The 280,127-nt window shown below is 43.7% G+C and overlaps 7 protein-coding genes across 10 annotated transcripts in view; 6 read left to right on the forward strand and 1 right to left on the reverse strand.

Annotated features, from left to right (window-relative positions):
- Window positions 1-7,050, forward strand: part of IL22RA1 (interleukin 22 receptor subunit alpha 1) — a 25,032-nt gene extending 17,982 nt beyond the window's left edge. For all 3 annotated transcript variants that reach the window (XM_069971282.1, XM_069971283.1, XM_069971284.1), the window contains 2 exons: window positions 1,289-1,410; window positions 6,221-7,050. In XM_069971282.1, coding sequence (XP_069827383.1) covers window positions 1,289-1,410; window positions 6,221-6,967 — 869 coding nt within the window. In that variant the 3' untranslated portion in view covers window positions 6,968-7,050. The remainder of the gene's footprint in view (window positions 1-1,288; window positions 1,411-6,220) is intronic.
- Window positions 7,051-16,098: 9,048 nt separating this feature from the next.
- On the forward strand, window positions 16,099-109,231 carry MYOM3 (myomesin 3). The gene is made up of 37 exons (XM_069971285.1): window positions 16,099-16,253; window positions 20,282-20,413; window positions 34,757-34,837; window positions 37,428-37,587; window positions 38,451-38,608; window positions 49,455-49,550; window positions 53,889-53,977; window positions 57,640-57,684; window positions 58,278-58,418; window positions 58,600-58,761; window positions 61,281-61,422; window positions 62,234-62,433; window positions 66,260-66,313; window positions 66,619-66,746; window positions 72,767-72,950; window positions 75,210-75,384; window positions 76,761-76,882; window positions 77,740-77,927; window positions 78,006-78,132; window positions 79,324-79,502; window positions 82,311-82,425; window positions 83,738-83,894; window positions 84,047-84,153; window positions 85,175-85,219; window positions 87,171-87,307; window positions 88,611-88,755; window positions 89,453-89,512; window positions 89,596-89,663; window positions 92,331-92,441; window positions 92,689-92,776; window positions 97,590-97,628; window positions 97,991-98,096; window positions 100,568-100,731; window positions 101,164-101,200; window positions 105,916-105,938; window positions 106,288-106,343; window positions 108,912-109,231. Exons 2-37 carry the CDS (start codon window positions 20,307-20,309, stop codon window positions 109,194-109,196), a joined length of 4,281 nt encoding a protein of 1,426 aa, XP_069827386.1. The 5' UTR covers window positions 16,099-16,253; window positions 20,282-20,306; the 3' UTR covers window positions 109,197-109,231.
- Window positions 109,232-115,969: 6,738 nt separating this feature from the next.
- Window positions 115,970-121,764, forward strand: LOC138793815 (fatty acid-binding protein, liver). Its single transcript, XM_069972516.1, has 4 exons — window positions 115,970-116,097; window positions 116,387-116,559; window positions 117,924-118,013; window positions 121,627-121,764. The coding sequence occupies exons 1-4, from the start codon at window positions 116,031-116,033 to the stop codon at window positions 121,675-121,677; spliced, it is 381 nt and encodes a 126-aa protein (XP_069828617.1). The 5' UTR covers window positions 115,970-116,030; the 3' UTR covers window positions 121,678-121,764.
- Window positions 121,765-127,338: 5,574 nt separating this feature from the next.
- Window positions 127,339-149,510, forward strand: SRSF10 (serine and arginine rich splicing factor 10). Of its 2 annotated transcripts, none has more exons than XM_069971286.1 (6): window positions 127,339-127,519; window positions 130,173-130,277; window positions 142,061-142,164; window positions 143,046-143,211; window positions 143,299-143,346; window positions 147,604-149,509. In XM_069971286.1, the coding sequence occupies exons 1-6, from the start codon at window positions 127,455-127,457 to the stop codon at window positions 147,863-147,865; spliced, it is 750 nt and encodes a 249-aa protein (XP_069827387.1). In that variant the 5' UTR covers window positions 127,339-127,454; the 3' UTR covers window positions 147,866-149,509. The 2 variants fall into 2 exon arrangements, with proteins under 2 accessions (XP_069827387.1, XP_069827388.1); XM_069971287.1 differs by lacking the exon at window positions 127,339-127,519 and adding an exon at window positions 127,650-127,754 and having other exon boundaries at window positions 147,604-149,510.
- An 8,307-nt stretch (window positions 149,511-157,817) lies between these two features.
- PNRC2 (proline rich nuclear receptor coactivator 2) lies at window positions 157,818-164,248 on the reverse strand. The gene is made up of 3 exons (XM_069971289.1): window positions 164,063-164,248; window positions 162,425-162,614; window positions 157,818-161,139 (listed from the first exon to the last, which is right to left on the reverse strand). Exon 3 carries the CDS (start codon window positions 161,119-161,121, stop codon window positions 160,717-160,719), a length of 405 nt encoding a protein of 134 aa, XP_069827390.1. The 5' UTR covers window positions 161,122-161,139; window positions 162,425-162,614; window positions 164,063-164,248; the 3' UTR covers window positions 157,818-160,716.
- A 52,801-nt stretch (window positions 164,249-217,049) lies between these two features.
- On the forward strand, window positions 217,050-228,650 carry CNR2 (cannabinoid receptor 2). The gene is made up of 3 exons (XM_069972517.1): window positions 217,050-217,080; window positions 224,250-224,373; window positions 227,306-228,650. The coding sequence occupies exon 3, from the start codon at window positions 227,356-227,358 to the stop codon at window positions 228,424-228,426; it is 1,071 nt and encodes a 356-aa protein (XP_069828618.1). The 5' UTR covers window positions 217,050-217,080; window positions 224,250-224,373; window positions 227,306-227,355; the 3' UTR covers window positions 228,427-228,650.
- A 21,094-nt stretch (window positions 228,651-249,744) lies between these two features.
- On the forward strand, window positions 249,745-266,567 carry MTFR1L (mitochondrial fission regulator 1 like). Its single transcript, XM_069972518.1, has 6 exons — window positions 249,745-249,977; window positions 258,577-258,681; window positions 259,428-259,534; window positions 262,314-262,522; window positions 265,598-265,898; window positions 266,231-266,567. The coding sequence occupies exons 1-6, from the start codon at window positions 249,888-249,890 to the stop codon at window positions 266,340-266,342; spliced, it is 924 nt and encodes a 307-aa protein (XP_069828619.1). The 5' UTR covers window positions 249,745-249,887; the 3' UTR covers window positions 266,343-266,567.
- The last annotated feature ends 13,560 nt before the right edge of the window (window positions 266,568-280,127 follow it).

Genomic DNA, 280,127 nt, shown 5'->3' on the forward strand with positions numbered 1-280,127 from the left:
ACAATAGAGCATCCAGCGTGGCATTGTTTTTCACCCACGGCAGATGTTTTAACAGGGAATGTATCCTCCTCAATCTGAGTTACATGAAGCATAGGTTTGTTTGTTTGTTTTTCTTCATTAACTGTTTAGGAACCAGTTTTTTCCTAGATTACTGTAGTTGTATTCTGTACTGCAGTGTATATCACCTACCAGTGTGACCCGCATAGGCAGCCTATGAAGCCCTACCCTTCTTATAGAACCCATTAGCACCCTGTGATTGTGCTACAGGGTGATAAGGTGACAGATGGAGACCCCCTAGCTCTTTCTGACCCCTTAGATGCAACCAGAGCAAATACCAGACATTTTAGGGCTCATACAAGCAAATTCAAAGGGACTTTTGGGCACCAACTTCTGTTTGGTGTTTTCCTTACAATTGTCATTGGACAATTTTTTTTTTCACCGCTAAACAGCAGCCTCTATTCAGTATATGAATAGACAATGTATTTGCAGGCATTGTACAGCATCACTCAAGGCCACAATGACATCAACCTAAGATCTATAATCTCATGCTTATTGTGTCTGACATCCATTATTTATCTAACTAGAGATGAGCGAACCGGGTTCGGGTTCGAGTCGATCCGAACCCGAACGTTCGGCATTTGATTAGCTGGGGCTGCTGAACTTGGATAAAGCTCTAAGGTTGTCTGGGAAACATGGATACAGCTAATGACTATATCCATGTTTTCCACATAGCCTTAGGGCTTTATCCAACTTCAGCAGCCACCGCTAATCAAATGCCGAAAGTTCGGGTTCGGATCAACTCGAGCATGCTCCAGGTTTGCTCATCTCTAGATCTAAACACCCAGACTCTAGGCAGCTATCCCGTCCCCGCAAGACGCAAATCTACTCATGCAGCCCTAGGCCTCAGTACCTTTTATAAACCATAAAGTCAGTTTAAAACCCCCAACAAATAATTTGGGACATGAAAAATCATGTATATAAGGGTCATTAGATCCATCATCACACAGTACAGCTGTCTTTTTTTTTTTTTTTTTTTTAAATCAACTGGAATACACCACTTCCTGCGGGACATACCGCAGCTGATAAGTACTGGAAGTCTTGAGGTTTTTAAATAGAAGTAAATTACAATTCTATATAACTTTCTGACAACAGATAATTAAAGAAATTGCCCTTTAAAGTAACTATTTTAAATTATATAAATAGTAAAAAAATGTATGTAGAGAATTCCTGTATTTGTATAATGTAATATTTTTGTCCATTTGTTTATACGTGTGTCTTGTCTTTGCAGATTATTCTTTGGTGATCCTGATTACCAGTCTGGTCGCTGTTTTTGTCATTGCTTTGAGCGCCGGGTTATTATTGTTGAGCTGTAAATATGTAAAACAAACAGTCCAGACCCCCATCTCTCTAGTGAGTATACATCAGAGATATATAACTATGGTTTTACTGTGAAGTTTTATTATCAAAGTCTGCAATTTTTGTATGGTATGTGCTTAGTACTATAGGGGTAGTGCCACAGTTTAGCAAAAAATTAAACTACCCCTGTACTTTTAGTAAAAAAATGTTTTACATATTCTCCCGCCACCTGCACTATACAATGGCTCTCTCCACCAGATGCCGGGTGTCAGTACTTTGTCAATCAGTTACTGATGAGTTATCCTGTGGACACCTTCCGTCAGCAGAACCCACACCCAGCATAGTGTAAAGTATATGGGCACTTTTATGCCTGTGTGTAGGAGTACACCGTAGTAAATTAGGCCTAGGGAAGGCTCAAAAAGTCTCAAAAGATTGCACAATTTTTGTTTGCACAATATATAGCAGATTTTTACTATTACTGCACTCTTCAAACATTTGATAAATCCCCCCCCCCCCAATAATCCCAAGAACTAGCCCACAAAGGGAGTGAGGTTTACCCTGTCAAACAGTTCAGATTTTGGGGCTGTTTTAAAAATGGGCTTATTCCCGACTCAATTAACAAAGTTATACTTGTAGGGTTTGTCAAGTTAAATACTTCTGCAAATACATTCCTTTAGCAAACTTGCTTCCTTCTTCTGATTAGCGCGGTCTTCTCCCGGCTCCTTCTCACAATCAGTACGGGTCTGAGCAATCAGCCCCAGACTGATCAAAACTTTTGATTTGTCTCTATGAAGGTGCCCTCACACACACTTTTTGTCTGGTGTTTTCCAGGCCAAAATAAAAAATAAAAACACCAGAAAAAACACCAGTGCAGTGCATGCTGTTTTTTTCATACATTTGTACTTTTCTGGTGTTTTTTTTCTAGCGTTTTTGACTTTATGTGTGAATGATCTTTTTTGTGGTTAAGGCGTATTTGTGTGCTGAACTTTTTTTTTCACCACAAAATGTGACAAAAACATAGGGGAAAAAAAAGCCTTACGCACAGTAAGGCTATGTTCACACTACTTAAAAGTACGGCCGTTGTTGCCATCGACAACAATGGCCATACTTTGTACGGGGTGGAACACTGCCTATTCTTGTATGGCATCCTAGCCTGGAGTGTATAAACATCGTATACGCTCCGGCCGGGATCCCATGCGGTGCCGCAGAGAACTGACATGTCAGAATTGCGGCCGCAGAACGACCTATCAGTTCACACAATGAAGCGAGCGGCTCCAACCACTTGCTTCATTGTGCTCTATGGGAAGTTCTGATGCGGGTGCGCACTGATGCGCTCGCATCAAAACACTGCGGCCGGAAAGATCATCCAGCCGGTACTTTGCAGAGAACGGCCGTTCCGTGACCAAGCCAGGTCACGGAACGGCCAGTCTCTTATTTAGTGGGAACATAGCCTAATGGCGTTTTTGAGACAACCAGAACACTCCCATTGAAGTCTATGGGAGAAAAAAACGCTACACCCTCAGCATGCTGCATTTTGACAAAACTGCCACAGAGCCTCAAAAACGCCAAGGAGGAGAGAAAAACACCACCCCCAAAAAACACCATTGGGGAGATTTAACAAGCATGGTGTAAAGTAAAACTGGCTCAGTCGCCCCTAGCAACCAATCAGATTCCACCTTTCATTTTCCAAAGAGTCTGTGAGGAATGAAAGGTGGACTCTGATTGGTTGCTAGGGGCAACTGAGCCTGTGTCACTTTACACCATGTTTGATAAATCTCAAAAGTTTTTTGAAGCGACAGTGACACTTTAATAAAATTACAAGATACATTCTCTCTGTCACAAATAGAAAAAAAACATTCTTTAGATTTTTTTTAAATGCTTGTGCAGGTCAATTAAACAGGCAACTAGTGAAACCGGTCTTTTTGCATTCAGGATTTTTATTTTAGTTGCTTTTTGACAGTACACTGCATCAATGTATTCCAGTGCTCATAAAGAAAAAAATTCATTGGTAGGTTTTCGCATAATGACAAGAGTCTGATTGGTGGGGCTCTGATTATTATTTATATTATTGATTATATTTTTCCCACATAGTTCATTTTTATTTTTGGAGAAAAGAGTCAAAACGAACTGTTACCTTCCGCCTGCCCTGGTGCCTGTGTTTATTAAAGCTCTTTTTACAATTATCGACCAGGAGCGTTGCTAGGAACGCTTCTTCGCCCAATTATCCGCCAGTGTAAAAGTGAGAGTGATCAGCCGAGGACCTGGAAAACATTAATAAACAATTTCTCGCTATTGGCCGCACACCTTCCTGTTTAAACAGGGGATGTGCCACTGACAGTATGTATATGTATATATCTATGCTGTCAGTTCCCAGACCAGATCACTCATGCAGTGCATACGTAACTAGTGTGCTGCTGTGTGATCCAGCATCCCTTTCTCCGGCCCTCTCATCCTGCTCTCTGGCCGCCAGCAGTATTTTCAGACCAGAGAGCAGGACGAGAGAGACGGAGAGTGGGATGCCGGATCACACAGCAGCACACTAGGTATGGATATATGCTAGCCAAAGCTAGCAGGTCATCAGGAAGCGTGGAGAGGTATGTATAACTGTAAGGGCTTCACAGACATTGCTAACGATGTCTGTGCAGCCCTTGCTGCCCAATTATCGGGCAGTGTATGGGCTCAGTAAACAAGCGCCAATCTAGGAGGTCAACGCTCGCTTATAGAAAGTCATAGGTCTGTGTAATAGGGCCCTAAATCATACAGTGTGATGACCATCTTGTTGTCTTTATGGGTTCCCATTTTCTAGAGGTTGCGTTCACGCACGTTGCAGTTTCATTGCGGTACTGGCACAGTACTGCCGTGTTTTCACTTAAATGACACAGTACCGTGACAGTACAGCAACACTTCCACAACACTTGAAACCGCAATGTGTGAACAAAGCCAGAAAAATGTTATTGTTTATTTTTATTTGTCTGTTACTTGTTCAAGCACGTGCATATTATAAGAAAAGCTTAAGGCAGGGGTGAGACTAAAGTTCTAAGGTCCCTAAAGCAAAATTTTTGATCTTCTTCTTAAAACTCTCACAAAACCTGCTCTACGTGATTGCAATTCTTTGAATAGACAGGTGTTTGTTCCTACTATTCATGAAAATCACCTTAATACATCTGGTGTTGTATGCTCTTCACTTGATTTTCATATTTTAAAAGCTTTTTATTAGGTGATTTTATTTTTATTTTTTTTTCTGGAACATAATGTCATTCAGGAGCTCCACAAAGTAATAAATCAGTGTGTTAAGGTCCATGGGACCACATCATTCAAAACCAAGAACTATGCCACTAACCACCAACTATATAGAAAGACTTGAATGACCCTGTATGCAGGCAAAATGTTGTATACTGCCTATTGCTAGTGGTCTGCCAATACAACTGACATGCTAAGCATTTTTTTGGCTATGTTCCCACACAGTATTTATCCCTCAGTATTTTGGTCAGTCAGTATTTTGCAACCAAAACCAGGAGTAGATTAAAAACACAAAAATGCTATGTTCACACACTGTTGAAATTTAGTGGATCACCATCATTTAAAGGCAAATAATTGGCGTTATTTTAAAACATCAGCCGTTGGTATGAAATAACGGATATTATTTGTGTGAACGTAGAATTTCTGTGTTTTCAATCCACTCCTGGTTTTGGTTTCAATATGAGGACCAAAATACTGAGCAAAAATACTGTGTGTAAACCCAGCCTTAGGCTAGGTACACACTATGTAAATACAACGGCCGTATTTCATAACAATGGCCGTAGTTGTGCAAACAACGGCCTTTATTTCGCAAATAACGGCTGTTGTTTGCACAACTATGGCCATCGTTATGAAATACGGCCGTTGTTTTTACATAGTTTGAACCTAGCCTTATGTTATATAAGAGACATAACAAAAACGTTTAAAAAAATTAATTTCCAGTAGTATAGTCTGATCAGCAAGAGATGTGCTTCCATTTTAAAAATGTTGTAGGTTAAATGTTGTTATCATAAAGTGGTATTGGTCAGCTCTTTTTTTTGGGGGGGGGGGGGATCAACTTCTAAAGGGGTATTGCAGCAAAACAAACATTTTAATACATTTTGGGCATGATGTATGTATGGTCCTCGACAGTGCCCGTTCCATGGATTTCCAGTTCCCCACTGCTCATCTCTTCTCCATCCGAGATGAGGAGTTGGAACAGGTCTTGCCCACTTAGCCAATCACTCACAGGCTAAGGACTCTAGTGTGGCCAGTGATTGGCTGAGCGAGCATGCCCTGCTTCACTCCTCCAATCAAGAAGCAAGGACAAGAGATGAGCAGCAAGAGCGACTGGAAGTCCATGAAACAGGTGGTGTTGGGGACCAGGGGTTGTTCCTGTGGTTGGTTGGTGGTTTTACATCATGCCCAGCAATATATAAAACATTTTACATTTTATGTTTACTTTTTTAGGCATTAGGAATGAAAAAAAAGTTACTTTCTTGCAATAACAGCACCACCCCCTGTTCTCAGGTTATGTGTGGTATTACAATTCAGCTCCATTGACTTCAATGGAACTGAACTGTAAACAGTACACACGCGGTGCTATTTCTGGAAAAAAGTGGCCATGTTCTTTGAAGTCACAGCTTTTTTTGTAATACAAGTTTATGCAAATAAAGCAAAAGGATATGTAGTAGAAAACCTTCAAGGATTCACTTAAGCATGAGTAGGATTTTCACAATTATGTAACACAAGTATTTGTGTCACACACATAACTGAGACAAGGTGAAAGGTTGTGCCCATCTACAAATACTGCTGTTTTCTCAAGTTTCTATCATTTATAATGTCATTCATCATATCCATCCTATAGGTTTTCCAGAAATCCCCAACCTTGCCTCTACTGACCCTGCCAAAGGATAAAGTGATCGATTCCTTTACCGTTGGATTTCGTCCAGCTATATTTATGCAGCATTACGAGCAAAAGCATCTCGAGAAATCAAGAAACATTTGGCAAGAGATACCTGGGAACACCCAACTGCAAACATATGCAAGTCAGTCACATGATGCTTCTACACCAGAACAGGAATATTGCCCTCAGAAAAATGCTAGCACGTCACTCTCATCAGTACAATATGGTAAGGTGTTTGATATGACACCCAGCAATGTGACATATGTCCCAACCACTACACCAAATGCCTGCAGCCAAGTATCGTATGACGTCCAAGGAGAGTTCCAGAAAAGTACTTGTCAACCTTTTGTAGACTATGATAAGGACGCGTCCAATGCTTTTCTTGATGACCCCTTCAAATCCAATCTGTTCTCTTTTTTACTTGGCGAAGAGTCAAATATTGTTCTCAACAGCCTCTCTCCAATGGGATTAATATCAAGTGTTACAGTGAGAGATTACGGGTGTTTTCCTGCACAGATGGAACAAACTGAGGAACATTCACCAGAAATACACCTTGGTTTTACGAGTGACCAGATAACGGAACACAACTTGCAACACAGTTATTTGGAAAATGGCGGTATCTCGTATATTTTACAGAGTCCTGTGGAAAACCCTATGACAGATACTTTGGAGAGAACAACTGCATACAAACAGCAATGTATTCTGTAAATGTTCCAGAGACTTCCTGACATCACGTAAAAGAAGTGATTGCCAAAGAGGAAGCAGTCCTTAAATAAATACTGTTAACATAATCTTTATGATGTTGTTGTGCTAGTACAATCATGCCGCAGATATGTAAGAGAAGTCACAAAGTATTTCAGATGTGAAACTGTTGCTATATGCAGTTAAAGGGGTTAAAACCTTAAAGGGGTTGTCCGGGGCCACATTGGTTTCTCAAAAAATCTGGAGTGCTGCTAAAATAATAAATAAACATACTCACCTTCTCCGAACCCCTCCCACTGCCGTTCTGTCGGCTCCTGATTGTTGGTGTTCACTGGTTCTTCCTACTTCTGGAGACCTGAAAATACCCAATCACTGGCTGAGGAGGGTCACTGTGTGAGCAGCCTCTGAAGAGTCAGAAACAGGAAATCGGGAGCCGTCAGAACAGCAGTGTCAGGTCATTGGAGCGGGTGAGTATGCCACAATATTTTTATTTTTTCAGCACCTTGTATCCTTTATTACAAATTTGACAACCCCTTAAAAATGTTAACAAACTCTTATCTGTTTTAACGAATGATGTAGTAGTGATCATAATAAGAATATTACTCCTAGATTTTCAATTTACTTGTGCCCTGTACTGCAAATTGATGAAGCTTTACTCCCTTAAAGGGAATCTGACAGCACCTGTGCTGGTCCCGTGCTAACAGTGTAGTGAAGGTGTATGTCCCTTAATGTATGTGGTAACTTTCTTTTAGCATTCTTTTACCTTTCTTTTTGCGGTAGTTTTTTCTTATTCTTGCCCGAAACTTGTAGTGGTGAGGTGTCTGTGCTGCACTTAGGCTTGCCTCACCACCACTTCCTTCTCCCTGTTTGCTGCCCGGCCTGGCCTCCTGCTTCTTGATGACGTTGCTGGCAAGGGCGGCGCGCCGACTTGCCAGTATTCGCCTTGGATCTGTCAGGTATTGCGTGCTACTGCGTCCCGAATCGAGCATGTACTGTAGGGCGGAGGCACGCCAATGGCCTAAAGCAAGTGACCACAGTTGCGCCGCTCATCTGTACTATGGTGCATGCACGATTCGGGACGCAGGAGCGCACAATCCCCGATAGATCCAGGGCATATCCTCATAACTGGCAAGTTGGCGCGCGGCCCTTGCCAGCAACATCATCAAGAAGCAGGACTACAAGTTACGGGCAAGAATAAGAAAAAACTACTGCACCGAATGCTAAAAGAAAGGTACCACTTTCATTAAGGGACATACACCTTCACTACACTGTCAGTACTTCGGGACCAGCCCAGGTGCTGACAGATTCCCTTTAATCCCTCATTCCTCCTTTCCATCTAGTTGGCACTTATGACCATAATATTGGTTCTTGTGCGCAGTGTGTTGGAGGAGGCTGAGGGACATTATGGTCACAGCTACTGTAGCCATCTTCCTGATAGGAGTGCTGCCAGGGCCGGACTGGCACTGAAAAGCAACCCTGGCACACAAACCCCACCAGCCCACATATAAATCTCCCCGCACCCAATGCACCAACTGTGCAATGGAAAATTAGAAAATTTTTCAGATACCAGGTGTACGCAGGTGCTGAAGAGTAATATCATCCAGCAGACTATAGAGAGTACAGCAGCGATCAGATGCAGAATATAGAACAATAACTGAGGATCTGTCCACTCTCCTGTCATCTGCCATTCATAATCCGAGACCCCTAAATACATTCATACCCATGTAAGCGCAGACCACCATGTTAACATACCCCAAACACTAAAAGAAATTCAGATCCCGGACTCCCGGTCCCCACACAATAACCACAAGGCTTGACTGTATATACTAGTAGTTTGGACCCTTATGATGCAGCTGCACCCCATATAATATTATTATCCCCTTCATCCTCCTGCCCTCCATCATCATACTACTACCCCTTCATCCTTCTGCCCCTCCATCATCATACTACTACCCCTTCATCCTCCTGCCCCTCCATCGTCATACTACTACCCCTTCATCCTCCTGCCCCTCCATCATCATACTACTACCCCTTCATCCTCCTGCCCCTCCATCATCATACTACTACCCCTTCATCCTCCTGCTACTCCATCATCATACTACTACCTCCTTTAGCCTTCTGCCCTTCTATCATCATACTACTACCTCCTTCATCCTCCTGCCCTTCCATCATCATACTACGACCTCCTTCATCCTCCTGCACCTCCATCATCATACTACTACCTCCTTCATCCTCCTGCTCCTCCATCATCATACTACTACCCCTTCATCCTCCTGCCCCTCCATCATCATACTACTACCCCTTCATCCTCCTGCCCCTCCATCATCATACTACTACCCCTTCATCCTCCTGCTACTCCATCATCATACTACTACCTCCTTTAGCCTTCTGCCCTACTATCATCATACTACTACCTCCTTCATCCTCCTGCCCTTCCATCATCATACAACGACCTCCTTCATCCTCCTGCACCTCCATCATCATACTACTACCTCCTTCATCCTCCTGCTCCTCCATCATCATACTACGACCTCCTTCATCCTCCTGCCCCTCCATCATCATACTACTGCCCCTTCATTCTCCTGCCCCTCTATCATCATACTACTACCTCTTCATCCTCCTGCCCCTCCATCATCATACTACTACCCCTTCATCCTCCTGCTCCTCCATCATCATACTACTACCCCTTCATCCTCCTGCTCCTCCATCATCATTCTACTACCCCTTCATCCTCCTGCCCTTCCATCATCATACTATTACCCCTTCATCCTCCTTCTCCTCCATCATCATACTACTACCTCCTTTATCCTCCTGCCCTTCCATCATCATACTACTACCCTTTCATCCTCCTGCCGCTCCATCATCATACTACTACCCCTTCATCCTACTGCCGCTCCATCATCATACTACTACCCCTTCATCCTCCTGCCCTTCCATCATCATACTACTACCCCTTCATCCTCCTGCCCTTCCATCATCATACTACTACCCCTTCATCCTCCTGCTACTCCATCATCATACTACTACCCCTTCATCCTCCTGCCCTTCCATCATCATACTACTACCCCTTCATCCTCCTGCCCTTCCATCATCATACTACAACCTCATTCATCCTCCTGCCCTTCCATCATCATACTACTACCCCTTCATCCTCCTGCCCTTCCATCATCATACTACAACCTCATTCATCCTCCTGCCCTTCCATCATCATACTACTACCCCTTCATCCTCCTGCCCTTCCATCATCATACTACTACCCCTTCATCCTCCGGCCACTCCATCATCATACTACTACCCCTTCATCCTCCTGCCCTTCCATCATCATACTACTACCCCTTCATCCTCCTTCCCTTCCATCATCATACTACTACCCCTTCATCCTCCTGCCCTTCCATCATCATACTACTACCCCTTCATCCTCCTGCCGCTCCATCATCATACTACTACCCCTTCATCCTCCTGCTACTCCATCATCATACTACTACCCCTTCATCCTCCATCATTATACTACTACCTTCTTCATCCTCCTGCACCTCCTTGATCATACTACTACCCCTTCATTATCATATTACTACCCCCTTCATCCTCCTGCCCCTCCATCATCATACTACTACCCCTGTATCCTCCTGCTACTCCATCATACTACTACCTCCTACACCTCCATTATTATAATACTACCTCCATCATCCTCCTGCACCTCCTAGATCATACTACTACCCCTTCAACATCATACTACTACCCATTCATCCTCCTGTCCCTCCATCATCCTCCTACTCCATCATAACCCTTTCATCCTCCTGCCCTTCCATCATAATAGTAGTACCCCTCTCATCCTCTTGCCCCTCATCACCATACTACTACCCCCTTCATCATTGTCCTGCCCCTCTATCTGTATTGAAAACAAAAAAGCTATACTCACCTCACCTGTGTGCTTCCTGTGAGGAGTCCCCCAGCGACTCCTCACTACAGACAACACTCACACCGACAGGGGGCGGGGCTTCCCACAGCGGGGGCGGAGCTTCCCGGGACATGGTTTTGCCGGGACTGTCTCCTCAGAATCGAGACAGCCCGGCAAAACTATGTAATTATATAGCTCTAGCATAGTTGGGCTGGCAGGAGGCAGAGCAGACAGGAGGCAGAGCAGAGCTTACAAGTAAAGAAAAGGCAGAAAGCGGCTCAGACGCATGTCCTCCTTGGTCTCTGCTGTCATCTTCTGGCACAGGCAGAGAGGTACAAAGACTCTGCCTTCCCCGGAGGTCCTGGCAGCCTCTATCATTTATCTGTGTTTGTGCCACACACATGTAGATGAATGATAGAGGCTGCAGAGACCTCCAGCGAAGGCAGCGTCACTGTACCTCTCTGCCTGTGCCGGAAGATGACATCGGAGACCAAGGAGGATACGCGGAGAGAAGGGTGGCAGAGGAGAAGGCTGCCAGGAGAGGAGCTGTTGGCCCTCTCAGTTTGGCAGCGGCCCTCAGTCGCCAATTAGTAGCGTGGCGGTGGCCGGCCCTGGCGCTGCCAGGTAATCTGGGCACAACATTTTTGCAGGCCAGGCGGCTCCCCGGACTAGCAATCTGGCGCACTGGGCAAATGCCTGCTGGGCTGCCCCGATTGCCAGTCCGGGGGGCCGCCCAGCCTGCAAAAATGTTGTGCCAAGATTACCTGAGTGCTGCCAAGATGGCAAGGATGGATGGGGTTGAGCTTTATCACTTTATCAACCTACATAACATGGGACAAGTGAACTGGAAGTATTAGTGTTTGATCATTACTAACAATGTCATTAAAACCGCCAAGAAGTGCCAACTCCTTTGTTACGTATGTTGTTGTGAGATTCAGATTCTTTATGATATCTAAATAAATGAAATGACAAATAGAAATAAACATAACTAGGCAAAAGTTTCTAACTAAGCAGAGTTCCCCATATATCTGGAAAACCAAATTATATCCGCTGCCGAGCTAACAAAGCGATTTGCTTTGTTTTTACTGTAAATTCGCTCAACTCTAATTTTGTGCTGTAAACCCATGCATAAACACATGCTGGTTTCTGCAAATCTGCCACCACTTGTGCGTTGATAAGGTAAGGTTTTAGCTATGTCACGTAAAAAATTCCTAATTCACTAAGAGCAATAAATTTATCGATTTGAGAATCTAAAATCTTGATGTGTAGAGTTTTTGGAAACCTGACAGTCTTAGTAAATCTGGGCCAATGATCCTAAGTAAACAGCCAAGACAACATCAGAGGGGTTCCGTGAGTGTGAGTGGTTGCAGATCTTCTCTCTCTAGTGATTTACAGTACAACATTCAGTTGTCATCGATGATATCGTCACCACTCAATGATGTCATCGATGATGTCATCAGTGATGTCAACTATGATGTTGTCGATAAAGTTATCATTGTTGTCAATGATTGTCATCAGTGATGTCGTCAATGATGTCTACGATTATACTTTTTATAAAGTCATTATAGATGTTATTTGTGTCATCGATGATGTCATCAGTAATGTCTACGATGATGTTGTCGATAAAGTTATCATTGTTGTCAATGATTGTCATCAGTGATGTCCTTGATGATGTCATCGATGATGTTATCAGTGATATCATCACTACTCGATGATGTCATCGATGATGTAATCAATGATGTCATGTCATCAGTGATGTCAATGATGATGTTGTCAATAAAGTATTAATTGTTGTCAATGATGATTATACTATTTATGAAGTCATTATAGATGTTATTAATGTCATTGATGATGTCATCAGTGATGTCATCAGTAAATGTCTACGATGATGTCGATAAAGTTATCATTCTTGTCAATGATTGTCATCAGTGATGTCATTGATGATGTCTTTGATGATGTCATCAAAGATGTTATCGATGATGTCATCAGTGGTGTCATCGATTATGTCATCAGTGATGTCAATTATAGATGTTATTTATGTCATCGATGATGTCATCAGTGATGTCTACGATGATGTTGTCGATAAAGTTATTATTGTTGTCATCGATTGTCATCAGTTATCATTGATGATGTCATCGATGATGTCGTCAGTGATGTCATCACTACTCGATGATGTCATCAGTGATGTAATCACCACTCGATTATGTCATCGATGATGTCATCAGTGATGCCATCAGTGATGTAAACGATGATGTTGTCGATAAAGTTACTGTCAATGATTGTCATCAGTGATGTCGTCAATAATGTCTACAATTATACTATTTATGAAGTCATTATAGATGTTATTTATGTCATCAATGATGTTATCGGTGATATCATCAGTAATGTCTATGATGATGTTATCGATAAAGTTATCATCTTTGTTTACTACTCGATGATGCCATTGATGATGTAATCAATGATGTCATCAGTAATGTCAACAATGATGTTGTCGATAAAGTTATCATAGTTGTCAATGATTGTCATCAGTGATGTCATTGATGATGTCATCTCTGATGTCATTAATTATGTCATTGATGATGTCATCAGTGATGTCATCACTACTCGATGATGTCATTGATGATGTCCTCGGTGATGTCATCACTACTCGATTACGTCATCAATGATGTCATCAGTGATGTCAACGATGATGTTGTCGATAAAGTTATCATTGTTGTCAATGATTGTCATCAGTGATGTCGTCAATAATGTCTACAATTATACTATCATGAAGTCATTATAGATGCTATTTATGTCATCGATGGTGTCATCGGTGATGTCATCAGTAATGTCTACGATGATGTCGATAAAGTTATCATTGTTGTCAATGATTGTCATCAGTGATGTCATTAGTGATGTCATTGATGACTACGATTATATTATTTATGATGTCATTATAGATGTTATTTATGTCATCAATGATGTCATCAGTGATGACTACAATTTTGTTGTCGATAAAGTTATCATTGTTGTCAAAGATTGTCATCAGGTATGTCATTGATGATGCCATCAGTGATGTCATTACTACTCGATGATGTCATCGAAGATGTAATCAATTATGTCATCAGTGATGTCAACAATGATGTTGTCGATAAAGTTATCATTGTTGTCAATGATGGTCATCAGTGATGTCCATCTTGAATTCCCTGGAAGATCCTGCCTGCAGATTCCAGGGAGCGCAACTACGCTCCTGGGATCGCAGGTATCGCACTGGAGTGAGCGGCTTTCGGACTGAAAGCCCGAAAGTTCCGCTCATCTCTAGTCATCACTACTCGATGATGTCATCGATGATGTAATGTCATAACTGATGTCATTCGAAGGGAGTAAAACATTACCATTGTGCTATATGTAGATTAGTTGTACCATTGTGTTACATGGAGATTAGTTGTACCATTGTGTTATATTGGGATTAGTTTGAGTGTTGGGATATAGCGAGATTGCCCCTATTGCCTGATAAGTATAGGTGGTGGCAGCGAATAATTGTAAGAGATATTGGGGTGCGGGAGACCTATGTAAGTGATCCAGCATAATTCTATCATCCAGAGGGGATTGTATAGGAAATTATGTGGTAGATTGGTAAACTCAATAGTGTTAATCACCCCAGCGATCGTCACACTGTATATAACAAATAATGTGCTATGTGTGGCTAATATACAGTATATCACAGGGCAGGAAACATGGGTGTCCTGTAAAATGTCTAGCCTAATAGCAGCATGATTTATCCTAGGAGTTCCGGGTCTCAGTTGGTAGAATAATTTGGCAGGAGTTGCTGAGCTGATACTGAAAAAAGTTCAGAGTGTTGGTATTTGCTGATAATCCCTTGCACCTGCTATACCGCACTGTCACCAGCAATGACATTCTAGCATGTGTCTGCTGTCTACACAGTATCTTAGTGACCGGCTCTATTGCAGTAGGCAGGGCGCCTCATCTACTATGTTATGAGGGTTTATCATTTCAAAGTAAAGCAAAGCCTCTCAAACTATAAGGCTATGTTCCCAACGTCTTTTTTTGACTGTTTAAGGCCAAATGAGAGAACATAGCATAGCCTAAGGGGCCTATTACACGGAGCGATAATTTGCCAAATTGGCCGATTCAGTCGATTATATCGATCCTTGTAATAGAGACAACAATCAGGCATTGACACGATCATCGGCTGATTGTTTCTTTAGGCCCGGACCTGAAATTAGAGATGGGTGAATCGCTTATCTAAACAAAGCGAAGGGCTTTGTTTGATCTGTGATCTGCTCACCAAGCCGCCGGCCTTTTAGCGCTGCTCCACTCCCTGCCACTCCTCCCAGGATGCTGGGAAAAGCTGGATCCAATCCTGGGAAATGGGGGCAGATGATAGGAAGATAGGAAAGGGGGGCAGATGAGTGATTGAAGCATATTACAAAGTTATATAACTTTGTAATGTGTTTCAACTTTTTGCTGGAGTACCCCTTTAAGCAATACAATGTTTTGTACTTAATATATTGTTAGGTTCCTGACACAGGAAATGCAGTTTTCTTCCTATTTTACGTCCTGCTGATATCAAGGCACAAGCACGAGATCCCAGAGCAGGACACAGATGGGTTACATCAGGGATGTTTTACAGAAGCGGGCAGTCAGTCAGGGGGGGTCCCTTGGAGGCCTGGGAATGCCCCCAGTGCACATCACAGGCTAATTTGCATGTATCTCTTTCCTTTTTATAAACCCAAAAGGTGCAACAATTTTGAATAACAAAGGAACCGTGTGTCCTAAGCCCTAGTTTCCCTTTAACCTCCTTACTCTAGGACCGGTCTCCTTTTATTGTTCTTCAATAAAGCAAGCACCGTGAGAGGTCCCCTTTAATTGTCATGTAAGATGCGTGGCTTTTAAATGGAATAGTGCATAGTTGGGGAATTATTTACGAACGTATATGCCTTAGTAAACGGCTATATACAGTTTTTTAAATAGATGGGAATTATTAGCGGGAAACCTTTCGTGGTTTCCTTATAACTTCAATCCTAGGAGATACTTTCTTCTTTGTTCTCTTGAAATGTCAGTGTCCAGGATTTAATCCACTCTTGATCTAACCCCTCCCAATGGCCTTTCTGAAATCCATCCTAATCCCTGGTATATTTATATACCCATAGTGTATTCTCTCATCTTGGTATGAAATAGAAGATACGCTATGTACTGAGACTTTTGTTGAAATTAAAGCAGAGATTGTTTGGGATCACAGTTCACCAGGTTCATCCCTCACACAGCAGCTATTTTTATAAAGCTTATAATCATCCGCTTTTTTTGAATGCCCTTCTGATGTCACCAGCCAAGAGAGGGGACAGTGGTGCTACCTACTGAGCAACGAGTTCTTGAGCAGCCACATCCATAATCGTGAGTACTTTCTTTTTATTATTCTTTTAGATGTGGAGATTGTGGTTTAGTAACATCGGTATACTTTGTCTTTATAATAATGAAACAGTCAAAATGTTCACGAAGCTGTTACGAGCTTGTTGACGGTAGGAATCTACTAGGAGAACATTAGAAATATGAAGCTACAGTCAATTCTATGCTAAACTGGCAAAACAATAGGCTCTACTCAGGAAAGACTAACAGCCCCTCTTTATTGACCTCATAAACAACCAAACATATTCATTCCAACAAAGTTTATTAAACTAAATCCCATTACTAACTGGGACCGTACTAACTGGGACCGTAGACCGTAGCCAATGAATTTGCAGGGCTAGAATTTGTTGCCATATAACTTGCCAACTGTGATGTCATAGACAGTTTTAGTTTTATTTCATTAAAAGGGGACATGAGCTTCAATTATACAGATCTGTAAAAGATTGGCCAATCCCTCTATAATTATAGAAATAATGATGCTAAATAATTCTTAATATGATGTCAATGCAACAATAGTTGCATATTGCTATCTATATACAGTGGTCACTTAAGTTACAATATTGATTGGTTCCAGGATGACCACTGTGTGTTGAAAATAGTGTATCTTTAGCACAGAACTCTATGGAAAACCCCCAAAATGTTATCCCAAAATAAGAAAACAATAAAAATGTAAAGGAATAGAAGCAAATAACTAATGTGGATAAAGCAAGCTCTTAAAAAAAACTGTCAGAAAGAGCTACTTGAGGATGTGCATTATATTTGGTGTAGAGAACAGGAGATTGTCCAGGGTCCTGTACAGAACACACAGGGTCCCCGAAAAATGATGCTGCCCTCACCTGGTGCCCAAAGCAGCAATTTATCCTGGCACAGGTAAGGAGCAGTGCAGGACATGTAGTATCACACTGTACTGTAGAAAGGAGATACTAGACACACACAGCAGTACAGGACATGTAGTATCACACTATACTGTAGTAGTACAGGACATGTAGTATTAACTGTACTGTGGAGAGGAGATACTAGACACACAGCAGTACATGACATGTAGTATCACACTGTACTGTAGAGAGGAGATACTAGACACACTGAGAAGTACAGGACATGTAGTATCACACTGTATTGTAGAAATGAGATACTAGACACACAGCAGTACAGGACATGTAGTATCACGCTATACTGTAGGGAGGAGATACCAGACACACACAGCAGTAAAGGGCATGTAGTATCACACTATACTGTAGTAGTACAGGACATGTAGTATTAAACTGTACTGTGGAGAGGAGATACTAGACACACAGCAGTACAGGACATGTAGTATCACACTGTACTGTAGAGAGGACATACTAGACATACACAGCAGTACAGGACATGTAGCATCACACTGTATTTTAGAGAGGAGATACTAGACACAAACAGCAGTCCAGGACAGTAGTATCACACTGTACTGTAGAGAGGAGATACTAGACACACACAGCAGTACAGGACATGTAGTATCACACTGTACTGTAAAGAGGAGATACTAGACACACACAGCAGTACAGGACATGTAGTATCACACTGTACAGAGGAGATACTAGACACACACAGCAGTACATTACATGTAGTATCACACTATACTGTAGAGAGGAGATACTAGACACACACAGAAGTACAGGACATGTAGTATCACACTGTACTGTAGAGGAGATACTAGACACACACAGCAGTACATGACATGTAGTATCACACTATACTGTAGAGAGGAGATACTAGACACACAGCAGTACAGGACATGTAGTATCACACTATACTGTAGAGAGGAGATACTAGACACACACAGCAGTACAGGACATGTAGTATCACACTATACTGTAGAGAGGAGATACTTTACACACAGCAGTACAGGACATGTAGTATCACACTATACTGTAGAGAGTAGATAATAGACACACACAGCAGTACAGGACATGTAGTATCACACTGTACTGTAGGGAGGAGATACTAGACACACACACCCTTTACACTATTCCATAGAACAGAATATATTTCTTAGTATGCAATCACTGTATAATGGATGCCACTAAGTGATATCTGTCATAGCTACACAGTGGAGGTATGCATCGATAAGTCTCTCAAGTTATTCTCCTGACAGACTCTGATGGACACAGTGTGAAATGTCTCTTGACATTGGAGATCTCCTAGGCTGCCTCCAGGATAGACAAGTCTCATAGAAAGGCTGATGGCATATTGGTTTTATTGGCTTCAGCTGAATATACAGTCTATGTATGCAGTGAGCTCCCACTTCTGAGGTTTCCTATAACATTTTGAGCTTCCCTCATATTGTGACAGCTGTTGTCTGACTTTATAATGTATAGGTTAAACATGTTGTTCCCTTTCTGCTCTAGAGCGTAGCAGTATATCCTGGCAGCAGTACTTTCATTGCTCGTGGACATATTGGTGTGTCTAGGACATTAAGTGAGCTCATAAGCAGAGCACACCCAATGGCTGCAGGAGTCAGATGTCAAAAACAGCCACACTCCCACCACAACGGCACTGGCACCAGTCTCAGCAATGTATTCCCATAGATGCAACAGTGACACCTGAAGGATTGACGGGGGGAGGAGGCTCCTCCCGTAGCCCATTGGCAACCCTATAATGTGACGATCCAAAGGTTGCCAGGCTGCCAAAGGCATAATCATGGCCTCCAGGGTGTCATGTGAGGCCCTGTATATTATAGCAGCATTCAGATGATTACAGCTTCAAGTCCCCTAAGGCAACAAAAAAAAGTAAAAGAAAATAAAAACAAATAGGCTATGTTCACACTCTGTAAGAGACCGGAACGGCTGGTCTCTGTACAGATCATCCCGGGCCAGTACTGCAGTACCGGCCGGTAGTGTTCTGATGCGGGCACATCAGCACACGCCCGCATCAGAACACTCCACAGCACACAATGAAGCAAGCGTCCGGAGCCGCTCGCTTCATTGTGTGAACTGACAGGGCTTTCTGCAGCTGCAATTAACTGAATTGCGGCCGCTGAAAACTGAAAAGTCAGTTATTTGCGGGTCCACATGGGATCCCGGCCGGAGCGTATACGAAGTGTATACGCTCCGGCCGGGATCCCATAGCAGATAGAGCAGTGTTCACAGGTGCATAAAGTACGGCCGTTGTTGCCGATGGCAACAACGGCCGTACTTTTACGTAGTGTGAGCATAGCCATAAACTGTAAGAAAATGTATCACTTTTGACCATAAAGCTTTTATTATCCCAAAAAAGTAAAAAAAAATAAACGTACATAATTGCGATCACCACATTTGTAATGACTCGTACTATTAAATACTATTCATAAAATAAATTTCATTATTTTATATTCTACTGTATATTATATTAATTGTATATCGTCATTATCGTAATGACCTGCGGAATAAACATTATGTTGTTTATATCACACGGTGATGCCATAAAACCAAATTTTAAAAAACTATGACAGAACAATTTTTTATCTTATCTCCCCCCAATTTTTTTTTTTTTTTTATCTGATCAAAAAGTCACCATATGTTCTCCAAAATGATACTAATGAAAACTAAAGCCTATTTTGAGAAGACAAAAAGAAAAGCTTTCAGCTTTTCAGGAGCTTGGGGAGGCCTTTTTGACTCTCCGTACCAAAGAATAAATAAATAAAAAAATTCTGTGTTATGGAAGTAGAGTCAAATATATGAACTGTACTGTGTGTTTTGTGGCTCTAACAGCTAACTAATAGTGTCAGCAGTTAGGAACCTGGATAAAAGCTGACAGATTCTCTTCAAAAAATAAATAAACCATACTTTTCAGTCAAAGTAATTAAACCTATACATGCAAGAAATAGTAACTAGCTGACTGCCTTTGAGTCATTAAAGTATGTGGGGTCTCTGTGCCCGTGCATGAGGGTGTATGTTGGCATTCCCTTTTTAACACTTTGCCAATGTATACGTTCCATGGATGGCACAATCATAATGTGGACCTTATGTGTTGACAGATGTCACGTCATGCTTTCCTTTTTCTAGCTATATTCAGCAGTCCATTTCTGTAATGGAGAAGGGTATTAGATATGTTCACAGAGAAGAAGAGGAGTCTGAGCAAAATAAGCGCAAATTTCAAATGGAAACAGCGATGACTATGAAGAAATTTAAAACAAGGTCAGTTTCTCTTTACATGCACCCAATCCTTAGCACACTGATTTTGTTACAAAAAATACTATTTTAGAGGTCTTGTTACACAATCTAAAAGAAACTATGAAAGTTGTATTGTAGGGATGAATGAATACTAAAATGCTTGAATGCTTGTTACTCAAGTCAAGTGTTTTTGAGTGTACACTCGAAGTGCTCGATTGGAGTAATTAAATCCATTAAAGTCAATGGGAGACTCCAGCATTTTTTCAGGGGCCTCCTATTTAGCAGAGGAAAGGGTGTCTGGGGCACCTGAAAAACTCAGAAAGTGATGGAAACACCACGGAAATGGAACGGAAACAGCAGAGGGAGCATGGATGGATGCATTAAAGGGGTTGTCCGGCGATAAAAAATTATTCACAGAATAACACACATTACAAAGTTATACAACTTTGTAATGTATGTTATGTCTGTGAATGGCCCCCTTCCCCGTGTCCCACCACCCCCCACCCGTGTACCCGGAAGTGTGGTGCGCTATACATTACCTGTCACGTGCCGACCACGGTCTCCGATCGTCAGCAGTGACGTCTTCTTCGGGAGGCCGGCGGATCTTCCCGAGTGCCGCCCGTCCTCTGCAGCGTCATCCGAAGCTCAGCCGCGATTGGCTGAGCATAACTGTGCTCAGCCAATCACGGCTGAGCAGCTGATGACGTGGCCGCGTCATCAGTCGCTCAGCCGTGATTGGCTGAGCACAGTTATGCTCAGCCAATCGCGGCTGAGCTTCGGATGACGCTGCAGAGGGTGGCCGGCACTCGGGAAGATCCGCCGGCCTCCCGAAGAAGACGTCACTGCTGGCGATCGGAGACCGTGGACGACACGAGATGCGGTGAGTATAATGCACCACACTTCCGGGTCTAGCGTGGGTGGGGGGAAACACGGGGAAGGGGGCCATTCACAGACATAACATACATTACAAAGTTGTATAACTTTGTAATGTGTGTTATTCTGTGAATAATTTTTTATCGCCGGACAACCCCTTTAAATATTATTTTGAGTTATTTCTGAATTATGACAAATACAGTCTTTTGAAGAGGCCCTGGAACTTGAATGAGCACACAGCTGAACCATCAAGTTGAGAACGTGGCCCGGGCAAGGCCCGTCTGGGAGGTGAAGGTGGAGGAGGGGTTTATGGTTAAGTTAGAGATGAGCGAACCTGGAGCATGCTTGAGTCCATCCGAACCCGAACTTTCGGCATTTGATTAGCGGTGGCTGCTGAAGTTGGATAAAGCCCTAAGGCTATGTGGAAATCATGGATATAGTCATTGGCTGTATCCATGTTTTCCAGACAACCTTAGAGCTTTATCCAAGTTCAGCAGCCCCAGCTAACGTTCGGGTTCGGATGGACTCGAACCCGAACCCGATTCGCTCATCTCTATTTAAGATGCTTTTATATTAAAAAAATTTAATAAAATGTTTAATTAAATTTAAAATTGAAGATTAAAAAAACACTCTTGATAAGCGTTAGCCTGTCAGTATACTCATATATATTGGTGATGATACTTCCCGCAGCGCTAAATGCCCTCTCTGACAAGACATTAGCAGCAGAGCAGGCTTGCACCTCCAAGACATACAGCGCCAGTTCATGTCATGTGTCCAGCTTTGACATTCAATAGTTAAATGGCACAGAGCGATCTAGTAGGACTGTGCTGTGGTTTGCTACATACTCCCTCACCATCTTCCAGAACTTGTCCATTCGTGATATCCTAGGATTAGGGATGGTCCAAACCTAGTTCGGTTTGGGTTCGTACAAACCTGAACCCTCGGTAATGATTCCCGCTGTCTGCCCGCTCCGCGGACCGGGCGGATCCAGCAGGAGGACCGCCTGGAAAACTGGGATACAGCCATAGCCATAGGCTGTATCCCAGTTTTCCAGGCGTTACTCCCGCTGTCTGCCCGCTCCGTGGAGCGGGCGGATACAGCGGGTGTAACGCCTGGAAAACTGGGATACTGGGAATCTGCTGCCAAGCGTTCGGGTTCATACGAACCCGAACCTCGGCAGGTTCGGACCATTTCTACCTAGGAAGCTTATGGGTGGAAATAAACATGTTCCACATCTTGGATAATGTTCCTCTTCCAGTGTTTGCCAAGCTGCCTGGCCCCCTCATCTCCCCTCCTAGTTGGCCCATGCATCCAAGACCTCTGCCGGTCGCACTGTCAGACGGGAAGGCTTTGAACAATTTGTGTCTCAGGGCCTTGAGTTATAGCAGGACTTGCATACTTCTTTCCTTTCGGAGAAGGAGATAAGTGAGTTTCTTCCTATTTCTGGAGTCAAGAAAGGAGAGCAGCCAGTAATCCTTGTTGGCAAAAATGAAGTTTGCCATGTGCACCAGATTGCCAACAGGCAACAATTCACTGTCCTCACCAGGAAGATGACTCTCAATCTCCTCCTCCTCTTTAAGCCATCTGCAATGAACAGATGCGTTGAAACCAGCATAGATACTACCCTCTGCAGTGTCCACAACACTCTCCTGCTCCTGTTCATGCTCTTTCTCATCTTCGTCCCCCACTCATCTAATCTGTGCTGTGAATTAAAAATAGTATGGTCTGGCTTTCATTCGTTGTACTGTCTTTATCTCCTGGCTCCTGTGCAAAGTGTTATCCTAATGGACTGCAGCGAGCATTTCAATAGAGACATCAGTGGTATGGTTAAGCTCACACTAGCAGCAATGCCACTGATCATCTGGGTTGATTCCTCAAAGTTTTAAAAAATCTCACATATGTCACTACCACTAGACTGTCGCACTAAGAGGCCATGTTCACGTGGCGTAAGACTCTGGCGGTTATGTGACCCGGCCGGATCACAGAACGGCCTGTGTCAGAGAAGATCATCTCTGACACAGTCGGGATGATCTTCACTTTTGACTAATTGGGATGCGGGATCCGTGCGCGCATGCATCCTAATTCGCCGATGCACACAATGGAGCATGCGGCCGGAGCCACACACTCCTGTAGTATACCAGAGCATGGTTCCTGTGGCTGGGCTGAGGATGGCACCTGTCTACAAGCAGTTTATTGTCTATTCTAGGAGTTAACATGTTTTATGTGCAACTATTCTGTGTATTTCTCTGTACCAGTAACTGGCAGGCAGAGAATGGGTTACATGCTTTACACTGCACACCACACAACAGCGCCACCTACTGACCTTAGTGGGAACTGCTCTAGGTAGTGTAGAGATAGTGTATTAATCCCATAGGAAGTTGCTAGAAGGGGGAGGAGCAGTCTCCTCACAAGACCTAGCTGTGACAGGAAGTAGAGTTCAGTCCAGTGTAGTCCAGTCAGTGTGCAGTCACTGGCAAGTCAGTGTGTACAGCCACTATACAGTGCAGCTAGTGGTTGTTCTGCAAGCAGGCCAGTCAAGCCTGCTTGTTACTAAAGAAGGGGAAGGAGATACAGGAGGAGAGACTGATCCAGAGGAGAGTTCTTCAGAAGTATTCACAGAGATACAAGGTATTTCTCTAGTGGGAATCCTAAGGGCAGAAACCCCTAAGCCAAAGGACTTGAGCATACTGGGTAGCAGAGATAACTGAGGCCTCTGTACCCATCTTCCTGAAATTCGGGGGGTAGGATTGACTAGGACCCCTGGATACCTCTGGGACCCGAAAGTTGTGGCCTAAGGCCCGGCCCAGTAACAGAAGCAGGAAGCTCCCTAGCAGACTGAGAGGGATAACAGACTCAAGCACCATTGGGGGAAGAGATCCACAGGGTCACAGCGCCCATCAGCATTCCACACACCACCAGACTCTCCATCAGTACAGTAACCCAGTCAAAGCCGCCAGTATTCACCACTGTATGCTAAAGGACTGTATAACACCTGCAAGTCTTACAGTAAAGGAGTTGTTGTTACACTGCCTCCCTCCTTGTCTCCCTGTTGTCTGGTCCACCTGCACCACACCACCATCAAGGGCCATATCACCGGACAGCAGTATTTTGGGGTTGGCCCCGGGGGAACTACAAGTCCACACCACCGACCACTTTACACACGGGTGCAGCCCCCCTACAGAAACCGCTGCAGCAGCCACAGAAGAGAGAGAGAGATACCCGGGAAGCGCCAGAGAGTCCCCCTGTACCTGCAGAAGCCCTCGTGCCCACCTGTGACCGTGACAAGTTCCAGCCATCCTGCAGGTATAGCACACTCTCCCCCTGCAGCCCTCAGTGCATCCCCTCACAGAGGAGCTCAGCGCCACGCTCAGGAGAGACTACCATCACCATCATCCTCTCCTCACTCCCCTCACTCTCTTCCCATTACCCCGGCTCGCTGCAAGTTCTCTTTTGGCGTCACGAACAGGATAGGCTGTGTGCCTGTCACAAAGTACCGACACCTCAGCTGTGAGAAAACCGCCCTCAAGTGTGTGCTAGCCGCAAAAGAGGGGGAACCCTGCATCTCCATAGACTCTGAGTGTACATTATCTGCCTGAAAGCCTGCCATTAAACTGTTCTTGTATTGTAAGAGACTCTGTTCCAGCCCTGAAGGAGTTAAAGCACCGCAATTGTTTGCTGCGCCACAGTTTGAACCCGGAAGTGACAGTGCCCGCGCAGACGCTCCGTAACGGAGACTACCTCCATCTTAGGCTCCTGCTGCTGCCTAACCATCACAACAAGTGAGTCTACATACTGTTCCTGTCAGCAACCGCTGTGGTGCGTGAGCGACTGTGCATTAGAGACTATCCAGTCGGCGGCAGTGATCCCGCTGTGTGTGCTCTTAAAGAGACAGTATCATATATCTGCAGAAGCACGGAAAAGGTGCTAAAATGTCCAGTTCTTCAAGTGACAGTGACTCTCCTGGGCCTAATGCCACTACCGCTGCAGGCCCAATGCCTCTCACTCTACCCTACTACATGGGGGCTCCCTGGCTGCCCCGTTACCGTGGAGACGCTAATACTCTTAGAGGATTCAGAGAACAAATGATGGCCACCTTCAGGATGTATCCTTTATCCCAAGAGCAGCAAGTAGAAATGTTGATGGGACAATTAGAGGGACCTGCCCTTAAAGAGATAAAGTCATGGTCTCCTACTGAGAGGAAGACAGTAAAAGACATATTTGCTAAACTACAGTCTGAGTTTGAAGCACGCTCATTGTCAGAGTTACAGATGAGGTTCTTTGAGAGACGACAGAAACCTGGAGAATCACTCAGAGACTATGCTTATTCTCTCCAAGAAGCTATGGGAGCCATTATCCAAGCAGAACCCTCCGGGGAGGCTCATGCAGACAGGACTTTGTTAGAGCGCTTTATAGAGGGAGCCTATTCCGAACACATTCAAGGCCAACTGAGAATGCTTGCTGAGCAGCACCCTACTCTCCCTTTCCAGGAATTCAGAAGAATGGCTGTTCGAGTGCTAGAGAGGGGACGACATCAAGAGCCTGTCAACCTGTCGGGCCATCCAGCTGTTGCCATGAGACCTGTCGTTCCTGTCTCTTTGCTTCCTTCCACAGGTGCTCCACCCGTGATCCAGGCTGCGCAAGCCCCTGCATCTGATGCTGTTTCCCGGTTGCAGGAGCAACTGGCTTCCTTGGCCAAGACTGTTGAGACTCTATGTAGACGTCTAGATGACCTCGCTACTCGCCCTCAGCCGTCCAGTGTTCCTGAGACCCCTGTCAGGAGCTTTCCAGATGCATCACCTCCTGTCTACAAGGGTCCACCTGCAAGGACTGCACCAGATAAGGCAAGTCGTCCCAGGCCTATTTGTCGTTATTGCCACAAATATGGACACTCTGCTGACACCTGCTTTCAGTTAAACTACACATCCCCGAGGGCGAGGACCGCCCCTCGGGATCAGCAGATCAAGGTCCACCTCGAGAACCGCTCTGGGGCCCTAGGTACATCTCGTCCTGCCCGAGAGTAACTATCTATCTAAATGGGGTACCCTTTGAGGCTCTTATTGATACTGGGTCTCAAGTGACTACTTTTCAGAAAAGTGCATATGAACAGTACTGGGACGTGTGTGACTTAATTCATCCCCCTGAACCCTGGCTTAATGTTATTGGCAGTTCTGGTCACCATATTCCCCATCAAGGCTACTGGGAGCCTACCATTCAGGTTAATCATCTCATGTTACCCAGGCAAGGTGTTATTGTGACTTCAGTTGAGGATTATGATTTTCCACCTGTTGTGTTGGGGATGAATGTAATGAAAAATTGTTTTGGGGAAATTCTCGAGTTGTTGCATGCATCTCTGTCCACAGCTCCACCACCTACCCAGAAGGGAATTCAGAGCGCCATCAAGAATATCAGCGCACAACAGAAGTTCAGCAGTGGGTCTGGAGACATCTGCAGAGTACGTATCTGTGATTCCAAACCTGTACTTTTACAACCTAATGCAGAAACTGTACTTTGGTGCCGCGCACGCCCTGGTGTTGGAGGAGAGGACTATCAAGCTCTCTTAGAACCCATTGACATCAAGGAGCGAGCGCTAGTGAAGGCCGCCAGAAGCCTAGTTACTGTGTCTCAAGGGCGAGTGCCAGTTCGTCTAGTCAATGTTGGTGACAGTCCAGCTACTCTTCCCAAGTTCTACGCTGTTGCAAAGCTTTCCCAAGTCACATTTGAAGACATTGTCAGTAGTAAAGCAGCAACCTGCTGCCAAACTGCTCGAGTCATGGACAGTGCAGAGCAGAGGCCCCAGGAACCCTGGTGGACCCAACTTGATATTGGTGATCCTGCTACGCCAGCTGCGCAACTAAAAGGCGTACTGAACATTGCATGCCAGTATCAACAAGCTTTTAGTCAACATCCACTGGACTTCGGCAAAACCACTTTGCTGCAACACACCATTCAAACTGGAGACCATCCGCCAATCAAGGAGCGGCATAGGCCTCTACCACCTGCTATGCACCAGTCAGTCAAGAAGCTTTTGCAAGACATGAAGGATTCAAACGTTGTCAAAGATAGCCAGAGTCCTTGGGCAGCACCCCTTGTGTTGGTAAGGAAAAAAGATGGAACCATCCGTTTTTGTGTGGATTACCGCAAACTCAATAGTGTGACCCACAAGGATGCCTACCCACTTCCGCGCATCGAGGAGTCCCTCACAGCTCTAGGGAAAGCTGTTTACTTTTCTACCCTGGACCTCACCAGTGGATACTGGCAGGTACCAGTGGCACCAGAGGATCAGGAGAAGACCGCTTTTACCACCCCAATGGGTCTCTACGAGTTTACCAGCATGCCTTTTGGGCTGTGTAATGCCCCAGCTACGTTCCAGAGGCTGATGGAGCGATGCCTTGGACATAAGAACTTTGAGAGCGTTCTTCTTTATTTGGATGATGTGATAGTCTATTCCAAGACTTATGAGGAACATCTCGAGCATCTTGCAGAAGTTTTTCAAGTCCTAATCCAGCATGGGCTGAAGATTAAGCCATCAAAATGCCACCTCCTCAAACCACAGGTGAAGTACTTGGGCCACATAGTGAGTGCAGAAGGAGTGAAACCTGATCCAGAAAAGATCTCAGCAGTTCAAGACTGGCCTACACCAACCACTGTTAAGGAAGTGAGGAGTTTTCTCGGATTCGCAGGGTACTACAGACGTTTCATACCGCAGTTTGCCCACATATCCGAACCATTGCAAGAACTACTGAGAGGGCATCCGCCTGAAGTTCGTAAAAAGAAGTTGCCCATCATCTGGACTGACCGGCAGGAGACTGCCTTCCAGACTCTTAAGAGACTTCTGACCCAGCCTCCTATCTTAGCTTACCCTGACTACCAGCTTCCATTCCGCTTGTACACCGATGCCAGTTACCTAGGCCTCGGAGCAGTCTTGTCCCAAGTGCAAGATGGGAAAGAAAGAGTCATTGCCTACGCAAGTAGAGGTCTGCGAGGTGCAGAGAAGAACGACCAGAATTACAGTTCTTTCAAACTGGAGTTCTTAGCACTCGTATGGGCAGTGACCGAGAAGTTTAAGGATTACTTAGCAGTGACACCCTTCACTGTCTTCACTGACAATAATCCATTGGCACATCTCAACACGGCAAGACTTGGAGCGTTGGAGCAACGCTGGGCATCAAGGTTGGCAAACTATCAATTTACTGTGAAGTACCGCTCCGGCAAGGTCAACATCAATGCCGATGCCTTATCCCGCCTACCAACAGGTGAGGAACCACCCAGTACACTGGGAGATGAGTGGGAAGAAGTCGAAATGCCCGCATTCTACACCCGTTTTGCTCATCAGAAAACAACTGTGGTTGCACAGAGTCAAAATGCCAGGCCTACCCAATCTAACCAGCACCTTGAAAATGTTTCCTGGAAGACCCTCCAAGAAGAAAGTAGAGTGTTGGGAGAGATCCAGGACTACCTGCAAAGTGGTAGGATACCACGCAGACTGCGTCAAGACTATCCTGACCCTGAGCTGCTACGTCTCTGGAGACAGAGAAAACGGCTGTTTATCTACCAAGGTCTACTACAGAGGAGTACTCTTGACCCAACCTCAGGTGAGCGACTTCATCAGTTGCTGATCCCACGTAGGGATGCTCACATTGTACTTGAGGCGTACCATGACAAATCTGGACACTTTGGTGTACAGAAGACCGAATCAACCATTCGGAGAAGGTTTTACTGGATTGGCATGCGCCAGGACATTGAGAAGTGGTGTAGAGAATGTCCTTCCTGCACAAGGACCAAAGGAGAAAGACATGACCAAAGAGCTCCTTTGCATCCTATCAAGACTCAACGTCCTCTTCAAATTGTTGCTATGGACCATGTAAAACTGGAGTCAAGTAGGTCTGGGTATACCTATGCCTTGACCATAGTCGACCACTTCACAAAGTTCGCTGTAGCAGTACCAGTGAAGGATTTGACTGCTCAGACAACTGCTGAAAAGCTTTGGAAGAATTTCATTCTACCATACGGCTGTCCTGATCACATTCTAACAGACAGAGGAGCTGCCTTTGAGTCGCAGTTAATCCACCAACTCTGCCAGCAGCACAACTGTAAGAAGTTGAGAACCACCGCTTATCATCCTCAAGGTAACGGTCTTTGTGAGAAGATCAATCAGATCCTCATCAGTATGTTGAGAACAGCCTCAACCTCTCAAAGGGCTGATTGGCCAAAATCACTACCTGAGTTGGTGTACACCTACAACAATACAGTCCATTGTTCCACTGGATATACTCCATACTTCCTGATGTTTGGTCGTCAAGGACAGTTACCATCCGACTTGGCCCTTGGAGTACAAGTACCAGATTCAGTGAACCCTTTACCAGAAATCACCTGGGTGAAAGACCACCAAAGACGTCTGGAAGAAGCTAAGGAGATTGTTGCCACTAAGATGGAAGAAGCCAGACGTAAGCAAGAAGCAGATTTTAATCTACATGCTCGATTGGAACCATTACAAATGGGAGATAGAGTTTGGCTAAAAAACCATCATCGAACAAGTAAACTTGATCCAAAGTGGGAAGCCGAACCCTTCACAATTGTGGCTGTACCCTATCCAGACGGAGAGGTCTACAAGATTGAGAAAGAAGGAAGGGAACCTCAAACCGTACACCGTAACCGATTGAAACTTTGCCTAAAGGAAGATCATCCAGCAGAGTTCAAGGATACAGAACCTAGTTCACAGACAGAAGAAAGCTCAGAGCTACCTGTTCATGTACCAAGTGCATTCTTTGACCCACTGTACATGTTCCTGGGACCTATTCTAACTGTGCCTACCTCAAGAGTTCCTACCAGAGAACTAGCTACCTCAAGAGCTGAACCAGAATCCGAACTACTATCAGTAGTAGTGGAGCAGCCACCTCCATTGAGGAGATCTGAGAGAACCACCAGAGGAATGCCTCCACTCAGATACAGAGTCTAAGTTCCGGCCTTGTTGGCCATATTGTTGATTGCATTATAATGTTCTTTATGAGAAAATGTTATAGCAATGTAATGTTCAAGCTTTAGTGCCTGACTTAAAGTCAAGAGTAACGTTTAAGATATGTGCCTGGTTATATAGCCAAGATTCCCAGAACTGTTTATGTTAGTTATAATCTGCCATGGACTGCCTATTCAGTGACCTTACTTACCCAGAGACTCTCATGGACACTATCTTTGTCATGTGCCACAGAGCGTTGTTTGTTCTGCCAAAAAGGGACTTCATGTTCATGGACACTACCAGGACTCTATATATATTGAGCTGTGCCAGAAGCCCTATACTACTACACTGTTATTGCAGCCATGTGTATTGCTTATGCAAAAGGAGCACTCTAATATGGACGCTGTGCTAAGTGCCAATAGAGAGACTTTAAGAGTTCCCTGTTGGGCAGTAGCCCACTATGTTTACAAAATTGTTTGCACTATATTTGCCTATGTGCCTAACCAAACTTTTACACTTTTATACAGGTATGGTGCCTTTTATTTGTGTTTCCAGCTTTCATCCTCGCCCCAGCCCGTCGCCGAGGCCGGCTTATTTTTAGAGGGGGAATATGTAGTATACCAGAGCATGGTTCCTGTGGCTGGGCTGAGGATGGCACCTGTCTACAAGCAGTTTATTGTCTATTCTAGGAGTTAACATGTTTTATGTGCAACTATTCTGTGTATTTCTCTGTACCAGTAACTGGCAGGCAGAGAATGGGTTACATGCTTTACACTGCACACCACACAACAGCGCCACCTACTGACCTTAGTGGGAACTGCTCTAGGTAGTGTAGAGATAGTGTATTAATCCCATAGGAAGTTGCTAGAAGGGGGAGGAGCAGTCTCCTCACAAGACCTAGCTGTGACAGGAAGTAGAGTTCAGTCCAGTGTAGTCCAGTCAGTGTGCAGTCACTGGCAAGTCAGTGTGTACAGCCACTATACAGTGCAGCTAGTGGTTGTTCTGCAAGCAGGCCAGTCAAGCCTGCTTGTTACTAAAGAAGGGGAAGGAGATACAGGAGGAGAGACTGATCCAGAGGAGAGTTCTTCAGAAGTATTCACAGAGATACAAGGTATTTCTCTAGTGGGAATCCTAAGGGCAGAAACCCCTAAGCCAAAGGACTTGAGCATACTGGGTAGCAGAGATAACTGAGGCCTCTGTACCCATCTTCCTGAAATTCGGGGGGTAGGATTGACTAGGACCCCTGGATACCTCTGGGACCCGAAAGTTGTGGCCTAAGGCCCGGCCCAGTAACAGAAGCAGGAAGCTCCCTAGCAGACTGAGAGGGATAACAGACTCAAGCACCATTGGGGGAAGAGATCCACAGGGTCACAGCGCCCATCAGCATTCCACACACCACCAGACTCTCCATCAGTACAGTAACCCAGTCAAAGCCGCCAGTATTCACCACTGTATGCTAAAGGACTGTATAACACCTGCAAGTCTTACAGTAAAGGAGTTGTTGTTACACTGCCTCCCTCCTTGTCTCCCTGTTGTCTGGTCCACCTGCACCACACCACCATCAAGGGCCATATCACCGGACAGCAGTATTTTGGGGTTGGCCCCGGGGGAACTACAAGTCCACACCACCGACCACTTTACACACGGGTGCAGCCCCCCTACAGAAACCGCTGCAGCAGCCACAGAAGAGAGAGAGAGATACCCGGGAAGCGCCAGAGAGTCCCCCTGTACCTGCAGAAGCCCTCGTGCCCACCTGTGACCGTGACAAGTTCCAGCCATCCTGCAGGTATAGCACACTCTCCCCCTGCAGCCCTCAGTGCATCCCCTCACAGAGGAGCTCAGCGCCACGCTCAGGAGAGACTACCATCACCATCATCCTCTCCTCACTCCCCTCACTCTCTTCCCATTACCCCGGCTCGCTGCACTCCATTGTGTGAACTGACAGTTTCTCTGCGGCCGCTATCCATTCAGATTCCGGACAGAGTGTATACTATGTGTATACACCGTGGCCATGATTCCATTAGCCTGCAGCACAATGTAGGTTCATTAGTAATCACGGCCATTGTTGAAATTGCTACTGAACTGATGCTGGTTAAATGGTATAACACTGATATTACAATGTATGGCAAATGATTTTTTTTGTGCTTTATTTTTCAGAAAGGGATGAAACTAGTTTTGGATAGTAGTGAGTATACTACTGTCAGCAAAAAAGTAGCACATTGCACAGTGGCTTATACTGTATGGAAGATGATTTTTTTTTTTCTAGTCCTAAAAAGGACTTTTGGATAGTTGTGGATAACTATTACTAGCTATGTACCAGTATCACTCTTCCTTACTTTATTGGTACATTGTATAGAATTAGCTACTACTACTAGGACCTTTGGGGTTTTTTACTACGCAAATCGTCTACCTAACTAGCCCATATAAGCCCTACACTTGCTCTGTCCCTGCTCCAGCAGCTCTCCCTGTCGGCTAACAGACCGCAAGTGAGTCGAGCATCTGGAGACCTGGGTCTATATACACCCAGGTCACCTGATGCAGCCAGCCAATCACTGCTGTGACAGCAGCTACAGCTGCCGCATAGCAGGACCTGCCAGCCCCCTCTCCACATGTGTATTGCATAATTAAGGCCAACAACGTTGTGTGGAAGAAAGTTATCAATAATATTCAAGCACCACGTGGTATTATTTCAAGTATCGAGTACTGCAATACTGGAGCGAGTAGAACTCTATGTTCACTCATCATATGAGGAATATATGGAGCCCCTATGATTGCTTATAGGATGGCTTATTGTGGCCTGGTGCCACTCACTAGTTCCGTCCCGTCTCAGTCCCTGATTGGCTGAGTGGACTGTCATTCCAGAGATGAGAAATGTAGGTACTTTATTAAAAAGTTTTTTTTTCCCTAAAACAGTCTCTCCCAGCTCCATTTACTTGCATAGGACCTGGCTCGAATACTAAAAAGAGTCAATAGAAAAGAATGGTGCTTGTTCTAACAAAAATAACGAAACTCTTCTTTGTAAGTGGTGTTTTATATGGTTGTTTTGTTGTATTTGCCCAGCTCTACCAAATGTCTTTGTAGCTTCCATATTTCCAAGCTCAAAATGATAATGTCATGTCTTAATCATCATCCATCACCCATTCCACCCGCTATGTACTCCTTAAGAATGTAAATGTGATGCCAGGCACTTAAACCAGTTTACATACCATGATAGAATTACATAGGCAATAATCCTCTTCTGGCATGGAAAGACTGACCTCATTAAAAAAGATTTATTGGTTCTTACAGAAAAATGTCTGACATTATATATATATATATATATATATATATAGAGAGAGAGAGAGAGAGAGAGAGAGAGAGAGAGCCTACCTAGCCCCAGTAGTTTCCATCACTCCCACAGACTTTAAAGGGAGACTCGGCACCAAAGCATTTGTTCCTCTAAAAGTTGTCATCATGGTCAATTGCATTTCTTTTTTCAATTTCACATCAAATATATTTTCTTTTGGGTTCACTATATATTGGGTTCATGCGACACAGAGCCACTCCTTCTTGTGATCGGTTTGGGTCTGAACACTCAATAATGTACCAGGAAAAAGCTGCAAGGTCATTGTAAGCACTTACCCTGCAGGCTCAGTAGTTTTGAGAGTTTATAAAAGAACATGGGATGAGGGATGAGGTGGATGCTTTTTCAGATGAAAAACTATGTTGTTGGAACACAGCCCTAGGCTATGTTCCCACTACAACTTATTTTGGCTAGTTTACGGATGTTTTTTTGGAACGGCCATCATATTGAGGCCAAATAAAGGCCGTTATTATTAAATAATAGCTGTTATTTCACCTCAAAATGCCACTCTTCCTAAAGGATGACAGTAAAATGAAAACATGAAAAAAAACATAACGGGAACATAGCTTGAGGCTATGCTCACACAACGTATGAGACCGGCCATTCAGACCAGCTTTTCGGCCGCAGAGCTCTGATGCCGCTCGCTGCACTGTGTGAACTGACAGGGTTTCCTATGGCTGCAATTCATTGAATTGCGGCCGCAGAAAACTGACATGTCAGTTATTTGCAGCCCCGCATGGGATCCCAGCCGGAGTGTGTACGATGTGTATACGCTCCGGCCGGGATCCCATTGAAAATAAGGCATTGTTCCACCCTGCAAAAAGTACGCCCGTTGTTTGCGATGGCAACAACGGTCGTACTTTTACGTTGTGTGAACATAGCCTTAGGGAGGAATAAGTCTTCATACTGTAAACTCTACCATTTATGTGTCCAAAAACATCTATCACATTATTACTGAACAGTTCTACTTGTCTTCAGACATGATATACCAAAGGGTCAACTCTCACAAAGTACTTGCTATGGAATTACCATTTCTTTTCATGAGTTTTATGATTATTATTTTGTATTCTATCCCTTGTATGAATCATCTGCCTATTAAACATGGAAAACTATACAAGTTATAGTATAATTTATACTGTAATAAATGCCAGATATATTTTCCTGGTTCAAAATATTGTTTCTTTTTTGTATCTGTCAGTGAGGAAGAACTTGCCGACATGCCCATTTCTTCCATAGACCTTTCAATAGCTAGAGCTGAACAGACCTTGAGATCTACACTGTAAGTGTTTCCTACTTTGTGTTTACTTGTCGCATACTAAAATAATTAGGTTCATTTTATTACATGGAGTATTGCGCTAACTGATGATTTAGTTTTCCCTTGAAGAATCTAAGGAAGATGTAAATAAATCAAATGCTTTGCAGGTTTTATAGGTCATTTGATTGACAACCAACAAGTGCATGCATTAATTTATACAATACTGAGGTCCTAAGATGCCTGGCAAATTATAGTATTAATAGTGGAATGACTCTCTGGATTGCTGTGGCTTTCCTTCTGTTAACACCAACCATCTTAGAGCGGCAAGATCCCTGCAGCCAGATTTATGAATGCGTTGGCTCCATATCATGGTCAGAGCTGCAGACTGACAAGGAAAGAAAAAAATATGATGCTTCCAAGACGTAATGTTTACAGGGTGGGCAGTCTCAATCTTCTTAGGCAACTTTAAAAAAATAAAAATAAAACATGGTTTAACTTTCTATGGTGGTGCTGGAAATTTCTTTTCTTAGAAGCTACATTCTGTGTAAAGCCTATACTTAGTCTGGAGTACTTTACCTGTCCCAGTCTGGTGTACCTGTCCCCAAAGTTATAAAATCCTCTTTTTCCTCCACCAGAGGAAGAAGAGAAAGAGCTGGTGCCAACAACCGGCTTACTTGGGCAAGTGCTGGGGCCCACAGCGCCTCCAGGGGTCCACCAGTGGTAGATTATATTGTGAGTGGCTAAGGTGGCCGATTAGGAGCCAAGGGGGCCCGTGTGCATCTGAAGCTCTTATATCTGATCTTACTGCAGCTGCACATCACTCAAGGGCCCACTGGACGATTAATAGGCCCCCGAGTGATGTGCAGCTGCAGTGCCAGTGAGCGCACTAAAATAACAAAACTTACCTCCCACACATGCCCCCCCACCCGTCTCTGCAGGTCCCGGTCGCTTTGTTCCCCTGTTCTCTCATTTGTCAAAGGCAGCTTGTGTTACAGATGCTGACTGTGCAGGAAAACCCGCCCATCTGTCAGAGGCAACAGGACTTGAGAGAACAGGGGAGAAAAGCACCAGGAGACCTGCAAAGACAGGGAAGCGTGTGGGAGGTGAGTTTTGTTTTTATTCTTTTCTATTTATCTACATTGGTGGCCATCTACTAAAGACGGACTATACTGGGGGACATATACTTTCTTGGGGCATCTACTAAAAGCGGACTATACTGGGGGCCATATATTGATGGAAGATTACACTGGGGGCTATATACGGACAGGGGACTACATTGGGGCTATATACTGACTGGGGACATTTACTAAAGAGGGAGTATACTGGGGCCATTTGCTAAATGGGCACTACACTGGAGGCCATATACTGAGAAGGGGACTACACTGGGAGCAATGTACTAAATGGGGACCATCTACTAAAGGGGGAACTACACAGGGGGCCATCTACTAAAGGGAAACTACACAGGGAGCCATCTACTGTAGGGCGACTATACAGAGGGACATCTAATAAAAGGGGACTATACAGTGGAGCATCTAATAAAGGGCGATACACAGGGGGTTATCTACTAAAATCAGACTAAACAGGGGATCATCTACAATAGAGAGAATACACAGGGCCATCTACTATAGGGGGACATCTACCATAGGGGGACTACACAGGGGGCCATCTACTGACTACCTACTGGGACTACTTCCTATTGGGGGATGCAAACTACATGGGGGATACTACCTATTAATGGGCTAGCAGGGGGATTTACTCTTCAGGGTACTCCCTACTAGGGGGTTATAACTACCAGGGGTGATTACCTACAGAGTGATGCCTACATGGGGGATATTATTTGCACAGAGATGCCTAACTGCTATATGGCGGGCACATAGGGGCCTAAACACTATATAGGGGCACAGGTAGGTGCCTAACTACTATATCAATGCACATAGGGGGGCTACCTACTATATGAGGGCATGCAGGGGACCTAACTACCATGTAGGGGCACAAAGGACGCCTATACTGTATGACAGAGAAGCCTAAAATGTTTGGCTGGTAGATTCTGCGAGTTGTGCCCAGGAGATGTCTTCATTATGGCCTAAACCAGATGGAAAATAAAAGGAAAAAATTAGCCACTCTGATCAGAGAAGATGCCCCCTGTGAGTCACTGTAACTGTACTGTAATCTCTTATTTTATTTGCAAAGCCTGTGCATCATTGCTATCTACCGCTAAATGGGTCAGTGTACGGAGGAATACTGATTTTTGTACAGTGGATGTTGGTTTTCATGTCGCCAAATGATTTTCTCCCGCTGAGGCTCTGTCGCCCAAGGGCTCACAAAAACCTGGAGTTGGAGATTTTGTAACTTTGCAAACAGGCATTAGCTGTAACAGATATCAATTGTTTTAGTTTACTATCAGCTATCTGCCCATGTCTGCAGCTCTGAGGATAAGGGCTTGTTCACACTACGGAATCGGCTTCACAATTCAGTGCAGAACCCCTGCAAGCGGACTCTGCGCCGAATCCTGACTGCTATCTGTTTGAATGTGAGGGCTTGCACGCCTCCACTCTCTGTGCCTCTTTGCTCAAAGAATTGACATGTCACTGATTAACACTTTATGCTTTCACAGGGATAGTAGAAAAAAATGGAATTGTTCAGATTTGTGGACAGAAACAAGAGGACAGAAGCGCGTTGGTTTCAGAAACAGTATGGAGAAGCTAGAAATCAAGATGCTTCAAGCTTGCAGATCATTGCGTGTTAGAGCAGATCGTAAAAGCTTGCATAAAATAGTAAGTACTCATTGACTGGACACATATTGTGCTGTTGGAGGGATGTGTCTGCAATAAGTAGTGTGTCTGTTGAACATAATGTAGTCCCTCCTCTTCAAACTCTGGACTCGAATCTGCTCCATACATAGTGACTCCCAGCTGCTGGTGGTTGCTGGTAATAGCCGGCATGGAGGGATTGCCTGTGTCAGCTATTTAACTTTTTAGATGCAGCTGACAAAACTAACAGCTGCATTGAAATGTTCTCAGGGCATGTCATTGGTGATGCAGTGTAACAGTCCAGCTCCCTGAGATATTGTCAGTGGAGCCCAAGGCCTCTGCTTGACTTGCAATTGATTTAGCCTACCTACAGTGCTAACATAATGGATCAATGCAGTACACAGATACTGGATTGATCTGTATGAGCATTCAAGCTATTGCTCATAGAAATTCCCTAGGGGAATACAAAAGTGTATAAAAAATAAATTTAAAAAACCTTTTTTAAGTATAAATACATTTATCCCATTATAGAAGTTCACCACCTTTTTGCATTTTTTAAACAAAAAGTGAAAAAAATAAAGAAACATGGTACCAATAAAAACTGCAGAATATGGCAAAACAAAGGGACCAATACAGCTCATAGACAGAAAGTTAAATCATTGTAATTGTATCAACCTGATGAATGTAGACAACATGTAAATTATACCTCACAATGAATAATGTAAACAGGAAAAAAAACAAAAAACAAGCCCTTACATGGCTTGAAAGAATAAAAATTAGAGCTCTTAAAACATGAAAATGCAAAAATTTTCATTTCCAGGGTCCTTAAGAGGTTAATATTGTACTGCATTGATATCTGACACATTATCACTGTTTATTGCATGTAGGCTGAAGAAAAAGCCAGGCGGAATAAAGAATTCAGAGAGCTATGTGAAAGACGTGCCCCTATGTTCTGGATACCACTCAGGGCCCACTGTGTGTGGGAAAGAATGTCTGTTGTGCTGGTTTGCACTGTCCTGGGGACACCTAAGCCAACTATCCAGTGGTAAGGCAGCATTGTCTGTTCCTATTGCTTATAAAGCGCCACACATATTCCACTATGTTGTACAGAGACTTGGGGGGACATGTATCAATGGGAGTACAGGGTTTTTTCGGCGGAAAGTGCCGATTTGCGCATTATTTTATTCGCAAATGGCCGATTTGCGAATAAAATATTCGCAAATCGGCACTTTCCGCCGGGTACACCGGGGGGCGGGGAGGGGGTGTGAAGGGGGCGGAACGGAGGGCGCGGACTCAGAGTCTGCGTGATTCACCATCTATTCCGCCAAAAGATACGCCGAAAACCTACTCCAGTCCTCAGCTGGCGTAGGTTTTCGGCCGTGCGCACCAGAGCGCACAGGATTTATGTAGAGGCAGTCCACCTCTACATAAATCCCCGTAGCGCCGGAGATGAGGGGACATTTTTAAGTCTGGCGTAAAAAACGCCGGACTTAATAAATGTCCCCCTTGGTGTGTGTGTGGGGGGGGGCGCAATCCATTGCTCTCATTCAAAAATACCAAAGGTGCCCCTTCAAGGGGGGTGCCAGAAGATAAAGTGGCAGTGGCAGATTCTACCTACATTTCACTGTAGCGTAGCTTCTTCCGGGGCTCTGTCTGGTAAATGGGGGCTCCCGATCCACTGTATTTTCTGGCATCCCCATTGGAGGTGCACCTTTGGTATCCTTGGGTGAGGTCCAATTTTGTTTATGTTAACAAGTCTTACCAACAGACAGTGGCGTCGCTAGGCAGTTTTATTCGGGGCTCATGCCCCGAATAAAATGCCTGCTGCCCCGGATCTCTTCTGCCCCGCTCTTGCGAGCCAGATGCGGCTCTTTTGGTGGCCGCATCCGGCTCGCAGATTGCCGCTGCTGCTCTCCTCCTCCTCACCTACTGGCCGCCCGCAGCACCCGGACACGCTCCTCCATCCAATCAGCGGAGACCGGGAGTGTGGGGCCGCTGTGGTGGGCCGTGGTGCACGTATCCAATCAATGCGTGCGCCACGGCCCACCGCAGCGGCCCCACGCTCCCGCCCTGAGTTGATTGAGTTGTAGGAGCACCTCCGGCCGCTACGGTAGGTGAGGCGGACAGCAGCAGCCGCGATCAAGAAGGAGGTGAGCAGGCACGGGGGGAGAGAAACGGGCGAGAAGCACAGGGGGAGAGAAGCAAGGGGGGAGAGAAACGGGAGAAAAGCATGGGGGAGAGAAACAGGGGAGAGAGAAACAGGGGAGAAAGCATGGGGGAGAGAAACAGGGGAGAGAGAAACAGGGGAGAAAGCATGGGGGAGAGAAAAATGGGGGAGAGAAACAGGGGAGATAAGCATGGGGGAGAGAAACAGGGGAGAAAAGCATGGAGGAGAGAAAGGGGAGAAAAGCATGGGGGAGAGAAAGGGGAGAAAAGCATGGGGGAGAGAAACAGGGGAGAAAAGCATGGGGGAGAGAAAGGGGAGAAAAGCATGGGGGAGAGAAAGGGGAGAAAAGCATGGGGGAGAGAAACAGGGGAGAAAAGCATGGGGGAGAGAAAGGGGAGAAAGCATGGGGGAGAGAAACAGGGGAGAAAAGCATGGGGGAGAGAAACAGGGGAGAAAAGCATGGAGGAGAGAAAAAGGAAAAAGCATGAGGGAGAGAAACAGGGGAGAAAAGCATGGGGGAGAGAAACAGGGGAGAGAAACAGGGGAGAAAGCATGGGGGAGAGAAACAGGGGAGAAAAGCATGGGGGAGAGAAACAGGGGAGAAAAGCATGGAGGAGAAAAGCATGGGGGAGAGAAAGAGGGGAGAAAAGCATGGGGGAGAGAAAGAGGGGAGAAAAGCATGGGGGAGAAAAGCATGGGGGAGAGAAACAGGAGAGAAAGTAACAGAGGAGAGAAATGGGGGAGAGAAACAGGAGAGATAACCATGGGGGAGAGAAAGAGGGGAGAAAAGCATGGGGGAGAGAAACAGGAGAGAAAGTAACAGAGGAGAGAAATGGGGGAGAGAAACAGGAGAGATAACCATGGGGGAGAGAAACAGGGGAGAAAAGCATGGGGGAGAGAAACAGGAGAGATAACCATGGGGGAGAGAAACAGGAGAGATAACCATGGGGGAGAGAAACAGGAGAGATAACCATGGGGGAGAGAAACAGGGGAGAAAGCATTGGGGAGAGAAAGAGGGGAGAAAAGCATGGGGGAGAGAAACAGGGGAGAAAAGCATGGGGGAGAGAAAGAGGGGATAAAAGCATGGGGGAGAGAAACAGGGGAGAAAGCATGGGGGAGAGAAACAGGGGAGAAAGCATGGGGGAGAGAAACAGGGGAGAAAGCATGGGGGAGAGAAACAGGGGAGAGAGAAACAGGGGAGAAAGCATGGGGGAGAGAAAGGGGAGAAAAGCATGGGGGAGAGAAAGAGGGGAGAAAAGCATGGAGGAGAGAAAGGAGAGAAACAGGGGAGAAAAGCATGGAGGAGAGAAACTAGGGAGAAAAGCATGGAGGAGAAAAGCATGGGGGAGAGAAACAGGGGAGAAAAGCATGGGGGAGAGAAACAGGGGAGAAAGTAACAGAGGAGAGAAATGGGGGAGAGAAACAGGAGAGATAACCATGGGGGAGAGAAACAGGGGAGAAAAGCATGGGGGAGAGAAACAGGAGAGATAACCATGGGGGAGAGAAACAGGGGAGAAAAGCATGGGGGAGAGAAAGAGGGGATAAAAGCATGGGGGAGAGAAACAGGGGAGAAAGCATGGGGGAGAGAAACAGGGGAGAGAAAAATGGGGGAGAGAAACAGGGGAGATAAGCATGGAGGAGAGAAACAGGGGAGAAAAGCATGGGGGAGAGAAATGGGAGAAAAGCATGGGGGAGAGAAACAGGGGAGAAAAGCATGGGGGAGAGAAATGGGAGAAAAGCATGGGGGAGAGAAAGGGGAGAAAAGCATGGGGGAGAGAAATGGGGGAGAGAAACTCAGAGGGCCCGGGCCCCGGATGTTTTAGGACCCTAGCAACGCCCCTGCCAACAGATATAAGGCAATGACCATTTGTATTTATAATATCCTTCCTTTTGTTCTTTTCCTCCTTGGTATACCTGTGATAATTGTATATAGGCCACGACCACACAGCGTTTCTTTCTGGCTGTTTGACGACTGTTTTTTTACGACAGCCACCATTTTTAGCCCAATCGACGGCCGTTATTTGAGCTCAAAATGACAATTGTCAAAAAAAGTAAAAAAAGGCACTCAAACAGCCAAAAAAAAACATTGTGGGAGATTTATCAAACTGGTGTAAAGTAGAAATGTCTTAGTTGCCCCTAGCAACAATCAGATTCCACCTTTCATATTCCAAGGAATCCGTGAAGAATGAAAAGTGGAATCTGTTTGGTTGCTAGGGGCAACTGAGACAATTCTGCTTTACACCAGTTTGATAAATCTCCCCCATTGTGTGATTGTGTGGTCGTGGCAATAAAGTGTAATTTTCTATATGCTTTTTTTTTTTCTGTATATGTGTATCATTTTGGTTTGGGAGCCTGTCACGGCCACGGCGGCGTCCCGTGCTCCGGACCGCCGCCGCGACCTCTCCATGCAGCTGCCGGGGTCCATGTACAGGGACCCGGCGCTGCCACTAGTTCGGCCCCGGGGGGCGCCTTACCTCGCCCCGCTCCCGTCTCCCGCTGTGCCGGCCGGCGTGCGCGTCCCCGCCTCCTAGGGCGCACGCACGCCGGGTGACTCAGTGTTAAAGGGGCAGTGCGCTCCTAATTGGTCCATGTGTCAATCACTCCCCTATAAGTTCCAGCTCTGCCCCCTTCCAGGTGTTGGAGCCTCTACATGCTTCCCATGGTGTTTGGCCCGGCTCCCTGTTGTTCCTGATTCCTATCCGCTACCTGGTCCCTAGTACTTGTTCCTGGTTCCTGCTCCCCTGTCACACCATTGCTCCTGTGTTCAGCCTGACTCCTGCGGTTACGCCTACAGGCCTCTGCCAGCACCATCTCCTGCCTACTGCTCCTGCCACGCCTCGCCCGCCGTCACTAGCAACCAAGCCAGGGGTAGCGACCTGGGGGTCGCCTGCCGCAGCAAGTCCATCCCGCCTTGCGGCGGGCTCTGGTGAAAACCAGCGGCCCCTTAGACTCCGCTCCCTGGTGAGGTTAGTGCCATCGCTGGTGACGGTCCAGTGGATCCACTACTCCAGGCGTTACAGTAGGCTCCAACCATGGATCCCGGCGAGGTGCCTGATATCCGCGAAGTAGCCCGAGTGGTCGCCCTACAGGCGCAACAAATCCAGAAACAGTCGCTGCAGATCCAGCAACTCACTGCCGCCTTACAGCAGCATACTACAGCCCAGCGCACACCACCTCCTGCTGCTTTTTCTACACTTCGACTGGCTCTCTCAAGCAAATACTCTGGTGACTCCAAGTTGTGCAGAGGATTCCTGACTCAGTGCACCATGCATATTGAACTTTTAAGTAGTCAGTTTCCCACCGAGCGCTCTAAAGTGGCTTTCATCATCTCCGAACCTTCCTAGTCGAGTTTCGCTCCGTCTTTGAGGAACCTGCCCGTGCCTCTTCAGCTGAAACTGCTCTCCTCAACCTCTCTCAAGGGAGTTCTCTGTTGGTGACTACGCCATCCAGTTCCACACCCTGGCGGCAGAATTAGACTGGAATGAGGCCGCTCTAATAGCCACCTTCAAGAAGGGCCTGTCCAGTCGGGTGAGAGACGTGCTTTCCGCCCGAGACCTACCTACCTCCCTGAACGAACTCATCCTACTGGCCACCAGGGTCGATACTCGTTTTTCTGAGAGAGAGGAGGAGGTCTGGCATGAACGGCGACTAAGCCTGTCCCGTCGCCATCACCAGCTGGCGCCGGTCTTCCAGAATCATGACGTTCCGGTGTCCCAGTCGACTCCTGAGATTCCTATGCAGGTGGAACGGGCTCACCTGACGCCTGATGAAAGAATTCGTCGTCTGGAGCTGAATCTCTGCCTCTACTGTGGTGCTTCGGATCACTTTCGGCTGAGATGTCCCCAACGTCCTCAAGCGTCCGGGAAACGCCAGCATCTAGGTCCGGTGAGAGAGGTCTCCCTAAGTGTGAATGCCACCTCTCCAAAGTTGTCTGTGCCAGTCTCCATCCAGACACCCTCAGGACAAACTCACCAGACTTCTGCCTTTCTCGATTCTGGGTCTGCAGGCAGTTTTATTGCGGCAACATTGGTCCAAAGATGGCGTCTACCTGTGACCCTACTAGCCAGGCCCCTGACTATCTCCTCGGTCATGGGCGAGATTCTTACCGACCATGTGTACTACCAGACCGCACCTCTAGTCCTCCAGGTGGATCCTTTACATCAGGAAAAGATATCCTTCTACGTCCTGCCTCATTCTTCTCCCGCCATCCTCCTGGGACTCCCTTGGCTGCAATTACATGCCCCTAAGCTGGACTGGAGAACCGGGGAGATTCTCAGTTGGGGTCAGGACTGTTCCAACCAGTGTCTCAAGTCACCTCAGACAAAGTACTCTATGTCGTCACCTGACCCCGCCAAGCCTCTATCCGGCCTACCGGCGGAGGACCAAGACTTGGCAGATGCCTTCTCTGCCGAGGAGGCGGACTCTCTACCATCTCAGCGGGCGTACGATTGTCCCATAGACCTCCTTCCTGGTACTTCTTCTCCACGAGGTCGGATGTACCCTCTCTCCGTACCCGAGACTGAGGCCATGTCCCCCTATATCCGGGAGAACTTGCAGAAGGGTTTCAACCGCAAATCCACATCCCCTCGCCACATAGGGATGGACTTCATCACTAATTTGCCTCCATCTGCAGGCAAGAAAGAGGGGAGGGCCAAAGGGGGGGGGTACTGTCACGGCCGCGGCGGCGTCGGGGACCCGGCGCTGCCACTATTTCGGCCCCGGGGGGCGCCTTACCTCGCCCCGCTCCCGCCTCCCGCTGTGCAAGCCGGCGCGCGCGCACGCCGGCTGTCTCAGTGTTAAAGGGGCAGTGCGCTCCTAATTGGTCCATGTGTCAATCACTCCCCTATAAGTTCCAGCTCTGCCCCCTTCCAGGTGTTGGAGCCTCTACATGCTTCCCATGGCGTTTGGCCCGGCTCCCTGTTGTTCCTGATTCCTATCCGCTACCTGGTCCCTAGTACTTGTTCCTGGTTCCTGCTCCCCTGTCACACCATTGCTCCTGTGTTCAGCCTGACTCCTGCGGTTACGCCTACAGGCCTCTGCCAGCACCATCTCCTGCCTACTGCTCCTGCCACGCCTCGCCCGCCGTCACTAGCAACCAAGCCAGGGGTAGCGACCTGGGGTAGCGACCTTGCTGCAGCAAGTCCACCCCGCCTTGCGGCGGGCTCTGGTGAAAACCAGTGGCCCCTTAGACTCCGCTCCCTGGTGAGGTTAGTACCATCGCTGGTGACGGTCCAGCGGATCCACTACTCCAGGCGTTACAGAGCCTCCATTGTTTCTTCCCTACCGTGTGCAAGGGTCCTGACTTTTTAATTTATCAGATGTATCATTATAGTGCATTCTTTTCTTTTTTAGCTCTATTATATTACTGTAGTATATTAGGCAAGCTTACTACAACTAGCTACCTCTTTTATGGTGGCTATACTTGCTACAACGTACATTGCTTTGTTCATTGGAGTCAATAAATGTATCTGAATTTCAACTAAGGCTCAGTTCACACTGTGTTTTTGCAATCCGTTTGAGATATATATATATATATATATATATATATATATATACACGTTTATGGAAAAAACGGATGCAATTGTGTGTGATCCGTTTGGATCCATTATTCCATTGACTTCCATTACAAAAAAAAAGCGCGGATGCGTAGTGTTGACAACGTTTTTCTGTCCGTTAAAAGTAACCAATTAAAAACGCATATGTTGAATGGACTGCAAAAACGCAGTGTGAACCCAGCCTAAGACACATAAATTGAGTTATGTAGATGTGATTGGATGTCTTGGAGGCTTGATTCCAGTGTTACTGGAAATAGTAAGCACACTGCTTATAGAAAATAACACCTTATTGAATGTCATAGACTCCTAGATCTTTGCAGTTCTTTTTCCAGTGACTAATGAAGACAACTGTATTAAGACCCATGCACCTCACTAAAGGAACATAGCTTAATACAAATAGACATCAGCACAACTGGCTCCTGTTTTGACAGAGCCAAGCTATCCTTGTGTTACATACACAGGCATACATCCAAATGGCTTCCATTTAATAGCACATTTTCCATACAGCACATGGCCCCAGTAGCCTAATTTTAGAAGCTGCTCTCTCTAATTGCATAAGGTGATAAAATATATCTAAGAAATACCATCACTTTACGATTGGTAAGGGTTGGACATTCCCACAATCTTGAGAATAAACCCAACCAATCAAAAACTATTGGCACATCTTACCAATATAGCATCCATTGAGAAGGGGAAACTCTTATGCTTACTCTTCTTATGCTAGAAGGACATTTTCTCATTATAACATCATAACATTGCTAGATAGGTATACTTATACATCTATAAAACAGCAATAATACAGCAATTAACCAGCTATGAACCCGTACACAATGACCCTCCCATCCTCTGGCATTAGTATCCTAATGTTGATTTAAAGGGGTAGTGCGGCGCTAAACAATTATTCACTAAATAACACACATTACAAAGTTATACAACTTTGTAATGTCTGTTATGTTAGTGAATCACCCCCTTCCCCGTGTTTCCCCCCACCCACACCAGACCCAGAAGTGTAGTGCTCTATACATACTTGCTTCTTGCCGACCCTCGGCCGCCATCTTGTGCCAATGATGTCATCTTCGGACGGACGACCGAACCGCTCCGACCGTCCCTAGTGCCGGCCGCCCTCTGCCGCATCATCAGCTGCTCAGCCGCGATTGGCTGAGCACAGTTATGCTCAGCCTATTGCGGCTGAGTAGCTGATGACGCGGCAGAGGGCGGCCGGCACTAGGGACGGTCGGAGCAGTTTGGCCTGCCGGGGAAAAGGGAGCTGGGCCTAACATAAGACTGGTGTACTTGTATGCCAGTCTTGGTAAATCCCCCCCAATATGCTTACCGGTCCCAGTGCCTGCACTGCACCACATCACGGAACTCCTGGACCCCGCTGGCTGTCAACTTCTCCCCAATTCCAGGTACACCCCGACCCAGATTGCACATCACACACTGGTGGTATGTAGCCCACTTAGCCAATCAGTCACTGTAGTGGTGTCCCACCCCAGTCAATAACTAGCTGAGCCGCCAGCCGGGTTGTGACGTAGCCGACATGGGAGCTCAGAAGACAGTTGGCAGGGTCCAGGAGCGGGGCATGGCTCTGCCCGGGCACTGGGACAGGTGACAATAACTTTTATTTTCCCCCCATCCCCTGCCCGTAATGATTTTTTACTTCCTGGCTGGACTTCTGCGCTGGGGCTAACCCGCTGAGGGTAGTAGTAGGTGGTAGTACTGGGTAGGACCCGGGCAGCCAGTTGCCAGATGTTATGTCACGGTATAGGCACGAGGGGAGCTGACTGACCCACGGGAACCTGACCATGCGGGGCCCGGGCAATTCTTCGTTGTCCCTAGTCAAGGCACCAATAACAAGACCAATGCCAGGGTTCATAAACAACGGTAGTTGTGCGTTTATTGTAACGGTGGTAACCAATAGCAACAGTCTCTCTGGATGCAACCAGGAATAAGGCAGACTTGGATATAACTTGAGTAATGGGTGATGCTGCAATGGGCTGTGATGATAGCGTTACTTGTAGTAAGGAGACTGATGGGAGTAGTAGTGCTGAAGATATGATACTGGGTGGAATGGAGTTGAAATGAATACTTGCTGTTGAGGATAATGAATGATGATGAGAATAGTGACTGAAGAGCGAAACCCAGATCTTTGTTAGAGATGAGAATCTTGAAGAATCTTGAGAATCTTGAGAAGGAGAAACAGGTCTCGACTGGACCGGAGCATTTCTGGTCAGTACAGTAGCAGGTACAGTGGGGTTGCGGCCTTGTGACACAGGAGCAGCAGCAACACACACCCTTCTCCCCTGAAGGTGGAGAGAAGACTGAGGTAGACAGGAAGTGACATAGCATTCCCCAGCCAAAGCTCGACGGCAATTGGGGTTACTATGGCAGCCGGGGAACAGTCACGTGACTTACCAAGCCATTGCATCATCACACCATTAGGCACTGGTAATTGAATATGCATGAGAAATAAATGAAATAGCAGACCTGAATACTGAGAGGGGTGACATAATATACACACTTTGCAATGGGCCCATATTTCCAGAACAGGAATAATTAGGAAACATAAAAATAAGAACAAACCCTGACACCAATATACACTTTTGAGAGAAATTAGAGAAAACCTCTGTTCTGGGCCACTGCACTTCTCCTATAAGTAAAGCTGGGTTCACACTGCGTTTTTGCAGTATCCGTTTTAAATGGTTACTTTTACCGTACACAAAAACGTGATCAACGTGATCAACACAAACGTGGTTTTGATACTTTTTAAGGCCATGTTCACACAACATATGAGACCGGCCGTTCCGTGACTGTGCTGGGTCACGGAACGGCCAGTCTCTGAAAAGATCATCCCAGCTGGTACTGCAGAATCAGCCGGATGATCCTTAGCCCCTCAGAGTTCTGATGCGGGCGCATCCCTGCGCGTCTGCATCAGAACTCTCCACTGCACACTATCCGGCCGCTCGCTCCATAGTGTGAACTGACATGGTTTTGAAACTGACATGTCAGTTGTTTGCAGTGCTGCGAGAGATCCCGGCCAGAGCGTATACTATGTGTATACGCTTCAGCCCGGATTCCTAGGCAGCAATGGACGCATATTTCCGTATAAATCACGGCCGTTGTACAACGGGCGTGATTTTACGAAAATATACAGTGTGTGAACATAGCCTAAAAATGGAAATCAATAGAAAAACAATGCACACAATTGGATCTTTTTTTTTCTCCATAAAATGTATGTATGCAGTGTGAACCCAGTCTTAGACAGGCCACAACCGTCACTCTAATTGAAAACAATTACAAATTTTAATAAACCAGTTAAAGAGAAAATAAATGTATAGGCACTCCGCTTTCACAGGTAATATACACAGGTTACAGTGAAAAGTGCCACAGTGTCTGGGGAGAAATGCAGACCCTTTCTTCAAATCCTGGAGAACCCTTTAAAATCTTATTTTTGGCATATCAAGTGCAATTTAAAAGGACTTCAATCCCTCTATGAGACAATAACCTCCTTTTTTCTGAATATTGATGATGGTCACGGACTTGACCCATGTGCATACAAATGTGTATTTAGGCTTTCCTTTACTAAGGCAAAAGCTACTTTAAAGAGGTTTAGTACCTTAAAGGGGAACTATCAGCAGATTAGACTAATCTAACCTGCTGATAGCCCCCTATTGCACACTTGACGCTGAGGATGAAGGTATGTGTCTTACCTGCTATTCCGGTGCACTTTTAATGTAATCCTGTGTCCAGTAAGGCCGTTTGAAGCCCTGTCCTGTCCCCAAAGTGTAGATCTTCCCTACCAGCTCCACTAATAAATCCTAGAAGGGGCAAACCGGCACAGGGCCGATCTGCAATTTGGGGGCAAGGCAGGACAGTGCTCCAAATGGATTTACCGGACACAGGATTACGGTAAAACTGCACAGGAACGGTGCCGAGGATGAAAGTAAGAGACATACATTCATTCTCAGCACCCCGAGCACAATAGGACATATAAGCAGCTTAGATTTGTTTTGTTTTTGGATGGCCATAATTTTGGATGTCAGTTTAGGATTAGGATATAACACCCTTTCGAAAAAAAAGAGACAAAAAATAGTATTTTAGTATATGTAACAGTCTGTTGCAGTCCCTGCCACACACATCTCAATGTCCTACCTTCACTGTCTTTACAGGTTTAAAAATGGACAACCTATTGAATTAAAAACATCACCTCCTGGAAAATATAGAATTCTTAATGAATTTGGCACACTTACCTTGGAGATTCGCAGGTAACATAAACCTATTTCTTTAAAGAAGTTTAGGAGGCTTTGCATACTGATCATAAGAAAACAGTATGAGAGGTGAAGGTGTTATTAAGAGTACATCCAGTTGTATATTTCCTATACTAGTCCTATACTCTCTCACTACTGAACCTGAGTTTGGCTACATTCACACATTCACTAGTTTTTCAGGACTTTACTATGTCCACAATCGTAGTCTGCGATGCACAAAAAAAATGTCCATGGTGCATTTGTACTGCAGCCGTATTTTTTGTGGATCCACAACAAAGGGAACTTGATTAAATTAGTTGATTAGGTTAAATTAAGGTGATCTGTAATTTTTGTGGATGTTACTTCCGTAACATCTGCAAATTACAACTGCTCCCATAGACTTCTATGGGACAATCCTAGAGTATATCAGTAATTTTTGCAGCAGCAATTTTGAAATCAATTCATTTTGCTACAAAATGTCACACTGTAGCTATGGCCTAAATCTTGACTTATGCTGCCATCTAGAGGACAGCTTTAATTACACAGTATATCCAGTTATTACTGCTGTACTACTAGTATTACATAATAATAATCTGTCCCACTAGACACCAGGGACACCGGGAGCAAAGCATCTAAATGCAGCTGTCAGGTTTGACAGCTGCATTTAGATGCTTTATTAGCCGGCACGGCAACGGGACCCGCACCGGCTAATAGAGGTGCTCCCCGGTTGCAGATAACAGCCAAGAGCAGCGCCGTTCAGAGCGGGTCCCGGCGGGACCCCTCTCTAAACTTCCCTGGCGTCACCATGACGTACCAGATATGTCATGGGACGCTAAGGGGTTAAGGGTGCCTTCACACACACCGGATCTGAAGCGGATTTGCAGCAAAATCCGCTGCGGATCCAGTGTCAGTTCATCCCTATGAGAATACATAATCGAGTTTGTAAGTTAACCGGCCAGAGCACACACCACCTCCTCTCCGTTCCGGCTTGCTTCAGGCGTTACCGGGTTCTGCTAGTCCCGCTCAGCCAATCAGTGCTCTGCCCTGCCACAGCCACTGATTGGCTGAGCGGGATGTCCTGCCGAGAATCCCAAAGCAAGACGGAACAGGAAGGATGTATGCTCCGGCCGCCAGGAGGTCTACTTACATACTTGCAGCGGAATGTCAATCCTGCTGTGAGTATGTATTCTCATAGGAATGAACTGACACTGGATCAGCAGTGGATTTCGGGGGGGGGGGGGGGGGGTGAAGGCACCCTAAATAGCACAAACTTATTCCACAAAACTTTATATAGCTTGCTATCACTCAAATCAGTACCTGTCCCCATAAGGGATCATATTCTAATTTCACCTATCTGTATGTTTTGGAGTGTGGGATAAAATTGGAGTACCCAAAGGAAACCCACACAAATACAGTGAGAACATACAAACTCCTTGAAAATGTTGCCCTTGGTGGGATGTGCAGGACAACAGTGATAACCACTGAGCCACCGTGCTGCCCAAACAGTATTGTTGTTGGTAATGGTAATTATAATTTTCATACATATTTTGTTACGTCAGCTAATATATAAGCATGTACTTTTTCCACACCTTCTGCTATAAGTAGCTCAAATGTTTATTCAAATAGGTTGAAAAGTCAGGTTAAAAATGTTTGTGGGTAGAGCTGTATTCTAACACTGTAGGTTACATTGGTAATCTACTGAAAATAAAAGCAAATTTGACACATTCATAACAGTTTACTTCAAGGGAAAAAATTCCAGAGAGTTCCAGTTACATAAAAAAAAAAAAAAGTTAGTAAACTTGAAGGGGGGCATTTATCAACACTGGCGTACCTGTATGCCGGTCAATAAAGCCTCATCCCCTGGCTGCCTCGTCCCTGCCCGCCCATCAGGCGTACCCACATAGAAGGCATCAATCTGCACCTTCTCCATGGGATATGCCGGGCCGCATCTTTAGTAAATGTGCCCCTTAGTGTTTGCTTACTATACTAGTTCTAGTTCTAAAGATACAGTACAGCACTGGAAGGATTCTTACTGTTTATGAACATTTAGTAGTGGCTGGTGCTGAATGGACTTGCCGAAATGTTGGGGTTTGGCAACGTTCTCCACACCCAAACACTTGGCAATTGACTCCCAGCGTTCTGAATGCCACCAGGGCTGTTGGGCTGCCAGGAAAACATGGATAAAGCCTTTAGAATGTCTTTAGAATTAGAACTAGTACAGTCAGCAAACACTGCAAGTTTACAAACTCGTTTTTTTGTTTGTTTGTTTTTTTGTAACTCAACTCAATTATTTTTCCCTTAAAGAATTTCCATGAATGTGTCATATAAGCTTTAATTTTTTAGTAGATCACCAATGTGACTCCAGATGCCGGGAAACAATTCAAATAAAGTGTATTGCATAAAAAAAAGCATACCCCAAAGTCAGAAAATGCTGATCGGTAAGGACCTGAGCACCATCAGGAGGCAGTGATGGAGAATGATGCAGGTGAGTATCACTTAGCCCCTCTTTTTAAAGGGGTACTCCAGCAAAAAAAATCTTACAAATCAACTGGTACCAGAAAGTGCCAGAGATTTGTAATTTACTTCCGTTAAAAAAAAAAAATCTTGTCTTCTAGTACTTATCACCTGCTGTTTGTCCTGCCGGAAGCGGTGTATTCTCTCTAATCTGGAGAGCAGAACTGGATTTCTATGGGGATTTGCTACTGCTCTGGACAGACACTAACAGAGGTGGCAGCAGAGAACACTGAGTCAGACTGGAAAGAATACACCATTTCCTGCAGGGCATACAGCAGTACTAAAAAACTGGAAACTTTAAAAATAGTAAATTACAAATCTCTGGCACTTTCTGACACCAGTTGATTGAAAGATTTGGCTGGAGTACCCATTTAAGCCAACCTGAGAACTTAGAAGAAAAGTTTAATCGCTAGACAATTCCTTTCAGTTTTATTTTGGATAGGCATCCTTAAAGGGGAACTTCAGGTAGAGGTTAAAAAAATGAAACTTCTGCAGAAGCATAACGCATTACTTACCTGTCTATCCCAGTTTTGTAACTACCAAAAATCCATTTGTTTGGGGGGGGGGGGGGTTGCTCTGTATTGTGTTTCTGTTCTTCCTGGATTGGCATTTCCCAAAATGCAATGCTTTCCCTCAACTGACCATCACAGCCCCCACCCATCCCAATCAGTAAAATTAGTGTTGCACCTGCTTTGGGCCATTCAGGTGAAACACTCAGGGGATTGGGGGATCCAGCCGCGCCTCCTGGGACATCACACCCTGCCCCCTGTCTGCATCCTCAGCCTGTGCTCAGCAAACACACACAATGTGAGACAGAGGCATGGAAGATTTGTCTCCTAGCAGGGGGATAGCAGAAGGAGCAGGAGACAATGTGAATTGGCACAGGGGACATTTTTTTCACTTCCTGAATTTCTATCAGCTACCAGTGCGGCAGAACCGTACAGGTACAATAATACATTGTATAGACACATCTATATAACTTTTAATGTACTTTTAATAGAAAACAAGTTTTTCTTATCCGGAGTTCCCCTTTAATCTGATAGGTGTGGGTTCACCTGCTGATTAGCTGAATGAGGATACTGAGGCCCTCCGGCAAATTCCTATCATTGTATAACAGGCAGAGCACTATACATCTGGTTGCCACAGTTTATGGTGCTGCAAGTCTTATTCACTTGAGTCAAAGTCAGAGATGAGCTAACTTTGCCGAACTTTAAAGTTTGTGTTTGTGGCGAACTGAACTCTAAGGAGCCACTCATCATATTTACATGTCCACACTTCCCCAGCATCCTTTTTGTCTGATCCCATTGTCTTCTCTGGTGAAGGCCTGCTCAGCCAATCACAGGCTGACTGGGACAGGACAGCACCACAGCCTGTGATTGGCTGCGGAGCTGTCCTGTCCCAGTCACCCTGTGATTGGCTGAGCAGGCCCTCACCGGAGAAGCCGATGGGATGGGATCGGAGAGTCACAAGAAGACACCGGAGGAGTGCGAACAGGTGAAAACTTTTTTTTTTTAGATGTGCGCCCGCTCTTCCCGAACCTGTCCGAACTTTTTAAAAAGTTTGGTTCGGTAGCAAAACAAACTTTTTGCAAAGTTCGGAAAGAATCTGGGTTCAGACAGCTCGGCTCGCTCATCTCTAGTCAAAGCCACAACTAAATGTATGATAAACAATGAAGGGTACGCAGCACTCAATGGAGCTGATCAGCAGGGATCTGGAAACTGGACCCCCACCAATCAATGTTCCCAAAGAATCAGTCCTCTAATCCCTACAATTACAATTCTAACAAATAAAATAACTGTGCACGCTACGTCAATGATTGTGTTTTTCTCTTGTCCTAAACAGGTGCTCCATGGAAGACTCTGCTGACTATAGTGTTGTGGCTACTAATAGTTTTGGGCAGGCAACTTCTTTTGCTAATGTGCTTGTTAAACGTAAGTCATAAATACCAGGTGTAAATACCGGGAACTGATTATGCTACCAGCTGGATTGCTAGAAGATACTGGACCTTTTAAAATGAGTGTTTGTTTTTATATATTAAAATAAACTAATAAGGTTGAATACTGAGAAATAATATATATACTGTATATATATATATATATATATATATATATATTTATAAGAATAGGCTTGGAGGAGAAGTTAAGTTACTGCTGAAAAAAGATCCACTTTAAGGCTATGGTCACACAGCGTAAAAGTACGGCCGTTGTTGCCACTGGCAACAACGGCAGTACTTTGTACAGTGCGGAACACTGCCTATTCTTCTATCTATGGGATCGCGGCCTGAGCGTATACACATAGGGGGACATTTATCATTTGCACTTTTTTTGCGAATATTTTTATCACTGTGCACTGGCTTTTATGTTTGCAGCCTAGTAAGGTATTTATGAACATTCACATGTTGGTTCATAAATCTCCTGCCATAGCTTCTCTGGCGTTGCACATTATACTGCAGGTATTCATGAATTGACCTTGGTTAGGAAAGTTCCGCTACCCTGGGACTGGAATATAGATGTGAACGAAAATGGGAACATTTCAGAACACTGCGGCTGGAAAGATCATCCGGCTAGTACTGCAGTACCGGCCAGGATGATCTTTACAGAGACCGGCCGGGTCACGGAACAGCGGGTCTCTTACATAGTGCCTAAGGCTGTGTTCAGAAATGCCAAAACAGCGTCCATTCCATGACACGGCTGTAAAGTACAGCCGGGAGCCGCATGGATTCCCAGACGCAGTGTATACAGTGTGTACACATCGTACAGATCGTCCATTGTGATTGAGGCTATGTTCACACTGTGTACGAATCCGTACGCAGTTCATACATAGTGTGAACAAGGCCTTAGAGGTGAAAGAATCCAAGCAAGAGTCAGCTGACAGGTCAATGTCATCAGGAAATGTTGCTTTCCATTTGGAGGTATATGTCATAGTTTAACATGTTAAAAAACAGAAACAGGTAACCCAGGGACCCCACATTCTGTTCTTCCCTATGACTAAATATCTAGTTTAAATATCTAGTTTTTACCATTGATATGCATCTGGCTTTGGAAATTTCATCTCTCCACTACCGGTTCCACTATAGGCTTTATATATGCCTACAGCGATTAAAGGGATTATCCAGAAAAAGGGACACAGTGCTACCCCTGTCCTCAGGTTGTGTGTGGTATTACAATTCTGCGCCATTCACTTCAATACAACTGAGCAGCAAAAACCTTCTCCCAAACTGAGGACAAGAGATTCTAATTGCTTCCGTATTCATCAGAGTTCAAAGTGCTATCACAGTGCTATCAAAGTGCCATAACTGTCATCTACACATACACTCTGTGCCTTAGCTTATGCCACTACAAGCATTTTGCATTGGTTGGTAACTGTGCAGGTCTGTAACTGTTATTGAGTAAAAAAAATGTAATGTCCACATCCAATGTAGAACAGATAAACTTTCAGAAGTGCACGGTTTAGAAATGCGACCTTTTAGCCCTGTTTATTCAATAGAATTTTTGTCATGTCCTTTGCTGCCCAGAGAGTTTAGTGCCTTTTGGTGAATATGAACATGTGTCAGTTTCCCCCAAAAATTAAGATGATTTAACATAAAGGGGTTGTTTCATGAAATCTTCAGGATGGGGGTAACTAACTGACTGCAGGGAGGTCCAAATACTGCAGCATTGCCACAATCTCAAGACCCCACTGAATGGACCCAGTAGTGCACACACTATCCATTTATTCTCTATGGAAGCTGCAGGAGATATTTGAGCGCTGCACTCAGCTATCCCCAGCGACTCCCATAGAGAATGAATGGAGCTGCAGTCATGTGTGTGCACCGCTGCTCCACTCAGTGAGGAGCTTGGAGTCCCTGTTCTTGAGATTGTGAGGGTTCTACAAATGATCCGCTACTTATCCCTTAACTTACAATTTAACAATTTTTCAATTGGATGTTTGTTTGTTTGTTTTTAATGCCCCTTTGTGTAGAAATTGCTATTAGGCTGGGTTCACACTACGTTTTTGCAAACCGTTTTTTCAGCCATTTTCTTAAATAAATAAAAAAAAAAAACAGTTGAAAAAGAAGGGATGCATTAGTGTGCATCCGTTTGATCCGCTTTTTCCATTGACTTCCATTGCAAAAATAAGAAATGGACCAAAAGGGTTCCGTTTTTTTAACAGACACAGAAATGAGGCAGAGTACATTTTTGTGTCCATTAAAAAACATGGATGCGTTTTCATGCAGTACCAGCCTGATGATCTTCTTTCGTGCTGAATTTACCATTGAACACAATGGAAAGTGCAGCTGGAGCGCACTCTCCATTGTGTGACCTGTCGGGCTTGTGCGGCCGCTATTCAATGAATGGTGGCCGCACAAAACTGACATGTTAGTTTTTTGTGCGGCCGCTAGCGATCCCGCCAGGAGTGTATACTATGGGGGAGGTTAATCATACATGGTATAAAGTGAAATTGGCTAAGATACCCCTAGCAACCAATCAGATTCCTCTTTTCATTCCTCACAGACTCTTTGGAAAATAAAAGGTGGAAGCTGATTGGTTGCTAGGGGCAACTGAGCCAGTTTTACTTTACACCATGTTTGATAAATCTCCCCTTTGTGTATACACTCTGTCCGGGATTCCCACAGACTGCATAGCACGTAACTTGTGTATTAATCATGGCCGTTGTTGCCGATTAATACAGAAATAATGTTTTGTGAACATTGCCTATGGCTGTATCCGTGTTTTCCCAGACTCCCTAGGGCTGCATCCCACTTCTTCAGCCACCAATATTCAAATGTTGAAGGATCGGACTCGAGTATGCTTAACGTGCTCTCATCTCTAGTGACCACAAGCACTAAATGCATTAAGAAGATCTGATTTCTGTTCTGATTGTAAATGGAAAGAACAGCACAGGGCACCATGATAAGAATGTAACATCAATCTAGATTGACATTTTTTTTAAATGATAAGGGTTAAATTATCTAACAAAATAGTTTAAAAATTTTTTGTGGAACAACCCCTTTATAAATATACATAACTTTTGTAAACATATCATATACTATGCTTTATAAATGGATGCACTTTATAACTTACATTTGTACAATGTAGACAAACATGCTGATAGCTCCCTATTGTGCATGGGGCGCTAAGGATGAAGGTATGTCTGTTAAATTCATCCTCAGTGCGCCGTTCCTGTGGAATACTCTGCCCGATAAGCAGTTAGGAGCACTGGGGGCGGGGCTATGCCTACAATGATAATCATTAGGAAGGCCGGCCGGGGTTGGATCGCCATAGGGGTGACAGGGCTACAGCCCCCGCCCGTCTGCCCCTTCTAATGGTTACTATTGGAGGGGGCCTGCCATGGGCAGGCCAGATCAGTGCTCGAGGGGGGCTCCTTATGGTTTACCGGGCAGAGGATTTCACATCTAACAGCACGGAAACAGCACTGAGGATGAAAGTAACGGACATACCTTCATCCTTAGTGTGCCGTGTCCACTAAGGAGCTATCAGCAGGTTATATTCATCTATAGTTCCCCTTTAACTGGTGCCCTATATAAGAACCTCCAGAAAATATATATTTACATTTAACTCTAACAAACCACATATATTCTTTTTTTTTCCAGAATACATAGGGTTAAAATCTGGCTGGGATTCCATTTCATATCCTGGTGAGTTAACTTTTAAACAGCTTGAATAAACATGATAGATATCCCTGTCTGTGTGCTGAAGCAGACATGTGGTTATGACAGCTGGGCATCCTCAGGAGTGTAACACATTTATAGGCCTGGTTTTATATGTAACGCATATGTCAAATTCTCAACAGTGAAATAAAGGTGAAAAGGTTCCCCATAAAATTGTTATGCAGCTACCAAGGAAAGAATAACAATAATCATCTTTAAAAGGGTTTACCAGGGAAACCACGGGAAAGGCCGTCAATGGCTGATATTTAGGATATGGCAATGTCACTAGGAATGCTCCATGCCCTATTACATACATGTGCAATTCTTTTCAGACTCTGTAAAACATAATCTCCTGCCATAAAGCCTCCAAAAAGTTGATCAGAGCCAATGGGAGCTAATGGGGTAAAAGACTTTTTCAAATACCACAATGTACTAGCTTTTGGTGGGGTCAAAAAGGTTGAATCAGTAGAACATTGATGGTATATCACAGTATTATAGGAAAATCTATTTATTGGATTTCATTAGAAAAATTTCTAATCTGTATTGTATTTAAATGATTATCTGTTTATTGTACTTTGTAGCTTTGCTGCCAGCCTATGAGGGTGAATTCACTAGTACTTTGGGACCAGTGTTTACCAGAGAGAAGGAATCGTTTGCCTTGTCTTGCTCTGTTTCCTCCAGTCTTGAACGACACAAGCCAAGTGTACAGTGGTTTAGAGATGGTATGTATATTTTGTACAAAAAAAGTACAAAAAAATAAACAAAAAAAGCACATATATTCATATACAAAATTAAATTACAGTCACATGACCTGTGCAGAGGGTATTCAACACACTCAAGATGGGGATACATTAGACTGAAAATAACATACATTCCAATATACTTTTTGTTTTCAATCAACAGGAAAATTAGTAAAAGAAACAGAAGGCAAGAAGATAAGCTGCGAAGGTTTAGCTGTGTCTTTAACTGGATCTCCTGCATTCAAAGAAGATGAAGGTTTCTACACAGTCTGTGTGCCCGCTGCATCCGGGCATCAGGAACAAACTACTTATATGTTTGTAAAAGGTAAGCTCAAATGGACTTGTTCTTCTTATGTTGCTCTATAGTCTATTTGCTCCCTACAACCATGATCGTCAGTGACTTTTCTTTCCTACATTAAAGACTCTTCTCAGTACAAGACGCTGTAGAAAAATACTGAAAATGAGAAACCCTTTGGGAAAAAAAGGAACATTTTAGGGGCTTCATGGTAGTACATTCAAAATGAGCGAATCTTGAGCATGCTCGGGTTCATTGGCTTTAACACTGTCTGGAAAACATGGATAAAGCCATAGGCAATAGGCATGTATGTGTTTTCCAAGACTGCCTAGGGCTGCATCCAACTTTTTCAGCCACCAGTAGTCAAATGTAGCACACCCGGGTTCAAATTAACCCAAGCATGCTGGAGATTTGCTCAGCTCTATAGTACATACATGTGACTATCTTTGTGTCAAGAGGAGAACCGACCAGCTGTATGATTTTTCACCCTGTATCAATGATTAATGTTGACGAAAATCCCCATATCCTAAAAACTCTAATCCATTACAATTGTGTTCCTGTATCAGGTGTGTCTTGCTCAGACAGCATCTGTCCCACTCTGTCTATACTCTATGTTGATTAAAGTAACTCTGTTCCCACGATCTGCCCCCCCCCCCAAACAACTTGTACCGTCAGATAGCTGCTTTTAATCCAAGATTTGTTCTAGGGTCCGTTTGGCAGGTGATGCCGTAACTGTCCTAAAAAACAACTTTTAAATTTGCAGCCCAGTGTCAAATTAGCGTGGCCTAGAGTGTCTATGCCCTAGGCTTGCAGCGCCTTTCCTCCTCGTCCTCTTCATCATTAGGAATGCCATAGGCAGGATTTCTCCTATTCATCACTTGTTTGAAAACTGCACATGTGTTCGATCATTAAGGCACCTGTGCAGTATTCAGACAAGTGGTGAATAGGAGAGATCCTGCCCAGGGGCATTCCTAATGGTGAAGAGGACAGGGAGGACGGACAGAGAGGCGGTGCAAGCCTAGGGTGTGGCCACTAGAGTTTGACACAGGGCTGCAAGTTTAAAAGTTGTTTTTTAGGTCAATAACTGCATCACCTGCCGAACTGACCCCAGGACAGATCTTGGATTAAAAGCAGCTATCTGACAGTACAAGCGGTTTGGGGGGGGACAGATTGTAGGTACAGAGTCACTTTAAACCAAGATGAAATGGTTCTGTTCTCCTGCATACAATTTTGACAAAAACTATAATCCCACAGCACAAGTCTGGGCCAATCTCCTTCTATCAGACTCTATCCCCAAACAATTATTTATGAATAATCTTCTGCCTCAGCCAATCACTGGTCGACAAGAGACATAGTTGCGTCAGTGACTGGCTGAGGCATCAGAGAGAAGAAAGACAACTAACAAAAAGAGAAGACTGAGGGACTGGACAATGCGGAAACAGAAGTTGTGCAGCACCAGCAGGGTACTAACACAGGACTGGGGTTAGGTATGGACCCCCATTTATTTGCATGAGTGAAGGGGTTGTGCGACAAGGTAGTGCTACGTGGTAACTAGTGTGACTAGGAATTGCTGTGTAGCTCCAGGCTTACTCCTGGCAATCATGATCCATAAAATCTATGTATTAAATTTGCCTTTACCTATAAAATGTTATTACGATAGATAGATAGATAGATAGATAGATAGATAGATAGATAGATAGATAGATAGATAGATAGATCAGTTTTTAAGAATCAGCAATTTGTGAAAGCAAACCACAGTGACCGTACTGCACAGAACTTCTAGACTAGTAATCTCATTTACCCTTTTACCTTTTCACCAAGAGGTTTCTGAACCCAACCTGTAAGCACATTATCTTCTGCAAAAGACATGACACAATACAAATAAAACTACTATGAGAGCACAGAATTTTTCAAAAGAGAACCAGCTTTGTCTTTGAATTACTATTACTTATCAGGTTCCACCAATAAATATCAAAATCTGTCTGTACAAAAATCCTGTCCTAATATGTTATGTACAATTTGCCATTAGTGGACTCTCTGCCTGTCAATCATCCCCACACTTCTCCTGACAAGCAGAGAGAGGTGACTAGTCACAGATGGCTCCCTGCCCAGATGACTAGTTGCCGCCCCTCTCCCTGCCTGCAGAATAAAACATATTTTTCCCTTTTGTAAAGCTCCTGCTACAGCCATGGCTGGTAGATGCTCCGTGAGCTTCACATTAGCTGTATACTGTGCTGCAGGGAACCATATCAGCACAATTGTGCTGCTTGATTCCCTTTAATATGATTCTATTGTCGTCTCAATACATACAATACAGTCCTCATATTTAGGACCATAGGGCAGAAGGAGAACAAATCATATCATATAAGATCCAACAAGCCACAAGCCAACATAACTATAAATACCCCCATATGGAGTGTTGGATCCTGGCAGTATACTGGCTTGTAGCAGCTCCTTTGTCTATTGTGTATATCTAATGCTTCTTGATGTTGTCCTCCTGCATTTTAATACAGAACTGTTAATATAATATATCTATTTTTCCTGCCTAGATGCTGAACCAACTAAAGCTGGCCTACCAGGATCTCCTCTCAGTGTGCAGTGCAGTGACATCCAAAAAGACTGTCTACTCCTATCCTGGACTCCTCCGAGTGATGACAGGGGCAGCCCCATAATTGGTTATTTTATCGAGAGGTAACTGTACCGTACATCTAGGGATCGGGATTCTAAGAACAATTCTGCATTATTTTTATATGAACATTTAACGGCAGAAATAAAAATGTTAAGGACAGAAGACGATCATAGTCTCAGGCCACTAGTTTGCAGACAAGAAAAACAATTAACAATGCCTACACATAAATAACCGTCCTGAGGGTTGTAAGGCATATTAATAGTTTATCAGGGTTGTATTTAAAGGAGAAGTCCGGCCGTTTTAAAAATCTGGAATTTGATAACAAGTATGAACTTACCTCTCCCTGCGCCTGCGGTGAGCGGCGGGACCGGCCTCGGGATCCCCACCAGGCACCAGGATCTCCGGCGCTGACACGTCACAACCCGACTAAAGGACTGGCTACTCAGCCAGTCAGTGACTGGGGGGGGGGGTCCATCAGCCGGGACATGCATTTTCCCCCCGAGTTGTGACGTCATCACAATTTAGGGGTAAATGCCTTCCCGCGGGGGGTCCCGAGGCCAGTCCCGCTGCTTCCCACGAGCACTAGGAGAGGTAAGTTCGAACTTATTATCAAATTCCCCCTTGCCCCTGTTGGTTTTTCAAAATGGCCAGACTTCTCCTTTAAGGAATGATGCAAGATATAACAGTTCCATATGTGCCTTCTCTAAACTTACATGAGTAACTTTATTCCCCCTTTACCTTATTATGGTCCGTTCCGAATTTGCACAGAATTTTTAAGTGGACAGACCTATTGAAGCTCTGCCTGCAAATAGTTATTTGTTCCTTGCATCCACAGTATATTTTCTTAAGTAACAAGTATTTGTATTTTCTAAGACTTGATGTTTCAACAAATGATTGGATACAGTGCAACCAAATTCCGGTAAAGATCTGCAAGTATCCTGTAGGTGGACTTACTGAAGGGAATACATATCAGTTCCGAGTGAAAGCCCTGAACCAGGCTGGAGCTGGACTTCCTTCCAAGCCTAGTGAACCTGTGACTCTGAGAGATCCAGCCCAGGAGAAAAAGTCCATAGGTTTGTATAACTTTTTATATACCAATACATTGTAATTATCATTTAGACTTCTACATAACTGAGTGATCCTTCAACTTACAATAGGCTCAGGTTACAATATTTTCAATAAACTTATATGTTTCAGACAGTCAGGATTTACGGCACATGCGAATAACTAGATGATCAATAAAAGTGGCCATTTTACTGGTAAATCACCAGCATTACTAAAGTAGCTGCACTGATTGGCTGTCTAGTATCTCCTCTCTACAGTATAGTGTGAAACTACATGTCCAGTACTGCTGTGTGTGTCTAGTATCTCCTCTCTACAGTATAGTGTGATACTACATGTCCTGTACTGCTGTGTGTATAGTATCTCCTCCCTACAGTATAGTGTGATACTACATGTCCTGTACTGCTGTGTGTGTCTGGTATCTCCTCTCTACAGTATAGTGTGATACTACATGTCCTGTACTGCTGTGTGTGTCTGGTATCTCCTCCCTACAGTATAGTGTGATACTACATGTCCTGTACTGCTGTGTGTATAGTATCTCCTCCCTACAGTATAGTGTGATACTACATGTCCTCTACTGCTGTGTGTGTCTGGTATCTCCTCTCTACAGTATAGTGTGATACTACATGTCCTGTACTGCTGTGTGTGTCTAGTATCTCCTCCCTACAGTATAGCGTGATACTACATGTCCTGTACTGCTGTGTGTGTCTAGTATCTCCTCTCTACAGTACAATGTGATACTACATATCCTGTACTGCTGTGTGTCTAGTATCTCCTCTCCACAATACAGTGTGATACTACACATCCTGTACTGCTGTGTGTCTAGTATCTCCTCTCTACAGTACAGTGTGATACTACATGTCCTGTACTGCTGTGTGTGTCTAGTATCTCCTCTCTACAGTACAGTGTGATACTACATGTCCTGTACTGCTGTGTGTGTCTGGCATCTCCTCTCTACAGTACAGTGTGATACTACATGTCTTGTACTGCTCTTTACCTATGTAAAGATGGCTTAATTATATTTTTCTGGGACCCTGCAAGGCCGTATTTACCACTAGGCACCCGTGGTCCGGTGCCTAGGGCAGCACCTTGCAGGAAGGCAGCACCAGGGAGCAGGAGGACAAAAAAAACTATTTTTTTTGTTTTTATTTTTTTAGTTTCCCTCCTCCCGTTCAGACTTGCCAGTAAATCTGGTGTCTTTTCCAGGGGGGTGGGGGGTATGGTGGTATTGGTCAGGTCTGGTATCGCCAATAGGTGCGTGAAGATGGGGCGTCTTCAGGCTTAGAGCCTAGGGCAGCAGCAGCTGTTAATACAGCCCTGGGACCCTGTGTGACCTGTACAGGACTCTGAAAATGCTCCAGTCATCTACATAGAAAGTAATGTACAACGACTGGATTGTCACCGGGGGACCTCGAGACCTCCTCCACGTTACACCGGGATGCGACACACATCTAAAAAGGCATCGGCAGCCGCCAGGAAAAAGGCAAGGGCCTCGGTTCCCGCAGCGCCAGCCTTTCAAGATGGCGCCGGCTCCCTCCCGACCTCACTTATCAATGCCATACTAGCCAGTGCGGCGGAGCCGTGGGAGGACTCCCCTGCGCCCGTTCGTGAAGACATATGCCGGGAGGTGAGTCTTGACAGCTTATCACCTACTAAGGCGGAGAAACGGAGACGGAGGAAGATTAGAATTGCTGAGGCGGCTAAACAGCGGTTAGCGGCAGAAGCGGACCACACTTTGAGAGCTCGGTCGTGCTCTGACTTATGCCTCCCTATTATGTTTGATGATGTTTCTAACTTTGATACTGCCGACTGTATTACCCAGCCGACTGGGGACGTGGACGCTACTCCAGCACACCGAGATGCCTTAGCGTCTCCCCCTGCTTCGCTATCTAAGACTCTCTCTCCTCTGGCGGTGCCGTTTACTACTGTGCCTTCTTTACACCTGCCTGGTGAACTGAACGGCGCTGCTCCTCACTGCCTCTCAACGTGCAACTCAGCCTCGGATTCTCCACGACATTTGACAGCACAGGTGCCCAAGGTTTCTACGACTTCCAACACAGCTACCTCGCCTTTAGATGCTGTTAACCATGATCTTGCTAAGCATTTGGATTTTCTTCTTACGTACCCAGCTCCATTGTCTATCACAGCAGTTAAAGAGATGATTATAACGCTAAGAGACTCACTGTTACAGAAACTGGACCATGTCTTTACATCTCTTTCCTCCCTGGTGAGAGCAGCGGAGGATAGAGCATTATTGGCTGAACAAAAGCTCTGCGAGGTCATTGGGGCTCATAACTCCTTGACAACTACATGTGAGAAATTGGAAGCAGAGCTTAAACTTCTGCATGACAAACAGGGAATTTTGGATGATGTTCAAAGACGTAATAATATTAAACTGCGGAGAGTTCCCGAAGCTGTTACTCTCTCTGAACTCCCATTCTACACTCAGAAACTTTTGGGCACTGTGCTCCCGAACTGTTTACCTACAGATTTACAAGTCGACTGGGCAAAACGACTTCCGAGACCGGTTCATCTTCCATCTGATGCCCCGAGGGACGTAGTGGTTCGGATCCACTACATGCACGTTAAATCAAAATTTCTGGCAGCGGTGAGGGAAAGACGGTATCTTCCAACCGAATATGCGGGCGTTACATTTTACACAGATTTGTCCCCGACAACCTTGCAAAAACGACGTGCCTTTTCCGATGTTACAAGAACCTTGCGAGACAAAGGCGTTTCTTATAGGTGAATAAATCATTCACAACTATTGATCTCACACCAGGAGGTGCAACACCACATTATTACCCCGGAGGAGGGCCGACGCTTACTGTCTACCTGGAATTTAGCCTGAACATTTTAGCTTGGACTCTGGGTCTCCCTATAGGACCCCCTGAGGTCTCTGACTAGGCCGGACTCTGTGCCCCAACCACTCATGCCAAGCGGCTTGATTGCCCGCGTGTCTTTCTGGCATGATGTTTCTAAGCTTTTATCACTCCCATTGCTGAGCATAGTATTTTACCTGTATTGGTACTGTGTTTGTTGCTTGTAACTTCTCACTAACTTTACGATTTTATCTTCTATATATAGCTTTGCTAGCATGCTCTAACATTCCTTATCCCCTATGTTTGTCTCTGTTTGCTTCTGTGTTTGTTGCTCCTTGATTTGCTCCGATACCCTCATACGCTTATCTATGTATAGGTCTTTACGCGACTTTGAGCATATTCGAGTTCTCTCATTCATCAACCTTTATCTGATTTGTCTTTGTAGTAGCACTGTCGTTTCTTGTCTGTTAAATCTATAAAACTCTCAATAAAAAACTATTGAAACAGAAAGTAATGTACAACCTCCAGTAGCTTTCTGACTGTTTTATGTAAGAACTTGCTATCCCCATATTAGTTTTCTGCTTATTTTTCTTTAAGTCAATTTTTTTTTCTAATTTTGGGATGACAGTTTGGGGGCTTCAGTGCTTTAAAGGGCTTTTCCAGGTAAATGTAAAAATTATATGAATTAAACAACAGGATAAGCTGGCGCTACTGCACTTTCCTCTTCTGAGGTCTGCCATGCTCACAGAAATCAGCGAGTGAAGTCTTCTCAGGGGTCGCTATGCTAGCAAAGTTCAATAAGCAAATTCCATAGCCAATAGATAATGAAGTACAAGATGCTTTATTTCGGTTATATATAAGACATTCAGACAGGAGATTTCCATGTTTCTTTCAGGCTGCCACCCTTCTTCCAGCTCACAGCCACCTACATATAACAAAGATGTATCAACCTATATGTGTATTTACAAGTACCCAATTTTCATTGTTTTATTAATTTTTCCTTTTGTATATCCAGTAATTCCTTATGATGAAGCAAGGGAAATTACAATCAGTAAAGAAGATCTTGAGGGTAAGTACGTACATCAAGGAGCCATGCCTATATAATGAATATTACATAAAGTGTCTGAAGGACACTGAAAATACAAGACATACAGTGTCCTAGAAAAGGTGGGGAAGGGGGGGTTGTTTCTCCATCTTTTACATTTTGTTTTGTCTTTTTTATCTAGATATTTTTAATAAATGACTTATCTTAAATTAATACTAATCATATATATCCTCCCGCACCAACCTATTGAACAGAATGATTTTATCCACTCAACAACTTTATACTATGATGATTACTTTCTGCACATTATTCTTCTCTATTCAAAATAGAAGATGTCAGAGTCCCTGGATCGCCAAAAAATGTTCACGCCTCAGAGATCAGCCAAGACTATATTGTGCTTTCATGGGATGAACCTGATCCATGTGGCAAGGAGCCTGTTAATTACTATGTAGAAAAGGTATATACTCAACCATCAATACTTTATAACATTATGAAACAGGCAAAAGTTATATAGATGTAGGCATAACTAATATATAGGGTGGGATTTATTGTCAGCGCGGACAAACACAACCAGACAGTGGGCCCTGATCTGATCCCACCCACTGTCCCTGCCTAATTGCCTCAGTCGACCCTAGGCGGTCGCGGACAACCACGAAGACGTTCCCTGTACTGAATACGTGGAACACAAAACACGACAGACGGACAAAACACAATAAAGAGTAGTAAACAAGCCAGGTCAAACCACACGGACAACGCAGTACAGAATCGGCAAGCAAAGAATAGTCACAGGTCAGGCGGAGGGTCAAGAACACGAGAAGGCAAGCAGAAAGGGATATAGGGCAGGGAACGCTGGGAAGGAGCAGGGGAGCTGGGACTAGACGAACTAATAGCCAGCAACTACCAGCTGGCTATCACTTTACTTTATACTGAACCAGGAGCCTGGACCAGACACTGATTGGTCCAGTCTCCTGATCCAGCAATCTCTGCAGCTGCGGTGCTGCAGACCAAGTGGCAGAGCGATCTGCCACTCAGCCTGCACGAGCCGCATCAGCTGCGCTGGCCGGCCAGCTGACTGACTGTCACGTGAGCCCGCGGCGTCCCCGGTTACTAGGGACGCCGTCGGGTCTCCGTGACGTCACTCTGCTCCGGCGGGCGGAGCTCCGGCGCGTACTCGAGCCGGCCGCCGGAGCAGAGGCCGGGGAAGACGCCGCAGGAGCCAGGTCAGGTGAGTTCCTGACATTACCCCCCCTCTTATGAGAGGCCTCAGGATCCTTATCCACTGGACCGGGTTTAGACGGATTCTGGGTATGATATCGTCGGATTAACTGAGGAGCGTGTATATCTCTAACTGCCACCCATGTACGCTCCTCTGGTCCAAAACCCTTCCAGTGGACTAAGTATTGTAACGAACCCTGCACCCACCGAGAGTTTAGAATTCTCTCTACCTCATACTCCAGTTCACCCTGGACGACTAGTGGAGCAGGAGGAGGTGACGGAAACACCGGTGGCACATATTTTTTCAGCAAGGCTTTATGAAAAACAGAATGAATCCTTAGGGACGATGGTAGTTTAAGCCTGAAAGTTACTGGGTTAATAACCTCCATGATCATGTATGGCCCAATGTATTTGGGTGCCAGTTTTCCTGATTGGACTCTCAATTTCAGGTTTTTTGTTGAGAGCCAGACTTTTTCACCTACAACGTATTGATGGCCAGATATGCGTCTTCTGTTAGCGAATTTTTGGTAGGACTCTTGGGCTTTAACCAAGTTCTGATGAGCTTGGGCCCAAACTGTGCACAGTTTAGAAAAGATTGTCTCAGCTGAGGGATTGACAGACTCTGCAGAGTGAACGGACGAATACCTGGGATTGAAACCATAATTACAAAAAAAAGGTGACATATTAGTAGAACGTTGTTCATGATTGTTGATAGCAAATTCAGCCAGAGGAATGAAATCTCGCCATTTATCCTGCGTATCAGCTATGAAACATCTCAGGAATTGTTCCAAAGATTGGTTGGTTCTCTCAGTTTGCCCATTCGTCTGAGGATGGAAAGCCGACGAGAAGGACAAAGAGATTCCCAGCTTCCCACAGAACTCCCTCCAGAATTTGGCCGCAAACTGGACACCTCTGTCGGAAACAACATTCTCCGGGACACCATGCAACCGTAGAATATGACCGATAAACAACGTGGCCAACAAACGAGCACTAGGGAGTTTACGCAGTGGAATAAGGTGACACATTTTGGAGAATCGATCCACCACTACCCAAATGACAGTCTTACCCCTAGATACTGGTAAGTCGGTAATAAAGTCCATCGATATATGTGTCCAAGGTCTCGCAGGAACCGGCAAGGGATGTAACAATCCCTCCGGTGGCCTACGGGGAACCTTGGACCTAGCACAGACCTCACACGCTTCAACAAAAGATTTAACATCTCGGGCCCAAGTTGGCCACCAGAAATGGCGCGAGAGCAAGTATTTAGTGCCTGCTATCCCTGGATGTCCTGCCAAAACGGAACTATGGATTTCCTCCAGGACCCGGAGGCGAAGGTTCGGTGGCACAAATAGGAGGGAGTCAGGAGTGTTATGGGGGGCTAAATCCTGAGACTCAGCAACCAGAGTAACCAAGTCCGGTTGTAGGACGGATACCACAACCCCTGGTTTCAAGATCGTATCGACCTGTTTCTCAGGAATGTTCCCGGAATCAAAACTGCGAGAGAGGGCATCAGCCTTAATATTACGAGAGCCAGGTCGATATGTGATCTCAAAGTCAAACCTAGTAAAGAACAGGGCCCATCGGGCCTGACGTGGAGAGAGTCGTTTGGCGGTATCCAGATAAATGAGATTCTTATGATCCGTCAACACTGTGACTCTATGTTTGGCACCTTCCAAGAAATGCCTCCACTCATCAAATGCCATCTTAATAGCCAATAATTCTCTATTCCCAATATCGTAGTTGCGTTCCGCTTGGGAGAACTTCCTCGAGAAGTACGCAACTGGCCGAAGATGGGTAAGAGTGTCAGTTCCCTGGGATAAAACTGCTCCCACACCCACCTCGGATGCGTCCACCTCAACAATAAAAGGGCGCTCGAAGTCGGGCTGGGCCAGTACTGGAGCTTCTGAAAAACATTGCCGAAGGATGTCAAATGCCTGGATTGCCTCTGTGGACCAGTGTACCAGATTCGCCCCTTTCCTGGTAAGATCTGTGAGGGGTTTAGCTATAACTGAGAACCCCTTGATAAATTTCCGGTAATAATTAGCGAAACCCAAAAACCTTTGTAAGGCCTTCAGGTTACTGGGTCGTTCCCATTTTACAATAGCCGCTACTTTAAGGGGATCCATACCAAAAGAATTGGGGGTGATGTTATAACCCAAAAACGAGACCTCCTGGATACCGAATTGGCACTTTGACACCTTGGCGTAAAGATTATTTTGTCTCAGAAGCTCCATTACCGTGCGGACCTGCTTTACGTGGGAAGACCAATCTGAGGAGAAGATCAAAATGTCATCAAGGTAGACAACAAGAAAACGTCCAAGGTGCTCACGGAAGATATCATTAACAAAGTGTTGGAAGACCGCCGGGGCATTGCATAACCCAAAGGGCATAACGAGATATTCGAAATGGCCCTCTGGGGTATTGAATGCGGTCTTCCACTCGTCACCTTCCCTGATTCTGATTAAATTATAAGCCCCCCGTAAGTCAACCTTGGAAAACCATTTAGCGCCCACAATTTGATTAAACAAGTCTGGAATCAACGGTAGGGGGTGTTGGTTTTTAACAGTGATCTTGTTTAGTTCCCGGTAATCGATACAAGGCCGGAGACCCCCATCCTTTTTGCCTACAAAGAAGAAGCCAGCACCCATGGGAGAAGAAGAAGGACGTATGTGGCCTTTGCGTAAACTGTCCTTTATGTATTCTCGCATGGCTTCTCTTTCAGGGCAGGACAAATTGAATATTCGACCTCGGGGGTATCTGGAACCGGGAACTAAATCAATGGCGCAATCATACCGTCTATGGGGTGGCAACCCGTCCACTGCTTTTTCATCAAATACGTCTGAATAATCCAACAAGAATTCGGGAATCTCTCCCTCCGCCGGGGAACACCCTGCAAGGGAAACCGCAATACAATGTGATGCACACCCAGGCCCCCACCGCACAAGTTCCCTATTGGGCCAATCGAAGACCGGGTTATGAGCCTCCAGCCAGGGTAACCCCAGGATAACATCAGATGACAGGTTATGCATAACAAGAAAATCCAGACTTTCAATATGGACAGACCCTACTTTAACCTCCATGGAGGGGGTCCTATACCGTACATCACCCTGGGAAAAGGGAGCAGAGTCTGCTCCAGTGACACCAACTGGACGCTGGAGCAGCAAGGGACATACCTCTAAACCTGAAAAAAACATGGGGTTAATGAAATTTGCTGAGGATCCAGAATCGATCTGGGCATACCCACTAATACATTTACCTCCCAACACCAAGGAAATGGGCAACAACAGCTTATTTTTGAAGGATACCCTCGATAATCTCTCAGGCGTTGAAGTTTTCCGTCGAAGACCTCGGCTTGTTGGGACACTGCCGAACCTGGTGTCCTGTCTTCCCACAGTAAAAGCACAGCCTATTCTGCAGGCGATGGGCTCGTCGGGCCTTGGCATCGGCGGAGTCTACCTGCATCGGCTCCTCGAAAGGGGGTGAGACAGGAAGGGGAGGTTTGGAGAACGGAATAGGAGAGATAGGGGTTTTGTGATGGTCAGGAGTACCCCTCTCCCTTTGTCGATCCCTTAATCTACGGTCAACTCTGATCGCTAGTGTCATGCTCTCTTCGAGCGAGTCGGGAGTGGGGTATGCTACTAGCATGTCCTTCAGTCGGTCACTAAGGCCCTCCCGAAACTGAAACCGGAGGGCTGGGTCGTTCCACGTGGAGAGACAGCTCCACTGCCGGAACTCAGAACAGTACTCTTCCACTGGACGGCGACCCTGTCTTAACCCAGTTAGCTGACGTTCGGCATTGGCTGCACAGTCCGGGTCATCATACAGCAATCCCAGTGAACAAAAGAACTGGTCGGTGGTCCTTAGGTTAGGAGAGTCAGGGGGTAGAGAAAAAGCCCATTCTTGCGGGGGTCCTTGGAGGAGGGACATGATAATACCCACTCTCTGGGTCTCATCTCCTGAGGAGCGTGGCCGTAACCTAAAAAACAACTTGCACCCCTCCCGAAAAGTACGGAATTTACTACGGTCCCCCGAAAACTTGTCAGGGAGCTGGACGGGTGGTTCGGGAGGTAATGGGGAGGTTACGGTGAGCTGTCGTGATGTCGTCTCCTGATCCTGGACTCTCATAGCAAGTTCCTGGACCATGGTGTTAAGTTGCTGCATTTGGTCCACGATATTTGACATGGCGGTCCTGTCGTCCATGGGGCAATGGGCAGTATAGGGCTGGCTATTCTGTCAGCGCGGACAAACACAACCAGACAGTGGGCCCTGATCTGATCCCACCCACTGTCCCTGCCTAATTGCCTCAGTCGACCCTAGGCGGTCGCGGACAACCACGAAGACGTTCCCTGTACTGAATACGTGGAACACAAAACACGACAGACGGACAAAACACAATAAAGAGTAGTAAACAAGCCAGGTCAAACCACACGGACAACGCAGTACAGAATCGGCAAGCAAAGAATAGTCACAGGTCAGGCGGAGGGTCAAGAACACGAGAAGGCAAGCAGAAAGGGATATAGGGCAGGGAACGCTGGGAAGGAGCAGGGGAGCTGGGACTAGACGAACTAATAGCCAGCAACTACCAGCTGGCTATCACTTTACTTTATACTGAACCAGGAGCCTGGACCAGACACTGATTGGTCCAGTCTCCTGATCCAGCAATCTCTGCAGCTGCGGTGCTGCAGACCAAGTGGCAGAGCGATCTGCCACTCAGCCTGCACGAGCCGCATCAGCTGCGCTGGCCGGCCAGCTGACTGACTGTCACGTGAGCCCGCGGCGTCCCCGGTTACTAGGGACGCCGTCGGGTCTCCGTGACGTCACTCTGCTCCGGCGGGCGGAGCTCCGGCGCGTACTCGAGCCGGCCGCCGGAGCAGAGGCCGGGGAAGACGCCGCAGGAGCCAGGTCAGGTGAGTTCCTGACATTTATAATTTATGTCCCTGGTGTACGCCATGGAAAAGGTGAAGACTTTTGTGCAAATGATCTGGTTTTTGCAAAAATCTGTGTCTTTTCCCTCATGTAAGCCCCATTACCTAATGGGAGGGCAGGGGGTGTGACAGGGCGGGGAGGAGGCGTGGCCTCCTCCTGATTTATCATGATTTACGTCTGCTGAAAAAATCTACACCTTCTGTGGAGCTGGTGTCGGTGTACGGGTACAGCCAGTCTTAATAAATCCCCCCCCCCCCATTAGTGTTTATACTGTCACTTGAAAATGTATATGTTTATTTAATATTTGCATACATGTTTTTATATATTGTTATCAAGTGCATTGAAGGAAGCAACATATGGGAGAGGATTAACCTGGACACAATTCTCCATTCACCACGGTTTTCTGTGATGGATCTCGATAAAGGAAAATCTTACCGTTTCCGGGTTAAAGCTGTAAACAAGTATGGGATCAGTGATCCATCCAAGCCAAGTTCCCCAGTCTGTCTTAAAGATGTATTAGGTGACTGCTTCTTTTTTTCTCTGTATAGATGATGTATTTAAACATTCATATGGACTAGAGTCAAAGTTATGTCAAGGATAACACGTCAGTTTCACAAAAATTGGCAACATATATATATACAACATTACCATGAGGCATAATGTGTGGCCAGGCAGATGTCTGATGTATTGGAAGGATGTAGCAATAAGTAAAGTGTTACTGGCATATACTGTAAAAATAATGTCTTAGAGACATAGAGAGTCAAACGTTTTGGGCACAGGAGAGAGATTCTATAGAAAGTTTATTAAGCCGGTCTCCTGCAGAAAGAAAGGTGAGGAATGAAATGCTGAGCTGAGAACTTTTCCCCACTTTTTTGTTTTCTTCAACTGTAAAGCTATGTTCACACTACAGAAGTTCCATGGAAATCACGGCCGCTGAAACAACGACTGTGATTTCCCTGGAACTTACGTAGTGATGCAGGCTGAAAGGATCCCGGCCGGAGTGTATACACATTTTATACACTCCGGATGGGATCCCTATCGGCGCCGTAGAAAACTGATATGTCAGTTTTCAGTGGCCGCTATTCAGTAAATAGTGTCTGGAGAAAACCCTGTCAGTTCACAAAATAGAGCGAGCGGCTCTGGCCGCACGCTCCATTGTGTGCAGTGGGGAGTTCTGATGCGGGCACGCACGGATGCGCCCGCATCAGAACTCTGCGGCGCTAAAGATCATGCGGCCAGTACTGCAGTACCAGCCGGGATGATCTTTTAAGAGGCAGGCTGTTCCGTGGCCTGGCCGGGTCACGGACCGGCCGGTCTCTTACAGTGTGTGAATATAGCCTAAGGCTAGGTTCACACTACGTAAGTTTCCGGCCGTAGCGCGTTCCGTGAATAAGCGGCCGGAAACTTACGTAGTTTGCGTACAATGGAAAGTATACGATCTATGGGCGCACAGTTCACACTACGTACGAACTTACGCCCGGATCGTATGCGGCGCCGTAAAAAATGAACCAAACCATTATTTCCGGACGGAAATGCCGTAACTTACGCCCGTAGCGTAACATGCGGTCCCGTACGTAGTGGTGATTTCTTCATTTTGCCAGCTTTTTGTTCCAATCCAAAAGGTTCTGTGGGGTGTCCGGGGCTAGGCGAAGATTTCCAAGTAAAAGACCGCTGTTAGATCGCTACGAAGAGCGCTCGGGAAGCGTAAGTACGCTACGGGCGTAAGTTCGCGGTCCGTACGTATCCGGCCGCAACTTGCGTAAAGTCCCGGCCGGAGTTTCATACGTATATGTCCGGCCGGGAAAAATATGCGGCCGGACATATACGTAGTGTGAACCTAGCCTAAAACTGTAAAATTTTTCGACGAATGCAAAAAAAAAAAACAAGAAAAGTCATCCACCTCAATAAGACATAGAATGTACAATAGGAGATCGTATACAACTCACCACCAGGACAAGAACCTAGGCATTAATCTAGAATTATGTAAGGAAATGACCCTAAACAAAATATAAAGGAAACCATTATAGGCAGAAGTATCTACACAGGTAACTAAAATGTATTCAAATTGAGAGGAGAGAGAAAACCAAGGGGATGAAGGACAAGAGGGAGGGAAAGGGAGGAAAACAGGGGATAAGGCTGGGGTACACCAGGAAAAAGGCGCGAATCAGTGCCTTCTCCCTGGCGTACACCAGTGGCGCAGCCTTCGTAAATTAACCCCCCCACCAGTGTGGATTCCCAAAAACTCATAAATTTATGTTTAATTGGAGAATTTAGCATTGTATAATGCTAACATAAGGCTCTTAGTAGATGTCCCACATCTATACAACCATTCAGAGTACATTTCGGGGGTGAAATGAAAATGATAATTTAAATACATTAACACCCTGCGATTGAGGTAAATAGATGGTGAATATGGTGGATCAAAGGAGTCTCATTTATGGATTATGGAACAAGTCTGTGTTGTAAGACCTAGCAATTAAACCTGTAAACATGGTAGTAATGCTCACAACTAGAGATGGGGGAACCACAAGCACATCGGTGGCTGAAGAAGTTGGATGCAGCCCTAGGAAGTCCTGGAAAACATGGAGACAGCCTATATACTGCACACAAGGATGACATAATATTCACACAGTGGTGCCTCCTTCCAGCTATATCTCACTACTGTTTCATGGAAAAAACATCTTAATATAAGAATCTGCAGCCGGCATGATAATTGAAGAGCTTACTATTTCTACATTTCTGAAAATGTGGAAATTATTTATTTCATGTCACCCAACAGTGGTTCCTCCTGCACCCGGCCATATCTTAGCCCTCCGAGACACAAAGACATCTGCAATAGTACAGTGGGAGAAGGTTGAGCATGAGCCTGAGATCCTTGGTTATTACTTGTACAGTCGAGAAGTAGGGCAGGAGGATTGGCAGCCTGTAAACAACAAGCCACTGCAATGTACAAGGTAAGCGTCTGGGAATTGTTTTCTGAGTGGAATGCGACCATCTTACAGATCCATCCTAGAAAAAGATGGCATATTGGTGGGGGTCCAACAGGATCCACCAATCCTAAGAATGGAAGGCTGTAGAGCTAGTTTCATGCTGCAGCCTCCTCCATATTTTCTATATACAATGTACCAATAAAATGGAGCCAGACTATCCAAAGGAACGGGTACAGAGCAGTACACCACATGTAGTACCACTTTCGTCAGGGAGTGTATTTATAAGAAAATATATTGGTGAAACAATATAGCCAACTAATTATTTTCTCTACAGTAGGAGCCTAACATAAAAAAAGAAGAAAAAGAGCTGACATTAACATTTTTGTTGGATACTATGTAGAATGTCAGCATGACATAATACAGAGACAAAGATAATGGGCTCTTATCTGTGGACACAGCTTGGAGGGCAAGAGCAATAAAAACTGACAAGAACAAGCATAATTTTAGTAGACATGGCTATATAGACAGATATGAATATAAGTTAAAAATAAGTAATAATATGTGATCACTCATTTATACGCAGCGTTCCACCTGTAGCATCACTTCAAGAATTTGAGGCCATCTGTGGCTTCACCTTGTGGCTTCACTATGGAATCAGCGGCGAGATTCTGTGCGGAACCGCCGCACACAAACTCGGTGCTGAATCCTGCCTTCTATCAGTTGGAATTAGAGGGTTTGCGCGCCTCCGCTCTCCGCGCTTCAACTGAGCGGAGAGCGGAAGCGCGCAAGCCCTCCCATTCAAACTGATAGAAGGCAGGATTCAGCGCCAAGCTCGTGCGCGCGGGTTCAGCACAGAATCTCGGCGCTGATTGCGTAGTGTGAACGGGCCCTTATTGCTGGGAGTATAGGATGTCTGACTAAAGGCTCTATTACACGAAGCAATTATCAGCCAGCCATTACAGCCGATAATCGCTTTGTGTAACAATGATCAGGTGACATGTACTATGTTGTTGTCGTTCAACATCTTTCAAAATGTTGAAAGAATAACAACTGTGATAGCAACGATCTGCTGCCATCGCTCTGTGTAATAGGACCGCTGCTATCTTGCACCATGCAGCAGACCAGATGATCTGGGGAGCCCTCCCACAGTTTCCCGCGGCCATGTCAATTCTTTGTGCGTAGAGCGGCTTGAGCGGAAGCGTGCGAGCCCTCTCAGACAGGCTATGGCATACTGAGGCAAATGGGGTTACGCTGCAGAATTCTGCCACATTTACTCAGTGTGAACATACCCTAAGAGGTGTAAATCTCCATGGTATTAAATAAAAAATGATGGTGTTGAACTATTTTCAATACATATATTTCTATATGCATAAATTGTTAACAATCCAATACCTATACAGGTTCACTGTGCCTGAGTTACAGACTGGAAAAGACTACGAGTTCTGTGTGGTAGCAGTAAATGAAGCTGGGCTTAGTGAAAGATCACCAGTATCTAACCCACTGACTGTACATGAGGCCATTTGTAAGTATCAAATTATGGTGAATATAATATACAGTACATATAATATATAATATACAGTCCTTGTTCTTCCTTTAAACAAATCTTAAAAAAAAGTATAATTTATTTTTAATGAAAATATAAAATTGGCCAGGATAATAAAAAAAAAAAAAAAATAAAAAAGCTGTAGTCACCTGCCCATTTCTTGCTGCTGCTTATTCAATGATGCCTGGTCCTCTTCCCTGACTCTTTTCCCATTCAGCCAATCACCAGCTGTGGCAAAGAACCAGGGATTAGTTAAAGGCAATCCGTCACTAGGTTTATGCTCCCTTAAATGACATCATTCTGTGCAGCTATTTTGATTTGCAGGAGAATGGGCTTCATGCCGCGCCTCTCCCTCCACCCTCTGGCTGCTGATGATAGCTACCTGCCTATACACAGTATATATACACACTGCAGATAGAAAACGACCAATCAGTGTCCTGTCTATACACAGTATAGATAGACAACTGCCAATCAGCGGCCGTTGCACAGAGGCAGCTGGTGCTCATGAATATCAAGGACTACTGAGCACATGCAAATAATGGAGAGGACTAGTGTGCAGTTATTCAGGAGGATATCTCTGCACAGAACAATGTGATACATCATTCTGTTAAGCTTCTCTGTCACTAGTGTATGCTACCCTTAGATAGAGTAGCATAAACCTACTGACAGAGTCTCTTTAAGCGGTCATTTCCATTTGTCAAGATGGGAACAAAAAATGGAGATCAGTAAGCACCGAGTACCATCAGAACAGCAGAGTTCAATAGTCCCCCTCCCCCAAGAGATATGCTTTAAATTGTGTTGCTCATTCAACAATCAGAAACCTATGTCCTCTGCAGACTGTCCATCCGCTCCCTATGACTTTGCCCTCTTGAGTTGTGGGAAAGATGAAATGACGATATGTTGGAAGGCTCCAAAATCCACAGCAGGAAGAGTAGTACTTGGATATTTTCTTGACCAACATGATCCCGAGGATATTGCTTGGAAAGATGTTAATAATGAACCAGTCCAAAAAACAATGCATAAGGTACAATTTATTATCTTTTTACATTATACATATAAACAGATAACTTTTGTCATTGGAATATATTTATTTTCATACAAGGTAACAGGTTTAACTGAAGGACATTTCTATGAGTTCCGCGCTCGAGCTCTGAATTCGGCAGGTGTGGGAAAGATGTCTGAGCCAAGTGACCTTTTCAAATGTGAGGAATGGACAATGCCTGAGCCAGGTATGGAGAATCTCTGAAGAGAGTCTCTGTGCTTTATTTATAGCCAGAGTGTAACACCCAATCTGATTTGGGGGGGGGGTTATTGGTCTTTTCTATGTTGATCCCAGCATTCATACTTAAAGGAGAAGAGGGGAAGTCCAATGGGGGAGATCATTACGGGCAGGGAATGGGGGGAAATAAAAGACACAATGCTTACGGCTTCAAGTGTCCGCACTGTACCGCATCACTGAGCTCTCGGACCCTGCCAGCTGTCATCTTCTCCAGGGTTTCCGGGTACGTCATGGCCTGGGCTCCACGTCAAACTGGTGAGATTTAGCCCGCTCAGCCAATCAGTGACTGCCACGGTGTCCCACCCCAGTTGCTGACTGGTTGAACAGGGCGTCTCTCAACCGGGTCTTCACATACCTGGTGGGGAGCTCAGAAGACTGCCGGCGGGGTCCAGGAGCAGGACACGGCTCTGCGCGGGCATTGGGACAGATAACTATAACTTGCAGCTTGCAGACAAACTCTCAGCAGGATGCAATATGGTTTATTGGCAGTGTTTTCAGCTACTGTATGTTCACACATTTAGACCTTTAGGGTGCATTCACACATAACGGATCTGCACCGGATCTCGCTGAGAATTCGTGAGAAATCCGCTGCGGATCCATTACGTGTGATCCCTGCCCTATATACTTATGACCAGACAAACTCACAGCGGGAGGCAAATCCCACTGTGAGTATGTCCGCAGCCCGCCCCGTTAACTCCCCGGCCGCCAGATTGTATACATTACCTGCTCCCCGTTTCGGCTTGCTTTAAAGCAAGCTGGAGCGGGGAGATGGTGATGTATACACTCTGGCGTCCGGGGAGTTAACGGGGCGGGCTGCGGACATACTCACAGTGGGATTTGCATCCCGCTGTGAGTTTGTCTGCCCATAAGTATACAGGGCAGGGATTCGCAGCGAGAAATCCGCTGCGAATCCATTCCGTGTGAACGCACCCTTAAGGTCTAAATGTGTGAAAATACAGTAGCTGAAAGCACTGCCAATAAACCATACTTACCCCAAAATCATAATTAAAGGGGTGTCAAGATGATGTGATGAGACCCAAAGGTCCTCAGCCATGTGACAATACACCAGTACTAAATGGCATGTAGTAGCTGGGGGGCCTAGTTACAGATTTTGCAAAGTGACTTGTGTTGTATATTTAAGGTCCGCCATATGATGTCAGATGCAGAGAAGTGAGGAATAACACCTTGATGCTCCACTGGGAAAGCCCTGTGTACACAGGAGGCAGCTCCATCACTGGCTATTTGGTGGAGGCATGTGAAGAAGGTTCTGAGGATTGGAAGAGGATTAATGAGAACCCAATACCTGATACACATTTGAGGGTACAAATTGCATGCATGGAACTCATTTTAGTGGTGTGTAATAGTCAGTAACCTCTGAACATGGTTTCACAGTTTACATATAGGATTAAAGGGTTTTTCAGTTACACAGTCTTGCTCTGTCAAACCACTTCCACTCCTATTTCAGGTTCTGAGACGTGACATAGCAGGCCCTAGCAGCCATTCAGTGGCTGAGGCAGGACAATGCTATAGCCGCTGAATAACTGAGTGGGCCTGCTATGTGACGTCTCAGGACCTGGAAGTAGCTGCACAATGAGGACCGGAGCAGTGGAGTACGGGCATTCCCCTCCCCGGGCATTCTGGGGAAAGGGGTCCTGGACGGACATCTACTTTAATTTATTCAGTAATTCAATTCAAAAAGTAAAACTCCATATACTGTATTATATAGATTCATTAGACACAGAGTATTTTTGAAGCCAAAAAATAAGAATATTGAGAAAAACTTGTAGACGCACAGTTTCACACTCTAATCTGCCAAGGAACACAAAACATCTATTTCCTAAAGCCCCTATTACACGGGGCAACAGAGAGTTGCAAGCAGGCGCTGTGAGCGCTCGTTTGCTCTTCGTTCCCCGTTTGCTGCTGACGTTATTACACGTGGCGGCAGTGAGCGGGTGAGTGCAGAGGGGGCTGCGGGGATCTGCGGGGGGCTGCCCGGGTGATTGCTAGATCGTCCGGGCAGCCCATAAAGGATAGCGGCGGGCTATCCTATTCCACGGCAGCAGATTGCTGCTATCACAGTCATTTGTCTTTCAACATGTTGAAAGACAAACGACTGCAACGATCAGCTGACATCCTTTATGACAGCTGATCGTTGCCTTCTATTACACAAGACGATTATCGCCTAAATACGGACGATAATCGTTTCTATAATAGGGCCTTTAGCTTTTCAATGATTCTTCAGTCTAGTCCAGTAGGCTACACCATCATGGGGAACACTATTCACTGTCCAGAAGACAGTCACTGGCACCATCCATGTGGAGGGAAAGCCACAAAAGCTGGCTGTATCCAAGCATATTAATGGTATTAATGGGACGTTAAGTAGAAGAAAAGAGTAGGAAAAGGGGCACAAGCAATAGGGATAACCTCAGCTTTGAATGTACTGTAAAGAAATGGCCATTCAAAAATGTGGATAAGGTTCACAAGGAGTGGATGGTGGCTGGAGTCAATGCTTCAAAAGCCATCACACATAGAACTTAGTCCCCGCGCACAGTGCTGTCCTATTCCTGTGCACCAACCTGAGTTGAAGCACTGGAGAATTAATGGAGTCGCATCATAGAGGGGCGGGGGTTTCCCCCCACTGGGGGCGAGCGGCCGCCTCCAGTGCTTCAGCTCAGGTTGGTGCCTGGGGATCGAACAGCACTGTGCACGGGAACTGAGCCGTGGTTCAAGGAAAGTGGCACCGACTTTCCCATGACGGCGCTGTTCTATCCATATGCAAAATGGTGGTACATTCACTTTAAGTTCAGTAAGTGCTTCATGCTCCCCTCTGCTGACAAACTTTATAGAGATACTAAAGATGCACCAGTACTTGGTTTAATAACCATAGTATCACCGTACTTGATTGGGCAGCAAACTCAGCTCATCTAAACCCAATAGAGAATCTATGAATATTGTCAAGAGGAAGTTAATAAACACCAGACCCAACAACAAAGATGACCTGAAGGCTGCTATCAAATCAGGGCTCCCATAACACCTGATGAAGGACACCCTGTACTGATATAGTAGGTCATGCAAAAGAAGCCCTTACCAAATATTATGTGCATATACTATATATACTTTTTAGTAGGCTGACATTTCTGTAGTAAAAGGTCATTTTTAATTTGTCTTATATAAAATAATTTTCTGAGATACTAACCTTTAGGTTTTCATTAGCTTTATGTCATATTCATCAACATTAAAAGGAATAAACACTTGAAATTGATCACTCTACATAACATATGAGCTTCATTTTTTTAATTGGATTAATGAAAGAAATTAACTTTTCAATCACATTCTAATTTATGGAAATGTACCTGCATATGTATTATATAAATATTATATGATCATAGGACTTTAAAACAGGGATATAAAAGTTTGTGTTGAAAAATATTTAAAGTGTAGCTCTGGTTCTAAATATAATGATTATAGTGAAGGACTGTGCGGCTTATGTCTTTTGCAATGCAAAGAAATTGCTGTATCCCCATTGCCGCAGTTCTAAAGGATTTAAAGGTGGGCCAATGAAATACCAATGCAATATATGTAACACAATGGGGGATATTTACTAACAAATCTAAAAACACGATTTTGTCAAAGATGTTTTGGCATAATTTCCAATCTAATGTGTTTAGTCAAATTTATGTAAATTGTCTAATAGCATAGTAAATGTGTCTTAAAAATAATGGTCTTTTAATTAGTCTAATAAATTCACCTGGTTCGGAGCAGACGTAGCGATGCGCCAATATATGCGACTTTTTAAAAAATGTAGCAGTTTAGCAATTTAGCTAAAAAAGAATTCTGACGCACTTTCGATCTAATTACCAACAAAAAATCTAATTCAAAAAGTCGCATCTAATTTGGATAGTCTTCATAAATTCATATTAGATTTATTTTGAGCGCAAACTAGATATATTAGACGAAAAACAGGCGCAATTAGTTTAATAAATGTCCCCCAATGTATTTACAAAGATACATACATTTTTTATATATTATGGCTATAGGCTGGAAAATGATACTCAAAGATGGACATAACCTTTAAGGTTTTTTAGATAAAATCAGAGACATATACATGATTTGACATTTCTTTCATAGATTTCCGATTTGGAAACAGATAAGAGTTATCAGTTCCGTGTTATTGCTGTGAACACATCTGGTCCTGGCATTGCATCTTCACCTTGTGACCCCACGTATCCTGTAACCAAACCAGGTTTGTAAAGTTTTAATAGAGTTTTGCAAATCACTTTCACGTCCAAAATTTACACTGTTCTTTTCAAAGTGTCACTGTCGTTTAATTATTTTTTTTTTGCAGAAATCAATAGTCCAGGCGATTTTAGGAAACTTTGTAATTGGGCTTATTAGGCAAATATGCCATTATCTGCATTCAAAAAGACTTTCCCCAGCCCCCCCCCCCCCCTCCTCTCTCTCTCATTCACTGCTCATTATCAGGAAATCTCGACTCTTTTACATCAGTCAAGCCTTGTGTAACCTATTGAGAGGGGAAGTGGGAGGTGGGAGATTAGTTGCCAGCAGAAAGCAGAGAACAAAGGATTACTCAGTGTGGAACTGTGTAAAAAGCAGAGGTCAGAGAGGTCAGTGCTGACTGTCAGAGTTAGCCCTGTGATGTAGCTGTAAATTAACTCTTTGTTGTCCTGTTTTTGTGCCTCATCTCCCTCAACCCCTCCCCTCTCCATAAGAGAACCATAAAGACAGGGGAGAGCTTCAAACTGCTTTTTCATGATAAAAATGCATTTTTTCCGCTAATAAACCCAATTTTCTTAAAATCGCCTGTACTATTTATTTCTGCAAAAAAAAATTCAACGACAGTGACACTTTAAGCATTCAGGAATATACATGTGAAATGTTAGAGAATTAAGGAAAATTAAGTCAGGTTATGGGTTTAAAGGGAATGTGTCAGAAAATGACATTTTGTTTAAATTTATGTTGAACATATACACTTAAGAATGTTTAGTTATGTTTTCTACTTTTCTATATTACTATCTATATCATAAAATAATCTTGAAATCTTGCTGTTTCCATTCTTACCACCAAGCCTAAAACTAAGCTGAGACTTCCTGTTCAGTCTGTGGTGCTGGTGATAAGAAGGAGACTGCTGTAAAGCGATCTCTACAGCATTACAGCCAAAGACAGAGAAGACACAACAGTAAGCTCACAGCTTAACCTCCCTCTCCCAGTCTTTCACTACTTATCAGTTACTTTTATTTTAACATTTCAAGCCTTCCAGAACTTATCAGCTGCTGTATGTCCTACATGAAGTGGTGTTTTATTTCCAGACTGAAACTGTGCTCTCTGCTGCCACCTCTGTCCGTGTCAGGAACTATGACGGAGTTGGCAGCAGAGGGCACTGGAAAGTAAGCTCTACTTCCTGCAGGACATACAGCAGCTGATAAGTACTGGAAGACTTGAAATTTTGAAACATTTGATTTTTTTTTTTTTATCAGAGTACCCCTTTTGATTCTGAACAGTATGTTGCAGTTAAATAATCAATTTTAAACCCACAGGCACAAATGAAATTGAGGTTGGCGTAGATGATGAAGGACTTATATACCTTTCCTTTGAGAATCCAGAGCCAGTTGATTCCCCACAGTTTGAATGGTCTAAAGACTACAAGGGGGCTCCAGATCCAGACAGAACAGATATCTTCACAGAAGGAAACAAGTAAATATCTTTTTAGCATCCGCTCATCTAACAATTATGTCTTACCTGATATACAGGAATATCACTAGCATAGAAAAAATCTATAACATTTTGCATAGATGTGATGCCGTGCTTTGGTAATTAAGAGGTTAATCACATTCTTCTTTGTATAGGTCCAAAGTCATCCTAACAAAGCCATCGGAGGAAGATGTAGGTGTCTATTCTGTGGAAGTTCCAAATACAGATGGGGTATCTGCAAGTCACACACTTACAAAGGAGGGTAGGGGACATGTTTACTTCCTTGTGTCGCATAGGATCAAATTATAACTAGAGATGAGCGAACCAAACCTCCAGAACCCAGATTTGTTTAAACTTTGCAAAAAGTTTGGTTTGATAGCACAGGTTCGGACAGGTTTGGGAAGAGCGGCTGCACATCTCAGAAGTTATTCTCACCTGTCAGCGGTCCTCCTGTGTTTTCAGTCCCGTCGTCTTCCCTGGTGAAGGCCTACTCAGCCAATCTTAAGCTAACTGGGACGAGACAGCTCCGCGGCCTGTGATTGGTTGAGCGGCCTGTCAATCCTGAAAAAAGAGAGACAGCCTGCTCAGCCAATCACAGGCTGACTGGGACAGGACAGCACAGCGACCTTTGATTGGCTAGGCAAGCAGTCACCCTAGAGACAAGAGTGACAGCCTTCTCAGCTTTTCACAGGCTGTGGTGCTGTCTCATCCCAGTCAGCCTGTGATTGGCTGAGCGGGCCTTCACCGGAGAAGATGACGGGACCGGACTGGACCGGAGAGGAAGGACCTGTAACCGGAGAGCGCAGACTTGTAAGTATAATGAGCGGCTCGTTAAAGTTCAGTACTGCACAAACTCGAATTTACATTAAAGTCCGGCGACCTGCTCAACCGAACTCTTAACAAGTTCACTCATCTCTAATTATAACATGTATTCATAACAAGCATAGAGTAATACAGATAACTTTCTTACCCCTCTCTCCCACTCCCAATATGATTGGATTGGTCAAGTATGCCTATTTAATTGTCTCCAGTGAGAACAAAGGATCGGGCCTGTTGATACCCACCAAGCCACTCGATCCTTCTTACTCCTGAGAACAGATATCAAAAGACATACATCAACCAATAACAATGTAATAATTATTATATATGTTGTTTATTTTCACTTGTTACTTGAAGGTGTTTAGGTCTCAAATCTAATGATATAAGGAATGATAAACAGTACTGTATATAACAAATCACTATAGGACATTCATTTGTTCTTTCTTTATGTTTTCTGCTGTTAGAATTATCCGACTTGCTAAAAAAAAGCCATGATGTTCAACACCCACGTAAGTATACAGACCATAATATGCACAATGTAACTCATTCCGAACCCATCAGATTTTACAGCTGCTGTATTTGTATCTCAGAATTCCTGGACAATTGGATGTTCACTTAGTGCTAATAGTGCCATGGACAGTTTTCTCAAACACTTGTAGGAAGATTGGTGTCTCTAAAGAAGCCGTTCATTCACCTCATTCTTTCTATTTCTCTTTTAAAAGGCTATGTTCACACTATGTAAGTTCCGTAGTAATCACGGCCATTGTAACAACAGCCGTGATTTCTACGGTACTTACGTAGTGCTGCCTTCTGAGGAATCCCGGCCGGAGTGTATACACATAGGAGGAGATTTATCAAACATGGTGTAAAGTGAAACTGGCTCAGTTGCCCCTAGCAACCAATCAGATTCCACTTTTTTTTATTGATCACAGACTCTTTGGAAAATAAAAGGTGGAATCTGGTTGGTTGCTAGGGGCAACTGAGCCAGTTACACTTTGCACTATGTTTGATAAATCTCCCCCATAGTATACACTCCAGCCGGGAACCGTAGCGGCGCCGCGAGAAACTGACATGGTCAGTTTTCTGCAGCCACTATTCATTGAATAACAGCCGCAGAAAACCCTGTCAGTGCACAACTGTCTGGCGGCACGCTCCATTGTTTGCAGTGGGGAGTTCTGATGTGGGGGCGCGCTCGGATGCGCTCGCATCAGAACTTAGCGGCGCTCTCCAGCCAACAGGAGATAGCGGAGGTCTGCTGCTGCTGTAGCTCCTGTGACATGGAGCGATGGCCACCAGAGCATCGTTATCATTCCAAAATCTTTCAACATTTTGAAAGACAAGGATCAGACAACATTGTGCATGTGGGCTGATCGTTGCCTTTTAACTGGAGCTTATACACCAAGCGATTATCGGTTGTAACGACTGATAATCACTTGGTATAATGTATGTCCTTAAAGCACACAGGGTGCTGAGGATCACAGTAAGTTCCTTACCTTCATTCTCGGCATCATTTTCATGTACTTTGTAGTTCAATTCATATGCTAATGAAGCGGTTTGGTGCACTGGTGGTGGGACTACTAACCCACATGCACCGATCCACCCCAACCAGCCCACCACTCTCTGACCTCACTCCGGTGCTCATCACTGCAGAGTGTCAGATGAATATTTATTAGAAGGAGCCGGCCAGCCAGGGCGGATCGGTGCACTTAGGGTAGTCCCACCCCCAGTGCACCAAGCCTCTTCATTAGCATAGGAATATTTAAAATGTCACAGTCATTTAAATTTTTATTTTTTTTTGCAGAAATCAACAGTGCAGGCAATTTTAGGAAACTTTGTAACTGTTTTTATTAGCCAAAAATGCATCTTTATCATGAAAAGCAGTTTGAAGCACCCCCCCCCCCCCCCCCGGTCTTCATGGCTTTTTGTATGGAGAGGGGAGGGGTGGAGGGAGATGGGGCACCAAAACAGGACAACAAAGAGTTAATTTACAGCTACATCACTGGGGAGGGGTGGAGGAAGACAAGGCACCAAAACAGGACAACAAAGTGTTAATTTACAGCTATCATCTCCTCTGAAGTCAGCACTGACCTCTATGACCTCTGAATACTGGTTTTCACACAGCTCCCACTGTGTAATCCTTTGTTCTTTGCTGACGACTAATCTCCCTCCTCCCCCCTCCCCTCTCCATAGGTTACACAGGGCTCAACTGATGTAAAAGAGTCCAGATTTCCTGATAATGAGCAGTGAATGAGAGAGGAGGAGGGGGGATCTGGGGAAAGTCTTTCTGAATGCAGATAATGGCATATTTGCCTAATAAACCCAATTACAAAAACCCAATTCAAAAAGAAACCAAGACATTGACACTTTAACTATTTAACTATAATCTATACAGTTTATTATAATGTATGAAATGTCATTGCTTAAACCTGACTGTATATTATATCATTTTTATATTTTTAGTGATACAGAAAATATCAGGATGGAATGTGGAAGTGATGGAGAATGGGGATGTGCGGCTCTGGTTAGAAGTGGAAAAACTGTCCCCTGCTGCAGACCTGGAAATGATTCTTAATGACAAAATCATTGAAAATACACCAGTATGCCGTTCCATCTCTACTTATATCAATGTCTGTGACTGTAGTGCAGATCTGTCATCAGATAGAGCTCAGAGGTTTGGTGGATTTGATGCAGATTTGCTCCTTCTCCCTGGCGTACACCTGTCGGATCCCTGACTCGCCCAATGGGTGGGGAGGAGGCGTGGCCTGACCTGATGGAAGTGGGTGTACACACAGGGCTGGCTGGCTTTACTAAGAGGTGTGCTCCTCTTCGTAAATCTGGCCAGGGAAAAGGGGTCGGGGACTAATTTACAAGTACGCCGGACTTCATAAATGTACCCCATTGTGTGAACATATCCTAAGAGTTCACACTGTGTAAAACAGCAGCCGTTGTTTGACACAGCCTCTGTTTGACATGTTCCTCCAGCTGATATTGCATTATCGGCCAGAGGAACATTATTTAAAACCCATTGAAATGTGTCGGCCGTATGGGTATGCCTGGAAATCAATTAACCATTAATTTCCATGCACACTATGGTATGAGAGCCACACAGTGTGTGAACTGCCAATTATTAAACTGCTGCTGTTTGTAAACAATGATCGTTGTTCAATACGCTGTGTGAACAACGGCTGTTGTTTCAATTGATTTCAACGGGACACTTTTTTATGACAAGAAAGGCCTTTGTGGGAGATTTATCAAACATGGTGTAAAGTGAAACTGGCTCAGTTGCCCCTAGCAACCAATCAGATTCCACCTTTCATTCCTCACAGACTCTTTGGAAAATGAAAGGTGGAATCTAATTGGTTGCTAGGGGCAACTGAGCCAGTTTCACTTTACACCATGTTTGATAAATCTCCCCCTTTGTTTTAATCGGCAACAACAGCCGTTCTTGTCATAAAAAAAACATTCAGTCCACATAGCCTAAGGGTATAAACCCACACACCGTATACGCAGCGTATTTACTGCTGCGATACGCAGCAAATACGCAGCAAACACGCAGCAAATACGCAGCAGATTAGATCTAAATAACTGAACACAGCATCAAATCTGTACCAACAAATTTGCTGCGTATTTGCTGCGTATTTGTTGCGTATCTGCTGTGTATACGGTGTGTGGGTTTGTACCCTAAAGTAGCATTTACATCTGGGTCCAACATCTATCAGACGTTTATAGTATATCCTGTGAATATGCCAAAATAATTTCCAAATTGAAATTTTTTTACATTTGAATGTAAATACATTTATATATCCATTTTGATAAATATATGTGGATACTATGCAATACATTAAATAGATGTATAGATGGTATACACATAGTTAGTCAAGTATATGTTTCTCACTGCAGAAACGGAAAATTAAGTTTAACAAGGAAAATGGTCTTATTGAAATTATCAAAGAAGACTTTGGAGAAGAAGATAAGGGAACATATACTGCCAAAGTAGTAGATGGAAAAGCGTCAAACCAATTCAGTATCATCCTTACTGGGGAAGGTGAGAAAAGTCTGGATTACGCATAACAATCATTATCATTCATTAGATATGCCCTTGCTTGGGAAGGACACTGTTAGTCTTATAGGGTTCAGCTGCCCATAAACTAGAGATTTTGGATGCCAAAAATGCAGATTTAGACCATTTTTTGGACCATTGTCAACTTTTTGGGGGTAATATTTTTGACAATTTCCTTCTTTCTCACTTAGATTTAGGCTGCTTCTATAGGACAATTATCATGGGAAAAATCGTTATATCATTCAAATTTAAACGATGAGCGCCCTGTGTAATTGCAGGAAACGATGGAAAAATTGTGTGTCGTTGATCGTTGATTTAGATCTGACTCTAAAATGATTGTTAATCGTTCTCTGTAATTCCATATTCATTCACTGTAATCACACATTTGTTCACTAATCGTTCAGTGTAATTTCACATCGTTCATTCATTTGCTGGGATGAGATGGAGTAAACTATCGTAGTAATGATTGTAACTAACGACTATCGTTCTGTGTAATATGGTGAACAATTTCAGGTTAACGATAAAAAAAATCTCGTTCACGATCATTAATGGGTAAAAATCTCTTAGTACCCTAACATATTGCCATATTGCCACTGCAGTCTAGAGAAGTTAATTCAATTCATGTCTAGTCAATTCTATTGAATGGAACTGTCTGTTCACTAGAATGTGCTTTTATTTACAGACTTTGATAAGGTTCTTGATGAGTCTAAGCACAAACGAAAACAATGGAAAAAGAAGAAAGGTAAAAAAAAATTAGGGTTGCAACAATATTTGTTTAATTTTTTGTAAACTATAAATTCATATTGGTTTATTTCCTTACAACAGGGCCGCATTTTATAGAGCAGTTGGAATGGACAGTTACAGAAGAGTGCAGTGTCATAATAACATGCAGGGTAAGTCTAGGTTATCATTTATATGCGTATAATGACTTAAAGGAGAAGTCTGTCGAAAAATTTTATTAGAGTATTGTATTGCCCCCCCAATAGTTATACAAATCCCCAATATACACTTATTATGGGAAATGCTTGTAAAGTGCTTTTTTCCCTGCACTTACTACTGCATCAAGGCTTCACTTCCTGGATAACATAGTGATGTCACGACCCGACTCCCAGGGAAAAAAGCACTTTATAAGCATCTCCTGTAATTAGTGTATATTGGTGATTTGTATAACTTTTGGGGGGGCAATATAATACTTTAATTAAAATTTTCGCCAGACTTCTCCTTTAAAGAAAGGAGTTTTGTTAGGGCCTCAAAACACCTGGGGCTTGGACCTACATTATTTTAAAGGGTTTACATTCCTACATATGGGCCCAATTTAAGCAGACCCTGTTGACCCAGTAGCACTAGAGACAGACAGTACTAATGGCCAAATGGCATGATGTTCACCTGTTTTTTTCTCTTCGTTTTTGAAAAGAAAAAATTGCGTCCGTCATTGTGAGTTCACAATAACGTCCATCATTTTGCTGTTTGACCAACCGTCACTGCAATGACAGCTGATGGTACATTATTCTAGTTTAGGAGGACTTATTGGCCTTTGGGTGTGTCTTTAAATGAAAAGTCCATATAATTTATTATTAATAATAACATTAACCCTTTGAGGGCAAGGCCCAAAATGACCCAGTGGACCACGCAAATTTCCATTATTAACCTTTTTATATATATATATATATATATATATATATATATATATATATATATAATGTAACAAAAAATTGGTAATCTGCACATTTTTTTCGCTCTTTTCGTTTACGCTGTTCGCCGTTAGTGATGACGCTTGTTATATTTTGATAGATCGGACAATTACGCACGCTACGGTATATTATATGTTTATTTATTTTTATATGTTTTATTTATATAATGGGAAAGGGGGGTGATTTAAACTTTTATTGGGAGAGGGGCTTTGGGTAGGTGTAATAAGGTTTTTTACTTTTTCTTTTTTTTTTTACACATTTTAAGTCCCTTTGGGGGACTTTTACATACACTTGTGTGATTATTCACACTGATCACTGCTATGCCATAGGCGATCTGCTTATTGAGCCTGCTTGTGCAGGCTCAGCGAGCAGATCGCCGATCAGACCGCGCGGAGGCAGGTGAGAGACCTTCGGGGGTCCCGATCGTTGAGTGACAGGAGACTCCCCCTGTCACTTACACTTAAACGCTGCGGCGTTTAGGGGTTAATGACACACTGTAGCACGATCGCTGCAGCCTGTCATTAACGGTGAGGTGTCATCACTGCATCTCCGGAGCGCGCTTCACAGGTCAGGGCCTACAGGTACGCCCACGGTCATCTGGGCACAGACTTCCAGGGCGTACCTGTACGCCCTAGGTTGTCTAGGGGTTAATAATAATAATAATAATTTAATAAAAAAGTGAAAGCACAGAAAAACTGCGTGTGAACAGCTAAAAAATAACATCCGCTGTTTGCAAAAGATGTCTGAAAATAATTGACATGATCATTATTTTCACGTCTGCTCAGACAACATCCGTCATTTGATACACTGTGTGCATTGGGCGTCTGTCATTCCACTGTGCCCGCATTCCCAAATACCCATAGCTGACAATGTAAAGTGCGGCCAAAGCCATCCTTTACATTGTCTCCTCTGTCAGTCTTGTGCGGCCTCTATTCAGTGAGAAGCAGCCACACAAAACTGACATGTCAGCTATTTTTGCTGCCGCTTGGAATCCCGGCCAGAGTGTATACACTCCAGACGGGATTTCATAGACTTCAATACGATTGGCCAATTCATTAACTAACGGCCATGGTTGTAAAACTGCAACTACGGCTATTGTTTAAAGGAGAAGTCCGGCAAAAATCTTTATTAAAGTATTGTATTGCCTCCCAAAAGTTATATAAATTATCAATATACACTTATTATGGGAAATGCACATAGTGCTTTTGTCCTGGACTTACTACTGCATCAAGGCTTCACTTCCTGGATAAAATGGTGATGTCACAACCCGACTCCCTGAGCTGTGCAGGCTGTGGCTGCTGGAGAGGATTTGTAATTTGTATAACTTTTGGGCGACAATGCAATACTTTAATAAATATTTTCACCGGACTTCTCCTTTAATGAATTTTAACGTTGTGTGAACATAGCCTAATACAGTACACAGTACAACAATACAGTATAATGCCAACAAGTACTGCAGCAGGGGCAAATTCATCCATAATGATACCGTAGTTTAGAGGCCATCTACAGACATACACTCAATATATGACAATTACTGGCTGTTAACATACATCGTCTTGTACAGATCCCATCAATGAAACAGATATCAGCACAGGAGCAGGATAGTAGAGCAGCTCTCATCTGGCAGCCATTTTAATGATGAGCTCCATATTAAAATAACCCAAACACTTTATGCTATATCTCACCGGTGTTTAACCTGATAAAATGTGATTTGTGCTGGAAATTCTTTGCGGAGCATTAATGCTCACCACTGACTACAGTATAATCCATTTACATCCCATTATACTGCATTTATTGCATAATTCTAAAATTAGGATTTGTGTACAATACATTTTATTATACACAATATAAGTTTTTATTTTCGTTTAGGTGACAAATACTGAGAAAGACACAACTCTTAAATGGACTTTTGATAAGACGCCACTTCCAAATGGGCAATATGACAGACAAAATGGATCAGGAACATTGGTTATCAAAAAGGTAAGGTACCTATTTACTTATAGAGCTTTAACATAGCAATCTATCAGTAAATTTCAAAAACAAATCAATAACAATATGAGAGATATGGTATGATATGTATAGTAACTGCATACATTCTAAAGAGCTGAACGCCCACAAAATTCTGAAGGTTTATACATTCGTTACACTAGCTTCATAGGTATTGTTTCATATTTTAAAAAAAATTAAAAATTAAAACATGACCTGCCATTTAATTGTCTCTCAACAGTTTACAAATGAAGAGAAAGGCCATTACAAAGCAGTGGTGAAGGATAGCAGAGGAGAAGATATCAGTGACTTGGACCTGTCTAAGGAAGGTAAGATAAGGACACCGCATCTCATCAGCAGGCATGTTTTATATGGTTGCTTGGTGGAGAGCGCTTTAACTTCATCTGTAATCATTTGGTAAATGTACTCTTACACATCAGCCTTATGGTCCTTTTACACGGGATGATTATCGTGTGGAAAATCATTATATGGTTCGAATTTAAATAGTCCTGGATAATCGTCCAGAGTAATTACAGACAACGATCGAAAAATGATTTACATGTCGTTGATTGTTGATACAGATCTTACCCTAAAATCATTACTAGGCTATGTTCACACAATGTCAAAAAAATTGAAAAGGCGGTCGATGTTCATATTTAACTGACTGCAACGAAGTCAATGGGAAGACAAACGTCCAATGCACACAGTGTAATAAATAACGGAGGTTTTTGCCGCGGGCGTCAAAATAACGAACATGATCATTATTTTCGGACGTCTTTTGCAAACAGCGGACGTTTTTTATTAGTAGTTCACACACAGTTTTCCTTTTGTTACCGTTCTTTCTCTGTTTTTACTATTAAAGTCAATGGAATTTTTAATTAAGCCACACCCAAAGGGCAATTATTAATCCAAAACTAGAATAATGTACAGACACCAGTCATTGCACTAAGGGAAGGCCAGACAGCTAAATGACATCCGTTATTTTAGACTCAAAATAACGGACGTCATTTTAAACGGAGCTGAAAAAACATTGTGTGAACCTAGCCTTAATCGTTTGATAATTGTTCGCTGTAATCTGCATTGCTTCGCTGTAGTTCCGCATTCGCTCACTAATCGTTCAGTGTAGTTGCACATTGTTCATTCTTTTGCTGGGATCAGATGAAGTAAACGATCATAGTAACAATTGTTGTAACGATTGTAACTAACGACTATTGTTCTGTGTAATATGGTGAAGGATTTCAGGTTAACGAAAAACAAATCTCGTTTGCGATCGGTTATCATTAGTCGGTAAAAATCGCTTCATCTAATAGGACCCTATCAAATGTTTTTTAAGATCTTGCAGGTTTGTTGCTGATGACTGCTCTGTTTAATATGCCGTGTGATCAGCCAGTGAATGAGCAGATGCTTGTTTGTCAGCTGATTATAGCATTTCTGCAGCCTAAAATTAAATCTAAATTGTTTTTTTGTGTGCGAAGCCAGAATAGAAATGTAATAGAACATGTAAAGGCATACCTCCCAAGTGTCCCTCTTTTGGAGGGACAGTCCCTACTTTTGAACCAAGTCCCTCTGTCCCTCTTTGTCCCTTACATGTCCCTCTTTTTGACCTAGGAATTAGATCTGCATTAATAAACTTCTTATATTGTACTGGAAAGTGTCTGCTTTCTTACCGTATAATAGTGCCAAACTTGCCTATTATTCTACCATGTGGTGCAAGTGGGACCTAAAAATTGTTATATTTCAGATGAATCACGTCATTTCACACACACAGTTCATATGGCCCTATAGACAGATCCTGTAAGTGTTACAGGTCCGTCCTGAGGGCATAATCCAGGCCGCAAAAAAATGAGTAAGCCATTGTGCATCTGTGACATCTATGGGTGTCATAATTGGGGCAGTTAGGCCCCCTTCACATGTCCGGAAAAACCACCCGGATTTCCTATCAGGAAATCCGGACAGTTTTCCGGACCCATACACTTTAATTAGGCTTGGACACCGTTCCGGATTTCTCCGGAAGGGTGTCCGTTCCGGAAAATGATCCGGAAAAAATAGGACATGTCCTATTTTTGTCCGGAATTCCGGCCCGGACGCCCCCATAGAAGTCTATGGGAGTGCTGGAATCACGGGCACTTTCCTGATGTACATCAGGAAAGTGCCCGGGATTCCGGACTGCCTACGCATCCCCCACCGCCTATACCCCTCTCACCCACATTTTACCCTGCACCCTGCTCCCTGATGGCCTGTGGCCATCTAGGTTGCAGAAGTATAACCCCCATCATGACCTGCTGACAGGTCATGATGGGAGTTGTACTTCTGAAACCTGGATGGCCACAGGCTGCAGAAGTACAACTCCCATCATGATCTGTCAGCCGGACATGATGGGAGTTGTACTTCTGCAAGCTGTGACCATCCAGTTTGCAGAACTACATCTCCAATCATGACCTGTCAGATGGGCATGATGGCAGTTGTACTTCTGCAAGCTGTGGCCATCCAGTTTGAAGAACTACATCTCCCATCATGAAATGACCTGTCAGACGGGCATGATGGGAGTTGTACTTCTGCAAGCTGTGGCCATCCAGTTTGCAGAACTACATCTCCCATCATGTCCTATTTTTACTTCTTCCATCAGGCAATCCTGAAGGTTTTTCCTGATGGTTTCCTGAAGGTAAAAACGAATTACTGTCAGGAAATCCTGATACTTTCCTGATGACATTTGAGGCCTCCTGATCAGGATTTCCTGACAGTAAAAACTGACACAGACATGTGAAGGGGGCCTTACTGAAACACATTCGTAATCCTGTCCGAGTTGTGGGTCCGTAATTACAGACAAGGTTACTGATATGTGACTGGGACCTTAGGATGCATCCACACATACAGGATCTGCTGCAGATTTTCAGATATCAATGTACCTAAATGCATCAATCTGCAGCAGATCCTGTATGTGTGAATGCATCCTTGAATTAAAAAGTATAGACAATTCTGTAAGGTTTTCCCAGAGTAAACTACAAGTGTCCCTCTTTGGCCGTCCAAAGAGTTGGGATGTATGAAAGGATGCCAATACACCATAGACTAAAGCCAGCCAAACCTACCAACTTTGATAGTCTAAGATATATGGCAGCCTCTTGACTCTCCCCCAACAGGTAATCTGGGTGGAAAAACAAGTCAGTTGTGTTGGATTTTTACCACCTGACCCTATTGTTCTAGAAGGAATAAGCTAAAGACAGTGGCGTAGCTACCATGAAGGCAGGGAAGGCAGTTGCTATGGGGCCCCACACTGCAGGGGGCCCAGGGGCCCGCCTGGCCCGTCTCCCCTGTCTTCAAGGTAGCTACGCTACTGATAGTAAAGCACCCTGTCAGAGACGCAGAAGGGAGCGTCTGCAATCCCCTCTTAAAGGGTAGCGCTAAAAAATTATTCACAGAATAACACACATTACAAAGTTACACAACTTTTTAATGTATGTTAAATAGTCATATAGTCATATAGTCATAGTCAATACGGTTGAAAAAAGACACATGTCCATCAAGTTCAACCAAGGAGGGGAAATGTCTGTGAATCGCTCCCTTCCCTGTGTCCCACCACCCCCGCCCGTGTACCCGGAAGTGTGTGGTGCATTATACATTACCTGATCCGTGTCGAGGCCGTCCGCCATCTTGTGCCGTCATCAGCCGCGATTGGCTAAGCATAACTGTGCTCAGCCAATCGCGGCTGAGCACAGTTGTGACGCGGCGGAGGGGGGATGGCAGCAGCGATTCGTCCGTCCGAAGATGACGTTTGGCACAAGATGGCGAACGGCCTCGACACGGATCAGGTAATGTATAATGCACCACACACTTCCGGGTACATGGGCGGGGGTGGTGGGACACAGGGAAGGGGGCGATTCACAGACATAACATACATTACAAAGTTGTATAACTTTGTAATGTGTGTTATTCTGTAAATAATTTTTTAGCGTCGCACTACCCCTTTAAACCACTCCGCACCTCCCCCTGACACAGGCTCAGAGCGTCCTGCACCAGTGTCCCCCTCTCTACAAGTGGAACAGTTCCGGGTCGTTCTGCTAAGCCCCGCCCCCATCGCGGCAAGCCCCCAGCGCCCACCGCGGGTGGGATATTCGCTTATGGCAGAGTGCACAGGGCCCGAGGAGGAGACACACAGCAGGAGGATGGTAACTATCACTGCCAGCTGGAAGTCACCAGCCTCCCTGGCATCCTGTATAATGGGGGTCACCAGCTTCCCTGGCATCCTGTATAATGGGGGTCACTCAGCTTCCCTGGCATCATGTATAAAGGGGGTCACCAGCTTCCCTGGCATCCTGTATAATGGGGTCACTTAGCCTTCCTGCATCCTGTGGGTCACTCAGCTTCCCTGGCATCCTGTATAATGGGGTCACTCAGCTTCCCTGGCATCCTGTATAATGGGGGTCACCCATCTTCCCTGGCATCCTGTATAATGGGGTCAGTCAGCTTCCCTGGCATCCTGTATAATGGGGTCACTCAGCTTCCCTGGCATCCTGTATAATGGGATCTCTTAGCTTCCCTGGCATCCTGTATAATGGGGTCACTCAGCTTCCCTGGCATCCTGTATAATGGGATCTCTCAGCTTCCCTTGCATCCTGTATAATGGGGGTCACTCAGCCTCCCTAGCATCCTGTATAATGGGGTCATCCAGCTTCCCTAGCATCTTGTATAGTAGTCAGTATAATGGAGGTCAACTCCCTAGACTCAGAGCACCCCCCAGACCTGCAGGGACTCAGAGCAGCCCCTAAACCCTCCCCCCCCCCACACACACACTGTCTTAAAGCAGCCCGCACCCGCAGGTGTCTCAGAGCTGCCCCAACCAGCAGGGACTCCGAGCGGCCTGCTACCACCCACCCACCCCAGGGCTCAGCGTCACAGCTGCCGAAGGTGGGGGGACAGCTCCATATCGCCCGTACAGGTAATATGTTGGGGGGCCCCATAGCACCCATAGGTGCTAAAATGATTGAATGTTGAATGTCATGCTGAACACTTACTGAAAGTGCATGGTTACCTTTAGGAGCGCCTATACAATTCAATACAATTCATTGTAGAAAGAGAGGCCTTTGTCAGCTTTGAGATAGAGAGACGTGTATGCATTTTACTTAAATATGCTTGTATTTTTTTTAGGTTTTGAAGATATTATGAAGGAAATTTCTAGAATAAGTGGTAAGTGTTACAAAAAGGGTGTTATTCACTGGATGCTTGATAAAACTGTAGTGCATGCAACTGCATACTGTAAAATGTGTATATAGCAGGCATGGCTGTCATTACAGAAATCAGAAATAGAGCTGTCGTTCATTTCAAGTCTCCACCCACTAATATAATAAAATGATCCTTTTTAAGAGACTGTATTTCATTATTATTTGCATTATACTGTAACTATAACAGCAAAAAAAAAAAAAAAACTTTCCATGAATATTGAGGGGGGAAAAAATCCCCTCACTGGTTGGTGTCCTTTTGTTAAAATGATTATGTGAATGTGAAAGTGTCTTTTGTTATGAACTAATTTATGTCTTCTTTCCCTAAAGCATTCTCTGCCTCCCCGCTGAAATGTCAAGGCACAGCCGAAGGGATTAAGATATACAGTGATGTGAAACAATTCACAGATATCATGAATCCTGTGTGGCACCACAAGTACGTCCTAACTCGCTTTTCTCACGTCAATTGAAACATACATAGCTGGATTATTTAAACAGGTTCTACCACTATTCATTGTCTGTTCTTTACTTCAGGGGTAGGGAACCTTGGCTCTCCAGCTTTTGTAACACTGCAACTCCCATTAGGCATGATGTGAGTTGTAGTTTTGTAACAGCTGGACAGCCAAGGTTCCCTGCCCCTGCTTTACTTTATACCTATACACAAATTACAGATTTTTTTACCCAAAAATATCTGTACATGGCTATGAAATTATGATATTTTATTAATAGCATACATTTTTACAGTTGTAATAATTTACGTAAATGTGGTTACAGACCTTGTTAAGCTCTTAATTGGCTAATTGAAAGAAAACATGGCGCCAGCAAGGAGTTTGCCAATGGAAACAATGAAAAATAACAGTTATAAAACTTATTCAAGATTAAAATAAAACATGGAGTATGACAAAAGATGTTGGTTGTCCCTGGTCACCTGTGTGCAAAATTTGGTGGACATAAAAACAAAATGGAAAGATTAAAAAAGGAGAAACATACAGGTAAACCAAGGAAAGAATCAAAGCATAAGGATTGATAACTTTAAAAAATCTGTCTTGTAAACAAAAACTGTACTACATACCACATGAAAAACTTAGGCAGACACAAGCAAAAGTCAGTGTTTGTAACAGAACTGTAGAAAACTGACTGAAAGACTGGCTCAGACTAGCCCAGAGCTAGAGTGTGCCCCCTGGGAGGTCTCAGCAGCCAAAAACCTAAGCAAGTGCCTTGGCCCCCTGCCTAACTACTGTATGTATGCACAGAGGCGGCCTAACTACTATATGGAGACAAAGAGGGGCTTAAATACAAGGGCCCAGAGGGGACTAAAGAGGGCACAGAGGGGACAATGGATGTACAAAGCAGGCCTAGCTACTATATAAATGCACAGAGGGGACCTAACTACTATATGGGAGTACAGAGGGGCCTAACTACTGTATGGATACGCAAACAGGGCTTAACCTCTAAATGAACACACAGAGGTAATCAAGCTACTATATAAAGGCACAGATGGTGCCTTTCCACTACATGAGGTCACAGAGGATCATAGGCCCCATTTGAGAGCCAAATTAGGTCTATATACTACATGGGGATAATAAAGTAGGTATTGTTACTATGCGAAACAATAGAGGTGGGGATGGTGCCAGAGCGAGGAGCCTAAAATGTTTGACAGATTCTGTCACCAAATTGTCACTAGGAAAATTCTTGTGCCCAATGGAGTTGAAAAGGGCACTGGCCAAAAAGTTGATAAGATGCCCCGTGTGAGTCAATAGATTGTAACTGCACTGTAATTTTACTTATTTGGTGTGCAGAGCCTGTGTGTAATTGTTATTTACTTCTATATGGATCAGTGTGTGTGGGAGACTGGTCTTTGTATCATGGTTTTATTTAGTAATGGTATGGTAGTATTAGTCACTATGTGGCGGTAATACTAGTGGTCAAGGTGTAGTGATAACATTTGTTTCTTATTATATTGCTTATATGGGTCATATATAGCCCTTTAACATATCCATTAGAAGATTTTCTAGGATGTATGCTAAATGGAGAAAAAAAATGAGATGGGAGCTAGGTCCTTGCTATCACTGATGTACAGTCACAGACTGCTTGTAGCTTCTGGTTTAACTTGATGGTCAGGTTTTCTATGTACACATTCTAGTCTATAGTCTAAAGAGGTTGTCCGGGGACTATTTCTTATATGGAAATTGACTCTGACAGGGCTAAAAAAAAAAAACATGTACTCACTTACCTTTGACCCCCAATGCTGTTGCACAGCACTTCCTGGTCTCGGGCTCAACACAAAGAAGTGCCCACTCAGCCAATCAGGGGATGCAGCTGTTTCTCGTAGCCACCAATTAGGAATGGGAACTCTCTCGTGTTGAGAATGAGACTAGGAAGTGCTGAACAGCAGGATCTGGTACCATCAGAAAGGGGGGGGGGGGATTTGGGGAGGTGACTATATAAAAGGTGACTTCCATATGGGCCATTCCATCCAAACTGAACCTTTACCTAGTTAAACCTAGTAAAACTGCAATTTAAACACTAAAGTTATAAATATACATTAAGAGTCTAAGGGTGCCTTCACACCTACCGTATCGCAGCAGAAAATCTGCTGCGGATCCGCAGCAGATTTAACTAAATGAATAAACACAGCATCAAATCCGCACCTACAAATCTGCTGTGGATCCGCAGCGGATTTTCTGCTGCGATACGGTAGGTGTGAAGGCACCCTTAATGTATATTTATAACTTTTGTGGTTAAATTGCTTTTTTTTTAATTAGCTGTTAAAAAAAATTTTAACTAGGTGTTACGGAAAGTTCAGTTTTAATGGAATGGCTCATATATCAAAATAGTCCCTGAACAACCAATTTAATTTCTCTTTAAATACCTGTATAAATAAAACATTGCAATTTGTATACACAGAACTCAGACACTGTCCAGTACAGAAAGGGTTAAATCTGGCAGCACAGAGAACCAAGTATGGCTTCAAATCAAGAATCCTACTGACTCAGACCGAGGTCTGTATACACTTGAACTGTTTGATGGTAAAGACATCCATAAACGGACGCTTGACCTCAGCGGTAAAGGTAATAAAAAAGTAATGTCTTAGACTCCCTCTGTGTTAAACAAAAGTTTCATTTAATAATTGCATTTGATAATTTGGCACCTGAGAAGGCCCAAGGACCTCTCTGCCACATTAAAAGACATCAGTATTATCAATTAAATGGGATTGTTAAGGGTCATGCTGCTGATTTTGAATTGGGACTTACAGAGGCTGTCCCAGGAAATCAAGTTATCCCTATCTATACCTATAGCTATCCCTATCTATATCGTAAAAAAAAAATAATAATAATTTTTAAAAACATTTTTTTTGCATACACAAAAATGTTGTCGGCCATGATTTTAAGTATGTTATACCTTTTTCTTTTCGAAAACTGGAATCTGCTTGTTATGGCAATTATATTTTTGGTGGGACCTAAAGCAGCCATTTTGTAAATAATTTATTTCTTCATTTTCAGCTTTTGATGATGCAATGGCAGAATACCAGAAATGCAAGTAAGTGTTAATAAAAAGATGTACAGTTTGGTTTTCAAAAAGTTATATTACAATGTTAGTCTTTAAAGTGTAACTACCGTTTTTAAAAACTTCTGACATGTCATAGCGTATCGGTTGGGGTCCGGCTGTGAGAACCCCGCTGATGGCTAGATTGATAGGGCAGAGCGCCCACTACAGGTTGATGAATTCTGTAGACTGCTAATAAGAGCAATCTATGGAATTCACCTCCCTGTAGCGGAGATGAAGGGGCAGAGTGCACGCTCCTGTGCAAGCCTGGCCCTTCTTTTTAGCAATCTGCGAGGTTCTCAGTAGCCGGACCTCGACCGATACGCATTTCTGACATGTCACTATGACATGTCATAAGTTTTTTAAAAGGGTAGTTAAACTTTAAGAGGACATTCAGTTCAAGATGTCTGCATTTCTTTGGTGATTTATTTAGGACAGGGGTGGGGAACCTCCGGCCTGCGGGCCGCATCCGGCCCCTGAGACCTCCCGATGCGTCCCGCGGCTCCCCTGTGACACGCGCCGCACTGGAGGGGAAGGAGCCGGCGCACACAGCATCCTTCGGTGTCTGTGAGAGCTGCCAGGAGGATGCTGTCTGTGTCGGCTCCTTCCCCACTAGAGTGACGCACGTCTTCCGTCTCCTGCGGGCCGCGCGCAATGACGTCATTTCATCGCGCGCCGCCTGCAGGAGAAGACGAGCACAGGCTAGAGGGGAAAGAAGAGGACCTGGACCGCGTGGGAGCGGAGGAAAGGTGAGTGGGATGTTTATTTTTTTTATTTGGGGGTTAACTAGGCTACCAGGGACATGACTTATGGGGGCTAACTAGGCAACAGGGACATGACTTATGGGGGTTAACTAGGCAACAGGGACATGACTTATGGGGGTTAACTAGGCTACCAGGGACATGACTGGGGGGGGGGGTTAACTAGGCTACCAGGAACATGACTTGGGGGATTAACTAGGCTACCAGGGACATGACTTATGGGGGTTAACTAGGCAACAGGGACATGACTGATGGGGGTTAACTAGGCAACAGGGACATGACTGATGGGGGTTAACTAGGCAAAAGGGACATGACTGATGGGCGTTAACTAGGCTACCAGGGACATGACTGGGGGGGGTTAACTAGGCAACCAGGGACATGACTGGGGGGGGGTTAACTAGGCAACCAGGGACATGACTGGGGGGATTAACTAGGCTACTAGAGACATGACTGGGGGGGGTTAACTAGGCTACCAGGGACATGACTAGGGGGGTTAACTAGGCTACCAGGGACATGACTGGGGGGGGGGTTAACTAGGCTGCCAGGGACATGACTGGGGGGATTAACTAGGCTACCAGAGACATGACTGAGGGGGGGGGGGGGTTAACTAGGCTACCAGGGACATGACTGGGGGGGGTTAACTAGGCTACCAGGGACATGACTGGGAGGGGGGTTAACTAGGCTACCAGGGACATGACTGGGGGAATTAACTAGGCTACCAGGGACATGACTGGGGGGGGGGGTTAACTAGGCTACCAGGGACATGACTGGGGGGTTAACTAGACTACAAGGGACAGGCACTGGGGGTCAACTACAATAGCAGGGGCACTAGAGGAACAATACTTTGCCTTGCCCCGGGTGCTGCAAACACACTACTAACTGCCGCGCATGGTATGCGGCCCTCAAATGATTTTATTAATGCCCGACCGGCCCTCGACATGGAAATGGTTCCCCACCCCTGGTTTAGGACAAAGACTCTTTCCCGGTCATTTGTGGACGCAGTTTTTTGATTTTATGTTGCTCCTATGACCATGTTAGAGTTCATTAGTCGATTACCCTTAACAAAGCAAGATACGTGAACATGCGCGTTGGGTAAGTGAGGTGGGGGCAGTGGGTACTATTCCTGACATCCGCTCTGAGGTCTGTCTTAGAATATTGCACTCTGTTGGTACAGTTACTCCAGTACCCCTTTAATGTCCAGAAACTGAGCCTAATATCCTTGAACCTCCAGAGAATAATCTAGATAAAATGTCTCACATTTCCCTTTTCACAAGGTTTCATCACATTCTTTAATATAATCTTTATAAAAACAGAGCCCCCAGAGTTCAGCGATCAGAGCAGGGTATATGGATGCTTCCGGATTATAGTAGTGGGAGCTCCAGCACACATGACTTTTCACATTCTCGGCTAGGCTATGACCATTGAAGGGTTATCTGTTACAAGATTAGGAAATTCCTGATTAAAGGGATTCCAGCGCAACAAAAACATTGCCACTTTCTTTCAAAGACAGCACTGATCTTGTATCCAGGTTGGGTGCAGGTTTTGTTACTCTGTTGCATTGAAGTAAATGGAGCTTAATTTCAATTTAATTTCAGACCACACCTGAACTGGAGACAGGAGGTGTGCCGTCTCTGGAAGAAAGTGGCCACGTTTTTGTAGCGCTGGATACCCCCTTTAAATAAATATAGGGACACATTATGTTAGAACCGCTAATGAAATGTGGATGTGATCCTCATTTCATGTTCAAAATTATTTAATACCAGCGCACTACTGGTTCAGTATACGTTTTTGCGTTAGTGATCGAGCTAAGATAGTATAAAATTGAACATGATTCGGAACCATAAAGATGCCAGATAGTGGGCGATTTCCTACAAACTGGTTTCAAATGTTGGCATCCATGAAATCATTAAAAATTGATCCACTGCCTATTTTAATACATAAGACACAGCGTCAAGCCTTGGCATAAATATCACAACAGCTGTGCACCATAGTTGGCAGAAAGCCCCCATTCTGTTTCCTTCCTACATTCAGTATCTTGTTAACTACCAGTATACTTAAAGTGCAGCCGTCATCTCAAACATCTTTGTAGAAATCAATATTACAAGGGAATATAAGAAAGGCTGTAATAGATTTTATTAGGAAAATAACGTCCTATTCTACTCATGAGGCTGTTTTCCCACTTCCCCCCTTTGGAGTGCTATGGATTATCTTCCTTATATTTAGGCCTTATTCACACGTCCTATAAAAAAGGGTTTAATGGGTCCTAAAATTGTCCATGGGAGCGAATCCGCAACCACGGACAAATTTTGGGTCTAATAAATCCTATGTGTGCATTCATGCCATCCATGCCACGCATGCCATCCATGCCATATCGCTCCTGTTACCCCCTGCTCCTGTCAACTTCCCCACCCATAACACCAGTGCCTCCAACCCCCAACCCAACACATCCCCGGAGTCGGCACATATTGACCTTGAACTGGCAGCAGCTGCAGTGATTGACTCCCGATCCCTTAGTGAAGCATCCTACTCCCTGTGAGTTTCTCCGGAGCGAGGATCAGAAGATCAGGAAAGGTTCTGATGCACTGTGGTTGGTGATGTGCTGCCAGAGGTCTGGGAGGGGGGGGGGCATATTTCGCTCTGCTACATCTGGGGGGGACACATTCAGCTCTGCTACATCTGGGGGGTGGGTTAAGGGGGACACAGCAAGCTTTGCTACATGTGACATTGTGAAGTGATCAGTGAAAAAAACTGATACAGCTGAAAAACATGCAATCATAGATTTTTTTTCACAGATCATGGATTAAAGCTAGCTGACAAAATCACGATGCTTAAAAATCACTGGACATGTGAATGAGGCCTTACTCTGGTCCATGGTCACGACTGTATCCCCTGGCACCGAATCTCCTGTATCCCCTGGCACCGAATGCTATGGTATTGCTGGTGCTGTGTAATTAGATAGATAGATAGATAGATAGATACCAGCCAGATCACTGCTTTTAGAGCAGAGAGTTGGTTAGTAAGCTAAACAATAGGCAGTCAACAATGGGAGGTAAAGAGGTATTAGGAGGAAGCAAGTTTGGAAAATTAATTTATTTGCAAATATATTTAAAAAGTACCTGTCACCCCCCGTGCCAGGGTGACAGGCTCCCGACCCTGTTAGATCTCCCTATACTTACCTCATCGCGGCGGGTCCCGCTTCCTGAGCCGGTCGGGTGACTGAGATTTCAGCACCCGAAGCTTGGCGCGCGCTTACAGGAGAGTCAGATGCTTATAGAGAATGAATGGGGAGTCCGATGCTCCGTCACCCGACCGGCTCAGGAAGCGGGACCTGGCGCGATGAGGTAAGTATAAGGGGATCTAACAGGGGGTCGGGTCCTTTAACATAATGAGTCCTACAAGTATAACTATATAAGCTGAGATGGGAATAGCCCTGTAGTTTTAGGCTATGTTCACATTACCTGAACACCCGGCCCGGAACGGCTCAGCGAACACCCGGATCAGCGCGCGCCCGCATCAGAGCTTCCCATAGCCCACAGTGAAGCAAGCGGCCGGAGCTGCTTGCTTCACTATGTGAACTGACAGGTCTTTCTGCGGCCGGAGTTCACTGAATTCCGGCCGCAGAAAACTGACATGTCAGTTTTTTCCGGCGCCGCGTGGGATCCCGGCCAGAGCGCATACGATGTGTGTACGCTCCGGCCAGGATGCCATTGCAAATAAGGCTATGTTCCATCCTCAAAACTACAGCCGTAGTTCTCCGGCGAGAACTACGGCCGTAGTTTTACGTAGTGTGAACATAGCCTTAGGTGGCATTTACAGATAGAACTACAGTACCAATAAATCTGAACCAGTAAACGTTACAGCTTTTCTACCTGCATTTGTATTATATGAAACAATCTATTACAGTGCTCTCTGTTAGGAAATTTAATATTTTTGTCACATTTCTTTCAGGGAAACGGCTGTAATAGAAAAGAGTAAGTATTCAGTATAAAGTGATGGGAATTTTATACCACATTCTGTGATAACATGTAACTTACTATATCTATTTCCTTAATATTTTCTAATACATTACTATAACACAATCATGTGAAAAATGATTGATAAAATCAGAGGAAAACTATAAGAAACAGATGTTATTTTAATAAATTACCATCCATTAGATCCCAGTGTACCCAGCTGCTAACACTGATGGTTACATAGCTGTGTGTCACTGTACAACGAGACCTATAATCTTACAAAAAAAAAAAAAAAAGGTATTTACCCTGTGGTACTGATGTTATTTGCTGTATAATTCATTGTGTAATATTTGGTTTATATTTCCAGATCGTGCTAAAGTGGTCCGAGGTCTTCCTGACCTGGCAACAATAATGATAGGCAAGGTATTGATTATTAAAAACGTAGCAAATGAAAATAGTTTTCCTGGCATTTGCTTGAAGGGGGTTTTTCAGCTAAAATCATTTTCTTTCAAATCAACTGATATCATAAAGTTATACAGATTTGTAATTTACTGCTATTAAAAAATCTCAAGTCTTCCCATACTTATTAGCTGTTGTATGTCATGCAGAAAATGTTTTATTTTCAGACTGACACAGTGCTCTCTGCTGATATCTCTGGCCGAGACAGGAACTTTGTCTCGGTTTACTATGAATCCCCATAGAAAACCTCTCCTGCTCTGGACAGTTCCTGTCTGGGCCAGAGATGTCAGCACAGAGCATTGTGTCAGACTGAAAATAAAACAGTTCCTGCAGGACATACAGCAGTAATAAGTATGGGAAGACTTGAGACTTTTAAATAGAAGTAAATTACAAATATATATAACTTTCTGACACCAGTTGATATGAAAGAAAAAGATTTTCGCTGGATAACCATTTTAATAAAATGTCTCTTTCATCTGGAAAAACTATATTCACAGTCATAGGCATGTGAAAAGTTTTGATTGGTCGGGGTCTGACCATTCATTAGATAGAGTCGGTGGGGGGCACTCAGCATATCGTTTTACTCCATTGTTGTTCGCAGCGGCCGTCAAACTAAGCTTCAGAACATTTATTGGTGGCCGTTATTTAGCGAACAGTGGCTGTTATTTTAAAGGAGAGGTCTGGCTGTTTTTGAAATATGGACCCGGCAGGGGCAGAGGAGAATTTGATCAGGAGTATGAAATTACCTCTCCCTGTGCTGGTGAGCGGCAGGACCAGCCTTGGGAACCTCACCGTAGGGCATTTTCCCCTGAGTTGTGATGATGTCACAACTCGGGGAGGGAAGGCCTGTCCCAGCTTAATTACTGGCGGCTCAGCCAATCAGTGACTGGAGCTGCGTCCCACCCCAGTCACTGACTGGCTGAGCAGCCAGGTCTTGATGTGACAGCGCCGCAGATCCTGGAGCCCAGCACGGATCCCCAGGCCGGTCCCGCCACTCACCGCAGGAGAGGTAAGTTCATACTCTGCCGTGCCGGCTCATACTGCCCCGCCAGCTGTCAGATTTTAAAAACGGCTGGACTTCTCCTTTAGGTTGTTCACTTATAGAGGGACATTTCTTATGGTGCGGCATGGCCATTTTCTGATGTAGAGGGGCCAGGTGTGAATAAATTTATTCACACACGCTTGTTGTGTGAATTAATTTTCGAATCGGGCGCCTATACATACACCCATTGCACCAGAGGGACACGGAGGGGGTTAGAGAGGGGGAAAAACTGGGGGGCACGGGCTCTGTGTCCGCTCAATTTAACATTTTTCACACTGGAAAATGTTAATGAAACCTACGCCAGCTCTACGCTGGCATAGGTTTTACTACTTGCGCTGGTGCGCACAGGATTTATATAGAGACATTGCGCCTCCACATAAATCTGTGGAGCATCGGCGCCGCGGGGACATTTCTAAGCCTGGCGCAATAGATTTTATTTTTGACAGTCCATTTTTTTCATCATAATTTACACAACATTGAACGGAGCTTTAAAAATAGCCACACTAAAAATGGTTTTAAAAGTGGCCATCTTGAACCTAAACTTGAATAATGTGCCAGCGCCTGTCACAGCCTCTAAAGTACGTAAAACAACGGCTGTTATTTGATACTCACAACAATAGCTGTTATTTTGAGTATCAAATAACAGCCTATGAACAAGGCTTTAAAGTGTCCCTGTCATTTTGTTTTTTTTACAGAAATCAATAGTCCAGGTGATTTTAAGTAACTTTGTAATTGGGTTTATTAGGCAAATTAGGCAAATGCATTATCTGCATTTAAAAAGACTTTCCCCAGGCCCCCCCTTTCTCATTTACTGCTCATTATCAGGAAATCTCGACTCTTTTACATCAGTCGAGCCCTGTGTAACTTATGAAGGGGGAGGAGGGAGATTAGTCACCAGCAGAGAACAAAGGATTACATAGTGGGAGCTGTGCTGACTTCAAAGGAGATAACCCAGTGATGTAGCTGTAAATTAACTCTTTGTTGTCCTGTTTTGGTGCCTCATCTCCCCTCAACCCCTCCCCTCTCCATAGAAAACCATGAAGACAGGGGGGAGAGCTTCAAACTGCTTTTTCATGATAAAAATGCATTTTTTGGCTAATAAACCCAATAACAAAGTTTCTTAAAATCGTCTGTACTATTGATTTCTACAAATAAAATTTAAACAACAGTGACACTTTAAGGTGGTTTCACTAAAGTGTAATGCGGATGCAGTTTATCTGTATTGCACCTGTGTGAATCTGCATTACACTCACGGGCAATCTATAAGGCCATATCTATTGTTAGATGCTAGGCTGTCAGCTGGGTTACTCATCAACACATCATTCTATTACCATATGATTTGGGTTTGGGATTTTCTTCATAAGTATTATGACTATTAGTAATAGATGCCACTTTTTGTGAGAACTACCAGAAGTATACGTAAAATAAACCATATATTAATATGTCCTTAACATCCATCAAACCTAAGAAACGTTTCCTCTTCTTGCTAGACCCTGTGTTTGACGTGTCATATCTCTGGAGATCCTGCACCTGAAGTCTCCTGGATAAAAAATGAGAAGAAGGTGGCCCTTAAAGACCGCTATAAATTGGATGTGAAGGGTACAATCGTAACTTTGACCATAGAGAAGATCTGCGCTGAAGACACTGGGCGCTACAGCATTAATGTGAAGAATAAGTATGGGTCCGAGGTCGGGCAAGTGACTGTGAGTGTATTTAAACAAGGCGAAGAACCAGAAGAACTTAAAAAGACGACTGACAAGACTCCGGAACCCTAGAAGCCTATTACATGTTACAAGCTCTCAATAAAGAAATTATGCTCTGTATGTCTATATCTGGTATATCCTTATTTTCGCACATAGAAGCTTCTCAGTTTTTGTCATGAAACTATGAATTGTAAATACATTGGGGGAGATTTATCAAACATGGTGTAAAGTGAAACTGGCTCAGTTGCCCCTAGAAACCAATCAGATTCCATCTTTCATTCCTCACAGACTCTTTGGAAAATGAAAGGTTGAATCTGATTGGTTGCTAGGGGCAACTGAGACAGTTTCACCTTACACCATGTTTGATAAATCTCCCCTATTGTGTCACATAAAAACATTAGAGGGGTTGTCGGCGTTAACTTCCTGTCTACGCTCTTCCTGTCTACACTTCTGAGATGAGCAGAGAGAGGACATGAGTACAGGGGAGCAGAAAAGGCAAGACCCTGGACAATCGCCTTATAAGAAAGAATGCAGAACATGTGTGAAAAGATGGAAAACAACTGTGTTTTGAAAAAACAGATAGTAAATAATTAGCATTCATAAACTGGACAATAGTAAATAGTAGAGATGAGCGAACCGGGTTCAGGTTCGAGTCGATCCGAACCCGAACGTTCGGCATTTGATTAGCGGTGGCTGCTGAAGTTGGATAAAGCTCTAAGGTTGTCTGGAAAACATGGATACAGCCAATGACTATATCCATGTTTTCCACATAGCCTTAGGGCTTTATCCAACTTCAGTAGCCACCGCTAATCAAATGCCGAAAGTTCGGGTTCGGATGGACTCGAGCATGCTCCAGGTTCGCTCATCTCTAGTAATTAATTAAGGCCATTATTTCTATACTGTGTGCACTGTTGTCCAATTTCCCATTGACTTTAATGGAGCACAATATTATATTGAAAATACTGTCGTATTTTTACCTCAAAATGACGACCGTATTTTTGTATTTTACTGTGTCTATCATAAAGACGTGGGGAGACTTACAGGCTATACTTGCTGCTCTGGGAAGTCTGGGAAGAAAGCATATGCAAAATAGCTCTTACACCTTTTAGTAGTAGTGTCCCTTCAAGTCAGTGTTTTACTCTAATTAGCAGTCTTAGAACATTGACTAGGGATATATGCCAAGCCAAACAATATTTGCAAAAGGAAAGACTCCCATCTGTAGACAGCTGTTTCAGAATTGTTGCCCTTCTTCAGTGCAGAGCAGGTTGGCTAGTGAGAGGTCTATCGATATGGGGCAAAGGGATACTAAAGAGAGTCAGTCATAGAGACATGTGGTGACTTACAGGTGTGGAGACTTATAGACTGTGTGCGAACATAGCCTTAGGGTATGTCCACACTGAGTAATATAGGCGGAATCCTGCTTGCCGCAGTGGCTTTATCGGATTGCTCGCTTGCCTCCGCTCTTAAAGAATCGACATGTCAATTTTTGAGCAGAGAGAGACGGAAGCGGAGGCGCCCGAGCCATCCCATAAAGTCACTGTGCGACACTGAGGCAGGAGGGATTCCACAGCGGAGCTCCCCACCTATATGGACATACGGGATCTACAGCAGATTTGATGGCGCAGATTTGAAGTCACAGATTCAAAGCAAAGCAAATCTGGGCCATCAAATCTGCTGCGGATACTGTACATGTGAAAGCACCCTTAGGCTATGTTCACACTACGTAAAGAGAACAGCCGATCTCTGCACGGATCATCCCGGCCAGTACTGCAGTGCTGATTTTTTGGCCGCAGGGTTCTGATGCGGGTGCACCAAAACCGCGCGCCCACATCAGAACCTCCCACAGCTCACAGGAGCCGCTCACTTCATTGTGTGAACTGACAGGTCTTTCTGCGGCCGCAATTCACTGAATTGCGGCCGCAGAAAACTGACATGTCATTTATTTGAGGCCCCGTACGGGATCCCGGCCGGAGCGTATACGATGTGTATACACACCGGCAGGGATCCCATACAAGAAAAGGCAGTTCCACACCGTACAAAGTACAGCCGTTGTTGCTCATGACAGCAACGGCCGTACTTTTACGTAGTGTGAACACAGCCTTAGGGTTTATTCACACAATATTGTCATATTGCATTTCGGCTAAAATGCAGCAAATACTGCTATATGACAACAATATGTAAATACACCCCTATAGTCATCTCTAAAATATTGTACAAATATCATCCAGGAGACAATTTTGCAGTATATTTGGATTTTTTGTTTGTCAATACTGAAATTTTTCTGTTCTATGCATAGAAACAAACACCCATCGGTATCGTGATAATTTTTTGTTTATCGCTGTAATAAATAATCCTTTATTTTGGCTACTATGTGGCTATTCAATTATTACTGCTATGACTATTATTAACCCTGAATCACACAGCACACATAGAAGCCTATAGCTCAATACATTGCTAAGCGTGCCTTCAAGTTCATATGGAGGCAGACAGATTTTTTTCTGTTGGATTCAATACAAATCCAACAAAAAGAAAACCATGCCCAGTTCCATCAGATGTCATATAATGGGAAGCATTGCTTCCAAGTCCCCTTTAGTAAGAGTGCTGTCTACATTGCATCCGATACCAAGTATATATTTGTATGGATATATGTAATTTTCAGCCATTCCACTAGGATCTGTTAACAGCATTGTCTTCATTTTATCATGGTTGAAAGATTCACAGTTGTAAACAAGTAAACAATGAGTTAGGTATTAGGCACCAACATGGACTTTAAGACACAAGGGAAGCAAGACATGAGGATTTAGGCTATGTTCATACACAGTTAATTGGTCTGTTTTTAAAGGGCATATATCACCTATATTTTCTTTTACTGATTAGAATCAGATACTAAAACTTGTTCTTTTATTCTAATCGGTTTCTATTTTCTGACTGTCATTTATTTTTATTTTCCTTTTTGTACATTGTTATGTGGGCTGCCATTTTGCCTGAGCTGTTGTTAACAGCATTTAGTGACATGCTTTACAGAAAACCTAATGGACATAGACGACAATAGACAGACATTAAGGAGTGCGCTCTGTGACCTCCACAGAGAGCTGCTATTTTCTCCTCTATCTACCGGTGTCACATGTCGCTGCAATGCTGTACAGATCACTTTACAACAGCCTCCTCTTATCAACACAGACAAAACAGATAGTCTCAACTTAGTTTTAGCCCCAGCGGTGAGAATGAAAACTTCAAGATCTCACAATTATTTTATAATATAGCTAGGAAAATGGAAAATTAAAAAATCACCAAAAATAATCACCTTAAAAAATATGTTTAACATAAAAACATTATTAAACAAGTGATTTTCTGGTGACACACTCACTTTAAGACAGTTCTGCTCTGCTACATTCGTTTATAAATACGTCTTTGCTGGACATACCATTTGATATTTGGTATAAGTTAGATCTACAAGTACAAACAGTAGCCCTGATTTACTAATATGAAACCCACTGTTTTTTTGTAGTTTTGTGTTGCAGATTTTTTGTTGCACCGGCAATGAGTACAAACTGTGTCGCACACAAAGGCCTACATTTTGGAATCTGTTTTTTATGAAGAAACCGTCAGATTTATTATTTAATCCCGAGGCTATGTATGAATCTTAAGTCCATACTATAGGATTTTGCAGCCATCATTGCCAACTGCCATCAAAAAGATGTCTGATATTAGTCAATGGCGTCCGTCTACAATGATCATAATTGTCATAGATGGCCGTAATTATCAAATATCTGACATCTTTTTGACAGACATCGGAATCTGCCAACAAATTTCTCATTAAGGGGTCTGTACTCTTTTTGTAGAAAGGGATTCCCAGAACAGAGACATCTATTCAACACGATTATCTACAACATCTTAAACATTTGAATTATTAAATGTATTAATTGTTCTATGATTAGTTTAAAAAAAAGAATTATTCCTATTCGGAATCAGGCTACAATTTTTTGTTGCAGAAATGTGGCCTTGTCTTCGCACAGAGAGAGAGGTCATTGAACATTGCATGTCACAAGCTGCTCCTGTAGGGTGAGTAACCTAGACTCCATTCAAAAAAGTCCAATGTATCAGTTACTAGATTTTCTGAATATCATTCTGGTGGCTTTGTCGTAATGCTGTGAGGTCAGTGACCTGTGATTTACTCAAGAGCCTAAAATTTTATCTGAAGAAAAAAAGTTTAATACCATTTTAGCTAGCTGAAAAAAATGTATTCCTTTTAGTAACTAAATAACAGAGATGAGCAAGTTTGAGTCTGATTGTCAAGCATTTTATTACTGGTGGCTGAAGAAGTTGGATGAAGAAGTCCTGGAGAACATGATAACAGCATAGGGGTTGTACAGGAAGATTACTTCCCATGTCTATACAGGACAGGCATATATCTTAAAGCCGGGTTCACACAGCGTGTCCCAGAACGGCTGGTATCAGTGAAGTTCATCCCGGCTAGTACTGCAGTACCGTCCGGAAGAACTTCATTTCTTTTTATTTGGAAAGCGGGCACGTTCGGGTGTGCGGAAATGAGGGAGAATGAGAAATTGCTGTCAAGGGTCAATCCCCATCTGTTTGCTCTACTGGAATCTGTAAAGCAACACTTGCAAAAGATTTGTGAGACTGGGTTGCCAGAAGCTGTGGGCTTACGACAGTTACGCAGAGTGGAGAGGGCACATAGAGAAGGCCCTCCTCCGTCTCATACTTTTAAGCTAGATTCACACATAACGTATCCACATCGGATTTCATGCTACGAGTTCGCAGCTAAATCCGCTGCGGATACCTCTCCTGTGATTTCCAATGTGATTACATACTCACAGAGGGATTGTCATCCCGCTGCAAGTATGTAAGTGCTGGCCCCATTAACCCCTCACTGCTGGGAAAAAACTTTACCTGCTCCATGATCCAGCCACATCTGAGGCTCCCGGCTCTTAGAGGTCCTGCGCAGCCAATGAGTGACTGTGGCGGGGCCGTGCACTGATTGGCTGCGTGGGACCTATGGGGATTATGGTGCAGGTAAAGTATCTTCCCGGCAGTGGGGGGGTTAATGGGGCCAGCACTTACATACTCACAGTGGGATGACAATCCCGTTGCGAGTATGTAATCACATTGGAAATCACAGGAGAGGTATCCGCAGTGGATTTCGCTGTTAAGGCGTACGTGATATTCCCTGCGGATATGTCCAGTGTGAATCTAGCCTTAACCACGATGCTTCAGCGGTAAAACTAACACAAGTCATAACACATAACTTACAAGAGACATTTATGACAATCTTGAAGAAACAATCTTGAAGAAACCTATCACAGGATTAAGGGAAAACTAACAGCAGGTCCCATAACACTGTAATTTTCTTACCTACATACTCAGATATTCATCCTTATCTTCAGCGTAAATAATATTTAAATTAGGTGCACTAGGGGAGGGACTAAAGGAGAGGAATTAAACTGAAGATATAACAAAAAAGGCCATAAGGATAAATGTAAGAAAATCACTTTTATTCTCTGAATCCTAGCCTCTAAGGGAACATAACAGTGGGTTAAATTCTTCTAATCTTCTAACAGATTTCAATGGGCAGCAACTGTGGAATCGCTGTGTTACTCAACCGGTTTGGCTTTGGGCCACACCAGGGAGTGGAGACTAGGTGCCCTCTAGGTCTTCTGCCTTTATCCCGATCCAGGATGCAACAGCTGGCCTTCTGCGGCTAGAGGACACTAGGTCGCTCCACAAGTGTAGTACATATGGCAGTATCAGATGGAGACAAGCTGCCTCTATAAATCCAGAGTAGTTGGCCGCATACACACCCTAGTGGCCAGGAGTGTCGCTGCAGCAGAAGGTTGAAGAACATGCCGGAAGGCATGAGCAGCCCCAGAACGAGCATGGAGCACAGCAGAAGAGCGAACAGGAAGTCATCGCCGCTAGTGAGTCTCGTCCGGCAGTGTATATAAACTATCTGTGGTGATTTAGAAAGTATATGTCAGGAGAGGTGGTTATTGAAACAATAACCTGCACTCACCTTCATGACTCCGCCATCGGCACACCGCACAGAGGGGACAGAGTGACATGATACCATTGTCGCTTGGAGACAGCAGGCCATATATGAACTGACTTTTTAGTTACCAAAGTTGTGATAGTACCTAGCAATCTCTATAATTTCTATTATAATTTTCCAATAATTGCATGTGTAATTAAGCACAGATGTATAAGGCATGCACGGTACAAGCCTTTATTCTGCCAGAATACTGAATTTTGTGCAACAAATTAAAGCACAGGAAGGGATCTGTTTTTAATAATGATATTTTATAATAATATTTATATAAGCAACAACAGATTCCGCAGCGCTTTTTACATGTAATTTCGACATATACTGCGCCCCCTGCGGGATCCTTCAGGTATAGACCGGGTTCGTGACATCACATTTTTTTAGGGAAAATTTAAGCCCTCCTGATCTACAAAATTGAGGGAAATAGCACTATATGTGCATTTCCCATAATTAATTTCTATTAGGAATTTCTTTAACTCTGCTTATGAAATATGAAACATATTAAAAATAGATTTTGGCCAAAGTTCTCCTTTAACTGTGGGCGAACAAAGATGAAAATATTTTATAAGACAGTGCTTGTCATAATTACTTTTCTCGGGTTAGTACAATGGAAGGTTCATGTTACATAATATTCACTAACACAGACAACACAGAACACTGAACTGTAGGTCATTTCTCTGCTCCTCAAACAAGCCATTAATAATTGATGGTTGGATGGTTAATTATTATGACATCCAAAGCATCCATTAGGGTGCTGGTTAGATATAAGCTGCTTTAGCACAAGCAATATCACTTATCACTCCTCTCACTTCCATTTTATTGCCTCCGCCAGAACATCAAGAGTCACCATGGCCTTTAATGGAACCTGGAACGTCTATGCTCAGGAGAACTATGAGAATTTCCTGAGAGCTGTAGGTAAGAACAGCATGCATTACACTCTACACATCTGTTGCTAATCTTGTAAAATGTTGTTCTCGTATTCACTACAGGGTTCTTTCATGTCTAGCACTTCAGGATATGTTGTACCAGTGGGTGTCATTGCCATTTTAGATATAGAAATGAAAAAAAAAATGCAGTATTTAGGTCCCATACAATACCATGATTTTTACTCTGACCAATTCCCAGTGTGCTTAGGCACATGGACTGGAAATATTTTCCACCAGCAATCTGTATCTGAAGTTTGCCCATAATATTTGTATTCCAGGTTTGCCGGAGGATGTAGTCAAAATAGCAAAGGATATCAACCCTGTAATTGAAATCCAGCAAAATGGAAATGACTTTGTTGTTACCTCAAAGACCGCAAAGCAAACTCATAGCAATTCCTTTACTGTTGGAAAGGAGTCAGAAATCACTAGCATTGGTGGAAAGAAGATCAAGGTAAAGAGTTATCAAGTTAATGTAAAACCAAGTCATTGGGGGAGATTTATGAAAGGGTGTAAATATACACCTGGTGTAAACTGCCCACTGCAACCAATCACAGCTCAGCTTTTGTTCTACCAGAGCTGAAAGCTGAGCTGTGATTGGTTGCTGTGGGCAATTTACACCCTTTCATAAATCTCCCCCATTGTGTTTAAATGTGTCTGGATATAATGTCCTGTAAATATTACTGACACTATATACTAAAAAAGGTTTTCTGGGGCCGTAATATTTTCCATGCAGCAAGTTGAAAATTATGAGATGTAGTTTGTGAAAAATATAGAAATACATATTATGAAATTCCAGAATATAGTATTTATGGGCAGTGGCATAGCTACCATAAAGGCAGACCATGCCACTGCTGCAGGGCCCATGCACTTTAACTGTGAGTGTTAAATGCTGAGACGCTGTGACTGACAGAGCAAGAAGACATTGGCCTTCTGCCCTGCAAGTCTCTATTGTGGCAGTATTGCACCTCCAGTCACAAGAGGCCCCCCCCCCCCCCACATACTCACCTGGCCTGGCACAGTCCCCTAGTGTTAGTTCTCTCAGTTTCCTGGCTCATGAGTGACGACTCTCAGGAGCTGGGGAGCTTGAAGATTGAAGGGACGTTGAAGCACTGCACCGGGTTAGGTATGGGGGGGAGGGTTCGTACAAGATTCATGGGGCTCTATACAGTTTTTTGCTACGGGGCCCCATGAATCCTAGCTACACCCTTGCTTGTGGGCTTAATGCAAATGACCATATTACAGCTCTGTACAACCTTTGTTCTTATTGAGCTGTATTACTAATTTATATGAGGCCATAGATTTATATGAGGCCCCACTCTACCTTTGTATGCTCCTGATTAAATATACAACAGAAACAAAAGTCTTACCAGATAAGGAAAGACTTAAAGGGAACCAATAAGCCCAACTGGGCTAATGGGCTAATGTGGTTCCCTGGAACACTGTATAAAGCTCCTGAGCAGCCCGTGTAGAAGCTTTATACGGCAGAAAAAGAAGTTTTATTCCCCGGGTGCGCAGTAGGCAGAGGCGGGGAGGTAGTCATCTGGGCGGCTCCCCGTCTGTGTATAGTCACCCCTCTCTCCCTGTCAGCGCACTCGGCGAAAGATTGACAGGGAGAGAGCCCAGTAACGTGTATGAATCAGATTGTAGCCCCTTGTCCTTGTGTTAACCCCTAGGCAAATGAAGCTAGAAAACTCCTTTAACATCTGGCTGTAACATTTTTGCTTATGGAAAAAAAAGCTAGTAAAACCACTGCTCTGTGTGAATCATTACCTATGAATAAAATAAAGGAATTACTTTTTTGTTTTTGTTTTTCAGGTTACTGTTCATCTAGAGGGTACAAAACTTACCTGCAAGAGTGATGCATTTTCTCACATTCAGGAAGTCAAAGGAGATGAAATGGTGGAGGTATGTTTCTTATAGATTAGAGGATTTAACCAAGCCCTACACTGTGGATAGCTGTCGGACAAACAAGCATTTAACTGACAACTATCTCCGTCAACCCTTCTATACATATCAAACTTGGTTTAGCTAAATGTGTATGTGTTTTTAATAAATGATGGCGCTGTCCCCTAATGTACCTTAATATATGGCACAACTATACCCAAATGATCTATACCACTGTCCCCTAATGACATGCCAACATGACCAAATGAACTGTACCACTGTCCCCTCTAATATTCTGTACCATTGTCCCTTCTAATATTCTGTACCACTGTCTTCTCTAATCCTCTCTAATATTCTGTACCACTGTCCCCTCTAATATTCTGTACCACTGTCCCTTCTAATATTCTTTACCACTGTCCTTTCTAATATTCTGTACCACTATCCCCTCTAATATTCTGTACCACTGTCCCCTTTAATATTCTGTACCACTGCCCCCTCTAATATTCTGTACCACTGTCCCTTCTAATATTCTGTACCACTATCCCCTATAATATTCTGTACCACTGTCCTTTCTAATCTTCTGTACCACTATCCCCTATAATATTCTGTACCACTGTGCCCTATAATATTCTGTACCACTGTGCCCTATAATATTCTGTACCACTATCCCCTATAATGTTCTGTACCACTGTCACCTATAATATTCTGTACCACTGTGCCCCATAATATTCTGTACCACTGTCCCCTCTAATATTCTGTACCACTGTGCCCTATAATATTCTGTACCACTATCCCCTATAATAGTCTGTACCACTATCCCCTATAATATTCTGTACCACTGTCCTTTCTAATATTCTGTAACACTATCCCCTATAATATTCTGTACCACTGTCCTTTCTAATATTCTGTACCACTATCCCCTATAATATTCTGTACCACTGTCCCCTCTAATATTCTGTACTACTGTCCTCTCTAATATTCTGTACCACTGTCACCTCTAATATTCTGTACCACTGTCCTTTCCAATATTCTGTACCACTATCCCCTATAATATTCTGTACCACTGTCCCCTCTAATATTCTGTACCACTGTCCCCTCTAATATTCTGTACCACTGTCCTCTCTAATATTCTGTACCACTGTCACCTCTAATATTCTGTACCACTGTCCTTTCTAATATTCTGTACCACTATCCCCTATAATATTCTGTACCACTGTCCCCTCTAATATTCTGTACCACTGTCCTTTCTAATATTCTGTACCACTGTCCTTTTTTAATATTCTGTATGTAAAACTACAGAGATTGTGATGGTAAAAGTGCTGATTTTTATATTGGAGTTGTAGCTTTGTTCAGACTAGAAGAAAGGCCACATTCACACAGAAGCACTTTGGTCAACAATTTGTATCAGTATTTGTCAGCCAAAACCAGGAAGGTTTGTCGAAACTGTCGAAATTTTGCCTTACACATACTGATACAAAATTCTGATCAACACACTGCTGTGTGAAATTGGTCTGAGGCATCTTTCACACATAATGGGGCTGATTTACTAACGTGTTCCCATTAGAAAATTGTCAGTTTTTTGTCCATTTTCCTTGTCGGTTTGGTGTAACGACACATATACTAAAGGCAATTTTTCCAAAAACCCGACAAACCCAACATTTTTGTCCAAAAGCCCACCAAATGGGCGAGTCGTGGGTATGTCTGGGTGGGTTTAAAACCTGCCACAACCAATTTACTAAGCAGTCATTTTTTGATGGGTTTACCATTCTGGAAAGCAGCCACTTCTAATTTTTCAGAACTGTATATTATGTCCACAATCTTCATCAAAAAAATTTGACAGTAGTGCGACAGTAATCTGTATTTGCAAAAAATGGGAAGGAGTTTAATTAAAGGACAAGTGCCATGAAAAACTTTTTCCCAGTAATTGAAGCACATTACAAAGTTATATAACTTTGTAATGTGCTTCAATCACCTATCTGCCTCCCTTCCCTGTCTTTTCCCCCCTCCACCCCCCACCAGGAAGTGTCCTGACTCACACAGACCTGATTACTCTCGTCCCTGTCACCAAGCTCTTCTCTCAGCTCCTTCTCCTATTACACCAGCCTCCCCCCTCTCCTGCCTTGTCAGGTGACAAAGTGAATAAAATAAAAAGGAATTGAGGTACTCACGGTCAGCGCTGTCCACATAGAGAAGTGGCCGAAAGCTTATATAAATGCATTTAATATAGTGAAAAATATATTTAATATAGCACAAATATGACGCGTTTCGAAGACATACGTCCTCTTCATCAGATAAAACAAAGTGCACTTTGTTTTATCTGATGAAGAGGACGTATGTCTTCGAAACGCGTCATATTTGTGCTATATTAAATATATTTTTCACTATATTAAATGCATTTATTTAAACTTTCGGCCACTTCTCTATGTGGACAGCGCTGACCGTGAGTACCTCAATTCCTTTTTATTTTATTCACTTATTCTCTCCACGGGCCCCATTATTTTGGGAGTATCCTGTGTTTTTGGTACAGTCAGCTTAGCAGTCCCTAGAGGTAGTAGGCCCCTATACAGTGGACTGTCACCTAACAAGACCCTGGATTTGGAGTTGTACTCTGTTGAGGAGTGATATGCACAAAGCCCAAGTGGCATCCAGGTGAGTACCTTCTCACATAATCCTTATCCTTGGTGTATTGAGGTATCACACGAGGCGCCGGTGCCCGCTTTTTTCTTTTTCTCTCCCTTGTCAGGTGACAGGCTTGCTCAGCTCCCATTGGCTGAACAACTGCAAGCCATCACTTGTCACATCTCACTTGCTTATCTTCCCTCCGACTGACTCCGGCACATAGGCAGCCCCCCCCCCCCCCCCCCCCCCCCCCCCCCCCCCACACCTCATACCCTCTCTCCTGCTGCCGTGGACTCAGTGAAGGAGTTATGTCACTAGAGAAGATAAGCTGAGCAAGCAGAGTCACCTGACAAGGAGGGGGAGGCTGGTGTAACAGGACCTAGAGCAGCCCTCCTGCTGATGACTCATCCTCACAAGAAGGAGCTGCCTGGTGACGGTGACGACAGTAATCAGGTCTGTGTGAGTCAGGACACTTCCTGGTGGGGGGTGGAGGGGGGAAAAGACAGGGAAGGGAGGCAGATAGGTGATTGAAGCATATTACAGAGTTATATAACTTTGTAATGTGCTTCAATTACTGGGAAAAAGTTTTTCATGGCACTTGTCCTTTAAGGTTATTCGTATTTTTTGAAGACGTTACGGACATCACATTTTACTTAACGTGAATCACATACACTTCTACTGGCTAATCTGTTCCACAATTATGGCCTATACTAGGACATGTCCTATTTTTTGCAATACAGATTGCAGATCCCTAAAACTAGTGTAAACAGCCCAATAGAAATCAATCAGTCCTTAATTTGTCTATATTTACAGATTGTGTAATAAGGCCTAAGACTGGAACCAACACCAAATAGAAAACCAGAAAGAAAAAATGTGCACATCTTCTGTGTCCTAGATACACTTTTGGTGTTCTGACCAAAAATACTATGCGTGAAAGATCCCTAAAAGGGTAGCACATAAGGCATATTATTTGCGCAAAAACGTAATTTAACACTTTTTTTTTTCTTCCCTACAGACAATCACTGTTGGCTCAGCAACACTAGTCAGAAAAAGTAAGAGGGCATAATGCAAAATCCTGCAAACAGTCTTTATTTTTATACCAAAAAAAAACCCCTAAAATGTGTCTTTTAATAAAGTAACAATTTAGGTTCAATGTGTCTCTCATTCTATTAAAAGGGTCAAACAGGTTAGAAACTGTTATAAATTCTAAAAAGAAAAAAAAACTGGTTATGAAGATGGAATGAAAGTAAACACAAAAACAACATAAGTGTCTACAGAATCCACTGCATATAAACAAGATCCCTCAATGCAAACTGCAGATTACATTATGTAATTGAGTAATGTGGAACAGAGCAACCAAAAGAAATGTGTCAGAATTCAGGTGCAAACTACCAAAAACTGTCAGACATGGTGGATTTGTTACATGTTTTTGACACCTTTTGCACATCATTAGATGCTTTTCCAAAGTGTCTAGAGAAGATGGTATGGCGGAGTGAATTCAAAAAATTTAACAAATGTAATCTCACACATAGGTGAAATCGTTGACTGTTTACACTGAACGATCTGCAAATTTTTTGCGAACGATCAACGATGATTTGAGAACATGTTGAAAGATCAAAATGAACGATTTATTGTTCGTCGTTTGATCGTTCGCTGCGTTTACACGTACGATTATCGTTCGAATTCGATCGTTATCGTGCAAATTCGAACGATAAATCGTTCCGTGTAAAAGGACCATAAGTATAAGCCATCCCACCAGCACACACAAAACAAAAGGGCAAATTAAAGAGAAACAGCAGGTTAGAACACTCTGAGGCCAGGTTAACCTTTTTTTTTTTACCGAAAACTGATGACATCCGATGCCACTAAAATATCATCAGGTGTCCTCTCATTTTTTTGTCTGTGGTTTTGTTGAGCATGGTACTCAGTTCGTACCAGACTGTTGTCTATCTAGTCCAAATTAGGTCTACATACAAAAAAAAAATTATATATATATATATATATATATATATATATATATACAACTACTCTGACACCATGTCAAGGCAGAACTCGTTTATTATAAGCATTACACAAGGTTATATAGCAGCAAGTCAGAACAAAGAGGGGAGTTATAAAGATAAGATGCCAGGCATTCACCATAGACATTATTCAATCATTTGCATAGTAGGTTGTATTACATAGCTCATGGATTGCGTAGTTATCGTCTTTAGGTATAGGGGACACTCTTAACAATGGAGTTTACAGAAATGTCTTCATTTCCACCACTGTCCCCCTATGAAGACTATTCTGTCCCTATAAAAAATTAAAAAAAAATAATAATCTTTATTATACAAGTGGGGGTTGTCTGTAGAACTGTATACAGTGGTGCCTTGGATTACGAGCATAATTCGTTACGGGACCGTGCTTGTAATCCAAATCCACTCTTAAACCAAAGCAAATATTTTCTTTTAAGAAATTATTGAAATACAGACAATTGGTTCCACAAACCCAAAATAATGATTTTATATGCTGAACAACATGTAAAACTAATGAAACAAACATCTACAAACAGCTGAATATGTTACTGTAACTGTAAAGTATAGCAATCAGAATGTGGTGTATAATATATAGTAACTGCATAAACCTGAAAAACAGCAGCAGTTTGTAGATACAGGTAGTACAACAGGCTAGAATAGGAAAGCAGGGCTGCTGTCAGAGGTCTGTGTGGTCACATGACAGCAAAGGGGAAAGGGTTCGTGTTCAGCATGGACCAATCTGGAAGGGAGAATCACAGAGCCATGCAGGAGGACAGTGACAGAAACTTTTCTATACAGCCATGTAAATAGCTGAGTGTGAGTGCAGGCACATAGCAGCATTGTGTATAGATGAGTGTGACTGCAGGCATATTATAGCAGGAATGGAGAGGATGGGAAACACAAGGGCTGACAGAGACTGCAGGGAGCATGAAGGAATGAGCAGGGCAGATACAGGCAAAGTATAGCAGCGCTCTTTGTCCAGGGAGAGAGGGGTTACAGCTATGGAGACATTACCCCCACAGTCTGGTCCCCTGATGCAAGTCCCAGCCTAAAGTGGATCTGCCATGATTTGGAAGGGAGAGAGACGTCCTGGGTCAGAGTACAGTGCTATAGACCACGCTATGCAGACCATGCCCCTCCCCCCCTCACACCCAGTACAGGGAGCTCTTACACCAAAGCAATGCTCTTACACCAAGTTACAATTTTGAAAAATGGTGAACGGTGAGCAAAACGCTCTCAATCCAAGTTACTCCTAAACCAAGGTACCTTTTTTTCACAAAACTTTGTTTAACCTTCCTAGCCACCAGGTAAAAACATCCATTAATAAATGTGCAGGACAGTCGTCAATCTTTGTGCCAGCCCCCTCAATGACATTAGTTAAGGCCGCTGGGGGTAAGAAACTTTAGGAGCTAAAGTGGCCAACGGACTAGAAGTAATAACTGGATATAAGGGTGTTGGCTTAAAGGGGTTTTCCCCCCAAAATTATTTTTGCATTAATACGCTGCCCACCCGTAGCTTTCCATCTTTCCAATATAAAGTTATTATGGATTCTGCACAGTTTTGCTGTTATCCAGCTGCATTCACCCCCACGGATTGCAGAGAATCATCAGACCTCAGTCCACACCGACACGCTCCCTGCTCCTGGCCCCCACCCTCTGTGTCGGCATCACGTGTCCTCAGTCCCAGCACAGTGAAGTGACTGAGAACACTGATTGGGTGGCTGCTGTTAGAGAGGGAGACAGTGATCAGCGCAGCTGTGACAGCTGCCTCTCTAACAGCAGCCACCCGGTCACCCCCAGCCCAGAGCTCACCCCCCGTGTCCAGAGCCTCCCGTCGCACCGTCCAGCACTCACCCGCAGCACACAGCCCCCCACCCCACAACCAACCGACCCATCACCCGTGGCAACCCTCACTCACCCGCAGCATAGCCTCCGCACTCACCCGCGGCACCCCCCCCCCCCGCCCCCGCGATCGCTTGCGGCAAGCTCCGCCCCCGCAAGTGCCAGCTGCAAGCTCCGCCCCCGCAATCGCCCGCGGCAAGCTCCGCCCCCCGCAATCGCCCGCGGCAAGCTCCGCCTGCTACGCCGTCCCCCCAACTCAGCTCTGCTACACCGTCAACTCAGCTCTGCTACATTGTCATCCCCAACTCAGCTCTGCTACACCATCACCGCCAACTCAGCTCTGCTACGCCGTCCCCCCAACTCAGCTCTGCTACATTGTCATCCCCAACTCAGCACTGCTACACCATCACCGCCAACTCAGCTCTGCTACGCCGTCCCCCCAACTCAGCTCTGCTACGCCGTCTCCCAAATCAGCTTTGCTACGCCGTCACCGCCAACTCAGCTCTGCTACGCCGTCACCGCCAACGCAGCTCTGCTACACCGTCATCCACAACTCAGCTCTGCTACACTGTCACTTCCACCTCAGCTTTGCTACACCGACACCGCCATCTCAGCTCTGCTACACTGTCATCATCTCCTTCATTGTCTCAGCTCTGCTACATCGCCATCATCAGGCAGAAGCATTGCATGATGGGAAATGTAGTTTCCTATGTTGGATATAGTTTGGCTTTTAGAAAAACTTGTAACTCAGGAACGGCAGCAGCTAGAAAGATGGGAGACAGCTCAAAATACCCAGGGGGACTTGGTGAGTAAGGCCAGCTAGGTTTGGGAGCATTTCATTTTTTTAGCTCTTGGGGGGAATACCCCTTTAAGGCATGGTGGTAGGTGGTGTCATGTTAGGGGCTGTTTCTGAAGGCACCTTTTTTCTTGGGGGGGGGGGGCAGAGGTGATGGAATGTGATCCACAACTGTGACAAATAGGATGGGAGTTAGGATTTTTTTCACCGAGTCCAGTAGTCACTGCCATTTTAGAGAGGTGGCTGTCCTCCTCCAGCTCCCATCTGTCTGATTCACATACGTTATACTTATCATCAAAACTTTCCGTTCCACCACTCTGATGCTTGTCTCTTGCGAATTCTGCATAAGTTAGCTTTCCTTTCTTATCTTTTCAAGGCTTGCACCTGCGTGAAGGCATGTTACTTTCACGGTTTCTTTCTAATTCACTACATGCTTTTTTTCTTCTCACCCAGAACTCCCACAGTCTGAGTCATATGCTACTTCACTTGTTAGACACACAAAACAATCAGAGAGAGAGAATTCTGAGCTACCTTCGTCCATCCGGTCTACACAAAGGGCTCACAGCTCACTATATGCCTTACGGGGGGAGGCAGGCTTTTACCGGTATCGCCAGCCTCCCAAAATGTGTCACCTCCTCTGTCCCCTGTGACACATATACAGATGTTATCAGTAAGAGGTTCTGACCTCCGACTTCCATAAGCACCCTACTCAAAACAATTCTCTTCTGCCCTGACCTCTTTCTTAGACATGTACACATCAACCACAGATAGGCAAGCGTTTTACCATGTTCTTGACCTCAGGCTTTTGTAGCTACCAACTGCAAGCTGACAGACCTCATGCAAACAGACAGCAGGCTAGGAATAGTTCAGGTAAGATAACAGAAATTTCTTATCTTAAACAATGGAGGTGCGCTCTCCCATTCCCAAGCCAATGTCTACAAAGGTTCAGTGGCTATTTTTAGTTGACCAAGGTCAGTTTCACCCTTGGTCGCCAAATTGTTGGGGATGGTACTTAATCCGTACCAGACCATTGTCTATCTGCTCTAAATTATATATATATATATATATATATATATATATACATGCATATGGAGAACTACTTTGACGCCATGTCAAGGCAGAACCCATTTATTATAAGCATTATGCTGCGTTTACACTGAGCGATTATCGTCTAAATTTTTGCTATGACGATCGCATTTGAGTGATAATCGTTCTGTGTAAACACAGTGAACGATCAAGCGACGAGCGAGAAATCGCTCATTGTGAACCTTCAACATGTTCTCAAATTGTCGCTGGTCGTTTGCTAAAAATTCGTAGCACATAGCATAACACAAGGTTATATAGCAGCAAGAAGTCAGATCAGAGAGGGGTGTTATATAGATAGGATGCCAGGCTATTATTCACCATGGACAGGTTATGCATTTGCATAGTAGGTTGTATTACAAAGCTCATGGATTACATTGTTATACACAGACTCTCTTCTTTAGGCGTTGTCCTGGATATGGGGGCCAGCTTTAACAATGGAAAATACGGAATTGTCTTTATTCTCTTAGGGTACGTTCACACTTACCGAATCCGCAGCAGATTTCATTTAAATAACTGAACACAGCATCAAATCTGCTGCAGATTTGCTGCGGATCCTGTAAGTGTGAACGTACCCTTAAGTTTCATCCATGATTTTTTTTTTTGCGCAAAAGCCACTCCAGCCCCGACCACACATAGGAACACTCAGAATAATGCAGATCCCGAAGCTTTGCAGGAAGACCTCAGCTAGGAAGCCACATGAGACTTCATGGTAACTAAAGCACTAGGTCCTGACAGGAAAGTACAGAGTAAATATAAGATGTCACAGATGATAAATCCCCCCTCCATGTTTGATCACTGACGTGTAACACTTATTTTACAAATAGCCTCGTGAACTTTTCAGTCACTATCTGCTATTGCGGTTTCATTCATCATGGCGGCCACACAAAGGCAGCCGGAGCGCGAGTAATATCACAACTTCCGGTCCGCTTTCGCGCGCCAATATTGCCGCCAACACCTTCAGGCAGCGCCCCGCCCCTCCGGGAACCATCGCGAGATCTCATTTGGCTTAGGATCGAGCAGGCGCCGGAGCCGCCATTGTATTCGTGAGCTGGTTGTAGCGTGTTCCCTGCGCGGTTTGTTTCCCTCCCCTCACAAGTCAGTCATGTCTAGGTATCTCCGTCCTCCCAACACGTCGCTTTTCGTCCGGAATGTGGCGGACGACATCCGGTAAGTGGAGCCGTTGTTGCGCGGCTTGTGGAGTCCTGTGTGAGGGGCGGAGGGGTATGGCCGGGGATAACCGTTGGCTAACGGCGCCGGCGAGGTGGTGGGGCTGTAGTGCGGCGCTGTATCCTGCGTGTGGTGTTGTATCTGTATACTCGCACCTCAGCGCTGCGCTTTGTTTTTCTATAATCTGGTTTCCATGTGAGACGCGGCGTGGCTGGGCCCCGGCTATGGCGAGCAGGTGATCGGAGGCAGCCAATCAGATCGCTGCTTTCCCTCCTATAGGATTGCGTTCACAATGCTGGGCTAGTTATTCCCGCTCATGTATAACTGTACTGCATGGCTGTTACTTCATGATGGCCGCCCCTGCAGCCTGGTGTCATGTAACCTGGTAAAACACACCGCTCCAGGGACAGATGCTGGAGTAGATGTACACCTGACCCGTTGTAGTGTGCTGTGTATACATGGCCCCAGCTTGGGCTTTGTTTGCATTCACTGGTGGGAGTGTACAGGGGGCATGCACATCCCTGGACAAGTGGCTTGTGTGTGAATGAGGGCCAAGCTCACTGCAAGGAGAGGGATTATATATTTCTTACACAGTGGGACTGTATATAGGAGTGCAGCTGTGTAAGAGAACCTGTGGTTAAAGGGGTTATCCAGCACTACAAAAACATGGCCCCTTTATTTCAGAGACAACGCGACTCTTGTCTCCAGTTCAGGTGTGGTTTGCAATTAAGCTCCATTCACTTCAATGGAGCTGAGCAGCAAAAACTGCACCCGAGAGAGCGGTGCTGTCTCTGGAAGAAAGTGCCCATGTTTCTGTAGCGCTGGATAACCCCTTTAAGTTATATACATATAGCAATGTCAATATTTGGACATTCATATATATTAGTTGCTTATAACCAGGTACTAGCTTTTATTTAAAGTGACTGTACCACCTGGCCCAGGCTGAAGCACTGGAGGTGGGCCGACCCACCCCCACTGGGAGGAAACCCCCGCCCCTCTATGCTAGGGTTCTATTGATTCTAATGTAGTCACGTTATTGAGGCGCTGGGGTTTCTTTCCACTGGGGGTGGGTCGGCCTGCCTCTAGTGCTTTGGCCTGGTGGTAGTCACTTTAAAAAAGACCTACTAGTGGTGAGAATGAAATCTTGATAGATGGTACACTAGTAAAATAACCAAAGATTCTTTGGGGGGGGGACTTTTTGGAAAGTAGCGGGGAGGATAAAAAACTAAAATGCGCTTTCTGGACTTCATTGCTGGGAGCTGCGTACTGCACCTTTGGTCCCCTGCTGCATCCTGGATTGAGAGGGGTCCTGGGATGTGAGGTTCCAGGCCCGCTCAGCCAGTCAGTGACAGAAGTGGGACTCTGTTACAGCCACTGACTGGCTAAGTAAACCTGGAACGTCACATGCCGGGTGCCCTCTCAATACTCCCCCTTCCCCGGGCAGTTTTGAAAAAAATCTCTTTTCTCAGACTGTTCCTTTAATATAACACATTGATTTAAAACAGGGATGGGGAACCTTCTGCCCTCCCGCTGTTGAAAAACTACAATTCCCTGTTGTAGAATTGGGAATAGTAGTTTTTCAATAGCTACAGAACCTTAGTTCCCCATCCCTGATTTAAAGAATAGGTTATTTTCTGATGCTGTATTCCCTTTCAAGCTTTTTTTTTTTTTTTTTTTTTTTTAACATAAGCTGATTGGCTGCAGCAAGTGAGCCTGTGGAAGCTATGCCCAGGGTAAATAATAAAACTTCACAGTTCGCCTCTCCAGTGCTTGATTGCTGCTCTGGGACGACATCCCGGCCAACGTCACGACCCAACTCATGGACTGGCCGGTCAGCCAGTCACTGACTGGCGGGAAGCCTCTACAGTCAGTGATTTGCTGAGCATGCAGTCCATCAGCCGGGTTGGTGTTTCCCCCTTGTCGTGATATTGTCAAAACTCGGGGGGCTGGGTTACGGGCATTAGGAGTGCCTGCAAACCTTTTGTATAACAAACTGTGAATACCATTGTGTGCTTCCAGCACCCCATGTAGTGTTTCCTTGGGCATTAGTATAGAGTGCCGCAAATGGACAAAAAATTAATTTCCATGTGATTTTAGGGGTTAATGCTGTTTACAAGGAACAATTATCGTTCGAATTTTCGCAATAACAATCACATTTGAGCGATAATCGGCTCATGTAAACACAGCGAACGATCAATTGTTTGTTGTGATCTTTCAATGTGTTCTCAAATAGTCGTTGGTCGTTCGCTAAAAATTTGCAGATCGCTTCGTGTAAACAGTCTTTCAAGGATTCACCCTATGTGTGAGATGGGCCTAAGCGATCCTAAAAACTATCGCAATAACAATTTTTCTAATGATTTATTCGTCTGAATAAGACTGCAGTTGGTCAGCGCTTAGAGGTTGTATGAGAAGTGGTCTCCAGCCGTTATCACAACGCAACTTCCCACATGCTGTGAAAGCCACAGACCACAGCTGGAACCAATGTTGGAGGGTAGTGTGTGCTACCATTACTGAAACACTGCAAAGGATTCGCACTCATAACTCTGGTGGTTTTGGTTTTTCCCTGCCGTATTTATCATAGTTTTGTAGTGTTAATCAAATTGTATCTATCATATGCAAAATAGAGCCAGATAAATTTTTGCTTATGTTTTAGGTCTGAAGATCTACGCAGAGAATTTGGTCGCTATGGTCCTATCGTTGATGTATATGTCCCTCTTGATTTCTACACACGCCGCCCAAGAGGATTCGCTTATGTTCAATATCCTTTCTTCCTCCAGCTGCTTGATGAGGAAATATGACGTTTGGAAGATAGTGTGAGGTAACAGCATGTGAGAATTGCTTTGCTGTGATCATATTTTTTTTTGTATTGCTCGCTATACGGCACATGCATAGCAAAGTAATTCTGCAGCATTCTGTGGTATTTCACTTTGTTGCGGTTAATTCACATGAGATAATGTCATTTATGTTAATTGTTGATCATTTATGAAATCTAGTATTTCATTTATAATAGGGGTCTAGTGTCATTAACATTGTTCACTGCATTCTTTTTGGCATCTGTGTGGGGATGGAGATATTTCAGTACTGTCCATTAATTCTGCTGTCCTCTGTTATTACCTCAGAGTTTAAAGCTGTACAGTAAAGGCGAACCACAGAGAAAGCATGAAAGAACCTTTAGAGTAGAGACAAAGTAGACAAAGCAAAGACATCTTAATGATCAGGCTTGAAGATTTAAAGGGAAAGTGGGAAAAGAAAAGCTGCAAGAAGAAGCCAAAATATGGTCAAAGCTTCGATTTAATTCAGGAAAATAATTTTTCAAAGTTAAAGATAGAAGCATCTATTAATTGTCAAGCACCTCATGACAAGTCCTACTGACAAGCTCTTAGAAATAAAAGGTCAAGATAAAGTTGAATGAATGATTGTCAAGATTACAGGAGTTTTGATGATGTATCCTGGCAAACAAAGACGTGTTTACAATCTTGTGTAAGTACGTGGTTTGACATTGGGTTTCTGTAGGCCGTAGGTTTTGACTGGTTGCCTTTTTAACCACCAACAATCTACCTAGATGAGGTGTTATCGGTATCCTTTTTACATTTTAAGCTTAGAAGTCACATTTGACCGCATTAGCAATATCATAAGTGCAAATTTTATTCATAGGCAAGGTTAGAATAAGGAACCGTGATACTTAAACTTTTTGGGTTTGTTCTGTTAGAAGTCCCTGTTGAAATACCTTCTGTTTTAACAATGGTTTTCAGATGACTGATTTTGAAAACTTGGGTTGTGTTCCAGTTTTTTCCCCTCTCCCCTTTGCCCTGACCCTGCAGATTTGATGTTTTTTAATTTCTTTATGGGAACATGCTAGTGTTTTCCTTGCCAATGTTCCCTTCGTTGATCATTTTTTACTAATATAAAAACTTTAAAAATGCAACCAATTAACTATGGGTGAGATAATGGCTTTATGTGGAGTTCCGTGTTTTTTGGTATAGTTGTTAGTCTGAGTTTGTGGAATTTAAAATGAAGACAAGGAACCTTACTGAAGTTGAAAAAAAAAAAATTGAAATCTTTGCCTTGTGTGCATGTCTGACTTAAGGTGAGTATCTTGGCATAGCTTTTTAAAAGATTGACCTTATTATAACCTGGTCTCTTAAAATAACTTGAAGTAGATCCAATTAAAATGTGATCTGCATTTTCAGAAATAGCTGTGACCCTTAAGAGATACTTAAAGGGGTTGTCCGGCGATAAAAAATTATTCACAGAATAACACACATTACAAAGTTATACAACTTTGTAATGTATGTTATGTCTGTGAATGGCCCCCTTCCCCGTGTTTCCCCCCACCCACGCTAGACCCGGAAGTGTGGTGCATTATACTCACCGCATATCGTGTCGTCCACGGTCTCCGATCGTCAGCAGTGACGTCTTCTTCGGGAGGCCGGCGGATCTTCCCGAGTGCCGGCAACCCTCTGCAGCGTCATCCGAAGCTCAGCCGCGATTGGCTGAGCATAACTGTGCTCAGCCAATCGCGGCTGAGCGGCTGATGACGCGGCCACGTCATCAGCTGCTCAGCCGCGATTGGCTGAGCACAGTTATGCTCAGCCAATCGCGGCTGAGCTTCGGATGACGCTGCAGAGGGCGGCCGGCACTCGGGAAGATCCGCTGGCCTCCCGAAGAAGACGTCACTGCTGAGGATCGGAGACCGTGGTCGGCACGTGACAGGTAATGTATAGCGCACCACACTTCCGGGTACACGGGTGGGGGTGGTGGGACACGGGGAAGGGGGCCATTCACAGACATAACATACATTACAAAGTTGTATAACTTTGTAATGTGTGTTATTCTGTGAATAATTTTTTATCGCCGGACAACCCCTTTAAAGTGTTTTTTCTAAGATTACAGAAAATGGCTACTTTACTGTCAAAGCAGCACCTAACCTGTCAGGTTGTGTGGCATTACAATTCAGCCTTAGTAGATCTGAGCTACAAACCCAAACGGAGAGCAGGAGAAGTGACATATTTTTGTAAGCTAAAAACTGCTTCGCATCTGGCATGGCATTACATGGGTTATGTGCAGAAGCACTTTTCTGGTGAACAGGACTTTTGCACTTAACTTGCTGTGTCACATGGATGTGTCAGCAACTGTACTGCCAAACATAAGCTTCGTCCCACAGTGTGCTACAGGCTCGCATTCATGTCCTTCTTTGCAAAAGTCTAATTTGACACCCACAGATCAGCTGTACAAAGGGGCCTCAGCAGTCGTAAGAGTGCCACAGTCACTTCACGATCAGAAAATGACCCATTTAAATTTTTTTTTTTTTGTTTTGTTTTTTTTGCTATAACTTTAAAATCCTGAAGTTTTGACGTTTTTCATTTTGGCCACTAGACCTAAACAGGGCCCTCCTTATCAACCGACATGGATACATTCCTTGTATCTTTGGTACATACCAATTTCACTTCAATCTAGTCAGTGTCTAAATGAGTTTATTCCTTGAAAAGCTGACAGCTATATATTAGAGAATAGAAGTACACACAATAGCTGTTGCTCACTTGCCTGTAGAATGACTTCTATAAAGGTCACTGGGCACACCCAGAAGCTGAATGAAACAGGACCTTTCTATTGTTGCCAGTGGTCCATTGGGCTTTCTATAAAGCATATCTTTAAAGTGTACTTGTCATTATAACGTTCAAAATCTAAATGAACAGTAAATGTGATATAAAGCAAGATATCAATTATTTACATTCATCAGTGTCTTTTTTTTTTTTTTTTTTTTCTTTTTTTTTTCTTTTTAAGCATGCTGTAAAAAAATCTATACTTAAAGGACAACTGCGGCGAAAATTGTTTTTGGCTTATTTAACACACATTACAAAGTTTTATAACTTTGTAATGTGGTTAAATACCCGGTCTGGCCCCCTTCCCCCACTTTCCGACTCCCGACCCCCCCCCCCACCCCGGAAGTTAAAGAATGTATACATTACCTATTACGGTCGTCACGGTCCTCTTCTCCCGGGCGGCATCTGGTGACGGGTTACGTCAGAGCTGGGGGGCGGTCCGGGTCTTCTTCCTCTTCGGCGTCTTCATTGAGAGTGAATGGGAGAGAAAAGGCTGCTGGTGCACATGGGCACCAGCAGCCTTTTCATTGGCTGGAGCGCATCACATGGCTTCCAGCTTGCTCAGCCCTGATTGGCCGAAGTTGTCCTTTAACCAGAAATCCAGGTCCAGTCTTGTGCTGGTTGAAAGACACAAAGTCTGGCCATAAGAATGTCACAGCTCGATGTGTCCATCAGTCACATGACTGCCTTCTCTGTGAGTGCAGGTGACCTGGGAAACACAGGACTTCCTGTGTTTGTGTTTAGTCTCTTTGAAACAAAAAAATCTAAAGTGCTGTTTTCCATGATAACTTAAAGGAGAAGTCCGGCGAAAATTTTTATTAAAGTATTGTATTGCCCCCCAAAAAGTTTTATACAAATTACCAAAATACACTTATTATGGGAAATGCTTATAAAGTGCTTTTTCCCTGCACTTACTACTGCATTAAGGCTTCACTTCCTGGATAAAATGGTGATATCACGACCCGACTCCCAGAGCTGTGGGGGCTGTGGCTGCTGGAATGGATGATGACAGGGGGATGCTCAGTGTCCCTCCAGTGCCCTGTGTCCCTCTGCCATCCTCCTCTCCAGCTGCCACAGCCCACACAGCTCTAGGAGTTTGGTCGTGACGTCACCATTTTATCCAGAAAGTGAAGCCTTGATGAAGTAGTAAGTTCCAGGAAAAAAGCACTTTATAAGCATTATAAGCATTTCCCGTAATAAGTGTATATTGGTGATTTGTATAACTTTTGGGCGTCAATACAATACTTCAATAAAAAAATTTTGCCGGACTTCTCCTTTAAAGCAAGTTTGCAATTTACATTTTTTATTTTACATCTACTGTTTTAGATTTTGAAAGTTATGACAGTGACATAATGCTGCTTAAATAGCTCAGCCCCCATAATGTACAAAATTAGATTACAATCAATACAAAGAAAATAATTGGCAAGATAAACCACCTATAAACAACCCAATGCTGCAGTTTTATGCCACAGCACTTAGTACAACAGTTTTTTTCCCTTCTCGCCCTATGACAGCACCCCTGGAGAGCGTCCATCCCCCTTCTCATGAGACAGGAAACAGCCGCCAGGCAATCAATCAAGCTTTAAAAGGAGCCGTATCCACCCCTTACACCAGTTCTGTTTCCTGTCTTCTGAGAAGAAGGATAGTGGAGGGTGCAGCTCCTCTGCACCTTCCCAGAAGTCGCCAGGATCAAGTGAAGCTGTGGGCGCCCGGTTCCTAAAGATTGATAGCCCGGGTTACCCTACCGGTGTAAGTCTCTTACCAGAAAAGAGCCACCTGGTCAGTCTGCGGTCCTCCTGGTTCCCCTCCGGTTTGCTTGGATTCCCCTCTACCTCCGGCCAGGGTGAGTTCCTTTTCGCCGGGTCCCGGACCTGCAGGAAGGATCCGGTCGTTCATGGCAGCGGCGTCTTCCGGCGGACGCGGGCGTACGTACGTACGTGCGTGCCCGCGTCGGCGTGGTGACGTCACGAGGCCATGTGATGCGGCCTACTTCCGGTGGGCGCCCTAGGTGCGCAGGGACTTCCGGTTCGCGCCGTGCGTACTACGGGCGCCGGCGGGGACGGGGGCAGGGCTGCGCAGGGGGCTCCGGGGCTTGGAGGGAGGATCAAGTCACCCACCTGAAGCAGGGGCGCTATCAGGGGCTCGGAGGGGCGGTCCGCTGTCGGCAGTGTTCGGCAGCTCGCCACCGATTGGTGAGAGGGAGAGGGGGGCGGTCCTCCTCTACGAATTTAGGCGGGAGTGTGGCTTGCCAAGTGTGTGCTAATCGGAACAGGAACCCAGCCAGCTTCTGGACCAGCATACTAGCAGGTGGAGGTGCTTCCCACTACTGCGGCTACAGCTTCTTCAGCTTCATCATGGAGGAAGAAGCTGAACACACTGAGACACAGGAATCCCAGGCAGAGGTTCGCATGGTGGTGAGAGGGGTTGTACCCCAAATGAATTTCCTGTGTTTGTTTTTTCCTGAAGGTTGTTTTTTTGTCTACTATAGGATTCTTCTAAGAAAGGAAAAAGTAGAAAGGAATGTCTGATGTGTCATAAGAAACTACATTCCTCTTATTCTAAATCCCTATGCAATGTGTGTCTTTCTAAAGTTATGGAAGAAGAGTCTCCTTCCTTTATGAAAAGCATTAAGTGAGGTTTATCTGCTTCTTTATTTTTTGATGTGTATTATGCTGGTCCAACGGTTCCCTAAAAAGTTATCTCGCTTGCACTTGCAGGGGTTTGATTAGAGATGAAGTTACAAAAGCTATACCCAAGGAGAGGTCAGCTGCCTCTACCACAGCCTCTACCTCGGCTTCTTCAGCCTCTACATCCAGAACCGAATTGTCTGTATCCCACTCTTCTAGTCCCGTTATTACGCTGGAATCTGATCCAGAGGAAGAGGGGGAATGTCAGGTATCATCAGATAATTCATCAGATGAATTATCAGGCAAACCGTTATTTCCTGTAGAAAAAGTAGAATCCCTAGTTAAGGCGGTTAGAGCCACAATGAATTTGGAGGAATCTAAAGAGACTTTATCTATCCAAGATAAGATGTTTGAAAGTCTGGCTCCTAGGAGGAAGAAAGTTTTTCCAATACATCAGACTATGAAAGATCTTATTGAAAGAGAATGGAAAAAACCAGATAAAAAGTTTTTTGTTCCAAGGGCTATGAAGCGCAAATATCCCTTTGACGAAACCGAGACGGAAAGATGGGATAGAGCCCCTATGATTGACCCTCCGGTTTCTAAGATAACAAGAAATCAAGGGGCTCTGCCTTTTGAAGATACGGGCACATTGAAGGATCCCATGGATAGGAGGGCAGATAGTTTTCTTAGGAAAGATTGGGAGGCGGCTGCAGCTATATTTAAGCCCATGGTAGCCAGTACTTCAGTTGGTAGATCCGTAAAGCTCTGGTTAGAGGAATTAGAGTCCAATATCAGAGAGGGTACGCCCAGGGAAGATCTTCTTAAAGCCTTCCCAACTATTTTTGGAGCAGTCGATTTCATGACTGACGCCTCGGCAGATACCCTTAGATTAGCCGCGAGAGCTACAGCGGTCTCCAACTCAGCTCGTAGAGCTATTTGGGTAAAAGATTGGAAGGGGGAAGCTACCTCTAAATCTAAATTGTGTGCCCTTCCATGCCAAGGAGAATTGTTGTTTGGTCCGGCGCTGGATTCTATATTAGAGAGAGCCTCGGACCGTAAACGAAAGTTCCCCTCGGTTCCTCCTCCCCCCAAGAGGCCCTTTCATGGCAAGGGAAGGGGGGGGGCTCAAACATCTTACCCAAAGCAGAGAAATTGGAAAGCCCCTGGTAAAGGGAGGGGTTATTTGTTCTCCAAAATTAACACCTCCAAGAAAGATGATAAAAAATGACGCCAGGGGGCCTGTGGGGGGACGCCTGAGGCGATTCTCTCGGCAATGGGAGTTGATAACCTCAAGCAAATGGGTGAAGGAGTCAATAAAGCATGGATTAAAACTAAAAATTCTGTCTCCCCCAGGTCATCGTTTTATTATAACAGATTTAAGCCGACATACAGAGAAACAGACAGCTTTAGAATCAGAAGTCCTTTCTCTTCTCCAGAAAGAGGTGCTGGTTCGGGTTCCCAGTTCGGAACAGGGGTCGGGGTTTTACTCAACCCTGTTCCTGGTAAGGAAACCCAATGGGGCGTTTCGCACAATTATAAACCTGAAGGACCTGAACCGGCACCTCTGCTACGAGAAATTCAGGATGGAGACTATTCAGTCGGCCATCCTGAACCTGTCGCAGAATTGCTACATGTGCACTCTGGACCTTCGAGATGCATATTACCATCTCCCCATTCACCCGGACCACCAGAATCTGTTGAGAGTGGCAATTCGCATGGAAGGGGGGATTCACCATTATCAATACAAAGCTCTCCCCTTCGGTTTGTGCCAAGCACCCAGAGTATTTACAAAGCTGATAGCGGAAGTCATGGCTCATGTCAGGGAACAGGACATTGTCATAATACCATACTTAGACGACTTTCTGATAGTAGGACCATCAGAGAAGGTAGTCTCCCAGCATTGCCTGTCAGTCCAGAACATCTTCTCCCGACTAGGTCTGGAGGTAAATCTGGAGAAGTCCTGCCTGCGCCCAAACCAGATTTGCTCCTTTTTGGGGATAAGGCTAGATTCTTTGGTTCAACGTTCTTTCCTTCCTCCCCAAAAAGTGGACCTGATCATAACAAGAGTAAAAGATCTTTTAACCCGGGGTTCCTGTTCCCTAAGACAGGCCATGTCAGTCCTGGGACTCATGACGTCAGCCATTCCAGCAGTAGCTTGGGCACAGTACCATTCCCGGACTCTACAGGCACAGATTTTAGACACCTGGGACAGACAGACAGAGAGAGTCGCTGGACAAGACTTTTGCACTATCCCCCCCAGTACTAAGGTCCCTACAGTGGTGGGTGACGCGAAAAAACCTGACGGTAGGCATTCCCTGGGAGAAAAAAGATATATTTCAAATCACGACAGACGCCAGCCCCACGGGGTGGGGGGCTCATGCAGAATCCCTACTCCTACAGGGGAAATGGAACAGCTCGGAGTGTCAGGACCCTCAGAATCTCAGGGAATTAAGGGCAGTCCTTTACACTCTATCACGTTGTCTCCACATGATCACGAACAAACATGTCCGCATTCTAACAGACAACTCTACAGTAGTGGCATACCTGAACCATCAAGGGGGAACCAGGTCAGCTCAGCTGATGAGAGTATCCCATTTCATCTTCAGGCTGATAGAGAGTCATGTAGCTTCCATATCGGCCCTTCATCTCAAAGGAACGGACAACATAACGGCCGACTTCCTGAGCAGAGTATCACTCAACCAGGGGGAGTGGGTTCTCAGTCCAGCAGTATTTCAGCAGATCACGACCATGTGGGGAGTCCCTCTAATAGATCTGTTCGCTACCAGGGACAACAGGAGGGTAGAGAGATTTTATTCCCTCAACCCCAGGGATCTTCCGTCGGGAGTGGATGCCTTTGTTCAGGATTGGAGCAAGGGCCTGCTCTATGCTTTTCCTCCCATTCGGATGATTCCGAGGATGCTGAGGAAAATACGTCAAGACAAGGCACTAGTTATAGTAGTGGCACCCTTCTGGCCAAGGAGGGTATGGTTTTCTTGGCTCAGGAAACTCTCGGTAGCCAGGCCGTGGGTCCTTCCGGAGGTTCCGGATCTTCTATCTCAGGGACCGGTTCTTCATCCATCATCGCAAAATCTTCATCTGACGGCCTGGCTATTGAGAGGCGACTGATGCTGGATCGGGGTCTATCAGATTCAGTTATTAATACCTTGTTGGCTAGCAGAAAGAAAGTAACTTCACAAATATATCTGAGGACTTGGAAAGCCTTTTGTAGATTTATGGGTGTCCCGGTAAACGTGTTAATACCCCCAGATATTCCCAAAATTCTGGAGTTTCTGCAGAAGGGTCTTGACTTAGGGTTAAAACCTAGCACATTAAAAGTACAGATATCTGCCCTTAGCGCCTTATTTGATCACAAAATTGCAGACCACCCATGGATTAGGCGGTTTATTAAAGCTATAGGCAGACTTAGGCCCACGATTACGCCTAGGACTCCACCATGGGACTTGAACATCGTTTTGACAGCCCTGTCAGTATCACCTTTTGAGCCATTAGATGAACTATCAGATAAGATCTTAACCTTAAAATTGGCCTTTTTGTTAGTTCCCCTACTCGTCTAGCCGTAGTAATTGCTATCAGCCTTATCCATTAATAAACCCTACATGAACATTCTTTCAGATAGAGTTGTCCTGTCACCAGACCCAGCTTTTTTACCTAAAGTAGTGACTGATTTTCATCGCTCTCAGGAGGTGTTTTTACCATCTTTTTGTCCTGAGCCTAAAAACGATGGAGAAAGGAAATTTCATGCATTAGATGTTAGAAGGTGCCTTATCAGGTATCTAGAAAAGACAAAGGAATGGAGGAAGTCTCAGCAATTACTAATCCTTTTTGCAGGCAAAAATAGGGGCCAGTCAGCTTCCGCGAAAACTGTAGCCAGATGGATTAAAGATGCTATTTCCCTAGCCTATACCTCTGCTAAAATGGTTCCTCCTACAGGATTTGGTGCCCATACAACTAGAGCAGTCTCCACTTCCTGGGCAGAGAGGGCAGCGGCATCTATCCCGCAGATATGTAGAGCAGCTACTTGGAGCTCACCTCACACATTTTTCAGGCATTACAGATTACAGTTGCCAGGTACTGAGGATCTCTCTTTCGGGAGAAAAGTCCTGCAGGCAGTAGTCCCCCCCCTAATTTAGCCTAGTCTAGTCTCCAGGGGTGCTGTCATAGGGCGAGAAGGGAAAACTTAAATTACTTACGGTAATTGTTTTTCTTTGAGCCCATGACAGCACCCCTCTAAAATACCCACCCTTTATAAAAAAAAAAATAAAAAAAAAAAAGAATTTTTGCACGGGTGTATTAGAGGGTTTTTTGTATTATCATTAAACATGTGAGATAAGATTATTCATTCAGTTCTCAATGAATGTAGAAAAAAATTTTTTCTAGTTGCTTCTACCGTCTTAGGTGGGAAGTAAACTCTCCGCTGAGGGGAGCTATTTTTCTCTGCTGGAGAGCAGAGCTCTGTTTATATCTTCTAGAATCCAGGATACTTGTGGAACGAACTGGTGTAAGGGGTGGATACGGCTCCTTTTAAAGCTTGATTGATTGATTGATTGCCTGGCGGCTGTTTCCTGTCTCATGAGAAGGGGGATGGACGCTCTCCAGGGGTGCTGTCATGGGCTCAAAGAAAAACAATTACCGTAAGTAATTTAAGTTTTTTTTTTTTTTTTTTTTAAGTGACTGTACCACAAGGCTCAGGCTGAAGCACTGGAGGCGGCCGACCCACCCTTAGTGGGAGGAAACCCCGTCCCTCTATGATAGGGTTCCATTGATTCTAATGGATTCACGTCATGGAAGGGCTGGGGTTTCTTCCCAATAAGGGTGGGTCGGCTGCCTCCAGTGCTTCAGCCTGAGCCTGGTGGTAGTCACCGTAGGGTTTTGACCACTGTCGCTACACATATGATCCCCACTTGTTTGTCTACATTGGTTGAAGCAGGGCTGTGCTGGATTGTGGATAAGATTGCTTAGCTTTTATCCTATGTGCTAGTATACTTTTGGTTCTGCAGCCTAACTCCATTTATTGGAGAAATCCAGCAGAAAAAAAATTCAGTTCAGGCAGAGGGTGGGGGGAAACATAACAAAGTATGCTTACTGGTCCCCCACCACCCCCATCACAACCTGGCTGAGCGGGCTAGTTTGCACTCTTTCTGCCGGGTTGTGACATATCCTGAAGCCGTGAGAAAATGACATCTGGTGGGGGTCTGGGAGCCTGGTGACGCAGTGCTATAAAAGCACATGGACTGGGAAGTATACATGTTCCTCCACCTCCTGCTGACTCTAGTTTTGGATTTCATCAGACTTCTTTAGTGTCACTGTTTCAAAATCCTTTTGACATGTCAGACTTGTCAAAAGTTTTAATTGGTTAGGATGTGCTTAGAGATGCTACTGTTTGCTGCACTTGAGCTTGGAAAAGATTTGGTACCTTTCATATATACCTTCCAGAATGTAGAAAAAGGCTTTTTATTCTCTGGTACAATGTTTTTGATCTAACAGGTACCTAACAGTACCAGCAGTTTGGAGTGTGAATTGCAGTTAGAGATTCTCTTTAACAACTTAACATCATCTGTTAAGGTGTCAGTCAGTGCCACCATAAGGCTAATCTCAGCTCGGCACTCCATTGCTCTGGGTTACGGCAGCCCATACTAATCGAGCACTGACCTCATGGATTAATGCAGTACATATGTGATAATAAAAGTCCACCAGGAGGACTTGAAGTTACTGTAGTAAAAAAATTTTCGTTGATGTAAACGTGTTGAACTTCCTATAGTAAAGTATTTAAAGTATTAGTATCCTATTGTACAATATTTTGTCAGAACTACCATTTCAGTAATGATAAAGGATGGACTTGGCGTTTTAAGAAGAGGCGTCAAAACTTTCCTTTTTAAAGAGGACCTAATCCCCTTATACAGACCTCATCTCGCCGAGTCTCTGAGCCAGTCCCGGGACTGAGATATTCCGGTCAGAAGCCGGCACGCGCTGTGGAGATAGGTCCGGCGTCCATAGAGAATGAATGGAGCCGTGCACGCGCTGCAGAGATGAGGCCGGACTTATCTCCACAGCGCGCGCCGGCTTCTGACCGGGATATCTCCGTCCCGGGACCAGCTCTGGGAGCCAGATGGGGTCGGCACGGGGGTGACAGGTCTCCTTTAAGATGCAGTTGGAATACCACTTTTTATAGTAGCTTGATTTAGGTTTAAAGTCTTCAACACAAGAATCAAGATGCCACTTACTGTTTAACCTGCTGTACCATGAGCTGTTCTTTTATATATGCAATTGTAAAGTACCTTAACTGCTAGCACGTTTGAAGATGTTCGCGATGCAGAAGATGCCTTGCATAACTTAGACCGAAGGTGGATTTGTGGACGCCAGATTGAAATTCAGTTTGCTCAAGGAGATCGAAAAAGTGAGTATTTACAAAGTTGTCTATAAAAGCTTGAATTGTTACATAGCAAGAAATCTGGTTCACGCTTTTATCATGGAGCATTTTAAAATGAAGTCTGAGATGTGCTTGGTAGCTTTTATCCGTAGTGATGGCCAATTCTAGAATTGCCCATGACAGGAAAAAATATAATTTATATATTATGTGTGTGTGTGTGTGTGTGTGTGTGTGTGTGTATATATATATATATATATATATATATATATATATATATATATATATATATATATATATATATATATATATATATATATATATATATATATATATATATTATATATATATAATTTATAATATTTTTTTTTTTTTTTTTTTATCTAGTACCCAATAGTCTTATGACAAAAATGCTATAGGTAGATGATACACATTCTTTTATTTCCGCAGATGATACGTGAAAGCTAAAAAGCACAGTCCCATGCACACAGGTGTGCTCTGAATTACGGCTTTAGACCCAATCACTAGGACTAATGAGCTACATATATTTTAGTTTTTAAAATGCTGACTCAAAAGGGGGTCTTGTAATTAGGATTTCGGTAAAAATTATTTTCTCCTTGTTTGCACATATTGGGGTTGCATTTGTCAAAACTACACTGAGAATAACCAGCATTGTTGGCAATGGCAAGCAATAAAGCTTTACTCTTCTAAATTTCACCATTCTACTGATGGTGAGCCCTATTGCCTGTCAACTGACTTGGATATATTGGCTTGTACAATATCTGTATAAATACCAGAAATGTAATAGTCAGTCACACATCCAGAAGAATAAATGCCCTTAAATTGTATTTGGTTATTCCCCTAAACACCTTGAGCATCAATTGCTTTTAATTCCCATTTCTATTTCACAGCACCGAATCAAATGAAGGCCAAAGAAGGAAGGAGCTCATACGGCTCTTCACGTTATGATGATTATGACAGATACAACAGACGGTCTAGAAGTCGCAGTTATGAAAGGAGAAGGTCTAGGAGCCGTTCTTTCGAACAGAATTATGAAAGATCTTATAGTCCCAGAGGGTAAGTAGATTTTATTTTGCTTGATGTGGTGATTCTAAAGTGTACTGCAATAGTTAATTTTTTTTTTTTTTACTGTGTATTTTTCAGGCGGGCTGAGAGACCACACCGTAGCAGAAGCCGTTCACATCATGGCAGGTGAGAATTCTGATGACACAGCTGTGAAATTGGGGAAGGGGGGGGGGGGAGTCTTGGGGAGTGAAGCATGCTGAGTGGAGTCCACACTATTGGTGACACACAACTTGACATACAATAATGTCAAGAACAAGAGCATTTAAATAGCACTGCTGCTCAACATTGGTGATGCATTTTTCTTCTGAGCCAATCTGTTGTCAGTGCAACCTGAGGATCTCACACTGTAAATGGCATATAGCCATAGTACAAATTCGCTGACTTCCCGTCAGATCACATCCCAGAAAACAGAGAGGTGATCAATAAAGTCAGATATATGCAAAAGGATTACTGATAATAAAAATAAAAATGACAGTTCATGGTGCAAAAAATGAGCCCTATAGAATGAAAGATAGGAGTCAGGATAGGGCAATTATAAGCACATTTGTACTTGGAAATATCTATATAGCTATACAGTCGCCAGCCAGTGGTGGTTGGTAACAGACCATCAGCTGTCAACAATGGGAGGGAAAGGGCAGCATATCAGGAGGAGGAGACATTACTAAGTAAATATATTTGAAAAAATGAATTTGATAAACCCTACGATGAAGTAGAGATGAGAGAATTTACAGTAAGTAATGAAGTGAATCGCTTCGTTCCTACCAGCATTCTGCTCATCAGTCTGCGGGGCTTTCCCTCAATAGGACCTCCGGGACATCATGAAAGGCAGTGCATTTCTGCCTCATGATGTCCCCAGACGTCAAGCTTTACCTGCCTCACCTCTCTGTCCCTAGCTGTGATCGGCTTCTGTGAAACACCTAAAGGGTTAATGTATGAAATGTTGCTTTGAATCCTTTGAGGGGTGCAGTTTTTACTGTGGAGGGATTTGTGGGGGTATCTAACATACAGGCCCCACAAATCCACTTCAGAACTTAACTGGTCCCTAATAAAATCAGAATTTTAAATTTTCCAGAAAATTTGAAAAATCGTTTCAAAATTTCAAAGCCCTCTAACATCCTAAAAGGAAAAAAAAACCTTCACCAAATGATATATACATAAGCAGACATGTTGTAGATGTTGCATTAAAGGGGTTGTCCGGCGATAAAAAATTATTCACAGAATAACACACATTACAAAGTTATACAACTTTGTAAAGTTATACAACTTTGTAATGTATGTTATGTCTGTGAATGGCCCCCTTCCCCGTGTCCCACCACCCCCACCCGTGTACCCGGAAGTGTGGTGCGCTATACATTACCTGTCACGTGCCGACCACGGTCTCCGATCCTCAGCAGTGACGTCTTCTTCGGGAGGCCGGCGGATCTTCCCGAGTGCCGGCCGCCCTCTGCAGCGTCATCCGAAGCTCAGCCGCGATTGGCTGAGCATAACTGTGCTCAGCCAATCGCGGCTGAGCGGCTGATGACGCGGCATTCAGAGCTAGTTGTATAACTTTGTAATGTGTGTTATTCTGTGAATAATTTTTTATCGCCGGACAACCCCTTTAATAATTAGTTCATGTGGCATGACTATCTTTTTTAGAAAGAACTTTGAATATAAACTTTTCAAATTTTTGCACAAATGTTTTCCCCTTTTACAAAAAATTTAATGTATCAACAAAAATTTTACCATGAACATAAGGAAGACTAGTCATGCAAAAACAATGCCAGAATAACCGTGATGGTTAAAAGCGTTGCAGAGTTATCACTACAAAAAGAGACAGGTCAGGTTTGAAAAATAAACCCTGTTCATGAAGGCCAAAACAGGCTGAGGAGGCAAGGGGTTAAAGTCTGCTCTGTGCTGCTCCTCCCCAGGTGCGAGGAAAAGATGGATCCCGTCTCGGGAAACTTCTCCCAGTTTCCCAGGACTGGATCTATCTGGTTTCCAGCACCTGGGGAGGAGCGACAAGGAGCACACTTGCACCAAACATGCTGTAGGAAGTATAAACGATACAAAACAAGTATTGGCAGGACAGTGCATTCAGAGCTAGTTTGGGCTGGAGGGAGAGGAAATGTTTTGATTTATAGGAAGCTTGGTTAATCATAAATGACAAAATTGTGCAGCCCTCAATTCCTGTGTCCTGAATGTCAGATGTTGCCTGTGTGGTTACTGCTTTGAAACCAACCCAAGTTAGTTTAGAAAGATTCTCTGCTCCCAATATAAATATTTTCTGAGGGAATCTACATAGGAGGATCTGACTAAGGAGATACTTCTGAGAAGAAATTCTTAGATTAAAGGAGAAGTCCGGCCAAAATTAATTTTTGATATGTTATTACTTACGGAAAGTTATACAAATTTCTAATGTACGTTAATTATGGGAAATGCACATATAGGGCTATTTCCCTTAATTTAGTAGATGAAGAAGTGTTAGAATTCTCTCAAATCCAGTGACGTCACGACAAAAGGTGTAATTCCTATGGGGTGTCCAGCAGGGGACGCTCCTATATGTAGAAGTCTATGGGACTTTATTGTTTCTATGGATTTCTATGTAAAGTAATGTAGTGTACCGTATGCTTTATTGAATGAATACATCTATGGAATACTTTAGGGAGCAAGTGTCCTTGCTCCCCAAAGTATTGCATAAATGTATTCAGTCAGTACATTAGGATATCACAGTAAGCCCGCTGGCTGCCGATCCAGACTATATACTGCTCCCATCATCTGGTTATTGTATGAGCAGGTGATGGGAGTAGTAGCCGGGCGCAGGGGGGAGCCGCTCATCACACCTAGAAACCCACATGAGCCCTTATTTTTTGCGTCACTAATTGTACTTTGCAATGACACGCTGAATTTTTGCATAAAGTACACTACGAAGCAAGGAAAAAAATTCTAAGTGTGGTGAAATTTAAAAAAAAAAAATGCATTTCTTTCATTTGGGGGGTATTTGTTTTTGCACCATTCGCCCGGGGGTAAAACTGACATGTTATATATGTTCCTCAAGTAGTGTGATTAAAACGATATATAACATGTATAACTTTTCTTTTATCTGATGGCCGGTAAATTCAAACCATTGGTAACAAATATATGTTCCTTAAAATTGCTCCATTCCCAGGCTTATAGCGCTTTTATCCCTTGGTCTATGGGGCTGTGTGAGGTGTCATTTTTTGCGCCATGATGCTTGCTTTCTATCGGTACCTTGATTGTGCATATACGACTTTTTAATCGCTTTTTATAAAAAAAAAGTTTCTGGATTTGATGCGACCAAAAATGCGCAATTTTGCACTTTGGGATTTTTTTTGTGCTTAGGCCGTTTACCGTGCGAGATCAGGAATGTGATTAATAGTTCAGGCGATTACACACGCGGCGATAGCAAACATGATAATTTATTTACTTTTATTTAAAATATGGGGAAAAAGGGGTGATTCAAACTTTTATTAGGGAGGGGGCTTTTTACTAATAACTTTTTTTTTTTTTTTTTTTTACACATATACTAGACTTCTAGTATATACACTTTGATCTCTCATTGAGATCTTTGCTGTATACTTATACAGCAAAGGTCAATGAGATCGGCACTCGTTTGCTTTCGGCTGCTGCAGCCGAAAACAAACTAGTGCCGTGCCTGGGTTGGCGCCATCTTGGAACGGACCCAGGCCGGCACCACAAACTGAGGTCGCTCCCCGGAGGAGCAATCTCCCCCACTAGACACCAGGGAATGGCTGCATCCGGTAATCTGAGGCAGCTGTTAACTTTGACAGCTGCCTCCGATTACCTCATTAGCGGGCACGGCGATCGGACCGTGCCGGCTAATAGCCGCGGTCTTGGGCTACACGCGGCACCCGGGATCGCGGCGGTTCAGAGCAGGGTCGCCGTGCGGCCCCGCTCTGAACACCTCCTAGGGACATATGACGTCATATGTCCTTAAGAGGTTAAGTACCTAACAAATTCTCAGCTGCATATTTTCTGTGATATTAGCAGTTTATTTTCTATACTAATTAGGCGCCCTCAGTGCACTGATCCAGCCCGCCCTGCTGATATTAGGAGACCTTAATTTGAGCAGTCTTAAAAGGGTTGTCCAGCGCTACAAAAACATGGCCACTTTCTTCCAGAGACAGCACCGCTCGTCTCCAATTCATGTGTGGTTTGCAATTAAGCTCCATTCACTTTGATGGAACTAAGTTGCAAAACCTACACCCAAACTGAAGAAAAGAGTGGTGCTATCGCAAAGAAAGTGGCATTGTTTTTGTAGCGCTTGATGACTAAACACTTGACAACTTTTCTCTTGTATTTGTTTAAGGAAAAGTTGCCAGAGTAGTGTTAATCCTTTTACACTTTTTTTTTCCCCTCTAGATTCAATCGTCGGCAAAGATCACAATCCAGATCGAACACTAGATCCCAATCCAAATCCCAGCCAAGAGAAGATAGGAAAGAGCAACGACGATCTGGATCAAGATCTCAGTCCAGATCTAAAGCAGATGGCAAATACAAAGCAAGCAGAGAGTCCAGAAAAGAAGAGCGCGAAAGATCAAAGTCTCAGTCTCATTCAGAGTCAAGGTCACGGTCAAAGTCAAGATCGCGGTCTTGGAACAGTCACAAATCCAGTGGCCATTAGTTTGGCTGGTGTCGGTTTTATTCATAGAAATGTGATTATTTTTTTCTTTTCTCCCCCCTCTTCATGTGCTACAGTTATGACAATTTGTTACCCATCAGACAGCAGCTGATCAAACTAGGTTAGGATCTTTTACAGTGAGAATAATAGAATGTTTTTCTGTTGGCATACATCCAAGTTAATGTTTTTGATACTTTTTGAAATGCTGAAGAGTTTGGTATGGATGTGTCTATTGAGGCACTTGCTTGTCTAGCCACAAGAGACTAAACCAAAAACAATTGCTAAAGGACCATAAAAGTATTCTTGAAGTTTCTCCAGTACAGTTCTGTTTCTTCTTGGCTATCTTATGGTTAACCATGTTCTGCCTATTTGAAGGACAAACACACACAAAAGGGAAATGCATAGGAACGGTGATGCAGGATAAGGTTAGTTTTTTACATTGTGGTTATTAGGTATTGGGTTTCTCAACTGTGATGTTGTACTATAAACACTGGGAGAAGTGCCAGCTATTAAACTCCCTCCCACTTTCATAGTATTATGTCTGAGTACCGCACATCCTGTAGAACAATTTAAAATGTAGCCCATACTAGCATGTGCCAGGAAAGTCAAAGCATTCGGTAACATTTCACTTTGTTCATCAATATGGCTTCAAATGCTTTGAGATGAATGCATTGGCTCAAAGTACATATATAGGTACATCATCTTTTGTAAGATATTTTTTTTCTTGCCCTTAGATGTCTAAGCCCTGCCTCCCCTTTTCTTTACAAGTTTCTTCTACTCTTCAGTTCTGTTTTTCTCCTGCAGCTTTTAAGGAAAGCTAAAGTTTAAATATGCAAACTTGACCAGAAGAGTGCATTTTCCATACACAGTGTGTTATGTTTGCATGATGATACTGATACAAGCTGTAGTAACTTCCCTCCTGTATAAGGAGAGGCTAGCGACATATGGGTTATAATTATAAATTGAGACCTTTTTTTTGGTCGACTGGCAGGTGAACCCTGAAGTGCTGGTTTAACAGACAAAAGCGCTCAATTGGTTTGTATTCATTTTAGATTAGTTACTAAATGTTTATGGGGGTTGGGGCTCAGCTCTGGGGCCCAGATTTGTCTAGGAGACGTCTATTTTTGTCTCACAGATGGCAATCATAGCTAATTTTTAGCTGTGATTGATTTTGGTCTACACCGCAGATGTCAAATGGAGGCCCTCCAGCTGTTGCAAAACTACAATTCCCATGTTTGGACAGCCAAAGCTACTGCTTTGACTGTCCAGGCATGATGGGAATTGTAGTTTTGTAATTGCTGGAGGCCCTGAGTTTTTACACCTATGGTCTACGCATTTTTGTCTGATTGTTAAATCTAGGCCTTAGTCTACAATTCAGCTGATGTAAAAGCATTTTGTGATCTATAGATATGAAACTGCAGGAAAATGCTGTGTATAAACTGTCTAAACAAGTGGTCGTTTGGGTCACATTCTGGTTTGTGATCAATATGTATATTCACATTTGCATTTACTATATTTGGTAAAATAACTTCTGTTCTCTAGGCATATTTTCTTATAATTCATAAACTAAAATGTGTCCTTTAACTCATGCATTTGATATGTTTGTCAAGCCATCCTCCATTAAACTTTAGTCTTTGTCTTATCCTAATGTGGAAATTTTTTTCTGCTTATTAAACTGACCTTTTTAGCAGGTAATGCCTATTTTTGGACTAAAAGGGCCTGTCTTATAGTCCAGTCAGAGCGGCCTAACAATCTAAGATCGCTCTCACTGTGCAGCAATCACTGGGGGAACAGTGCAGCAAATTATAGCTCTGCATTTTTCCCTTTTTTCTGGGCACCAGTCTGAGATCAGTGCCAGATAGAGGAAGCTGGGTGCAACAATCACATCCCGCATCCCACTATGCAGAAAACTCCTACAGACCTTACCCTGCACGGAGGAGAAAGAAACTCATGACATCTCCAGTCACATGCTAAATAGGGACTACAAGAGGCACATATAATAGAGCTATGTGTGTTTTGCTATATATTGAGAAATGCAGTGTTCCCCCCCACTTGTGGCTAAAAAAGGGTTGTCTTTAGGAGGTGATCCAACATAGTTGTTGGGCCTCAGCGACGTAATGATGCTGATCCCAGCTCAGCAGTTTACTAGAGGCTTCAGCAGCCCCTAGTAATGAAGCACAGATTACATAGATCAATGTAGTACACGTGTACTGCATTGATTTTCTATAAGCAATCAGTGCATTGCCCATAGAAGTCCCCAATTAGTGTGTAGTAAAATTTTTATACTCAATCACCAAAGTTTAAATCGCCTCCCCCCATTTTATAAATTGGGGGGTACAATTATTGCTGTCTTTCCATATACTGACTTTTTTGTTTTGTTTCATAGCGCACATAAACGTGGTTGACCCTTTTTTTTGTGTACTCTAAAAAGATGCATTTTGATTTCCATTAATTAAAAAGTCTATGGAAAAACTGATCAAAGCGGATGCACACAGTTGCTTCAGTGTTTTTGCATAAAACGGATGAAAAAAAACAAATTGCAAAGTGTAAACCCGGCTTAAACTGTGTTAGCACAAAACCTGCCAAAGTGCAAAATTGCCTATTTTTGGTGAAATCGCGTCCAGAATATTTTAAATAAAGTGATCAGTCGCATATACGCAAGCAAGATAATGTTAAAGTACAGACCATGGCTTAAAAAATGTATGCCTCACAGCTAGTGATGTCACTATACCATAATTTTGAGTTCAATACCAATACTTGATTTTTTAGTTCGATACTCGATACCAGTTCGATACCTCGAAAAAAAATACAACACCCCTCCCCCTTATAAGATCAGCACCCTCCTCTCCTGACATCCGCTGTGCTGCTGTGACCTCCCTTATAAGATCAGCACCCTCCTCTCCTGACATCCTCTGTGCTGCTGTGACCCTGTGACCTCCCCTATAAGATCAGCACCCTCCTCTCCTGACATCCTCTGTGCTGCTGTGACCCTGTGACCTCCCCTATAAGATCAGCCCCCTCTCCTGACATCCTCTGTGCTGCTGTGACCTCCCCTATAAGATCAGCCCCCTCCTCTCCTGACATCCTCTGTGCAGCAAGGGACCAAACATTGTTTGTTGGGGACAGCATGGGGGGGGGGCAGTAGTGGATTATAATGTGGGCGGATTGACGGGGGGGAGGCAGGTTGGGTGAACAGCCCGGGGCCCAGGGTACATTTAATCGCCACTGGGTACAGACTACAACCCCCACAGTGCAGGGAGCTGGTGAAGGCTGCCAGGTCTGGACGGACAGGAGAGGGTTACTCTGCCTGGCAGGTCAGTTCCTGTCAGGGGTTAGGGGTGTAAGGGCAGGGATGCGGGGGGCACACTAGAGGGCAGGGATGCGGGGGGCACACCAGAGGGCAGGGATGCGGGGGGCACACCAGAGGGCAGGGATGCGGGGGGCACACCAGAGGGCAGGGATGCGGGGGGCACACCAGAGGGCAGGGATGCGGGGGGCACACCAGAGGGCAGGGATGCGGGGGGCACACCAGGGGGCAGGGATGCGGGGGCACACCAGGGGGCAGGGATGCGGGGGGCACACCAGGGGGCAGGGATGCGGGGGGCACACCAGGGGGCAGGGATGCGGGGGGCACACTAGAGGGCAGGGATGTTTGCAATGTCTGCACACATCCCCTGCTCTCACTGTGGTACCTGTGGACACTCAGCATGAGGCTTGTCAAAGCTGAGGGGAGGGGGATTTGTAAAGGGAGCTAATTTAAGGTGGAACAGACAGCCTGAACCTCGGCCACCAGGAAGATTAACCTTTGCTGCTGGCCAAGGTTCAGGCTGTCTGTTCCACCTTAAATTAGCTCCCTTTACAAATCCCCCTCCCCTCAGCTCCGGGAAGCTCCCAGCTGTCGGACCTCTGTTACTTCGTGCATACTCATGTGTGCACACTCAGGCCGGTCAGGAAGCGCAGCCACCGAGAGTGTGCACACATGAATATGCATAGGAACAGCGCCGGGGATGGACGGAGGGCGAGTGGGCATCAGAGTCTTCAGCCCTAGACGCAGCTCCTCACACCGGCTGCTGCATTCCAGGAGGGACAGGAGGCTGAGGTGTGACAGGCTGCGGGTGATTAGCAGCGGGGGTCTGTTACACACAGTAGCCGACCCCACTGCTTCTGGAGAGGCTCAGGATGGGTCAGATGCCGCTGTCAGTTGTGACAGCGGCATCTGCACAGTTATATAGCCGGCACATGCGATCGCTGTGTGCCGGCTATAAGGGGGCGGGCGGAGGAGGAAGTGACGCCAGGGGGCAGCACTCTGAGAACATGGCCGGCGCTTAGCTAGCCGCCGGCCGTGTTCTCTGCTCTATACTTTATATTAAGCTGCGTTATTAGGCAGCTTAATATAAAGTATCGATACCAGGAAATCCTGGTACCGAATCGTTTTTTTGCCCGAAATATCGATAGTAGTATCAATATTTCGGTGCATCGTGCATCCCTACTCACAGCCCTATAAACCAAAAAATAAAAGCATAAGCAATAGTACTAGAGCAATTAACTTTAAAGATTACTTTAATTTTATTTTACTGCTTTAAAAAAAAAAAAAATTAATATTTTATCATACTGACCGAGGAACATAGACCGTCAGTTTTACCATGGGGTGCATGGTGTAAAGATAAAACAGTCCCCCACCACCAAAATGAAGGAATTGTCTTTTAATTTTACTGCTTGTCACTTATTACACGTAACAATAAACACTTGGTCCTCTGTGCTGGATTCTGCAGCGGCTTCTGACCAGGATATCTCCGTCCCGGCTGCCATCCACACAAGCTAAAGATATGCTTTAGACACCTTGCACTTTGGGCACTAGTCATATCGGCTTCTTTAGTATACCCGGTTGACAAAGGTCATCAAACCGAAATGTCCCTTCATTGGGTATATTAAATGTTTGAAATCACTGTGATGAACTATGAAAATAACTTGAAGCATAAAATATATGGAAAAATAAATAAAAGATGGCACTGTAAGCAATTAACTTCTGGAGTTGAGTGCGGTTGATACACATTCCCCTCAAAGAATTGACATGACAATTCTTTGAGTGGAGATGCACGCAAGGTCTCCCATTGAAAGAGATAGCCGGTGGGATTCAGTGCCGATTCCGAAGTGTGAATGGGCCCTAAGTATTAGAGGTAGCAGCTGCCCCCTTGCCTTATCATAAAGTTCCTGGGGGACTCTATTCCAAAAATTTAAAAACGAGGAATATTTTCCAGAATTCTGCTCTAGTCAAAAACAAATCTAGGCAATATATTTAGGGAATGTACCATTGGATTTACATATACAACCTAATCGGTGCCACAGTGCACATTGTTACTGCTGTCCAGTCCTCAGATTGCTGCCCAGTACCCAAGATATCCTCCAGTTTCTATAGATGCAAATGTGCTAGTTTTGTGCACTGAAAACTTAAAAAAAAAAAAACGTAAAACCAGTGTGCGGTGGCACTGCTAAGGTAGTATGGAAATCTTCGTGTAAACCTAGTGGTTATTGCCTTTAAAGGGAAATGCATTGCCTAGATTTTTTATTTTTTTTTACTGACTAGAATACTGTAACATGTTCATTGTTATTTTTCTGTACAATGTGTACAGTGGTGGCACTGATCTGATACTATGGAAATTATCTGTAAATCTAGTGGTACTTTTGCTTTGTCCATCCCCAGACTGCCCAAATATAGGAACATGTGTAAAATAAGGATGCTGGCCAACTGTTTCCACACCACATGTACAATGTCTCTTTATGGTGCAATAGGGAAGACCCAATGGCCTCTGGGCATAGGATGAATCAAAATACATCCTATTTGGTCATAGGGATAAGCGTCAGAATGTAAACAAGCCCAGGATTACTAAAACTAAGGGCCCTACTCCACAGTAACTATAATCGCTCGGTGGAATAGAGAGAACGATCAGCTGATCATGTCCTCGGCTGATCGTTCATTTAGGGCCAGACCTAAAATCATCGTTCTCCAACCGGGCATCGCTACGGTTGAATAGCGGTGCGCGGCGGGCGACCGACTACTTGAGAAGCAGCAGCAGCAGCATACATTACCTGTCAGGCCTTCTGCTCCGCTCTGTCTTCCTCCCCGAGTCCCGCACGCTCTAGCTTCAGAATGGCCTGTCAGCTGATGGAGAGCTCAGCCAATTACAGGCCAGGACCGCCGCGGCCTGTTAGCTGACAGGCCATTCTGAAGCTAGAGTGCGGGGGACTCGGGAGGAAGACAGAGCGGAGCAGAAGACCTGACAGGTAATGTATTGCTGCAAGGACATCGGTAACTATGTCCCTGCAGCCCTCACTCAACGATCATCAGGCCGTGGAATATGCCCAGTAAACAAGCAGCGATCTAGCAGATCGGTGCTCGTTTACATCGTTGATCGGGCCCTCCTCGGCCCGTGAAATAGGACCCTAAGACACACTGTTGCCTACCATCACTGTTGCAGTTTGTAGAAATCAGCAGATTTACAGTAAAACTAAAGGCCCTATTTATTACGCTGAACAATAATCGGTCCTATCCGTGTAATATCACACCGCTGCTTGAAAAAGGCTGTTTGTAGCCGAAACGTCTCGCACTGGTGTGATATTAAAACTGGACATTCTCACTTTGGATGTGCTGTCTCCTGCATCTTTTTCCTGGATTGACTGTGCTGCTGTTTTCGTCTTTTTGGCTCCGTGCAATAAACACAATGATCAGCCGATGACAGCAATCATCGGCTGATCCTTGATATAGGTTTGGACCTATAATTGTCGGGCACCGACCGCGCATTGCTACGTGTAATAGCGATGTGCGTCCGGCGGCTGACGATTTCCAAACTCTATACATTACTAGAGATGAGCGACCCTCGAGTTTTCCCGAACGATCGGCATTTGATTAGCGGGGGGCTTTTAAAGTTGGATAACGCTCTAGGGTTGTCTGGAAAACATGGATACAGCTAATTACTATATCCATGATTTCCACATAGCCTTAGGGCTTTATCCAACTTCAGCAGCCACCGCTAATCAAATGCCGAAAGTTCGGGTTCGGATGGACTCAAGCATACTTGAGGTTCGCTCATCTCTACACATTACCTATCCATGCTGCAGGGCTCCTCTTGCGCTCGGCTTCTCTCCGGGTCCCGCATGCTCCAGAGCGGCCTGTTAGAGCTGACAGCCTGCTCAGCCAATTACAGGGCGGAACCGCTGCAGCCAGTGTTTGGCTGAGCAGCCTGTCAGCTGAGACAGGCGGCTCTGAAGCTGGAGCGTGGGGGACTCTGGGAGAAGCAGAGCGCAAGAGGAGCCCTGCAGCATGGATAGGTAATGTATACAGTTTAAGAAAGGACATTGGTAACTATGTCCATGCAGCCCTTGTTAAACGATTATCGGGCCATGTAATAGGCCCCGTAAACAAGCGGCAATCTAGTAGATCAGCACTCGTCAGCCCGTGTAATAGTACCCTAGTGCATTTACACAGATTTTTTTAAGTCAAAGCTAGGAATGGATCTGAAAAGACAAGGAATCTGTCTTTCCTTTATAACCTGTTCCTGGCTTTGGCTTGAAAAATCTGTCAGGTAAATCTGTGTTAATGCACCCAAAGGGAATTGGCTTTGTTAGCGCGGCACTTGGCTTACTAGCCGGCTGCCTTTGAAGTCTGTGCCGCTCCACCCTGGATTCCTGGAAGAGCTGGATCCAGTCCCAGAAGTTTCCTAGGACTGGATCCAGCTTTTTCAGGCACCTGGGGTGGAGCGGCATAAACTTAAAGGCAGCCAGCGGATAAGCAGATTGCTGAGCGAACAAAGTAATTTGCTTAGTTTGTACTGTAAAGTCACTGATCTTTAGTTGCTATGGCAACATGTCCTGTTACTTTTATGCTGACCACTAGTGTACTCTTCTTTAAAGGAGAACTCCAGCAAAAATCTTAATTTTCAACCTGATGGAACTAGTTTTCATGCCTTGGGGAGGGGGTGGGATTACCTGCTTAACCTATCAGTGATTGCAGTGGTGTCCCACCCCAGTCACTGACTGGCTGAGCCGGCATTCTATCAGCCAAGTAGTGACATCCCTTTGGAAAGATATTCAGGAGCCCCATGGGAGTCTTGGAGCGGTAAGGCAGTACTGCGGAGGCACGGGTAGTGGTACGTACAGCTTGCTTATCATATCCCTCTCGAAAATTAGAATTTTCTCCAGACTCCTCCTTTAAAGTGAACCTGTCAGACGTTTGTCAGGGTCTGACCAATGAGCTGGGAGAGGGCCACGTTGTCACTGTAAATAGACATGTCCTATAGACTTACAATATATGGCCATCTCATTATGCGCCACAGCACCTGGAGAGGAATGCGCTGAACATTTTGACTTTTTTTCTTCTTTTCGCGACAGATGAGCAAACCGGGTTCGAGTCGATCCAAACCCGAACATTCGGCATTTGATTAGCTGGGGCTGCTGAACTTGGATAAAGCTCTAAGGTTGTCTGGAAAACATGGATACAGCCAATGACTACATCCATGATTTCCACATAGTCTTAGGGCTTTATCCAACTTCAGCAGCCACCGCTAATCAAATGCCGAAAGTTCGGATCGACTCGAGCATGCTCCAGGTTTGCTCATCTCTAGCGACGGTGCTTCTGAATTATCTTGGACCCTTTACACGCAACTTTTCAACTTCTGTGCCCCTGGTGTTACAAAAGGCCCAATATGTCATGTGAACGTCAAGTGCATGAAGTGTTTTTACTCATGTGTTTCATCTGGGTAGATTGCACCCATGCCCCTCCCTCTCACCCATGCCCCTCCCTCTCACCCAAGGTAAAACGTTACTTGCATAAAACACAAAACTCAAATTAGGGGGAAGTTATTTATTTATTTGTTTTTTTTTCCACTTGGAATTTTTAGCCAATTCAGTTTGGACATTTGAAAACAGAACTATGGAGTTGAGGGAATATGTAAACCTAAAACAATGCCAATTCAGTTTTTTTTTTTATCCCCATAGTTCACAGATCAGTAAGTGCTGCTGACACATTCTTAGTGTATAAATAGATGAATTTTACATACAGGTCACATTGTAACAAGTTTCAAAATGAGTGAATACAGCACAGCGGTATTCAAGAAATGTTTGCCAAAACAGTGGGGGGGGGGGGGGAACAAAAAAAAACAAACAAAAAAAAAAACATACAGATTAAAAAGTCATATTGCATGTCCTTGTGATGGAAATGTACTTTGCTACCACGATAGTAATGATCTTATAGCAGTTCTGATTAGCAGACAGCCGTCTGCTACTAAAATGTAAGATTGTCAGTATTAAAGCCTTATATTATAGTGAACGATTTCTCTAAGAAAAAACACGCAACTGGAAATATACAAAGAAAGTTACAAAATTGGGTAATTTTCTCTTTTTAAAGTCTAAAGAGGTCCTTCAAAGTTTTACTTCACAGATATCTTAATCTTAAAAGCCCGTTTTTATTCCTACACAAAAGGAAGAAACGTCTGAGGTATGAATGGCGCCTTGAAATAACACGAGAATTTAAGGCTGGGTTCACACTGTTCTTGTCAGTTTCACCGATTCCAAGTGCTTGAATTTAACATATACACAAAAATGTGGCAGAAAAACGTGGTCGACCACATTTTTGTGTATGTCAAAAAGGGAACCGTTTCACCTTTATTTTACGTAAATGAGAAAGGTCAACAGGAAACGGATTCTGCAGTATGCCATATAGCATAGAATTATTACAGTGAACTGAAGCAATAGCAGTACGAATCTAGCAAAAAAAAAAAACAGAAAAAAGGCACAATAAAGCATGCCAAGTACAAATGTTACTGGTTTCTACCACCATGTGTTTCCAATTAAAGCATTAAAAATGTAATACTGCTTCCACAGGTTTCATGCACAGAGCTAACTACGAATGTAGCCACAAAGCTGTATTTGATTTGCACAAATTTTGCATATATTAAACAAAAAAAAAAAAAAAAAAATGCTAAAATGCTTGCCATACACAGATTTTAACCATACTTTATTTTATGGAGGCGTCTCACTCTCACCTTAAGGCAGATGTCAGAAGTGAGATGCATCGAGCAGTTTGATATCAAAATGCCCATGGGGAGAAAAGCCACCGCTAGGTGTCTGCCAGCAGCTTCAGCTATCTAAAGTATAGACCAAGTAGGAAAATTACTTTAGGAGGTTTCTTCTCTTGGGAGAAGTGTATGGTTTTTGCAAAATTATGGATAATATAATATCCATAATATAAAAGATAATATACAGCCTTGTGAATGCATCCAGTCTTACCCCTCTGTGCATTGTACATAGTTTATCATCAATTCAAGGCATTCTAGAACAGAGCTTGTACATTACAATTCATAACCCACGACAATAAAGCACGTTACAAAATCCTTTGTAACTAACATGATCTGTAAATGGACATTTATCATAACTGGACCACACAAAGCTTTGACAGTACAGTGCAATTCTCACATACGTACATAAGTAGAGTCCTGCTATATCTTTTTGGGACATCAATTTTATATATTTGAAGGAATGTCCAATCTTCAAAAAAAAACAAAAAAAAAACAGGAATCAAGGAGGTAAGGTTGTTGTTGAAAGTATTACGAGCAGTCAAGTTGGGCTTCTTGTGTTATTCCACCTTTACAGATGTAAAACTATTCATAGCATCACAGGTCAATGCTCTTATAAGAGTTATTAGGAACTTTTCCTAAGTCATGGAATGAAGGCCCACACAGTGCAATTCAGGTAGAGTTCATGCATCTGAGCAACATTTCATATAGTCCATTTACCATAACATCTATTTACAGTTTCACAATGCAACTGAGCAGTGGGAGTACTCAGCCTGCAAAACATAAAAAAATACATCTATTTATACAAAAACAATGTGTTGTCGTTAGATCTGAGCAGCTCTCCGTTGTTTGTTTGTTTTTTTTTTAAGTTTTTTTTTTTTATATTTATGTATAAAATAAAATGCTTCATTTGCACCAATCCCACTACAGAACCAGTTACAATTGATAACACGAGAACGTGTACATATTTATACTGGCACTTTGTGCAAAGGCTACACTCACTCACTCACACACGCACATGTATGTGTTTGTTTGTTTTTTTAACAAAATATTCAATATCTGAAGTCATCGCTTCCGCATGACTACATTCAGCAGTTTTGTACTAAAAAATACTTTTATCTCCGCAGATGCTCCTGCTTTCATTTACATATGCTACAACTTTTACAGGTATTTACAGAACGCTTACGTTCTAGTTACTACATGCTAGCTTGGAGATCATTGCAGAGTAGCAACTGAAGAGGTCATTTTACAGGAGGGGGGGGGGGGGAATAAAAAAAAGGCCTGCCTATATATACACACACAGCTTGTTTGAGTAATTTACAAAACATAACTAGGGCCTCATTTATCAAAATGGCCTATACCATGGGTCTCCAAACTGCGGCCCTCCAGCTGCTGCAATACTAAATTACCCATCATGCTTGGACAGCCAAAGCTTTAGCTGTCCGGGCAGGATGGGAATTGTGGTTTTGCAACAGCTGGAAGGCCACAATTTAGAGACCCATGGCCTATATCAAAATCTGTCCCATAGCAACTAAACACAACTCCGCTTCCTTGGACTAAACTGCTCTCAGTAAATGAAAGCGGGGTTGTGATCGCTCGCTATAGAACAAGTTGTGATAAATCTGACCCTTGGCATTTGCACATACAGTATTGCATAATTCCTGTTAGCATGGTAAGTTTAAAGAAGAACTCTAAACCTAAAAGCTCCTACTTAGAATTTAGGATGTTACGTATGGTTCTCCAGTCACTTACTGGAATAACTCATCCTGAATAGTATTAACAGAGACCAGAAAACTAGTGATCGATCTACAAACACAGATGGGGGGAATTTATTAACATTTCAGCATATTAAAAAAAAAAAAAAAAAAATTGTACAATTTTTTTCTGGCAGAAGTATTGATAAATTCTCCCCAGTTGTAATACCAACATTTTACTTTATATGGTTTCTACTTTAAGTTCAGTGCTCTTTGAAATTAAGCTATAAAGTTTAAAAAGTTTCTACTTTCATATGAAAGATTCTGTATTAAGTGTAAATTGAAGGCCTTTTCGAAAAGTCAAGAAGTGCCCAGCTTTCCAGAGGCGACAAAGTTTAAAGCCTGCTTGGTATTCCAGATTTTTGGCAGTGCAAACATGCGATCCAATTGGCACATATTGCTCAAATATAAACCTACTTGCTCAGTAAACCAGCATGGAGAGGATCAGTCTAAAACCATCATTCACCGCTATAAAAGATCCTTCCTGGGATCATGGGGGGAGATGGGTGCTTTAAAAATAAAAAGGCATCTTTAAATAGATGGCCAAGATTACACCTTTGTTTGAGCTAGACTAATGCTAGACTGTCTAGCCTATGCAAGAATTTAAACAAAAAACTAAGCAGTGGCTGTAGAGACTAATCCCTTCAGACTATGTAAAACGGCAAAGCTCATGTGAACGCTAACTGGACCGTGCTATTCATTCCACACCAGCTTTCAATGAACTCACAGTTTTATGTCAAGTGCAAAGTATTGCATGAATGTAGTTTGAGCAGATAAAAAGAAGTTCAGTAAAGATATGCTGTAATAAAAAGTGCTTCTGAGGCAGGAGTCTTCACAGAAGTTTCTCCAGACACTTAGTTCAGTCTTGCTCCTGAGCGAGTTTAGGCAGAGCAGATCCAGTCCATATTGGTTTATGTGCCTAATAATGCAGTATTAGATATATAAAAAAGAAAAAAAAAAATTGTAAAATGACAGTCTTGCTAGTTGCTACTCTAATGATCCAGAAATGCTGGACTGACTGTGTCCAGCCTGCTCAGGCCTGGACCTTCAGCAGTGTTTTGAGCTGGAAGGACATCAATTCTTTCTCTGCAGGACTACAGGTCAGATGTACCCAGTGGCTTGGAGGTTTTGGAAGAACACTTGGTGATGGTGGCTCACTAAATTTGGCACCAGCATAATTCTGGTTGTCGTCGCTATTCAAGAGGTTTTTGGATCCATAGAAACCAGAATTCCAGTTCTGGTTTATAGAGCGGTTATTGTTGATCGCTCTGTTCTGCATGGCCTGCCATGCTAACCCTGCTGGACCGCGACCTCTGTCTTTACCGTGAGTGTTCATCTTCTGATTGTTACGGTCTAGTAACTTCTGCCGGTTGTTCTGTTTGCCGACGTTATGTCTAAGTTGTTGAAGAGGAATGTTACATCTCTCACCTCCGCCCATCTTTGAAATTTATGTCACCTGAAAAAAAAAAAAATATATATATGCCATTTAAAACATATAGTGATATTTGACACCTTTTAATATCAGAGTTTAAGTGTGATTTGGACATATACAGCCTAAATGTGCCCTATGGGGGAAAAAGTGAGCGAGTGGTTTTCACTTTTCCTATACACTAATACTTCCACACAGACAATACAACCATCATAAAAGGTAGACGTAACTACAGACTGATCTGGTTAGAGGACTTTACTGATGCCTATTAGTGCTAATAACTGAGGAACAAAGGGCAGAAATTAACAGGTTAACAGAAATAGATTAATCAAGCAAAAAAAAAAAAAAAAAATCTCTCAAATCAACTGCTGTCAAAAAGTTATACAAATTTGTAAGTTACTTTTATTTTTAAAAAAATTCAATCCTTTAAGTGGTTGTCTGCTGCTGTATGTCCTACAGGAAGTGGTGTTTTCTTTCCATTCCAACATGGTGCTCTCTGCTGCCACCTCTGTCCATGACAAGAACTGCACATAGCAGGAGAGGTTTTCTATGGGGATTTCCTGAACACTCCCTGTCACGGACAGAGGTGGTAGCAGAGAGCGCTGTGTCAGACTGGAAAGAATTCACCACTGTAGGGCATACAGCAGCTGGTAAGTACTGGAAGCATTGAGATTTATTTTAATAGAAGTTAAATAGTACCCTTTACACACAATATAGATAACTACTGTCTGACCAACCTCTCAGACCCACACAAATCACAACAGTAATTCTAGGTGGTAGTAGAGTACGCGCACTGCCACTCCATTAAAACGCTATGGGACTGTGGTAGATAGCTTAATATTCAAACTTCACACAATCAAAAAAACTGAATCACTGACATGCGATCATGATGCCACAAGCCCATCCAGTGGTGTCCCACCTAAGCCATCAAATGGCTAAGGGGGCCTGCAGCATGTCATTGGGGGGACCCCCCCATGTCGGAGGGGAACACGCCCTCTCAGTAAATCTGAGGCTGCTGTACAGCAGTCGCAGAAATCTTGATTATCAGGCGTAAAACATAAGTACCATCAGGTAAAGCAGGGTGTACTTAGGGGAAAAGTCACCAATTTTTGCACAAACCGATAAATATACCCCCGGCGTACCTAGCAAGGTCCCTCTATTGTGTACAATCAACCCCTACCAAGGCAAACAAAGAAAAACTCCAACCCCTTTAAATAGTCCTGGTGATTATATCTATACATTTGCCCAAACAGGAGGATGAGATCTCGTGAGCCCCATATCCTTGCTATTACAGACGGCAGCGGTTATTTACCTTGCAGCAGATCCTTCAAACTCCTCCTCTCCTTCTCCAGATGTCAGATGCAATAAGGATTGTACAACCCACTGTGTTCCTCTCTTCCACTTGCCAGACTGTTTTTGCATGGGCCAGTGAAGATCCAAAACCAACATGAATCCCCTTGGCAGGAAGCTGCAGGGGATATGGAGAAGTGAAGTCTTAACAGCTGTTGGCGCAAACAAAAAGAAAAGTATGTTAGGAGGCGGAGCAATAAGGTAGCGTACGTACACCAAAATACACACTAAGCACACTAAGTAGAGTTCAGTGGATAACGCCTATCAGCAAAACAATTAAAGGGAACCCGACACCATAAAAATGGTACATAGGCTATCGGCATCATGTTATAGAGCAGGAGAAACTGAGCAGATCTATATATGTCCATACATATATATTGATCTGCTCAGTTTCTCCTGCAGGGTTAGCATGGCAGTATAACTTGTATTGATTGATTGAAATCTCTGATGTTTCCATGCTAAAGAGTCCAGTGACTGACACCTCCCACTGGACTCCTAACACATAATGAGATAGAGCTATAGCTATATATCTATCTATATCTCATTATGTGGGAGGTGTCAGTAATATATATATATATATATATATATATATATATATATATATATATATATATATATATATATATATATATATATATATATATATATATATATATATATACACATACATATATACACACACACACACAATTTGCCCTGCTCTTCCTGCTCTGTAACATGATGTTGATAGATTAAATAGCATTGTCATGGTGTCAGGTTCCCTTTAAGGGTATGTTCTATATAAATACAATAGCCATATTTCATAACAATGAAACAGCCGTAGTTATGGAACATGCCTATTGTTTTTACATAGTGTGAACATAGCCTTAAGCTGGATTCAGTCACTGTCCCCCCTACAGTTACATTTCTAATACACTCACACTTACTACAATATAACTACAATATAACAACAACATAGTTACAACATAAAGCTAAGCAAAATAATCCTCTAATGAAAAGACTTTGGCTGAAGATTATATATATATATATATACATACACACACACACACAGTAAAAAAAGGTATAAAACCTATATAAATCAGGTACTGGCTTAGCACATAACATAATAAACACAACAATTAGAAGAAATACGGCTCCAGATTGAGCAACTGATCAGGAACTTGGCTCCCAGATCTGGGGCGGATCCATGACGTCACCCGGATCGCTGCCATCCATGTAAACAGCAGCAGCACGATCAGCACAACGGCCGGACGACCGTTGAGAACACGGAATCAGCCGGATTAAATTCAAATTATTAGCAACAAACGTAACAACAACGGCCGAAAGATACTGATAGAATACGGAGGGGGGGGGCACTATTCAGACTAATAACCTTATCATATAAAGAGTCACAAAGACAACAATAAAGACAAATAAGTAGATAAAGCGGGGGTCACATGGTAAGACTAGACAGTACAATCCTCTGGGGTCCAGTCTGGAAAGTTAGGGCACAAAGTGACAAAACACACGACGTCAGCGAACAAAGAACTAGAGAGAAGAGCGAGCACAACATGGCGACCGAGGAGGAGGAGGAGCTCCGGGCTCTGTCACCACAACTTACCAAGACTTCCTTCTATACAACTGGCTCTTCTTCTCTCTCCCCTCAGCTGTGGTGAACTTACACGGACACTTCCAGACCGGTAACGGGACAGCGGCTCCGCACAGACGTGATCACGTTCCGTCCCTCAGCCAGCACCTTCCACTCTCTCCCCTCGAGTCCGACTCGCAACTCTCGAGGCGACCTTCCCTGCCAAGCTAGAAAAATGAAGCTTTGTCTCCGCCCACTTCCGCTCTGACCAATGACAGCGCAGGGGGCCTCCGGGCGGCCAATCAGAACGCTCCCTCTCTGACTGGAGCCTGTTGCAGTGCGGATTCGGAGTTCTGCTCGCCGGCTCCGCCCACTGTTTCCATTTCGTGGCTCTTGTTATTGTGTAGGAGGTGGGAAAGCAAAACAAAGTCAGTAGACGGCTGGGGAGATTTGCAGAGGGTTGCGACATCCGCCTGGAAACAAGAGATGATGGGGTGGAGGAAGGAGAGTGCACGGCTATACGCTGACAAGCGGCCAGTTATAATATATACATTATATATATATATATATATATATATATATATATATATATATATATATATATATATATAGCAAAAAGTATTCTGTGGCGCAGCACTCCTTTAAGAAAAATATGGTTGGTGCCAAACAGAAAGCACCTTTGTGACCATAGGTGCTGAATAATATAATCAAAGGAATCTCTGTGGCACTCAAAATATAGTGAAAAAAACTCGTGGTTTATTTGCCCACAACCGCAACGTTTCGAACTCACAGTGAGTCCTTTCTCAAGCAGTGTACGAACACTGCTTGAGAAAGGACTCACTGTGAGTTCGAAACGTTGCGGTTGTGGGCAAATAAACCACGAGTTTTTTTCACTATATTTTGAGTGCCACAGAGATTCCTTTGATTATATATATATATATATATATATAATGTGAGGAGGAAGAAGAGCTGAAGTAACAGCCTGAACTTCATATCATCATGTATAATACACACAGACCTCATAACACAATAACAACTCCACATTGTTGCAGCCCCCTCCCCCATTTATACATTTGTAGTCAGATTCAGACTGTAGGGAAACGTGGCAGAGAGTGTCCAACTTCTCTGCAGCGCCCCCAGAGGGGGGATGAAGTATTACACAGGGACCATTCACTTCTGTGGACTCTTTGGAAAGGTTTTTATGAAAATGATACAACTCTTCACAGGAAATACATGGATATAAACATGTGAAATAAAAATGATTAATGTGTGACTCGGTTTTCAGTACTGTACCCTGTAGGATAAGTAATCGGCAGTGATCGGACTGCTGGGAGCCCCATTGACTATGGGCGCACGGTCCTGAAGCAAATAAATGGAGCTATAGCTCTATTTATTTTGGGGACAAGGGCCCCCCTTTCTTCTGATCTACATTATTTATTGGTGTCTATGGACATCTTAACTCTTGTTAGGGTGGCTGCACACACAGGTTTTTTTGTGAGTATGTAAGCGGCAGCCCCCTTTTTTTTTTTTTTTTTTTTTTCCCCTTTGGTGTTTTTGAGACAAACAAAAGAAATTCCATTGAACTCTATGGGAGAGAAAAGCCGCAGCTTGCAGAATACAAAAAGGCCAAAGCTTCAGCCACAGAGCCAAAACAATGCCAGACAGGAGAGAAGTACGCCATCTCATAACATGCCATTGACTAACATCTGGCCGTGGTTTTTTTTTAGTCGAATAAACACCATGGGGGAGATTTATCAAAGATGGTGTAAAGTAAAACCAATCAGATTCCACCTTTCATTTTCCATAGAGTCTGTGAGGAATGAAAGGTGGAATCTGATTGGTTGCTAGGGGCAACTGAGCCAGTGTCACTTTACACCATGGTTGATAAATCTCCCCCCATGTCTTTTCTTTTTTTTTTTCTGTGTTTCTACTCAAATTTAAGGCTTTGTAAAATCTTCACTAATAATTTTGAGGCTGACAAAGAGATTCAGGTCTCAGACTCACCAGTGAGAAGCTGTACTGGGGTATAGATGATGCTTCCATTCAATCTAGAACCCAGACAGACATCAGGAAGGGTGGTGACACATATAAAAGACCTCATTTCCATCTTAGGAGCCCAAAGTCACAATATCTTTGTAGCTGTATACTCTGCCCATGGCATTCATCTTACACATTACAATACCCCTTTGTTATCCATCTGCACCCTGTTAATTCAGTTAGAACCTACTTGGTTATTTGTTGTTCTCATTTTAATATTAAACCCTCTTAAGGAGAGTCAACTAAAGCCCTGTTCACACTTGCAGTATTTTACATTAGTACAATTACATGCAATCTGGACTACACATATAATAAAGCTAAACGACGGCTATCTTCCCTATAAACACATTTTATTTAATACATGGAATCCTTCTTCTCCCCGATGATAAAGAACAGACATACTATGAAATATTAGGCAGCCATTCAGGCCTTCATGTTTACACACTAAAATGATGCACTTAGGAACATAGTAGATTGTCGGCAGAAAAAGACCACTGGGTCCATCGAGTCCGCCCTATTAGTATTTCCCTTCTTATTATCTTAGGATAGATATATGTTTATCCCAGGCAGGTTAACATTCTGTTATTGTAGATTTACCAACCACATCTGCTGGAAGTTTGTTCCAAGCATCTACTACTCTTTCAGTAAAGTCATATTTCCTCACGTTGCTTCTGATCTTTCCCCCAACTAATCTCAGATTGTGGCCCCCTTTATTCTTGTGTTCAGTTTTTTATTAAAAACACTTCCCTCCTGAACCTTATTTAGCCCTTTAATATATTTAAAGGTTTCGATCATGTTCCCGCTTTCCCTTCAGACTATACAGATTTAGGCCTGGTTCACACTATAAATTTTTTTGATTAAACAACGGCCAGAAAACTGACATGTCTTTTATGTGCAGCCGCTATTCAGTGAACAGCAGCCACACAAAATGGACTGTGAACACAATGTAAAGGGATTGGAGTGCGGGCACACCCGAATGTGCCCCATTCAAATTCAAATGAGTGATGTTCACCTGGATACTGCAGTATCGGTCAGGTTGAACATCTTAGACAGCGGCCGTTCTGTCTTGCCATGTGTTAACAGACAACGGCTGTTTGGCTCTCAAAAACAAGGGCCTATGTATTAAGTGTCAAACAACAGTCATTGTTGCATTAAAAATTGCATTGAAATCAATGTGCAATGGCCGTAAATAATCGACGTATCGATTATTTCAACAGCCGTACCAAACAGAGGCAGTTGTTCATTGCTTTTGTGTGAACGGCCGTTGTCTGCATTGACTTTAATGCAACATGTTTCACTATGAAAACTATGAACGCCTGTTGTTTTAATTGAAAACAATGTCCGTTCTTGTCATAGAATGTACGTTGTGTGAACAAAGCCTTAAAATACACTGTATGAACATACCCTAAGCATTCCATCATACTTTCCTTGTGTTTAGGATCTTGGTTTGATTTGGGCTTCCGAATTTCGACCAAAATTTTGAACAAACTTTCAATGTATGAACCATGCCTTATAGACTAGATAACCTATATGAATAGTTATACAATTGACATTATAGATTTGCTTTACCACAATGTGACAAAAAGTGGAAGGAACAATAACCACTCTAACAATAGACACTTTGGAATATTACACGTTCATGTTTTTCTCTTTGGTTTTTGTTATATTAAACTATATTGTAATAATGTCCCTAAATACTAACTTCAGTTTCCTTTGTGATCCCTCATGTTATGAAGGTGAATGGATCTTCTCTGGTGCACAGCACTAGTCTGGGCTCGCAAACTGCTTTGTACTGAAAAGACGACAATGTCTACTGACTGTGAAGTATCCCCCAATGCTGGGATGAATAGATGGGTGTGGATTTGACAGTGGTGGGTTTGGTTATGTACAACATAAGGAGGGTTTAGACACACAAAGACACCATTGTTAGATGGCAGACATCCTGTGTCTGTGTTATGTTAGCCATATACATTAGATTAATATTGGCCAAACCAGACCGACTGATTTCAGCAGGACCGAATGACAATCTAATGTGGAAGAGGACGTCCGAAAACCGATGCTGGGGAATGTTCAATCGTCTAGCTCTCAAGGGAGATAAGCTAAGGATGTCTGAGGAGTCTGGCAATGGCTTATAGCACTCTGACTAAGGGCCCTATTACACGGGACGATTATCGTGCGAAAAATCGTTCGAATTTATACGATAATTGTTCTGTGTAATTGCAGGCAACGATCGAAAAATTGTTTGTATGTCGTTGATCATTGATTTAGATCTGAACCTAAAATTATCGCTAATCGTTCGCTTAAGTTCCACATTTTTTCACAAATCGTTCAGTATAATTGCACATTGTCCATTGTTTTGCTGGGATCAGAAGGAATAAACGATCATAGTAACGATCGGATCGTAATAACGATCGTAACTAACGACCATCGTTCTGTGTAATAGGGTGAACGATTTCAGGTTAATGATAAACAATGATGTTTGCGATCGTCAGTCGTTAATCATTAAAAATCGCTCCATGTAATAGGACCCTTAGGATCCTATTACACGGAGCGATTTTTAACGACTAACGATAAGCGAACGCAAACGAGATTGTTTATCGTTAACCTGAAATCGTTCCCCATATTACACAGAACGATGGGCGTTAGTTACGATCGTTATTACGATCCGATCGTTACTATGATCGTTTATTCCTTCTGATCCAAGCAAAACAATGGACAATGTGCAATTACACTGAACGATTAGTGAAAAAATGCGGAACTTGAGCGAACAAATGTGGAATTACAGGGAACGATTAACGATAATTTTAGGTTCAGCTCTAAATCAACAATCAACGACACAAACAATTTTTCGATTGTTGCCTGCAATTACACAGATGATTATGGTTTAAATTCGAACGATGTAACAATTTTTCGCACGATAATGGTCCCGTGTAATAGGGCCCTACCATCACCTTCAGAATACAAGGTATAAGTGTATAAGGGGTCGGGGGACAGAGCCCGCAGCAAATGGTTATCTAATGTGAACTCAAAGAAGATCAGTTGTGGAAATTTCTTGTAAAATTGTTTTTAGGATAATTTTTAAATTTCGCGTAAAAAACTTTAAAAACTATTTCCATGTGTAAAAGTTCAGCTCTTAGCATACCAATTATAAACAGGTACCAGGAAAGTGACTAGCTCAACAGTAAATGAACTTATGAAGATTTGGACAATCAACCAAACAGTCAACAAGTTCCCAGTTAGAGACATTAGTGAACTATGTGGTCCTTTGTTGTAGGTACTAACTGTGTGTGGACGGCTTCTGCTTGGTAGGACCAAGGTAATAAGCGAATAGTTTGATGGAACATGGATACACACAAGGACCTATTATGTAGATCTATGGAACTAAAAGTTAAGGGTGGCGGGGGGTTGCTCCTGACGAGTACTCAGGAGGTGGTAGGATGAGCGAAGGGGAGGGGGGGGGGTATCAGAAATTTCTCGGTTCAAGCACCAGGTTGTTGGGCAGATTCTGGCAATGTTGTGATAAAACGTTCCCAAATTGTGGAAATTTCTATGCCTGTTCAATTCATAAGAATGCGGCTAGCAGAAACCATGAGCATGCAGCAGGAAACCCCAATTCAGATGAATAGAACTGATTTTCATTGTCTGCAATACATCTGCTCTGTGGCAGGACATATGCAAAACACTAAATTTGTGTAAAAAAGTGTGTGTGGGGGGGGGGGGGTCAGCTTTTTGTGGCAGTTTTTCATTCATTTTCTTGTTCTAAAGCAAAAAGTGGATTAAAAAAGGAATAAGAAATACAAAGAAAGAACTTATACACCGCCATCCTGTTGGATCCACTTCTGGGTTCGGCTCAAAACTCAGTTTTAAAAAAGCGTAATTTTTCTTAAAAAAAAAAAAAAAAAAGTGCTGTGTGTGTGTGTGTATGAAATCACCACGAATAAGGCCATAGGCAATTCATGACATTGTGAACACTATTCATACAAGGCTCCACTCAAGAAACTCCACTCAACAGAAAAAAAACTGTTGGCAAATAATTTTCAGTATTTTAAAACAACGGACATTGTTCTGAAATAATGGCCATTATTTGCCATTAAATGACGGCCATTCCCCTAATTCCAACAGTGTGTGAACAGAGCCTTTCTGTGTTTTCAGTCCACTCATGGTTTCGGTTGCAAAATACTGACGATAATACGGAGCAAAAATACTGTGTGGGGAAATCAGAAGCGAAGCACCACTGACTTCAAAAGCAGCAGGCTGATAAGCCGATTGCCGACCTAACTAAGCAATTTGCTTCATTATTACTGTAAATTCACTCATCTCTACCTAAAAGCAATACAATGGCCAGGAAAACAAGTTTGTTTTCTAAAATCTTGAACATTTGACATCTATGTATTTTACTAGTTCTCCCTTTCTACTCCTAAATACCCAAAAGGACTTTCTTCTCCCTTCTCAAATTAGACAAATGTTAGTGGATTCCTCTGAAATCTAAGGGTCCTTTTACACACACAGATATCTGACAGATTATCTGACAAAACTTTGAAGCCAGGAATGGATTGAAAAGAGGAGAAATCTCAGTCTTTCCCTTATGACCCTTCTCTGTTAATCATCTGTCAGATAATCTATGTGTGTAAAAGGACCTTAAAGGAAACAAATCAGATACGTTGTGAGTGCAACAGAGTTGTCTAGCAATGGCCCTCTCTCTATTGCATGGCAAGGTATTGCAGTAAGAGGTATAGTATGAGGTTTAGTATGATATTATTTTAAAGGAGAAGTCCGGCGAAAATTTTTATTAAAGTATTGTATTGCCCCCCAAAAGTTATACAAATCACCTATATACACTTATTATGGGAAATGCTTATAAAGAGCTTTTTTCCCTGCACTTACTACTGCATCAAGGCTTCACTTCCTGGATATAATGGTGATGTCACGACTCAACTCCCAGAGCTGTGTGGGCTGTGGCTGCTGGAGAGGATGATGGCAGAGAGATGCTCAGTGTCCTCCAGTACCCTGTGTCCCTCAGTGTCCCCCTCTCCAGCAGCCACAGCCCGCACAGCTCTGGGAGTCGGGTCGTGACATCACCATTTTATCCAGGAAGTGAAGCCTTGATGCAGTAGTAAGTGCAGGGAAAAAAGCACTTTATAAGCATTTCCTATAATAAGTGTATATTGGTGATTTGTATAACTTTTGAAGGGCAATACAATACTTTAATAAAAAAAATTGCCGGACTTCTCCTTTAAAGCAGAGGATTAGTGTGATATGCTTTTCTGTAAGTTGAGGACCATTTACACAAAACAATAAAATATTATTTATTGCTGTAAAAGAAATTGATGATTCCCATGTAAAATGATCATTGACACGTGTGATGGCCTCATTAAAGGACTTGTAACTTGTTTTTACTGTGCTATTCTACTAGTACTATCCAAGATGTGGAGAAATAGTTTGTAGTTCTGGAGCAGTGTGATTTGTCTGATCACCAGGGTCAGTGTTATCATCAGGAGACGATTCACATGGCTATAGATTTTTCCTGCTGCAGTCAGTGCTAGTTCACTGTAGTACTACATGGTAGCTATTCAAATGAATGGACCACAATGAAATCTTTGGTGTCGAGTCCTCAGGAGGGGTCCTGGACTCCCTCTATGATATCAGTATGCCCTAATATTGCATATGGATAGTGGACAACTTAATGGGACAAAACAGTTTCACTGCCATTCATTGTTAAAGGGGTTGGCCACTTTATAGTAAAATTCAGTATACAGTATAAGTAGGTGTACTTACTGTATATACTGACAGCAGCTCCCTGTGTACCCCATAGAGCTAAAAGTATACCCTCCTACTTTAGGCTGTGCTGCCCTGCTCTGTGGTGTTTCTGTTCATAAGATGGCCGATATGAAGGAGCATGTGACCATGCCCCACCTCCCAGTGTCCACCATAGGTATATACAGGCTCTGTGGTGGACGGGGGCATGGTCATATGCTTCTCCATGTCAGCCACCCAATGCACATTTGTCGTGGTTGGGGGGATGGAGGTAACTTGCATTTCATGATTACATTAGACCCGGTAAGTTTGCCAAAGGTAAAACATTGTTGCCCACATGTAGTTTGTTCTAATCCACATGGCTGTCACAGAGAAAGACAGGCTGACATGTTTCTGTTAATACAACTAAAACTGCATTATCACAAAAACGCATATGTATAGTCTTGTATAGCCAGCTAAAAATATAAAACATATAGGACAAGTAATAAGTTTAAGAAAATGATCTTTCTTACAGATCGGGTTGTCTGAGCCTTAATGCATTGAACCCCCAGTACAATTGCTTCTTTGTCTACGCACTGGAGTTCTGCTAGTTTTGGCACTTCATCACGAACAAACCAAGTTATTGAACGGATGTCAGAGGGGAAAACAGATGGTAACGTGCTACTTTATAGACACAGCTGTCCTGGTAACTTATAAACTTGTGCAGATTGCAGTGGGTATAGGCCACCAGGCAGCCTCCACACAGACGTACAAAGAAAGGAAACATACAAACACTGAATGGACACAAGATACCAACAGTAACATAGACACGCTAGTAAGAAAGTCCAACAAGGGCACCCTGTTGATAAATCTGGATCTGCGGCATGGGGAAAAGAGACTGGTGCACCACTTCTTTAGTACAGAGGTACTAATAAATCTCCGCAATATCAGGGTTACAAATTAGGTTTAGGTAAATAGCCTATGGGAGAATTCTATACATTCACCTCCAACAATAGTTTTTACATTAAAAAAATAAGTTGTAGGGTGCAAAAATAAGGTGTAGGGTGAGAGAGAGAGTGTGTATATATATATATATACATATATATATATATATATATATATATACATATGTATTACAGTATATACACTATGGGGGAGATCTATTAAACATGGTGTATAGTGAAACTGTCTCAGTTGCCCCTAGCAACCAATCAGATTCCACCTTTCATTCCTCACAGATTCTTTGAAAAAGGAAAGGTGGAATCTGATTGGTTGCTAGGGGCAACTGGGCCAGTTTCACTTTACACCATGTTTGATAAATCTCCCCCTATATATCTATACATCTACTCTATCTATCGCTATATCAATCCAACCACTGCTTTAAGGGCCCTTATTACATGGACCAATAATCGGGCCGATATCACTCCGTGTAATAAAGACAACGATTAACTGAAGACACGATCATCAGCTGACTTGTCTTGTCTTGTCTAGACGTAACAGGTAGTGCAGTCAATGGCTGATGATTGTGTGTATATAATAATAAAGCTTTTACTTACCTGTCCAGGCTCCCCCAATGTCCTCCAGCCTTGTGGGATTTCCCGGTCATTGCTGCAACTTTTACTTCTGGTCTCATCTTTGAAGTGACAGACTGCTCAGCCAATCACTGCCCGTGATGGGACAGCACCGCAGCCAATGATTGGCTGACTGGCCTGTCACTTCACAGGTGAGACCAGGGAACATGATCAGGTAAGTGCATATATCTTTATTATTTTACACCAAATCAAACATTGCACGGACATCACTAATAATATATTTATAGGCCTTGCTGCATGATAATCTAGCTGTGTAATAGGCTCTGTAAGTGAGCGCCAATGTAATCAAGCTGTGTATTAGGCTTTGTATGTGAGCACTAATCTAGCAGATTAGCACTTGCATATTGGGGATGTAATATGGCCCTTAGAGTGGTGGTCAGTAGACGAAGCAATGATCTGTCAACAAGGGAAGGGAAAAGAGCAGCATATCAGAAGGAGGCAAAGTTTGTAAAAGAAATGTATTTTATAAAATATATAAGTTAAGGAGTCCTACAAGTATGACTATATTAGCTGAGATGGAAATATAACATGAAAAAACTTCCTGAACACATCCACCATTTATATAACTGAAGATGTTAACTAACTTAGGACAATATGATTCCTCATACTATACATGTTATCCCCATGACAGTACTTGTACTCCTCTCTGCTGCAGTGTCAGACACTACTCATGAGGCAGGAAGGGAATGTTGCAATACCAGTAATTACCAACGTAACACAGTAAGACCTGCCTGAAAATTCCCCGCTGACACGGACGTGAGTATTGCACAACCCCGGCCGATCCCAGCAGATAAACATGAAACTAGAAAGAGTGTAAGAGAAAACATGAAGCGAATGATGTTAACGTTGTGAAAAACGACACATTGAATAATTGTCAAATGAACCTCATTTCCAGTTCAAGCGAGATCTTTATACATATTGGTTGCGGCCCTGAGTTCTCTGGACTTCAAAAGAATCCTGTGTGATTTGGAAAGTTTCTTACACAATGAAACAAGTTTGGGTGTGGGATTCAATCATGTATAATTTTATCTCACATGAATATTCCTTTAATAGGATAGATTGATTTTTCGCTTCTTTGGATTTTTTTGACAAATTTTTTTGTGTGAAAGCATTCTAGTGTGAGCTCAGTCTGTGGATAGATCAAAACTCACAATGTTCAGACAAACATAAGATTGTAATATAGGTTGACTATACAGTGGAACCTTGGATTACAAGTAACTTGGTATGAGAGTGTTTTGCAGGACAACAATACAAGCCCCCTTTCTGATACTGGGTACAAATCCCTCTCATATTAACTCACTGCTACCTGACCAACTCTGCTGATGATGGGACGCCTTCCGGGACTTCTCTGGTGCCCGTCCACGTCAGATACCCTGTAGGACTGCAGAGATCCTCCTGAGGAAGCGATCAGCTCGGCCTCATCTCCTCTCCCTGCTGCCGGAGGACTAAGGGTACTATTACACGGAACGATATTCGGCCGAATCGGCCCGATTCAGCCGATTATCACTCCGTGTAATAAAGACAACGATCAGCCAATGATTGTTGTCATCGGCTGATCGTTAATATAGGTTAGAACCTATAATTGTCGGGCACCGACCACACACTACTACGTGTAATAGCGGTGCGCGGCCGGCGACTGACGATCTACATTACCTATCCACACTCCAGGGCTGCTGCTGCGGTCCGCTTCTCCTCGGGCCCCGCCCACTCTAGCTTCAGAGCAGCCTGTCAGCTGACAGGTCACTCAGCCAATCACAGGCCGGGACCGCCGTGGCCTGTGATTGGATGAGCGGCCTGTCAGCTGACAGGCCACTCTGAAGCTAGAGCGCGTGTGACCTGGGGAGAAGTGGACCGCAGGAGCAGCCCTGGAGCGTGGATAGGTAAAGTATACTGTTTAAGCAAGGGCTGCAAGGACATTGGTAATGATGTCCTCGCAGCCCTTGTTAAACGATTATCAGCCCGTGTAATAGGCCCAGTAAACAAGCGATCTAGCAGATCGGCGCTCGTTTACAGTTGTTTTTGGGCCCCTATCGGCCCGAATAATAGTACCCTAAAGGCCCTATTACACCAACAGATACCTGACAGAATATAGATGAACAGACTATAAACAGAACAATGGATCAAGCTTAAAGGAAATATTTGGGCTGGGGTGTAGAGGGGTCTCACCTCGGCAGATGACTGGCTGAGCAGGCCTACCACGTCACATCTCAGGTCCCCACTCAGAAACGGAAGCTGCCAGGACCGAAGTGGCGAGATACCGGCACCAGCGCTGAAGTGGGGAAGGTGACAGCATGTTACTTCTTTCATCCCCCCCTCCCCAGCACTTCCCCTATAGTGTAGCCCTCATAGTGTGTATATATATATATAGTTTTATACACTTAAATACAGTAAGCATTTGAAACTGGAGAATGTTAACCTTCTGGCAGTGGAATTGACCTTTTTCCCCTTTAGCATAAGGATACTTTAAAAGTACAGAAAGGAAAGTTCATATGATACTTGGCCTCTCAATGCTCTTTGGGCCAAGTCATCTGAAACGTGGTCTTACTATTTAGCTGCATAGTCGGGTCTCCCTTCTGCCCTTTATAGTTAAAGCAACAGTGCCGCCACATACCAGGTGATGTACAAGAACCAAGTGACTGAATGGGTAAAGGATCAGCCATATGGCCTATCCAGTATACATTAGTGTGATCACATAGGCTTACACTGCTTTCCAAGTGTAAAGTTCTCCCTGGGATCTATCATCCCTATGACACCAGTTCCGTCAGTTGTCACAGACTTCAGCTATAAGTCATCAACATTAAAAGACTGAATTCACTGTGGTAATAACTTTCATTATGGCTGATGTATAACCGTCTAATTCAGTCATAAGTTTCACTATAACTGCCTTAACATAAAAAAAAATGACTATACGTTTGGAGAATAGTTAAGAATTCTTTATATTCTTCAGAAAATACCTAATAACAACAATATAATAATAATATAGTGCCGATAGATCCGCAGAGCTTACCCCTCAGTACAAAGGTGTTATAGGGCTGGGTAGATGATATCTAAAGCCGACAGCCTTTAGATAGCTGACAGCTGTTCCTTTTCACCATGTATATACAGGTCCACAAGTAGTTGGACAGTATGTATAATAGGGTTATGAACGGGGGAGATTTATCAAACATGGTGTAAAGTGAAACTGGCTCAGTTGCCCCTAGCAACCAATCAGATTCCACCTTTCATTTTCCAAAGAGTTTGTGGGGAATGAAAAGTGGAATCTGATTGGTTGCTAGGGGCAACTGAGCCAGTTTCACTTTACACCATGTTGGATAAATCTCCCCCTTCATAACCCTACTACACATATTGTCCACCAACCTGTCAGAAGAGTTTAAAGCCCCTATTCCACGGGCCGACTGAGAGGAGCAAACGTCCCCGTTCGCTGCCGCCGCTATCACATACGGGGGCAGCAAGTGGGTGAGTGCGGGAGGGGCCAAGGGAAGCTGCAGGGGGGCTGCCCGGGTGATCGCTAGATCGTCCGGGCAGCCCATAGAGGATAGTGCCGCCGCTCCTATTCCAACATGTTTGAAAGACAAACGACTGCATTGATCAGCCGACATGAACGATGTCCGCATATTGTTGCCTTCTATTCCACGGGCCGATTATCGACCGTAACCGGCAAAATCGGCCGAATACGGCCGATAATCGTTCCGTGGAATAGGGCCTTAATTATTGTTGCTGTCAGGGACTAATCTGTAGTTAACCCTATAGTGCCTGAGTATATAGGAGGTGATATAAGAGACAGACTAGGACAGGGGTAGGAAACCTTGGCTCTCCAGTTGTTGCAAAACTATAACTCCCATCATGCATGGACAGCCAAAGCTTTAGCTTTGGCTTTCCAGGCATGATGGGAGTTGTAGTTTTGCAACAGCTGGAGAGCCAAGGTGCCCTACCCCTGGACTAGTAAAGGAGCGGGTCTTCAGCTTTATTGTTCCTTTGTCCAACTCCTGGAGTGTCATTACGTGAGTACCCTGCTTGCTGTAATAGCCTGCTTTCTCCAGACTAATAATTTAAGTTACTTTTTATGCTGTTGGGGAAAGAGGGGTATTTTTGAGGAGGCATTCCTCACATGGAAATTCAGGCTAAAGACGAAAGTGTTCCAGGATGCACCAACTTTATCAAACAGCCTGAGCCATTTTAATAAATTTAGCCCATTCCTATATTGTCTAATTGGAGTTTACACTGTCTAAGAATAACACAGTTTTAGAACTATCTACATATTTTTTCATCTCCATGACTGATAAATGGAACCCACTTCTTCCATAGAGAGAGAGAGGCTGCGGGTACTCCCCTTCCTTCTTAGTTTTCCAACATCAAAACAACATTACATTAGTCAAGGGGTTAGGGAGAGGGGGTAGGGGTGGGAGAAATGACTGGGAGGGGGGTTGGGAAAGGGCGGGCATGGGGTCATGGTGAACATTGGCAAGGAATAGAGTATTCCTTCAAGTTGCAAGTTAACAATGTTTAAACAGTGCTTAGAGAGAGACATTGTCTAGTCCTTGTGTAGCATAATCAGTACTGAAGGTACCTGCACACTATGGAATTTCTGTGGAGACTTCAAGCAGATTCCACCGGACTGCCTGTGTTCCGCCTGTTCCATAGACTCAATGATATTTTGACAAGTCAATTTTTTTGGTGGATGACGGAATTCGCCGGCAAATATCATTGAGTTTATTGAACGGGCGGAACTTCCAGCAGGGGCAGCCCAGCGGAATCCGCTTGACGTCTCCATGGAAATTCCGTACCCTAAACTAGAATGTCTTAAATTTCTGGAGAGACTTTGTTTTGGAGGTTCCCCTGCCTCACCTGGGGAGGCAAATTTAGACAGATGTAAAACAGTCATAACTGTAATAAATGAAATCTTTGCAGTGTGGTCATACCTTCTGCCATATTTTATATTGATGTATTTGCACTACACAGTTTTGGGGAACTGAGAAGTAGAGATGAGCAAACCTCGGGCATGCTTGGGTTCATCCGAAGCTGAACATTCTGTGTTTGATTACCAGTGTCTGAAGAAGTTGGAAGTAGCCCTAAGGCTGCCTGGAAAACATGGATACAGCCTATGGCCTATGACTGTATCCATATTTTACAGGACTCCCTAGGGCTGCATCCAACTTCTTCAGCCACCGGTAATCGGTAAGTGTGCTTGAGATTCGCCCATCTTTCTTTAGAAGTAAAGTGGAGATTAGACATTTTCTGTGCAGAAATCGACTTGCATTGTGGATCTTTATATGGTGTGGCAGTTTCTGACATAAATTGCATATTGCTTGCAGACTCTCTCTCTATAGAGTACAATACTGCTATCTAAATCAGCACAGGCCAGCAGTTTAAACCTGCAAGAAACCAATAGAATTACAAATGGCGCTAACCTAGTCTCTATTATACTATGTTCAATCCATTGAACGTAAATGGGCACTGTCACTAAAAATAATTTTTGATATATTTGATATTTTTGATATATTGATATCAGCAGGTCTTACTGCTGAGACCTGCTCCCATCAAAATATATTGCCGGGGAGAGAGAACAGCAGAACGATCCTCTCCTCGGCTGACCGCTCATTCTGTCAATATTTTCTCATAGACTTACATTGAGAATATTGATGGACTGCATAGCTAGCCGGGGAGTCCATCACGCTGCTGTGATCGCTCCCTGGCTATAGCTCCTGATCTCAGTGACTCTCAGCAGGGAGATCCACTATGATAAATAGCTTTTGACTAGAGATGAGTGAACCTGGAGCATGCTCGAGTCCATCCGAACCTGAGCTTTCTGCATTTGATTAGCGGTGGCTGCTGAAGTTGGATAAAGCCCTAAGGCTATGTGGAAAACATGGATATAGTCATTGGCTGTATCCATGTTTTCCAGACAACCTTAGAGCTTTATCCAAGTTCAGCAGCCCCAGCTAATCAAATGCCGAACGTTCGGGTTTGGATGGACTCGAACCCGAACCCGGTTCCCTCATCTCTACTTTTGACATGTCAAAAGTTATTTTTAGCCACAGGTATGGATCTCATGTGGATATGCATATGATTATGCTTGTTAATCTACATATACCACATATGTCATGTAGGTTAAAATGTAAATATATCCTAACAGAGAGCTTGCTGGAAGGGAAATGGGAGCTGCTTCTAGAAGGTAAGAAAGATGTCACTTTGCACTGAAAAGAAAACGTAGTTTCTTTTGTACCGACTTAGGAAAATAAAAAAATTCTAACAATATTAACTCTCTAAATGAAGAATACGAACAGGGCCTGCATCATCTCTATGGATCCAGAAGACGTTGAACAACCACAGTAATGAATGTTCTTGCACTGATGTAGCTTGGCCTTCAGGACACACAATATGTTGTTCTAGCAATAAGGTGGCGTCAGACGCTGCACCTCAGGGCCAGAGGACACTGGGAGGGGACGGGTTGTGTTGTCTAGTTCTAAGCTTTGAGCACAACTGTAAGATACCAAATATGTACAGAGTTGGCATGTGACCATGGAGCACTGCCCTACATAGTAGTGCTAATCATAGATTTCACTAAGGAATGGACTGTGATCTGTCAGCATTAAGGGCACTAAAAGAGTCCTCACTCCTCAGCTAACAGCGCTTGATAAATTGCCTATTTCTGTGCCCTTTGTCTTTTGCAGTCTATTTAAAATACACATCCGGGTAAAATTCTGTTACATTCACTATACCAGTGAGGTATGTATATGGAATTTCCATATTCACTGCTGCAGATTTATAAATGGTGTAAAAAAATAGTGTAAATTAGAAGAGTCAGGCAGACATTTATCACAATAGAAATAGATTTATATTTTTTTTTCCAAAACAAATTGGTTCAAAACATTGAATAGGTTTTCAGGGCCTATACAGTCCTTAGTAAAAGCCATTAATAGTAAATCGGAAATCCCACTGCCAGTACTCCCACTAGTCGGCTATCTAAAGAGAAGAGCACAGTGGCCTCTTTATTGTTTACAAGAGACAGCTGTTCTGTATGTTACGTAGTGTTTATAATGCGTCTAATGTTTTCAAGTCCTTGTCAGTCTTTAACAAAGCCTACTTGGTCTTCATTGATTAAAAAAGACATCAGAGGGGGTCGGTGAAAGGCCAGAAGCTTAGCATAAATTTTCAGGTTTGTATTAAAGTTAATGTACCAAGTGATTTTTTTTTTCTCTACCTTGATCCAAGATCCTGAGGGTGCAGTCAATTTTTTCAAAACGCCGCCCGGTTTGATCCTAATGGAGGCATGTCACCAAGGGGAGGCGATATCATTACCCTTGGGGACGCCAGACCTGCCTCCAGTGATAAAGTGGGCCAGTGCACAAGAAAGAAGTGCCAAGTGCAGGAACAGGGATCTCCGTACTGGTGTCGACAAGGTAGTGAAAAAAAAAAAAAGAAAAGGAAATGGTACATTCACTTTAAAGGGGTTATCCAGCGCTACAAAAACATGGCTACTTATCCCCTCTCTTGTCTCCAGTTCAGGTGTGGTTTGCAATTAAGATCCATTTACTTCAATAGAACTGAGTTCCAAACCCCACCCAAGCTGGAGAAAAGAGAGAGGGAAAAGTGGCCATGTTTCTGTAGCGCTGGATAACCCCTTTAAGGAGTGATATAAGCCTGAAGTTTTGTGGGTCCTCTTGACTTTTGCCTGGCCTTGGAAGTGTTACAATTAAAGCTTTTTGGTTCCCAAGGTTAAGGTTTCCTGAAAGTTAGCGAGGAGGGGGTGAGAATATGATTTGTAATACAGGTTGGTTAGCCCATCTGGGCCAGGGGACTTTCCCTGAGAGTTTTAATGATTGTGTGTATCTCAGACTCCGTGATTGAAGTATTTAGTGACCCCAATTAAGAGTCTGACAATTTAGGGAGGTGGAATGATGTAAGAAATTTTTTTTTATATATCCTTTTCAGAAGGTTCTGGAAGTAGGAAGCAGAACATAAATTGTACAATGAAGCATAATAATCTCTAAATTTAATTGCTATGTCATGAAGGTCTGTTAGTCTGCTTGTGCCAGTTTTTTAGCATATAGGGAGTTTTCAATTTAAAGCGAATGTACCATCAGGTAATCACTTAAATTTTTTTACATGAATAGACCGTTGTTGGCGGTCTTTCTTTCAAACCACAGCGTGGTTTCTGGGCACAGTGGCGGTCTATTCCTGGGAACCGGCCTGGCCTGAAGCACTGGAGGTGGGCCCGTGCTCCAGGCTGGGGCCATGCTGTGGAATAGACTGGTGCCATGCTAGTGATCAGCGGGGGTCTCAGCACCCAGACTCTTTTATTTAAGTGATAGTTACACTGTAAGTTTAAACACAAGGCACAATTTTATTACTCTTAGTCTTTTTTTTGTTTTACTATTAATATAAAGTCCAGGTAAATGTATGTCAGTGTCAGTATGTCGGGTTCTGAACCAAATCCTTTTCAAACGTGAAATAAAAAAAACTTTATTTTCTTTGTAAAAGTAATATGTGCAGACTTTACATTAGGAGAACCTGAGACAGTGCAAGAATAAACCAACCAAAACCACCAGAGGCAAAAGCGTTAAATGTTGAAACAAAAGAGGCAGGAAAAAAACACTTTTTTTTTTTTTTTTTTTTTTACAGTTGAAGGCAAGGACACGGGCGGCTGACTCACTAACTGAACTATTGGACTAAATCAAAAACAAACATTCTAGGTAGGTCAAGTGATCAGGTGACATGTCTCTGAAATCTTTGTTGCTTGCCAACTTGCACGTACAGTAGTATTGCATAAAAAGCCCAGAGGATTTCAAAGACACTGTCAGAAGTGATTTCTATTCGACAAATGCATAAAAACAAAAAAAAAACTTACACAAAAATAATCTAATTATAGCACTCCTACCCCAGATGACAGGAGCACAGCTAAATCACCAGGTCACCAGCCTCTTAGGGTCCGATTACAGGGGGCGACTATCTGCCTATTGACAAATATCACTCGACGTAATAAAGACAATAGGGAGCCAATCAGCAGCTGATTGTTGTCTTTCAGCATATAAAAAAATCATCGGTCGCAGACCATGCATCGCTCCATTTAATAGGAGCTGCGCGGTCAGCGACTGATTAAAGTATAAAGAAAATAATAGAGATGAATACTTACCTGTCCACGCTCCCCACTGTCTTCCTGCCTGTTCCCCGCAGCCGCTGTTGAAGCTTCCACACCCTTCTCTGAACTGAATGTCTGCTTAGCCAATCACTGGCCCTGGCATTGTGCTGTCTTGGTCAGTGATTGGCTGAGCAGCCTGTCAATTTAGAAGCTCCACCACCAGGGCCTTCTCACTCCGCTCGGCCTCAAGGACTCTTCAAGGGCTCTTTCCTGGTTTTCCTCTTACCTCTCTGACCGCTCCTTTAGCGTATAATTTGCTGGATCTACCCCATCTTCCCTTCCCCTTACAGTTGGGGTTCCTCAGGGATCAGTCCTGGGATCTCTTCTTTTCTCACTTTGGAGGAATCATTAGTAGGTTTGGTTTTAAGCACCATTTTTATGCTGATGATACCCAGCTCTATACCTCCTCCCGTAATATAACCCTCATACTCCTACAAAACACCAGTAACTGTCTGTCTGCTGTCTCTCTAACATTATGTCCTCCCTATTCCTAAAACTTAGTCTTGCTAAAACTGAACTTCTTGTATTTTCCTGCTCTGCTATCACCCTCCACCTGACGTTTCCATATCGGTCTGTGGTGCAACCATAATCCATAGAGAGCAAACTTGCCCTATTACACAAAACGATTATTGGCCATACCTGGCTTATAATCGTTTGGTGTAATAGCTTATGCTGAAAGACAACGATCAGCAGACATGCACAGTGTCGGCTAATTGTTGTCTTTCAGCATGTTGAATAAAAATGACAACGATAGCGACTGTCTGCTGGCTGTTGCCCTATGTAAGAGGAGCGGCAGCAGCAGACTGCCGCTATCTTCTCTGGGCCATCCGAAGAATCCATAGATTTCCCCCTCCACAGCACTCCTCCCCACTCGCTGTTGGTGCATGTAATAGCACCTACAGTAAGCCCGGAACAAGGAACAAGGAACAAGCATGTACTGACCTGACAGGTCGGCAATTGCTTGCTCCTTAATATCAGGCCGTGTAATAGGACTCTGATCTGTCTTTTACTTCCCATATTTCTCCCACTAAAGTTAAAGGGGTACTCCAGGCTATGTGTATTTTCAGTATATAGTCGAGGAGGGGGTGGATATAGAGGCCGCTGGTCACTTACCTCCCCAATTCCAGCGCCAGATCCCGGATCTCGCTGCCCCGTTCTCCCGTCCTTCAGCCGCTTCCTGGTCAGAGCTGCTGCTTGAGACGTGATGTCTAAAGGCAGCTCAGCCATTCAGCGGAGCGGAGTCCCACCTCGGCCACTAAATCGCTGAGCCACCTTGAGATGTCAGGCTGCTATTACACTCAGTGGCAGCGAGCAGGTGAGTACAGGGGGGCCACAGGGAGCTGCGGAGGGCTGCCCGGGTGATCGCTAGATCGTCAGGGCAGACCATAGAGGATAGTGCTATCACAGTCGTTTGTCTTGTTAAAAGACAAATCAGCCGACATCGTTCATGTCAAAGGATCGTTGCCTTCTATTACTAGGGGCGATTATCGGCCGATAATTGTTCCGTGTAATAGGGCCTTTATTTTCAGGGGATGTTTTATTTTTCCACGAACAAAAATTCACACTTGAACAAAAAAAAAAATGAACATTTATTATATACTGTACAGTAGTTGTCATTCCAAACCAGAATAACCCACCACCTCATTTCCCCCTACAGCCCCCCCCCCCTGCAAGAGTCTTAAGGCCCTATTACAGGGAACGATCGTCCTGGGGAATAGGGGGCAACGATCAGCCGACATTGTTCATTTTGGCTGATCGTTGCGTCACATGTTTTCCAAACATGTTGAAAAACAAGCGACTGTGATAGCAGCGATCTGCGGGGAACGAGAAGCAAACGAGAGCTGACAGCACTCAATTGCTCCTTTGCATCGCCCCGTGCAATAGGGGCTTTACTTTCGGGGATGCCTTATTTTAAGCTATCCTGGAAATCCTCCACTATGCCTTATTTTCAGAGGATGTCTTATTTTCAGCAAAACAGGGTATATTTAATGAAATTTGAAGTGCAGGTCTGCAGCAGAGATAAGGCAGATAGTTGGTCACGTAGACAGGTTGCTGTCATTTAAAACTTGCCCAACTAGTTAGGTAGGGTTACTGCTTAACTATGTAGTGTCCTCCTGCTTCTATAGTATTCTGACAGCTCAAGCCATGCAACTTATTAAAACTTAGTATGAGGGTATGGATCCTTGGTAATCAGAAAGAAATAGGCGCATCTAGAAAAAGTTGCATCTAAAAAATATTCACCCGTCGAATACTGGTTCAGAAATAGAACTTAGACCAAAAATGGGTGAAAAGCCAATTATTTACCAAAAAATAGGCGCACGGTAGGTTAGCAATTGTTATTATGATTGTTTGTATACCCTATACGCCTTTGGATCACAGCGAGCAAATGAATGATGTGTACATACACCAAACAATTTACAATGATTTTATGGTCACCTTAAAAGATGCGATCAACGACACACCAATGACTTCTCGTAAGTCGTTTGATTGCTGCCTGGATACACACGGAAAGATTATCGCTTAAATGCGAAAGATTTAAGAATTTTTGGTGCAATAATTGTCCCGTTTAATAGGGCCCTTTAGGCTGATAGTTCTTTATAATTATATAATGATCAGGTGCCGTAACACACGAGAAAAGGAAATCCCAGGAGAGAGGTTATCCCCTTACATCATAATGTCTTTCTAAAGACATACAGGACTTAGTCTAGTAAAAGCATTATCAATATCTTGCATCACCCCTGTAATTTGACATTGAGTTCATGTTAGTGAAATTTCCCACTGTGTTTTTTCCATCTGTCAGAAGTATCTGTTGGAAAACGGGATGTTGACATATATTGTATCAGACAATCGCAGACTGTCCCAAACCGAGGCTCAAAACGAGATAACCAATGAACTAAATTACCAAGACTGTGGTATGAAACCCAATAAAATGAGTGTATAGGGCTCAGATACAGCACATTGTAGCTTGCACTCCATTGAATGCATTGAACTCTCTATGCACACTGCTAAGATGTACTAAACAATGTTATAAGTTTAATGTTTTAGGGAGCTCCCAACATCTTCACGTCCCGCTCAGCCGATCAGTGCGCTGCAGTGGGGCAGCCAGGTGAAGTATACACTCCGGCTCCGGATGCATCCAGCTGCGAGTTTGTTGGCCCATGTGTACAGGGCAGGGATCCACAGCTAGAAATCCGCTGTGGATCCGTTCTGTGTGAACGCACCCTTAGGGTATAAACCCACACACCGTATACATAGCGTATTAACTGCTGCGAAACGCAGCAAATACGCAGCAGATTAGATCTAAATAACTGAACACAGCATCAAGTCTTCACCATCAAATCTGCTGCGTATTTGTTGCGTATCTGCTGCGTATACGGTGTGTGGGTTTGTACCCTTAAAATGTTTGTGTGTCCAGTTGTGCAGTAAAGCTTTTCCCTCTGGGGTTGTGGACCACCAGGATTGCTAGCATCACTGTCCCTGTTTCTGTAATGGTGGTAGAAGCAATGCTTCTTTTTGCCATTTTCACCTTATTGTTCCTTCATGGGTTGAAAGCCGGTTGCCCTGGTAGCCCTGTGGCTATATAATGGTGAATGTTTTTCCTTAGGGTAACATTGCATTAGTAGTAGCAAGGCCTTGGTAGCAATAAAGAATAATACTTAAAGCAACTCTGACCCCCCCCCCCCCCACCACCACCACCACCAAACCGCTTGTCTCTTCAAATAGCTACTCTTAATCCAAGATCTGTCCTGGGGTCGATTCAGCAGGTGATGCAGTTATTGTCCTAAAAACAACTTTTAAACTTGCAGCGCTGTGCCAAATTGGTGTGGCCTAGAGTACCCATGCCCTATGCCTGCACCACTCCTCTGTCCCTCCTCCCCACCCTCCTCATCATTAGGAGCTATGATCGGTCCAGGTCTGAGGATTGTGAGAACGAGTCGAGAGAGGATCAGCTGCAGCGCATCCACTCCCTGCTCTGTGGCAAGGGATATCAGTTGGGCTCCATAGACTTACATAGGCAATCAGTCGGAGCCTGACTGATCACATGACACAAAGAAGGGAGAGGATCATGCTTAGCGCGATCTTCTCACAGCTCATTCGCCTGATCGAATGTCTTTTAACACTCAGACCAGGACCAATTAAAACTTTTGATAAGTCTCTATGACAGGGATAGGAAGAGTCCAACAGCTTCCAAATAGAATAATCTTCAAGCTTTTATTGATCGACCAAGCATAAAATACAACGTTTCGACTCACATTGAGTCTTTGTCAAATATTTGAAAAGGCTAAGTCACAGACAGATGGTTCTCCGAAAATGAATGCTCGACATTTGACTCCCGCTGGCTGCAGGAGTTGGATGCAGCCTTAGGAAGTCCTAGAAAACATGAAAAGCATCTACTTTTGTCTTCTCTCAAATACAACTTTTTGGGGCTGAAAAAAAAAACATCACCAAAAACTGCCAGCAGATTTTTCTGCTTTTCACATTTTTTCCTGGAGTTTCCTCATTTTAGTGTAAATTGCTATAGACATTTTTTTCTTCATCGTGTCATTTGATTCATTTCATGTGATTCCAGGACTTTTTTTTTTATAAATTGTAATTTTTTATGAAAGTTTTCACAAATATATAACAAACATATCTGTGGCATTAACATATGCCAACTATGAGACTAAATAGAGAAAGACAGGTAACAGAAATATGATCGTGTCTCAAACATATCAAAGTATGTAAATAGCGATTATTACAACTCATCGAAACAAGGTCTATGGCAATTGAGTATGAGTGTAGATGAAGAAGAGGAGGTATGGGTAGGCTGAGTATGCCGAGCAAACATTTGCCACAATCGACAAAAGACAAACAAACATGGAGAGAGGAGGGGAGGAAGGGAGGGAATGCGGGAAGCACAGTATAGTCTTATATTAACAGGAGTAACTGGAGCGAATACAATGTGCGTCCCAAGGTGCCCATATGATTCCAGGATTTCTATTAAAGAACTGAAGTAAAAACACCAATAGGCATATAGACATGACAGAGACTGTAAAGGACGTCAACGTTTCTGTAGAAAACAGAACACAGGTCCTGCCGCAATAAAAAAAAAAACTGCAAACACACTGAAAAACGTCAAAAACTGACCAGATAGAAACAGCATAGCAAAAACATTCTGTGGTTATTGTGTTTAATTTCTCCCTATTAACTCTTTTTTGAGCTAAAGAAAATTAGTGGGCACCAAATATGACATTTTTAGTGGTGTTTTTTTTCACAAAGTCCAACCTTTCTAGGATCACTACGCACACACTAGTGTGTAGGTACTTCATGTACTAGTCTATGAAACTTCTGTCAGGTACTGTATTTTCCTCACAAGCAAATACTTTGGGGGGAAAAATACCTCTGTAAGGATATATGTATACATACCATTTTTGCAGGTTTCACACAATAGCAAATAATTGCTGTTTTTTTTTTTTTTTAAACAGCAGCCATTGCTTTGAAATAACGAACGTTATTTGCTGTTAAATGACGGACAGCCAGTGTGTCAACAGTGTGTGAACATAGCTTTTTTGTGTTTTTTTTAATCCACTTCTGGTTTTGGTTGCAAAATATAGACCATGAATGAGAACATAACCTTATACAGCTTGTGATGCAGCATTCCCACTCCGAAATGGTTAAAAACTCAAAAAAGGAAAATTTTTAAAGACCAATAATTTGATATTAGAAATCCAGTAGTTGCACATTAGGTAGGAAAACCGGTATGAGGATACTTTAACTCCAAATACCTTCCTCCAGCCCGCAGGAAATCCAACACACCAAGTGTAGTTCTCCTGACTCCAGCCCATCCCCCAATAACCTTCCTCCTGCCAGACCTGGCCACTCTCCAACCTTCACCCTGCCTCTTCCTGCCAGTGAAGCTTTGCTAACTACTAGTTATGGAGAACACTCCAGATATTTTGCTAGTGTGTGCTAAGGCATTAGACTTGTTATAGGGGTCAACTTACACCTGAACTTTTATACATCTCTATGTATGGTGCCAGTGACAAGTAAAAGTATGTATAGTTGTCTAACACTGGCAGATCCATATACAGGTAACAATGATTGTTACAGTGACACTTAATAGGTGGAAATGTGAATTCTTAATATCATATCAAAGTACAGTGGTTCATTGGTTTAAGAGTAACTTGGTTTAAGAGCGTTTTGGTTTAAGAGCTCAGTTTTTCAAAATTGTGACTTGGTTTAAGAGCATTGCTTTGGTTTAAGAGCTCCCTGTACTGGGTGGGAGGGGGAGTGGGGGAGGGGCATGGTCTGCATAGCAGGGTCTACAGCACTGTACTCTGACCCAGGAAGTCTCATTCACCTTCCAAATCATGGCAGCTCCACTTCAGGCTGGGGCTTGCATCTGGGGACAGGACTGTGGAGGTAATCTCTTCATAGCTGTAACCCCTCTCTCCCCGGACAGAGAGCGCTGCTATACTGTGCCCACATCTGCCCTGCTCACTCTTTCATGCTCCCTGCAGTCTCTGTCAGTCCTTGTGTTTCCCATCCTCTCTATTACTGTACAGTAACTTATAATATCACATATTCTGCTGTTTCTGAATATTTGTTTTATCTGTTTTACCTGTTATTCAGAATAATAAATCATTATTTTTGGGGTGTGGAACCAATTGTCTGCATTTCAGTGATTTCTTAAGGGAAAATTTGCTTTGGTTTAAGAGTGGATTTAAATTACAAGCACGGTCCTGGAACGAATTATGCTCGTAATCCAAGGCACCACTGTATTTTGCCTTATAGCAAAGAGTGTCAAAGCTCTTCTACAGTAAAGACATATTAAAGGGGTTCTCAAATCAACTTGTTTTAGAAAGTTATATAGACATGTAATTTACTTTTATTTAAAAATCTTATGTCTTCCAGTACTTATCAGCTGCTGTATGTCCTGCAGGAAGTGGTGTATTTTTTCAGACTGACACAGTGCTCACTGCTGCCACCTCTGTCCATGTCAGGAACTGTCCAGAGCAGCAGCAAATCCCCATAGAAAATCTCTCTTGCTCTGGACAGTTCCTGTCTCGGACAGAGATGGCAGCAGAGCGCACTGTGTCAGGCTGAAAAGAAAACAACACTTAAAGGGGTTATCCAGCGCTACAAAAACATGGCCACTTTCTTCTAGAGACAGCCCCACTCTTGTCTCCAGCTTGGGCGGGGTTTTGCTGCTCAGTTTCATTGAAGTGAATGGAGCTTAATTGCAAACTGCACCTGAACTGGAGAAAAGAGTTGTATTGTGTCTAAAAGAAAGTGGCCATATTTTTGTAGCACTCGATAACCCTTTTAATGCAGGACATACAGCAGCTGATAAGTACTAGAAGACTTGAGATTTTTAAATAAAAGTAAATTACAAATCTACTTAACTTTCTAAAACCAGTTGATTTGAAAGTAAACATTTTTTAGTCGGAGTACCCCTTTGAAGGTGTTGTCTAAAAGAAGAAGATGGCTTAAGTCTTCTGCAAGCTGGCGCTTACCTCCTCTCATTCTATGTCTCAGAAGTATCCATTCCTGGAGAAACTACGCTCGTACGCGTTGTCCATTAGCTGGACTCTGCTCAGAATCCCGCTTGCCTCAGGGATGCAATGTAATGTGTTGCGCACCTCCACTCTCTGCTCAAAGAATTGACATGTCAATTCTTTGGCGGAGAGCAGAGGCGCCCTATCCATAACATTGAGACACTGAGGCAGACGGGATTCCGCGGGATGGGGGTTCTGCTCTTTGTAACATGCGGTGCATCTCTCAATGATTTTTGACAGGTCAAAACTACATGATCAGCCAACAAATGAACATGTGCTTGTTTATTGTCTGATAGTTGCCTTTGTTTCACAGGGTGACATCAGCCTATTCGCCTGATGATGTGTACAGCCCTTAGGGGATATTCACATGTTCCATCCACATTCTATAAATACGGGCGATGTGCTACAGCATTCATCATCATAATGCCAAGAGCTCTGAAATTGTTTAAAGGGGAACTATCAGCAGGTTAAATCAGTCCCCCCCCCCCCCACACACACACTCTTACCCTGGGAACAAGGAGCCAACGATCGGTCGCCGCTCGTTGGCTCCTTTGAATCGCCCCATGTAATAGGGGCTTAATAGCGAGGGACCAGCGCTAAGGAGTAGAGTGATGCACATATCAGGTTAGATTTGTCTAAGCTGCTGAGAGTTCCCCTTTAAATCTTCACACTACTGCACACACATCGTTCATGGAGTGTGTGAATGCCCCCTTGGTGCACAGCTTCTTGACTAAGGGTCCTATTAGACAAGGCTATTTTTTTTTGGTTTTCTCTGATTAACGATAAACAATCGCAAATGAGCGCTTTTGTGAATGAAATCAATGAGTTCACCATAATACACGGAATGATAGTCATTAGTTACGATTACCATTACGACAATTACGATTGTTATTACGATCATTCATATACTCTATACTCCTTCTGATACCAATGAACTATCTATGTGTACGTACGCTGAAATTCAACAAGCAGAAGCCACATGGCACACTGGAGTAATGGTGCGTTTACATGGAGCCATAAGTCGCCCAATCAAACGATTACTGATTTCGAAGTAACAATGTGTTTTTTATTACGATCATCGTTTAGACGGAACGATATATTGTTTGGAAAAATCGTTTTTGCGATCGTTTTAAGATCACTTAAGCCCATCTCACACATAGGGTGAATCGGTAAAAGACGAAGCGATCTGCGAATTTTCTGCGAACAACCAACGACGATTTGAGAACACATTGAAGGATCACGATGAACGATTTCTCGCTCGTCGCTTGATCGCTTGCGGTGTTTACACGAGCCGATTATGCGATTGTTATCGTGAAAATTCAAACGATAATCGTTTCGTGTAAGCTCACCATAAGTAAAAACATTACCCTAAACAACAACATTTATAAGAAAAATTAAAACAAAGTAACAAAAGCTCCTGGTTGAATAACGTTTTCCTTCCTTTTTTAAGATCTCTATTTTTCAGTGGATAGAAAATCTTATTGATACACATAGGGGGAGATTTATCAAACATGGTGTAAAGTGAAATTGGCTCAGTTGCCCCTAGCAACCAATCAGATTCCACCTTTCATTTTCCAAAGAGTCTGTGAGGAATGAAAGGTGGAATCTGATTGGTTGCTAGGGGCAACTGAGCCAGTTTCACTTTACACCATGTTTGATAAATCTCCCCCACAGTTCCCAACCAACATTTTGCAGCTCCCTGGGGATCAAGTCGTTACACTTCATTGACCAATGAGTGTCAGGGGATCAAGGAGACCAGAGAAGGCAAAGCATTAGAAAGCTAAATATGTAAAAACTTTATCAGTTCTACTTTTTAGGACATTTTAACACAACATTTTTCTGATCTGTAAACCCTGTTGAAGTCATCATGATTTAAAGTTCCATTTTATTGTGGATATTCAGCAGAAATGACATGTGTGTTTATTATAAAGCATAGTACATCCCGGTTCACGATCACAACGAACGCTTCCTGGAATCTCCCTTTACGTTTTCTGTTTCTTCCTTGTGCGTTGCTGCTGCTTCTTAGATACGTCTCCCCCTGCTGGTGACCCAATTTTACCAGTTACTATTTCTGGACTCTGAACTGCATCATGTGACCAGCTGTTTCCACAGGATTATTCAGAGAAAGTATATGCTGCAGCTGCCTGTGTCACGGCTGGGATTTTCCAGTAACCGTCATGGAGGCGTTGCATGCCAGTCCACACACAACTTCCTGGCATCATTTTTTATAGTTTTTATTGGAAAGTCAAAGACGACACAAAAGTATGACATAGAAATGATGTCATAGTCATTAAGGCTGTGTTCACACATTGCAGTACTGTTACGGTACTGCATCATTTCAGTGAAAATTTTGCAATACCGTCGTGACAGTAGAAACTGCTATGTGTGAAGACCACCCTATACGGGTTGAGCAGCTGCTTCCTGGCACGGCACATCCCGAGCAATCACATTCCAAAATAGTAACAGATCCAACAAAACAAGGGCAGATTCACTATTGTGTTTTTTATGAGCTATTTAAAGAATACATTAAGTATAGCAATCTTTTTCAAAAACTTTTTAAAAGACACGGAGCAAGTCCCGGTCCCAAGACCCCCTTCTGTCTCTGACAACATTTCTATGAATATGTACTCAATATAGACAGCAATGAAGAGGGACAACGCTCATCAGAATACTTTTGCGTCCTGTTTTAGCATTTGGTGGAGGACTCAGCAGCCGGATCCCTGCCAGTCAAACAATTTGACGTGTCACTGCTAAAGTGAAGAGGAAATAGTGGTTTGCTGAGCCCTGTACCCATCTATTTCTGCTTGGCTCTTCTCAGAGAGACTTTCTATGATCACACAGACATGAAGAGGCACAGTGCTTACCCCCTCAGCACCCAGACCCCTGCCAGTCAGAACTACTGAGATTTTCACCAGGGCCGGCTCCAGGTTTTTGTGGGCCATGGGGCCCCTCATCCATCCATCCATTATGCACAATCACTTGAGACACCACTAACATACAGAAACGCACATTACAGACACACACATCCACACATCCTCATCTATCCACTATGCCCACATAATACACAAACTATGCACAATCACTTGAGACACCACTAACATACACAAACACACATTACTGACACACACGTACTGACTGACACACATTACTGATACAAATACTGACCGACACACACATTACTGATTGACACACACACACACGTTACTGACTAACACTCACACACATACACATCCACACATCCTCCACTATTCACAATGACTTGAGACACTCCACTATTCACAATGACTTGAGACACCACTAACATACACAAACACACATTACTGACACACACACACACACACACACATAACTTACTGACACACATTACTGCCTGACACACATACACACAGCACTTACTGCTCAGTCTTGTCCCTCTTCCTCTGTGATCTCCACACTGTAGTATTGAGGACCTATGGGTCATGTGATCAGATCCTTCATCCCTTTCTCTGTCTTCTGATGTTCAGCGCTCACCCTGCACTACAGTGAGCGGGCTAAACATCAAAACACCGGGCCCCTCTACCTGTCTGGGCCCCTTGAGGCTCTGTGGCCTTGCCCAGGTAAGCCCTGCGCTGACTCCGGCCCTGATTTTTACTATGTCTATCCATTTTGAAAGTTTGTAAAACAATAGGTCTCATCATAATTTTCTTGCAGAAGGTTTATTTTTTTTTAACCAGTTGTCCTACATAAACTTTATTTTTGTTCTTCTATATGGAAGACAAGTAGTGAAATGGCAATTCTACTACCATAAGGTTTCGCATATTTTGCAAAAAACACTGCATTTCTTTCAGCAAAAATAAAAAAATTAATAAAAAAATTGGCAGATGTTTGCTGTGGGTTAATATGAAGCTTTTGGTGCATTTTTGGACCTGCTTTATTTTTTTCAAAGTGGAGCATTCTCTTGGTGTAGTGCTTATTTCAGGATTTTTTCTTTATAGACTCCTTTACGAAAAAATGCCACTTAAAAGTATGTGTTGTTTTTTTTAAAATGCTGCATTGCTGTTTATCAAGACACCAGGGGAACTTTTTAGTCTATTGTATATATAAATTAGGCGGTTTGGTGCACTGGGGGCGGGACTACCACTCGAAGTGCCGTCACTCCAGCGCTCATCATTGCAGAGCCCTGGGTGAATATTCATTAGAAGGGGCAGGCCAACCGCAGCAGATTGGTGGTAGTCAGTGTACCAAATTGCCCCATTTACATATATAGTGCTTGCATATACATATATAGTGCTTGCTCACTGTGCTTGCTGACAAGTGGTTGGAAATAAGTGGAGTTTAAAAAAGGAGTTGAAAGAAGGAGTTACAAGTTCTGGTAAGTGCTAAATCTCTTTCTTTTTCACTGTTTTTGTTGCACTGAGGATGATGGCTAGCGAGATGGAAGGATTCATTCAGTGCGCAGTCTGCCGCATGTACGCACAACTGGAGCAGGTGTTCCAGGGTGAGTACCGCTGTGACAGATGTGAGCATGTTGCCCATCTAGAAGCTCGAGTTAGAGATCTGGAGAAGCATATTGCAACACTGAGGGAACTTGGCCACCTTGAGAGGGAACTTCGGCTCACTGAGCAGGAAGTTAGTGGGTTAGAGATGGAGGGTGGTGATATAGATCAGGAGGCCCAAGTAAGTAGCTGGGTTAATGTAGTTAGAGGGACCAGTAAGGGATCCAAGAAAAGGAAGGCCACTTCTCCTACTATATGCCCAAGCAAAATTGCCAAGTTAGGTGATGATGCAAGGGCATCCGTGTCAGAAATGGCAGCTCTAGTGGAACCTGTTCTCCCTAACAGCCGGTATTGTAGGTAGGCCTAGACAGCTAGTGGTTGTAGGGGATTCTATAATCAGGAAGACTGATAGAATAATTTGTCGCCAAGACCGCCTCAACCGAATGGTTTGCTGTCTCCCTGGTGCCAGGGTTCGGCATGTGGTGGAAAGGGTGGATAAATTACTTGGGGGGGCTGGGGATGACCCAGCTGTCGTGGTCCATGTGGGAACCAATGACAGGATACAAGGTAGGTGGAGGTCTATTAAAAATAATTTTAGAGAACTAGGTGCTAAGTTGAAGGGGAGGACCTCCAAGGTGGTATTCTCTGGAATACTGCCTGTGCCATGCGCATCGCAGGAAAGACAGCGGGAGCTTAGGGAGTTAAATGCATGGCTCAAGTCATGGTGTAGAGGAGAAGGGTTTGGATTTTTAGAGCACTGGGCTGACTTTTCATTGGGGTACAATCTGTTTTCCGCAGATAATTTGCACCTTAATGGAAGGGGGGGCCGCTGTGCTGGGGGAGAGAATCCTAGAAGGGGTGGAGGGGTTTTTAAACTAGGGATGTGGAGGGAGGACAATGTAGTATGTAATGTAGTGGCAGATAGGTTAGAGAGGGGACAGAACAATGAGGAGGGAGGAGGTCCTGTGGGGGGAGGATAAAAACAGTGCATAGGGAGATCCATATGTTGCGGATGAACAGTGAGGATGATTGTAGCCACAGCACAGTAATAAATCCCATTTCTTATAATGAAGCGGTTAAACCCGATGGTAATATAAAGTGTATGGTTACTAATGCCAGAAGTCTAGCCAGCAAGATGGGGGAGCTAGAGGCCTTGGTTCTGGTGGAGTCCATTGATGTGGTTGGTGTGACTGAGACATGGCTGGACTCCTCACATGACTGGGCTGTCAATATTCAGGGATTTACGTTGTTCAGAAGGGACCGGGTGGGCAGAAGGGGAGGAGGAGTATGTCTGTATGTCAGAAATGATATTAAAGTGAGTGTAAAAGATGCAATAGTGGGCGATGACTGTGATGATGTGGAAGCATTGTGGGTAGAACTACAGAAGGAGGTAAAGAGTGAAAAAATTATTCTTGGTGTAATCTATAAACCCCCCAACATTACTGAGGAGGTAGATGGCCAGTTGAATAGACAAATAGAGCGGGCTGCCCGGGAGGGGACAGTAGTGGTAATGGGGGACCTCAACTACCCAGATATAGATTGGGGTCAAGGTTCAGCTAAAACCACAAAGGGGAGGGAATTTCTTAACCTCCTGCAGGATAATTTTCTGGGCCAGTTTGTGGAGGAGCTAACTAGAAGTGATGCCTTGTTGGATCTGGTTATTTCTAACAACGCTGAGCTGGTTGGGGATGTCACTGTCCATGAACACCTGGGTAATAGTGACCACAATATAGTGACTTTTAGCTTAAAGTGTAGAAAAGAAAAACATGTTGGGAGGGCAAAAACTCTTAATTTTAAAAGGGCCAATTTTCCTGGGTTAAGGGCAGAACTTCAGGGCATAGACTGGGATCGGCTGCTGTCACATACTGATACAGCTAATAAATGGGAAATCTTCAAATCCACATTAAATAACTGTACTGCCAAATATATTCCTATGGGTAACAAATATAAACGGTTAAAATCCAATCCCACATGGCTTACAACCGAGGTTAGAAGGGCTATAAATGACAAAAAAGGGGCATTCAAAAAATATAAATCAGAGGGGTCAGCTGTAGCATTTAAACATTACAAAGAAGTCAACAAAACCTGTAAAAATGTAATAAAAGCAGCAAAAAAATCACAATGAAAGGCAGGTAGCTATAGAAAGCAAGAGAAACCCCCAAAAATTCTTCAAATATATTAATGCAAAAAAACCAAGGTCAGAGCATATAGGACCCCTAAATAATGGCGACGGGGAATTAATAACTGGGGATCAGGAGAAAGCTGAGTTACTTAATGGGTTCTTCAGTTCTGTATATACAAAAGAGGATGGAGCTGTGGTGGGTGGGGCCAGTACTGAGGTGGGTGGGGCCAGTGCTGCTAACACATGTAATGTACTGAACTGGTTTACTATAGATATGGTCCAAGATAAATTAAACAAACTCAATGTAACCAAAGCTCCAGGGCCTGATGGATTGCACCCCAGAGTTCTTAGGGAACTCAGTTCTGTAATTTCACTACCCTTGTATGAAATATTCCGTGATTCTTTGCTTACTGGTATTTGTGCCGAGGGACTGGCGTAAGGCAAATGTAGTGCCGATCTTCAAAAAGGGCTCTCGAACTTCCCCAGGTAACTATAGACCCGTAAGCTTAACGTCCATTGTGGGGAAACTATTTGAGGGGCTTATAAGGGACTACATCCAGGAATATGTAGTGGCTAATAGTATTATAAGTGATAACCAGCATGGTTTTACTAAGGACAGAAGCTGTCAAACCAACCTAATATGTTTCTATGAAGAGGTAAGTAGAAGCCTGGATGGCGGCGCGGCTGTGGATATAGTGTACCTGGATTTTGCAAAAGCGTTTGACACAGTTCCTCATGGACGTCTGATGGGTAAGTTAAAGTCTATCGGTTTGGAAAATTTAATGTGTAACTGGATTGAAAACTGGCTTAATAATCGTACCCAGAGAGTGGTGGTCAATGATTCCTACTCCGAATGGTCCCCGGTAATAAGTGGTGTACCCCAAGGGTCAGTACTGGGCCCTCTTCTGTTTAACTTGTTTATTAATGATATTGAGAATGGAATTAACAGCAATGTTTCTATCTTTGCAGATGACACCAAGCTTTGTAGTACAGTACAGTCTATGGAGGATGTGCAGATGTTACAGGATGACTTAGACACACTGAGTGTTTGGGCATCCACTTGGCAAATGAGGTTCAATGTGGATAACTGTAAAGTTATGCACCTGGGTACTAATAACCCACATGCATCATATGTCCTGGGGGGAGTTACACTGGGAGAGTCGCTGATGGAGAAGGATCTGGGTGTACTTGTAGATAATAGACTACAGAACAGCACACAATGTCAGTCAGCTGCTTCTAAGGCCAGTAGGATATTGTCATGCATTAAAACAGGCATGGACTCTCGAGACAGGGATATAATATTACCGCTTTACAAAGCTTTGGTGCGGCCTCATCTGGAGTATGTCGTCCAGTTTTGGAACCCGATTCATAAAAAGGATGTTCTAGAGCTGGAGAGGGTACAAAGACGGGCAACTAAACTAATAAGGGGAATGGAGCATCTTAGTTATGAGGAGAGATTAAAAGAATTACATTTGTTTAGTCTGGAGAAGAGACGTTTAAGGGGAGATATGATTAACTTATTTAAATATATAAATGGCCCCTACAAGAGATATGGGGAAAAGATGTTCCAGGTAAAACCCCCTCAAAGGACAAGGGGGCACTGCCTCCGCCTGGAGAAAAAAAGGTTCAATCTCCGGAGGCGACAAGTCTTCTTTACCATGAGAACTGTGAATCTGTGGAACAGTCTACCACAGGATCTGGTCACAGCAAAAACAGTAGAGGGCTTCAAAACAGGGCTAGACAAGTTCTTAGACCAAAATAATATAGATGCATATGTATAGAACCTATCACCCCTCCCCCTTCCCTGTATCCATCCCCTCCTTGGTTGAACTTGATGGACATGTGTCTTTTTTCAACCGTATTAACTATGTAACTATATGTAACAAATTTTCCATATAAAGTGATATAAAGCAAGTTTGCAATTTACATTCATTTTTTTTATTTTTTTTTTAGTTATCATGGAAAACACGGCACTTCCTGTGTAAATTGCAAACTTGCTTTTTCACATCCCCTATAGATATTGATATAGACTTTTGAAGTTATAGTGACAGTGATTTTACTGGTCATACACATTAGGCCCCGTTCCCACTGAGCAAAGCTAGCGGAATTCCGCGACGGAATTGTCCGCCGCGGAATGCCGTTAGCCTCCCGCTCATAATGGGAGTCTATAAGAGGCGCGCGCTCCTGCTTTGTACGCGCTGAAGAATGAACATGTGCCACTTGGACTTGTCAATCTTGACTGTAAGCTGACCATCTAATGAATATGGGGCATCTCTTAGGGCAGTTCGTGAGGCTGTCCAGGACCCACAGCTCCTGAGTGGGCCATGGGTCGAACAGCCCATAATCCCCAGTAATCCAGGAGCCCCTCTGCTGTGGGCCCTTTGACTGAGGGCTCCCAATGAGCGCTTACAGTTAAAAGCTGCACTTTGATTAACAAAGCATTGAGCTGTTAACTTCCCGCTCTGTAAAACTCTTTTGTGGCCACAGGCAGCATAATGCCTATGGCCACAAGAGGTTGATCCCTCCCCCAGTGCTCCAGCGCTCACAGAGCAGGGAGAGGAAGGAGATGGTGGAGGACTACAGCACATCACACAGTTGAGTATGGACTCATAATGTATTACACGAGGGGATGCCTACTTAGAGCAGGTGGGGTTAACATGAAGGATGCTATCTACTGGGAGAGGCACTTACTAATGGGGGGATTACCTACAGTGTGGTCCTACTAAATTGGGGAATACTAACTGGTGGGATAACTGCCAGGGGGATTGCCTACTAGAGAGAGGGGGTGCTAACATGCCTACATAGGAAATTCTACATACTTGGGAACATACTTCTGGAGAGGTAACTGTAGGGGATGCCTACCTACCAGACTATCTATGGTAGTTTAATACTACCTACTAAAGGGGCCTACCTGCACAAAGAGGCCTAACCTCTATATGGATGCACAGCACAGAGGGGGGCTGATTACTATATGGGTAAGCAGAGGAACCTAACTACTATATGGAGACAGAAGGACCTAACTACTATATTGTGACAGGGGCCTACCTACTATATGGAGACAGAAGGACCTAACTACTATATTGTGAAAGGGGCCTAACTACTATATGAAGACAGAAGGACCTAACTATTATATGGGGTGGGGGGCTAACTACTATATAAAGACAGAAGGACCTAACTACTATATGGGGCGGGGGGCTAACTACTATATGAAGACAGAAGGACCTAACTACTATATGGGGTGGGGGGCTAACTACTATATGGGAGCACCTATAATATATTGAGGCACAGGACTGCCTAACAGACAATAACATAAACATAAAGAGACATAAAGAGGTTTAACTAGGTTCATTCTTTGGACAGACGGCAGAATCCGCCCGTGCATAGAGTGGAGTCTATGGCACGAGTGGAAATGCGCTCGGCAGCTGTCCTCTGAAGGGAGTAGTACACACCGTTGTAGGAAATCTTCAATTTCTTAGCAATTTCTCGCATGGAATAGCCTTCATTTCTAAGAACAAGAATAGACTGTCGAGTTTCAGATGAAAGTTCTCTTTTTCTGGCCAAATGTGATGCTCCAGAAACACATTCTGCTCAAAGGAAGGTCAGTTTTGTAGCTTCTGTAACGAGCTAGACTGTTTTCAGATGTGTGAACATGATTGCACAAGGGTTTTCTAATCATCAATTAGCCTTCTGAGCCAATGAGCAAACACATTGTACCATTAGAACACTGGAGTGATAGTTGCTGGAAATGGGCCTCTATACACCTATGTAGATATTGCACCAAAAACCAGACATTTGCAGCTAGAATAGTCATTTACCACATTAGCAATGTATAGAGTGTATTTCTTTAAAGTTAGGACTAGTTTAAAGTTATCTTCATTGAAAAGTACAGTGCTTTTCCTTCAAAAATAAGGACATTGTAATGTGACCCCAAACTTTTGAACGATAGTGTATACGCGTTTCTTTATTGCAACTGCGCACAAATGCAGTGGTACGCAGAGCTGTCTTTCTCAAGCATGCTTTGGAACAGCACTGCTGCCGAGATGTTGCACTTTTGAGTGGTTGTAATAAAGAAATTGCTTTATTGAAATCTGGCAAATCTTGAAATCTGACAAGACCTCTGACTCCGCAGTAATTGTGACTTGCATCTGGTTTGTGGCTCTGGATTAATGCTGGGTGTATAGCGTCCAGTGCTGACTTTTCCATTAGCTGCATGGTATTTGGTAACGTGACTATAGGGGTATACAGTTCTCCATTTTGCTATTAGTGCTATATGCTGGATTTTTCAGTGTGCAGTGTGCTTGTGTTTTGTGAACAGCCCTGGGCCCATGGTACAGTTATGCTACACTCACATTCAGTACTTTTTCTGGACTATATATGATATCTGCAATTGCCTTGAAGAAAGATATACAGTGGTACCTCGGTTTAAGAGTAACTTGGATTAAGAGGGTTTTGCAAGAAGAGCTCACAGTTTTTTAAAATTATAACTTGGTTTAAGAGCATTGCTTTGGTTTAAGAGCTCCCTGTACTCCACATTGCTATACTGTACAGTATGACAGCTTAAGATGTTTCTTGTTGTTTGTTTCATCTGTTTTACATGTTATTCAGAATAAAAAATCATTATTTTTGGAGCTTGGAACCAATTGTCTGCATTTGTTGAAAAATTTGCTTTGGTTTAAGAGTGGATTTGGATTACAAACACAGTCCCGGAGCGAATTATGCTTGTAATCCAAGGCACCACTATATATATATATATATATATATATATATATATATATATATGATAAATCTTTGAGTATGATACATTAGATCAGATACATTATCGCTTTGCTGTCAGGAGATACCCAGGTTCATCCAAAAATCCTGTTTTGTTTTTTGGCCTACCTACAAAGTTGTCCCTACCTGGTCGCAGTTGACCCTTAGTGGGTGTGATGCTCCGTGGCATGACTGTATACTCTTTATGGCAGATCTTTTGTGTCAGATATTCCACAGATGGTTTCCCATTAATGTCTTTATCTTACTCATTGAAGACAAATTTTAAGGGCCAAAATTGCTACACAGTAGTAGACGCAGTACTTTACTATGGCTAATAAAATTCATATTTTCCTATCTTTTCAAGTTATTTACAATAAAAACAATCTTATATGATCTGAGACAAAATTCATAGATTAATTAAAGGACAGTTTGTCTCTTGAAATAAACATGTTCTATACAGTGACATCCATCAGAGCTTCATGTTTGGCACATATCCCTAATATGCATGAAATGCAGATATTACAAGTAAAAAATTTAAACAGTGCCAGCATATAATGCATTGCTTTTTACTACAGGACCCTACAAACCTGGATTCAGAGGCTTAAAATTAAACATTATTGGGACTAGTAATCGAATTTTACCAGTTTTAAAGACCTGAAGAAAAAAATACAACACGAACAGAACAGGAGAACTGTAGTATCTGATATGATCAATAGGTGGCACCCAAACATCAATGAGAACTTTTAGTCCCATCTACAGTAAGCTTATATTCAATACTGGAGAAACAGTTAGACCCTCACAATCTGTGAAATATGGAGTATCCTATGCACCATAGAATATTTTTAGGGAAAACTATATAACTGCTAAAGTTGTGTGTTTCAATTTTCATTCCTTACCACAATTTAAACACTTTCATGGTCTATTCAGTACAATCCTGAGGGTCTGGAATTTATCATATTCATTATGACAACTACATCTCCAGGCTCCTGGAAAATATCCTGACATTTATTAATAATAACTATGATAAAAACATAGAAGATTGTCGGCAGAAAAAGACCACTGGGTCCATCTAGTCTGCCCTTTTAGTATTTGCATTCTTACTATCTTAAGATAGATATATGTTTATCCTAGGCAGGTTTAAATTCTGTTACTGTAGATTTACCAACCACCTCTGCTGGAAGTTTGTTCCAAGCATCTACTACTCTTTCAGTAAAGTCATATTTCTTAATGTTGCTTCTGATCTTTCCCCCAACTAACCTCTCACTGTGTCCTCTTGTTCTTGAGTTCAGTTTTTTATTATATACACTCCCCTCCTGAACCTTATTTAGTCCTTTAACATATTTAAAGGTTTCGATCATGCCCTCCCTTTCCTTTCTTTCCTGCAGACTATAGACATTTAAATTCTTAAAGTGACACTGTCACCCCCTTTTTGCATTTTGACTGCTCTCCACAGGAGTAAAGGGTAAATGTTACAGCTTTAATTACTTATTTTATATCACACCTCATGGTGCTTGTTCTGGTAAAAAGTTGTTTTTATCACCTGTGGATTGGTATATGTGGGCGGGGTCTCACAGGCTTTGTGCCACATTGCTCCACCCCTAGCGCCACTTAGCCCTGCCTCCATCTGTGACATCATCGCTGCATAGGCCCGCCCCCCAAGCGGTCATTGGTGTGGGACAATCTATGGGGGTGGGGCCTAGAGTAGTCAAAATGCAAATCGGGGGTGACAGTGTCACTTTAAGTCTTTCCTGATATGTCTTATGCCTGACAACCTCCACCATCTTTGTAGCCCGTCTTTGGGCCCGTTTTATTTTAGCCATATCCTTTTTGTAAGTGAAGTCTCTAGAACTGGCACAGTATTCCAGATGTGGCCTCACTAGAGCTCTATACAGCGGGATCACAATCTCCCTCTTCCTACTGGCTATACCTCTAGCTATACACCCCAGCATACGATTTGCTTTCCCTACCGCCTGGTTACACTGGTGACTTCTAAAGTCTTTTTCAACACAGAACTGTCGACATAATACTCGGATAGAGGATTCCTCCTCCTCAAGTGCATTATTTAATATTTGGAAACATTGAACAGCAGTTTCCATTGTGTGGACCACTTATCTAGTAAAGCTAAATCATTTTCCATATTCCTGACACCTCCAGGAATATCAATCGTATTGTACACCTTTGTATCATCATCAAACAGACAAACCTTACCTACCCAACCTTCTCCTATGTCACTTACAAACATATTAAAAAGAATAGGACCCAAAACAGTGGCCACCACTTGTAACCAGAATATACACCATTAACAACAACCCTCTGATATCTATTCTTCAGCCAACACATCCACTGAATTGAACTGAAGTCCAATTTTCTCTGACTTCTCTATCAGCTCTTTATGGGGAACTGTATCAAAGGCTTTGCTGAAGTCCAGATAGGCCATATCCATGGCACCACTTTCTTCTCTTTTGAGAATAGTTTCCATCATTTTTACTATAACTGTTAAGCTAACTGGCCTGTAGTTACTGGGCTCCTCTCTACTACCCTTCTTGTGGATGGGTATAACATAGGCCATTCTCCAATCATGAGGAACATCTCCTTTTAGGAGGGGTTGGTTATGCAGATCCATCAGGGCGGGCAGCAATGACATATTTGAGTTCTTTGAGAACCGTGGGGTGGACACCATCTGGACCCATTGCTTTATTCAACTTTATACGGGCAAGTTCCTCTGCAACTTCAGCCTCTGAAGACATTGGGGCCAAACCCATACAACTGCAGCCAATGCTGTGTCCAACCATTCCTATTTTAGTAATGCTGCAGCTATACTTCTTCTTCCTGTCATTTATATATATCTAAAGAAGGTTTTATTCCCCTCCTTAACAGATTTAGCTGTTTCTTCCTTTTTTGAGGCTTTAGCAGCATTTATAATCTACTCAATCTGATCAAGATGTGCTTATGTTTTAGCACCACTATAATACATTCTTGATAAAGTAATGTTAATAAAGGTACATTCACACATTCTTGCAGCATGAGATGTGGGCTGATCTAGCTCTAGTGGTTACCATCAGTGATGAAATGTATAGTGACATCAGTAAGAAAAGTGTTGACAGATATAAGAAAGGAAGAAGACATTAAGAAACTTTTCCTCTCCTCAGTAACACATCACTGTATTGAATTATAAATTAAGGTTTGTCTCATGAGTAGCTATTATATTTTTTTGTTACATTATCCCTAGGGTAGGGTTTCTATGAGCAATACCTTGTTAGCTCATAGAGATCAATACAGTACGTATGTACTGCACTGATCCATCATGTCGTCACTTGATTGCCTCAGCCTGCTACCTACGATTGCAATGCGGGGCCCAATTAAGACAAATGCACCACAAATGAGGCATACCAAGGCCATTTAAAGGGATCTAAATGGTTAAAGGGAACTTGTCACCACAAAAACGCTACCTAAGCTATGGGCATCATGTTATAGAGCAGAAGGAGCTGAGTGGATTGATATATATCTTTATGGGAAAAGATTCAGAATAACTTGTAATTTATTGATTGAAATTTCTGATGTTTCCATGCCAAAGAGTCCAGTCCATTGAGTGACAGTATCCACTGGACTCCTTAACATAAAATTATCAGGGATTTTTTAAATCAATGTGTGTGTTACAGGTTATACTAAATCTTTTCTCCCAAAGATCTATATCAGTCTGCTCAGCTCCTTCTGATCTATAACATGATGCCCATAGCTTAAATAGCATTTTCATGGTGACCTTTAACTATTTAGATGCCGTTAAATGACCTTGGTATGCATCATTGGTGGTGCATTTGCCTAAATTGGGCCCCGCAGTGAAATCGTGGGTAGCCAATACATTGTCAGAGCAGACCGAGCCCTCTACGACTACTGATTGGCTGAGTGGGGCTGACATGTCACGACCCCAGGTCCCTGCTCAGACCAAAAAGCGGCCAAGGGACCAGGAACCGGAGCTAGGGGCAGCGGACCCTGCGCTGGAGTCGGGGAGGTAGGTAAGTTGTTAAGTTGAGCCGCATCCTCCCCGACTCTTTAGAAAAAATGTCTGACCCTGGACTTTTACTTTAAAGAGGTTGTCCAGTCAAAATTAATGTGTCCCCTATCCATAGGACAAGTAAGAGATTGCGGGGCATCTGACCTCAGTACTCCCTGCCGATCTCCGTAATGAGCCCCTGGCTTCTTTGTTATGAATACAGCCGCAGGTACAGCACGTGAGCTGCGGCTCTATTCATTCCTATGGAGCTGCCGGAAACAGTTGAGTAAGCCGGAAATTACTGTGCTTAGCTCTTTCTGGCATCTTCATAGTAATGAATAGAGCCCTGGGTCATGTGCTGTACCCGCGTCTGTATTCATAACAAGGAAGCCGAGGGCCCAATACGGAGATTGTGGAGGGTGCAGGGGTTGGACCCCCCTTGATCTCTAACTTGTTCCCTATCCTGTGGATAGGGGACAAGTTAATTTTGCCTGGACAACCTATTTAAGGTAGAGACTATCAGTAAGTGCAGTGAACAATTTTACTATAAAGTGGCCAGTCCCTTTACAAAACACAATATCCGAGTGTACAGGTCACATTTGAGTTTTAGATACCCTTAAATATGGCCATATTTTGCATAATACAACTATATCTTGGTCTGAAATTGACGGCCGTCCAAAAGGAGGACTATAAAACTACCAAAGAAGAAAGACACTTCATGAATATTGCCTATATGGTGTGTACAGTGGCTGCCAATTTAACTTCAGTGGAACGCATTATAAGGCAATGTTCCTACAATGTAAAGATAAGGGCAAAACAACGGCTGTTATTAATGAACATGATCATTAATAACGGCCATTGTTTTGCAACAATGGACATTATTTGCCCTTATTGTTACATTGTGGGAACATTGCCTAACATTAAAAACACTGCCACAACCACAAAATTACATTATATTATTTTATATTACGGTGTGTGAATGTAGCCTATAAGAAGCACATCAGAATTAATAACTAGAAATTTCAGATGATGAGTCAACCATAGAAAATTGTATAAATCAGATCTCTAAACAGGAAGTATTATTTTCCAGGTAGCAGGAAATTACACCTGTGGTTTTCACATCTATGTCTTAGATCAAATGGACTAAAAAAGCTAACTAAACTAAATGCAGTCTTATGCTATAACAGAGAAGCAAAAAAAAAAAAAAAAAATAGCATCACTCTGCTGCTTGGGTCTGCTCTGCTCACTGTTCTCTTGTTTTGTCTCAACACAGCTAATGGAGACCAGGAAGCAACGTGCATGTATATTTTTATTAGTAAGCCAGCCTGACACATTTAAACGAAAAAGAGAAATGCTGAATAACCATTTTACTCTTGTTGTTGTTCTACCCGTCTGTAACTAGCACTCAGGGCTGGCTCCAAGTTTTGCCAGGCCCTTAGTCGACAGAGTCTCAGCGCCCCCCTCATCCTATCACTATCACTTGAGAAACCACTAACATACACAAACACACATTATTTGCACACACACGCTTACTGACACACACCGACTGACACACACATTACACGGACACTTAATCACATAAACATTACTGACACATGCTTGCTGTCACACACACTAACACACACACACACACACACACACACTGACACAGACATTACTGACTGACACACACTTAGGCTGGGTTCACACTCAAAAAACACGGCCGTTGTTTGCGCAAACACTGTCGTGTTTTTTACGTGGTGTGAACATAGCCTTAGGGTGCCTTTATACAGAAAGATTTATCTGACAGATTATCAAAGCCAAAGCCAGGAATGGATTTGAAAAGAGGACAGATCTTAGTCTTTTATGACCTGTTCTTTGTCTATAGTCTGTTCCTGGCTTTGGCTTCAAAAATTTGTCAGCAGGGCCAATTCTGGGGTCTCTGCCGTCTGAGGCAAACCTCAGGTGGTCGCCCCCTCACTAGCACCACCCACCCCAACCCCCCGTCCGTCCGGACCACAACGTGTACCCCCCCCAACCACCCCCCCATTCCCCGTGCTCCGGCCGTGCAGCCGCTCACCTGTCCTGCCGCAGCCATCCCGTCCCGCCAACGCTCACTGCTGTCCCCCGCTGCTCTCCCGTTTCATCAGTCAGCAGCTCTCATCACCTCACTGCTGTCTCCACGGCCCTGCAGCCGCTCACCTGTCCTGCCGCAGATGTCCCCTCACCGCGGCCCCCGGGCAGGACGATGACAGCTGCTGACTGACGCCGCAGGAACGCGCCTGGGGAACAGCGGTGAGCGTTGGCGGCGGGACCGGACGGCTGCGGCAGGACAGATGAGCTGCTGCAGGGCTGCTGTCTGCCACCCCCTGCAGGGGGGCAGAATCTGCCGCCTGAGGCGGAATACTCATTCCGCCTCATGGCAGAAGCGGCCCTGTCTGTCACATAAATCTCTCTCTGTGTAAAGGCCCCCTTACTGACACAGACATTATTGACTGACTGACACACACGCTTACTGACACACATTACTGATTGAGCGACACAAATTACTGACTTACTGACACACATGACTCACTGACTGACACACATTACTGACTGACACTCACAGACACACAGCACTTACAGCTCAGTCTTCTCCCTCTTTCTCTCTGTCTGTCTGATCTCCAAACTGTAAGGGTTGAGGACCTTTGGGTCATGTGATCAGGTCCTTCACACTTTTCTCTCTCTGTGCAGGTCCTGCTTCTTTTTCCTGTTTCTTCTGATGTTCAGCGCTAACCCTGCACTGCAGTGAGCGGGCCTAAACATCAGAGCTCTGGGCCCCTAGAGGCGCTGTTGGCCCGGGCACTTGCACCGGTAAGCCTTGTGCTGTTGCCGGCCCTGCTAGCACTACAGGTGGCACTAGAGAGGCAGTTTTCTTTCTTTTCTTTTGTTTCCAGGAACAAGATGATAGATCTGCTAAAACTGGAGATATGTGAATTTACATTACAAACGAAGCAAAGCACTTCATTTGCTCAGCAGTCGGATTATATGCTGGCTTGCCTCTGTGCCACTCCAACCCGGGTGCCTGGAAAAGCTGGGTCCAGTCCTGGGAAACTGGAAGAAGTTTCCGAGGACTGGATCCAGTTTTTCCAGGCACCCGGGGTGGAGCGGTGCAGAGACCAAAAGTAGCTGGCGTATAAACCGACTATCCAGCAAGCAAAGTGCTTCGCTTTGTTTGTCATGTAAATTTGCTCATCTCTAGCAATGCCCATCTCTATGTATATCTGGCCTTTTTTTTTTTTTTTACATTTCTACCAAGGCCTCATTCACATGTCTGAAAAATTATTACAGACCCCCTCATCTCTATTTAGGTGTTACAGGTGTATGTCGGGGCTGTAATCCATGCACATCCATAGTGCTGTCTGTAGCTACGGATCCACGGATATAGACAGCCCTGCAGACGTGTGAATGCAGACTTGGTAAAGGGGTATCAGGCAAATCTAAATAATAATAATAATAAAAAAAAACTATGTAGAGAATATTTCAGGCCATGAAGAAACCAAATGAAATAATATAAATCAGTCCTCCGAACATCTATTTGCAGGTAGCAGGAAATCAAATCTGTGGTTTCCACATCTCTGTCTTACAGCAAATGAACCAAAAAGCAAACTAAATAAAGTCATTCATACCTCTGTTCTCAAATTTAATCTGTTCTGGAAGGCTGTTCCAGAACTGAGCAGAGTTTTCCCATAAGAAATCCTGGAAATACATTTAATTGTTTTCACACTTCATAAGTCAGGTGGAGAAAGCTTGGCCCACATTGTGTAAAGAGTTAAATAGTGATTCATTACCATCACTGCTTACCTCCTCTAGGTATACAGTAGTAGCAGTGCATTGCACACTGTTCCCCCTTGACACGTGGGCACCAGACCTTTGGTAGAACGGTAGTCAGGGTGCAGGTGCAGGGTGCTACGGAAGAGATCACAGAGTCCAAGGCTTAAAGGCGAATTCTACTCAAACATAACTTTTCATATGTTGCTGCCCACAGTGAGACTAACAATTCCTTCCATACTTGTTATTATCTGTTCAGTCTCCTTCTCCTAGTTCTCAGCTGCTGCTTTCTGCTGTCTTCCTTTCTGCTTTCTCCCTATCTTCCCCTACCCCCCCCTTCTGAGACAGCTGATATAAACAAGTCTCTGACTGACTTTATCTGCAACATTGTAGCTTCTTTGTACTGCTGGGAGGGTTATCCTGGGGTCAAGTTGCTAAAGAACTCACTGTGATTAACCCTTCCAGCATTAGCAAGAAGATACAATATTAAAAAGTTATCGAAGTTACGGAAGGGGCTCGGTCACCACTCCTGGCTCTCTAGAATGAAGTTGTCTTGGTTATTATTTGTTCCTGTCCTGCTATATATTTCCTTTCTTTGTGTCTTACTAAGATGTTCCCGGAACACTGCTTAAGTTGTTGTTTATTGACATGTCTCATATGTTTGTGGGAAGGAGAGGGGGGATGTTGTCCGTTCCTTCTTTTGTATGACTTTAAAATAAAAAGAAAAAAAGAAAGAGGCTACAATGTTGCAGATAAAGCCTGCCAGGGCCTTGTTTACATCAGCCAACTAAGAAGGGAAGAGGGAGGAGAGGGAGAGAGAAAAAAGCTCACACACAGATTTTTTGTGTTTTCAGCAGAAAGCAGCAGCAGAGAACTGGGGAAAGGAGACTGAATAGATAATAACACGTATGAAAGGAATGGTTAGTCTCACCATGGGCAACAACATATTAAAAGTTATATTTGAGTGGAATACCCCTTTAACCCGAAGTTGAGGTTAACTTAAAGAGTCACTGTCGTATTTTTTTTTTTTTTGCAGAAATCAATAGTCCAGGCGATTTTAAGAAACTTTGTAATTGGGTTTATTAGCCAAATCTGCCATTATCTGCATGTAAAAAGCCTTTTCCCAGGTCCCCCCCCCCCCTCCTTCCTCTTTTTCATCCACTCTGAAAAATCTGAAAATTGTGACTTGTTGCAGGAGACGTACCCTGTCTGCTCTAGGGAGAGGGGAGGGGGGAGGAGGAAGGAGGGAGTTAGCCGGCAGCAGAAAGCAGATAACAGAGGATTACAGGCACGGAGCTGGGTGACAGCTGTAATCCGAGCTCAGACAGGTCACTGGTGACTGTCACAGGAGATATCCCGTGAGGGATTTGTAGATTAACTCTTTGTTGTCCTGTTTTGGTCTTTTCTTTAGCTCTCTCCATAGGAGAACAATGAAGACAGGGGGGAGAGCTTCAAACTACTTTTTCATGATAAAAATGCATTTTTCGGATAATAAACCCAATTACAAAGTTTCTTAAAATCGCCTGGACTATTGATTTCTGCAAAAAAAAAAAATTCACGACAGTGACACTCTTTCAAAATCTAAATCAACAGTAGATGTGAAATAAAGCAAGTTTGCCCTATACATTCATCTTTTTTTTTGTTATCATGCTGTAAAACAAAGCTATACTTACCAAAAATCCAGGTCCTGTCTCCAGAAGGCAGATCTTCTGACTTGTGCTGGTTGAAAAAAACTGACTAAACACATGAATTCCAGCCAGTACAGAGAGTCACGGCTCAATGTGTCCATCAGTCACATGACTGGTGAAACACAGGACTTCCTGTTTTCTGACAGTTTCCTGTTTTGTGAAAAAAAAGAGTCAGAAAACAAGAGGTGCCTTGTTTTCCATGCTAACTAAAAAAAAAATGGATGTAAATTGCAAACCTGCTTTATATCTACTGTTGAAAGTTGAAAGTTGAGATTTTTGAGTTATAACAACAATGACACTTTAACTTCAGTGCAATACACACCAACTGCAAAAAGAGGATAACAACAGTACAGAAGAGACTTGCGGTAGACTTAAGGTAGTTAGAAGAAGAGAAGGCTTGTGTGCGAGGGTAGTATAGGGACCGGGGAGGAGCCCCTAATTAGTAGACGTACTCTGCCGGGATGTGTGTAGAATAGGTACTTAAAGAAGAATCCTCGTATTTACATTTAGATATCTGTATATCTGACTGCCTTCTGCCAACACAAGTTTGGAGACAACCAGGTAAGTTATTATGAGTCCCAGGTCTCTGTGTGGAGCTCCCACTGAAGATTTCCCCAAGTGGACGAGCGTATGTCAGTAAGGTACTTCGCCCCGTAGCAACTTTGCTTTACTAGGGATCAATCCCTCTGCCTTTCCTTAGGGATTGACTGTCCTGACTGAAAGAATCCTCCGCGCAGAAAAGGGTGGTCCTAATGTCCCAGTTACCCCATCTCTAGGGCTTAGTACTGCAGAGTGCAGGTATCAGTCTCTCTAGAAAGAGGTCTTATCTCTTCCCTGGCTAGACTACAACTCCTTAGCTACAGGAAAACCCATATCCTGTCAAGGGCTGTGTCACAGGAAGAAGGGTAGGGGGTGCCTAGCGGGGGAAGTGAGACACCTAGTGGCTGCTGTAGAAATCACAACTGCCAGCACTTTGTGGGATACCTGAGAGAGTTACATTTTGACAACTTAGTGAACCCTGTAGGGGGACACTACAACTTAGTTTGCCAGGCAGGGGTTAAGTTGTAATGCTATACACAGCATCACCTCTTTTTTTTTCCGGACGCTAAAGTCAAAAACTTTCTCCAAACACCTGTGGGCTCCAACGCTTACTACACTCCTTGATAAATTCTTTAAGGGGTGTTATTTCCAAAATGAGATGACTTCAAGGGGTTTTTCACTGTGCTCATATAAGAGGATGCACTACAAATGCAATTGGTAACCCAAAATAGTTTCAGCAAAATCTGTGCCGCTTGTGATCGTGAAGATGATGACAATGTGAGATTTCAAGGCTAGTAGGCCTCTTCACCAGAGATGATGGTGTAAGACAATAACTCAAGAATCATATATTTATGCACAAAAAAAGAAAGGTAACCTGACAAATGATAGAAAGCAAAAACATCAATATGTTGGGGGAAGATTAGCCAGTGGGGTCAGAAATTGTTGGGGCAGAACTTAGATAAGGAGCGTGAGAGTTTTAATGTCCTAATAGAAGTCTGGTCCATGGTTTTGATGGCCTTACAAGCTCTGAGGGGCCCATTCCTTAAAGGGGAACTGTCACCAAGACGATGCTATCTAACCTATCGCCATCATGTTATAGAGGAGGAAGAACTGAGCAGATTTATATCTTTATATCTTTATATCTTTGTCTAAATATATATCTTTGTGGGGAAAAAAGTCTGTATAACTTGGAACATATTTATTGAAATCCCTGATCATTCTGTGGTAAGGAGTCCAGTGGGCGGTGTCACTCAATGGACTGGACTCTTTAGAATGGAAACATCAGAGAATTTAATGAATAAATGACAATTTGGACTGAATCTTTTCTGATAAAGATATATATCAATCTGCTCAGCTTCTTCTGGTCTTTAACGTGATGCTTATAGCTTAGGTAGCATTTTCATTGTGACGGGTTCCCTTTAAGTGACGTAGAATGACAAAAAATCAATGTGATGATTTGTTCCTAATCTCAGATTGTCAAAGCTTGTCATGAGTTCGCAGATCTATCCTTTTAGCTTTTAGGCCGTCTCACCGCCATTTTTTTTAAAGCCTTTATTTTGGCGCCATTGTGATGTAAAGTTTAACTGTCCCCAATGTACTAACTGGTATACGAGTTGGGGGAGCTTTTACTATTTGTCTCTGCATGGAATGTTAAGTCATCTTTAATGCTTTGTACAACCTATATCTTTCATTAAAGACTTTTTTTTCTTAATTGGCTGCGTCCTTATTAAGTAGTTAGAGTAGATATATGCACTGGTCACTTATTTCCAAATCCGGTATGCGTAATGATGAAATGATAATTATACCAATTCTCTATTTAATATAAAAAATTGTACATTAAAGTTAAAAAGAAACCTGAAAAAGCATCTATGACGACAAGCCGCAAGTAATCAACAGGAAATCGACTGTGCTGTTACCACATTGAAAGATGGTTTCGGGTGAAATTGGCACAGCATATAGAACAACGTGGTCTCATTATTTCTGCTTTATATGGGACGCTGTGTTTTTTATTTATTTTTTTTATTTAAAGTTTTATTGTTTTAATTTATATGGAAATTATGAAGTACAGATCTAGTCTTAAAGGTGTTATCCAGCGAAAATCTTTTTCTTTCAAATCGACTGATATCAGAAAGTTATATAGATTTGTAATTTACTTTTGTTAAAAAATCTCAAGTCTTCCCATACTTTTGAGCTGCTATATGTCATGCAGGAAATGTTTTATTTTCAGTCTGACACTGCTCTCTGCTGCCACTTTTGTCTGGGACAGAGATGGCAACAGAGTGCACTGTGTCAGACTGAAAATCCCAGTAGTAGAGTCGTATCAGTAGAACATTTTGACCTTAAGGGGGTATAAAGAGGGCTCACAACTCAAACCCTTTCTATACTCAGCAGCTCCCGGCTGCTAGCAACAGCTGAGGGCTCTGGCTAATAGCACGGAGCTCACAACTGGCTAATAGCACGGAGCGATCAGTTGCCAGCTATTTTAACTGTTTAAATGCCTGTCATTGGTGATGCAGTGTAACCTTTACTTGCCACAATGGCTGTCTCCCATCTTCGCAGTGTCCCCAAAGCCGTTCTGCTCACCACCGTGGCTTGGGTTTCTCTAGCATGGCGTCCAGCGCTCCCCCTGCATGAAGCCGTCTTGCCTAGCCACTTGGAGCAGTGCATTCTCTGCTCTTCCTGCAATACCAATACCAGCCACTGGAGCGGGCACCTTATCCAGATTTAAAGGAACAGTGCCCTAATTATCCCAACCTCTTCCTGGGGCTTAGAGGTATTTAAGGAGGCCTCTAGCACACTTTCCCTGACTGAGTGCTAAGGTTCTTTTGGTCTTACAAGGGGTTCCTGTGTTTGCTTTGCAAAAGTGTTCCTGTGACCCTGCACCTATATATACCCTGTCCGCTGTTCCTGTACTCTCCGTCCTAGTTTGTGTGTTCCCATTGTGGTGTTCCTGTGTCTCTGTGGTCCTGCTGTCCTGTTTCTGCTATCTGATTCTGCACTCCCCGTTGGTCTCCAGATTCCATATTCCCTTGTGTTTCTGCCCTGAGATTGTACCTGACCCAACCCGTGTTCGTACTAGTGAGCTGCACCGTCTGGCCTGCACTTGTGTCTTTGTCTTCAGTATCCGTCTCTTACATCCATCACATGTGTCTTCAGTATTTGTGGTCGCCTGTACTCTCTGGTGACTCGGGTGTCTAACACCCTTGCCATCTGGTCTGTTAAAACCAGCTGTCTCATGCCCAGTCTCATCTTAAGAGGTAGCAACCTGGCGTATCTTCCAAGAAACTCTATCTCCACCATCTGTAGTATCGCGTAAAGAACGGAGCATACACTTAGATAACACCCTTAGGGATTGAAAGGCATATGACACAATGGGCTTATGTCCCACCTCTTGCCTAGAGGATTACAGTGAAGATGCTATTCACTTGGCAGAAGCCAAGGAGTCAATGAGCAAAATATGACACTGAACGCCTACAGAGTTACATACGATACATTTCTTCAAAGGTTTAATTTTTGGGTAATCGTCCCAGGGTATACTTCCAACATACGGCTCGAATGCAGTGTGTATGGAGCACTTATTGCAAAAATTCAAAGAAAAAAAGCAGTAGCATAAAAACTTCTAAATAAGAGGAATACAGTGTCTTACAAGATATGACCACAAGCTTGTGAAACTTTCTTGGCTGTATTCTCATTACTCTTTCATGTGGGAGTGAAGGCAGAACAAAGCATTTCTGAGAACTAAAACATAGACCGGATAAAATCTTTCGGTCAGCTGGCTGTAAAGAAGCAGCATTTGTGTGGAAATGTGGCAGTAAGTGACATATCTCTCGCTTTCCTTTAAATGTATACAGCACATTGCCGCAATAGATAATAAGACACTTTTTAAGAGTATACCCTGGCGTAATTTGGGCGTGGAATGGGCCAAAATCAGCTCCAACTTTCCCTTTCTGAATGGGAGCTTAGACTTTCCTTTATATTTTTCCTTGCACCAGTGCAGTGTATGATGCAAGATATGCTGTGTAAATTTCCAGGGCAGCCACAGGTTACTGATATATGTTTTCACTCTTTTGACTGTACGTTTTGATGTATTTTGGATGTGGATTTGTTCTATTCAAATAATTGACACATATTTGAAATACTTAAAATAAAAAAGAACAACTGCTTACAGTGTGAACTATAGCGTAGAGGGGGCATTTATCAAGGTGTGCGGCTAGCATAAATCAGTTTAAAAGGGAACTATCAGCAGGTTAGACGGATGTAAACTGCTGATAGCACCCTATTGTGCACAAAACCCAAAGTTTGGCGCCTCGGATGTGCTGGATGTATTGAGAGTGTCTCTTTATAATTTCAGTGTTGTGGACATTGGTGGGAATTTTGGATTAGAGCAGCATATGAAATACCGCTCTTGATAAATTACCACGATATTCCCAATTAAAGGAATAGGACTTGTATTGCTCTGAGAAGCCATTGTTAGTTGAATTTATCGTATGTTGGGGGCATCATATATTGGGGGACCACTGTATCATTGTTCCAATTAAAAAAAAAAAAGAATGTCAACATACTGTACTTTTCGTAAAACTATACCACTGATGTTTTGACTGAATACGTTCACCTTCAATAGATATTAACAAAACTAGGTACAAAACAGCTTACCATTGTAGTCCCACAAGTTTACAAGTACATCTGGGAGCCAAACACGAAGGATTCATCCAAACACTTGCAAAAAACAAAGCTTGTACATAAATGTAGAGCTTAATCCTATGAAACTGTAACAGAGAAAGAAAGGAAGGAAGTATCGAAATACTGCTGCCATTGGGTTGGATGACTGCATGACAGGCTAAGGCTTTTAGATATGTGGGCCAATAGATGGGACTTGACACTCCTAATTGTTTACACAGTAGAGGGCACTTTGTAGTGGAGAGCGGCTACTACTACTACACTACTACTACACAGTCAGTACCCACAGTTGTACAGTAACCTACAGAGAGAAGCTTCTGCTGCAATGACTTTATTGTAATGTGGAAGCAGGGATGGTACTTAATGTTCGTGTTTTTTTGCGCACAACAGATGAACATTATGACAGTACAGTATATATGGGCCTGGGACTACTTTTGAAAGAGGTCTTGTGACGCGTGCACGTCTTGTGAGAAGAATCAGGAATTTCAGCTCACTGGGAGATAAGTGCATATATATTTTTTCACACGGATGCAAAGCAACATAACTGTGAAACCACTGACATACTAAAAAAAAGAACTATGAACGCTGTCTTTGTTCATAGAAGACTGGGTGGTTTTGTTCTTCATTTTTGTAGAGAGAATTGTTTGTACTTTTTTAGGAAAACACACCATATTTTGGTCAGTTTAATAATGCTCACTAGTGTCAAGAGTAATATTTGCAATACAGCTGTCACCTTAAAATGCCTATAGACATTGGGTATTTGTTTGTTTACCTTCCTGACAGTTTGATGCATATTGTCAGAAGCTTGAAGCAGACCTGTCACCCGGGAAACACGGCTACAAAGGGCTTCATATCAGAATTCAGGTTTTACCCTCTTTTTATATATCCAGAGTCCTTTCTTGCTATTTTTCTTTTTGGTTAATATGGAAATGAGGCTCAAAAGCCCAGGGGGCGTTCCACAGCATGGCAAGAGCCCAGGTAAGTACAGCCCTTGCCATCTTTATCTAAATATAAAGAGACCAGACCGGTCTCGAAAAGCGTTGTGTCTGATTAATAAATGTGGTTATTTATTTTTACCTTATAGTGAACATTTTTTCATTTTCATTGGACCTGCGCCCAGCTGACCCATACTTGGAGAGGAGGTGTATTGCCGTATCTTTATCTAGCGGCTGTCTAGCAAATTGGGTTAGTGAATGCAAGTGGGTACAGACAATATCGAAATTAGTATGTGGGCTGGACTTTGCCTTTCTAGGGAACACCCCTGGGCTTTCGAGTCTTATTTCAATATTATTAAAATAAAAAAGAAAGATTAAAAAAAAAAAAACTTATGGCCAGAATCCTGATAAGAAGCCAGGGGACTGCTAACGGGTCCCCTTTAACTATAAAAGTCTATGGGCATATCAGAATACACATATGGGGGAGATTTATCAAAGGGTGTAAAATTTAGACTGGCGCAAACTACCCACAGCAACCAATCACAGCTCAGCTTTAGGCAGTGCTGAAAGGAAAGTGGAGCTGTGATTGGTTGCTGTGGGTAGTTTGCACCCGTCTAAATTTTACACCCTTTGATAAATCTCCCCCATAGTGTGAAATTAGTATGAAACTGGCCATAGATGGCCTTTTATTGAAACAATTGTTTGGCTTACTCCTAGCATGCATACTTGAGTTGACCAAGTGTACATATATTCTGAATGGAAAGAGGGGAGAAAGGCACTGCCAAACACCTAGTGGCAGCTTATATGTATATATGTTGGATGCCTCTGATATCAGAGGACCTCAGGACACTGCTATACACAGAAGATAGTCCACTGATCTCCCTCAAAGTGGCCCGTTCAGTTGACTTTTACCAAATGTGTAAGACCAACTTTAGGATTTTTTTACATAGTATGGTCATATTATCGGTTTAGCCACAATTTCAGTAAAACATTTATAGCCTGGACCCAGTATATGAATACTGGGAGTCCAAACCCTGTTACATCGACAATCGGCAAAAAGAAGTGCTGCCCATATCCATGAGCTTGTGCAGTTTTGCAGCATCGTAAAGGTGAACTCCAGGGGCATTGAATTGATCTTAAAAGATCTGGGGTGCGAGCCCCAAGGCATGCTTTATGGCTAAGTTTTTTTCCTCCATCTAGCTATGGAGCTTTGTGGACGTAATCTAGGCTGAGCTGTAAGACAACTAAAACAGTTCTGGGTCCATGGGTCCTTGCACATCCCCCCGGGTCCTTGCACATCCCAGAAAGAGGCGATGCACAGGCCAAGTTATTCCTGTTCTTGCTAAGCATACTCAAGGCTATTTGCTTAGGGTCCCAGACTGAGGATTCTCACCAATGATGACTCTTCCCTATGTGTGGAAAGGCCACTTGATAGGATTTAAAACAAGCACAGTGATCAGACTCTGCCCTTTCTGTTTCTGAGCAAATTATCCTGGACAACATTTTCATAAAAAACAGAATGGCCACACACAGTACGAACGACCTGAAATCATTCACCCAATTACACGGAACGATGATTGTTACTAATGATCGTTCCTGCGGTCTTATTACACCGAACGATTCGAGAAAGATATTAAAACGATCAAGGATAAAAATAGGTCCAAATTCTATCAAGCGACCAGTGACTTCTGGATGGTCATTTAATTGTTGTCTGCTATTACTGTCACGATAGGCAGGTGAGGACAAGACACGAGACAGTGGGCCCTATCTGCGCCCACCCACTGTCACCTGCCTACTTGCCTGCCAGCTCCCACCCCCACCTCTGAGGCATCCACCTCAACAATGAAAGGTTGCTCAAAATCTGGCTGAATCAATACTGGAGCCACTGAAAAACATCCTTTAAGTTTGTCGAAGGCCAGAACAGCTTCTGGAGTCCAATTTACCAAATCCGCTCCCTTTCTGGTCATATCAGTAAGAGGTTTAGCAATTACGGAGAAACCCTGAATAAACTTCCTATAATAATTAGCGAATCCCAAAAATCTCTGTAAGGCTTTAAGACTGTTGGGACGCTCCCATTTCTCAATGGCCGCTATTTTAAGGGGATCCATTTCAAAAGAATTGGAGGTGATTTTGTATCCCAAAAATGAGATCTCCTGAACACCGAATTGGCACTTCGACAACTTAGCAAACAAATGGTTTAATCTCAGTAGTTCCATCACTTTACGAACATGATAGATGTGGGAAGACCAATCAGGAGAGTAAATCAATATGTCGTCCAAGTACACCACTAAGAACCGACCTAAATACTCACGAAATACGTCATTCACAAAGTGTTGGAACACTGCAGGGGCATTACATAACCCAAAGGGCATTACACGGTATTCGAAGTGTCCCTCAGGGGTATTAAAGGCGGTCTTCCACTCATCCCCTTCCTTTATCCTAATCAGATTATAGGCTCCCCGAAGATCAATCTTGGAAAACCACTGAGCCCCTACAATCTGATTAAACAAATCCGGGATCAACGGAAGAGGATGTTGGTTCTTAATAGTGATTTTATTTAACTCCCGATAATCAATGCAGGGACGTAGACCACCATCTTTCTTACCAACAAAGAAAAACCCTGCCCCTAGTGGAGAGCAGGAAGGACGAATATGACCTTTGCGTAAACTATCCTTGATATATTCACGCATAGCCTCCCTTTCAGTCCTAGATAAATTAAACATCCGACCTTTGGGATATCTAGACTCAGGAATTAAATCAATGGCACAATCGTATGGGCGATGAGGAGGTAATTCGTCCACTGATCTTTCGTCAAACACATCAGCAAAATCAGATAGGAATTCGGGGATCTCCCCTTCCAACAAAGAACATTCAGTTAAATGCAAAGAAATACAATGGGAAGCACACCCCGGTCCCCATTGGATGAGTTCCCTGTTTGACCAATCAAACACCGGGTTATGCTGAGTCAACCAGGGCAACCCCAAAATAATGTCTGAGGACAAATTATCCATAACCAAAAAATCAAGAAACTCAGAATGAATAGAACCTACTTTTACTTCAAGACGGGGGGTGATATATCTCACCTTACCCTGCGCCAGTGGTGTAAAGTCCGCCCCAGTGATACTCAGCGGGCACTTAAGCTGAAGTGGACATACTCCCAGACTGGACCAGAAACCAGAATTAATAAAATTAGCAGATGCCCCAGAATCGATATGGGCCGATCCTGAAATACTTCTTTCCCCTAAAGAAAGAGTAATAGGCACCATCAATTTGTTTTTTCTATCGAGCGGTACCTGTGCGCCTGAATGACCCCCTCGATAGTCATTCAGGCGCTGGAGTTTTCCGGCGGTGATCCAGGCCTGGAGGTACACTCCCGAACACGGTGTCCAGCTTTGCCACAGTATAGACATAGATTGTGCTGTAATCGATAGGCTCGCCTTGCCCTCGCATCCGTGGCTCCAAGTTGCATGGGTTCTTCTTGCGGAAATGACAGAGAAGGAGCAGGTTTAGGAGGAGAAAAGACAGAGGATGAGGATTTACAAGGATCAGTGGTTAACTTCTCTCTACGTCTCTCCCGCATGCGCCTATCTACCCTTATAGCTAATGTCATGTTCTCTTCTAAGGACTCAGGAGGTGGGTATGCCACTAATAAGTCTTTTAACTGATCAGAGAGACCTACACGGAACTGGTACCGTAGTGCAGAGTCATTCCAACCAGATGGTATACACCACTGACGAAATTCTGCACAGTAGTCTTCCACTGGTCTTTTTCCCTGTTGTAGTGAGGTTAATTGGCGCTCAGCCACTGCAGTCCTGTCAGGGTCATCATATAGCAGGCCAAGAGCAGAAAAAAAATAATCAACAGAACTTAACTCAATGGCGTTGGGAGGTAGAGAAAATGCCCATTCCTGTGGTGGTCCTTGCAGAAGGGACATGATAATTCCCACCTTTTGGTTCTCGTCCCCAGAGGAACGTGGACGTAACCGAAAAAATAATTTACATCCCTCCCTGAAGGTCCGAAAATCCTTTCTATCCCCCTTAAACTTTTCAGGGAGTTGTACTGGTGGTTCGGGTGGAGAGGGGGTCGTCATAGTCACCTGGCGGGGAGCAGCCTCCTGTTCCTGGACACGTTCCGCAAGTCCTTGGACCAACGTGTTCAGGTTCTGCATCTGCTCTACCAAGGTCTTAATGGGATCCATGATACCCCTCGGGAGACGTATAAATAATATTGGGCTGGCTATTCTGTCACGATAGGCAGGTGAGGACAAGACACGAGACAGTGGGCCCTATCTGCGCCCACCCACTCTCACCTGCCTACTTGCCTCGGTCGACCCTAAGCGGTCGCGGACAACCACGAAGACAATCCCTATACTGAATAGGTGCAAAACATAAAACGCAGACAGACAGACAAACACAAAGCGGAGAGTCATCTAGCCAAGTCAGAACCGAACGAGCAACGCAGTACAAAATCAGGAAGAAGCGGGTAGTCAAGGAACAGGCAAAAGGTCAGAATCCAGGCAAGGCGATATAGAAGGAACAGGGCAGAGTACAGGGAAGAACTGGGGAGCTGGGATCAGTACAACTAATAGCCAGCAAAGAGAGCTGACAGTGATTACACTTTATACTGGGTCAGGAGGCCGGACCAGCACATCATTGGTCCGACCTCCTGATCCCAGATATCTAGCAGCTGATCTGCTACAGACCGAGTGGCGGAGCGATCCGCCCCTCAGCCTGAGCATGATGCCATTCAGCTGCACAGGCTGTACGGCTGCCACGAGTGACTCGGAGCCGCGGCGTCCCTGGTTACCAGGGACGCCGTCGGGTCTCCGTGACGTCACCCGGCTCAGGCGGCCGCCTCGGCGCTGGGTCCCAGCGCCGACGGAAGAAGCCGGGACCGAGGAGGACGCCGCAGGAGCCCTGGCAGGTGAGTTTCTAACAATTACACAAAACAATTATCGTCCAAGGGCGAATTATTTAACGATTTTTTGAACCATAATCATCCAGTGGAATAGGGCTTTTAATTTAATGTTTGTTGTTTTCCCCCGTGCCCTGCCATTATGAGGAAAAAAAAAACTCTAAGGCCAAACTTCTTCTTTATGGGGTTAAGAAGGCCTTAGGTAAATGAACACTAAATTTTCTGCAAAGAATTTTGGAGAAATACTCAGATCATTACAGTATCATCCTAATGGTTCAGATTTCAACAAATCCTATCTAAGGGTATGTTCACACTGAGTAAATGTAGTGGAATTCCACGGCTGATCTCTCTGCCGCGTAATCCCGCCTGCCTCAGTGTCCCACACTTTGTCTATAGGAGGGCTTGCACGCCTCTGCTCCTGCCGCTCTCCACGCAAAGAATTGATATCTAATTCTTTGCGTGGAGAGCTGAGGTGCACGAGGCCTCCTATAGACAAACTATGGGAAACTGAGGCAGGCAGGATTCCGCGGCGGATCTCTCATTTACTCAGTGTGAACATACCCTAAGAAGCATCTGCAATACAGGCCAGTTTCTGCAGCACTATCTACATCAGTATCTGCCGACTGTTTGCAGATTCATTATTTATTTTCAAGTCTGAACCACAATAAAACAAAGAGTAGGTATTTCCTTTTTCACTTTAAGGCTATGTTCACACAACGGTTAACAGCCGGCCACCGGGCTGTTTTCAGGCTGCAGGCACATTCTTTTTTCACAATTGATTTGCGGGCACCGGCGGCTGTGCCCGCAAATCAATTAGCCATTAGCTCCACTGCAATGTGCGGCCGCGCTGCACATTGCGTTGTGTGAACAGCTGATGTTTCTGGGCGCTGTTCAGTGAACAGCGTCTGTAAATAATTGACAGGCACATTATTCTAACGCCCGCTCTAAAGATCGGGCGTTAGAATAACGATGTGAGAACACAGCGGGAGGCATTGCATTGACTTCAATGCAATGCTGCCCCTGCAGTAAAGGACGGACGCTGAGGCAATTGCAATCAGCGTCCATTCTTTACTTAAAAAGAACGTTGTGTGAACATAGCCTACGGGTGCGTTCACACATACAGGATATGCAGCAGTTTTGATGGTGCAGATTAGAATCTGCAGCAGATCTGCAACAGATCCGCAGCAGATCTGATGGCCCAAAATTGATTTGCTTTGAATCTCCAGCTTCAAATCTGAACACACCCTTAGGGCAGTGATTTTCAACCAGTGTGCCGCGACACATGGTCGGGTGTGCCGCGGGAAAGTTCCCCAAACTATGGTGCCCCTGTAAAACAGGAGAAAACAATGGGGGAGAGAAACCTGGGGATGGGGGAGAGACAGGGGATAGATGCAGGGGGGAGAGAAACATGGGGATGGGGGAGAGAAACAGTGGAGAGAAGCAGGGGGGAGAGAAGTTTGGTGGAGAGAAGCAGGGGGGAGAAGCATGGGGGAGAGAAGCACAGGAGAGAAGCACAGGGGGGAGAAGAAAACAGGCCCAGGTTTCACACTGAGTGAGTATAAATACATTTAGAATCTATATTATTAAATATATGTATAATATGTACTGTTTTAGTGTCATTTTGGTTGGTGGTGTGCCCCGGGATTTTTTAAGTATAAAAAGTGTGCCGCGGCTCAAAAAAGGTTGAAAATCACTGCCTTAGGGTGCCTTCACACGCCGGATCCGCCGCAGATTTCATGGTGCATATTTGATGCTGTGTTCAGTTATTTAGATCAAATAACCTGCGATGCGGTGTGAAGCTAATCTTACAGTCAGCAACTAAAAAACACACAAAGGGTAGCTACACACACACACACCATATTGCAGCAAATTTTCTGCTGCGGATCCGCAGCAGATTAGATCTAAATAACTAGACACAGCATCAAATCTGCACCATCAAATCTGCTGCAGATCTGCTGCGGATCCGGTGTGTGTGAAGGCACCCTAAGCATGTGTCAATCAGTGTGTTCCCACTGTATAAACTCAATGGAAATTACAGGATCCCATAATTATCTTATTTTCATTTAGCTGGGGCCAACTAATATTTCTTTGACCTATTCATGTGATATGTGCCGTGGATATGATATGATCGGCTCCAAGTGGCATTAGTCACGCATTTCATAAGAGTTATGATAGGTCCCTTTATGTTTGGTGGTATTATGTTTTTATGAGGGAGGGAAATTAGCATACTTCCTGTTGGGTCATCCACTGCTTGGCAGCACGCAAACCTCCTGTCTAAAGTCATCATTTTTATTTTAGTCAAGAAACAGACACCGCATAAAGGAGGAAAAGCTCAATGCGAGACAGTGGTTAACAGTAAGAATATCTTCAGAAAGAGTGGCGAACCTGTGAAGAACAGACAGCACCAATGATGCACAATGAGGTAAAACTTACATTTAAGCCAAGTATTTATCAGTGGTGTAAACTGTATGGGGACACTGAAGGATTAGTGGTGTAATAATTACTGATAGGGTGTACTATATAGGATATAGGGATATGGTGTGTTACTTTTTTTTTAGAATTAGGAGGGTTAGATTAAATTGCCTAATATGCTACTATGTATGCAAAGTTTAATGAAATTAGGTCATACATTCGCATTGTCCGTGCAGAATATCATCTAACATAAAATGAATGTAGTAAATATTGTACACATTCTATGCACACACTTGAATAAATCTTGATTTAAAAAAAAAGGTGTATTCTGTTAATATACACTCTATGGCGATGTTCACACATAGTATTTTGTCAGTATTCTTTCAACCAAAACCAGGAGTGGAACTGACAGGGAAAAATTATAGTGCAAAGATTGGTACAGCTTCTGTGTTTTCAATCCACTCCACGCCTATAGTAACTCTTATAACAAACAATTGAACCCCATTCCAGTCTATTCCAGATGTTGGTAGTAAGTAAACAGAAAAATATTGCAGCATGCACTACATAACAACTGAAATAAGTGCCCTTTGCCTTATGGTTTTGTCTTTTATTACACGTACCCTCTCATAATAGGTTTTAAGGAAATATTCACAGAGTTTAATGGATTTTTATTTCCCAAAACAAGAAGTGGAATCGAGAAGAATATTGTTTCGATTGAGAGGTGGCTTTACACACAGCTTTTGTGTGGCAGTTTTCTGCCTTCCAAAAACACCCCAGGAAAACTGACAAAGATTTATTTTGGTGTTTTTTTTCTGGCAGTTTTTGACTTTAGGTGTGAATGGCTCTTTTTTTTACCTTTGGCGTTTTTGGGTGCTTCCAGGAGTGGCGTTTTTGAGACAGAAGAAATTCCATTGAGGTCTATGGGAGAGAAACAAAAAATGTCATGCCCTCAGCATGCTGCGTTTTTGCTAGAATCATACATGGCAGGTTTTTTTGAAAATTGCAGTTTTTGAGCCAAAGCAAGAAGTGGATCCGACAGGTAGGAAAAATATAAGTGCTTCTTTTATTCTACCCATTACTTTGAATCCACTTCTGGTTTTGATTCAAAACTGCAATGACTGTTTTCCAAAAACGGCCATGTGTGAAATTGCCATGTGTGGAACCAGCATTCGGATAAACTGCCAAAGAGCCCAAAAAAACACCATGGGGGAGATTTATCAAACATGGTGTAAAGTCGAACTGGCTCAGTTGCCCCTAGCAACCAATCAGATTCCACCTTTCATTCCTCACAGACTCTTTGGAAAATGAGAGGCGGAATCTGATTGGTTGCTAGGGGCAACTGAGCCAGTTTCACTTTACACCATGTTTGATAAATCTCCTCCCATATATGTATAATACTTCATAAAAAAAAACTTACAACCAACATCTGGCCACGGGTGTTTTTGCTCAAATAAATCACATAGTGTTCTTGCGAACATTTAAAGGGGTTGGGCACTTTATAGCAAAATAGTTCAGTGTACAGTATTAGTAGGTGTACTCACTGTATATACTGACAGCAGCTCCCTGTGCACCTCATAGAGTTAAAATCAGACTTCCCTACTGTAGGCTGTGCTGCCCCGCTCTGTGGTGTTCCTGTCCATAAAATGGCTGACATGGAGGAGCATGTGACCATGCCCCACCCCCTGTGTCCTCCACAGACATATACAGGCTCAGTGGTGGACACTGGGGGGCGGGGCATGGTCACATGCTCCTCCATGTCAGCCATTTTATGGACAGGAACACCACAGAGCGGGGCAGCACAGCCTAAAGTAGGGAAGTCTGATTTTAACTCTATGAGGTGCACAGGGAGCTGCTGTCAGTATATACAGTGAGTACACCTACTAATACTGTACACTGAACTATTTTACTATAAAGTGGCCAACCCCTTTAAGGCTGTGTGAAACCAGCCGGACCCTTTAGCTATACCCTCATAGCTTTTTGCAAAATGAAAAATTGCATCTCAAAGTGCACCAAATTGTACTGTGTGAACTTTGTATGAAAACACAATAGAAAACCATGCATGAACATAATCCTTTTCCTTTGGGGAATGGAAGGGAACATATTAAAGAAGGTATATTTACCCACCCTGGTGCCCACGCAGTCCCATGCCCCCCTCCTGGACCCCACTGACAGTCTGCAGATCTACGCCACAACTTGGCTGACAGATGCTCAGCTCAGCCAGTCAGTGACTTGGGCGGGACACAGGTAAATTGCTGTTCAGTGACATGGCAGCCGGGTCGTGATGTACCTCACAGCCGGGAGAAAATGACATCTAGCGGGGTACGGGAGTCTAGCAATGCGGCGCCGCTTGGGCACAAGGTTTGGTAAGTATATGTTGCTTGTTATTTTGCCCCCAACCCTGCCCAATATGAATTTCCTCCCCCCCCCCCCGGACTTATTTAAATTTCATTGACATAAGAATTCTTTGAGCAGAGAGAGCTGTGGAGAGCGTGAGCGTACCCTTATAATTACCCATCTTTAGCATAGGTCATGTTTTCTTAGGGTCCTTTTACACAGAGAGATTATCTGACAGATTTTCAAAGCCAAAGCCAGACTATAAACAGAGAACAAGTTATAAAGGAAACACAGATTTCTCCTCTTCTCAAATCCATTCCTGGCTTTGGCTACAAAGATCTGTCAGATAATCTCTCTGTGTAAAAGGACCCTAAGAAAACATCATGTACTGCCGCAGATGTTCGTTGCATGGGATATCCACAAAGCAGGACCTGTTGGCGAGCCATGAGAACTGGAGAACATATTCGTGCATAATCGTATCATTATTATATCATGACAATGTAGTGAATAGAATGTAGATAATGAATATATACAGTAATCATCACTATAATGTATTCTGAATTTCCATCCTCGTGTAACTTTGCTAACGTTATGTTTTTCTCCCATAGTGATTATAACAAGTGCCTGGAATAACAATTTGGGAAAAGTCAATCATTTTATGATGAATCAATGTAGTACAGACAACAGTTCTACAAGATGTTCCACTCAAGGCATAGACATCCAGTGCTACTTGATCCTGGACAGCAACACACAGAAAATCTTCATTGCCACTATCTGCATTGTAATGGGAGCTCTATGTATCCTGGAGAACACCTTGGTCCTCTCCATGATTTTTACCTCTTCCCATCTCAGAAAAAAGCCTTCCTACCTGTTTATCAGCAGCCTGGCTACAGCTGACCTTCTAGCAAGTCTTATTTTCTCCTACAGCTTCATTGACTTCCATGTTTTTCATGGTGCCGGTACTCCTGCTGTTTTTTTATTCAAACTTGGTGGAGTCACCTTGTCTTTTACGGCGTCGCTCGGAAGTCTACTTCTTACAGCGTTTGACAGGTACATTTGTATTCATAAGCCATCTGAGTATAAAATAATGGTAACCAGAAAGCGAGCCCTCCTGGCACTGACCGTGATGTGGATCAGTACCACCATTATCTCATACCTTCCTCTCATGGGCGTTAACTGCTGTCGCCTTGAAGTGACCTGCTCGGAACTGTTTCCGCTGATCGGCAACAAATATTTGTCAAGCTGGATTGTACTAGTAGTGCTACTTCTCAGCTCTATAATATTCTCCTATAGCCATATTCTATGGAAGGCTCACACTCATACAAGCTATATGAAGAAGCACAACATACAAGCAGAAAAAGGACAAGCTCGAGTCAGACTGGATATCATGCTGGCTAAAACCCTAGCACTTGTATTAATAGTTCTTATAGTTTGTTGGAGTCCAGTGCTCATTCTTATGATTCACAGCCTCATATACACATTAGATGCAAGAATCAAGGCTGTGTTTGCCTTCTGTAGCACCCTGTGCTTGGTTAACTCCGGGGTCAACCCAATAGTCTATGGTTTACGTAGCAGAGAGTTACGGCGCAGGTTGAAGAGAATCCTCCGAAAGATGAAATGTCTGACAAAGCTGTGCTGTACGCAGCGAGAAGTGGAGGGAAGTGAGAAGAACATGGCCTTTGAGGCCACCTGTGATGACACAGCTTGCGATACGGAAGTCAGTACATAATCGCTGTCTGAACAGACTCTCTTTGCGCCAATGATAAAGTTGAATATTTATAATATCATACGGACGCTCCAGCAAATCTTCATATATTTTCAGTATGTATACAAAGCTATGCTGTCAATGTCAAATTATTAGAGTATGCAACAGCTAAAGGCCCTATTCCATGGAACGATTATCGGCTGTATTAGGCCCACATCGGCCAATAATCGTCCTGTGGAATAGAAGGCAACGATCAGCTGACATTGTCCATGTCGGCTGATCGTTGCAGTCGTTTGTCTTTCAAACACGTTGAAAAACAAACGACTGTGATAGCAGCGATATGCTGCCGTTGCTCCGTGGAACAGGAGCGGCGGCAGCAGACCGCCACTACAATCGATGGGCTGCCCGGACGATCTAGCGATCACCCGGGCAGCCCCCCCGCAGCTCCCCAGGCCCACCCTGCACTCATGTGTAATAGCGGTGGCAGCGAGCGGGGATCGAGGAGCAAACAAGCTCTGACAGTGCTCGTTTGCTCCTCACATTCGGCTCGTGGAATAGGGGTTTTATTGTCACAATTGTTGTTTAGCTATAGACCTGTGCTACACTGACTGTTTTTGTAGCTCCAGTCTTATCATTGAGTGACAGCTGCGGTCTACAAGATTGTTTACAGATGTTGCTTAATATAATATACCTGTCACAGTGCAACCAGTGAAACTTCCGTATACAAACCAAAAGGAAAAGGGAAGCAGGTATATGGGAAATGTCCAACCACAATGATGTAAAAATATCAATATGCTTTGTTAACAATTAGGCTTAAACAAAAACCTGCACATGTCTGTCGATAATTATATGTATCTGTAAATACATAACCATATACAAAAAAGATAAACTACAAGGCCAAGCCTAAAGTGCATCAATAACAAATAAACTGCAAGTGCAACAGATCCACAAAGCAGATCCACGCCTGAGGAAGTTCTTCTGTAGAACAGAAGCATCTTCTATTCCACTGACCCCGGTTAACACTAGCCATGTTGCCTTTTTTACCTGTTTAATCTCTGTTGACCTAGTTGGCTTGCCTTGTGGATCTGTTGCACGCCTGGACCTTTGGTGTTAAAAACTTCCACATACAGACACAGTTGCCGAGAGAAGTTCTGAACTGCCATGGAAATGTGCCAGGCATAGTTAAGTCCGACAAAAATGTTTATTAAAGTATTGTATTGCCCCTCAAAAGTTATACAAATCAGAAATATACACTTATTACGGGAAATACACATAAAGTGCATTTTTTCCTGCACTTACTACTGCATCAAGGCTTCACTTCCTGGATAAAATGGTGATGTCACGACCTGACTCCCAGAGCTGTGCTACAGGATTCCCTAGGGCAGTATCAAATGCCACACGCTCGATTGAACCAGAGCATGCTCGAAATGTGCTCAACTCTAGCTGAAGAACATTTTTATAGACCCCATTAGCAGTGTAGATAAACCACTATGCTTTGAGAAAGTCTTCCAGTCTTGTCTTTTAAAATGTGCCTGATGCCTTGGCTAGGGTGAAAAATGGATCTTTTAATCTGCAGCAGCCGAGTCAATGAGGCGTGACGTGCATTGTTTAGACAAGCGATAAATAGGAGAAATCCTACCCAGGGGAGTTCCTAATGATGAGGAGGGAGGGGAGGAAGAAAGGAGAGGCATTGTAGGCCTAGGACACAGATGCTCTAGGCCACGCTTCATTGACTTGGTTGCTGCAGAGTAAAAGATCCTTTTTTACCCTAACCAAAGCACCGGGCGCATTTCAAAAGATACGACTGGTGAGAATTTACTCTCATCAAACGGTCAGTACCACCAGTTTGGACAGGTGGGTTGGTGGATACGGTATCACTTTAAGCTCCATTCTCTTCAATATTATACACAAACTGAGGACTAGAGTGTTTTTTTTTTTCTAAAAGAAAGCAACTATGTTTTTCTAATTCTGGATAACTGCTTTAAGGGTGCCTTCACACATAGCGTATCACAGCAGATTTCACACTGCGAGTTTCACTGTGAAATCCAATTTCATTCTGCTGCAAGAATATATTGACATAGTCTTGTAAAACCTAAGATGCTGTGCTGCTGCTATAGTAAAAAAAAAAAAAAGTAGCGGTCATACTTACCTGTCTGCGCTCCCCTGATGCCCTCCAGCACTGTGCCAGGTCCCTGCTTATTTACAGCCTGCTCAGCCAATCACTGTGCTCTCCCAAAGCAGCCAATGATTGTAACTGAAATCCATGTTATTTATTGTTGACATATCCTTATGGAGTCTCAATTTTTTAACCCATAGCTGCACCAGGACGTTATTTAACGTCCTCGTGCCGCTATGGGAGTTCAGAGGGGGGTCGCGCGGCGACCACCCTCTGAACTGCCGCGATCCCGGGTGCCGCGAGTAGCCCGGGCTCGCGGCTATTAGCGGGCACGGTCCGATCGCCGTGCCCGCTAATTAAGTACTTAGAAGCAGCTGTCAAAGTTGACAGCTGCTTCTAAATACTTGCGGTTATACATCCCTGGTGGTCTAGTGGGGGGATCGCCCCCCTGCGGCGCGATTGCGGGGGGGCGATCCCTGCATCCATACCGGGCCGGGGTCTGCTCCGTAATGGCGCTGATCCCGGCTCGGCATTCTATTGCTTTTGGCTGCAGCAGCCAAAAGTAATAGAACACCGATCTCATGGATTCATGCAGTATAACTATACTGCATGGATCTCTATGAGAGATCAGAGTACATATACTAGAAGTCCCCCAGGGGGGCTTCTAGTATATGTCTAAAGTAAAAGAAAAAAGTATTTTTAATAACACAAAACCCCCTCCCCTAATAAAAGTCTGAATCACCCCCCTTTCCCCATTTTATAAATAAAAATAAATAAATAAATTAATAAACAAACATGTTTGCTATCGCCGCGTGCGTAATCGCCCGAACTATTAATTAATCACATTCCTGATCTCACACGGTAAACGGCGTCAGCACAAAAAAATCCCAAAGTGCAAAATTGCGCATTTTTGGTCGCATCAAATCCAGAATAATTGTAATAAAAAGCGATCAAAAAGTCATATATGCGCAATCAAGGTACCGATAGAAAGATCACATCATGGCGCAAAAAATGACACCTCACACAGACCCATAGACCAAAGGATAAAAGCGCTATAAGCCCGGGAATGGAGCGATTTTAAGGAACGTATATTGGTTAACAACGGTTTGAATTTTATACAGGCCATCAGATACAATATAAGTTATACATGTTACATATCGTTTTAATCGTAACGACTTGAGGAACATGCATAACAAGTCAGTTTTACCCCAGGGCGAATGGCGTAAAAACACATTTCCCCCAAATAAAAGAAATGCGTTTTTTTTTTCAATTTCACCACACATATAATTTTTTTCTGGTTTCCCGGCACATTTTAGGCAAAAATTACATCTGCCTTAGCAAAGTACAATTAGTTGCGCAAAAAATAAGGGCTCATTTGGGTCTCTAGGTGGAAAAATGCAGGCGCTATGGCCTTATATACACGAGGAGGGAAAAACGAAAACGCAAAAATGAAAACTGGCTGTGTCCCCTAAGGGTTAAGAAAGGCTTAAAGGCCTTATTCCCATGTTCCGTGCACAGTCCATAAATATGGACAATTTGCTACGGAACAGAGTCCGGAGCTCATGGTATCATCATTCATTATGATGCTGGTAGCTCCAAAACTTTGCACTTTAAGTCTTTGTGCTACTGAACTGAAAATGTGTCATAAGAACAATAATAATTTTTATTTATATAGCACCAACATATTCCGCAGCACTTTACAATTCTAGGGAGAACATATATAGACAAAAAACAGACATTACAGACACATGTAACCATACATGAGGAGCAAGGAACTTGCTCGCAAGAGCTTACAGACTATGAGGAGAGGATGGAGGCAAAAGGCGGAGGGGAAAAAGTGCTTTGCTGTTACTACGGTCTGTCCATCTATAGGACAGTACAGGTGGAGGTGGGTGAACCAGTCACCAACCAGTGCCTGCATGCTACAGGTCTAAGTGCTAAGTGCCAGGAGCTCCAGACCCCGTTCCATAGCACTTCAACCACAGTGTCAGACTGAGGTATCTGGGGCCCACCAGAGGAATTGATCCTAGGGGCCCTCTAATGAAGAATCAGTAAAAAACAACATGTCAGTCAGTGTTTGCATAGGCTTTAAAGCTGGGGGCCCACTGTAGAATTCTCCGGTCGGCCAGTCTGACACTGATCAACCATATTTACAGACTGTGGAAATAAGGCCTTACACCAGTGTTTCCTCAATCCAGTCCTCAAGGCCTCACCCCAACGCGCCAGGATTTGAGGATATCCCATACAAAGAAGACCTGTGGTGATACCTGATGCACAAGTATATAACCTATGAAATACTGAGGAAATCCTCAAAACATGACCTGTTGGTGAGGCCATGAGAACTGGAGTTGAGAAACACTGCCTTACACTGTTATATATGAGTATAATAATAATGTCACATATTTATTGTGGATTGTGTACATTTCTGTTAACAGTCATCGCATCTATTAATACAACTGTTTCTAAATATTTATGCTAATTTTTGCTTTAATTATGTGACTAAGCACTTGTGGTTAGATATGTATTCTATGTATATGCACCTTACATGTAAAATAATAAAATAAGCTAACACAACTACTAATAGGATGTTCCTTTCTGACCAGGCCTCACTTCTATCCCTGCATTAGTGTTACCATAAAAATGTTTCATTTCTAATGGAAAAAAGTTTTGTTAGTTTTTCATTTCCTTCTTTTGGGCTGTTTCCTTTTTCTGATCATTTTTAGCATCCAAATGTTTCTGCTATATTTAATGCAAACTCCATATAAAGGTAATGAGTTTTCAGTGGACTTCATGAACCGCAGCAAACCCTCTCCAATACTCAGATCGGATTTTAGTACTGCTGCAAGAATGGAGTGTCAGCTTTCTTTAACCCCTTAAGGACCGGCCCTGAAATGGCCTTAAGGACCGGAGTAAATTTTATGAATATGACCAGTGTCACTTTATTCATTAATAACTTCGGGATGCTTTTACCTATCCGGCTGATTCTGAGATTGTTTTCTCGTGACATATTGTACTTCACATTTCTAGTAAATTGGAGTCGATACTTATAACAAATCTTTATGAAAAAAAACAAAATAGCGTGAAAAATTGTGAAAAAATGCATTTTTCCAACTTTAAAACTTTTCTGCTTATACAGAAAATGGTTATATCACATAAATTATATATTAAATAGCATTAGCAACATGTCTATTTTATGTTGGCGGCAATTATTAAACTATCTTTCATTTTTTTTAAACAATAGAAAGCGTAAAACATTAGCAGCAAATTTCCAAATTTTCGGTAAAATTTCAAAATCAGATATTTTTAGGGACCTGTTCAGGTTTAAAGTGTATTTGAGGGGACTGTGTGTTAGAAAGTCCCATGAAGCACCCCATTTCAGAAACTGCACCCCCCAAGCTCTGCAAAAGCACATCCAGAAAGTTTTTTAACCCTTTAGGGGAGTCACAGAAATAAAAGCTAAGTGTGTAAGAAATTTGAAAATTTTAATTTTCTGTGCAGAGATTTTATTGTAATCCAATATTTTTCATAATTATGACCCTATTACCAGAGAAATGCACCCCAATAATTATTGCCCCGTTTCTGCAGTTTATAGAAATACCCCATATGTGGCCCTATTGCGCTATTTGACGCAACCACAAGCCTCAGATACAAAGGAGCGCCTAGTGAATTTCAATGGCTCCATTATATTTGGTCATTTCTGACTGTACCACTTCAGGTTTGCAGAGGCTCTGGGCAGGGCCGTCTTACCCATTGGGCAAGGTAGGCGGCTGCCCGGGGGCCCTTGCGTCCGAGGGGGCCCCGAAAGTCTTTTTGATCCCGCCAGCGCCGAAATAACAGCAGCCGGGGCCTGTGAGAGATCACTATCAGAGGCCCCATGCTGCTGTTACTTCGGCGCCAGCGGGTCGCGGGAGCGGGATCAGCCGGCATCACTTAGTGCCGTCGTACGTCCGGACACCATCGTGACGTCATCACCCCACTCTTCATTGGACGGAGGGCCGCAGTGGACGGCCGCACGCTCCGGCCCCGCCTCTCTCCTGTCCACAAGTAGCTGTAGCGGCGTGAGGCTTCTCCCCCGCCGCGCTCCTTTACCTCAGACTGCTGCACGGCCACGGGGGTGAGTATTATAACCCCCGGAGGATTACTGTGTGTGTTTGGGGCGGGGGGATGGCGGTCTGCAGGGATAGTGTGTGGGGAATAGTGTTGGCGGCCGGGGGGTGGCAGTGTGTGTGTGTAGGAGGATGATGGGGGTAGTGTGTGTGTGTGTGTGTGTGTGTGTGTAGGAGGAGGATGGGGGTAGTAGTGTGTGTAGGAGGAGGAGGATGGGGGTAGTAGTGTGTGTAGAAGGAGGAGGATGGGGGTAATGTGTGTGTGTGTGTGTGTGTGTGTAGGAGGAGAAGGATGGGGGTAGTAGTGTGTGTAGGAGGAGGATGGGGGTAATGTGTGTGTAGGAGGAGGATGGGGTAATGTGTGTGTAGGAGGATGGGGGTAATGTGTGTGTGTGTGTGTGTGTGTGTAGGAGGAGGAGGATGGGGGTAGTGTGTGTAGGAGGAGGAGGATGGGGGTAGTGTGTGTAGGAGGAGGAGGATGGGGGTAGTGTGTGTAGGAGGAGGAGGATGGGGGTAGTGTGTGTAGGAGGAGGAGGATGGGGTAGTGTGTGTAGGAGGAGGATGGGGGTAGTGTGTGTAGGAGGATGGGGGTAGTGTGTGTAGGAGGATGGGGGTAGTGTGAGGAGGAGGATGGGGGTAGTGTGAGGAGGAGGAGGATGGGGGTAGTGTGTGTAGGAGGAGGAGGAGGATGGGGGTAGTGTGTGTAGGAGGAGGATGGGGTAGTGTGTGTAGGAGGAGGATGGGGTAGTGTGTGTAGGAGGATGGGGGTAGTGTGTGTAGGAGGATGGGGGTAGTGTGTGTAGGAGGATGGGGGTAGTGTGTGTAGGAGGATGGGGGTAGTGTGAGGAGGAGGAGGATGGGGGTAGTGTGTGTAGGAGGAGGAGGAGGATTGGGGTAGTGTGAGGAGGAGGATGGGGGTAGTGTGAGGAGGAGGATGGGGGTAGTGTGAGGAGGAGGAGGATGGGGGTAGTGTGTGTAGGAGGAGGAGGAGGATGGGGGTAGTGTGTGTAGGAGGAGGATGGGGTAGTGTGTGTAGGAGGAGGATGGGGTAGTGTGTGTAGGAGGATGGGGGTAGTGTGTGTAGGAGGATGGGGGTAGTGTGTGTAGGAGGATGGGGGTAGTGTGTGTAGGAGGATGGGGGTAGTGTGTGTAGGAGGATGGGGGTAGTGTGAGGAGGAGGAGGATGGGGGTAGTGTGTGTAGGAGGAGGAGGATTGGGGTAGTGTAAGGAGGAGGAGGAGGATGGGGGTAGTGTGAGGAGGAGGATGGGGGTAGTGTGTGTAGGAGGAGGATGGGGTAGTGTGTGTAGGAGGATGGGGGTAGTGTGAGGAGGAGGATGGGGGTAGTGTGTGTAGGAGGATGGGGTAGTGTGTGTAGGAGGATGGGGGATGGGGGTAGTGTGTGTAGGAGGATGGGGGTAGTGTGAGGAGGAGGATGGGGGTAGTGTGTGTAGGAGGAGGAGGAGGATTGGGGTAGTGTGAGGAGGAGGAGGATGGGGGTAGTGTGAGGAGGAGGATGGGGTAGTGTGTGTAGGAGGATGGGGGTAGTGTGTGGAGGAGGATGGGGGTAGTGTGTGGAGGAGGAGGATGATGGGGGTAGTGTGTGGAGGAGGAGGATGATGGGGGTAGTGTGTGAAGGAGGAGTAGGATGGGGGTAGTGTGTGTGTGTATGGGTCAGGTGGGGGTTGTGTGTGTGTGTGTAGGGGGAGGAGAATGGGGGTAGTGTGTGTAGGAGGAGGATGGGGGTAGGGGAGGAGGATGGGGTAGTGTGTTTTTAGGGGGGGGCAGATGGGGGTAGTGTGTGTGTGTGTAGGGGGGGTCAGATGGGGTAGTGTGTGTGTGTGTGTGTGTGTGTAGGGGGGGTAAGATGGGGGTAGGGTGTGTGTAGAGGGGGGCAGATGAGTGTAGTGTGTGTGTAGGGGGGCAGATGGGGGTAGTGTGTGTGTAGGGGGGGCCAGAAGTAATTGTACTGGCTAGGGGAGGGGTTGCAAAGATGGGGGGGGGGTTTGATGGCGGCAGCCGTGGGGGGCCCAATTCACACCTCTGCCCAGGGGCCCATAATGCTGTTAAGACGGCCCTGGCTCTGGGGTGCCAAAACCTAAAAAAACACCCCTAAAGGGACACCATTTAGAAAACTAAACCCCTCAAGGAATGTAACAAGGGGTGCGGTGAGCATCTGGACCCCACAGGTGCTTCACAGATTTTCCGAACAATGTGGCGTGAAAAAAGACAAAAGTATTTTTTACACTAAAATGTTGTTCTAGCCTTCAATTTTTCATTTTCACAAAGGGATAAAAGGAAAAAAAAGACACAAAATGTGTAGCGCAGTTTCTCCCGAGTACAGAAATACCCCACATGTGGACATAAAGTGCCAAGCGGGTGCAGGACGAGCCTCCAAAGGGAAGGAGCGTTTGGAAGCTGGATTTCACTGGAATGGATTTCAAGGGCCACATCGCATTTACAGAGCCCTCGTGCTGCCAAAACACTGGAAACCCCCCAAAAGTGACCCCATTCTGGAAACTACACCCCTCAAGGAATCTAACAAGGGGGGCAGTGAGCATATGGACCCCACTGGTGACGGGCACAAATGTGGAACAATGTGACGTGAAAGTGAAACATTTCATTTTTTCACTTTCACGGCACAAATGTGCCCGTCATCAAGGGGTCCATTTGCTCACTGCACCCCTTGTTAGATTCCTTGAGGGGTGCAGTTTCCATAATGGGGTGACTTGTGGGGGGTTTCCACTGTCTTGGCAGCACAAGGGCTCTGTAAATGCGACATGGCGTTCATAATCCATTCTAGCCAAATCCAACCTCCAAAATCCAAATGGCGCTCCTTCCCTTTGGAGGCTTGCCCTGCGCCCACATGGCGCTTTATGTCCACATGTGGGGTATTTACAGACTCGGGGGAAATTGCTCTACACATTTTGTGTTTTTTTTTTCTCTTTTAACCTCTTGTGAAAATGATAAATTCAAGGCTAGACCAACATTATAGTGTAAAAAATGTAATATTTCATTTTCACGCCACATTGTTCCACATTTGTGCCCGTCACCAGTGGGGTCCAAATGAAAAAATCATGACAAGATTAATGATTTAGAGTAAAAATTTTTACACTAAATGTTGGTCTAGCCTTGATTTTTTTCCATTTCCACAAGGGGTTAAAAAAGAAAATGAACACAAAACGTGTAGGGTAAAGTACGAAAATACCCCACATGTGGACATAATGTGCCATATGGGCACAGGGCAAGCCACCAAAGGGACAGAGCGCCATTTAGAGGCTGGAATGGAGGATGGAGGCCACGTCGCAATTACAAAGCTCCTGTGTTGCCAGGACAGTAGAAACCCCCCACAAGTGACCCCATTCTGGAAATTACACCCCATAAGGAATCTAACGAGGGGTGCAGTGAGCATATGGACCCCACTGGTGACGGGCACATGTGTAGAACATGTGCCGTGAAAATAAAAAATACAATTTTTTTCATTTTCACGTCCCAAATGTGGCCGTCACCAGGGGGCCATATCCCTGCTGCCCCCCTTGTTAGATTCCTTATAGGGTGTAGTTTCCAGAATGGGGTCACTTGTGGGGGGTTTCTACTGCCCTGGCAGCACAGAGGGTTTATAATTGCATCATGGCCTCCTCTAATGGGAATAGTGGCCATACCTATTTAGCTGGGGAAAAGGGACAATTCTAATTTATTTGGGGGTATTAGGCCAATTATTAGTTTATAAGGTTGGAAATGACAGGTGTCCATCAAACTCAACCTGTGTTGATCCAGAGGAAGGCAAAAACCCCTCGTGAGGCAGACGACAGTAGCCTCATCACTGGGAAAAAATTCCTTCCTGACTCCATAATGGCGATCAGAATAATCCCTGGATCAACGTGACCCCTGAAATAGGAATAAGGGACAGAATTTAGATAATGTAGAACTCCAATGACGTGTCTTGCGCCTTGAAGCGATCCAGTATGCAGAGGACGGGGGGATCAGGACAGGTGTCACACTGGAAAATGGTGTCCTTCCTGATCCCCCTGTTACGCCACACTCTGCACTTCTTCTGGGGTCTCCTGTTCTCCAGTGTGGGGGACGTCACCTGGAAAATGTTGTCCTGGTGCGATACGGGGTCCCTCATATCCAGAAGCGCTGGGTCCGCTCCATGGCTGCTAAATATTAGGGCGCTATTACTGCTTCTGATATGTTCGGATCGTGCCGCAAGCTACAGTAGCTCAGGCAGCGAGGGAGCGGAAGAGGGGGTGCTGGTATAAATGTTATCCCCGTACAGGTGGTGACCTTTATCCAGCAGTGGGAAGATCAGTTCCCGGACGATCTTCCCACTTGTTCCGAGGATGGGGGGGGGGGCATCTGGGGGCTGGATTCGGGTGTCCCTTCCTTCATACACTCTAAGGGTACGTGCACACTGCGGAATGGCGAAGGATAACCCATTCCGCAGTTGGCACCCACCGGCGGACTGATGCGGGCGCGCGTCTCCGTCCGTGTCATAGACTCCATTCTATGCACGGGCAGATTCCGCTCTCTGTCCAACATATTCATTCTTTGGACGGACGATGGAATCCGCCTGTTCATAACATGGAGTCTATGACACGGGTGGAGACGCACGCCCGCATCAGTCCGCCGGTGGGTGCCAGCTGCGGAATGCACAAAAGGTTATCCTTCGCCATTCTGCAGTGTGCACCTACCCTAAATCTGTAAGAGTACCCTGAGGTACTCTCACAGAGTTAGTAGAATTTTACGCCATACCGTGATCTCTTATTGGGATGGTACTGGCGGAAAAGACGTGTCTGGGAGGCAGCATACACAACGCTACCCCCCAGACACGTCATTGGAGGATGAGGATGAATGGAGGAACGAAGGATCCCCCCATTTATCCTCACTGGCTGTTTCGGTGTCGGAGGCAATAATAACGTATCCCTCTGACGCCGAAAACACCCTGGGGGTCATCTTTATACGGGGACTAGTATATGGGGTATGTAGTGGTGTAGTGTCAAACTTTATTCAATGTAGTGTAGTGTGTTGTAATGTAAACTTTTATTAGGGGAGGGGATTTTTTTATTAATAAAAACACTTTTTTTTTTACATAAACTAGAAGCCCCCCTGGGGGGCTTGTATATAGACAGCACTGATCTCTCATAGAGATCAATGCTGTGTATATACACAGCAAAGATCGATCAGATTGGTCATAGATTGCTTTGGCCTGCTGCAGGCCATAGCAATCTATTGCCGAGCCGGGATCAGCGTCGGTGCGACGCTGAGGCCCGGCACGGGCAGAAGAACGCATCTCCCCCCCACGATCGCATCACGGGGGGGAGATCCGTCCCACTAGACACCAGGGATGTGAGGTCTGAAGCCCTTCAATGCAGCTGTCAGGTTTGACAGCTGCATTGAAGTGCTTAATTAGCTGGCGCGGCAACGGGACCCGCGCCGGCTAATAGAGGCACTGCCCGGCTGCAGATTGCAGCCGGGAGTGGTGCCGTTCAGAACGGGGTCCCGGGGGGACCCCGCTCTGAACACCCCCCGCTGCACCATGACATACCAAGTCATGGGTCGTTAAGGGGTTAAGGAGCACACAGTGCTGGACAAAGCGCCACAGTCCTTAAAGTCAGCTGATTGACCTCATCCACACATTAGTTTTGGGACCTCAGAAATCAGGGTCCAGGATTAGTAATGTCCTGGAGAAACCATCAGTGATGCATCAGGTTTTAGGGATCTGCAAAAAAAGAAGGGTAATACAAGGCCACAGGGTGGAACCTGTCTAGGCCTTGCCAGGCAATGCTTCAGTAGAAACCAAAAGCTCATGGATGGTGCATATGTATGTCGCCTATTTAAAATTGACCCAGTGACTTCTATTAGAGCTTCAGTTCTGCAAAAACAGACTGTTTAGGCCCCGGATCATAATCTTTCATATTTAAAGGGAATCTGTCACTAGGTTTATACTGCTTTAAAGTGACACTGTCACAGCTTTTCGCATTCTGATTCCTCTACACAGATGTAAAGGGTAAAGTTAGTAGTTTATAACACTTTACTTTATATCATACGCCATGGTGCTTGTTCAAGTAAAAAGTGATATTTTATCAACAGCAGATTGTGTCTGTCAGTGGGGCTTCACGGCAACAGTGCCACTTAGCCCCGCCCACAGTTCCACTGTTGGCCCCCGCCCCTCAATGACATCATATGCACATAGGATTCTTGCCAGGCCCTTCCCCCACCTGCTGATTGACAGTTAACTGCATGGACAAAAAAACAGAAAGTGCAACAGCAACCTACAGGTGCAAGTGCTTACCGTACATACTTTCCCCGGTGTATATTAAAAAATGAGGATCTTAGCAAACTATTTGATCAGAGTGTACCCCGTCACCATGTTAAGGCATCCTCAGAGACATGGTTGTACATTCTCATTCCCAAACTAGCAATGGCCTCTCCTGGGCTGAATAAGCAGCATGGATAGATAACTGTCAATCAGCAGCTATTGGGCGGAGTTTTCTGCTTCTCATTAAAGCGGTGCAGCCCCAGACACTTACCCTTTGCTGCAAGTCCCGCTCCTGGACCCAGTTCCCGGACGGAAATATCGGCGCCGGAAGGTGAGCACGCGCTGTATTACCAGAGATGAGTCCGATGCCCATAGAGAATGACTGGAGCCGTCATTATGGGCGTTGGACTCATCTCTAGAACGAGCGCAGGGCTGCCGACGGCCATATCTCTGTCCCAGGACCGGGCCCAGGAGCGGGACTTGCAGCAAAGGATAAGTATCCGCGGCTGCATGGGAGCGTCCAGCGGGCTCTGTGCCGCAATGCCAGATGACAGGTTCCCTTTAATATTTTTCTTTTAAGTTTTTATTTATTGCTTTTTAAAATGTAACAGTAAAAGGCATAACTATTGCCAACAAAGGCAAAACATTCATTCAAGTGAGAAAAGGGTACAGCAGTAGTACATTTCAACCATCAGATCAATGGAAAATATGCAGGTCAAACTTACTATATACAGCTTCTCTGTCACTAGTTTATGCTTCCCTGAGATAGGACACATAAACCTACTCTATCAGCATAAACCTAGTGACAGAGACTATGTGAAGGTTAGACAAATCTAACCTTCTGAGAGCCCCCCTGTGTTTTATCTACAGCTGGGAGCACTGCTAAAGGGGTTGTTCACCATTTTTTTTTTCTTTCAAATCAACTGGTGCCATAAAGTGCCAGAGATTTGTAATTCACTTCTATTAAAAAATCTTAAGTCTTCCAGTACTGCAGGAAGTGGTGTTTTCTTTCCTGTCTGACACAGTGCTCTCTGTTGCCTCCTCTGTCCATGTCAGGAACTGTCCAGAGCAGCAGCAAATCCCCATAGAAAACCTCTCCTGCTCTCCAGACTGGAAATAATACAACTTCCTGCTGGGCATACAGCAGCTGATAAGTACTGGAAGGCTTGAGATTTTTTAATAAAAGTAAATTACAAATCTCTGGCACTTTATGGCAGCAGTTGATTTGAAAGAAAAATTTTTTTGGTGTACAACTCCTTTAACCTCTTAAGGACCCATGACGTACCGGCACGTCATGGATCACTGTCACTTAAGGACCCATGACGTGCCGGTACGTCATCCCTTTAAACGGGCGCCGCGGCCGGCCGGGTCCCGATCGGGGGAGATAGCCTGCTATAATACATAGCAGGCCATCTCTCCCTGTCGGCATGGAGGGTTGTTAACCCCCCCCATGCCGACGATCGCCGCTATTGGCTGATAAGCCCATAGCGGCGATCGGAACCTTTCCGGGCCATCGGTGGCCCGATGACCCGGAAAAAAATGGCGGTCGGTGCTGTCCGAGGACGGCACCGACCGCCATTACTGTAAAAAGTAATGGTGGTCACGGTACCACCGTCCCGATCGCCGTGAACGGCCGGCCAGCCGGCCGGCCGTTCACGGCGATCAAAGTCCCCACAAGTAATAAATACCTGCTCCGGACCCCTCAGCTAGGTAGCTGAGGGGTCCGGAGCAGGTATTTGTACATTACTCACCTGTCCCGGGGTCCTGATCGGCGTCTTCCGGGTTCCCGGCGTCCACTTCCTCTTGTCGGGACTTCGGCTTCTTCCGTGAGTCCCGATCGGCTGTTTCCGGCTCCAGCGTCGTCTATTTTCGTATTTTTCCGGCTCCAGCGTCGTCTATTTTCGGATCTTGCGCTCTGCTGCCCCCTAGCGGCTGATAAGTGTAATACACGTATCAGCCACTACAGGGATGTTCAGAATGTAGTAAAAAAAAAAATTTTTTTCCCAATTTTTTTTTTTTCTATTTTCCGCACCCTATCGCCGCTGAGTGTTGATCAGCATCGCACGAAAGTGCGCTGCTAATCAGCAACTCCTCCTTTTTGGCGTAGGGTGTTTTTTTTTTATATCCTACTGCCACGGTCTGCTTATAAGTGCCGAACATAAGTGCGGCATTCATCAGCAACACCATTTTTGGCGTAGGTTTTTTTTGTATACTTACTGTAAAAAACACGTAAAAAAACACTACATTACACCACACTACATTGAATAAAGTTTTACACTACACCACTACATACCCCATATACCAATCCCCATATAAAGATGGCCCCCAGGGTGTTTTCGGTGTCGGACGCATACATTATTATTGCCTCCGACACCGAAACAGCCAGTGAGGATGAATTGGGGGGATCCTTCTTTCCTCCATTCATCCTCATCCTCCTCATCATCCAGTGACGTGTCTGGGAGTAGCGTAGCGTACGCTGCCCCCCAGACACGTCTTTTCCGCCAGTACCGTCCCAATAAGAGATGACGGTATGGCGTGAAATTCTACAAACTCTGTGAGAGTACCTCAGGGTACACTTACAGATTTAGGGTACGTGCACACTGCGGAATGGCGAAGGATAACCCTTCGTGCATTCCGCAGCTGGCACCCGCCGGCGGACTGATGCAGGGGCGCGTCTCCGCCTGTGTCATAGACTCTATCCTATGCATGGGCGGATTCCATTATCCGTCATTCCATCAACACGTTGGACGCAGAGCGGAATCCGCCCGTGCATAGAATGGAGTCTACGACACGGACGGAGACGTGCGCCTGCATCAGTCCGCCGGCGGGTGCCAACTGCGGAATGCACAAAGGGTTATCCTTCGCGATTCCGCAGTGTGCACGTACCCTTAGAGTGTATGAAGGAAGGGACACCCGAATCCAGCCGCCAGATGCCCCCCCCCCCATCCTCGGAGTTAGTGGGGAGATCGTCCGGGAACTGATCTTCCCACTGCTGGATAAAGGTCACCACCACCCGTACGGGGATAACTTTTATACCAGCACCCCCTCTTCTGGTCCCTCGCTGCCTGAGCTACTGTAGCTTGCGGCACGATCCGAACATATCAGAAATAGTAATAGCGCCCTAATATTTAGCAGCCATGGAGCGGACCCAGCGCTTCTGGATATGAAGGACCCCGTATCGCACCAGGACAACATTTTCCAGGTGACGTCCCCCACACTGGAGAACAGGAGACCCCAGAAGAAGTGCAGAGTGTGGGGTAACAGGGGGATCAGGAAGGACACCATTTACCAGTGTGACACCTGTCCTGATCCCCCCGGCCTCTGCATACTGGATCGCTCCAAGGCGCACTACACGTCATTGGGGTTCTACATTATCTAAATTCTGTCCCTTATTCCTATTTCAGGGGTCACGTTGATCCAGGGATTATTCTGATCGCCATTATGGAGTCGGGAAGGAATTTTTCCCCTGTGATGAGGCTACTGTCGTCTGCCTCACGAGGGGTTTTTGCCTTCCTCTGGATCAACACAGGTTGAATTTGATGGACACCTGTCATTTCCAACCTTATAAACTAATAATTGGCCTAATACCCCCAAATAAATTAGAATTGTCCCTTTTCCCCAGCTAAGTAGGTATGGCTGCCATTCCCATTAGAGGAGGCCATGATGCAATTACAAAGCCTCTGTGCGGCCAGGACAGTAGAAACCCCCCACAAGTGACCCCATTCTGGAAACTACACCCCATAAGGAATCTAACAAGTGGGGCAGCGGGTATATGGCCCCCTGGTGACGGCCACATTTGGGACGTGAAAATGAAAAAAATGGTATTTTTTATTTTCACGGCACATGTCCTACACATGTGCCCATCACTAGTGGGGTCCATATGCTCACTGCACCCCTTGTTAGATTCCTTATGGGGTGTAGTTTCCAGAATGGGGTCACTTGTCGGGGGTTTCTACTGTTCTGGCAGCACAGGAGCTTTGTAATTGCGACATGGCCTCCATCCCCCATTCCAGCCTCTAAATGGCGCTCTGTCCTTTTGGTGACTTGCCCTGTGCCCATATGGCAAATTATGTCCACATGTGGGGTATTTTCGTACTCAGGGGAAACTACCCTACACGTTTTGTGTTCATTTTCTTTTTTAACCCCTTGTGGAAATGGAAAAAAATCAAGGCTAGACCAACATTTAGTGTAATTTTTTTAAAATTTTTACTCTAAATCATTGATCTTGTCTTGATTTTTTCATTTTCACAAGGGGTTAAAAGATAAAAAAAAACACAATGTGTAGAGCAATTTCCCCTGAGTACGGAAATACCCCACATGTGGACATAAAGCGCCATGCGGGTGCAGGGTAAGCCTCCAAAGGGAAGGTGCGCCATTTGGTTTTTGAAGGCTGGATTTGGATGGAATGGATTTCGAGGGGCCATGTTGCATTCAAAAGGCCCCTGTGTTGCCAAGACAGTTAAACCCCCCACAAGTGACCCTATTATGGAAACTACACCCCTCAAGGAATGTAACAAGGGGTGTAGTCAGCATATGGACCCCACTGGTGACGGGCACAAATGTGGAACAATGTGGCGTGAAAATGAAATATTAAATTTTTTACACTATAATGTTGGTCTAGCCTTGAATTTATCATTTTCACAAGGGGTTAAAAGAGAAAAAAACACACAAAATGTGTAGAGCAATTTCCCCCGAGTCCGTAAATACCCCACGTGTGGACATAAAGCGCCATGTGGGTGCAGGGCAAGCCTCCCAAGGGAAGGAGCGCCATTTGGATTTTAGAGGTTGGATTTGGCTAGAATGGATGATGAACGCCATGTCGCATTTACAGAGCCCTTGTGCTGCCAAAACACTGTAAACCCCCCACAAGTGACCCCATTCTGGAAACTACACCCCTCAAGGAATCTAACAAGGGGTGCAGTGAGGATATGGACCCCTGGATGACGGGCACATTTGTGCCATGAAAGTGAAAAAATGAAAATTTTCACTTTCACGTCACATTTTTCCACATTTGTGCCCGTCACCAGTGGGGTCCATATGCTCACTGCACCCCTTGTTAGATTCCTTGAGGGGTGTAGTTTCCAGAATGGGGTCACTTGTGGGGGGTTTCCAGTGTCTTGGCAGCACGAGGGCTCTGTAAATGCGACATGGCCCTTGAAATCCATTTCAGTGAAATCCAGCTTCCAAAAGCCAATTGGCGCTCCTTCCCTTTGGAGGCTCGTCCTGCGCCCGCTTGGCACTTTATGTCCACATGTGGGGTATTTCCGTACTCGGGAGAAACTGTGCTACATGTTTTGTGTTTTTTTTTTCCTTTTATCCCTTTGTGAAAATGAAAAATTGAAGGCTAGAACAACATTTTAGTGTAAAAAATACTTTAGTCTTTTTTCAAGCCATATTGTTTGGAAAATCTGTGAAGCACCTGTGGGGTCCAGATGCTCACCGCACCCCTTGTTACATTCCTTGAGGGGTGTAGTTTTCTAAATGGTGTCCCTTTAGGGGTGTTTTTTAGGTTTTGGCACCCCAGAGCCTCTGCCAACCTGAAGTGGTACAGTCAAAAATGACCAAAAATAACGGAGCCATTGAAATTCACTAGGCGCTCCCTTATATCTGAGGCTTGTGGTTGCGTCAAATAGCGCAATAGGGCCACATATGGGGTATTTCTATAAACTGCAGAAATGGGGCAATCAATATTGGGGTGCATTTCTCTGGTAATAGGTTTATAATTATGAAAAATATTGGATTACAATAAAATCTCTGCACAGAAAATTAAAATTTTCAAATTTCTTACACACTTAGCTTTTATTTCTGTGACTCCCCTAAAGGGTTAAAAAACTTTCTGGATGTGCTTTTGCAGAGTTTAGGGGGTGCAGTTTCTGAAATGGGGTGCTTCGTGAGGCTTTCTAACACACAGTCCCCTCAAATACACTTTAAACCTGAACAGTTCCCTAAAAATATCTGATTTTGAAATTTTACTGAAAATTTGGAAATTTGCTGCTAATGTTTTAAGCTTCCTATTGTCTAAAAAAAATGAAATATAGTTTAATAAATGCCGCCAACATAAAGTAGACATGTTGCTAATGCTATTTAATATATAATTTATGTGGTATAACCATTTTCTGTATAAGCAGAAAAGTTTTAAAGTTGGAAAAATGCATTTTTTCACAATTTTTCACGCTATTTTGGGTTTTTTCATAAAGATTCGTTATAAGTATCGACTCCAATTTACAAGAAATGTGAAGTACAATATGTCACGAGAAAACAATCTCAGAATCAGCCGGATAGGTAAAAGCATCCCGAAGTTATTAATGAATAAAGTGACACTGGTCAAATTCATAAAATTTGCTCCGGTCCTTAAGGCCATTTCAGGCCCGGTCCTTAAGGGGTTAAGAGCCCTGACCCGCCCCACAGCGTCATTCGGCCTACCCGCTCCTTCTAATGATAATCAATGGAGCAGGCGGGTTGGATGGCACTGTGGGGCAGGACAGTGCTCCTAACAGAGCTCCTGCCCAATGATTATGCCGACTAGCAGCACGGGGGACCAGCGCCGAGGAGGAAGGTAAGACACATACCTTCCTCCTCAGCGGGTTAGTTTTCCTTTTAAAGGGGTAGTGCGGCGCTAAAAAATTATTCACAGAATAACACACATTACAAAGTTATACAACTTTGTAATGTATGTTATGTCTGTGAATGGCCCCCTTCCCGTGTCCCACCACCCCCGCCTGTGTACCCGGAAGTGTTGGTGCATTATACATTACCTGATCTGTGTCGCGCATGTCCGCCATCTTGTGCCAAACGTCATCTTCGGCCGGCCGGCCAATCGCTGCCGCCGTCCCCCTCTGCCGCGTCATAACTGTGCTCAGCCGCGATTGGCTGAGCACAGTTACGCTCAGCCAATCGCTGAGGGGCAGAGGGGGGACGGCGGCAGCGATTCGGCCGTCCGTCCGAAGATGACGTTTGGCACAAGATGGCGGACATGCGCGACACAGATCAGGTAATGTATAATGCACCAACACTTCCGGGTACACAGGCGGGAAGGGGGCGATTCACGGACATAACATACATTACAAAGTTGTATAACTTTGTAATGTATGTTATTCTGTGAATAATTTCTTAGCGCTGCACTACCCCATTAAGGTACATTTTGGGTACAAGCACACTACGGAATCCTGACAGAAAACATGTTGTGGATTCCGCAGCTCGCACCCGCTCCTGGACTTTGGAGGCCGTGCGCATTTCTGCCCGTGCCATAGACTCCATTCTATGCACGGGCGGATTCTGCCGTCCTTCCAAAGAATGAACAGGTTTATTCTTTGGACGGACAGCGGAATCTGCCCGACCATAGAATGGAGTCTATGGCATGGGCAGAAATGCACACGGCCGGCAAAGTCCAGGAGCGGGTGCGAGCTGCGGAATCCACAACGGGATTCCGTAGTGTGCACATACCCTACCCTACACCCAGGGCCGATTCTAGCTTTTCTGCCGCCTGAGGCGAAAACTGACAAAGCCCCCCCCCCCCCCCCCCCCCCTCAGAGCAATAGTCAGGGAGAGAAGATCCAGGACAGGCACAGTGCAGCATCGCAGTGTGAATGGGACAGTGTGCTCTGTGCGGTGACCAGATTTTTTAACTGTTTGAGCCACTATGGGCCCCCTGGGAGCTTCAAAACAAAAAACAATCTACAACTGCTGACCTCTAACCTCAGGAGCCAGAGAAGAGCCATAAAACGGGCTGCTCTGTTAACTCTTTCAGTACTGCAGAATGTAGAGTATTACTGTGCATCACTTACATTCTGTAATACAGAAAGAGTTAACAGCAGAGCAGAACATGACTTTTATGCCTTTTCTCCGGCTCTTGCACTATGCTGAGGTCAGCTCGGAGTTCGGCAGTGCAGAGAAGACATAATATAGCATCCCCGCTGCTGTTAACTTTTTCTTTTCTACAGTGTGTAAGTGATGCAGAGTATAATAACTCTGCATTATTGAAAGGGTTAACAGCAGGAGACACTATATCTATGTCTTATGTGATGTGAATACCTGTGAATACAGGCTTCCAGTGCCTCCTCAGCGCTTCTCATGAGGTAACTGACAGGAAACACGTCTGGGCACTGAGCTGTAACTAGTTGTAATGATAAGGACACAGGACGCTGATGCCGCCCCCTTAAGGGCTGTGTTATCTGCCGCCTGAGGCGAACACCTCACCTCGCCTCATGACAGATACGGGCCTGCCTACACCTCTAAATCAGATGCATAGTGAGTGGTGAGTCTAATTTTCATGCAGTTTCCTAACTGGAATGGGAGCAAACATGAGACATCGCACAGATACCACTTACTGTTTATGTATGTTTTTTTTAAATGAAACATAAATAAATAAATGAAACATGCAACAGGGGGTTAGGTATAGTGCAGGAAGGGAAACAAAACAACTAATCCCATCATGCCTGGACAGCCAAAGCCAAAGCCAAAGCATTGACTGTGGAGGCATGATGGGAATTGTAGTTTTGCAGCTGCTGGAGGGATGAGGGTTCCCTACCCCTGGTATAGAGGGAGCAGACCCTGGAGCCTGAGAGGGCCCATAAATGCTCTTCCCTATATGAGGAGAGCAGTACTACATGAGGCACCCGCTTCATATTACACTAATGTATTAGGAGGGAAGAGCAGTGCAGGTTCAGGGCAGAGTATACTGTGTGTGTATCCTACAGTGCCCATCCTGTACTACAGTCTGCCGGCCTCATAGCACGCACAGCCCCAGGAGTCGGATGAGGGGGACCGGCTTCTCCCCGCCGCATTGCCCAGTCAGCTCCCCTCACAATACACCGTGCACAGAGGGGCCGGGGGCGCGCACCACACTCCCGCACGCGCGCACATTACAGCGGGAGCGAGCACGTAGTGCACCGCGCTGTGTTCTTGACGCCAGGATAACAGTATAACAGAGCTCGGGAGCGGCGCTCGTGATACAGCTGGAAGGACACGGCGTTCTCTGGACTGTAAGTTCACCGCTAGCTCACCATGGCCTCCCTGGATGTGTCAGATGATGGAGCCTGCGGGACCCCCGAGACGGCCGAGGGGAGGAGAGGCAGCCGGAGGAAGCGAACCAAGGTGAGGGGGAGGGGATGACAGGGCCCGGGTGCTGGGTGTCCTGGTGTGATATCATATAGGTGCAGGGTATACAGCTGTATACTGACCTCTGACGTGTCCCTGTGTATTCATAGGGAGGAGGTTACCATTGTATGTGCCTCCCACTAGTATTATACACCCCCTATAGATTATATAGTGTTCCTATAGTAACTGCCCCCACTAGTATTATACACCCCCTATAGATTATATAGTGTTCCTATAGTAACTGCCCCCCACACTGGTATTATACATCCCCTATAGATTATATAGTGTTCCTATAGTAACTGCCCCCACACTGGTATTATACATCCCCTATAGATTATATAGTGTTCCTATAGTAACTGCCCCCCACTAGTATTATAGATCCCCTATAGATTATATAGTGTCCCTATAGTAACTGCCCCCCCACTAGTATTATACACCCCCTATAGATTATAGTGTTTCTATAGTAACTGCCCCCACTAGTATTATACATCCCCTATAGATTATATAGTGTTCCTATAGTAACTGCCCCCACTAGTATTATACATCCCCTATAGAATATATTGTGTTCCCATAGTAACTGCCCCCCACTAGTATTATACATCCCCTATAGATTATATAGTGTTCCTATAGTAACTGCCTCCCCACTAGTATTCTACATCCCCTATAGATTATATAGTGTTCCTATAGTAACTGCCCCCACTAGTATTATACATCCCCTATAGATTATATAGTGTTCCTATAGTAACTGCCCCCCACACTGGTATTATACATCCCCTATAGATTATATAGTGTTCCTATAGTAACTGCCCCCACACTGGTATTATACATCCCCTATAGATTATAGTGTTCTTATAGTAACTGCCCCCACTAGTATTATACATCCCCTATAGATTATATAGTGTTCCTATAGTAACTTCCCCCACTAGTATTATACATCCCCTATAGATTATATGGTGTTCCTATAGTAACTGCCCCCCCACTAGTATTATACATCCTCTATAGATATAGTGTTCCTATAGTAACTGCCCCCCACACTAGTATTATATACCCCCCTATAGATTATATCGTGTTCCTATAGTAACTGCCCCCCACACTAGTATTATACATCCCCTATAGATTATATAGTGTTCCTATAGTAACTGCACCCCACTAGTATTATACATCCCCTATAGATTATATAGTGTTCCTATAGTAACTGCCCCCCACACTGGTATTATACATCCCCTATAGATTATATAGTGTTCCTATAGTAACTGCCCCCCACTAGTATTATAGATCCCCCTATAGATTGTATAGTGTTCCTATAGTAACTGCTCCACATACTAGTATTATAGATAACTGCCCCCCACTAGTATTATACATCCCACTATAGATTATATAGTGTTCCTATAGTAACTGCCCCCCACACTGGTATTATACATCCCCTATAGATTATATAGTGTTCCTATAGTAACTGCCCCCCACTAGTATTATACATCCCCTATAGATTATATAGTGTTCGTATAGTAACTGCCCCCCCACTAGTATTATACATCCCCTATAGAATATAGTGTGTTCCCATAGTAACTGCACCCCCATTAGTATTATACATCCCCTATAGATTATATAGTGTTCCTATAGTAACTGCACCCCACTAGTATTATACATCCCCTATAGATTATATAGTGTTACTATAGTAACTGCCCCCCACACTAGTATTATACATCCCCTATAGATTATAGTGTTCCTATAGTAACTGCCCCCCTCTAGTATTATACATCCCCTATAGATTATAGTGTTCCTATAGTAACTGCCCCCCACACTAGTATTATACATCCCCTATAGATATAGTGTCCCTATAGTAACTGCCCACACTAGTATTATACATCCCCTATAGATTATATAGTGTTCCTATAGTAACTGCCCCCACTAGTATTATACATCCCCTATAGATTAGTGTCCCTATAGTAACTGCCCCCCACACTAGTATTATACATCCCCTATAGATTAGTGTTCCTATAGTAACTGCCCCCCTCTAGTATTATACATCCCCTATAGATTATAGTGTTCCTATAGTAACTGCCCCCCACACTAGTATTATACATCCCCTATAGATTATATAGTGTCCCTATAGTAACTGCCCCCACTAGTATTATACATCCCCTAAAGATAATATGTTCCTATAGTAACTGCCCCCACTAGTATTATACATCCCCTATAGATTATAGTGTTCCTATAGTAACTGCCCCCACTAGTATTATACATCCCCTATAGATTATATAGTGTTCCTATAGTAACTGCCCCCACTAGTATTATACATCCCCTAAAGATAATAGTGTTCCTATAGTAACTGCCCCCCATTAGTATTATAGATCCCCTATAGATTAAGTGTTCCTATAATAACTGCCCCCATTAGTATTATAGATCCCCTATAGATTATATAGTGTTCCTATAGTAACTGCCTCCCACTAGTATTATAGATCCCCTATAGATTATATAGTGTTCCTATAGTAACTGCCTCCCACTAGTATTATACATCCCCTATAGATTATAGTGTCCCTATAGTAACTGCCCCCCACACTAGTATTATACATCCCCTATAGATTATATAGTGTTCCTATAGTAACTGCCCCCCACACTGGTATTATACATCCCCCTATAGATTATATAGTGTTCTTATAGTAACTGCCCCCCACACTAGTATTATAGATCCCCTATAGATTATATAGTGTTCCTAAAGTAACTGCCCCACTAGTATTATACATCCCCTAAAGATAATAGTGTTCCTATAGTAACTGCCCCCCATTAGTATTATAGATCCCCTATAGATTAAGTGTTCCTATAATAACTGCCCCCATTAGTATTATACATCCCCTATAGATTATATAGTGTCCCTATAGTAACTGCCCCCCACTAGTATTATACATCCCCTATAGATTATATAGTGTTCCTATAGTAACTGCACCCCACTAGTATTATACATCCCCTATAGATTATATAGTGTTCCTATAGTAACTGCACCCCACTAGTATTATACATCCCCTATAGATTATATAGTGTGTTCCTATAGTAACTGCCCCATGCACTGGTATTATACATCCCCTATACATTATAGTGTTCCTATAGTAACTGCACCCCACTAGTATTATACATCCCCTATAGATTATATAGTGTTCCTATAGTAACTGCCCCCACTAGTATTATAGATCCCCCTATAGATTATATAGTGTTTCTATAGTAACTGCTCCACATACTAGTATTATACATCCCCTATAGATTATATAGTGTTCCTATAGTAACTGCACCCCACTAGTATTATACATCCCCTATAGATTATATAGTGTTCCTATAGTAACTGCCCCACCACTAGTATTATACATCCCCTATAGAATATAGTGTGTTCCCATAGTAACTGCACCCCCACTAGTATTATACATCCCCTATAGATTATATAGTGTTCCTATAGTAACTGCCCCCCACACTGGTATTATACATCCCCTATAGATTATATAGTGTTCCTATAGTAACTGCCCCCCACTAGTATTATACATCCCCTATAGATTATAGTGTTCCTATAGTAACTGCCCCACATACTAGTATTATACATCCCCTATAGATTATATAGTGTTCCTATAGTAACTGCCCCCCACTAGTATTATACATCCCCTATCTATATTATAAAAATCAAAGTCTGTCTGTCTGTCCTTCTGTCTGTCCTTCTGTCTGTCCTTCTGTCTGTCCTTCTGTCTGTCCTTCTGTCTGTCCTTCTGTCTGTCTGTCCTTCCTCTATAGACTTCCAAACGCCTGAACCGTTTGACCCCAAATTTGGCCCACAGATACATTGGGTGCCCGGGAAGGTTATTGCGAAGGTCCCGTCCCCGCCAGATGTACAGGAGGGGAGGGGGAGGGGAAAGAGTGCTCCATAGAGATGACTGGGAAAATCTCCTCACTGCAAACACAGGTGATATAATTAGCTGCAGCAGACACGGCAGTTGGAGCCTTAGCAACCAATAGGATTACTGCTTTCATTTTCACAGGGAGCAATGGTTGCTAGGGAAGCTGCCTCACAACATCCACAGTAATAACTGGTAGACCCCCTACTCCATCTATACAGTACATGTATATACAGGACCTCCTACTCCATCTATACAGTACATGTATATACAGGACCCCCTACTCCATCTATACAGTACATGTATATACAGGACCCCCTACTCCATCTATACAGTACATATATATATATATATATACAGGGCCCCCTACTCCATCTATACAGTACATGTATATACAGGGCCCCCTACTCCATCTATACAGTACATGTATATACAGGACCCCCTACTCCATCTATACTGTACATGTATATACAGGACCCCCTACTCCATCTATACAGTACATGTATATACAGGGCCCCCTACTCCATCTATACAGTACATGTATATACAGGACCTCCTACTCCATCTATACAGTACATGTATATACAGGACCCCCTACTCCATCTATACAGTACATGTATATACAGGACCCCCTACTCCATCTATACAGTACATGTATATACAAGGCCCCCTACTCCATCTATACAGTACATGTATATACAGGACCCCCTACTCCATCTATACAGTACATTTATATACAGGGCCCCCTACTCCATCTATACAGTACATGTATATACAGGGCCCCCTACTCCATCTATACAGTACATGTATATACAGGACCCCCCGCTCCATCTATACAGTACATATATACAGGACCCCCTACTCCATCTATACAGGTATACAGGACCCCCTACTCCATCCATACAGTACATGTATATACATGGCACAACAGGTATACCAAACTGACTGGGTAACACTGCCACACCAGACCTGACCAATACCGCCATACTGTGACTGGATAACACTGCCACACCAGACCTGACCAATACCACCATACTGTGAATGGATAACACTGCCACACCAGACCTGACCAATACCACCATACTGTGCTGGATAACACCGCCATACCAGACATGACCAATACCGACACACTGTGACTGAATAACACTGCCATACGGGTAAATACAACCCTGCAGGTATACAGGACACTACAGGTATACAGAACCCCAAAACTATACACTACAGGTGCACGGGACCTCCACAAAACTATATACTTCAGGTATACAGGACCTCCACCAACTATATACTACAGGTATACAGGACCCCAAACTATACACTACAGGTATACAGGACCTCAAAACTATACACTACAGGTATACAGGAACTCCACCAACTATATACTACAGGTATATAGGACCCCAAACTATACACAACAGGTATACAGGACCTCCACCAACTATATACTACAGGTATATAGGACCCCAAACTATACACTACAGGTATACAGGACCTACACCAACTCTATAATACAGGTATACAGCACCTTCACCAACTCTATACTACAAGTATACAGGACCCCAAATATACTACAGGTATACAGGAACTCCACCAGCTATATACTACAGGTATATAGGACCCCAAACTATACACTACAGGTATACAGGACCTCCACCAACTCTATACTATAGTTATACAGGACCCTCAAACTATTTGCTACAGGTATACAGGACCCCTGAACTATATACTACAGGGTATACAAGACCTCCACCAACTATACATTACAGGTATACAGCACCAACTATATACTACAGGTATACAGGACCCCCGAACTATACAGTACAGGTATACAGGACCTTCACCAACTGTACACTGCAGGAATACAGGACCTCCCTCAACTATACACTACAGGTATACAGGACCCCCCAACTATACACTATAGGTATACAGCCCCCCCTAACTATGAACTACAGATATGCGAGACCCCTAAAAACTATACATTGTGGGTATACAGAACCCCTCTAACTATGCACTACAGGTATACACTAATTCCACTGATTAACTCAGATGAAACAATACCTTTAGCTTGGCCTCCTGGGCACCTTAGAACAAATCTAATTAACACACTGACACTTTATACCCGGGCAGCGCCTGGTACATTTTCTAGTAGATCATATAGTGTTCCTGTAATGACTGCCCCCCACACTAGTATTATACATCCCCTATAGATTATATAGTGTTCCTATAGTAACTGCACCCCACTAGTATTATAGATCCCCTATAGATTATATAGTGTTCCTATAGTAACTGCCCCCCACTAGTATTTTAGATCCCCTATAGATTATAGTGTCCCTATAATAACTGCCCCCCACTAGTATTATACATCCCTCTATAGATTATATAGTGTTCCTATAGTAACTGCCCCCACTAGTATTATACATTCCCTATAGATTATATAGTGTTCCTATAGTAACTGCCCCCCACTAGTATTATACATCCCCTATAGATTATATAGTGTTCCTATAGTAACTGCCCCCTCTAGTATTATACATCCCCTATACATTATAGTGTTCCTATAGTAACTGCCCCATGCACTGGTATTATACATCCCCTATAGATTATATAGTGTTCCTATAATAACTGCCCCCCACTAGTATTATACATCCCCTATAGATTATATAGTGTTCCTATAGTAACTGCCCCATGCACTGGTATTATACATCCCCTATAGATTATATAGTGTTCCTATAGTAACTGCCCCCCACACTGGTATTATACATCCCCTATAGATTATATAGTGTTCCTATAGTAACTGCACCCCACTAGTATTATACATCCCCTATAGAATATATTGTGTTCCCATAGTAACTGCCCCCCACTAGTATTATACATCCCCTATAGATTATATAGTGTTCCTATAGTAACTGCCCCCTCTAGTATTATACATCCCCTATAGATTATATAGTGTTCCTATAGTAACTGCCCCCCACACTGGTATTATACATCCCCTATAGATTATATAGTGTTCCTATAGTAACTGCCCCACATACTAGTATTATAGATAACTGCACACACACTGGTATTATAGATCCCCTATGGCAGCTATAGATTATATAGTGTTCCTATATACCCAGACGGGGCTTCAAGATAGTTGGACCCCTTCCCCTATAGGGGGCCTAACTGCGGTGAAGCCCTGCCTACGTGACACTGTCCTCACATGAAAGAAGAAAGTTGTGTTTTTCACATGAACAGGCTGGTGCAGTGATGCCAGTGCCGTGGTCCTTTTTTGCAACTAGGTCCTGCGCACAACGTCGGTCTACTCCCAAGCGTTGGCCCGGCATGAAGCTTTGGGGACGGGCCCATTGGCCCCCAGGGTATCGAGACCCCCTCCCCTTTGTGACGCATCTCTATTAGAATCAGTGGAGCATTGTCACACTGCCCCCAGTGCTTCATGCTGGGCCGGGACTCGGGAATAGACCTGCGCCGTGCACAAGAAACGGGTGGCGGTTCAAAAGAAGGGCTGCGGCACCGGCATCCCCGAGCTGGCACCGGTCTGTCATGTAAAAAATACAAAGCGATGTACCTAATGTACCTATAACAAATGCGTGGAAAAATGCACTTCAAGGTTTTGTGAGTTGAACCCCTACCAACCACACTTAAGGTCCTATTACAGTGAGCCATTATCTACCAGTCAGACAGATATCTCCCCATGAAATGGCAATCAGCCGACAAGTGAGCAAACGTCAGCTGCTCGTAGGTTTTCGACCTGTCAAAAAGTCATTAGCCGCCGGCTTCATATCTTTCTGTGTAATAGGCACGCATGGCCTACAGCTGAATAAAGGGCTGCACAGACATTGCTTACAATTGTCAAGCCATGTCATTGGCTCGGTAAGCAACTGCTAATCGAGCAGATTGGTGTTCGCTGGCTGCGTGGACCGGGCCGTCTAATACAGCCTTTAGGTCATCAACATTTTAGTCCCAGAAAAGCTTTTAAAGCCAACACTGGCAACATTGTGCAAGTGGTAATAAGAGCTTTAATCCAGCTGTCATGGTGTAGGAGAGGCAGGGCTGAGGGATCCTATGCCCTAGTCCTGGTATGCCTCACTGCCCCCTCCATAAAGGTAAAAGTAATGCCCCTGACCCTGACAGCCCTGTTTCAGCATTTCTCTGACAGCGATGAATCAAGGGGTGAGTGTAGGATACTATATTTCACCCTAGTCCCAGCCTGTAGGGAATCTCTGTGATCTACAGATAAGAAATGATTGACACACATTACATAAGGGTGTGGGGTCCCATTTCATTATGTCCATTAGAAATAAAGTAAAAAAAAAAACTAAGCATATGGTGTGTTCAGTAACACCGTATCATAGGGATCAATGATGCTGTAAGTTGGCCGGGGCACTGTTGTAATGCGTCCATTGTTCTCTTATGTAAAAGTGGCCTAAGAGAGATGGTGCACAACAAGAGTGTCAAACTCAGGCCCTCCAGCTGTTGCAAAACTACAACTTTAATCAAGCCTGGACAGCCAAAGCAAGATGGAAGTTGTAGTTTTGCAACAGCTGGAGGGCCTGAATTTGACACCTGTGGTCTACAAGACAACTGGAGGTCACGTCCTAAATTTTAAGTGTGTATTGTATATTAATATTAAAGAGGAATAAATACATTTTTAGCTGCATTTTATAGATATCCAATAGATCTGATTATCAAGGATAACTTTATTTTTTTACTTTTTTTTGTCTTTCTTCTAGACTATTCCCGTGTGGGAGAACAAACCATGTGGCTCCTCTCGTAGCCTTATTAGAAAAATAGGATCTCACCTGCCACTAAAGCCATGTACAAGAGCTCACTTTGAGGTACTGCTGTATACTCTAACATTTTATGAAGTATGTAGGTGAACATCTAACACTTAAGCCAGGTCTAAAGGAGATGCACCCCAAGTCTGTTGTAATTTAGACTGCAATACAAGTGGATAGCATATATTATAAAGGGAGATTATCAGCAGATTTGTGCATACCTGCTGATGTCTCCCTGAAGAAGCCTACAGGGTGAGTGTTCCTTGGCCACCCAGTCCACCGTTTGGCCCACTCTTTGCCTCTTGTGGTCACATCCAATATACATAAGAAGCCCAGGGCGTTCTCTTTTGCGTATGCGCAGTAACAGCAGCCCATATCTGTACAGGCACTTTTACTGCACATGCGCGAAAAAGACCTACAGTGCCTGTACAGATATGGGCTGCTGTTACTGCGCGTACACAGAAGAGGTCGCCCTGGGCTGCTTATGCGTAGTCAGGTGTGACTGTACGAGGTAGTGGGCTCTGCGTAAAGTACAAGGTAAGCTTTTTAATATGTAGAAGTTGAACTACACAAAATGTTGTTCCAAAATAGAATGGGCCCTTGCTGGATTCTGGACATGCCACTCATCAATTGGTTCTGCTACCTACAATAAGACTGGATTCTTCTTTGCATAATAATATATCTTATTTTTTTCTTAGTGTTTTTACGACAGAAACATTATTTCTTTTAAGAAATATTCATGTTTTAATTTTTTTTTTAATTAAAAAAATATATTTTAATAATATTTAAATATTTTTTCCATGCAGGCTCTCCCTGGTTCTGATCTTTTTTATACAGATGCACCAATGGTTCCTACTCTAGCCGACATTAAGTGGATCGCCGCAGATGACGATGAAACATACGCAAGAGTTAGGTATTTATTGGCTTTCTATATTGCTGCTTTATTCAGTACCAGAATGTATTAATTTAAGGAGACAAGTAGGAATAGATAGATTGCTGTATGACACTGCTCACATGTTATGTACACATGTACAGGGAACATTTCTAAAGAGGACCAGCACCGTAATGGTTTGCTTACATGTTGTGGTTATGTCATGTTGCTGCAATTGTTTGCTGCATAATAACCTGTATGTATGAATTAATACTAAGGCTATGTTCACACAACGTAAGAGACCGGCCGTTCTGTGATCCGTCCTGGTCACGGAACGGGCGGTCTCTAAAAAGATCATCCAAGCCAGTACTGCAGTACCGACCGGATGATCGTTCGTGCCACAGAGTTCTGATGCGGGCGCATCCATGTGCACCCGCATCAGAACTCCCCACTGCACACTATGGAGCGTACGGCCGGAGCCGCTCACTCCATAGTGTGCACTAACAGGGTTTTCTGCAGCCGCTATTTAATGAATAGCGGCCGCAGAAAACTGACATGTCAGTTTTTTGTGGCGCCGCTAGGGATCCCGGTCGGAGCGTATACTATATGTATACGCTCCGGCCGGGATCCCATAGACAGCAAGGTAACGTATATTTTTGTAATAATCACGCCTGTTGTTGCAATGTGCAACAACAGCTGTTGTTTTACGAAAATATATGTTGTGTGAACATAGCCTAAGTGTGCGTTGACACACACAGTAAATTTAATGGAGAGTTTCTGACAGGATCCAAAGTGAAGATAAAGGTTCTGTTATTGCATGTCCAAGTACATCAGGAAAATGCAACGTTTCTACCTATCCGGTCTTTATCAAGCATGATAAAGACCAGATAGGTCGAAAGGTCGCATTTTCCTGATGTACCTGTACCTTGGATGCTGTCAGACACTCTCCTTTAAGTTTGTTACTACAGTGTCAGCTGCCTGGGTTGCTGGCCATCAAGCGTGCTTCCCACCCTCTGCTTTTCATCACCCACATGAATATATGAGATTTCGGCAAATTCTTGCAGCCTTTGGCTGTCTCATTATAAGATCAAGAGTATTTAAGATGTCTCTTCTAATGAGCTAGGCACCTATTAGATGGACATAATCCAGACAGATTTTCAGACACTTAACTGCAAGCAGAGATCCTGGAAATGGAAAAATAATGATATTGTACAAGGTTGCATTTTCATTATTCATCACTTTTAAAGACATTTTATGTAAAAAAAAAAAAAAAAAAAAACCCCTCTACATTATATTTTAGAAAAGAATGTAGAGATAAACTGTGGCACTAACCAGCTGCCACTTGTAATACGGAATCTTTTATTTTTTTACTTCGTCCTCATGACAGCACCAACATGGAGGGCGTCAGCTTTGACCCTATCAGGAACAGGAAACACACAGAGGTTAAAAGGGCACTTCCCACAAGCCCCCACAGTGTTTTCCTGTTCCTGACAGGATCAAGGCACACAATGGTTACCCTTGATCATGTGCGGTATTGGGTCTTGCGGTGGAGCAGCCTGCGGGTCCTTCCAGGTGATAGCCTCCGATTCAGCGTCGCATCCTCTGGGTGCCTCCGGTCTCTGCTCCCCCGTGTGATAAACTGTGACACTAACAAGCTCCTAATCATAAGACAGAATATTTATTATTCCGGCGTCACATGCCATGAAACAGCTGTTGCCCTATCTGCCTGGGAACAGCCTTCCCTGACCTGCAACTTTTTTATGGAATAATACAGGTTACATTTTACATGTATTTGCTGATGAGTGCCAGAATTTTATTTTTTTGGCCCTCTTTCCCCTGTTAATGCACCACCTCATTTCCTCCTTTAGGCTGCTGTAATATATTTCTTGATTCCCAAGGACTGTGCATGTATTGTATTTTAGTGCTTAATCTGAATATAACACATAGGCAGAATTAGTATTGACTCTCTGCAGACAGTAGTTACTTTTTGCAGTGTGGGGTAGTAAAGAAATTGCCTGCACGGTGCTGTATTGGAGACTGACATGTATGCAGTCATTTGGGATTTTTTTTTTTTTTTTTTTTTGTAACCAGTGAAGCACACAACATGTTCCCTACCACATCAGCAGAAATATCAACAGGTCCAAAGATGGCTGACATGAAGCAAAATACATTTTCTAATAGAATTTATTACATATTTTTGGAATTTAACATGTCGAACACATTGCTTTAGTAAATGGAGTACACTTGGAGTTAGCATAGCTCATCTCTGCCTCTAAGCTCCACACTAAATTTACAGTACTAGCGAAGTGCTTCACTAAGCTCGGCTGTTGGCATGTAGGCTGGCTGCCTTTTCCTGGAAAAGCTGGATCCAGTCCTGGGAAACTTCATCTAGCTTTTCCAGGCACTTGGAGCAGAGCGGCACAGAGTTCAAAGGCAGCTGGCTGAGAAGCCGACCACTGATCCTAGTGAAGCGATTCGCTAGTACTGTAAATTTGCTTATCCCTGCTCCACACCAGTAATATACTTCTCAGCAGGAATTTTATAACTGCGCAGGTTCTGCATCCTGCAGCGTGACCATTGTGATGCATTAGTTGTGTTACACTTGCATTATTATTGTATGAGATGTCAACCTTTCTTTTACTTTGCATCCTTTCCCATTGCATGGTTACCGCTGTATCTGTTGCTTACATCTAAAGTGAGGTAATAAATGGCAATAAATTATGTATATGTATAGCTCTGGCAGGGAGTCGTCTTTGGGTGTTTTCTTGAATCTGAGGTATAGTTCAGTTATACATCACACATTTTGGTTTTTCTCTATTAGGAGTGACACAAGACCCCTGAAGCATAAGTGGAGACCAAGTCCCCTCTTAGTAATGCAAAGAAATTCATCTGTCCCCAACCTGAAGATTAAAGAAGAAAAGATGTTTTGTTTAAAGAAGCCAGGCGTGTCCTTAAACAGGTCCACAGACTTACAAGATGAACTAAGTAACCTCCGAAGCCAGATTGCTAGGATAGTTTCTTCAGACGCAGGTACTCTACAGTATAAATAGATTTGGTGTGTAATTGACAGTTATATGGAACATGATGTGTATTCTTCCAGAAAGTAGTTTTCCAGGCCTTAAATATTGATGGCCTATCCTCAGGATGAGGAAGGGGCTTGGCTCCCCCACTGATCAGCTGTTGAAGGGGCTGCCGCGTCTGGTCGTGTGCTAAGGGCTCTTTGTTATCTCTAGAGATGAGCGAATTTACAGTACAAACCAAGCCAATCGCTTTGTTAGCTCTGCAATCTGCTCATCAGCCAGCCGCTTTCGAAGTCCATGCCGCTCTGTGCCTTCATGTACACATATATACACACACATACACACACACACACACACACACACACACACACACACACACACACACACACACACAGGTACCTCTGTTCTCAAACTGCTTGGAACTCAAATTGTATTTTCAAGGAAAGTGTGCATTGGTTCTCAAACACTTTTTGGGCCACCAGTCTTGAAGTACTCAGTGTCTGAACGTTTTTGTGAGTGTGGATGGTGGGTTGTACTGGTAGCACTGGTGAGGCTTCACATACAGTACAATACTATATAAGACTGCTGGAGTGCATATACAGCACAGTAGTAGTACAGTCAGTGCACCACCATCTCCCATACTTTACAGTGCTGGGATCAGGGGGGGGGGACTCTTTACAGTAAAGGATAAGTGAGGAGTTAGTGACTACTGTACTATAATTGCTGGTTTTGTTGAATGTTTCTTGTATATAATGTAATGTACTGTAGAGATTAAACTTGGCACTATACAAGGTAACAAATGAGTATTGCAGGTAATTATTGGTTGGTGCAGAAACCAAATAAACACATTTACGTTATTTCCTATGGGAAGATACGGCTCGGTTCTTAGACTGCCTTCCGGAACCAATTAAGTTTGAGAACCGAGGTACCACTGTGTGTGTGTGTGTGTGTGTGTGTGTATGTATGTATGTGTGTGTGTGTGTGTGTGTATATGTGTAATGTGTAATATATATATATATATATATATATATATATATATATATATATATATATATATATATATATATATATATATATATATATATCTGTCACATGCACAGTTGTCCAAACTATGCATGTGACATTATAAACTACATTATATATAAAAAAAAAGTTTAGCTTTCGATGTTTGATGACAAAAAGCAGAATACTTTTTTTTTTTTCTTTTTTTTTTTTTTTTAAAGTCTTGGGAGGCTTCGGTGGCAGCATTTTAAGCCCAATATTGCTGGTACAGTGGTACCTTGGTTCTCGAACTTAATTGATTCCGGAAGGCAGTTTGAGAACCGAGCAGTGTCTTCCCATAGGAAATAATGTAAATGTGATTAATTAGTTCCAGCAGCCACCAATAATTACCTACAATACTCATTTATTACACTGATAAGTGCTCAGTATACTCACTACAGTACAGTACAGGACAGCACTATACTGTACAGGACATTAAACATAAGAAATGTTCATCAGAACCAGCAATTATAGTACAGTAGTCACCAACTCCTCACCCATCCTTTACTGTATAGCATCCCCCCCATCCAAGCACTGTAATGTATGGGAGATGGGTGGTGCACTGCCTGTACTACTACTGTACTGTATATGCACTCCAGCAGTCTTATACAGTACTGTACTGTATGTGAAGCCTCACCACTGCTTAACTCGCCAGGTACAACCCACCATCCACACTCGCAAAAACGTTCGAAAACCGAGCAAAGTTCGAATTCCAAACACTACTTCTGGGTAAATTTTCGTTCGAATTCCAAGGCGTTTGAAAACCGAGGTATTACTGTACTTGTGTTTCCAGGTCCCTTGATCTTTTGGTCATTGGTTAGATCAATTAGACAGTAATATCTAAAATGATGTATCACATGAACAATTACTCTCCTCCCTCACTGTAGTTTTTGACAGATTCTTCTTCTGATACCCTTAGGCTGACAGCCAGGGTCGGCAGCTTTGTCTAACTCTGCCCGCCAGGCCCTATGGTTAAACTGGTCTGGTAACATTAGTTAAAAAAGTAAACTATGTAGCATTCCGTGTTGGGGAGAATTCCTATTTGGTTCAGTCCTCTTAAATCTCCTACAGAAAGCTGGAGAGAGGAAAAAGAGGTTCCCTACACCTTACTTTCCTAAGCAGGCTAGGTCCTTTTGGTTTATCGGAGGAACAAAAATCATCCCGAAGGAAGATGGAAGTTTTTATATTTATCCTTTCCTCTGACCCTGACGGGAAATCTCTCTCCTAATGACTGTTGTGAATAAGTTGGAGGCAGGCTAAGATCTGTTTAGATTTTTCCAGTCTGCCTTCTCATTTATTAAAGGGGTTGGCCACTTTATATTAAAATTGTTCAGTGTATAGTATTAGTAAGTGTTCTCACTGTATATACTGACAGCAGCTCCCTGTGTACCTAATAGAGCTTGTATCAGGCCTTTCCTCCAGGCTGTGCTGCCCTGCTCTGTGGTGAGTCTGTACATAAAATGGCTGACATGGAGGAGCATGTGACCGTGCCACACCCCCAAATTTCCTCCATAAGCATATACAGGCTTAGTGGTGGACACTGGGGGGCGGAGCATGGTCACATGTCCTTTCGACTCTATGACAAGTCAAAGGTTTTTTGATCGGTCCAGGTCTGAGTATTCAAACCCGTACCGATTAGGAGATAGAGCCGGGAGAAGACGCTATGCAGTGCGTTCTCTCCCGGCTCTGTGTCACTTAATCAGTCAGAACAGACTTATAATGCAGCTGTATGGAGCCCGACTGATCACATGACACAGAGCCGGAAAGTGACGCGCATCGCATCTTCTCCAGACCGGTACGATCAAAACTTTTGACGTGTCTCTGTCGTGTCAAAAGTTTTGTGAAATGACAGTGACACATCAAAAAGGTCCCAAGGCCTGCCATGCCTGTTAGGGCATGTCAAGTGCGTTATGCCAACAGGCACTTAATTTTTTTTTTTTAAATTGGCCTTTTAGTACTGGATACATGGGTCCTACACAATGCAGTCAATATTGCATCAATAATATATATCACTAACCTTTTATTAATCACTTTGTTCTTTCAGCTTCTCCTGGTTCAGCAGATTCTTTAACAGCCAATGTGGACACAAACGCTTCCTTTCCTGACTTTGCTCCTTCTTTCCAGTCCACGTCATTTGTGATCAGTGACATTACCGAAGAGGATGAGTTGGATGTGTCTGAATACTCGTCCGCTTCTTTAATGGAATCTTCCTTCAGCCACCAGAAACAACTGGAAGCCAGCATGTCCGATGACGAGGATTCACTCTGCCTCTCAAAGTCCAATAGTTTTGCAGATATGATGGGCATATTGAAGGATATCCACAAGATGAAAGTGAACAGAGATTGGTAACAAACACATCTAGTTCCTTCTGATTCCTCTCTGTATCTGTTCATGTAGTTATCACTTTTTACATGTAATTTCTACATATACTGCGCCCCTTGCTGGACCCTTCAGGTATAAACTGGGTCGTGACATCGTTTTTTTTTTTTTTTTTTAAATAGAGAAATTGAAGCCTGCCTGATCTACTAAATTAAGGGAAATGGCAGTATATGTGCATTTACCATAATTAGTGTACATTAGGAATTTGTCTTACTTTGCTTATATAATAACATATTTTAAAAAATAAATTTTGGCCAGAGTTGTCCCTAAATTACATTTTTTATTTCTTCTTTTATAGGTCCAATAGAAACCAGGGTTTACACAAAGAGGAGGATCCTATAAACCTTATATCGGAGGTCCTGAGACAAAAGTTTGCACTAGGCGACCAAGATGATAAAAAGAACATTTAACAAAGTCCTTTTAACTTATTTTCTTCACGTAGTAAAATTCTGTAAAGGTCACTTATTTTGTTATAAAAAGGACACGGACGTTCAGCACACTCTTTTGAGGTTTTACTTATTCTGCAACACGTGAAGGAAAAGCACTTTCCATTGGGTACCTGTTACCTATCAGTTTGGATAGCTGCGTGGTGCGAGGAGTTTCTAGAATTCTTCTTGGTAATAAAAGACAGGTATGAAGATGCCGCCGCATGCCTCGGGGTCGGTTGCTTGTGTCACTCACCGCGGCTCATCTTGTATGGCTTTACATTGCCTGTTGTTTAGAACATAAGATTGTTTTACAGCATCAAAAAACTCTGTCACTATTTCCTCTGAGTGTTGCCCCACATGCTCGTCTACCACATAGACCAGGGCTAGGGAACCTTGGCCCTCCAGCTGTTGCAAAACTACAATTCCCATCATTCCTGGACAGCCGAAGCTTTAGCTTCGGCTGTCCAGGCATGATGGGAATTGTAGTTTTGCAACAGCTGGGGGGCTGAAGGTTCCCTAGCCCTGACATGGATGAAGGGTCTGATACAACACAGAGTTTTAATTATATGGTAATGCTGCTTACAGATATAACTATGATTCTACTGACTGCATAAAAGTGGCTTACAACAGATCCGTGCACCTACATAAAGATCTGTATCCAGTTAACTGAGGCTCAAATTGGCAAGGAACACATCAGGATCAGCGTGGATTTTGATGTGGTTGTTTAAAGCTTAAATTGACTTTTTTTTTTTTTTTTTTGGTAAATCTGACTTTAATGGGAGCTTTTATGCAGAACCACCACATGTCACCAGACTTTTTTTTTTTTAAGGTAAAACCTTGCCTGTTTTTTAATAACACTTTCTAGTATGTCTTGCCTTGTGGAGTTTACTGTTACTACAGTTGTTGCTACCTACTTTGTATAGGCGATAAAAGTACAGAAGATGGGATCACAATGTCTGCATATTACAGGTGAAGGCATAGTATAGGCAGTACATGGTCATGATAATGAACTTTAACAGAATGATATAAAACCAAATCAGGCCAAAACGGTGGCAATTTAGCCATGTGTCTCCATGCTTTTAATATCTAGGCTTGTATTTTATTGTTCATGGGTCATGGACTTTGTTATACTCCATGTCAACCGAATGTTTGTGTTTTGTGTTGCTTTCTACAAAACAATGAAAAATCAAATAAAACTTTATTAAAAAAAAAATCTACGCAAGAGACGGCCGGTCTCAGAAAAGATCATCCCTGCTGGTACTGCAGTATTGCCGGATGATCTTTAGCACCACTGAGTCCTGATGCGGGCGCATCAGTTTGCGCCCTCATCAGAACTCCCCACAGCACACAATGGAGCGTGCGGTTGGAGCCACTCGCTCTATTGTGTGAACTGACAGGGTTTTCTCTGGCGCCGCTAGGAATCCTGGCTGGAGTGTATACTATGTGTATACACTCTGGCTGGGATTCCCTCAGCCTCCAGCACTACGTGAGTACCGCAAAAATGATTTCTGCGGATCTTAGGTAGTGTGTATATCTCCTACTTTTAGGAAACTTTAATGAAAAATGAATCATGGCGCACTGTGCTGAATAGTGATAAAATTTCTTACATCTTGAATTCAGCCCTGGAATAGTTTTCAAAGTGTCAATTCTCCCCAGCACATATAACCATACATTAGGAGAGGAAGCGTCTCCATAGCTCCCATCTCCAGCACAAGACTTAGGGCCCTATTACACCAACAGATTATCTGACAGATTTTTAGTGTAATATAATTCTTCAGAGCTGGGTCTTGCTGGAAGCTCCCTCTCCCAATGCATTATGTCAGTAAAACAAACAATAGAGAGGCAACGCTCATTCATAAAGATAGAACAATAATAATGTATAACTCACCCGGTGTATGTGGATGAAAAATTACACCCACAACACCATAGAGCCACGTTCACATGTCATTGAAGAATAAGGTAAATATTGATCCTTCATCCAAATGGATATCTCGGGTTTAGGAGAGATCGCCAGACTTTACTCGAATCCACCAGCGGTGATCAATATATAGGCATGCAGTATAAAGATAAAAAAATATCCGGCGCTCAAAGGGTCAACCAAGCACGAGGTAGTTTATAAGGTTAACAAGAAATATATAACTTACTTCGGTTGGTGGATAGGGTCTCGTCTATACGAGTAAAGTAAGCGATATTCGGCCGATGACGTCCTCTCCTGCTTGTTCTCCTGATCTGTACGTGTCTGTACACTCAGACCCAGACAGATCAAAACTTCGGGTACACTTTAAGTTGGTGCATTAATGTTGTTTAGCGATCAGATTCTATCTTTTGAATAGAGTTTACAGTTCTAGCGAGGGAGGAGGCTGTTACATATTCCCATAGAACAGCGGATCCAAAAACTCTGCTGTCATATGTGGAAAGCTTGGCGACTTATGCAGTGTTGATATCTGCAATCTGTTCTGTCAGATTCTGTACAAAAATGAATTCTTTTTCCCTTAAAGGGGTTATCCAGCGCTACAAAAACATGGTCACTTTTCCCCCTCTCTTGTCTCCAGTTCAGGTGCAGTTTGCAATTAAGCTCCATTTACTTCAATGGAACTGAGTTTGAAACCCCACCCAATCTAGAGGCAAGAGAGGGGGAAAAGTGGCCATGTTTTTGTAGCGCTGAATAACAGCTTTAAAAGGTGGTGCAGAGGAAGCTCTGTGGCAATCCTATTGTGACTGCTTACAAAACAGGACTATAACGTGTGCCATAATGTCTGTACCAGCTCAATGGATAGTGTTGAGTGAACCTGTCTGGACCCAAATGTGCTACATTTTGACTTTTGGATGCCTCCCCTAGGGAGTCCTGAAATGCGTGGAGACAGCGATATTCTGTGTCCATGTTTACCTGGCAGCCATAGGGCGGCATCCATCTTCTGCAGCTGCAGGAAATCAAACATAGTGTTTAGGTTTGATAGGTTCGCTCAACACTAACAGAGGATAATGGAGTAGCTATTACATTAACAAAAGCAAGAAAATGTACAAATTGGTTTGTTAATGGATGGACTACGGACTTGTTGACGATAAGTGACTAAAATGCACTCATTTGTTGTGCTGTTCACAAGGATCGAGAGAGAAGCCGACGCAGCTACCACCATTTTTAGTCTTCTGCAAGCCCTCAAATCCCCCCCCAGTAAAAATTCTATTTCTTTTCGTCATTTGAACAATGTGCAGAACTAATCTGTTACAATTTTAATAATGTATTGTGATGTGTGGAATTAAAATACAGAGCAGGATATGTGTGCCATACCCAAAAGTCTATGCAGTTTTTGCTATCTTCTGTTACTGCTGTATTTGCACCACATAGGTCTCAAGTGAGTTGGTAAAGAAAAAATTCTAGGAGTTATATATACGGTATTCAGACCATGAATATATCTGGGGCGATTATATTCTTTCCAGCACCCGATCGATGGTGAATTTCATCCTGTTCGCGGAAGTTTGGGGTATCCCATGGCTATGAACATGCTGAGACAGAAATGTGTGTGGCCCCAATTGGATGAGAATAGGGATTGCACAACATCAGTGGATGTGCTGGCAGGTACCCTTTAAGCCTCCATGTTTCTGTTTGGGCACCCACTTTTGTTATTTTGTTCGGCACATTTCATGTATGACTATATGAATCTGGGTTTTCTCAGAAAATACCTTTTTATACTATCAGCTGGGTCTTCACAGCGACTCCCGTTCACGTGACCCTTTTTCTGTGTGAATGGCGGCATGACAAAATGATTCCAGGGAATCGTTGTGGAGCCCCAGCCATGAAGGGGTCGGCCACTTTATAGGAAAATAGGTCAGTGTAGAGTATTAGTAACTGTACTCACTGTATATACTGACAGCAGCTCCCTGTGTACCTCATAGAGCTAAAATCAGACTTCCCTCCTCCAGGCTGGGCTGCCCTGCTCTGTGGTGTTTCTGTCCATAAGATTGCAGACATGGAGGAGCATGTGACCATGCTCCGCCCCCCCCCCCCCCCCCCCGTGTCCATGCCTATGGGTGACAAAGAGGGCAGGGCATGGTCACATGCTCCTCCATGTCGGTTATCTGAAGGACAGACTCGCCACAGAGCAGGACAGCACAGTCTGGAGGAGGGAAGTGTGATTCTAGCTCTGAAGTACACAGGGAGCTGCTGTCAGTTTATACAGTGAGTACACCTACTGATACTGTACACTGAACAATTTTATTATAAAGGGGCCATCCCTTCAAGGAGTTGCTACTGAGTGTGACATTGCATATATATGTCCCTATGTCTTTTAACACATGCAGTGCTGGTAGTAGCCTGGATTGTGAATAAATAAGCTGCTACTTGACCATCCAGCATGGCTTTTATGAAGGTTGTTAATTTGCTACGATTACAGAACTATGTACTATACAGCATAAAGTATACTTTGAAATAAACTTTTAAAATCCAACAGTTTATGACTTGAGAATAACTATGGTAAAATGTTTTATCTGGTTTGTACAACACCATTTCAGTGTTCCTTAAGTTTTACAAATGTAGAGGGGGGAAAAAAGAGACATGGCCCTACACCCAGATTACCCATTCATCTATTGCCTTCTCTACAAAAGCAAACATGAACATCCTCGGCCACCAGCACTGCAGCAAAAATAGGATGTTCTGATAGGACCATGAACGACTTTCTGCACGCCACATAATTTTATGTATCTGTGATATAGCTAGTGCCATGGTAAACTAATAGCTGGAGCCGAATAACGTTCTGTTAGTGCGCCCATACCTGACGCAATTGGTGAACAAAAGACTCATTGTTTTAGGGAACACGTGGGTGCAGCATTAAAGTAGGGGATGGCAGCAGAGAGCACAGTGTCAGACGTCTCTGCTGTGCTGTGTTCGCCATGTCACCCCTATTCAACAGAGGGGTGAGCAGTGTTGAGTGATTTTTCTTAGTTTTTTTTTTTTTTTTTTTTGCAGCAATGTCTTGATACATCTGATGATATTTTAATGCACTAATAGCTATGTTGCAAAAAAGAAAGAAAAGGAATACATGTGTAGCTGCAGGGTCCCAGAGTGCGTATTTACTACTTTATGCAGCATATATAGGTCGGTACTAGAGATGAGCGAATCTCGAGCATGCTTGAGTCGATCCGAACCCGAACTTTCGGCATTTGATTAGCGGTGGCTGCTGAACTTGGATAAAGCCCTAAGGCTATGTGGAAATCATGGATCTAGTCATTGGCTGTATCCATGTTTTCCAGACAACCTTAGAGCTTTATCAAAGTTCAGCAGCCCCAGCTAATCAAATACCGAACGTTCGGGTTCGGATCGACTCAAACCCGAACCCGGTACGCTCATCTCTAGTCGGTACTCATATGTCTCTATTCTCTGGGCTAAAGTATGTAGTTTTCACTTTCACCACTTGGTGTCATTGTCTCCTGGTACACCACTAGGCACAGCTGAAGGAGAGGTAACTTGGTGGTTAACTGTGAAACTGTTTTGCCTCATGCATTTTCTACTGTGAATGCCATTGTATGGTGTTTAACTATGGACCAATCCCTGAGATGGGTACTCCCCATTGTTCTTTTCTACCTTCTTGTGACCTATCACAGCACAAATTATTAGCTTTCTTGCCCAATTATTTACCCCCCTAGAGGCGTGAGTGTATACATGTGTGTACACTGAGGTAACAGTAGTTTAGGGGAGTTCTAGTCGGTGTGTTGAAGAGAAGGAGTATATAAGAAAGAATCTCTGCTGTAGTATCTATCCAGGGCCTGGCCTGAAGGCCAGGACTCATTTTCAGGACTATTCATATGGGAGACTATATTTCTTTTCTACAAGTCTCTACCCTAGCCATGTCCGGCTACAGCACCTCACAATAGAAAACCCTACCCATGGTGCTTGGCTGTCCTTCATCCTGTTGACTAATGCTGCGTTTACACGTAACTATTATTGGCCCGATCGTACGATTAGCGATGTCGGATTTACGTTTTTTTTTTTTATAACGATCAGCGTTTAGACGGTACGATATATCGTACGAAAATTCGCACTGCGATCGTTTTGCGATCGTTTAAGCCTATCTCACACATTGGTTAAATCGGCGAACGACTGTTAACACGGAACGATTTGCGAATTTTTTGCGTACGATGAACGACGATTTGCTGACCTGATGAAAAATCACGATGTAAGATTTATCGTGCGTCGTTCGATCGTTCGCTGCGTTTACACGTACGATTATTGTTCCAATTTGACCGTTATCGCGCAAATTCGCACGATAATCGTTACGTGTAAACGCAGCATAAGCCAGGATTTAATCAGTAGTTAGAAAAGCACAATTCAGCTGAAAACTATAATGCTCTGGCTAGGTTTTCTCACATGGCTAGCTCTACCCACTAGGCAGAGTCTATGTCCCTGATCTCATGTCACTGGCCCGGCCTCCCATATCTCCCCTATTCAACAGATACATCAGAATACACCACTTCCTGTAGGACCTACAGCGGCTGATGAGTACTGGAAGATTGAGATTTTTTTTTATTACAAATCTCTAACTTTCTGACCCCACCAGTTGGCTTAAAAATAAAATCTAATCACACCACCACTTTTGCCATGGGTGGGGGGTATGCACTGGAAATGTATCTCATACCTACTGACACTGATCAATTCTCTTTTTTGAGAATTTGCTAAATTATGGCGCAAGAGCATTGAAAATCTGGGTAATGTAGTGTGAGCATTATTTTATGGGCACATCAAGAAGCTTTGTTTATTTCCCACCCCAGGATTCATATTCTCGTCCAGTTCATATGTGTCCAGTCCAAATTTTTATTTATCGGTGGATCTAATGAATTATTCTATTTTCTCAAAATTATAGTACAATTTCTGATCCGTCGGCTCAATTTCTGAAACTTGTAACGGATTCCTGTAGATGTGTTTGTCATTTTAATATCTTTTATTCTGTCCTATTCATATTGGATAGTCAGTCGTATCAGTTTCTCTTATCTTGACGCTTCTATTTTATCTTTATAAATGGTTTTCCCGGTAACATATTCTTCTACATATTGAACATATAATCTAGCACAAAAAAAGTGTAGACATTTTACATAGGGGATATACGCAATACTTATCAATAATGGGCATAGAATGGGTTAATAAGTGCTCGAGGGGGGTGAGTGGTGCTAAGCGTTTTACACATGCATGAAGAATTTTAGATCTATGGTATATACCAGTGCTCGTAAAGGGTTAAATGATAGGTCGGATCTTATCTCTTTATATTGAATGCAGTTTTGATATCAAAATGTAGACCATCACATCCATTCTCGGTATCATCTTATTTAGATTGATGGTCCTCTGCTTGCAAGCAATGCAGCCTCTTTGGTGTTTACATCACATGTAGCTCTATAAAGGGTATTCCAGTTAAAAAAAAAATTTCTTTCAAACCAACTGGTTCAGAAAGTTTTATATAGATTTATAATTTACTTCTATTTAAAAATCTCAAGTCTTGCAGTACTTTTTAGCAGTACTTTTTAGCTGCTGTATGTGCTGCAGGAAGTTTTGTATTCTTTTCAGTCTGACACAGTGCTCACTGCTGCCACCTCTGTCCATGTTGGGAACTATACAGAGCAGCAGCAAATCCCCATAGTAAACCTCTTCTGCTCTGGACAGTTCCTGACATGGACAGAGGTTGCAGCAAAGAGCACTGTGTCAGACTGTAAAGAATACACCACTTCCTGTAGGACACACAGCAGCTTATAAGTACTGGAAGACTGGAGATTTTTAAATAGAAATAAAATCTATATATATTATACTATACACAATATATCTTTCTAAACCAGTTGATTTGAAAGAGTTTTTTGCTGGAGTACCCCTTTAAGAGTAGCAGCAGTGCAAGGTAATGCGGCATTGCACTGTTAACTTTAATGTGATAAACATTAGTATTCTGCTCTCAAGCTACTAAAACTTTAGACTTGAAGGTGCAAGCACTGGGAAACATTGAAGATGGAGCAGTCTTCTCACATGCGCGATCGGACCAGGCCCGCTAATAGCCGCGGTCCTGGGCTACATGCCGCACCCGGGACCGTGGCGGTTCAGAGTGGGGTCGCCGCTCGTTGAACTCCCCCACCCGAGCAAGGATGTACAGTTACAGGTAAAGGAGTCCAGCCAAAAGTATTTTTTAATATGTTATTACTTATGGGAAGTTAGACAAATTGCTTATGTACATTAATTATGGGAAATGCACATATAGTGCCATTTCCCTTAATTTAGTAGCTCTAGAAGTCTTCAAATTCTCAAAAACCGAATCAGGTGTAATTCCTATGGAGTGTCCAGCAGGGGGCGTACTATATGTAAAAGCCTATGGAACTGGATTGTCTATGAAGCTGTATGTAATAGTGTTAAGATGGGGTTACAGTACACTATGGTAAGTGTCCTTGCTCCCCACAGTATTCCATAAATGCAGATGGCACTGAGCAGGGAGGGAGAGAGGTGCCGCTGCATCTAACTACCTCAATCCCTGTTCAGTGCTGTTGGCACATACACACTGTAATACTCCTCCTATCATGTGCTCATAGTATAAGCACATGATGGGGGGGAGTAGTACAAGTGCTGATTACCAGCAGCACCACCCCCACCCCCACATTTTCACTGTACTCCTCCTCCCATCATGTGCTCATAGTATGAGCACATGATGGGGGAGTAGTACCAGTGCTGATCACCAGCACCCCTCCCCCCCACAGGCCCACCGCCATTTACATCACCAGCATCCCCCCCGTGAATGTGGCGTCAGGGGGGGATGCTGGTGATGGGGATCGTCACTGGTACTACTCCCCCATCATGTGCTTATACTATGAGCACATGATGAGAGGAGTAGTACAGTGTGTATGTGCCCACAGCACCGAGCAGGGAGAAAGGGGGGAGGTAGTTAGATGCACTGGCACCTCTCTCCCTCCCTGCTCAGTGCTGTCCACGTTTAGGGAATACTGTGGGGAGCAAGGACACTTGCTCCCCAAAGTATTCCATAAACGTACTCAATCAATAAAGCATAGTGTACTGTAACCCCATCTAATGGTCCTTTTACACGGAATGATTATCGTTTGAATTTTCACGATAACGATCGCATTTGAGTGATAATCGGCTCGTGTAAACATAGCGAACGATCAAGCGACGAACGATAAATCGTTCATTGTGATCTTTCAATGAGTTCTCAAATCATCGTTGGTCGTTCACTGAAAATTCGCAGATCACTTAGGGTGAATTGTTGAAAGACCATTTACACTATGTGTGAGATAGGCTTAAGCAATCGCAATAGCGATTTTTTTTCAAGCAATATATCGTTCTGTCTAAACATTGTTGCTACAAAATCGTTAATCGTTCGATTGGGCGAATTATTGCTCTGTGTAAAAGGACCATTACAGTCCATTACATACAGCTTCATAGACAATACAGTTTCATAGGCTTTTACATATAGTGTTCCCCCTGCTGGACACTCCATAGTAATTACACCTGATTCGTGACGTCACAGTTTTTGAGAGAATTTGACTCCTTGATCGACCAAATTAAGGGAAATATCACTATATGTGCATTTCCCATAATTAATGTACATTAGGAATTTGTCTAACTTTCCATAATTAATAACATAAAAAAATACTTTTGGCCGGAGTTGTCCAAAAAAAAAAAGAAAAGTAATGTGTGTATTCACAGTATTATTAAATGATCGTTTGCTAACTTACAGTTAGTAGTGCATATAAATGAAAAAATTCTTTTATCTGTTCCTGAGTAGAAATAATAGGGAGAAATTATCATTCCCTATGGGCAAACCCCACGAATGTTGCCTAAACTTCCACTTTGTGCATTGTGTGTTGTGCACAGAGCTTTTGCAAAAGAAATTTCACTATTTTGCCTCTCTGCACAGACAGGGAATAACTTCCAGAGTGCAGCCAGCAGGTGGCAGCATCATCTGTGTAATGCTTGTTTCTGCTAAAGAAGACATGTAGAGAAGTGTAATATGGGGAAAGGGGAGTTGAGATGTGTACTACCTATTGGGTGAGAGTTCCGGACATTGTATTTTTTTTTATTATGTTAATATCTCTAAACTTTTTATATGTTATCATGACACATCTCCAACTATGTTACTTTACTAATTTCACTGGAATGTTTTTAGCCCCTTAAGGCTAGTTTCGCGCACAACGGAATTGCAGCAGATTTCACGATGTGAGTTTGCAGTGAAATCCGCTGCAGTTGCCGGCACTGTCAGTTTCAATAGATTTACATACTTGCAGTGGAATTTTGCATCCCGCTGCAAGTATGCAAACGCCGCAACCCACGGCGGACCAATGCATACTTTACCGGTCTGCTTCTAGGGCTCCCGGCATTCTGACGTCCCACGCAGCCAATCAGTTCACTGTCCTGCCGCAGCCACTGATTGCCTGAGCCGGGAGCCCTAGAAGCAGGCCGGATTGCGGACCGTTAATGTATGCATTGGGCTGCCGCGGGTTAAGGGGGAGAACATTTACATACAGTAGGATGAAAATTCTGCTGTGAGTATGTAAACGTATAAGCTATACCAGGGACATTTAGAATGTCTCAATTCCAATCCTAGTTTTAAAAAAAATAACAATCTTGTGCAAAAACATGTGAAGCAGAAAAAAACTAAAAACTTATACTAGCTGTTATAAAAATGTTGGATGACACTTCTACACAGCTATATCGGAAATGTCCTGCCGCGAGGATTTAAAATCTTACAGCTCGCACGGCATAATATTGATACATGCCGCAGGGAAAACTGCTAGTCCACTGCAGGTTTCATGTTCCGTAACCGCTGTGGAGTAAGGAGCGTGAGAATAAGCTCCTGGGCTATGTTATTGTACAGAGATTATGCATATCATTCAATCTATCTTAAAGGAGAACTCTGGGTTGGGGTGAATTTTGGCAGACTACTGGGGAGCATGTAAAAAGTAACATAATCTCACCTCCCCCGCTCCAGCTCTGGTGCAGGTATCCTGCGTATCGGCTGCTTCTGGGTCTGAGTGGGGACCTGGGACGTGACGTGTTAGGCCAGCTCAGCTAGTCAGTGGCCAAGGTGGGATCCCAAAAATCACCCCAGCCCGGAGTTCTTCTTTAAATTGGGTGATTTATGTAAAAAATATTTTATTTTCTGACCTGATCAAATCATCTTCATGAAGAAAACAGACATAAGAACAGATCTTCAAAATGTGATGTGCATGGATTGAAGGAGAAGATGCTATTGCTCTAGTCATTTTTAGCTGTAAACCACAAAAGGCTTGGCCTGAAAATATTTTAAAGGGGAACTCCAGTAAACCCGTAAAAAAAAAAAGCATAAAAAAAACAGGTGCATTCACGGACACACCACACACACATTGATCGTGACACCTTTCCCACTTGTCTACGCTGCCCCAGATTCAAACTTTTATGAATGCTCCCAGTTTTACATCATGGATCTGCCCAGGAAACCACATCGACCAGCATGCATTGCTCCCCAGAGCCAACTGCCAGCTACCCGCCCCTGTTTTGTAGTATCTGCCCCCCACTGTCTTGATCTGTTTAAAAACACATTATCTACCTGTCTCTTCATCTACACAAATAGATTAGAGAAATCGGGAGAGAGGAAACAACAGGGTCTCCTTTCCCCTATACTACTCAGGAGAGGCTGTTGATTACCCGGCTTTGGCCAGGTAATCACTGTGTGATGTAAGTGGTGGGGGTTATAGAGGAGGTGTTACAGCTTGCCTGGCAACAGACAAAGATCATGTGACCTCTGTCTCAGAAGGGAGGGGGAGGAGCAGAGGAGTGGAGACAGACTGGACCAGGAAGTGAGGATTTTCATCAGCTTCAGGGTGTGAGTATGAATGTGCTGCAGACAAACAGCCCAATTCATGTAATAGAAACCTATTACAAACAAGCTTAGATTATGGATGGGGATTGAACAAGGACGTTCCCCTTTAAATCCTGCTCTGTCTGTCAGCTTTGTGTTACCATGAAGATGTCAACAGAAGTGAACCATCATCTATCTGTTGTCTATCCTGAAGGGAGATTTGTATAAGAAGTCAAATGATTGTATACGTCCCCTGGGTGAACTAAAAAAACAAAGTGTTTAAGGCTAGATCCACATGTACCATATTGCAGTGGATTTCACGCTGTGAGTTCCTTCCAGTGTAAGGCTGGGTTCACACTACGTTTTTGCCAAAAAACGGATAGAAAAAACGAATGCATGTGTTCGCATCCGTTTTGATCCGTTTTTCAACTGAATTCCACTATAAAAAAACAAAAAAAAACCGAATCCGTTTTTTTTAATGGACACAAAAATGGGGTCGACTACGTTTTTGTGTATGTTAAAAAACGGATCTGTTTTAATCCGTTTTTTTTATACTGGAATTCAATGGAAAAACGGATCAAAACAGATGCACACACATGCATCTGTTTTTTTCCTTTTGTTTTTCATTCGTTTTTTTTTCTTCAAAAAAACGGATTGCAAAACGTAGTGTGAACCCAGCTTAATCTGTTGCGATATTGATTTCTATTAAAGTCTATTGCCCTCCATTCCCGCGGTGGATTTAAATTCCACTGGGAGAATATAGTTCTATATAAAAAAAATTAGCTACTTGGCTCCAGACACCATGCTTACCTGTCCATGTTCCACTGCATGTCCCGCCCAAGCCAGTGATTGGCTGAGCGGGCTGTCACTGAGCAGGGACCCAGAGAAACATGCGGTGGAACATAGACAGGTAAGCATGTTGTTGGGAGCCAAGTAGCTACAAAGTAGTAGTACAAAAACATGGCCACTTTCTTTCAGAGACAACACGACTCTTGTCTCCAGTTCAGGTGCGGTTTGCATTTATGCTCCATTTACTTCAATGGAACTTAGCAACAAAACCCCACCCAAGCTGGAGACAAGAGTGGGGCTGACTCTGGAAGAAAGTGGCCATGTTTTTGTAGCGCTGTATAACCTCTTCAACAGAAATCAGTATCACAGCAGAAACTCTATGTGAAATTAACTGCAATACATTATGTGTGAATTTAGCATATAAAATGTTTGTTAACAAATAAAAAAAAATATCTGTTCAAATATAACATTATTAAAACCACATGGTCACTGTTCAAACTAGACATAAAATACCACTTCCTGCAGGACATACAGCAGCTGATAAGTACTTCAAGACTTGAGATTTTATTATAAAAGTCATTTACAAATCTATATAACTTTCTAATACCAGTTTGAAAAACACACACATATACATACATATATATATATATATATATATATATATATATATATATATATATATATTTTGCCAGATTACCCCTTTAAAGAAAAGCTCATTTATATAGTTAAGTGGAGGACCAATGTGAGTGGTTTTATCTTCAATGGTTGCTTAGGGTATCTCAGGATATATGCAAGCCCATTGTTTTTCATCCAGATTGTTCATTATTAACTATTACATGCACATTGTTAATCACATAACAGAAAGCGAGCATGTGAGTCGGGGACAATGCATCGGTGACATTACCTCCCACAATGCTTTTTTGCATTCTTGTTTACTGGACGCTCCTGAGCAATGTGAGGGCCATTACATCATCACACTGGAATGCATGTTTGATCCGGCTGTGTCTAGAGAAATTATTTTTCTTCTTGGGGGACTTTTCTAACTGAGGAAGGCTTAAAGGAATGCGTAGAAAAAGATAAGTGAGTGCTTACCACAGTATTTTCTGAGCATCAGTGCAGGTGTAAAAAAATCGTTTAACACACTATTATGCAGTGACTTGGAAATCAA

The sequence above is a fragment of the Dendropsophus ebraccatus genome, chromosome 5 (assembly GCF_027789765.1).
Source record: "Dendropsophus ebraccatus isolate aDenEbr1 chromosome 5, aDenEbr1.pat, whole genome shotgun sequence".
Taxonomy (NCBI): domain Eukaryota; kingdom Metazoa; phylum Chordata; class Amphibia; order Anura; family Hylidae; genus Dendropsophus; species Dendropsophus ebraccatus.

Excerpts from the sequence above, each read along its gene's own strand:
- MYOM3 (XM_069971285.1), top strand. The coding sequence starts at position 20,307 with ATGGAGAAGGGTATTAGATATGTTCACAGAGAAGAAGAGGAGTCTGAG. Across the intron at positions 38,609-49,454 it reads CCTAAGCCAACTATCCAGTG|GTTTAAAAATGGACAACCTA; the intron begins GTAAGGCAGCAT and ends CTGTCTTTACAG. Across the intron at positions 105,939-106,287 it reads AACGGCTGTAATAGAAAAGA|ATCGTGCTAAAGTGGTCCGA; the intron begins GTAAGTATTCAG and ends TTATATTTCCAG.
- LOC138793815 (XM_069972516.1), top strand. The coding sequence starts at position 116,031 with ATGGCCTTTAATGGAACCTGGAACGTCTATGCTCAGGAGAACTATGAG. Across the intron at positions 116,098-116,386 it reads GAATTTCCTGAGAGCTGTAG|GTTTGCCGGAGGATGTAGTC; the intron begins GTAAGAACAGCA and ends TTTGTATTCCAG. Across the intron at positions 118,014-121,626 it reads AAGGAGATGAAATGGTGGAG|ACAATCACTGTTGGCTCAGC; the intron begins GTATGTTTCTTA and ends TCTTCCCTACAG.
- SRSF10 (XM_069971286.1), top strand. The coding sequence starts at position 127,455 with ATGTCTAGGTATCTCCGTCCTCCCAACACGTCGCTTTTCGTCCGGAAT. Across the intron at positions 130,278-142,060 it reads AGAGGATTCGCTTATGTTCA|GTTTGAAGATGTTCGCGATG; the intron begins ATATCCTTTCTT and ends AACTGCTAGCAC. Across the intron at positions 143,212-143,298 it reads AGATCTTATAGTCCCAGAGG|GCGGGCTGAGAGACCACACC; the intron begins GTAAGTAGATTT and ends TGTATTTTTCAG.
- PNRC2 (XM_069971289.1), bottom strand. The coding sequence starts at position 161,121 with ATGGGCGGAGGTGAGAGATGTAACATTCCTCTTCAACAACTTAGACAT.
- CNR2 (XM_069972517.1), top strand. The coding sequence starts at position 227,356 with ATGATGAATCAATGTAGTACAGACAACAGTTCTACAAGATGTTCCACT.
- MTFR1L (XM_069972518.1), top strand. The coding sequence starts at position 249,888 with ATGGCCTCCCTGGATGTGTCAGATGATGGAGCCTGCGGGACCCCCGAG. Across the intron at positions 249,978-258,576 it reads GCCGGAGGAAGCGAACCAAG|ACTATTCCCGTGTGGGAGAA; the intron begins GTGAGGGGGAGG and ends TCTTTCTTCTAG. Across the intron at positions 259,535-262,313 it reads GAAACATACGCAAGAGTTAG|GAGTGACACAAGACCCCTGA; the intron begins GTATTTATTGGC and ends TTTCTCTATTAG.